At 39.9% G+C, this 268,375-nt stretch overlaps 2 protein-coding genes and 1 non-coding gene across 19 annotated transcripts; all 3 read right to left on the bottom strand.

Annotated features, from left to right (window-relative positions):
* Window positions 1-11,451: 11,451 nt before the first annotated feature.
* Window positions 11,452-14,149, bottom strand: fezf2 (FEZ family zinc finger 2). The gene is made up of 4 exons (XM_007895167.1): window positions 13,313-14,149; window positions 13,013-13,147; window positions 12,489-12,621; window positions 11,452-11,727 (listed from the first exon to the last, which is right to left on the bottom strand). Exons 1-4 carry the CDS (start codon window positions 14,120-14,122, stop codon window positions 11,477-11,479), a joined length of 1,329 nt encoding a protein of 442 aa, XP_007893358.1. The 5' UTR covers window positions 14,123-14,149; the 3' UTR covers window positions 11,452-11,476.
* Window positions 14,150-34,458: 20,309 nt separating this feature from the next.
* Window positions 34,459-264,014, bottom strand: cadpsa (Ca2+-dependent activator protein for secretion a). 17 transcript variants are annotated; one of them, XM_007895168.2, is made up of 32 exons: window positions 263,635-264,014; window positions 212,504-212,617; window positions 205,660-205,992; window positions 175,187-175,267; window positions 170,351-170,587; window positions 169,079-169,200; window positions 143,143-143,254; window positions 138,360-138,499; window positions 131,347-131,413; window positions 125,748-125,856; window positions 124,521-124,733; window positions 120,691-120,702; window positions 113,909-114,045; window positions 112,597-112,784; window positions 106,363-106,464; window positions 103,978-104,041; window positions 101,322-101,445; window positions 98,160-98,228; window positions 97,274-97,291; window positions 91,944-92,050; window positions 90,374-90,382; window positions 84,744-84,900; window positions 84,253-84,394; window positions 79,342-79,476; window positions 76,857-77,012; window positions 75,941-76,088; window positions 73,093-73,167; window positions 72,258-72,341; window positions 71,065-71,097; window positions 62,013-62,120; window positions 38,321-38,425; window positions 34,459-35,809 (listed from the first exon to the last, which is right to left on the bottom strand). In XM_007895168.2, exons 1-32 carry the CDS (start codon window positions 263,968-263,970, stop codon window positions 35,630-35,632), a joined length of 4,017 nt encoding a protein of 1,338 aa, XP_007893359.1. In that variant the 5' UTR covers window positions 263,971-264,014; the 3' UTR covers window positions 34,459-35,629. The 17 variants fall into 17 exon arrangements, with proteins under 17 accessions (XP_007893359.1, XP_007893360.1, XP_042195353.1 ...); XM_007895169.2 differs by having other exon boundaries at window positions 73,093-73,164; XM_042339419.1 differs by lacking the exon at window positions 79,342-79,476.
* trnat-cgu lies at window positions 171,323-171,394 on the bottom strand. Its single transcript has one exon. It is a non-coding gene; the product is annotated as a tRNA-Thr (tRNA).
* Window positions 264,015-268,375: the final 4,361 nt, after the last annotated feature.

Here is a 268,375-nt window from a genome sequence, read left to right as displayed (position 1 = left end):
TAGTTCAACATTAAGAGCATTTGAGGTTTTTTTCTTTTAAATAGGGCTTTATAATGAGCACAATACAAGGTTAGTACATGTATCCGCTTCATTTGCTCACAAGGGGGCACTGTGGGATGTTAGCATTTGCTTGAAAATACAGTAGTTTTAACAATCCAGTAAATGCAACCGATGATAACGTGTGTGTTTATGTTATATTCTGAACCGTGCATTTTACTGGAATGCTATGATTTTATGCTCCATATCCTGAGATGTAATCTGCCTTGCTGAATTAGACAACTGGTGTGCAGTAACAATTATATAAACGCCTTAGCACAAGTCACTAGAGCAATTCTGGACCACAATAAATGGTAAAAATCACAGATTAAGCATAGAATAATATAGCAATACTGTACGATATACTCAGTAAATTACAGATTAACATTAGAGGATAAATAAATTCTATAAATTATTTTAGAACCTTCAATAATTCTATAGAAGTATTCGTTAGAAATACAGAGTAACTGTATATTGGAACAATTCCTTTCCAAGCACTGTATAGGGTAAAATATTTAATTTCTGAACGGTAACAATTCTTTAGAACATTGGGAGAAACATTAGGCACAAACTAAAAGTACACCATACATTATAAAAATTATAAAGTACGTTGGTGTCCATTACGGTTATTTTTTCTTAACATATATTAAACTGATTATATACATTTTAATTTTAAAAAACGCACCGTCTCTCGTGGTTGCGTTGCGTTAATATTAAGGCATCAGAACTATTAAACATTGCGTAATTATAGCTTTGTGGAATAAATATTAATAATCTTATAGTAGTTTTATGACCAGTTAATAATAATACAGTGCATGATTAAGTCATTTTAATAGACAGTGTAGTTTTAGGAATCCCGGGATACATTCTCCAAGGCAGCAGGGCCATACCTTCCTTGCGGGTTTGGTTTCTTAACAGTACTGTGCGGTTTCAAACAAACAGCTGGCAGTCGAGAAGAGGATCTCTAATAGAAACCCGGTGGATCCTGCTACGAGGTCAACAGTTCGAGGTCACTTTAATACCTACAATTCTCCGTAACTTTGCTTTTATCTTTAGGTGTTATTGACAAGTTTGTTTCGGTTGATTTCATTTATTTATTTGTGACTGCGAAATGAACTGCTTTATTTAAATGCAAGTTATGATCGGGAATGAATGTCAGGTTTCATCATCTGGTCCTTTGATTCTTAAAACAACGTTATAAAGGTAAACTGTGATGAATAAAACATAAAGGTAAAATGTAGTTATTTGAGTGAAATAATAGTCATGAAGTTTGTTTTTGGTGATATAACGTTTATGTTTGTCGTCTGAAGATAATTTTCCAACTTTCTGTGCTACGGATTCTCGATCCCTGAAAAGTTTTAAAGGGCCTTTTAACTTTTAAGTGACACAAAAACACATCCAAGTATAAAATGTCACACCTGCCTATTTGTGTCTAATGTAATTTGTAGGAGTTATTGTTTTAACATTTGCGCGTGTATATATGCATGGTAATTGTGAGATTGTGTCCATGATTGAATCTAACATCAGACTGATTGCTGACGTCTTACCTTACATGTGGGGGTATAACTAATTGATTATCATTGGCAGTATCATAAAATCAATTCCTTTCATCCCATGATTTCCTGACGGATCCACGAGAAAGTGGGGTTCGTGTTCCGAATGCTATTTAGACACTGCTCACAGTTTCACTTGTTGAAACTGACAAGTTAATCAGTCAGATTATGAAAGAATACGTTTACTTCCGTGGATGGTTTCAAGGCACGATTGTCGTTGCACAACGGTTCTCCATCGATCGATTTCATTTGTGAATTGTTGCACTAACAGAAATTACCGACCACATTTCCATTATACTGCTAATTAGCAGAAACGCCTCAGTTCTCCTATAACTATCAACAATACATGACTGAACTGGATTGTTACATAAATGGTTTATCATTCATTTATAGTTAGCGTTGTATTAAACCTTAAGGCCGAACGTAAGGTTTAAGAGCAATATCAATTGAATTTTCTGGCACGGGAACAACGTTGAGTTTGGATTTGGAGGATTCTTGTGGAGTCCTGTAGCTCAGTGGTTAGAGCACTCGCTTTGCAAGTGAGAGACCTGAGTTCAATTCCAGGCAGAGGGCGAAACCTTGGGCAAGTTTCCTTACTCCACACAGAGCCTAATAATAATCCCTCCAAAAAACCCAAAACAATAATAAATTGGTCATTTTCAATCTACGACTGTTTGTGGGACATTGCTGTGCGCAATTGGCTGCCGCGTTCGCCCACAAATATACAGTCAATTCACTTTACAGTATATTCTGTGAAGCGCTTTGGGACGTCCTCCCGACGTGAAAAGCGCTATATCAAATGCAAGGATTATTATTATTATTATTATTATTATTCGGCAGTGGAAATTTTTAATTAAGAATCGAAGATCCTTTCTCGCTTTTTTTGTTCTGTAAAATGGATTAAGCTTCACTCCTCAATAGTCCTGACATCGTGGAGCACTCCTCAATAGTCCTGACATCGTGGAGCACTCCTCAATAGTCCTGACATCGTGGAGCACTCCTCAATAGTCCTGACATCGTGGAGCACTCCTCAATAGTCCTGACATCGTGGAGCACTCCTCAATAGTCCTGACATCGTGGAGCACTCCTCAATAGTCCTGACATCGTGGAGCACTCCTCAATAGTCCTGACATCGTGGAGCACTCCTCAATAGTCCTGACATCGTGGAGCACTCCTCAATAGTCCTGACATCGTGGAGAGACCACAAACTGAGCATCTGCACTGATAAACATGGGGCAGTGACGTCAATGCATAAATGTAACCTGTGAACATCACAACTCAGGTCACCATCTCAGGGGGAATCTGCAATACACTCGGAAAATTCCTCCACTCCGCCTGCCAGACTAGATCTCACTATTCACCCACATTTATATGATCCCAGAGATTTTATTGGACTTGAATTTATCCACCTCCATATAGGTCCTGGGTGCTGCTGTTCAAATACGATCTTCAAGTGGAGGCGGGTTAGGAAGGTAGTGTTGTTCTGCGCTGTAGACGATTTAGAGCTTCTTACTGTCTTTACTAACAACTTTAATTGAGAACGAGGCTTTTTTGCTGAAAAATATTCTAATTGAAATTGAAAAACGAGTAAAGTTTGTCTAAGAATTCACCAGAGGTTGTTAGGAAGTCCTTGATAATGTTCGTGTGTGTGTCTATAACAACAAAACGTAACAGTCTTTCTATATATATATATGTGTGTGTGTGTGTCTATATATATATATGTATGTTATGTGTGCTGATTGTGAGATTCTTTCCTCACAAAATAAAATCTACTATTCTCCTCAATTAACTCTCTGACCCAACCGCAATCTTGTTCGAACCATCGAAAAGAATATCTTTTAGGCATTCAAGATCTGCTGCCTTTCCCAGTGCTTCCGTGTCATTCCTTAATCCGCCACTAACATACGCTCTGGTTAGTGTTGCTGCTGCCAAACTCAAAGATGGTCCCAAACTCGCCCCGTGAGAGCTGCCAACTCACCTCGGCCCTGGCACAGAGGGGTGTCAGACAGACAGACAGCCTTGGGAGAGAATACACTGGTTAGGAAAAGAGCGTTCAAAGTGTTATATCACTGAACTCGCCTGTTTTTATTTAATTTATGATAAATTCCACCATTAGAAAAGTATAGAAGTATCAATTTAACAATTATAAATAATTGGATAGCGCTTAAGTTAATTAACTGCGTATATTATTCAATTGACATTTATCAAAATAGGTGTTCTGAGTTTTGAATACGTTTTAGTTAGGGTTTTTATGTAGATTAATGTAAAAAAAACATTGCATTCACCTTTCGGGAGTCTTATGTTTCACCTATAAACAACACCTATAACAAATAAGGCTGCGCGTTTTGTGTTTTTAATTACTTAATCCGGTTGGGTTTCCTTTCCAAAGTTATTTCAGTGTAATCACTGCAATCAATTCACTCCCACTTCCCTTTCTGAATCAGCCCGAGAACGCGGAACCGCTCCATGTTTATTGGTGAATTTATGAAACTGACCTGAAACTAGTAAGTACATCATTGGAAATGGATACCGCGTCTTTTAAAAAGCTCGATGGCCGGTGTATCATTTTGTTTAGCAAAATATTTAATGTTGACTGGTACTGCGAATCCCCCGGGGTTTTTGTACTTTATAAAGAATAGTTGGCCAATATATCCTTTATCTTACATTCTTTAGGAATACATCCAAACGATTTGTCAGATGCTGAAACTCATTAACTTCCCCTTGGCTCTCCCCAATGTGTCTGCTGAGCTCATTGTGCCAAACTCTGGTGCTTTCTCTTCACTAATGCGATGCTTTTCTGCTCGTTCGGGGAAACAAATTACTTTCTAAAAGATCGCGAGGGATGTTTTGATGAGAATTTCATTTGTACCGAGTTGGAAGGCTCTCTAGTTAACATTTGGTGGACTTAATTGGACTTTTCTTTTTCCCCCTTAAAATCTGAAGCTACTCTGCTAATCCCTCATTTGTAATCAATTGTGTTGACTAAACAAAAGTATAGGTCGTTCTTTCTTCCTGTTCCAGACAATCCTTTGTTGGGTTTAAATGCCCTATTATTAAGTGATCCTGGTAGTATAGATGTACTCGATTGTTGACAGTTCATTATTGCGCTTTTGTCTATTTAATCATTCTCTCTGTGTTTTGCATGTGCATGCAATAATGAGCTCCGTTGTCAATTAACATGTTTCTAGGAGCAAAACTGGTTGCTCAGATGTTTTAACAAGAAGCGCAGAGAAAAGGGCAACGTGCTGTCTTGAGGTTGTTTACTTCCCAGCACTTTCTCAGTGCACCAGGCTACTGCCATTCCTGCCACTGGACTGGTGTCCCGCGCGGTCCTAGTGCTTTGGCAGTGAGTGATACTGGCACAGAGGTGATTTCACACAATATCATCTTCTTACTGAACTTCAATTTTTTGAAAAATCCACATTTTAAAACGCTAATTGTCAATTAAGGTTTGGCTGGAATGCACATATATATATATAGATCTATATATACTAAATTGGAACATGAGTTTAGTGATGAAAGTTCATAATGATCTAAGATGCAGCTCTCACTAATCGTATTAGAGCATTAGCGCAAAACGTTACCTCTTCAAATGAAGAAAGGAACAAACTACGTCCTGGATATTTTAGTCGGCTGTGGGTTAGTCTTGAATCAGATGCGATACTCCAGCGAAGCTCTCTATTGTAACTGGCGTGAGTTGAGCGATTCCCGGCTCCTTCACATGATGAATACCTGGCAGCAAATGTTGTCTTTTGTCTGAAAGTACAAAAAGCCACCGACATCCTGGAGGCCAACACTGTCACTGTCAGATTCTCCCCCACCCCACCCACCCACTCCCCACAATAAAAACCTAAACATATTGTGGTATGGGACAGTCCCTGACACCAGTGGATCTTGTATTGGTAACGGCCAACACGTTTTATCAGTCACTATGTGGATACTGTATTTTAAAAATATTTTACTAACTGACTGACTGACTCGGGTGTTGCCGTATCAGACTTTCTAACCTCAATCAAACCGTCACCTGTAAAGATTAACATCCCAACCGAATGTAAGTGCTGTTACTGTAAATGCGAAGCCACCTTTCCGATAAACCCACAGCTGGGGCCCGAGTTTATCATCACGTTTAAAAGAACATTTCACATTTTGATCAACTGTCGGTGCCTTTTAGTTACACCCCCCACCTCCCCCCCCCCCCCCCCCCCCCCACCCAAACACACACACACCCACACACTTCCCCCTTAGTTATTCCTTTGTATTGTTACCAATTTGATCAATAAAATGTCAGAATCTTCTGTTGCACGAGTCCCCCCCCCCCCCCCCCCCCCCCACCCCGTTTTCTGTTAGAAGAATTCTTGTGTTGGTAACGACTCAAAATGATTGCTCTGTATTCCTGTACATTAGTATCCCTACTTCTTATCCAACATTAACCTCTTGTCTATATTACAGCAAACGTGTTTTGTGTGTGCTACTCAGCTGCGATATATTGAACTGTTCATGATTTTGTACGTTTAAGTGAAGGCAGGTATTATCACAGTGCAGGTCTGAAATCCCCATTCTTTGGCTGACCCGAGTAAACGGCGAGAGGTGGATTGCTGTTAAGGAACTGTATTAAGGAATAATATCCTTGCCAGATTTGTCATTCGTCCAAGAATGTTTACTTACTGCGGCTTGGCACTGAAGTGTACACACACAAGAACGTTATTTGAACTTTCTTAAAACATGAGTGTGATGTTCAAAATATTGCTCTGACATTTATAGACACCGATCGCACTTCACTGTGAACACAGTGGAGGTGTCATCTGTTAGATAGAACATTCCAAACTGATATGCCCAGCACTGGGCGCTGCAGTCAGTGCTCGTGTAAGTAGTAATGCTCTTGTTGCTATTTTCTATTATTTAAAGGAATAGGTACATTAAATAAAAGTCAAAGCAGATTTTGTTTAAGTCCACATCATCGCAGAACTGCTTATCCACATATATTCCACCAATTAAAAAAACAATAATTGCTTTTCTTAATGAACTGCACAAAACACTAATCCAAACTGATTTAATCTTACCTGTGGCTATCCCAAATAGTGTGCGTACGGGTAATTTTGGGGTATCAATAATATCCATTAAAGACAAAGAACTGAGTAAAGATTTCAGTGAATACCCGAAATCCTGATATATTCAAACTAAGTGAATTATTTGTTATAGACTGAAGCAATGTTTGATTCGGTTTAATTGCAGAGTCTTTGACGCCCTTCATCCTTGCTAAGAATTAGAGTAGCTTTTCATCGCCACTGCACATTCAAGCTGCTACATTTTAAGTAACTATTGCTGTGTTTGAAAGCTATACCAACATAAAATGGGGTTTTATATTACACTGTATTTGCAAACGCTGATGCCAATCCAATTTTTTGGAACTTCGCTTCTGATAAGTTTGTGAAGAAGATTCTCATTCGACTCATTCTCAGTAAATGCAATTTCACAGTAAATACAATTTCAATACAAAATCCATCGGTGCAACCGGCAACCATCTTCATCCTGATAGAGACCAGATCAAGATTTGATTCCATTCTGTTGTGCAGATCAATATTAAGTATTGATAGATTGACACCAAGCAGCAGGAGACACTTTCTTGACACTTGCTTATTTTTGGAAGGAAGACTTTAGCAAATTTAAATGTAAATGACTGTAATGAAACAACCTCGTTACATAATATATATAATAATATATATTATACCCTCGGTGTAATTACAGCTTGTATATATTGTAAAACAAGTGTGTGGATGTAAGTACATAAGTTACATACATTAGGTTATCCTTATTTGTGTAGGAGTGGTGGGAGTGGGGGCTTACTCTATCCCTTGGAGGCTGTTCCGATTTCCTGTTGGGTTGATCTCTCTGTGAAGCCGGTATACATTTCCCTTTTTAATTGAAACATGAGGTTATGTTTATGTCAGTTATATTTATGAATATTATGCGATTTGCATAAAATAAATGTGGTATGTTTATTCACTCTATGCAACCCGTGAGACAACTCTTCTCCATTGGTACTTTCCTTTTGGGGGAAAATTAAAATGTACTTTTTACGTTTGGGCCTATTTTAATTCATTATTTATTTTAATATAGTCAAAATGTTATGGTCAGTCCCGGGCATTTAGACTTTTCAAAATAAATTACTGCTGGCATCCCAAGTGGATTAAAATGTTATCTTCCTCCAAAAAACTCAAGACACTTGTAACGAGCCATACAATGTGTTATTTGTGAATGGCAAGTTCAATGATTTTAGCAGCATTTTAAAAATAGCCCAGAGCAATAGAGATTCTGGTCAAAGTTGAAAGTGTTGTAACGCCAGTTAGTTTAACAGCAAATAGCTTTGCACTCTTACTGCAAACTCACATTGGAATGTAACATCTGTGAATTATTTATAGGATATTACATTAGAAAATGTTCTTTACGTGGTCACATCGTAGAAATGTATACAGTGCCTCTGATGTACCTGTAAGATTCAACCTTTCCGCGTTTAAAAATACGGTAGATTTTTTTTAACGTCTTGAAAGATATTTCCACAGACGGATAAAACAAAACCTCTGCAGCTGTTGTATCTGAAAGGAATAAAATCTCTTAAAATGTAGTTTAATATAAGGATTTTAGCGTGGGGAATGTTGTGTAGATTGAATTAAATCACTTTACAAATATTTTAAGTCGAAATGTGATTTTACAGTTGGACAGTCACATTATTGATATAGGAACATAGAGTATGAACAGGAGTGGGCCACTCAGCCCCTCGAGCCTGTTCTGCCAGTCTGTGAGAACATGGCTGATCGGTACCTCAACTCCTTGATACCGTTAACTAACAAACATATTTTAAAATAAAAGCTGTGGTAAAGAACCCAATGAATTAGTTGCATGTATTTCTCCAGCATCGGGAGAGACACACAATATACTTCAGCAAAAGAAAGTTGGAGCGAGTTGGCACAAACCTTGGTTTCAAGTCACAGTTGCAACCGGTTATTTTTTCTTCTTCTGGGACCCAAGGTGCTCACTGTGAGCTGTTTGATGCAATGTGGGGTGTGGGTTTGATTGTGATGCTCCAACAGTGCAGAAAAATCCACACAGTTGCTTGTTTCAAGAAGTGACAATTGCCAGCTGCTCACCAGGGCCGGAGCTGTGCAGACTGGGTGTGTTGTAGACCGGTGTATTGTGTTGTTAGCATTTAAAATTGTCGCTCACGATCATGTGTTAGTTACAGTGAACGCTCCAGTCTTTCTCCATTGCCGTTGAGAGAAGCCAGTAAAGAGACAGGGACAGTGCTTGTGCTGGAAGCGATAGGAATGGTATCAGGCGGCTGAAGGCATGAGGGCCATGAAGGGGCCTTGAGCGCTCAGTGAGGTCTTGCTTTGTGCATAATACAGCAAACAATTTCTAATTGCAGTTTCTGACACCAGTGTGCAGCAAACTGTAATAGATCGAACCGCGGTGAAGGTTTTTGTGTCTAACAAGGCTCTTTAACGTAATTAGTAAACCGCTTTTGTTTCGACTTTAATTAAAAGAACACAACATTTTCCCCAAAGCACATGGTGATATGCGTGGATCTCACTCAATCTAGCAATCTCTTGCATTAGCCACTCAATTAACTGTAAAAAAGGTACACATGCAATTCTCTTCAAATTATTACCCCTTTAATCACTCCCTGGACAGTTCACTGTTAATGGTTAATTTAAATTTCATTGAGAAACGTACAGTGAGCAGCACGCATCAGGCTGAAATCGAAATTATGTTGGTACACTGTAATAATTTTGTTGGTCCAGACGTGGGGAGAATAAATTATCCCGTATTGAAAGGGACGAGACATTGCAAAAGAAGTATTTGAAAAACCCAAGTACTTTATTATCCACCATCTCATCAAAATGGCTGATATGGAAATGTCTTTCCCTGGGAGAGTTTATCTGATTACTTTTATCATTTCTGAAGGGCGCGCTGTTCCTGATTTTGATCATTTTCCTCGCAAATCAAGTGTGGGATCATTTCAGAGCGGCTTTCTCAATAAAAAGCCTCAGTAATTTGTTGGCAAACGTAGGCAGGTCGAGAAGAGACACTCAAATCTACATGAATAACAAGCTCAATTACCTAAACTGGTTAATTTCGTGCCTCCAATCGCTCAGAAAAATGTCCTGTTACACTAATAACCCTCCAATTACAACCGCCTATGGTCTTAGATTATTCAGAAGAATGAAAATTACTTGGGGGAAATTAGGCGAGAGGCGTTTCTCATTTTCTTTGGTCTAAATTCTCTCAGGACTGAGTTGTATTGCAATATGAAAGCTGAAAATATGATAAACGGCTGACAGTTCCAACTTCATCTTTATAATTTATTTTATCATTAATCGATTTCTTTTTCCTCGATTAAGCAATTGACGCACTACCATCTCAAGCTGCTGAAGTTGTGAAAAGTACTGTCGATATTCTGCGATTTCTCCATTATAAGAAACATACAATTAGAACATTGCATATATAAACAAGTGTTTTCTCTAAACTCCGAGTTCCTTTGTCGAGTGAGATTGCATTATTTTAAAAAAAGTCTTTTTGACTTGTCGACCACACTAATGATACGTGTTTTCCGATGAAAATCATCCAAACCATTTTGCAGGTTAGTATATTTTGTGCCTTACACCTTATGTTTATTTTATTTTCGCTCACAAAATGTAGTCAATTCACTTTTCAGTATATTCTGTGAAGCGCTTTGAGACGTCTCAACGACGTGATAAGGCGCTTATATCAAATGCAGGGATTATTATTATTAAAAGTAGCGTTTATTTTAGAATAAACGAATTCAAATCAAAACGAAATCGAATGACGTTTTGTATCATACCGAAAGACCTAATTCCTTGTGAATTGAAAGAATGGATGAAATGCTCACACGATGCGGAACAATCTGTTAGAAACGTTTTTATTTGAACAATGGAATGTTAAGGAAAGACCAAATACTGGGAACACATCCACTGACCAATCTTCACATTGAAAACGTCGAATTCGTCCATCTGCTGTGTTTGGAGAATGTGATAACAGCTTCTGTGTTCTTGGCACAAACATGACTGCAGTCGCTTTTGGGTTGATAGCAAAAATAATCGTGTAGGAGGGCCAGAGTATTAATATCTGTACTTTGAAACTGTTCTGTGGCGCATTTGATGCAATGAGATTGTAGCAAAGCTAGTCCATATTATCAACTTGCGTAAAGTAAGCATCGAGGTTCGGAATAAATGCAACATGAAGGCAAAGAAAGTTATCTAAAACGGTTTAAATACCGTATTCGAGTTCACATTACTTTAGTGAAAGGCGATATTCTTTCTCTATCAAGAAATCAAACATTCTACGCACTTGATTTATTTGCGAATATGTGCAATTCCCATAAACGTATCGTTGGAAACTTTATTTTTTTGCAGATAGTCATACACATTCAAGTTTTACAACAAAATGTAAAGTTACAGAATTGCAAACAAATCATCTCTCTAACAAATACTTGAAAGTTTCATTTTTTTTAACCAATACCCAATAAGTCTCAGGTATAAATTACTACGGTACAGAAAAAAAATAATGTGCTGTAACACATAATTGAATGTGAATATTTACATTACTATTCATACGCAACACTTTTTTTTGAAAAATTGTAGCGCGCAAACATGCTGTGGTTTCTCGATTTTTTTTGCAATCAGAATTCTAGACGTTTTAAACGGACAAATTCAAATGTGAAATGCGTTGATGGAAATGGTCACCGCTGCATAACTATGTATAAAGTGAAGAACATTTTAGTGCATTGCAAATCTCAGATGGATCATACTTGAAAATGCAATATACAGAAACGATTGTCCTCCCACAAAAAAAAGGATAGAAGTTGGTGACTAACTTTGGCCGCCCCTTGATGGGGGTTCACTTGGCGGGGCCGTACTGTCGTGTAATTTTCTTATGTGTTTCTTCAAGTCAAAGTTCCTGCAAAATCCTTTCCCGCAAGTGGCGCAGGTAAAGGGCTTTTTGTCGTTGTGAGTGTGCATATGAAACGTTAAATTATAGATCTGATGGAAGGCTTTATTGCAGATATTACATTTAAATTGTTTTTCTCCACTGTGCGTCAGTTTATGATTCTTGTAGTTTCCTGGTGGGGGGAAAAAACAGAAGAAAATCAACGTTAGTGAAAGTTCCCCCTCCCTCCCAGGGTCAAGAGTTCACAATTAAGTTAATTTCAGATGAGGGAATTTCAATGTTAAGAAAAAGTACAGCTTCATTAAGCAGTCTTGTGTTAGTGTGCGCGTATGGGAGTCAAAAAGTTGTCAAACTTTGTCTGGATCAAGTAAGCATCGCATAAAACTGTCAGATTAGGAATTAAATAGAGGTCAAGCTTTTGACCCATAACCCAAATTAAGGAGCCATAGAAGAGGGTTAGTTCAAAATGACACGTCTGATTTGAAATAGTTTGAATTCAGTCTGTCAACTATACCCTTGGAGGGNAAAAAAAAGTTTCTTAATGACGCTGTTACTTCCGATGACTTGGGGATTTTAGATAAAGAATGTGGGGATTTTACTTTCGAAGGAGGATATATGCCACTAACATTCATTGCAATATTATTTACAGCATAGAACATATGCCAACATAATGTTCGTGAATACATTTGCAATTGTTAAATTACAGTGACGGCATTAAACCATTAATATCGAGTAAATTATGTTAAATGAAAATAACGGGATTATAAATATGGTGGTGTAAAAATTCTCGGTTAAGGATTTCAGGTGAATTGACATTTATTGGTAACAATAAGATAGTTACAAGGGATAAGTATGGCGAGTTCACGGAGCGAAAGGTTTATTCGTTGGGCAGAATAGTGATTGATATTAAAGTAGAAATTGTTTTTAAGGTACCTTTTTGGTGAAAGCCTTTGCCACAGAACTCGCAAACAAAGGGTTTGTAGCCGGCGTGAATCCGGATGTGAGTGTTCAGAGTGGAGCTTCTGTTAAAAGCTTTCCCGCACTGGTTACATTTGTGAGGTTTCTCCTGGGAATGAACGACAGAAACCGTTTGTTTTTCACAGTTGGTTGCATAAGGGAGAAATTCCTCTATCTGATTACACTTCGGCAAAACACGACACACACAGACACACACATTTCAACCTAAAACCATTAATTTAACGGTTGGGTTATATTTGAACCGAGGAACACTCGCAGAATCGAGAACTGTGCTTTTAGAAATGAAAAAAAAATGTTATAATAAGTTTACAAGTGAACAAAATGCAATATATTGCCCAAATGGTATGTATGTAAGAATCTACATGTCACCGAAGCAGTAACCTAAAGCAACCGCGCTAAAAGGCGACTAATAATAACAAGCACTATAGTGCTAAATGGGTTGTTGACTGGAGTTTAGGATAGAATGAGATATAACGTACCTGAGTGTGGATTATTTTGTGTCTGCAGAGTGTGCTAGCCTGTCGAAATCCTTTCCCACAAACCTTACACACAAACGGCCTGGCCCCGGTGTGCACTGGCATATGGCGGGTTAAATTATAATGTGCATTAAAAACCTAGAGAAGGGGAAAAAAACACCAAAATGCTAACCATAAAAAATCCAGCCATGTCAGCCGAGTAATTTTTTTTGTACAGACAGTAAAGCAGTATCAATGATTAAAAAAAACCTTCGTGCAGTGGGAAAGATAACAAACATAACATACTCCTCCTGACATTATTACCTTTCCGCAAACTTCGCAGGTGAAGTTTTTGGGTTTGCCGTCACTCTGAGTGTTGCTGAGTTTCTGATGGCCTTTCACTACATTCTTCTCGACTGGGAAGCCGCTGTTCTCTTTGATCACTTGGTCCAGCTGTCCCGGGATGCGTTCTTTGTGAGGAAACTGCGGACTTGGGTATTTCTCGGCAGCCAAACTTGCAAATTTAGCGTTTTCCAACAAAAGTAGTTTCTGGTGAGCAGAGAGCGAGGCTGGTGGTTGGGAGCCCAGGATGTGAGAGGGGAAGATGTGGTGTCCATGAAGCAATTCTGAAGGGTGGTAGGTCGTGTCCAGATAGTTGAAATAATAAAGGGAGCCGTTGGCGGGCATGGCCAGCGTTTGGTTTATGACTTGGGGTTTGATCAGTCTGCCTGTAGCCGTCATAGAATGGCCTAAAGTTAAGTCTTTGCAGCACATCCCACAGTTTGATTTACACATAGCCGCAGAAGTACACAGGGACCCCCTCAGATTAGTCTTCCATACTTCCGAATAGTTCAGGAGAGCTTTAGCTTGCAAGTCGTAGGGAAAAGACTGGATTGGAAGCATGCACGGGACGGGAGAGCAGAGTTTCCCAGCCTTTTTGCCTTCTGCTTTCTCCAAGCTTTGTCTTTGCTCTATGGGGCTCCTGGGCTCTGAGTTTTTAGCCATGATTCTTTCGATGGAGAAGGCCAGTGCCTTTGGGGTGGCTCCACCACCGCATGTAGTGGCGGAGGGTCCATTCCTTGCAGTCTGCCTGGGACAGGACACAACTGTGTCCAAGTGCTCAGAGCTTGCCATCCCAGGACTTGGTGTGAGCAGCGTTCACTACAAGCCGCTCTGATCTCCCCTGCATTCCAGGAAAGCCAAGACACACATCAATTTAATAAGCACCTTGCGTTTGGCATGTCACCCATTTACATTCAAATCAACATCTCATGAACAATGGCACCGAGGGGCACCAGATTAATGCTCATTAAGCAGCGAATAAAAGAATTACAAGGAGAGCGAAAAAACGTTGCTGATAGATTTTTAAAAAAAGATAGTATTCTATGAATATTCACTATTGACTAGTTCGGTATTGGAAATTTTGATTGCTAACTTACTGAGGAGTGATGTGCCAGACGCCTCCTTCTATTCCTAACGGGCTCTACGTTTACTAGAGAGAGAGCGAGCGAGAGAGCGCGGAGAAGATTATCCAAGGACTGCGTGTGGCTATACTGTCACATTTTGATAGCACACATCCTCATCAGTGTGAGATCACTGTCTGCTGCATTTAGCTGACATCACATGAAGTCACTTAGCAAGGTGACATCCAAATCACATCAGCCCATTCCCATCTCCCACCAGCACCCTTGTGCTTGCGCTTGTGGGCGAAGACTGGAGGGGGAGGGGGGGTGGGGCTGGGGGGGAAACATAATTGTGCATTTAATATGTTTTTAATCTTTCAGCAAAGCCTGCTTACACACCGCTTATGGGCTTCTTAATGAAATCGTTAAGAAAATAGCCAGACAGAACAACCGTCGCCTTATTATTAGTTATTATTTACTCTTCACAGAAATTACCTTCTCACATTATTTATAAAGCACAATACTTTAATTTAAGCTTCTTTACTGAAGATCCAATATAAACAGAAATGATTTAAATATTGCATGATAAACGAGGCGGCTGTGACAACACATTGCGAGGACATGAAGCAAAGCATTCGAGGCGCTTCTCAAAAAAAACACAATCATTTTAGATTTCATTGCCACAACTCGAAGTCTCAATGAACGTTAAAAAATGCGACCGCAAATGATCACCAATTTTGATCAATCCTTAAACTGTACATTGCGTGCAAATTCAGTGGCGATTCCCTGAGCGAAATTATCCCCATATTCTGACTAAGGAGTCAACAACCAAGATTTATACAGATTTCTTCCAAAAAGCATACAGCAGAAAATTAAATTTGTGTCTGACTCTGTACTTACAGAGTGTGTATATAAGGGAAAAGTCCTGTTTCCTTCCACCTGTGGCACCGGTAGATCTCAGTCTCACAACCTCCCCGGGACCAGATTAAACGTTTTCCTCATTCATCTATTCAGAACAGCCAATTTTCCAAAAGCGATTCATACTATTGAGCTCTTGTAAAGCGGCTCTTTCAGTTTTAGTCACTAAAGCGCCGCGTGGAACCCGGTTTTGTGTGTGTGTGTGTGTGTTTTTGTTTAAAAAAACGCGTTACGATGCGGATTAAGGACCGAAGAAAAAAGACAGCGGCTGTCAGAGGTAACGCGAGCAATGAAAAGACTCATCTTTTTAACAAGCCTTTTTTTAAAAAAAAAGTTCCTGAAATGTACTCTCCCCCCAAAAAACTTCTGTGTTCTCCCCTCAATGCCTCCAAGTGCCTGCTCATTTCGGGGCGCTTTAATTCGTCTGTTTGCAGACGATTTCACCTGAGAATCACAACAAATTATTGCCGCAGAATTGACCGAGGCTTCACCAAAAAAAGGGCTAAACAATTAGACGGCACTGCAGTTCCACTAAAGTGATCATGAAAGGACTTTAACAAAATAGTCTTCGGGGCTGTCGCGCTTTGCTGGTATTTGCTGGTATTTGCTGGTGATCGTTTAATTTCCTTTCTTAGTTTGAAATCTAAACGATGCATTGCACTGCCAAATTCAGTCTGTTCCTATGTTGTACCTTATTTCATGCTGCTGTTGTTGCCTAAAACGATTACGATTTAGTAGTCTGCTACCAGAGAGCGGGGCGGGGGGTTAAAGATCTGACCAGGGATAGTTTTCTTGTCTCGGTTCCGCTGGGCTGAAATCACGAGAAGAAAGCGATTTAAAAAAAAACACAAATTGCAACCGGTTAAACGACGGAAAGGAGTGACAGTAAATAAGCTGAAAATATGTTATTCTACCGGTTGCTGTTCTCCCCAATAATAACATCAACTGTGGCGTGTTTTATCATGGTTAATTCTGAAGTTCCCTGGGCGGCAGAGCCGAATGCTTGAGTTGAACTGTTGGTATCTAAGTTGATATTCCATGAATTACGCTAACATTGGTTGCGGCCAACTATTATTTTTATATCATAATGGAATTCTCACTGCTGGATGTTAATAATAAGCACATCTTAAATTTGTCCTGAGAAGTGAATCTGAGTATAAGAAAATACATGACAAACGTACTTGTTTTCTTGAAGTGAAGTGGAACTGCAATACTCGCCCTGCAATGTGATCACAGGAATGCTGTAAACAGCACTCAGAGGGTTAATGTTTAATCAGCATTGCTGTCTGACCCTTTTCTCTTTCTGTCTACACTAATTTAAGGGGCGGGTTGTTTGTTCTGTATTAGAATTTTAAATTCCTGCAGAGCACTAGACTGGTCCTGGCAAAGAGCAGCCAAAAGGACCACAGCAATCTCTTTCCCCACTGACAACCCCAGCTCCTTGCCCAGGCTCCTCGAGCTTTCACATTGCTTAAATCTCGCAAGATAATAACATCATACTATCCATCTTCCATTTTATTTGCAGTTAGTTCACAACTGTTTATATGTCATTGCACTTACAATTTACATTTAGAACACGTATCTAGAGAGAGAGAAAGGGTGTTTACTAACGCTTCCTTAAACATGTTGAGCTTTAACAGACTCAGTAATTATTTTAATGTGAGTACTGAAAATAGACATGGAAATGTTGAAGGAATGGACAGCAGTAACTTTTTTATGGGGAGGGAATCAAAAGATTAGTTGCAAATTACATCTTTTTTTCCACAAACTCCCGCTTAATTTCCCCCAAAGTTCTTTCTTCGCCCATCTGATAAAGGGATGAAGTCTGAAATACTGGCAGGTGGTTTATTGACGTTCTTCGATATCAAGCGCGTTTTCCTGTTTTGTTTCGCACAATGGCCGTAATCGTTACTTTGCTGAAGTTGGAATTAATTGATTGTACAAGGTGTCATACTGAAGGCTTACAAAAGAGGGGAGGGGATGACTGTGTTTGCAAGTTGATTGGGTGAAAGTATTTTAGGCACTGATGTTAAGCAGCGTTCTCTGGGCTTGAAGCATACACCATGGCTGGAGAGAACCACCAATCAAGATATTTCACGTACAAAACAATTCCTCCACACCTGCGGATCGCATTCATCAGAGGATTTTAAACTCTTTCACGCCGCGCCAGTCATATGTTAATGACTCTATCTATCTCATCACGATTTACTCACACGGATAAACGGCGATCGTATTTCTGTACTTTTAACATATCCATCAATGGATCTCAGATACTCACTTTTAATGCAAAAGCACACTTTCAGAAAGAGCCGTCTCCCCCCTCCACTTCTTGAGCACAGAATAAACACTGTTTCACGCGAACAGAACATGTTTTAGGTTAAAGTTTCGGTTGTGGTAATCGAGTAACTACATCTGAAATATGTGAAGTATATTAATGAGGTACACATGTTTCTTGATATGGATGATTTTAAGAAAGGCGACTTCTTCAAGTATCATTTAATTAACCCTTTCCTGTTATTTCTATAGCAATCTCATACAGGTATATGGAATTGAAGCTGTGCGTAATCATTCAGTCTGTGGTGACCAAACTGAACTTTGCAAAGAAAAACCCAGCAGGAATTCACGACCTTTTTACTGAATAGGTAGACTGTTATTAGTCAATGTTTCCTAACTCACGACTAGCTGTAGGTGTGAGGCAGAGCTCATGTGATAATGCACTGACTTAACAAATCGATTCTGTGACATCAAAGCCGTGCCAAAAGTAAAATAATGACTTTATTCAAGATGTTATGCTATTTGTTTTATATTTTTCGACATTCTGCAATGCTACAGTATATAACTGCTCCCCACGTTTCCCCCAAATCAAAACTCTATTCTTTAATAATGTTTTCTCTGCCTTTTTTTTAACTCCACGCAAAAAAATCACAAGCTAAGATACGTCAACAGTAAGTAATCTCTTGATCACTGTCGTTTGCACTAAAGCTTCATTGTGTCTTTTTGGGGGGACATTTGAAAAGTGTTTCCTCTCTGTGCTGTGTGATTGCGTTTCCTGGCTTTCAGTTCAGCACTGGATACGGAGGTGTGTGTGTACCTGCTGTTCTGATTGCACGGAGGTGAGCTCAGAGAATGCGCTCAAGGAGGCGGCAGGTGCAGAGCTGCAGCTTCTGGTAAACCCGGCGCTCGATTACAAGGCAGTGCCTTGTTCTCTCACTGACTCCAACACAATATACCTTTCCTGTTTTTATTGCTGTCGCTGAACACTCTCAGTGAACAATTGTTTTAATCCTCAAAAAATGAAACCTTAAACACCTCAGCCACCATCCAGGACGAAGGAAACGAATCCGACTGCAAACAAATGCATTTTTAAGCGAAATTGTATACTGGTCCGCGCGTAAGCTCCAGGAAACACTCATGTGAAACCCGATTTAAGAAATGAAAAGTACTGTCGCTCTCTCTTTACGCACTGTACACATTGTACCCAAAGGTGAACCCAGCACTATTTATTTTCGACAATCCATAGACCGGAATCACCAGTTTTTAACTCAATTGTTAAGGTGCTGTTTATAAAAGTAGTAAATTATAGGTGGAGGGAAAGGGGTAGTTTGCGTGTTTGCTAATTGTATAGTAGCTGTTGTGTTGTCACATCTCAATTTATAGTGAAGGAGAGACATAACTACAATTTGAGCGATCGTAAAATATGAATTTGTTCAATACATTTCAAAATGGACATTAATTGTGCTCGTTAGACATAAAATAACACTTGTATCTTAAATTATAATTCAAGACAGACACAAGGTTACATTTTATGTTAATATATAACATTTTATGTTAATATATTCTCTTTACCAGCGTATATAAATCCAGATGCATAATATCAGAATTGAGGGCACAGTTATATCCCATCACTTGGACTATCAGGTCCGTGTATTACTGTTTTTGAAAAGGATATTTGCGGTTTAAGGAAATGAGGTGATCCACTTCGATGCTCATAAAGCTCTCTGTCCTGTGAAACGGCAGAAAATGTGCAGAACATATTCTTTGATGGTTTAGTTAGGAAAGGTCCGCGTAAAAGCCATTAGCTTATCACGGTATATTGAATAGTTTTGGTGCGTTGTCCCGACGCTCTATAACGAATTGAAATTTAGAGCATTGCCAGCGTTCATTTACAACAGATTAGTGGTTTCCGTGTTTTGCAATGAACATTGTCAAGAAAAAGCTATTTGTTTTCTATGTTGTTTTCTTTCAAACTTCAGGTGGGCAAGTGACCGTGGGGTTTGACTTAAGTCGGATATCCATTTGGCTTGGGTTTGAGTCTTGGGAAAACTATATTAATTACTACAATGTTCAACATTTAATAAGAAATATTGTTCCAGAAATCCATATTATGAAAAGTAAAACTTTTATGATCTGAAAATAGTTTTGATAACAAAGAACAAATATTTACTTATTCGTGGTTGAAACTGTTATGTTGACAGATGCCTTAGTCTCAGTTATGTGATCTAATGTTGAGAAATCATCTATAACTTCACGAATTGCTGCATAGAAATATTCGGTTGGATATTAATAATGACATTTTGATATAGCACGTTATCATGTCGTTGAGATGTCTCCAAGTGGATATACTGTAAAAATGATTGACTGTGTATTTTGTGAGCGACGTTGCATATTCCTGATACAATAGATAACTACAGGAGTTAATTGGGAAGGTGAATCAGGCAGGGTTGAGATAATTAAAATAAATGATTGGAAGACAAACGTGAGTGACAATCACAAAGAAAGAGAACCTGCCCCCCCCCCCCCCCCCCCCCCTCCACCCCCCACCATGGATTATCACCTTTAAATGGTCAAGTAAGAAGGAAATTAAACAGAACATAACAATTACAAAAGAGGTGTTTAACTCGTGAAGGGCTTTCCGTGCAACCACATTGTAAACTGACAATAAGAAACATAAATGTTAAGTGTCAGTTATGGTCACCAGTATGCTAAACTGTGAATACTGGGCTGTGAAGTAAGAAGATTTGAGACATTTATTTTTATGCCGTTTCAGTTTGTGTTGAAAATTAGTTGCACAAGAGAATAAATTAATAATTGTTTCGAATATATGATGTAAATAAAGACATTATCAAGAGCTAAATGATATGATTTATGGCACTTGCAATTTATATTCACTGGGTTTGCTGGTAAATTGTCAGATCAGAGGGTGCAATTCACTCCAAGTGTTTTCCTAATGTATCTCCTATATATGGAGACAACGAAGATAGTTTATAGAAATTTGGGCCTGCACTCATCAAAACTAGACATCTATTGGTGTAAAATTTCTATCACAATTTTTTTAAAGAAATCTTCATTTTCTTATCACTTGCGGTGCAATAATGGGATCCAAGTGAGAACTCGAGGTTCCAAAGATCTGGCCGCTAATGTTCCTTAAGTACTTAATTGGTGCTGTATCCAAGTGAAACACGCCCTCTTTAAAATTAGTTTTAAATTAAAAGTGATGGGAGGGACTCAGGATAGATTCCTGATAATAGATCAGTATTGTGGATACATTTATCAAAGTTACATTCGAGCCATTTTCTTTTCCTGTATAAGAACCTATGATTTTATTTAAATGGTCAACATAGCAATTCAGGTGGGATCAAGCAAATCACTTAAGATTCCTAATACTTTGTGGTAAGAGCTAGTTTACAGGTGTAATTCTAACCTTCCCAAGAATCACATTCCCATTTCATTTAAATCCCAGGTTGTTCACGCTGACTACAAAACATACATGAAAAGGTTTTCAGTCGGCACTCTATGTGAGTCCACAAGAGGTAAAACAACAACAACGACTTGCATTTATGTAGCGCCCTTCATGCGGGGTAGCGTCCTAGAGCGCTTATTGCTATAATGGCGAATATTGTCGTTTCATATGCTATAATCTATTTAAAAATGTTTTGAGTTGAATAATGTGCACCTTTTATTGTTATGGTTTCTTATAGTTGTATGCATCAAGACTTTAACTTTTAGGAAATATTAGGTGAACGCATGTATCTGAAGTAATTCTCTGGCAATTTAAACAAGTGTTACAATCTCAGACGTGCTCCTATCTTAGCTCCCGGTGGGGTTTTATCTTATGACGGCATACACTACTTAGCTGGCTTGTGTGAAAATCAGAACCATCACCACAATTTTCACTTCAGTCTCTTAATGTTTGATAATTTTAACACCAGCGCTTTTAATTTGATAATAGTCACCACCTTCCACCCTCCAACTAAATCGCATTAAACTTCAAGGTAGAATGGAATCACTAGTATTCCATTTGTCTCACGTTTTTGTTGCTATTCTGTGGGACTCTCATACCTGGTGTGGTGTGTCTGCATAAAATGGGTTCAAAAATATGGATTTCAGTTTCAGATAAAACCTGGCGCTTCCAAGTTGCAGAGCTGTGGGACTCCTTGGGAACACTCAACAGGTACTCAGCAGCGCCTATGGAGAAAAGAAAGTTAGTCAACGAAGATCAAGGTCATGGTCACGCATTGGGACATTGGATCCTTTCTAAAATCCCAACAAGTCGCGAATCAACACAATAAATTGCGAGATATGATGCGAGCATGTTGGGAAGGAATGTTCAGTGCCTGAGAGGCAAACCTCGGTCTCAGGTTGGGCAAAAACTGGTGGGAAATGGATTTGATTGGAGATTATCTGGAGTCTATCTGAAATTGGAGCTAACCAGATGGCAGTTGTGCCAAGCAGCCTTATGTGTGCCTTTGGATTACTGGTTTGAAAAAAACTCAAGCATTTCTGAAGACTTTTAACTGAATAATTAGTTGTGAGATTTGAATTGGTCAAATTTCCGCACTCATCCCCTCCGCCACCCCCCCCCCCCCCCCCCCCCCCACACCCCCACACACACATACACACACTGCTAACCCTTGTTGTAACATTACTTACTGTATGTAGCCAGATCTGAATGCACCATCCGCTTATTTACATTTTTAATTATCTAAATAAAATGATCCAAACCAGTCTACTCATTATTGCGATTTTAAATAAAACTTTCTTTTAAAAAAAGTTAAATTTCCTTACTTTAAAGAAATCCTTCTACAAACTTGTGTAGCACCAGAAAGCATGCATTTGTATTATGGTTTGATTATGATCAGAGAGTCTCCATTTATGTTGTGCTGCAATGAGAACTGTTATAGTTATTCCACTTTGGAAAGTAAAAACAAAATTCATGAATACAGCTGATGAGAACACAACCAGAACAAAAGGCTACACTTTCACCATATTCATCTGAGAGCCGCATTCTTGTTAAGTCTGGAGATCTGTTCAAATAGAAACCAAATAAATATTGCACCACTTTCTAAATGCCATAGAATGAACACTCATTTCTCCAGGTACTTTGGACACTGCAGCAAATTACAACAATTTACATGATCAAAATATTTTAAATTCAAAACAGTTTATTTACAGGCATCAGTGGTTCAAAATATAACCTTTTCTAAAGGACAGTTTCCAATCAAACAGTTTCATTTCGAAGGTTATGAAATCATTTTGCGAGGCTTAGTTTCTTATCTGGATCGTTTCCCTGATCTCTGTAAGATTAGTCTTCAGGACATTCAAATTTTACAGAATATTCAACTGCAACCTGCTGTCAATACTTATAGCAAAGTGTACAGCGTTTGGTAGTTTTCTAACAAGAGCTGTTACTAATAGGAGGAAGTCTCCTTGGAACTGGAATCTGTGTGAAGAAGTGGATGTGTTTATGTGTTTAATAACATCTGCAATTAACTGGTGATTTGTGTAAATTGTATAATGAACCATTTGTTTTATTGCAGTCGAGTAAAAGTGTGTTTGAAGCTTCTTTTAATGGGACACATTTTCCTGTATGTATGAATTAATTGGTTGAAATCAATTATCATTACAAGGGAAACGCTACAGATGGCGTTTTGTTATGTTTCTATTTTTTCCATAGCATCGAACAGTTTCTTGAGGTGCTTCTCTATTAACTGAGCGTTTGCTTGGGAGAGAGAGAGAAAAAAAGTCACATTTGTTTCATCTTGACGATGTCAGCAAGCAGTTGCCGGTTTAAAATTAAAAGGAAAAGAAATACATAAAAAGACAAATCTAAGGACGTTTAAAAAATAGGTTAAGAAATTGCAGTATATTTCTTGAAACATTCTCTGTCCGTTTCTAATAATATACTGTTATTATTTATTCGCAAAAACACTCCTTTTGATGGTCACACAAAAATAATGGGTGATTGTTTTTTATTTAATATCCAAGTGTCGAAATCGAAACAAATGTACATAAAATGGGTGGCAGTGTATGTGTATGTATATATATATATATATATAGAAAGAGAGAGACGTGGATAGGTTGCAAATCAACATCTATCAACAATCAGCTACCAACCAGTCAGGAAGGATTCACAAAGGAGGCAGTGATTAAGGGGGTGAATTTTGATATGAGATTTCGGGGTGTTTTTTTGGATACAGAATCAGAAAAAATGGGATGGGTTGGATGGTGGTTCTTGTCCCAGTTATCAGTGTGTCTGAACCCAACATTCATTGTGATCACAACCCCCACCGTAGGGTCTGGAGAAAGGGATTTAAAAGATGAACCAGCTCAGATCGTGATCATCTAATCTCCTCTTCCATTAATCTGACGTGATACCTGCTCCTCGGGCATTATTTCGCTCAGGCGTGGTGATGTGGGAAATTAAAGATATAACATTTCTACTTCAGTCCGAGTATCAGAGGCAGAGTTGTTAGTATACTTGATTAAAAGTAAAGCACTTGTAATAGAGGCGCTGTAAACCACAACAAATTCATCGAGTTATTGCACTTACATATAAAAATACTCTCAACGATGTGTTTGATATACTACTAACATTTTCAATTTACTTCTTTCATCCCCAAATAATGTTATCTATATTGGTACTGATATATTTCCATTTAGAATTCAACAGCAGTTTATTGGCAACTACGTATCTTTATTTATCCTAAAATTGACATATTTTGTAAAAAAATGTTTATATCCAATAATAAAAATGGAATGGTGTGGAGGGAATAAATTTAGATTTTAAATTGTGTATTTTTTTTAAAGCATAAACATCTATAAGATATTAAATTGCGTATTAAAGTTGAAAACATAAACATACACCGTTTTTTGTTTATTAATAATTAATATCATTTATATTCTTTCTAGGGCATGAAGTGGAGTCAAGGTATCGTGCTATTAAAGTGGAATAAATGCACCTTTCAGTATACATGTATAAAATGTGTAACATTTCTAAATAGAGCAATGTTCAAAGTACAATGTCCCTATAGCTAGTCAACAGCAATAGATAGATGTACATAAGGTCACAAAGCATTTTTTGGCTATGTAGCTTTTTTTAATATACGCACTTGTCTTAGTTTTATTGTGGCACAGTTAAGCTTTTGATCTATGCAATTTATATTTTAATCTTGGACTAACTTGTGTTCAAGATGTTTCTTCATTTGACCTCGAATGATTTTAATCAGACTAAGGAAATCCACGACCAGATTGTATTTCATCTTTAAATTCATTTTTTTGCAATCTCTGTTTGGCTAGAAACACCCAAATGACAATATCTTTAATCCATGGCATTAATTTAATCCAAACTTCTTTCTTTGCAAAAAAAATAAAGGACAGGGAAAGGTGATATTGTTCAGAGTGCTACATTTTGAATATTACATGAATACCTGTAAGGTCTGTTTGTTAGAACTGTGTTTTAAATTCTTCAACTTTCGCAGATTAACCTCAATTGGTTGGTATATAAACACCAACGTTTAACCTCAAAAGTAAAATTCAATATTTACTCTTATTTTGCTAGTCATTACCTATTCCAAACATGATTTGGAGCATTTTATTGGGGGAAAAAGGTTGTCTTTTTTAGTAACCTAAGTGTTACATGTACTGTTTGCATGACTTCTTAGCAGTCAAATGTTGATTATCACTCAATAAACTTGTAGTGATTACAATAGTTAATCCTTCAAGGTGGATGTCATTACACATCAGCTATGCAGTGTGCAGTGTCTGTCCTGACATCCCCTGCTGGCAAAAAAAGACCCATATAAAAATAAAACTCAAAAGACCCTACAAACTCCTGAATACACAGGATAAAAATGATGCTAGATCTGAGTGATTTTCAAAGCTGTAATCTCATTCTGGGGTTCAGAAGATGGCTTTAAACCACTAAACTACTCAAGATTTCTTCTCACAGATGTGAACCCTCAGATTAGATTACTGCCATGTAATTACTCCAGGGTACCCATTACTCTTTACATAATGCATACCGCACATAACATTTCCCAGTAATTGACTGCAAATAATTTTCCAATGATGTTGGAGAAAAAAAACTCACAATTGTTAGTTCTGAGTCAATGTCATTACCATTCCATGGCATCAAATTCAATGACAGTCAGTGTCTATGTTTGCTGTCACCTCTAAAAGGAAAAAAGGACCAAAACCAAAATAATGGTCTTAAATGATTTGTTCTAGCTGTTGGGATTATCACATTTTTTGCTTGTAAAATTTAATAAATGAAAAGCAGTCATATAGAAATCATTCAATTAAAACAATACAACGACTGTGAGCTTATATGACATTCCTATTTTCTCTGGTCAGAGGTCTCCCAGTTGGGAAATGTGTGCGTAAAGATAATATGTTATTATTCAGAATTCTTGCAGGGTTGTTACAAATGCAGGGATTTTAATTTTTCACCATTTGCTTCATATAATCAAATTTTTTAAACTGAAAATTATGTACAGTACTGGTTTAGTAATAATTGAATTTGGTTTACATTAAATACTCAGGAAACATATAATAATAATAATCATAATCCTTGCATATGACACTTTACATAAGTCTTCTAAATTGCCACCCTAATGATTGTCACTATTGGCCCATCAAAATGATACTAAAATGGCTGCACAGTATTTGAAAGTGCTGCATGAATAGTCTTGCAAGTGTTACTGTACGTTGAGTGATACTACATAAAATATACCATTCTGGTGTTGATAACAATCTTTAAATAGCAACATTGACTAATGCCACCATCTGGTAAGAATGCACTTTGAGTGAACTTTAGCTTAACAAACTTCAATTGCTGATATCCTAATCTTTACTCCCTTGTAGATTTCCAATGTGTTTTCTTTTGCATTATGGTCACGAGCCTGTGAGAATTCCTCGGGTTTATTTACTGAGAAAAGGTGACTTTAAGAAATCTAATTCTGATTCTGCCACATTGGCATTCACTGTTCTTACTGATATAGGGGGGCTTTTTAATTAAACCATATTAGGTAAAATAAAATAGATCACTTTAGAGATTTGGATGAAGAGGGCTCTTTGGACCATTTGATACCATCCTTCCAGAATACCAGCCCAACTAGCTTCCCATTACAGTATCAAGCTTTCTCAAATGAATCTTGTATCTTGGCCTTTTCCACCCTTTCAAGTGAACCTGTTCCATGTGTTAAATACCTCAGTGTAAAACATTCTTCTAAAATTATTGTTCACTAACCTGACTGTGTCCTCATGTCCTGGTGCTTTGGAATGCTTATGAGGATTGTTCTGGATTTACTTGTTCTACTCCATTCAGCATCTCATACTCCTCTTTAAGGTCCCTTCTAAGCTATCTCTTTCTCTGTTTCTGTTTGGGCTATCTTGAACCTTAGTTGATTTGATTATTTCACATTTAGGACTGAGGATCAGTCATATTTCATTCAAGTCTGTAAATCCAGATTGGTTTGTATATGCTAAGAACATGAGAGGTCCCACCACAAACTTTACTCAAAACCTACCTCCCCCACTCCCCATTTCAACTCAGATCTTCCAACAACTGCCCTCTGTTTCCCTCAATAAGGCCAGTCCATTTGACCACTCTGGATCTTATCAACAAAGCTTTAAAATTTTAGAAGTTTCCTGTGCATCAGTTGCCTTCAGATCTGCCGTGCATATTGACTGACTTTCTGGAGATGGTTTTGCAATCCGTACTGTAAATTGAGTTAAAGCTATCTCTCTCAAAACAGATATATACTACAGTTATATCTGTATCAATAGACCACTGATGTTAGAACCAGAATAAAATGATCAAATATCAATATTTATAAAATATCAGAATAAAATGGGACACCTATACTCTTCAATTGCTGTTGTTACTTCAAATTATTGAATTTAGAAATGTGATGGCTTCATTTGGCTTCCGTTATGTTCTTGGAAACAAAAAGCATCTTCCAGCTGTCCCCGATATCACAACAAAATAAATTATTTCAACATGGCAACACACAGGGAAGATTCCCGCAATCCACACACTTGGTTTAGTAAGAAATACTGCAATTATATGAATTATATCAACTTGCTATTGGGTTTGTATCAATTATTACTGAATATTGTATGAAATCTGGAAAGAGGTTTGTCGTGCAATGGTTAAATGCTGCAATGCTTTAAAGCAATACAAGCTTTTGTTTAATATCAAAGTAAGTACACACATGACTGTAATATGTTTCCAATCAATATTGTTGTATGCAGAACAGAAGAAGCTGCCAGTGACCCACCGCAGCACATTCTTAGAGAGGCAATTCAGCTCCACTCAATTAAAGTGGAACAAATAGTACTTGTGTTTCTGAATCTTTCAGTTGCATGAGGTCACTTCGCAGAGAAAAAAATGATAAATTATGTGCAAATGGAAACCGCCTATTGTTGACAAGACATCAATTTGATAATAAAGCGATTAATCAAGGACCTCTTTAAAAAAACCTGCTTCCATCAGTCTCAGGTCATGTTTAGTTATTATCACCATCCAGCAGTGAAACACACTAATTAATGGGCACCTGCTAAATTGAACCACAGCAATTTTGCTATTATTAAAAATGAACAACCATGATGTAAAAAGATAGCTACATATATATTCTGGCAATTTCCTGAATCCACAATCAACACAATAAACAAGCTTCTAGAGAATTAATTGATTCTTCTACTTATCCACATACTATAAATTGTCAAGCATATTCACATATTAATATTAACAATGTTGACATGTTTTTCTTGCAGTGTGGTTTTCCTCCCCTTAATATCTTGCACTATCAAAGCAGTGACTTATACCTTTTGCTGGAGTAAGAATTTATGGATGCTGACAACCCCCCTCCTCTCCCCATCGCCTCCAATACCTTAGTCAAGTGACCATTCTTTTTGGACATTAAATGTCAGTAAATTATGTAACGTGGAGAAATCAAGCTGCGCCTCACCTGATATTCACACATGGGAATTTTCCAGCTCAATCACTGTTTAGCAATCAGGATCCCTGATTTATTCCTACACTCTTTCCCTAGCCTATGCACAGTGATTCCAATTGTACTATCTCTAAAAATCAGGGCATGAAGGGATTTGAAAACGCGTGTGAAATCTTGAAATCAATCCATTCGGTGATAGGGAGCCAGTGGAGCTTGGCTAGAGCTAGTGTGAGTATGCAGGTGATGGAGTTTTGCTGGATGCTGTGCATGGTGGAGCTGGGGAGACCGGCAAAGAGGGCATTTGAAAAGTTGAGTTGGGAGGTGACAAACGCATGGACTAGTGTTTCGGCTGCTCCTGGAGTAAGGTACGGTCAGAGAGGGGCAATGTGGCGGAGGTGAAGGAAGGCGGTCTTGGTCAGGGACTGGATGTGGGGAAGAAAGGACAACTGTGGGTCTAACTTGATGCCTAGGTTGCCTATGGAGCCAAGGAGTATGGCTTCCGTCTTGTCAACACTTAGGAAGAAGTTTGCAATATCCAGGCCCTGATGTCTGCCAGAGAAGCCAGTGGAACTTCGGAAGACCTGGAGTCACAGCTGGAGGGGGAGGAAGTAGATTTGTGTGTCACCCGCATACATGTGGAAGTCCGTGGATGACATCTGTGGGTCTGGTAATACTGGGGATATTTGGGCTGGGGATTTGGAAATATGTGACATTCTGAAATATTAGCTTGAATTTCTTTGGGTATATGAAACTATAAAAAGCTTTCCCTCAGTGATAAGAAAGGGTGAGATGAAGCCCACGATAGTGGGTTTTGAGTTGTATATGGCTGGAGTGAGCTTGAGAGCTCAAATATTTTTTTTCTTCAATGCTTTCATATTCATGGCTCTATAAATGAATTCTTGTTGTTGTTGCTGTTGTTGTTGTACCACATCAAACTGCATTTACCCACTGAGACTCCAGAAAACCCCTGAAATATTACTTGTATAATAAAATGAATATGTTGTTGCCAAGACGGTATTGATTAAGAAACAATTCCAGGCAGGTCAGGGCGAAACCTTGGGCAAGTTTCCTTACTCCACACGCCTAATAATAATCCCTCCAAAAAAACAAAAAACAATAATAAATTGGTCATTTTCAATCTACGACTGTTTGTGGGACATTGCTGTGCGCAATTGGCTGCCGCGTTCGCCCACAAATATAGAGTCAATTTACTTTACAGTGTGTTCTGTGAAGCGCTTTGGGACGTCCTCCCGACGTGAAAAGCGCTATATCAAATGCAAGGATTATTATTATTAACTCAATGCTGTAATGAGAGGACAGTAGCCTGGATAGCCTATGTGCTACCCAGGCTACTGGATGCTACCCTGGGTGAGGGGTGCTATATAAGTGCAAGTTGTTGTTGTTGTTATATTATGAAAGGAGAAGATCGAATGGACCCTAAGGTGGATAGATTGAAATGTTTTCTACATCTGCACCTTTCCTGTGATGATGTATCCTTGTACTGGCTACAAATGAAAGTTCAGAAAAGTGTGCTGGTGGTAGCACAATTGCTATATTTTCCGATGTTGTTAAGAGCTGTTTCTTTTAAGGGCCAGTATATATTTACACTTTGTATGGATATATGATTTAAAAAAGTCAGAATCTGTTAATAAATAGTGATTAAAAATGTAGTTACATGCTCAACTGTTTCTCACTGTAATCTTGTGAAAAATACTGAACATTTTTTGAGTTTATGAAACTGGATAAAGTTAACGCAAACTATATACCAGGGATTACCACTATATCAGATGTCTTAACAGTCTACCACTTTTACATGAAATCATTTATTAGTGTTGAGACATTCCGTACTTCATTAGGATTGCTAATGATATATTCATAACCAGTGTAATTTGTCACTCTTCATAAATGAGTATAGCAGTACATATCACAACTAGTGAGCCATAATTATTTTATAATGCATACAAGAGTAATACACTGGGAATAAGCGATTGCAGAGAATGTGTTACAGAGCTATAATATGCCTTTGGGTTTGGTAGCCTGCTTGCATTGCTCAAGTTTATTTTCGTGGCTTCACAATTTCTGAAGCACTTTGTAATTATTTCTCAGGAATTTTAATTTTTTGGGCAAATTTTTGTGTTTTTGTTTTTTAAAGTAATCTCAGGATTTTTTTCTTCAAAAACGAAATTCTGGGTCAATCTGAACATACTTATTTTATATAATTGTATAAAAAGANTTTTTTTATATCAAAGAAGACAGAATTTTTACTCTTGTTGCTTATTCATTTTGTTTAAACGTGTGTGCAAAACCATGAAGTTATCTGCAATTGCAAAAAGCCTGAGCCATTTGTTGATGACCAGTCAGACAGCCCATAATCCTTGTAAGGAAATTTCAGGTCTTTCCTCGTTCATTACAAACTTTGTTGGTGAGAGTTGTAGTAGCAGATTCAGTGAGACAGACAAAAGTGTTTAGTATATGTTTTGAAAACTTGCATTAAATAAAACCCAGCAAAGAGCCCTTGAGCTCTGAGATAGCTCCCCATACTGGGATATTTGTCTTCAAGTGATTGTTTTTGGATGACTTAAAATTATTCCTTCTGGTGGTTTTCACAATTACTTTGACCAGTTTAAATAATGGCAGGCAATCTGTGTTCTTAATCTTTTTCCTAAATCTGAGAATAACACAATTAATTTTGCCTGGATATCTTGGAGACCTATCGGAATTAAGACCATCTCCATAATACCATCCTGGAAATGACGTTCTGGATGAAAAGTATGACCTGCATCACGAGCAAACACCTGTGACCTCTTCTGTGGGATGCTCTATTTTGGACCCACTGAGGAACAACTTTTCTACTGATCTGTACAACTGTTTTATCTGTTGTAAATATAGAACTTTACCTTTAGGATACAAGTCAATGCCCCTAGAATTGTATTTTTCTCGTAGCACGAGACTGGATGATTTGGACAATATTGTGCAGTGCAAGTGGACCCCTGACTATTTAGCACCTTGGGACTTCCTCCTGACGTGAAAGGTACTATACAAATGTAATTTGTTGTTGTTGATACTTGTCAACATCGTCTCCACTTCATCTCCGCAAATGGCTTCTCCTCTAGCTCCTGAACCGCCTCGTGCAGAGTTCCTCAGGACTGTTATCCTTGGTCCCCTTCTTTTCAATATCTATATGCTCCCTCTTGGTGACATCATCCACAGACATGGGTTCAATTGCTACACGTATGTGGATGAAACCCAACTTTACCTCTCTGCCTCTACCCTCAATTGCAGGACTGCTGCTGTCCTGACAGAATGTCTGTCAGACGTCAAGTCCTGGATGAGAGGTAACTTTCTTCAGTTGAACAACAAGACTGAGGCTCTCCTGATTGGCTCCAGTCAGCGCCTCCACACTTCAGGCACTGACAGCATCACCATCCAAGGATGCACACTCCACTTTCCTAAACCAGTCCAGAAACTTGGTATCTTGTTTGACCATCAACTATCCTTTCGACCCCACATCCATGCTCTGTCCTGTTCTGCCTTCCCCCTCCACCACAACATTGCCCGATCCGCCACTGTCTCACAGGTAACCCTCATACACGCATTCATAACATCCAGGCTTGACTACACAAACTTCCTGATTGTTGGCCTCCCCAACTCCTCCCTCCATTGGCTGCAGATCATCCAGAACTCTGCAGCCCGTGTCCTCTCCCCCACCAGCTCCGCGACTGTATCATCCCCATCCTCGCCCAACTCCACTGTCTTTCCATCACAGAGGATACAGTTCAACATCCTGGTCCTCACCTTCAAAGCCCTCCATGGCGTTGCTCCCTTCTAACCTCCTACCAGCCTTCTGCCACTCTGCCCCCATCCTCTGGAACTCCATCCCACAGTTCTTCACTCAGTTTTGACTCACTCCCTCCCTTGCCTCCTTCAAGGCATGCCTTAAGACCCTCCTCTTTGAATGTGTCTTCGGCCACCCTCCTACCCTCTCTGCCCTCCAACCTCCCTGATCTCAACCACTCCACCCGCTCAGGTACTAATCCACGACTATTCAGTGCCTTGGGATGTCCTCCTGACGTGAACGACGTTTTATTAATGTAATTTTGTATTGTTTAAATAGGCCGTTTCCCAAGTTCCTCATCATAATGTGTGCACATATGTGTGTATGTATATTTGGATGTGTGAGTGTACAAGCATATACACAGTTTGTGTCCGCATGTATTGGGAGAGGACAGTATCATAGACAAACCTCATTCTGTCTTCTTCATTTGTCCACAGACATATTTCAGCAGAGCTCAGTGGAGAAAGGTGAAAATCACAGGGGAGAGAACTCACATTTTAATGGCACTTGATCATGTTGAAACCAAGTGCCTTAAAACTATAGTAATTACTCTTGAGTATAGTGATTGTTTTTGTAGGGAAACATGGCAGTTAATCTGCAAGGTCCCAAAAGTGGTCAATTAATCTGTGAGATTTCTGGCCAGAGCACCAGGGTAAGTCTGTCTCTTCTCAAATAGTTTCATGGGATTTCTACCTGAACAGGTAGATGGGACCTGGTTTTAAAACTTGATTTGAAAGGCAGCACCTCTGAAAATGTAGCACTCTCCCACCACTGCCTAGAGTATGAGCTCAAATCTTGACATGACCTTGAACCTTCTGACTTCAAGGTGAGTGTGTAACCAACTGAGTTAAGTTGATCCAGGCGACAGCAATCAGAATTGGAAATGTCTGTTTCTTCCCCCCACCCCCCCTCCCTCGCACAGTATGCTAAGACTAATTGTAGCACTTATACTGCTGTGCTGAATGATCAGCTAACTCAGTACAAATCTGGAAACCAACCTGTGACTCTGGGTCTGTGAATTTTATGAATTTGTTTTCTATATATTTTTGGTTTAAGAGTGAGGCAGCAAAATATCTGTAGAAATAGAAAGTTTCTGCATGATTTGTGACCAATTTGTTTCAGGTTGATATCAGATCCACAAGTAGCAAATAGTGGTCAGCAGTTATCATTAGTGACCATCGATATATTATTTTGGCCGCAAGAAAAATATTGATTGTAACAAGGAAAATATGCTGTATTATGTGCTGATGTCAGGCACGGTTTAAAAGGTAATACAATCTGGTAGTCAAGTGTTATGCCAAATATATTCACTGTACAGTATTATTTTTGGGATACCAAAATACCCTAATTCATTGATATTCAATCCACTATGTTAGTTAAAAAATTATCATTGTAATGATTACTTACTTTTGTGTGAACGTTCCATCAAATGGACTATGTCATAGTTGGTGTTCCTTACAGAGATGGCCCTCATTGTACCAGTATTTCATCTAAAAGTAGTTTTAAGGATATTCAGCTCTTTTGATTTAGAATTGAGGCAGAAGTGTCTCATTTGCTGACAATGATCAGTGTGATCAAAGCACTAAATTTCATCTTGGACAAGCAGCACCTAAATGTAAAAATATTTCCACAATGGATGAACGCCACATATTCCATAAAGTGTTCAATCAACCAGCCTCTTAACTGTGAAGCTTACATAAAGTGTGTAATATGATGCAAAATACGACCTAAACAAAACAATGCCATTATTATGGTTTACTGAAGTTGTGACATAAAACAAGGGGGTGTTCATTTGAAGTAAAAATTCTTGTGAGCAATTTTAGTCACTATTTGCACAGAATGTACTGTGCTCACAACTGCAGTCACCACAAAGCAAGCTTTTGGACAACTGTAGATCACATCTTTAGTCACAAAACATTTTAAACCTAATTAACCAAAGCATTGAGGATATACATAATGGTAACTCATCTTTCAACCTATCTTTCTTTACCCTTCTTACCCAACCCCCTCCCACACATTTGATCAATTTGTTCTGATTTCTGAGGACACCAGAAATTAAAATATTGTATAAGGTCTCTGTGATGACACAGAATAGTATATTTTATAGTATGATCTAAAAAGCAGAGTGACTGATGTTTGTACAGTTAATTTACCATCCACATTTGTTCCATGTTACAGCTGTGGTCTATTATAAGGCCAAAGCAAGATGATCTGTTCCACCACCAGCTACTTCACACAGAAACTAACAGCTTTTGGAGAAAAGAGAGATCCCTTTGTCATGCAGCTAGTGCTCAAAATGCATTATACAGCATCATATGTACAAGAAACCAACTGTGAAACAAAATGTGCATCAGAACTGAACAGGCTGAACATAGAATTAAACATACAATTGAATTAAATCATTCAGATTCTCAAGACTATTCAACTGATGCATTTGCAAGGAAAATCATTCAATGGGGGAAAATATTTAAAAATGTAACATTCACTATTGTTCAAACTCAAAGGGTGGACAGAGATTGAATATATTTTAGGGGCAAGATTCAATAGGAATCATTCGAGAAACATCACAGATTTTTTTAAATAAAAAATAAAATGAAGCAAGTATCTTTAGCACTCTGAAAGGGAAACTCAGTTCAAACATACTTGGAATTGAAAATCCCCAATTGAATTCCCTCCTGCATGCCTCTTTCACTTACAGAAAAATGCATTCAAGAATGTAACATGAAATCTAACTTCATCAGCAGGTTAAGACACAAGAACACTAAAATGGAATGATATCAAACAGAAATATATCAGAGTTGGTAATGAAATACACTAATACGTGGGACAATTTTCTGTTTAAGCAGTTGGCAGCCAGTCAAGAAATATAAATAAAATTACCTAATTCACTCATCTCCACAAGATTTTACCATTGATATATACATATACAGTACATTGATGAAGCGCCAAATAGGTTCTGCATTTCACAGGAACACACCTAGTAATATTCCTACATATCTCACTTAACATTATCAAACAATGATTACTCCATATTGCTTATGAACATACAGAAATGAATTTAGAAATCAATGCTTCAATTGGGTGCTAAATTGTCACACAGCTAAAATTCCAATCTTACTGTTAACTGTTCTCTCATGTCTATTAAGAGCTGACAAATAAAATCCTATTGTGGCTAACTGAATAACAGAGTTGGTACATGCATTTTGTTACCAGGCTATGCCAAATTTCAGCCTCTAAATGTAACTGTTGTCTAATCGTCGTCTTCATCTTCTTCATCGCTGTCTTTCATTGTGATCCCTTGGAGGCCACCACCTTCAGACACTGATGCTGTGGCTTCCTCCAAGGTCAGCCTGTTCCGAACAGTGTCATAGGTCTTGCTGTTCAATGTCGAGTCCAGTACACCCTGAAGCCGGAAGTCTCTGTACGTTTTCTACAAGAGCCAAAAGACACAGGAACAGCTGTAAAAACGACATCCTAGGCTTAACAATGACTCAACCTTTGAAAAGAAATGCGATTGAGTCTTTTAGAGTGGCACAGGTACCTTGCCAGCTAATATTCCCTGTTTATTATTGTATAATCATCTAATATCCCCATTTATGCTGAGAAGCACAGGTTGGATTCAACCCAAAAAATCTGACATGTGTTTGCCACTATAAACTGTTTGAATTTGAATTCCAAATCGGCACTGACATAAAATGGGCCCACCTCAGGGCTGGATTTCATCATAGCCCATTCGGAAACGTGAATATTCATGACAGTAAAAGCTGGCAGCAAGCTCACCATCTTCCTGAACACAGGAAAGCATCAATGCATTTAAGACTTTCAGAAGCCAGGGCTGGAATCATACTGATTGATGCCTTTTAAATTAGATTGTGCTGTGTTTTTAGCAATAATGACAACTCAATCTGAAAAATAAAAGGCGGTAGCTGTGCAGGATAGATGGAGCGTAGGTTGGTAAGGGAATGAAGAAGTCAGAGTTGACAAAGAAGAGGTACAAACATTGTACATCTCCATTGCCAATGCAACAACTTCCTGATCTTGGCCATGCTGTCAGGGAAGAATGGGAGAGAGAAAAATTGGAAAGGTAAGATCGGTCTCAATTTTAGTAGGTAGCATAGCTAAGTGGACCTCTGACTGGATTGAATCCTCTTAAGCCTTGTGATGGGTTTCCGCATTGGTCAGACAGATTTGGTTGACAGAAAAAACAAATTGCTCTAGCACACCTCCTAGCTGCTGACTTTAACTGAACAGTGGGAGGGAGTATCTGACTGGAGAATTGGTGAAGAGAAAATGAAATAAAATTGGTAAAATAATAATGATCTTTGCATTTGATATAGCACATTATCACGTCTTTGAGATGTCTCAAAGCACTTCACAGGATATACTGTAAAGTGAATTGACTGTATTTTGTGGACAAAAAGTAGTAGGTTGGCATAGTCAGCAGGATGATTAAATATCCTGGCTAGGGCAGACTTTTAGTGTAAAACTAATTAAAACTATTTCGCCCACAAAATATACAGTCAAATCACTTTACAGTATATTTTGTGCAGCACTTTGAGATGTCTCGAAGACGCGACAAAGTGCTGTATCAAATGTAAGCATTATTATTATATGTATTATATAATAATGCATTATAAACTTCTGGATTGTTGATGTATGGGTTTTATGGATTTCACGAATGAAGCCAATTGATGTTTTGAATATTAAATAGGCTAACAGCCAAAAAGATTTGACACTGAGCAGCCTTGGACTTTCTTTTCTCCTCCAGTAACTTTTTATTTATTCTTTCACACTCCTGCTTCCTCTTTCAGCTTGGAAGGAGAGGCAGTTTCAGTCACATGCTGTGCCGCGGCTGCCATCAATGCTGCTTTGTGTGGTTCAGGCCCCGCTGGGCTTTTCCAAGCACAGTGCAGTGTTCATCTGGCAGCCCGGCTGAGAGCTAGTGAAATTCACCCAATGAGCACAGGGACACTTGAATGCCAGTAAGAGCTGCCTTTGAACTCAAGGCTCTCCAGTTTGGCGTCCAGGACTCGTCCACTGGAGCTTGTGGGCCCCATCGGGGGAAACCTCTATAGAAACTTTATGTAATGTGAGTTCTGCAAGGGAAACAGTCCTGGAAACATGCTACATGTGGCTACAATAGATTCAGAACATTTTAATTATATATTCTCAATTCAACAACATTTGCCTTCTTTGGAACACTTGGTTAGTCAGCATAGAAACCTTCATTTAGTTTTCATAACACTTCTCTGTTAGTCAACTGCAACAATGTTTTACCTAATCTTTCTTTCCTTTTGTCCTCTGCTTCCTTTGAAATGACACTTCCTGCTAGTTAGCTAACCTTCCCCCCACCCCACACACTCACACACAGAACACATTACCACACAGTGTATTTCATTTGACTATCCTTTTACTTAGAAATGCTTCAATTGAAAAATAACTCCCACTGACTACACAAACATTTGCATTATCTGTGCAACACACCAGCCTTTACACCAGCCTGTTGTAACAGGGGAAAGAAATATTGTCTAAAAATCACAGCCATTTATTTATTTAAAATAATGCGCCCTCATTGAATATGATGCACTTTTGATGTAAATGTGAAAAGCATTGTAGCGAGAGCTAGAACCTGAAAACTATTTGTAGCAGAATTACAGGAAGATAGACAGTTGGGTTACTGAGAGTCCCAGAGGTTTGGCTAAATGAGATATGCTTCACAAGTGGTTTCCTCTCTTATAACATCATATTCCTCTGTCATATTTTATGTAATCTACTTTTTCTTTCACTGTACCGTTTTTTTTCAGGGAATGCAGGATGTGAATAAATTCTGACACCCCACAATCCTGATGCCCAAGAATCACAACCCCAAACCTCTGCCCTCTTGTCCTGCTGCCTCAGTTTATGTCCAGAAAATGGCCACGCTTAAAAGTGTTTTTCTCACCTTAACAAGCCTGATGAGGATTTTCAGCTGGTAAATGTGAAGCTGCAGGTCCATCCGATCAGTCAGCCAGGTGCAGATAACATTCAAGGAGCTTGTGTACCATTGCTGAGAAGAAAACATAAGACAACACTCTCCAGCATGAGGATCACAGTAGGCCAGATATTATTGAAACTCTACAATATGTTCACGAATGGTCAGCAGAACAGTCAGATTCATCCCAGCAAAGAGGCCCTGCTCGCTAAAAATCAAGCTCTGCAATAGAAACTCAGACAATCTTTGGCAAAATTCCTCGAACACTTACACAAACTTTTCATATCTGCAACTGCAGTTCTTACTCAGACACTTTCTTCCCATCAATAAGCTGCTGCAACACTTGGACTTCTTTGAGAGATAAAGATACATTTACAGATAGAAGCTTGTGCAAAGCTGTGGGGCACTCACTCCGACTTAAAGCGATTTATTTTCATATCTGTCTGTAAAAATGTTGAAAACAATATAATTGTGGAGGATTTCATCTCCCCCACCACACACACATGAAGCGTATTGCAGCTACAAGCTTACATCTCAGCCAGATATCAACGAGAATTGTGTTAAAATTACTGGGCACCCAAGAAAGCACGTCCAATGATATAACTGCAGGCCATGGGTGGTATTCATGATCAAACCCAAGGGAAAGGTTTTACAGTATTACCACAGTTGTGAGGGGTGAGCAGTTACAGCAGAGTTTTCTGCTTGACAGCACTGCTATTTGACATGGTGATTTACATTTTGGTGCACACACATAGCTTTCCCTGGTAGCTAAAGTGGCCACTTTCACAACAATTAAAAAACAACATATCTCAAGTGACATGAATATGAACATCAATTTATTATGATGTGGGGTGCAGTTTCAGTACAATTGCCCTTTGTTTGAGGTGTGATGTGCCCTCCAGTTGAACACCAATTTTGAACATAGGATCAGTAGTGATTGAGACATGGCATTTTGGTCATTCAAACAGCATACTGCTGTTACCAACTGGAAAGCCGGTCTATAAATGCAATTTGTTGGTGTTGCTATAGTACAGTACATTCACTCTACCCTCACAGCAGGTTCTTTTCAATTGCATGCATTTCACCATACCTGTCAGTGTAACTGTTCAGCACATATCATTTATAACTTCAGTTTTCATCTTCATATACATATAGGTCTCGACAGCAGCAGCTTTTTTTTTATCTTGAACATAAAATGCTAGCGATACTGCAGCGGACCAATGCGCATCTTAAAGAACGAGACAAGATTAATGTTTCAGGTAGGACAATTCATCAGAATACTCATTCTATACCTGGGTGTTTTTCTTCTGCAGTTTCTTCTGCCTTTCCTGGTTGCCCCTCTAAGTTGATGTATGTGCACCATTTGGAGCCAATACTCCATTATGCGCCTGCTGGGATTTGCAGGTCCTTGTATGAAAACCAATGGTCCCGAGTTTGCCATTCAGCCACTTTGACTCTGAACTCCACACTCCGCAGCTTTGTTCTCACACTTTTTGGGATTTTAGAAGTTTCAAGTGTCTCATTAGCTGCCCTCAGAGGTGTGAAATACTGATTATTGCTGCTCATCCTCATAGCCTAATCCCTTTGTGAAAGCGCTAATCAAACTGCATTTCTCAAAAACAGTATTTAGGAATGATGGATGCTTGTTCGATTTGGTTAGGGTTTCATTAATAATTTGATGGGCAGGATTTTCTCTTTTTTTTCCAAAAATGTTGGGGAAGGGGCAGTTTACAAAAGCGAGGCTCTATTACACAAAGCAACACAAACCCTTTGCTCTAAGTGCTTCAAATGAACTACTTCGAATTTCCGGACTACACCAAATGCTCCAACATTTTCAGTGATAAAATACTGTGCTTCCAAATACTTGTTCGCCCATCAAAAGATTACACTGTAAACCTGTTCATAACATGCTAAGACATGCTCTAATCTTCACATAAGCAATAACATAAATAAAACAAATAAGTCGTCTAGGCAGTTTCATATTTAAATATTTTTCTTAACACTACCCAGTCAGTTGTAATGAATAAATATACATAGCACAAAAAAACTAACAAGTATTTGCTGTGCTTTTTAGTCTATATGTAGTAAATGATGGAACAAAGAACTAAACAGAATTTCAAAAACCAGGCAGTTTTCCAGAAATTAAAAGGATACAGAGTTATTAGGTGATCAGGTGGGTGGATTGAAAGCAATCTTTTGGGAAGTTGTATTGATAGATGACATTTCACAATAGTCTACTCCTACCTGAAATTGCTAATGTGCAACTTATTTGGGGCAGTGTTTTTACCCATCAGGCCCATTGGAGAAAGCCTGGATGAAAATGGTTAACTAAATGTTATAACTGTCAGTAATGCCATACTGATCTCTGAATATGTTAAATAATACTTGATTTGAATAAATCTGCAAGCAGCATACTGATTATGGCATTCATTTGTGAAAATAAGGATAAGGAAGCATTGGGTTCCTGTGTTCTCAGGGAGTTGGTGTCATTACACTTACACGGGAACATCTGCAACCTTGTTCTACAGCCAGATTTGAAAGGCTGTCTGACCTCCTGCTTCAACCTCCCTGCTCTCTGCCATGAACCTTGAGTTCACACTCATATTTTGCATGTTACAGGAAGCCGCAATTCACTCCAGGGGTGCTGCAAACAGAATGCATCAAACCAGATGCAGTACCACAGCTTAATGCACCTGAAGGAGTTGTGTTTCCCATTCAGAACATAAATTCTAGTGGCTTAAGGTCACTGCAGCTTTTGTATAGTCTAAAACAAAAACAGGAATTCTAGTAGGGCTGAATTCTTAGCAGGGAAGCGGAGGGATTACAAGCAACCTGTGACTCTGCCTCTTTCTGCCTTTGCTAGTAATTTTGTGTGTGTGTGTGAGTGCTACAGAACAGATTGGGGCCGGTATAAAGGCCTTGTGACTGTGCAAGAGCACCCTGCTGAGTCCCAGCTGTGCTTGCAATTAGCAGGAGGCATGAAATGATTGTTATTGTGGTGACTGACAGCAATGTGAAGTGACAAGTTTTATGGGGAAGGCTGCTGCAGAGTAGAACTTCTGCAATTTTTGTAAACTATTAATATGAGGGTGAAAAAATGCAATTGAGTCCATGGTACCGTTTTGTGAGTCATGTAATTCTGTCACGTAAATGCTTATGTTTATCTATTTTTCCCTGTTCGTGGATGGAGGTGAGGGGAGGGGAGGTTTTCCTGAGTTGAGGCTTTTCACTACACTATTCAGCAGCAAATCTGGCCGTTTGCCTCAAATTAGCAAGAGGCCTGTAGTTAAAGGATGGAGATTAGGCCTAGAAAATGACACAGCAGGTGCCTGTAGGGTGGATTTGGGGGTTGAGAAGTCTTTAAATCTGACTACATCACACTATATACTTCCGACAAAAGGACATAGTAATCCTACCTGCTTGCTTTAACCACTGTTGTTTGTCTATTATTATGTGCTTTATTGCTCATGAGAGGAAAACTATTGGCAATACTACTCAATTACCATAGAAACCCACACCAGTGACCCCTCATTTCAGAACCTTCTATCCAACTGAAGGCAATCCAAGCAGTTGAAATCTACTTAGAATTGTGATAAATAATGCACTAGGGAAATCCAGGGCCAGTCTGGCTTCTTCTCACCCAGACCATAGCCTTGCATGGGAAAACTGAATGGGCATCTTGAGATAATCTCTGAATCCAAGGTGTCAGAGAAATGCTAAAGGATTCAAACTGCTGTAATTGCCTCATTGACACAATGTGAGCAGCAGGGAGACTACACAATTTGAAAAAAGGGGTTACAAATAAAATTTGTCAGAAAGACACGCATAATACAAACTTTTAAAATGTGAACCTTTTGATGGCTGGCTGCTACTGAAGACCAGCTCAACTGCTGCGCAATCAAAGCCGAGCTCTTGCTGAAGTTTTCTAAAAGGCTGTCCTTGTGTACACAATACCTTATCTAAAATAAATGATACACATCACACATAAGTGCTTGTCTGCCCCTGAATGTCTCCTAACAAAACAGGCGCGTTTGATGCCTTTGCAACTGCACAACGTATATCACAATTTTATGTTACTATGGAACGGCAGTCCACAAAAAGCAAACTTTCTGGGAGTTTGTGTTTATTTATGACCAACTTCAGTGTAATATCTCAAAGGCACCTGAAAGGAAAATTTTTTCTCTCCACAAATCTGTGGGTTGTAGGCAGTTACGCTTTGCAATTTTTGTCTATTTTCATGGTTTTCACACACTGCTGCACAACACTAATCAGGCCCCCTTTATAAGTGCCATTGTGAACAGTAATTGGAGTTCAATGCAGTTTTTTTGTAATGGTTTATAAAGATGCAAAATATGCATCTTTTAAAACAGAAAGACCCAATCCCCCACCCCATCCCTCCCCTTCAACGCTTCTGATAATTGCCTTTCAGGCATATAACATTCAAGAGCTTCATTAGAATTGTAATACCTAAATGCTTTATTTTGGGTTAACATGCTACATGTAATTTATTTGTGCAGATTAATATGCTGCATATTAATAAGTCTGTAGCAGTTCTGACACAAGAAATGGCATGAAATATGACCCTAACAATTTAATACAACTGTAAAATTGTAAAACTTTAAATGTGCGCATCTGAATTTTTTTTCTGTCTCCTCCCTGATCCTCGTGCTGTGCAAAATCTCAGGCCCTCTATTTTCCAGGAAAGGTTAGAATGAAAGTACAGTATACAGTGCTACCCAATACATGTTAAAAATAAACCACAACAATGCTACTGAAACTGCACCTGGTTCTAGACTTAGGATTTTATTTTCTTAGCATGTAAAAGTGTGTCAATTTCAGACAATTCGTACATTTCAGATTTCATTTTCAAGCTGTTTTTTGTTAGTTTTTGAAAGAACCTCCAAATGGCTTTATGATTTAGACTGAATTTAAGAACTGTCATAAGAATGGTCACAAAATTTGCACACACAAATGAAAATGTCTTCAGGCAAGATCCAGGTGGAATTTCTCCTCCAAGGTTTTTACAAACTGGGTAGACATAAATACTTAGCCTTTCAACCGTTATAGTGTATTGTGTACAAGTGTATTACCGCACAAATTGCTCTTCTTTATGCATTTTAGCACAAGATATTCATGATTTAGGATATATTTTGCTTTGATGCATGTCTAATCATTCATATCCATGAAAATGTATTTTTAAAATAAAGTATATCAAATGCAAGGATTACTGTTATTAATTTGAGCAACATTTGAACATTTGAAAGAAAGGTACTGCAATGTGTATTTAAGATGCATGAGTTAAAGGCCAACTCAAAACTAACAGAAGTAACAACTAATCACCTTATCACTTTTGCCGAAAAAGTAGAAAAGTTTTGCCCAAACTCAGTTCAGGAGCATCAATGAAACATGTGTGGTGTCAGCCTCCAGACCAAGAGAAATTAAATAAGCGATCTAGTACTCGAGATTCACACTGTGCATCTTAATAGAAGAAACCTCCTAAGTTGAATAGCTTGCCTTTTGGGACCAATTTGTCTCTTTTCACTCTTTATTTTTCCCTTTATACTGACAGATGTACAAAGACGGAACCGCACTGTGCAGCTCATCTACATGTACCCGCAGCAGCTGTCACTTTTGTCGAACAAGTTAATCAAACAAATGCCACCATATCCTGCTTTATACAGGCAAAAACCACACTATAGGGATACACACTGTATACAGAACTTCATTTCTGAACTAAGCCCTCGCTTTTTTTAATAAATCATTGCCAGAAAAATCTTTTTCTCCTCCTAGCAGGTGTCACTAAACAAATACATATTTGTTTATTGTTGAGTTTTTACGACAGTCTTGTTAATTACAGTAAATCATGTAACATGGTTTAATTATTAAGATAACTGCACGCACTAACATTGGCTGATTTCTTTGAGATGAAACAATAGACCTCATTGAGAAGTCCAAGTTATTTTAATTCCATGTTTTGAATTCAGCTTTGCATGTTGACCGGGACATTGCTTGCTAATTTAAACAAAAACGTAATTTGCTCCAAACAAAACCTTCATTAAATGCTCATGCTGAATTCGCTAGAATGCTCTTTGTTAGTATCTCAACTACGTTACAAAGGATGTCACTCTATTTAACAGACCAAAATCAATCTTTGTTTGTATTGATTCTTTTTGACAAAACTGAAATTCATTGTTTTAGCAGATCTATTGTTGGCTTGCAAAATAGTTGCAAACATCTGTCAAGTTTTGGAAGAATGATACAAAATGATTTGCTAAAAATAATAATGCAATAATTTTTTTAAAAATTCAATATTTTGCAGTTAGGGTTTTGTACAGTTAAGGTAGTAAAATTGAGGGTAGGCGGAAAAGCCTGGCTATATTTTGATATATTTTCTAGGAGTGTGGGCATCAACAGCCATAATCAACAAAACTAAGTTATTATCCCTTTAAACACGCTTGATATGTAAGAGAAACAACGGATTCTGGAACTGTACAACTGATATTTGCTATTATAAGCTAGCTGATTGTATAGCACTGAATTGCTGTTAGTATCTATTATCAAACTGAATGCTGAAGACGCAGACATAGAGAGGAAGCAGTGACACAAACCCAGACCGGAGGGAGAGAGCGAGAGGCAAAAAAAAGAGAGATGTGCGGTTATGTCAAAATACTACAGGTTTTCGACAAAATTACAGTGGCAGAAGAAAATTTGAGGAAGCATAAACAGAGGTTTGGCATCAAGAGAAGGCGTTGTTCAATGCTCTGTTGGATGTCAGGCTTCAGCTAGTTCTCAGCATTTGTGGGAGTGAGATTGACAATAAGAAATTAAGAGACAGGCTGGGAAAATGCACACATAAAGAGGGGGTGGTAGTCCTGAGAGTAAGGCTGGAAGACACAGACATGGAGAAAAGGCTATCATAAGGAGATAGATCAGAGGGAGAGTTGTAAAAATGAAGGACAGAGTGAAAAGAATAGCAACGATGAACAGAACAAGTGGCAACGGAGAGTGTCTGGGAGAGACTGAAGGAATAAAGAGAAAACATATGATCTGTAGATTATTTAACAGGTAAGGTGTTTTGTTCCACTTATATTGTGCATTTGTGGCAGATATTTATATTTATATTATATTTAAACAGTATGCACCAAGTACACTCCATGAGTGAAAAAGATCCCATCACATGGAGTGACCACAGAACTTAATTTACTGTTGTTATTGTATATTTGGGGAGGGGGAGAGTGACAGCTGTTACTATTGAGCTTCAGGCAGCAGCTTCTGAGTTCCAGTCCGATATGCTCCAGTTATAATCCATGAATTTTTGTATTTGCATACCATTATTTTATGCAAACATACTGCATAGTTTCTATCGATTCGCAGTTTCAGTTCCAAATCAACACCAAAAGGGCAGAATTTAAGTTGATCCAGACCAATTGAGTGTTGGTGAACATGCTGCCAGGGCACACTAATGTGTACTCTCTCAAAGTGGGCTGGAAACTATGGAGACCACTGAGTCTATAACTAGCTTCACTCTCAACCTACTGCCAACAAGGCAAAGATCCCCTGCCATTCCCACTCAGCAATAATATGGTATATCTCACTGACATGGCATAGCACAGCACACCCGCACAAACCTAGACCAAGTGCCTGCCCGGAATCTGGAATTGTTTGCTCTGTTGGTGGTTGCTAGTGGAGAGCTGTTGTGTCAGGATCCCCGACAGCAATGGATCATACAGAAATTAGCCAATCTACTATATTTAGCTAGGTAGACTTTAAGCACCCTCAACCAAACTTATGATTTAAGATCACAATACTGAATATAAATCCCCCAAAAGGTGTGTCCTACTCAGCAATTGTAATAATAATGAATTAGCCAAAATAGTCTTTCCCATTTACAAGTTAAAGTACTTGTGTAATTGATATGCTATTCAGGTTACACTTTTGGTTTCCTCAGGTATTGGACGCACAATGCATCTGACATGCCTTCCACATACAAGCTGGCATTTTGTATGGCCACCAAGAGGAAGGTAACTCAGTTTAGCCAAGCTAGCTAGAGCCTTAACCTTCCCCACCCGCATTCTGCAGGATCATGGTGAGTTTCACATAGATTTGGGTTGCCACTACTGGAGATTCTGCACTCTTTCATGGCTGAAATGATCTTCAAGTGTTGGTATTGAGGCAGCACACTGCTATGTTCCAACAGGATCCCATCCTCACCTATATGGATTGCCAGCTTGGTCCCACAATCATATAGGTAGTTTCATTGAGCAAGGAAAGGACCACTGAATCTGGTGAACAAGATGCTGTACTACCTACAGCATCTATTGCATTTGTTCCCTTCAATCTCTGCACTATCCCAGCCCTATGTATAGAACAGCAACAACCAAGGCTTGGTCTGAACAGCCAAAGTAAAGATGGAGCGATTAGACTTCTATGAGGAGAGAATTAAATGTAGTAGAACAAGTACTCAATGTGTGCTTGTTACAACCAAAGCCATCATTTACGTGGTCACGTGTGTATTTGTTAATTAACATGGTTAGAACATTTAGAACAACAATAAACAGTGAAATTCAAACCAAGATGTCAACATCAATGAAGTAGAGATGAAGCCTTTCCTGGCAGCAGAGAAAATTAACAAGACTTTCTGAATATATAACAGGAGCGAATTAATATGCTGATTAATATAATTGAGCCGTACATCACAGTTTTTTCTCATAAATAGTGACTGTTGTACAGCAGACAATGGTTTATGTAAATAAGTTTGTAATTCAGACTATTTTGGGGCCAGTTCCTCTTTTTAGTATTCACTCCGTGCTTGTAGCATAAGTGGAAGACTAAGTAGTTCAAAGCGATACTCGCAATACAACACATGTTTATAATACATTACTGTTGGTTAATCAGAAAATCACTTGATTCCAGGGAAACTATATGAAAAATACATTACAAATAAAAGTATTCAAAAGGGCTCCTTCAGTGGTTCAGATGCTAAGACTGCCCAGGCTTATATTTTTGAAATATATTATGGAACACATTTTGGAAACTTTTCAACATTGAATTTACATATACTTGTGAAAACATACCTATAATCTTTGTAACGATAGCTATTACAGTACTAAGTAGTATTAGTGAGATGTATGAAAGCACAGAAAATTTGTCAGTTCAAAGCGTTTCTTGCGTAACATGTCGTCTTCTTGATTTTAATGAAGATATGCTATGTCAACCTGAAAGAGCTGAGCAAGTCAAGTGGTAAAATATGTTCAGTCTGTGCCTCCAAGTATGGCTATATTTTTGAGTCTTTCACTGATACACATAACTTATAAATAACAATACCTGTGCTTTACAACAATTATAATAACCATTATCCTTGCATTTGATATAGCGCCTTATCAGATCATTGAAACATCTCAAAGCGGATTTTACTGTAAAGTGTAGTGACTATGTGTTTGTAAGTGAAGACAATGACCATCCAGACATCTTATTTCTCATAAGATGCTAAAACAAATCTGGTTTTGCAAATTGCTTAAAATTACTGTTAAAATAATTCTGGCATATGTAATAGATACACATGCAGCATTAACAATCCCCTCCAACTTCCTTCTTGTAAAAACACAATATTTATAAGATATTGTAAGATATTTATTGATGGTCCAGTATCCTTTATTGCCGCACTTATCCTGCCAACTGTTCTAAATGTGTCTGTGATTCATGAATACTTACAACAAGATTACATTTGTATAGTATGGAGTTAAGGCCAGATGAAAAGATATTTAACTAAACGTAAGAAATCTGTGCTGTGCTGGTGGCAAATATGTCATTTACTGCTTGGATAAGGTTGATTCACCCATTGATTCAGGTCACATTTATCATTTTAAGACCTACCAATCTGTTATGGTGTAAAGAAATGCAGTGGAAAATGCAGCTTAAAAATACAGTACTTTCCTCCAAACATATCCACAAAAACAGCATTAAGTCAGTGAAAAATGAGTAATGTACCTCAGGTCAAACAGGATATCAGTTGTCCTATGTAGAATTTAACAAAATAACATTACATTCTTAACCTTACTTTCCAAACTTCTATGTTTAACAACCTATATTTATAAAGAGGCTTCCAGGAAGGCTGCATTGATATAAGGTACATCTGATATCCTGCTAAGCAATCCGACTGAAAAAATACAAATACTAAATTTTACAGTTTATACCAGATCATGTAGCTGGTCAACAAAATTATATGGAACTTCTAAGCAGGGTGCAATCTGAGTTTAAGCAATGTTTTAAAGGAGCAATCTCTCAAACAGAAAGGGATTAATCCTCTCAAACTACCCAGTGGGATTGAAATTTGCATTTTAGCCAAAGGCAAATAAAAGTTTTTTCTTTGTCAATTTCCTTCCATGCCCTCCTCTCTTCAAGGCTTTTTGACTTCCTTTCTCTTTTAATGGATTAAGTTCCACAAGTGTCGTTCAGCCAGTTTATATTCTTCATTGTATGATTCTAGTTCAGATTATACTGATTTCATCATTATTATTATTATTAGCAAATAAATCATGTGGTGCAACATTTTGCTTTGCAAAAAATGAAAATAATTAATTCTTTATGTCTTTTTAAAACCATGCAGCTATAAAACTGGTTTCATCTTGTGGATTAAGTGTTAAAAATCTGAATCAGCAAGCTGGCACTTCTGTCATTTGGACATATGCACAATATCTCAGCCTAAAGGACATGACCAGTTCACCAGTATTAAAGCCATTATTATTGAATGACAAAATCTTTACTGGTTACTAAAGTAACTGAACAAATCTGAGAACTGCTAGGGTCAAGACATATGCAGAAACCAAATCGATGACCATCCAATTCTCCAAAGGAAGATTAAACATATAATTGACCTATCTAATCCATATATCATCTCCAGTCAACTTTTAGAATCTGTCTGTTTCAAATTGGCACCTTGCCCATAAGAAAACTATCTTACAGATCATAGCAGTGTACCTGATGAAAGCTGAAGGGATGGCTTTTGATCTGTAATCAAAGAGGCTGCTAGATTTAAGCAGATGAGCTACAGCTAAGCACAGCTGTTTAATTCCTTATCTCTACACAGGCTGTTCTTCCATGACTACATGAAGCAAAAATAAATTATTTTTTGTATTACCATGACAACCTTAAAAGCTTCACTATATGATCTGACCCATTAAAATTACTCTTTCATGGTGCCTCACCTAATTGTTTCTGATAAACGCCAGCTTTAATAACAAACTTGCATTTATATAGCACCCTTCACTTAGGATAACGTGAAGTGTTTTACAGTAATAGGGTCAGATACAGAGCAAAGGAGACGTGGGAATGGGAGGTGACCAAAGGCGTTTTTATTGTGACCGTCTTACTTCAATTTTTTTTACCTCTTTGCATAATTAAGGACAAACAATGGTTCTTGTTTTCACTGAACCTGAGCTCTAAAATACGACATTCGCAAGAAATATCTAAATAGCAACTCAAGAATTGGACACAGCGATTCCTGCTGGTAATCGGATTTGCATCATGCATCCCACGTGAACTCCGATCCTGAAGAAAATCATGTCTAAGCAGAGTTCCCATGATTCAGATTCATACATGACTGCTGATATGTCCCATGGCTGCTCCAGTAATATCCTAAATGAATATTTTCCTATTCATTATTTGCCTTGTGCTACACTCCCTCGATCCTGTTTAACTTACAACCTTTTGCTAACACCTAGGTGTTTAATCATAGTAACATTTTAACTGACTTTACAATGGAAGGGCTGCCTAGTTCAAAATTAATACCAGTAAACACTGAATGGGTATCGCTCCTTTGGTGTGACGTTATTCCACAGCTGAATTGCAGCTACATTGCAGGTCTAAGATTTGCGGCTAGGACACTGATATGCAGAGAATTAGGGACCTATCTTCTTTGGTTTTCATCTCCACATTTCTGAGATATTTGTTCCATAGTGAAGGCTCCTCACGATACCTTTCTGACTTGATGCTCTAAGTGTTAAAGACAAAACTGCATTGCCAAATCCAGACCCATTGAAGGACAAACCATCAAGGCTTTTCTGCTTGATAAATGGATGGGCCTAGCTCCAAGTGTAAGCTTTGTACTTGTAGTGAATCATTTGATATTGAATACAGTAATGAAGTGGCTATTCGTCTAGTACAGTATCCCTTGGGGAAACCCTGGTCACATTTTGCCTGCTAACAAGTGACGTTGAGAGAATGCACTCACTGGCTATCTCCTTATTTGTTTCACGCTTGCAATTTTAAAGCAGCTGTTTGGAATCTGTGTTGAGTTTTTTCTTCTCAAGGTTAAAATACTCCGACCTATTTACATTGGTATAGTGGAACCTCAATTCTACGTTGGTCCTGTGAGGGTTAGAAAAGGAAGATGGAATTAATGATCTCCTGAGGCTGAGCAAACTCAAACCTTGAGCCACAGCTTTAGCACAGCCAAAGGACAACACTGTCAGGAGGGTTCCCCATTATAGTCTATAAAACTGAGCCTTCAAGCTGAGGCCTGTGCCATCAGAATGACTGTCTTCCAAGACAGTTAACTATAGGTCACAGCTAACCATGGGCTCAAAAGCTGAATACATGAGCTTGCGGTTCAGCTTCCCTAGGGAACAAAGGCTTTATGAGGAGCATTGATGTTTCAGACTCCTATGATAGCTGAGGATGAAACCCTACTGTGATTCCTTGCCCAGAGGCAATAACAAGTTGAACTAACTGTGGTATGCACACTGACAGAACTGGGCTTGAATCCAGATTCTACCAAGCTCCCCAGATAGTTTACAGTCACAAGGATATTATGAGAGCCTGTTGTGACCTTGGAAACAGAGGGCAAAGCTTTTTCTTACTATTGTTAAAAAAATGCTTGTTAAATATTTACTTGCACTTATTGCTGTTTATCTCTTTCTTGCAAGTCCTGCCCTTTTAACCTTTATTACACAACAGCTTGGTGCTGAGTGATTTTGATGCCAACCTCTCCTTTCCATCTGGGAAGGAAGATCTCTCCTCCCAGGAAGGTGAAATCAGTTGTCTCTCCGATCTGAAGAGCGGGTCTGAGAATCCTGAACTGGTATCTTGCTGCTCTTGATCCCGTTGTGCTGAGTTAGCTGTTCTCAGCCAGGGTAGCAGCTGGGGTGCTACAGATGGCAGGAGAAATCGGAGAGGAAAAAGTCAACCACAACCATGCTCCTGAACAACCATGCTCCATTACAGTGGCCCCTCAAGTGGCTGTGGGCGGATACAGGATGTGGACAGGATCAGGTTCAACTATGATATCCCACTCCCATGATCAAATATCTTGCTTGCACTCACTGTTTAAGCCCATAAATATCTTGACAATATAGATTTTGGGGGAAAAAAACGAAATATATTTTAAATTGCAAATGAGTAAGTTAAATGTACAACCAAAATAATAATTATTTTCATATTTCTAGGTTGGAAGAGTTTCAGCTTCTCTTTGATTGTGAATGGTTCTCCCTGCAGCCCAGCGGGATGCTGTCATGTCCTGAGATAACTCCCTCCCTCCCCGGCCACTCTGGGAGAAGCAGAAATACAGCCATTACCAAAAGGTGGGTTTCAAAACAAGCCAGAGCCAAAAAACTGTTTTGACTTTTCTCCTAAATCTGAATCTCTTTGCCCATTGAACCATACACCATTAAAAAAAGAACTTGACACCATTAAAAAAAATTACACAATTAAAACGCACTAAATACCCCCCAAAAAAACTGCCCACCAAAGCTGGATATTTTCTCACAAATTAGATGTTTGACTAATTGACTCTAAATGTACTGAAATGATGGTCTGGTCATGTGTTCATTCCACCCACTTTGAACTGGTGAGTTTGGAGTCGCGTTACATTAACTGTTGTAAATGCCTGCATATTCTACAATATAGAAGTGAACTAACAGCCTTGGAGCTGTTTGTGCATGTCAACAAAAGTAGTTATCCACTCTCCACAGATTACCTGCAATTGCAATTACATGCAGAGACTATGCTGGAGGAGAGGGAAGGAAACCATCGTCATGGTCAAAGAGGAACGTTTTCAGGAGGCTTTTAAAGATAAAGAGAAGGTGAGGTGGAATAGAGTGTAAAATATCAAGAAATATCAGTATCAGGAAATAACAGTACAGGGTTAAACAGATCCTTTTCTTATTCTCTACATCCTAATTATGTTCTACAAATGACGCACAAATTCTGCCAATTGCCCAAAGTGATAGAAGAGCAGAACTGTGGCACGTTTTGATATGTGCAAGTGTTGAAAGGCAGGTACAGTGAAACACAGTCCAGTGATATGTAAACTTGCAGCATAAACACAAGCAACCCTTGTGGAACAAATCTACATACTGTTAAGTATGTAGAATATACTGCAAAGTGAATTGTGTAATGGTGGGCGACTCGTGACAGCCAATTGCACACAGCAGTATCCCACAAACAGTCATGGATTGAGTGACCAAATTATTATTTTTTCTTTTTTTCTTGTGGGATTATTATCAGGCTTGTGGAGTAAGGAAACTTGCCCAAGGTTTCGCCCTGGCGGGAATCTACAAAGCGCTCTGAGACGCCACCCGCTGTAGAGGGGGCTATATAAGTGCAAGTTGTTGTTGCTCTAAAATAATACTCTTTGCAATTGATGTATCTTTGTTAACATTGAAACATCTCAAACGCATCATAGTACAATAGGCATACTCTGAAACATTGGGTTCTGATACGTTACCCAGTGAATAAAATAAGGAAGCAAGCAAGTAAACTGTGTGACTGGGCTTTTGAAGGTGAGCTATATGCCAGCTCTAGATTTCTTGCATAAGAAAACCTAAGGTAAGCTACCGATTCAAAGAACAACAACAACAAAATTACATTTATAGAGCGCCTTTCACGTCTGGAGGACATCCCAAAGCGCTGAACAGTCAGGTGTTGGGGCCCGAGCATGGGAGAGAGGTGTTGCAGGTGAGGGAAGGCAGAGAGGTGGGAGGGAGACCAAAGGCACGGTCGAAGAGAAGGCTCTTGAGACCGGCCTTGAAGGATGCAAGGGAGGAAGCGAGGCAAAGGGACCGTGGGTTGGAGTTCCAGAATGTGGGGGCAGAGAGGCTGAAAGTCCAGCCACCGATGGTAGGGTGGGACAGGCGGGAGACATGGAGCAAGCTGGAGCCTGATGAGTAGAGAGCGCGGGCAGGTTGGTAGGGGGTCAGCAGGTCGGAGAGGTAGGACGGGGCAAGGCCATGGATGGCCTTAAAGGGTTAAACAGGTTAAACAGGTGAGGACGAGGATCTTGAACTCGATCCTCCTGGGAATGGGGAGCCAGTAGAGTCGGGGGAGGGTGGGAGTGATGGGGCCGCGGAGCCTGGTGCGTGGGAGTACACGAGTTGCAGAGTTTTGCAATCAAAAGAGAAGCAATTAAACAACTGAGCAGTAACATTAAGCAACACGAGGAGAGAGAGAGATGGAAAAGGGCGATAATGCAGATAGCAGTGACACAGACAGGATAGGCTGAATGGTTTCCTTCTGTGCTGATAATTTCTATGTTTCTAGAACTTTTTGGCATTTGTGAAGTGATACCGGCTTCATTCAGTGAGGCAACAGTTAGTGAACAACACCTGTAGTTATAATAATTCTTCATCTGACTGTGACAATTTCAGGAATTACAGTGACTGTGAGGCAATTACAGTGACTTGGGGCCATTGCACTCAGCATCCATCATTGTTTCAGAACCCTGTTACGACGTTTACTACAGCATTGCTATATTTAAGTATTTATTCATTGAGTTTCACTGAACTGGTTCCTCCTTAGGCCAATTGCAAGGTTTTGCTTTTAGTTCCAAGTCTGCTTGACTTTACCACAAATCACATAGTAGGTTACTAACAAAACATTTCTGACATTTCTATTCAAACATTTTTAATCAAGATATATTTCACTTTTCATGTTCTTTTATATAAGAAAGCGGTTTCAATCTTGTGCATTTATGTGATAGAAAAACTGAACAAGTAAATAATGTTTAAACAAATTCCTCATAAACTTGGAAGGACAAACAGAGGAGTGGAAAGCTTTAAGAATTTTGAATATAGTTCTGATGCAATCATGAAATAAACATTTTGCTTAAGAAAGTTGTGGTACTTACAGTCTTTACAGTTTTGATTATGTCACTCACTGCAAGTTTCTTCTCACTTATGTTATTTTTATCCAACAAAACCACCACAATACTGAAGTACTACATGAACACTTATCAAACGCAGTAGAATGAACACCACTTTATATAAGTCAACTTTTGAAACTAGTTTGTGGATTATGAGACTGTCCTGGACTATCATTTCTGTGGGAAATGTCTCTGGCTTGACACACTCTGGCTCAGAATCATTGAGCTGGAGTGTGAGTTAGACACACTCCAAGAAATAAGGAAGGGGGAGGAATTTCTGGATAGTTTTATCCTGAACTCGGTCACACCCCAAAGGAAAACACAGGTACAGGAAGGGGAGGATGCTACTGTCAGTGAGCAGAGTAATGGGAACCTAGGAGAGGAAGAGAAGGAGGTCCTATAGACACTGGCCCTGTCCAACAGGTATGAGGTACTCGATTCCTGTGAGCACAAGAATGACTGTGAGGAGGAGAGCCAAGGCACAGTGGAGCAGAAGGCTGTCCAAAGTGGGGAAGAGCAAATTAGAAATGTAGCTGTGATAAGGGATTCAATTCTTAGGAAAGAGATAGCATCCTCTGTAGCCAAGATCGAGAGTCCCGAAGGGTGTGTTGCCTACCTGGTGCCAGGGTAAGGGACATCTCAAAGCAGCTGAAGAGGAATTTCGAAAGGGAGGGGGCAGATTCAGTTGTCGTGGTCCATGTTGGAACAAACGATATAGGAAAAAACAGGGAGGAGGTCCTGCAGAGAGAGTTTCAGGAGTTAGGAGATAAATTGAAAGACAGGACCTCGAGAGTAATAATCTCTGGATTGTTACCCAAGCCACGTGCAAATTGGAATAGGGAGAAATAGATTAGGAAAGTTAACATGTGGCTAAAGGATTGGTGTGGGAAAGAAGGGTTCCATTTCATGGGACATTGGCACCAATATTGGGACAGGAAGAAGCTGTACAAATGGGACGGGCTCCACCTGAACTGGAAGGGGACCAAAGTCCTAGCGGAAAGGGTAAATAGGGCTGTGGCAAAGGCTTTAAACTAGTAAACGGGGGGAGGGATCAGAAGGAAATGACTCAAGCCAGACAAAAGTAAGAAGTAAGGAGAACATAAATGGTCAGGTAATTAATGGAACTTAGGAAAATAAACTGGAAAACAATATTGGCAAACAACGAGATAGAGTCCAGGAGAAATATATTCTGTTAAAAAGCAAGACAAAGCTAAATAATAATGCGACACCATGAATGGATAAAGACATAAGGGCAAAGTTGAGACTCAGGAAAGCGGCGTTCACTAAGTACTTAAACAACAAGGGAGAGCATGACCAAAAAAATACAAAGAGGTCAGGAAAATAGTCAAAAAAACAATTAGGAAGGCAAAGAGGAATTATGAAATTAAATTATTAAGGAATATAAAAAGAAATAGTAAAATATTGTACGGATATAAATAACAAAAGAAAAATCAAAATAGGAATAGGGCCACTAAGGGATGGACAAGATAAACTCACAGGCTGCGACAGCGAAATGGCAGAAATATTAAATAATTACTTTGCCTCAGTATTCACCAGGGAGACGGATCAGGTGGACATGACCGTAGAAGAAGAGATCGAAAATAATATAAATACATTTAAGATACAAAGGGGAGATATAATCGAAAAACTAATGAAATTCAGAGAGGATAAAACCTATGGTCCAGATGGATTGCATACGCGTACATTAAAAGAATTGAGGGAAGAGATAGCAGAGGCACTATTAACATATATAATAACTCATTAGAAAAGGGAGTAGTGCCAGAGGACTGGAGGATAGCTAGTGTTATGCCTATATTTAAAAAGGGAGATAGAACAAGCCCAGGGAACTATAGACCTGTCAGCTTAACATTGGTGGTAGGAAAGATAATGGAATCCTTTCCTTACTGAAGGAGGTAATAGAAAAACATCTAGAAATGGAAAACATAATAAAGAATAGTCAGCACGGATTTCAAAAAGGAAGGTCATGCTTGACCAACCTCATTGAATTCTTTGAAGGGATAACAGAAAGAGTAGACAAGGGTAATGCGGTAGATGTAATATATTTAGATTTCCAAAAGGCGTTCGATAAGGTACCACATAATAGACTAATGAATAAGGTTAGAGCACGTGGAGTCAGGGGAAAAATAGCAGAATGGATAGCAAGCTGGCTGCAAAACAGAAAACAGAGAGTAGGGGTAAGGAGTAGCTACTCAGACTGGAAGGGGGTGGGCAGTGGTGTTCCACAAGGATAGGTATTGGGACTACTGTTGTTCACAATATACATTAATGATTTGCATTCGGGAATCAGCAGTACAATTTCAAAATTTGCGGACGACACCAAATTGGGGGGAGTAGTTAATACAGAGGACGACTGCAACAAATTACAGCAAGACATTAATAAACTTAAACTGCAAATGCATTTCAATGTAGAAAAGTATGAGGCTGTACATTTTGGTAGAAGGAATAAGGAAGTCACATACATCCTGGAAAATAAAAACCTAAATGGGGTAGAGGAGCAAAGGAACCTAGGGATACACATATACAATTCACTAAAAGTAGCAATGCAGGTTAATAAGGCCATTAAAAAAAGCAAACCAGACATTGGGGTTCATTTCTAGAGGGATAGAAATGAAAAGCAGGGAAGTTATAGTAAACTTCTATAGAACCTTGGTTAGACCACATTTAGAATACTGTGTGCAGTTTTGATCCCCACATTATAGAAGGGATATAGAGGCACTGGAGAGGGTGCAAAGGAGATTCACAAGGATGATCCCAGAACTGAGAGGTTATATCTACCAGGAAAGGCTGAACATGCTTTGGATTCTTTTATCTTGAAAAGAGGGTAAGAGGTGACCTGATAGAGGTCTTTAAAATGATGAAAGGTTTTGATAGGGTTGACATAGGGAAGATGTTTCCACTTGTGAGGGAGACCAAAACCAGGGGCCATCAATATAAGATAGTCACAAAAACATCAAATAGGGAAGTTAGAAGAAATTTCTTCACACAGAGAGTAGTGGGAATGTGGAGCATGCTACCACAAGGAGTTGTTAAAGCAAATAGCACAGATGTATTGAAGGGAAAGCTCGATAGGTACATGAGGGAGAAAGGAATAGAAGGTTAATCTTGAAGGCTTAGTTGAGGAAGGGCAGAAGAAGGCTCATGTGGAGCATAAACATCGGCATAGACCAGTTGGGCCAAATGGGCTGTTTCTGTGCTGCATATTGTATTGTAAGTTAACACAACTATTTCAAAATGAGCCTCTGATGACAGCACTTTAGTTATCATTTATCCAAATGATTACAAAAAGTTGTTTAGGAAATATTTCTCCCAATTTTGTACTGAGTTACCCTGACAGTTTAGACATTAGAGACCGAAGAATATGATGAACTTCGTAAAATTGTTTGAATGTCTGAATCGAGCTTCATTTTATTTCCTCTGGGAACAATACCATTTAAAAAGATAATTAGCAAATTAAAAAAAACATATCTGGATTAACTTTTACCAAAATACCAACTGTTTTTTCAAAAGCAATGAAATAACCATCCTACTTCAGCAGCAATGCATAAATATGTATAAATGTGATTTCTGTGATCAGCCTACAATAATGAAAGGAAGTTATGGGGTATGAACTATATTCCAAAAATGACTTGGTCGCCTAATTTCCTTGCCAAAGGAGATTAAAGTAAAATGGAAAGTAATATTAAGAGCTACATAATGTCCCAGGAGCACAGATATCTGGACAGTACAATGATACAGCACAATTTCATATAGCGGTATAACGTAGTTTACCTCAAGATCCTTATTAAAAACATAAACTTTAATGAAAATAAAAACAGCAGTGTGATGGAATTTATGCTTGGCGATTTAACAACTTTAAAGGTCTCAAAGAATTACCTCAAATATTCTCAGGTACATGACAGAACTAACATCATCCATTCCTTCTAAAAGTGGAAAACAGAGAGGGTAAATAACAAAAGATAAAACGCTGGAGAATGCAAAGGCGGGAAGAAAAAATAAAAGAGGAAATGCTTTTAAATAATGTACTGTAAATACACACCGATTTCAAAAATAATTTACAGCAAAACTGAATGATTTATAAATGTTTTAAACATTTTTAAGTGTGTCCAAAATGTTTTCTTCACATCATTATACGATTCTGTTCTGGGTTCCCAGGCTTCTCATGCTGGGGCACTAATTGTCCTCTGGCCACTTGCCCAAGTGACCATTGTGCAAGCCTTGGCAGTGAGCGTCAACAGCTGCAACAACAACCAACAACAACTTGCACTTATATAGCGCCCTCCGTCTCAGAGCGTTTAACAGTTAACAGCTGAGCCTGAACTCTTCTCACCCGGTTGCCACACTCACCCATAACCAGTAGAAGGTGCTAAACAGGAACCAGGACCAAGACCTATTTAGCCTCCCTCTTACAGCCCTGGCTAAGACCAGCAAACTCAGCATGGATTCAAACCAGTGAGCTCCTGGTCCGTAAGGTCTAACCACTGCACCAACAGGGCAGCCACCGCCTAATGAATTCTAACCACTTTATTTTATATTCAAAGCAGTTTAATTTTGCTCATTAGGAATTTCTCTGACCGCAATAAGTCCAATTCTTCCATTCACAAATGAAGGAAGGTGCCAAGGTTTTGAAACCCACGGAAAATAAATCAAATTAAATTTTGCTCACAAATATAAATTGTATTTCACTAAAACTTTTACTCACCCAAAACACTGATATTTATATGAGTTGAATTGCTTTACATGGAGAACATATACTGTTACTTGTGACCAGGACACCTTTCGGCTTACCTCTGTATAAATCAACTAAAATCAGCTGATTTAAAAAAAAGAAATGTTACCACATATTTAGAAGTCAGCTGTCCTGATCATTGTATTCCGATGCATTGTATTAACCAGAAAAAGTAAATATACTGCAATTATATAATAAGTTAGTACACAATTTTATACTTCAAGAACACAGAGTGGTTTTATATTTATTTTCACATATCCCCACACTGCTAAAATAAAGTGCAATAACATAAGTGTAATTAAAGTACAGGAAGGAAATATTAAAGTGTTTTTTTCTTCCACTATGCTTCGAATCAGAAACAGATAGCCAAGAGAACACTTTCAATGAATCTTCATTCAATCCGTTTTCTTTCACCAAAAAGTGAATTCAAGCATCCCTTTCAATTTAACAGTTTTGAACAAAGCACCTGTCATTAAATACTCGTATTAATATACCTGAATACCTTCTTTTTGTATGGAATATTGGTTACCTTGTTCTATTGCTTTGCCTGGGTTTCAGTTATTGCATTTTTTTGTATACGAATACACCAAAACACAACAAGCAATATCCAAAAAGTATTTGGATATTTTGAATTTACAGGCCATAATGTTTAACAAAATAGATGAACTTTGGAGAACAGAAAAATGTTTGTGCTGTTTTCTTAAAAATGTAACAGACTTTGCTTGGCATTTTAGCATTTTGTAATAACAATCCATGCTTTTGATAAAAAGCCTTAGATGTCATCGAGAAACCTCAAAGCACTTCTCAGCATATACTGTAAAGTGGATTGACTGTATACTTTGTAGGCCAACTCATATTAATTTTTGTATACTCATTGCATATTTACATGCTTCGATGTAGAGATCTTGGCTCCTGCATAATATTTCAGATGCCAGGGATTCTGGAATTCAAGGCAACAGCATAGAAAGTCACAAATAAAAAATCCAATAGGAAAGGCCTGTGGATTTTTGCAGTAGATTAATGAACTTCCAAGTAGTGAATTTACAATTAAATCCCAGCCTATTTGAACGAGGCTACCCTTGTTTAATGGGTTTCACCAGCCCTCAGCCAAGTCATTGTGTCTCTCGAAGGAATGACAGTGCCAGGCTTACACTGTAGAGTTGATCTGCTTCAAGTTTAGACCAAATCTGGCCTGCTGGCAGATGGCAATAGAGGAGAATGGAGGGGGAATAAACCCAGAAATAAAAAGTAAAATGCGGTAGAGAAATCTACAGCAAATCAACTGAACAAAATGACAAAAGGATTAAACATTGGATTCAACCAACACAGTAACCAATTCCTAATTGAATTGCTGGCAGTTACAACTGGCAATTTCAGTGCGACATTTGTTGATTTCAGTGACAAATGAAAATTCAGTTGGATTGACTGTGTCTTCAATGTCTACTGGATGGGTGAAATGTTTCTCATTTCTTACAAACTTTAAACAGTTTGTTAGACATACATGCATAGAACTTTGAGGACCACCCCACCCCTGCCTCCCCATCGCGCTTTATGCATGTGTGAAACATTCTTGTAAGATGTGGGTCACGCTAGTAGATGTACACAGGAAGATTATTTGACTCAAAATCATGCCACTGGCTGCAATGTGACAAAACATTGGATATGAGAGATAAGTTTCATTTTAGTTGGAAAACGGATCAAAGAAAAAGATAGAGATGGAAGGCAATCAGAAAGAAATGAAAGACAGAAAGTTTTTTTGACAGAAACTGGACAATTGACATACAATGATGAAAGCAAGATAAAAGATTAGACGAGTGTATAAAGCCTTGCGTGAGATATTCAGAAAAGATGCACTGCAAGTAGAAACCTTAAAAGTTGAATAAATATATTGAAAATAAACAGCTTTAACCATATAACACCACACTGCCAACATTATTCCTTTAAGTGATGTGATGACATTGTTTCAAAAAAACCTTATCAACTAGTTAAGCTCTAATCAATAGAATAGGTTTAACAATGGATTATAAAGAAAGCGCATCAATGTGCACACTGCAAACCACAAAACAACACAAAAGCATTGCTATACCAAACAGTATGAAAGACAAAGTTATAAACATCTTCTATTGGTCTGCTGACTAAATATACTGTAAAAACTGAATTCAATTGACGATTCTGACTGTTGTTTTAACAAGATTAATGCCACAGTTTTAAAACCAGTAACTTTGCTAAAGTTCTTGCCACAGTTTACCTCTTCTAAATGTGATAACTAATTTGTTTTTTACATTTTATTAAATGTAAAGATCTGTACCTACATGAACAGTGCTCCAGGGACAACTAATTTTACATCATTAATATCCTATTCATATGATACAAGAAAAGCAGATTTGTTTTTGTGCCTCATAGTTCCAGCAAGCATTAAAACAAGATTTTTAATTATATTACTGTTGTATATTATATAGACTACAGGTGCACTCGGAGAGAACACTGTTCCATCTCCTACAAAAGTTGCTCATGGACTTGAGCTAACAAAACCTCCTCATAAAAAAGCACTGCGCCAGAAGTTACATGCAGACAGACCAGGAGCTGACGCAACATACATGGTAGACTACAGTGCAGAGTCAGAACAGAGAGAGGCAGAGAGGAGCCTGAGTCAGAGGGACAGAAAAGATCTCAACGGTTACCGAATTTCTCAAAATGTGACTTATCCCTCTGTCTTACGTATTGTCACATTTTGAATGATCTCCTCCATGGCTAGCAAGGAGGAGAAGGCATTTACTTACATCAAATAACCTTTCTATATACATCTCCTCATTGACCTTGTCACGCAGGATATCCTGACTCTGTCGCACAAAGGTTACGTAGGCATCTGCCACATCCATCCCAGGTTTCTGGTAAGAAAAGACAAAGAGAGAATTATATTACACTGGTTTGCATTTGCAAAGTCTGTGATCATTCTCTTGAATATATGGTGAGTTTAATAGTACACAATAATTTGTTTCTGATTAACAAAGAAAGGTAAACATTATGTTCTTTCTCAGGTCTTTGACAGAAACAGAAAGAATGTTGAATTACAAATTATACAGTACACGCAGATACATACAGATACATACAATAAGAGGACATTATAACAAGGAGCTATCCCTATGGGTATCATTTAGGGAAGTATTTAGGTTGGACTTTGCAATAGCTTCAGGGGCTCTTTGAGCTCTGGAGGCTTGTAATTCCACCCACTCTTTAGCTGGAAGACAGTTTGCCATAAAATGTAAGATTGCACAGAATTGTAGTAAATTCTTAAATTCAATTTTAATTTGAAAGACATTGTTCTGCAGCTCTCAAAAAGATCCGGGCTTTCAAGTTAAGATCGAATTTCAGAATTTTACACAATATTGCTGCAATCTTAAATTTAAAGGCAAAATGGTCTTAACAGGCTAAGACGAGGAGGAATTTGGGTCCTTCGATTTGGGTGAGTTGTGATCCTAGCAGAGGCTTTGGAGGTCAGTGAGTGTCATAATCCCATGTTACATGCACAAGTTGCAGTTAATTTATCAAGATCATTTCAAAATATGGTACACACAGAATTACAATCAATCCGACATGAGTAAAAAAGTTACTGCAGATGATTTGTGTATGTGTGTATAAATCAATGCTTATCTTGTTCTGTCTTGTTTGCATACTTCCAGCTGAATGTTCTTGTAAACTGACTGTTTGTTGAAATGAAAGATTGTACTCCGCTACATTATGCTCTGTGATGAAGTAAGTGCACAAGTTCACAAGTAAGTACTTTGTTCACTTTACCACTCTAAACTGTGAGAGATACGGTTGTGAGGAGTCCTTCAATAGATTAATAAAATGCTTTGTACTTATAATTACTAAGAATTATTTTTCATTAGGTCTGACAGAGTTGTAACCTGTAAGGTGTATATATCCACTGAGCAAGGACACACCAAAGGTGGTCAGCAGGAGATGAGGAACTATCTACCCCTGCAGTATGTGGCAACCTCTTAGGGCCTCTGATAATCCTGGAGGCGAAGAACAACCCCAGGCTTCTGTTTTCTACCATATCCCGACTCCTCTGTCCCCCCCACCACCCGCGCAGGTCATCTCCTCCAACCTTCACTGTGAGGAGATGCTGGATTTCCTTGAATCCAAAATCAAGGGAATCCGCTCCGCGGTCACTCCCCCTCCAACTTCCACCCACCCCCAACCCCTTCCCTCCCACACTCCTACCCATCCTCCCCTACACACCTTCATACCCGTTTCCCCACCCTCTGTCACCGAACTCATCCTGTCCCTGAAACCCACCACCTGCTCCCTTGACCCCATCCCCACTCCACTCCTTATCTCTCAGCTCCACCTTCTTGCCCCACTTATCACAGACATCATCAACCTGTCCCTCTCCTCTGGCTCTGTTCCCATTCCCCTAAAAACTGCCATCATCACTCCCACTTTGAAAAAACCCTCCCTTGATGCGTCGCAGCTATCAAGCTACCAGCCCATCTCCAACCTCCCCTACCTGTCCAAGGTCCTTGAAAGAGTTGTCACCTCCCAGCTGCGCTCTTTCCTCTCCACCCAAGCAATATATGAACCCCTTCAGTCGGGTTTCCGTGCTGCCCACAGCACAGAAACCGCCCTGGTCAAGGTCACCAATGACATCTTGATCATCTGCGACCAGGGCTCCCTCTGCCTCCACGTCCTCCTCGACCTATCGGCAGCATTCGATACGGTCGATCACGCTATCCTCCTCCACTGCTTGTCCTCCCACCTTCAAGGCCCTGTCCTTGAGTGGTTTAGGTCGGACCTCTCCCACCGTCTTCATTTTGTTTCTACAAATGGCTTTTCCTCCAGCCCCCACACTGTTGCTCCCTCCTACCTCTCCGACCTACTATCCCCCTACCTACCTGCTCGTGCCCTCCGTTCCTCTGGCTCCGGTCTGCTCCACATCCCCCGCCCCAACCGCCCTACCATCGATGGCCGGGCCTTCAGCCTCTCAGCCCCGAGGCTCAGAAACTCCATCCCCCAGTGCCTTCGCCGCTTCCTCCCTTTCCTCCTTCAAGGCTGGTCTCAAGACCTTTCTCTTTGACCGTGCCTTCAGCTCTCCTCTCGACTCTCTACCCCCTCCTCGCTCCCTCCCTTCCCTCCCCTCACCCTGACTATTTCCCCCCTGCTCGGGTCCTGACCCAACCGTCCAGCGCCTTGGGACGTCCTCCCCACGTGAAAGGCGCTCTAGAAATGGAATCTTGTTGTTGTTATTAATCGAAGAAATAATCCCACAAATGCATTATCAGAATGTAATATATCTGGTTTAAAAATGCTGACATACAAATGCTGACTTTGCCACCCAAATATACACACTGGTAAGCAACTGCTGTGAACTGATTTCTGTTAATCAGAAGTACTTACAACCATAGGGCACCAATTCTGGATGGTCAGTCACTGTAAATTACACTTGGTTAACACTTCCCTTTTATTTCCTGAGCGAAAATGAGTACAATTTAGGGAGGAGGTAGGGGGAAAGACCCTACTAGGATTTTGCAAATAATTATAGAGCAAGACATCTGATTGTGTCTCTCTTGAACATGACATTACACGTTCTACCTGCTCTTTCTATGACAAGGGAATGTATCATTAGTGTTGTGCTACTCCTTAAAGCAATTTACAGCTACTAGATACACAATATCCAACTCTATTTCTATTGCAAGAAAAAAAAGTAACTTCATGAAAGGGAATCTAATATTGATTTGTTTTCTTATAGTTACATTGAAATATCAAATGACAAAAAAAACATTAAATATTTCCCAAACTCATTGTTTGGACTTCCTGACTAAAATTAATTTCACTTATCTGAAGAAAACCAAATGAATAAAGACTGAGAAACAGCTTGTCCTGCATTTAACTCACAGACTCAGAACAGAACTGGTTTGTGATTCTCTGACTGCTGGTGCCTTCAATCCGTTGGAATCCAAAGGCACAAATTGGCATGTGTGAAGGTGCACTTGTGTCTCTTGACTTTTTTTTACACACACCACAAATTCCAGGCAAAGTTCCAGATAGGACTGCTATCCTGAAAGCACTCTGGGGAGCTACCCTGCATGAGGGGCGCTATATTCATGCAAGTCGTTGTTGTTGGCATATTCATGGCTCAGCCCTTCCCACTTTGTTTACTTTGCTTTCCTGGTTGTTGCTGCTTTCGGAGATGGGCTGGAGATTCTCATTGGGAGGAGCTGGTAAGTACAACCAGAGGCTAAATATTGTCTCTCGGTTTATATTACAGTGCTGCTGCAGAGGGCAAAGCTGCTGCGAATGCATGCTCCAGGGACTATTATTTTCACTCATTCTCTTGCGATTGAAACACACACTTATAACATTTTTATGTAGCTGCTTTACAAGCATGTTTCTAAAATCGAACAAGTGTAATCTATTACTGGGAGAAAAGTGCCTATTAAATATTTCACCCACATGATATGCAGTCACTCCATTTTGTGAAGCACTTTGAGATATCTCAACGATTTGATAAGGTGCTATATCAAATGCAAGGATTATTATTGCAAAAGTGTAAGCTTTTCTCTATGTTTCAAATGATCAAGTTTAGGAGGTTGATGGGTGATCTGATCGAGATGTATCAGATCATAAATTATAAAGGGATTTGACAGGTTGAATAGTGAACAACTGTTTCCTATGGTGAGAGAATTGAGGACTACAGGCCATAATAATAATCTTTCCATTTGATATAGCACCTTATCACGTCTTCTAGATGTCTCAAAGCACTTCACAGTGAATTATACTGTGAAGTGAATTGACTATATGTTTGGGGGCGGAATGCAGCAGCCAATTGCACACAGCAGTGTTCCACGAACAGTCGTGGATTGAAGAGACCAATTCATTTTTTTTTTAAGGAATTATTCATAGTATCATAGAATTATACAGCACATAGTGTCTGTGCCGGCTTTTTGAAAAGAGCTATCCAATTCGATCCCACTCACCCACTCTCTCCCCACAGCCCTACAAACTTGTCCTCCCCAAACAATTATCTACTTCTTTCTTAAAAGTTGTTATCGAATGAACTTCCACCACTCTTTCAGGCAATGCATTCCAGATCCGAAAAACTCACTGTGTGAAAAAATTTCTCCTCACCTCCCCTGTTACTTTTAACAACTATTTTAAATCGGTGCCCTTGGGTTACCAACCCACCCGCCAGTGGTAATAGTTTCTCCTTGTTCACCTTATCGAATCCCCTAATAATTTTGAAAACTTCTATTAAGTCTCCTCTTAACCTTCTCTACTTCAAGGAGAATAATCCCAGCTTCTTTAGCCTCTCCTAATAACTGAAGTCCCTCATTCCTGGTACCAACCTGGTAAATCTCCTTTGCACCCTCTCCAATGCCTTGACATCCTTCCTAAAGTGTTAGGTCTAAAAGGTGCCCAGAACTGAACACAGTAGCTCCCGGGTTTCTCTTTCTGCCCCTTTTTGTACGGGGGAGTAACATTTGCAACCCTCCAGTCCTCTGGCATCATCACTGTGCCCAAGAAGGATTGAAAGAATGTGGCCAGAGCCTCTGTTATTTCCACCCTTACTTCCCTCAGTAACCTAGGACTGGGTGACTTATCTACCTTGAACACTGTCAACCTTTTTAGTACCTCCTCTCAGTTTATTCTCATCTTATCCAATTTCTCCACCCTCTCCTCCAATATTATGGCATTGGCTGCATCTTCTTTTGTGAAGACAGATGCAAAGTACTCATTCAGTATGTCAGCCATGCCCTCTGTCTCCACAAGATTTCCTCTTTAGTCCCTAATTGGACCCACCCCACCTTTGTATATCCTTTTATTCCTTATATGCTTATAAAATATCTTTGGGTTCCCTTTTATGTTACCTGCTAATCTTTTCTTATACAATCTCTTTGCCCCACTTATTTCCTTTTTCAGTTATCCTCTGTACTTTCTATATTCTATTTGATTATCTTCTGTGTTTTGGACCTGACATTTATCATAAGCCTCCTTTTTCTATTTTATTTTAATCCCAATTTCCTTACTCATCCAGGGAGGTTTGGATGCCCTACCTTTCCCCTTTGTGGGAATGTATTTGTTCTGTCTCTGAACTAACTCCTCCTTGAAGGCTTCCCATTGCTCATTAGCTGTTTTACCTGCCAATCTTTCTTTCCAGTCCACCTTGGCTCGGTCTCTTTTTAATTCACTGAAATTAGCCCTCTTCCAGTTGAGTATCTTCACCTTTGATTGTTCCTTGTCCCTTTCCATAAGTAATCTAAACCTAATGATGTTCTGATCACTGTTGTCCAGATGTTCTCCTACTGAAACCTGCTCTACTTGCCCCACTTCATTCCCCCAGAACTAGATCCAGCACTGCTTCCTTCCTCGTTGGATTGGAAACATACTGACCCTGAGAGTTATTCTACACACATTTCAGGAATCTTCCCCCTCCTTTACACTCTTATTTTGCCAGTCTATGTTAGGATAATTGAAGTCCCCCATTAACACTAATCTATTGATTTTGCAACTTTCTGAAATCTGCTTGCAGATTTGCTCGTTTATCTCCTTCCCACTATTTGAAGATCTATAGTATACACCTAACAAAGTAACAGCTCCTTTTCTGCTCCTTAACTCTAACCAAATAGATTCTGTTTTTGGACCCTCTAGCACATCGTCCCTTTCCAGGGCTGTAACCGTGTCTTTAATCAATATTGCCATCCACCACTCTTTTTTTTCCTTCCCAAGCCTCCTCAATACTTTGTAGCCAGGAATATTCAGCTCCCATTCCTGCACTTGTTTGAGCCAGGTCTCTGTTGTTGCCACTACATCATAACCCCATGTGACAACTTGAGCCCGCAGCTCACCAACCTTATTTGTCACTCCCGTGCATTTACGCACATGCACTCCAAGACCGACTGAGTCTACTCTGCATTTCTCACCCATCTAATCTCTCCCTTTTTTGGATTACTCCTTATTACATTGCTATTCGTCTCTCCCAGTCCTCCATGTAACTTGTTTGTCCTCTCTGATGCTACATCCTGATTCCTTTCCCCTCTTGAAATTAGTTTAAACTCCTCCCCACAGCACTAATTAACCTCCCTGCGAGGACATTGATCCCAGCCCTGTTCAGGTGTAACCCATCCACCTTGTACAGGTCCCACCTGCCTCAGAACTGGTCCCAATGTTTCAGGAACCTGAAGCTCTCCTTTCTGCACCATTTCTCAAGCCATGCTTGATGCGTTTCATCCTGCTGTTTTGATACTCACTTGCACGAGACACTGGGATTAATCCAGAGATCACCACATTTGAGTTCCTACTCTTTAGCTTTTTCCCTAGCTTCTGATACTTTCCCTGTCGGATCGCTGCCCTTTTCTTCCCTACATCATGAATCCTAACATGGACCACGACTTCTGGATGTTCCCCTTCCCCCTGTAGAACATTTTGCACCCGTTCCACGATGTCTTCAACTCTGGCACAAGGAAGGCAATCATACCATGTGAGAGTCATGTCTTAGGTTGCAGAAACGCCTGTCTACTCCTTTCACTGTTGTGTCCCCAATGATAATTGCATTGACACTTTTCCCTGTGTTCCCTTGTGCATTCATTTGCTTTTGACTCCTCTCCCCAGAGGTGTCATCACCCTGACCGGTATTCAGTACAAAGAACCGGTTTGTGAGTGCTACCCGTCCCCTCTTCCTACCAGACTGGGCGGTCACGCACTCACTCTACTTCTGAACTCTCTGTGGCTGTGGGTTGACCACCTCCTGAAACGTTCAATCCATGAACTCTTCAGCCTCCCGTATGCTATGTAGTGACACCAGCCTCACCTCAAGCTCAGAAACCTTGAGCTCAAGCTCGAGCAGCCGGAGGCACTTCCTACACACGTGTTTGTTCAGGGCATACAAAGCATCCTGGAGTTCCCACATGGCACACATTGTGCACGCAACCAGTCTCAGCTGCCCTGCCATATTCCTAGACATGTTTTATATTAATTTAATATAACTGTTGTATATTTTATAATTATGCACCTCTTTCCCCCTCTGCACCAAATTCCCACTCTCACCAAATTCCTTAACAGAATTCTCACTCTGTTCCACCTCTCTCAGTTACCTCCTCACTCTGCTGGGCTCTCTGCTTGAGTGAAGCTCTCGCATTTCTCCCCTTTATATAGGCCTCTGACATAACCAGTTTCAACTGGCAGGTTGTATTACTCCCGGAAAAGCATTCCACCAATCAACTAACAACCAGGTTTCTACTTACTGCTTGGTAAACAGAGGCGTGAGGAGTAAGGAAACTTGCCCAACATTTCGCCCTGCCAAGAATCAAACCCAGGTTTCTCACTTGAGAGACGAGTGCTCTAACCACCGAGTCTTAAACTTGAGGCTAAACCATTTAAATGTGAAGTAAGGAAACATTTTTTCATGCAGTGGATAGTGGGAGTATGGAATTCACTGCCCCAGAGGGCAGTGGAGACAAAGCCAATTGAAGAATTTAAAGGCCAACAGATATATTGATAGACAGGGGCTTCGGGGATGTACAGGGAGTACATGGAGGTGGGCTTGAGCTGTGGATTAGGCACCATCTTGGAAAGTGGTGGGACAGGTCTGATGAGCTGAATGGCCTCCTCCTATTCCTATGCTCCTTAATCCTAATAGAGAGGCAAATTGATCTTAACAGTATAAACAATGATCCAGGAGGCCAAAGTGGAAAGAAAATATAATTTATAAAATAGGCCCTAAATTTTTGTAAAAGTACGTACAATTTACCCAACCTTGAAATGATATTAAATATTTTAAATTAGGAGAGGAGTTCTTGTCTCTTTATACTTTAAATAAGCATTAATTTGAACGATTTAAGGAGAGTAAATCACTACACAATGGTGGAGTTTTAAATCAAATGAGTTGGCTTCATTAGTATTCTCTGTAACTCAATCTTCAAAGTTACTGTGACATATTAGTGGTAATAATACACTCCCAGCAAACACTCACACACTTGAAATGACATGATTTCTTACTTCGGCACAGTTTGATTAGGTGAAACTTGCCAAGGGGAAAGGAAGCTGAAAGAGATCTAGGGTGTTAGTTGACTCATTGCTCACCATGTCAAAACAACAATAAACAAGGGAAACTCAGTAATGGACTATGTAGCCTAATGAGTTGAGTTCAAATTCCCAGAAGTCAAATTGTACTTGAGAATGACTTTATGAAGTCATTGCTCTGGTCGGGCCACACCTGCCATACTGTGTACAGTTCTGATATCTGCACCAAAGTGCCCTGGCCCTCGAGACAGTGTAATGAACAGTAATGAAGACCATCCCCATTGTTTAAAGCTGTGAACGACAACTAGACATGGTATCAACCTTGAAAACTGATGTTTTAGAGGGGGCCTTACAGAGGGATATAAGATTTAGATGAGATTGAAAAAGGACAACCAAAACAATGCTTTCAAATTTGCCACTACAGCAGATCAAGAGGACACAAATTTGGGGTAACAAAGGGCAGTTTCAGAACAGACACCAGGAAGCATTTCTTTATTCAGAGGGTCGTCAAGGACTGGAACAGTTACCAGGAAGGGTGGTTGAGGCCAAGATGCTGGACTTGTGTAAGAAACAGCTTGCTGCTGTGATGAAAGAACAACAGGGTGACTATTCTATAAGGATGAAATCAAATGGGCCAAAGGATCTTCTTCAGCTGAACTGATCTTGTGAGGTAAAACATTTGTGAACTTTAAGAATGGGTTTCTTCTGTTTCAAAGTTTGCCTTATTTTCTAAATTCAGGAATTTTATTTGTATATACATGATTGTGTAAGCAGACAAAAACAAAGTGACAGAAGTATAGTTGGACTTACAGGTACATCCACGTACTTTGAAGCTGCTTTCACCTTTAAGGCAAGATAGCAAGAGAGGACATAATTACAAATGTAATCATTGGACTAACTGTCAGCAAAGGATGCCTTGCATTAACATGCTGAATATATAATTAAACAACATTTTTAGCTTTCCATAATTGCACTTGGTTAAACCGTAAAACTATACTGCATACCAGAACTGAGAGCATTTCTTAATGCAAACTCTCTGCTTGTTGGCCTTCCCAACTTTTCCCTCCACAAGCTGCAGATCATAGAATCATAGAATTATACAGCACAGAGGGAGGCCATTCAGCTCATCATATCTGTGACGGCTCCTTGAAAAGAGCTATCCAAATCAATCCTATTCTCCTGCTCTCTCCCCATAGCCCTGCAAACTTGTCCTCCCCAATAATTTAGAATTTTGCAGGTTGTGTCATCTCCTGCTCCAGGTGACCCTATCACTTCCACCCTCGTCTGGCTCCATTAGCTCCCCGTCCCCAGAGGACAGAGTTCAAAATCCTCATCCTCACCTTCAAGGCCCTCCATGGCCATGCTCCTTCCTACAACAACAACAATTACATTTGTATAGTGCCTTTCACGTCGCAAGGACATCCTAAGGCACTGAACCTGTGTGACCTGCTAACCCCATATCAACCTATCCGCTCCTTCCGTTCAGCAGACTTCAGCAGCCTGCTCCACGTCCCCCCAAGGCCTGCCCCACCATCAACGGTCAGGCCTTCAGCCTCTCTACCTCCACCTTTTGAGAACTCCAACCCACAGTCCCTTGCTCTCTCCCTTGCCTCCTTCAAGGTACGTATCAAGACCTTCCTCTTCGACCAGGCCTTTGGGCACTCTCCAACCCCTAACTCCTTGACCTCCACCACTCCCCCCCTCTCGATCCGAACCCCGTGCTCCCAATGCCCTGCTTGGGTCCAAATCCCTGACTGTCCAGCACCTTGGGACATCCTTCTGACGTGAAAGACGCTATTCAAATGTCATTGAAAGAGATGCTCTATATCCGGTAAAATTTAACATGCTTTAAATTTAACATTACTTTCCACATTGGTCATTAGGATATATTTCCATTATAACTATTATAACGATATTGTCAAACTATGCTAAATATGCTGACCCACAGAGCATCATCCAGCAAAATAGGCATGAAATACACAAATTAACATAAAGAGTCTTACTGTGAAGGACAGAAAGGAAGAGAAGAGTGTCCCTTCATCGTATCTTGACAGTTTGGACAGTACCCCTTCCAAAATAGTGACAAACTAACAGAAGAAAAGGATGGGAGACAAATGAAATTATTTGCTGTTAAAACATTATCAATTTTGCCCTTCATTGCTTAAATAGATGATCATTGAATGATGAGATCCATATTTCAGGATCAGGGCATTAATCTAGCTCTTGCACAACATCCATTGAGGTTTAAGAAACTTCATTTAGTTTGCATTCAAAGCACGTTTGTCCCTCTATAACTAACACTACATGCTGAATGTCATTTTTATACACAAATAGTCATAACTGGGTATAATATTACCTTTGATTCAGTATGTTAGTTCATCGTCTCTCTGTCTAAACAATTATCTATAAATGATTTAAAATGACTGGAAAAAAACCCCCTATGAAGTGATTTTTTAATTGATCATCATCCTCTGAAAGGTTAACAATACAATGTAATAACTGTGTGTTCAGCGTCAGGTAAATGACATGCAATAATACTGACAACAATCAGAACCAATTGAAACATCTCAAAGACGTGATAAGGTGCTATGTCAAATGCAAGGATTATTATTATAATTACTCAGTAATGTTATCTGCTAAACAATTTTTCTGAAAAAAAGCAAGAGAACAACAAGGTACAATACATTTTAACATGGTTGACCTATAAGCTCCACTCTTTGCAATCGGATGTATAACACATTTGGATTTCTGTTACAATGAAATTCTGAAGAAAAAAGTTAAATTGAGGTTTCGACACAATAAATCCCAGTTCCTGCCTATTATTGTTCTGCACTGTACCTTTGCAACCATGAGAGTTATCATTTCTTTCACTGTATCTTCGATCAACTCATCGATTTTCGAATGGTATTGCCGCTGAAAAAAAATAGAAAGGCGCATGGGCAAAATGTGATACTAACTTTGGAGATCCATTGGGCCATACAAGTGAAGTTTGAATTTATTTTTTATTTTTTTTAAAAAGCACGCGCACACCATTCTCTTTAGCAAATCTCTAGTTTGGGAGCAGAGTATTTTCCAGGTGTACAACATTTGTGGGATGGATTTGGTGCTGAATGCTGGTTTCAGGACATATATGTGCGATTTTGAGTTTGTTTTTTGGGGAGGTTTCAGATGCAAATAAATGTGAACAGCTGCCGTGTAACTGCATCTATAGTGGGACGTCAAAGCACACAGCTTGGTTTACCAACCCTGTCATAATGTCGCAAAAAAGGCTGGGAATGTTGTGCTCATTGATTGCAAACACCATTGTCTTGGTCTGAGCTTACATCAGAATTGTTGAATTGATTTCAAACTGAGTGACACAAACAGGTAAAAGAATTGGGTAGTCTAGTCACTTGGATCATTCTCCAGCTGGAAGTGAATGAATGTGTATCTAATATTTATTCCTCACACAATTCCCAATTTTGATGAGACTATCAGGAAGAGGTACCAAGAGGCAGGCGTTTCCTTAAACAAAGAGGAGACAGGAACCAAGTAACCTAGGTCTCATTCATGCTAACTTTGTGCCCAGTTAGAAAATGGTATCAGTTTTGGCCTGGGGCCAGGTCACCTGTTGGCCTGCTTACACACAAAGCATGTTTAATAAATTCTTTGGACATTTTGGCAAATGTGAAATCATTGAAAGCAAGTTTTAAAACTACATCTTTTAGTCCAGAAATTCCATCTCAGCAGTCTATTCATTCCAATTAATTCAGAATTGCATGTAAATAATTCATAAATAAACCTTCCATCAAGAATACTGTGGAAAATTCATATTAGATACGCAAAAATACTGTTTAAGTCTCACTGTAGATCCTGGATAGAAACTGTTCATTGCAGGAATTACATTCGGTCAGACTAAAACATATATTTTTAACTGACAGACAGTAGTAGCAGTGATGGTTTAATATGTGCATTATATTCATATAATATTCCACTAAACAAATAACTAATAGAAATTGTCAGACATTTTAGAACATTTATTATCACCTAATTTATGTGCATTTCTTAAGTTTTTAAAAAATGTAAATTAAAAAACTACTGTATTGTTATTTATGAGTTGTCTTGAGACAGCAAAAGGATGCTATGCTGATCTGACAGATGCATGCTTAAAAAGGAGCTGCAGCCGTTTGATATAAGTGCAGCTTGAATTCATAATTTTCTATATCTTAGGTTGGGTTCAGCGCTTTGGGACGTCCTCCCAACGTGAAAGGCGCTCTATAAATGTAATTTTGTTGTTTTGTTGTTGATAGTTTTGTCAAGTGTTTTCACTGTTAAAACAAACGTATCTCACATACGTAAGGAAAACACTCTTATTTTTTAGCTAGGTGTGTAAGAAAATCTCACAGTTTTACTCAGCTATGAATCAATTTCTAGCTGCAGTGCAACCCTGTTTTAAGACTTTGTTCGCTTACTATATGTGGACCCGACATTTACTTACAGAACAATACAAATGAGTGCAAAAAGCTGGCCAGCTCATATCAAAACTTGGTTGAATTCTCACATATGAAAAAAGCGGCCAACTTTCATGTCGTCGGTTCACCGTTACAGCCACTTTCTGTGCATTATGACCTTTTTTGCATGCAGGAAGCTGGCTGGCTTTCCATGTGTATGTGCAGTGAATGTGGAAGCTCTGTCCAGAAATGGGATATGGACACTGCCCCCTTCCAAACAACTGTGTTATAACAGACCTCTACTGTAAGAAACTACTGTGACCCAATTCTGCTTCCACTCCCAATGCTCCTGACCTCCCCAATCCCAATAAACAGGAACATATTCCTCTTTGGAGTATCCATCTGATTAATCTGTAAGGGCTTCATGATAGCAGCAATTTAATCATACTTTAGGTCCCAGATAAACAATGAACTATCAGTTTGTTATTGTAATAAATAAATTATAGAAATAAATTATAATTTTAACCTCACTTACCCATTCTTTAGAAAACTTTCAGGTGATTGAGAAAAAGAAATAAAGAGAAAGATGCGAGAGATAGGAAGAAGAACACGGTAATGGTGAAACATATTTAAAATAAATCTGTAAAAAAAAAACACCAGGGACGGGATTATTGGAGAAAAAAATTACTGAAATGAATATGATCACAATATGCAATGCAAAATGATACAAAAACATAAAGGGATGAACAGGCAAAAGGAAGATATATCCAAGCAAATAAAAGCTATGTGAGCACTAGTTGGACTTGCTAACTAAAGCTACCTGAATGTAAACCTTTGATTACTGAATGAGATTTAAACACCGCAGTAAATTGTTCGAGAATCCTAAATTAAAAAACTGCTCAGTAGTTAGTTGTGGATATTTCCTCTGTTTATATTGTATGTATAATATTCAACAGTGGAAATGTAGAGAAAATATATCTGTTCAGATATTCTACAACAACAAAAAATCATATTTTGAAACCTGTAGTGACATTCAGTATTCAAAGGGTTAATTGGCCCGTATTAGAAAATAGTTTTTGTTTAAAGAAAAGAAGCAAATATAGCTAATCCTAGTCACAGCTATTTAAAATGTGTTTTAGATTTTTATTTTGTTTATAAAAGGTTTAACTTAACCATGGTGTGTTGCAATGAATTGGATTTGTATTGTTAAGCTTCTGACTGGCACAATTTATTTTCATGAAAAAGTGTTAACTTACTTCCTGGCCCATTTCCATGCTGCAAAGCTTCGTGGACTGAGACTTGGCATCAACCATCACATTAAACATGGTGCATATTGACTGTGGGACACGAAAATCTGTTGACCTGCTTGTCTTCTGCAGCTTGGCTTCAAATGCAACCCTTGTTCTGTCGAAGGAAATTTTAATTGTTTTTAAAATCTAAAATGAGAAACAGTGCCAAGGGCCAGCCAAATTGTACAAATAATGTAAATTATGTAAACAATTGTTTTCAAAATATGTTTTGAGGAAAAGGAGAGTCTAAGACTACTCATTAATATTATACAATACAATTGTAAGACAATTTCCATTTCCATTGTGCCTTTCATGTCAGGAGGACATCTCAAAGCACTTTATACTGATCATCCAAGCTGAGGGGGGAGAAATAAGAGGTGAAGAGGGAGGGGAAGGAAATGGTGACTGAATGCGTGGTCAGAGAGATATGGAAAATAAAACAATTACAAATGGCTCCAGATATCTACTCAGACATCTAAATCACTGGAAAGGAGTGTTATATACTAACTGGTACTCTTAGTGCTAGAACAAGTACTGTATGTTCCTGCTTAATACGGTACATTGCAATTGCTTTTGTGTTACGCAGAACACAACTGGAAATCCAGTGTAATACTTCACATCTATTATAGTGTTTACAGAGACATTCCCATGCAATATTCAATTCAGATCCTGTGCTTTCAAAGCAAGTATAATACATTATTGGCAGCAATTGAGTGACGTGGCATGTCAAGCATGCCAATGTAATACAGCAAAGGTTCCTTTCTTTCTGAATTGGCTATCGTGAATTATAATTAAATCTTCTAGGTAATCCACTAAATAGGGATTATGTTCTCACATAAGTACTCGTTTGGTTTGTTTACACTTGTTCTGTAGAAAGTCTAACCTTTTAACACATGATTCAATCATGTCACTGGACATGAGCTTGAGTCTTTGCTCCAGGTGTTTTGCAAACTCCTCCTCTGGCCAATGCAGATCTCTAATGAATGTCTGCAGGGCATCTAGTTTCCAAAACAGATCTTCGGAGGTTGCTGAACCATTGCTGAAAAAACAGGGAAACACTAGTCAGAATCAGCCTTAAGTCACTTTTCAAATAATATAGATACTAGCTCAATGCCTGGGGTGCACAGCAGTCTAAAGCAAAAGAAGGATTTTAGAAATAAGATCCCAACAGTCAGAGCTTGGATTTTTTTTATCATACACCTCATGTGTTTTGTAGTGCCACGTTACAGTATTATTGAATAGTTAGCAATCCTCTAACTGCATGCAGGTTTAGGAATTACTCAAGTTAAAATTGGTTTACAGAAAAAGTGTATGGTAAAAGTTAGCCTGGGATCTTAACTACTTGGGTGGGTGGGTTTAATTTTAAATTGTGGTTTCATGCATGTTTCAAAAAAATTTCTCAGAAACCAAGACAAACTTGCTCTGGGGTTGGGTGCTTTAGTGGTGGGCGAGGGTTTGCCAATTATGGCTAGGACCTCCAGGTTGACCCTTAACAATTTAGGTTGCTTTGCCAATAGTGGTCAATGTTTTGGGGATAACAACTAATCCATCTTGAAGTACCTTAATAACTTTTCCGCAGAATGTCCTCAGGGCAGCCAGAGATATGTAGGCTAAACTGTTAAAAGAAGTAGCCTTCAATGAAAAGTACCCATGCGTTTGGGATTCCAGCAGCCTTGGCCTCACTGTAAAATTTTATTTCTTTTCTTTTCTCATGAAATCCATCCTCGCGAACCACTAACGCTAGCACACTGGACTTTTTTTTTAGATGTTGTATACACCATGCATTACCACTACTGCTGGCATCATCTCCAGAAACAACATATGGCAGTCTGTGTTTCCAATGTGATGGATGCCAGCTGCACTGAAGTAACGAATGCTTCAGAGCCAGGAGAAAGCTACTGTAGGGTGAGACCATATCCCAACATGCCAAGGTAACCCCCACCTTGTGGGAACGCTGTGCTGACAGGTAGAAAGGTTTGTTTATTGAGGGACTCTTTTTTTGTCCACATAGATCACGGTTACAAAAAATTCATTGATTCTACAGAAAAAATGTTTTGGGTTCCAGTGGAAAGATACAGAATCAAGCATTTCACAATCCACTGACAGCTTGTTAATTTTGACAATACATATATCCACGTCACATCACAGCACAATGACGGTACTTCCGCAGGACCAAGAACATAACCGTACAATGAAGAGTGACAAGTTGTATGTGTTACCAGCCTGATTGCTCTCAAATGTTGTAAAAGTACACTCGATCCTTATTATAATAGTCCTTGGGAGCCAAGCATTTTGCATGTTATAATGAGCTACGTACCACAGTGAATGTCCCATAAAACACAATGCAACTCAAGGAAATTCCAGGGATTTTTATAACAGAGGTTAGTGTACTATGACAGAATTAGAATATGGTCGTCGATCTTGCTTTGCTATTATGCATTGATTCATTATCTTTCCAAGCTATCACACAGCATGCAAAAAGAATAAAATGGACAAGCTCTCTAGGTCTCCATGCTTTCCATTTTCAAATGCTTCCTAAACTAGTCTTCCATATAGTCAACCTGGCATGAAAATGGTTTTCCGTTTTTGGGGGAATGATCCCACCGCCTAACATTGAAATTCCATGCTTTGAGCAGCTTAAACACATTAAAATTGTTAAATATGCACAAAGTTAAGTTCTTTTCACTTGGATTTAATGTTTTTTTCTTTTGATTAATTCAAATCAGGGCTTTTTTTAAAACAAGTTTTAGATGGCCTGGATGAAGTTTGGAAACTAAAACTGAAGAAACTTTTATTCTTTTATCCAGTTGTTCAAGGCTGACCAAACTTACAGGAGCAATGATGTAATTATCTATATAATTAAACTGCTAGTTAAAATGTTCAATGAACAGAGTGAAAATACTGAATTCAGACCAATATAGATACCCCTTGATTAAGTGCAAGGTACTGAGCTGTGGGAATGTATTGCAGCTCAAATAGCATGGAAGAGATGCAAGTTTTGTCACATTATCTATAGTGCAATATTCATATGATAAAGAGAAGATGAAGAAAAAATATATATAGAGAGATTTCCTTGGATTGAAGATATCTGAACCACAAATATATTATTTCATATTGTTTCAGAAATTTTAAAATATGCCCATTCAAGATGTATTTGGGTAAAAATGCTTTTATAAATGAAAATTGATTATTTAAAAGCAAACATTTCTCTCAAAAAATCTAAAGAGAACCCTCTTGGTGGATGAATGATAGTTTTGGTTTGATTTCTTACCAGAATTTATAATAGGAAAAACAAGTAAATCCAAGACAAATTCATGCCAGGTTACTGTAGGTGACAATTTCAGATCTAACGTGTATCGAATACACACTCAGAGTCATATATAGCAGCGATCCATGATGAAGCAGAAAAGCTAGGCATTTGTGGGAGGTTAACTGGAAGATTTGGAACTTTGGGGAGATTCACATTTGGTAGATTCACATTGGGCAGATTACTTGTTAAACTCCTGTGGAAGAAACAGACAGAAAGAAAATACCATAACAGGGACAATGTAGACGCAGATGTGGAAGCACATGACAGTTCTAAATAAATCTGCAAAACCATCAAAAAATTCACAGCAATAAAAAACGAAACAAAGAAACAAAACACGAAAAAGGTTTCACGTAAGCACGAGATGTGAACTTGCTGTGGATTTTCTGACTGTTTCAACAGACAGAAATAAACAAAGTTAGAGGAAATTAGAACAGAATCTCACACTTCCAGATGTTCAGAAGTAAATCAATAGATTATTGACAGAAACAAAGAGACACAGCTTGAAAGATGCTATTTTATATCATTTGTAACACTGAAATAATTCCCTCATCAGATTGTAACCTAAAGGAATTGCAAAGATACGTTGAAAGGTGAAATAAATCAACCAATATATTTCCTTATGTAGTAAAGAGGTTGTACATAGGTGTAAAGAAAGCCTGTAGCTAAGCCTAGAATTCCAGTCAAATTAATATCTTTACAGGGGATTATTGCTAATCACTATTGCATATTCAGACAAATGGGGATGCATTTTGCCATAGTGCTGCACGCAATCTGACAACTGCAATTAGGTTGCACAGTTCGGAACTGATACAATAATGTCTTTAAAATGCTTAAAACCACAAAAACGTTTGCACAAAGAAATAAAATTACTGCAAAGCTAAATACTAGCAACTTCAGAAGGGTATGAAAATAAACTGATTACACCCTCAGCAATGTTAGCAATTGTTCTTACCTGTAACCTAACTAGACAGGGCTCTGAGATGCTATCCTGTGTGAAGGGTGCAATATTAATACAGATTGTTGTTGTAACTTTAAAAACTAAACAATATAAAGTCATTCTTATCATCAGACAAGCAATAAATCTGTCAGAAACATGAAAGAAGGAAATGGGTGCTGAGTAGTAACTAGTTACAATAGTAATATTTTCCGTAACTATTTAAATTGTAATATTCCTAAGCACTGTAAATACAACCTAGCAGTGATAGCTTATTATGCTAATAGCTCAACTTAGTTTATTACCTGGCGTGGGTATAGCTACAATAAAAAAAATTCTTGCATTTAATGTCAGGAGTGTCAATTTAATTTAATGTCATTCGTGCCTTTCATGTCAGGAGTGCGTCTCAAAGTATTTCACTGAATTCACTTAAGTGTACAAAATAATGAATTACTTTTTAATAAGTGTTCCAGCTTTTTTATTACAAAAATAAGCAACTAACTCAATTAACTAAGAAATTTTACATTTTCTGGTGCATATCCCCTTAATTGTCAGTATGTGTATCTATTACTAAGAGAAACGTTAAGGAAAGGACATTCCACACAGATGATTCCCCTCTCCAGTGAGGGACCCATTCAATCACCACTAACTGGGAGTATATTGGAATCTATAGTGAAGCTGTATCTTCCATTCAAATGGACACCATGAAAAGCAGTGGCAGACAAGGAACATTCCCAATGTCTCTGACAGAAGAGCATTAGAGACAAATGAGACAAATAGTTACTATCTGAGTTAATCTACTGCTTGATTTCGAGCAGATCTATCTAATGAGTCAGGGAATGACAAGAAGTCAAAAATGAAGAGAAAAAATTCAAGGGGCTCAGGAAGTGCCACATCCAAAAGGCAGGCCATGATGTTGTTCTGTTTTCCATCTATAAATCTATTAAAAAATATACTTTGACCCAAAGACAGTTACGCTGATCGTAACTATAAATGTGCCACTACTTATTGCCAATATCAGGACAATTCAATGCTTGTTATAACAAGGTAGTAGAACATTATGTCACTTACGCCTCAGTCCTTTTATTTCAAATTAATGTGTAGCTCTATCACTTTGTTTGATTAAAAATTTATATTGAACTTTTAAACTTAAACATAACACAGTGATTTCAAAGAAGCTTGAGTGCTTCAAGTTCAAGAAGTCGCAAGCATTGCTCGACATTTATTACTTAATGACGGAATCAGAAATATACTCACACACGCCATTTGCGTGTATGCTTTTATATGCGCGGATGCCATAAATACAATTAGTCATACTTGTGCCATCTGTTGGTAGCATGAAACCATTACTAGCATTCAGTTCACATAATGGATGCATTTAACTGAAACATTTACATATACACATTTAATATGAAACCCAAATACTGCTTTATCTTGAATTCACAATGTAGAAGGCAAATACACCTTTTAAACAAGGTGCCTGCAGTCATATGACAATCAAGAACTTTGGAGATTACTGCATTCTTAAGAGGAAACAAGATTCTGCAGTAAGGTGACTGTCAAATAAATATATCACAAAATAGGCACCTCCACATGAATACGGATTGGCATTACAGCCAAACAGCTGGCTTGAGTAGCCTCCTTTTTAAATGATTACAATGCAGTTTGCAAAGAACTGTGTAGACACTTTTGATGGTGTTCAGTAAAATACAAACCAAAACCTGCAGGCTAGCAAAATATATTCAAAATGACATTCTAGGCATTAACATTTTTGAAATTGCATTTTTCCCTGAAAAGCAATACAGCTGTTAGTTGTCATTCAAGCACACACAGCGTTTACTATTAAAAAGCACAATTCTGTCTAATTGTTGATGGTTGTGTAATGGGTTGTGGCACGCCGGTTACAGCTTCTCTTTCTAGAGTTGAGATGATTGAGAGGGGAACTGCTAGACGTGTTTAAGAATTTGAAAGGATACGATAAAGTGGAAGTTGATGGACTGTTTCCACTTGCTGGTGAGTACAAAATGAGAGGGTATTAATATAAGATAGCTAGTAGGTAGATCTAATACGGAATTTAGGAGGAACATCTTCATGCAGAGGGTGGTGAGAATGTAGAACTCACTGCTCGAAGCTACAGTTCAAGCAAAAAGCATTTAAGAGAAAGCTTGATGCACACATGAGCGAGAAGGGAATAGAAGGGAATTGGAGAAGGGAATAGGTGGGGAGCATAAACTCCAGCATATACCTGTTGGGCTAAATGGCCTATTTATGTGCTAAATAAATAATAAACCTCGAATTTGATATAGAGTCTTCGAGACGTCTCAAAGCGCTTCACAGAATATACTGTAAAGTGAATTGACTGTATATTTTGTGGTCAAAACAGCATTTTGTGGGCAAATCACTCTATGTAATGCAATGAAAATCTGACTATTGTAGTTTTAGATTTTTTCAGGTAATTTGTTACCATTTGCTCTGGTGAAGAGAGACGGGACAATTAATATTTATTATTTTCTCCCTCAATGATTTTCTCCCAGTTCTTCTCCTGACTTAGTTTGATTTATTTTCCCTTTTCTTGGGGTGCACTTTCATGGTCAAGCACCTTGTGGTCCATCACATCCAACCTGTCATTATTAATTGATGAGTGTTGGTAAGCTATTCGAAAGTGGAGAGAAGGGAAGAAAAATTGCTGAGGCCAAGAACCACACACCCACACATCTCCAGCAGGAGTCACTGAATAGTAAATGTTTGTTTCTCCTCCCTAGGGTGCAAGGGATATCAAGAGCAAGAGTAAACATTTTTATCAATACATATTAAGAGAAAGAGAGTGGTAAAGGGGAATCTGGGCGAAAGGATAGTGGAAATCTGGAACTCTCTCCCCCAAAATGCTGTGGGCGTTGGATCCATTCACATTTTCAAGACTGACGTGAATAGATATTTGTTAGGTCAAAATATCAAGGGATATGGGGCAAAGTCGGGTAATTGGAGTTGAGGTACCGATTAGCCCCGATCTTATTGGAACAGACTCGAGGGGCTGAATGACCGACTCCTGTTTCTATGCTTCCAGATGTTAATAGTAGGATTCGAATCCTAGCCCCAGGTGAGATGAGACACAGACCAGGTGTGGATGTAACCTGCAACCTTATAACATTGCAGGTATCAGCTACTCACTGGATAAGTCCATAGAGCTTGGTATTTTCAGTGTGTTGACTGCTTAGATGGCATCTAAAGTAACTTGTGGATTTCATCCGTTACATTCTCAATCGATTTTACATTGTGTTTGGCTCAGTTTACTAAGTGAAGTTTCAAGGAAAAATGAATTGGTCAAGATGTTGCTATGAATTGGGTGAAACATTTAAAGGAATACTCAAAGCTCTATTGAAATCCAGTTCATTTTTAAGTGTGCAATTAGCCCTTGGGAGAGGTTTCTTATCAGAACAAATACTGAAATTTCCTGCTAAAGGAAGCAGAGCAGAGGGTTCCCTTATGCACCGATAGATTTTTATATTGCTTTCATCGATTGTGGAATTTAAATTGTCAGATTTTCAATCATGTTAGACTGCATTTTGATTAGGTTCAACCATCTGAGTCAAGACTGGATTGTTTCCAGTTGTGCTGGACCCGATGGCAATAAGTGGCGCTCTGTAGCCTGAGTCACAGTTTGTTTCTGCACAATGACAGCAAGGTCTGCAAAAGGGAAACAGGTCAAAAATGGGGGGGTAAAACGGGTTGCTTTCAAAGTGGGTCTTGGAAATCAATCTATTGAAACAAATCCTATTCAGAAAACCCCTCCCAAAAAATAAAGCAAAAAAAAGCGTCAAACTGATTGGCTTCCTGACTCTATGGAGGTTTCCTTTACATCTGTTGGTCATTTAATATCATATTATAGGCCTAATCTGAAGCCCATCTGATTCCTCGAACAAAATGTAAAATTACTTGCACACAAGCTGCAGCATTTGCAGTGAACTGATCGCCATTTGGGTATATCTTCATCCATCTGCATCCAAACTCAAAGAATATCAAAGGAGGTGTCCTTACTTTACAGGCTCCCACGATTCACGCTCAAAGCCCCTGTGAATTGATTGTGCAATTGATGACTCCATCAAGTCGACATATCTAACCACAAGAGGAGCGAAGACATCTTGAAGGTGTTTGTGGAATTTTCCATTCATAAGATTATCTAAAATTGAGAATTATTGTGATCATATCAGAACCAAGATTTCAAATGCTGGCTGCAAGATTTAGTGCAATGATAATATTATCATTAGAGCGACAATGGAACTTAATGGAAAGATGGACATTGAACAACAGCTGAAGATAATCAAAAACTGTCTAGATATCAAACTATAACAGCAATTGAATACAAATGGAACAACTCCATTGACCAGTCTATTGTGACAATGTTTATCCTTAAATCCTATTTCATGTAGATTGCTAAGGTGTGAGGTCCAATAATCAAGAGTTGTAGTAATACCGAGAACTTATTGTAAAACAGCAATATGCATATATATTTTTAAAAAAATACATACAGTCGCTCCTCAGGAAATCATTCAGCAGCTGAAATAGGGGGAAGCTGTCCCAAGTGTCCGGGGGCTGAGTTTCCAAAGCTGTGTCCATATCGACTGCAAATAGCGACAGAAAGGTCTCTGCGTGTTCAACCATCAAATCTGACCACCAAGCAAAGGCCTTCGAGGGAGAAAGCCATATGCCATATGAAAAAGAATGAATACAGTTAAATACTCTCAACTACTTTAGAAAGGTCTGTCGTAAACTGGTTTGGGTGCAGCTCTATAGGGCAGATGTTCATACTATGGAAACCATTCGAGTTATTGTAAAGAAAAGAGCACTTTAAATAACAGAGGTACGATAAACAGAAGAACTATCTCTTAAGTCTCTTTCGCAATCCAATTCTTTTCAGGGGGGAGGTTAAGTAGATGTCTGCCTTCCCCAACCTTTGTACTACATAAGAGATCACAATCATTTGCACTCTGGGCAACACATTAATATCAAATAAACCAAATAATGATCACTGGTCTGATTGTTTTGCTGTTCTCTTAACAATAACTCACTGAAGTCATGCCATTTAGCAGCTTTCTACAAGACAATGCCTCTTTGGGTTTATTGGCTATTTCCTATTGGGACTCCCAGCAGATATTCATGCAGCTAGTTCTCTTGTGCATGCTTTTCAGCCTGTTAGGCAGGCTTCTGATGGGGTCCAAGGAGTTACATTCACATCCTGGATGGCTGAGATGTGAATGTGTTGGAAATACATGCATGTTTGTCATGTACCTGTTGCTGGCTAGTAACATGCAATATGAGTGGTGCCAGCTATGGGACCTCATACAGTAACTCTGAGGTGACATAATGCCGGTATCACTTCACACAGACACTATCATTTTCTTTTGAAAAGTTCTCATATTGTGTTCCTATTCAACAGCTAGTTTTAAAAAAAACATACTTAAAGAATTAAGGAATAAAATAAGGAATTATATTGCAACACTTGGTTATAATTTTTTTTGCAATTTTTTTGATAAATACCGTATTATGCCCATTTTCATCCCTTTTGTAATCTCCTAAGGCTACATGCCCTGGAATTCATCTGAGAGGGCAGATGGGTGACTGACGTATTTCCGCAGATTTTGGTAATGTCGCTGATACAGATTTCTGAATTACAAGCGAATGTGGAATCATTAACCAATCTTATCCTCATTGCAACACCTCAGTGCTGCGGCCAATGACCCAGCTAACACTGACAACTCGGCAGCTGGGCAAAATCCAAGTGCAAATGTCAGCCAAAGGGCTGGGAACCAAAGCTGGGTCTTCCAGTCTGTGACATGTCGCACTGACGGGTGGCACCACTGGGCCACCATCTGCCTTTGACAAACCGAACAGCGATTGCTTGGGTGCAGCTGCGGTATCCAAGTATGAAGCGGAACTTACATTTAATAAGAGCAAATTTCTGTTGAGATATTCTGCAATCCACAGCATGCTGGTATTTCAAAAGTACCCTGCACTTTAAAACACCCTTATTTTACTTTGTTTGTACAAGTCAAATGTACATCTGCCTAATATGTCAAGAGTGACAATCATATCCACAGCTCCAACGGTGCTGTGTCAAAATTATCATTAATAACTCATTGATCCCAATTAATCGTTGTTCAATCGTGGCTAGATCTGTGGGGAGAGGGGTCAAAATTCTGCACATGCGGGGTGGGGGGGGAATCTCACAAGGAGTAGAATGTCACTGATATCCTATCCTTAGTTCTCTTCTTGCTTATTATCCTGTTCTACTCCCTCCTCCTGCACCCCTCCAGTATGGGTGACATCCATCTCACAATCCTTCCCCAAACCTTCTGTAGTGCTTTGGATGCTTTAGGCTGGCGGGTAGGACAAATGGAGGGGATGATGAGATGGGTGCAGGGGGAAGGGAGGGTGGGCTGGATATGGGGTAGGCAATGGCAGGATGAGTACAGGGGGATGGGATGACGGGGTAAAGATAGTGGGAAGGGGATGATGGGGGAGATGCTGGAAGAAACAGACTGGTAAGGTTTGCTAGCAAAACATACGTTTAACATAACTTTTGATTCAGACCAGAAAACTGCTTTCGGCGGTTACACCTTCACGCTCAGCATCCCTCCAGATCTAAACTGCCTCTTGCTCTCACAGGTGTTAAAATAGGGCAGTAGGGCTGCCTCTCCTTAGCCAGTGGAGGGTCAAATTACTATGTTAACCTTTTGGTGCTAAAAAAGTTTCAGCTCCTCCGTGCCATAGCCCTTTATAAAAGCTCATGTAATGGAAATTCGACACCCCTGATGTACACAAGTTTGGTTATATAACCTTTGCACTCTCTCTTGCATGGACTGTTTAGCAATAGTGCTAACAGCTGCCTTGCCTTATAATTGGTTTACCCCAACTTTTGATAACTATGGAAAAGGTATTTATAAAGTTCATAGGTGGTAAACAATATTTCTTAAGAAGCTGTTTACATTTTCTGTTCCCTTTACAGATCACATTTAAATATTTGAATTAAACACGTATCGTCACTATTGAGAAGCTGTAAGTGAAGCCCTTTGCTTGTGTTAAGAAACACATGTCATAACTGTGTTACTTGTGTTGTGAAAATGTCGTTCTACTATTTGGTCATAATGATACTGGCTTGTCTCTGCTTTTTCCCTTCTCTAAATGTCAACTCCAACTCTTTGAAGGAGTCGTTTCCATTTCAAATGCAGAAAATCTCTCAATATCAACTGTGGTTTATCATAAATTAATCTGCAGAAATATAAATTCCAAAGAATACAAAGATATCCCGAGTAGAACACAATAGGTGACAACATTCAACACAATTTATAAACCCTGTAAACTTTGAAACACTTTGAAGAATATAGGAGCATTAACTGAAAGACATATTCCTCAGTGGGGATATTACTTCAAAACAGTCAGATCTTATGGGAGAGAATTTCTGAGTGTGAGCTTTATAAATGGATCTATTCAGAGCAAGTGAACAACTGAGGCAAGGGTCTGTGTCAGCAAGCAGGACACAGTTTAACTGTGCTAGGGATCTTCCTTGTGATTAAGGCCTGATCAAAAGCCTTTTTACAAATTCACATTCTTGTCAGTTCTGTCAGTTAACCCTATTGTCCTCACTGGGAGAAACGTCCTATTCAATTGCAGCCTATTACATGAACAAAACTGCTCTTCCTGAATACCTCACCCCAGAGAATGTTCATATGCTTGTAACAGGAATGTCTTCACAGGATTTAATACAAATGAGCTGGGGCACTGGATAAGTGGTCTTTCCATTGTATTTCTAAGATAATAACCCCTCTAACTTCTTTTCAGTGGACAGTTTATAGTATTTTGTACCCTTCAGCACAGTTTTTTAAAATCTGTTTTGATGCATTTAACCCTTATTAAAACTAAATGTACTCTGGCGCCCATGAAATTTAAGAAGTTAAACTTTGTGCACTGTGCTTTTCTTTTGTGAAATACTTTGAAGCACTAATGGAATTAGACCTGTGAGTAATTTATGAGGAAGAAATAAAAGCTGCAGCTAAGCAGAGCACACTGGTGGTACTCAGGATCCTACTATATGGTCTGGTGGATTTTCGTATGGTCTCCACATTGTCCGGCTAACTCCGCACCAAGCGACAATCTGATTGCAGAAACCCGACCTGCCCTTAGGCCTCTGCTAATGTTGCTCTTTGGCAGTCCATGTGAGGCGGTCTCTAACTTTCCTGCACTCCCTCCCTCCTTTCTGGGCAAGCCCCTCACCATGGCTGAGATCAGAACCTCACTGCGGCAACTGAGCATATTCTGTGCAATGTTCAAGTATGAACATGGGAGTGTCGGGGCTGGTAACAATGATGAGGGCAGAAAGGCCTCAACCTGTGAGGCAGCTTTCTCAGGAGTCTCTATAAATGTCCCTGCTCAGGACTGCAGCTGTGGGAGATGAGACATTCTGCTCTGTGGCACGATTAGCACAGTCACAAACATTTGATAAGCTGTTGCCAATTCAGGCCCAGATTACCCACAGCTTCCTTTATTGGTAACGCCTCATTGTGGTGAACATGGCCATAACCTTGAAAATAATCTCTCCTGGCAGTCATTATTCTCATTAGGTAAAACCTATTTAAGAATCTGGGGGTAGACTCATTGCCAAGAGAAATATCCAGACTGAGCCATAAATAGAATGAACGACTGCTAGCCATAAAATGATTTCTGTTTCAACACATTAACCATATAAAATACAGGATTTTACTGGGTACGGCTGTTAAAAAAGTAACACACGTGAGGGTTAGGAAGCAGGTTCCTCCCATGATCATCAGGCTCCCCACTGCAGGAGCCTGATCTCCTGTCCAGCATCACGCTGCGGGTTGCTTGGTTACACTGGAGGCAGATCACAATACTACACTCTCCTGCACCCCCTAGTGACCAGCCATGGAACAGCACCAGCAGAAGCCTGCAGAGAAATGCCTCCAGCAAACTGCAAGACCGGGGAAACATTTCACCCAAAAAGGGGTCAGTTCTGAAACGCAGCATTAAAGAGTTAGCCTAAACTTTGAGCTCAAGTCCCAAAGTGCAACTTGGACCTACAACCAACTAACACATAGGCAAGCATGCCTATAAGCCTGACTAGTTCTCTCAACTAGATATGAATGACTGACTTCCTTGTTCTTTAACTTATGGAAGCACTTGTTGACTCCTCGAAAGCTCATAAAAATTTCTCTGTAATGTCACACATTGTGATTTGTCCTCAGAGAGAACAGTCTTTTCAGGTACAGGTGTGTCGTAATCAGTGGGATGTCATAAATCTATGCTCAAAATCAACCAACTTTTGTTACGCTTTTATAATTACAAATATATTGCGAAAAGTGTGCTAGTTTTAGTGGCTTGCACATGATATTACATACACACCAATTTAAACACAAATTCTAACAATTGACAATCCCACTGCGTCGCTTTGACACCAGTGACAAGTGCTGCCTACAGACTAAAAGAAGACTGCGCAATGCATTTAAATAAAGGCTCTACAGACTAAACACACACAATATACAGGGAGTCCCTATGGGTTGCAGCGTTTGAGTCACTTACCTCTTCATCCACTTCACTACTTAAGCAAATTCTATAATCTTGCAGTGATATTGTGACTTGCATGATGTGCATGCAATTCACATTCATAATGTCAGAAACATCAAAACTACATGTAAAGCTTTTTTATACATATAAAAAAGTATGGACCGACATTGTTATTATAATTCTATGCCTGGGCAGAGGTGTTTGACAAATCAGTTAGAGGAGGCACACAGACTTTACACTACGTTTTGCGTTAAACAACAGAACTGTAACGCAAAAGACAACAGATCTAAACAGACATAAGTAGATTCAGGGAAGATTCCAAGAGGGTGAAGGATGGTGGTAGATGCAACTGCAGTGCTTTATATTACATGCAGAGGCTGTCAAGCCAGCCCAAGCAAACCATTTATGTTACTCATTACAAAGAACATCTTTAAAAGCACCGTCTGCAGTTGGTATCAGTGTTTGGAACAAGAGTAAAGAGTAGGAAGGACCTAGGTAAAATTCCATTAGGAAAGATGGTATCTTTAGGGCATGCACGAGACATGACGGGAGGTGACTCATTTCATTCAGATTAGTCACATACCTCTTTTCCCTGCAGGGTTCCAAGATTGATTGAACAGTAAGGAGGAAATTTGAATATGCAAATCAAGCATTAGTTGTGACTGGCCCATTATCTTTGTACATACATTGGCACTATGGATTTAATACTGCAGTTTTAAAAATGTATTACACTCCTTTCTTCAGGTTAACAAGAACAGGTTTTCTTTGTAAAGTTAAATATACACATAGAAATGTAAGACAGATAAACAGTAAAGAAAGCAACACTGGAAAATGGAGCTACATTTAAACATTTCCTTAAAAGAAAGAGAATTGACGAAATACACCGTTTTAAAAAAAAGATGGAAAAATGACTAAATGAAAGTTGTTCAGTGTAAACTTGACTAATTGTAACTGTCTATATGATTAAACAGTCTGTTCATGGAAAAAGGCCATTTTATGGAATTTATTATTAAATGTGGCAATATTGCATTCCAAAGAATATTCACAGATGAACTAATGATTTAACGAATGAGTGTATTTGTCTTTAACAAGCGCCAATGGGGAGTAATTACCCCATCTTTTTTCCCCCCCAAATAATGAATTAAATGATACACAGAAAAGCTGTAAACTCATACGTGGACTCACTGAATAAAAAGATTAGCCTATCTGATCAGAATATATTTCACTTTGATAAACAAGGGCATCTTACAGGAACTAGTAACAGAGATTCTCCATTGTTAATGTTGTTCTATTTAATATTATTGCTGGTCAACAATCTTGGCTTCTCATTAATGTCACTGTCTAACTATTTCACAGCCCAAGAACCTTGGGCAGTGAAGCCAATTGAATTCTAATCAGTTCCCAGCCAGACAGTATTTCAATATTTTAGAGAGGAAGCAAATCCAAATTTAATTTAAAAAGTGACAGCTTGATGGCAAATAGCATGAGAAATATTAAAGGGACAACTCGATTGGAGGGAATGGGGGAGGCAGCAAATGTTACTGCACTGGGAGTGGTGCCAGAAGCTGGTTTAGTCTTTTCACTGCTATCATTTTCAAAGAACTTAAAGTTGTTCACTCGTCATAAGATAAATCTATATCTTACGGTCTTCACTGCTAAAACTCTTGTAAAAGATCACCACATGTTATCCTAAAGGGTCAGGGAGGAATTTCACTGTGGCTGCTCTTCGTGGAACTTTCTGCCGTGTTTCTTCACATTCCTCTTGAGACCAAATACATTGGAACATGCCTGTGACACTATACCTCGTACAAGCATTGTTGAAATTAATGAGCTTCAACTAATAGTCTCATCCTCATCCACATTTTCTAATGCTAAGCTGCTGCGGTGAATAGACCATACTCCTTAAAATAAACACTTTATGTACAAACAATGGAAACTAATGTTTAAAGGTCTTAGATTTGGGAGTGTAATACTCTGCTCTGACTCAGATACGATTGAAGAACTTGAAGGAAGGATTGAAAAACACACATTTGTGGGTCTTTTGAGGAATTAATTAACATTTTGGTAGCATATTAAAACCAGCATCCTTAAAAATAGTATCAAACCACATAAGCTAGTCACTGAGGAGAAACTATGAAGACAGCAACACTCACCTCTGCGTGGTGCTCTTCATTTTGCTGTAGTACCTCAATAACCAATTCAGCAAGACGAATTGTATCTTCCAGTTTTTTGCCAGGGGAGACTAACCGTCCTACATTTTCTGTTGTAAATGGTATTAAAATAAGTAATATAATATTGTACAAACAAGATTTCCCTTAAGTGACATATCAATTTAAAATCCATGCTTTTATTTTACATAAAGATATTATTATATCAATCTACATAAAAAAGGCTAAATATACATACAGGTATTTTCAGTTTACAAAAGATGTGCAATGCTCCAGGTAGAATTTATCCAAATTTTAGTGCTTGGGCAAGATCCCTCTCTACTTCTTTTTTTAAATCGCCTGTTCATTTTGAGTTGTAACTCGTTTGTTTAACTATGAGTCAGAAGCATTGAAATCTCTGTGATGATTCACATCTCTGTAAATTCTTAATGTTACTCTTGGACATACTCTGTTTTTTAAGAGTAGTGTTGTAAAGCTTCACTAAAAAGAGGACACATTTTTTCAGATATGAAATGAGATTCTCAAGCAATAGGCACTGTGTGAAGAAAGGACCATTGCACCAATACAGAGAAAGCTAACTGGAGCAGTGAATATCGCCAAAAAGCTATTACCTTGCAACAAAACATTGTTCGGTAAATGCAATTTAAACTCATGCAACACATTATGCAGCAACTCTGTTAGTTTGTGCTGACATTTATATTTGAGAATGCTCTGTGCACCAAATTCTCAACAAACAAGGTGACAGTACTGAATAATTTTCTACCAACTAAACTCACAATTTAACTGATCGTAAAAATTAAGCAGAGGATTCTAACACTAAATTCTACTTAGCAATACATTTCTGTAACAGTTCACATTAGCACAACCAGTGTAAAACAAAAAAAAGCATTTAAAAAAATCATGAAAATCAAATAAACCAAAATAAAAAGCTATTACAGTACTTGGTGTTTGCTTAGGCATGCCTCTGAGTCTCTGATTAAGAATGTTTTGCTGCGTTTGTATGGGTGGAGGTGTGGGCGGAGGCTTAGGCCAAGATCGTCGTGCTGCCATGCATGAGTGAGAGAGACAGTAAAAGTAAGCAGGCACATGACTGAATGAACAATGGTACAAGTAACACAGAACTTGTAATGAAATAAACAGAGTTATGACACTTCAAGAGGCTACTCTTGTAACTGTTAATGACAGCCATATCAGAATGTTTCCAAAGATCTCAGGAGTACACCGTATAGCAGATATTTTAAGCACAGCAGAACCATGAAACTTGTTTTAATATAATCTGAGACTGTGCAGCAAACTGCCAGATTCTCTGTTTTTGTAGATGGTATTTTAAAATCGCGGTTAAACTAAAAAGCGCAACTCACCCAAATGCTCGACTATACGGTTTTCTTTATAGAAACTATCAAAGTTTACAAATGAAATGGAAATAGGAACTAAAAATTCTGAACATTACTCCACCTCAGAAAACAATCATTAAATCGGTGTTAAATCAGGTATTGTGACTTATAATCTTTGTATTTGGTATTAGCTGTTTTCATGTCAGGAGGGCTTTGCTCCCTGGGGGCATTCCAACAATCTGTCTCTGGGATTTCAATGTGTAGGTGGGATATATTGAATTCTCAGCTTGGTTTGGATACTCTTAAGCATGGTGATATGTTTCTGCATGTGTCAGACACCTGGCTGACTCTCCCCAAAAAACATCAGGAGTGTGTCTCAAAACGCATCACTGGATTTACTGTAAAGTGTGGTGACTATGTATTTTGTAAGCAAACATGACAGCCCTGAAGTGAATCACAAGTTTTTTCTCTCTGGGGTATTGTTGGCCAAGACACTGGGAGAAACTCCTGCCTCTTTTCTCTTCTGCCTCTTCTTTGTTCAGTGTCCTGATGGATGTGTATTGGAGTGTTTATGACTCAATTAAAGTTCTCTGATCAAGACAGTTCGGAAGGTCATCGACATAAAAAATATTAAAAAATTTTTTTTTTTAAATAAAGCTTCCAGCAACTAAATTTGCTTGAAGTATCTTGAAGAATAAATGCATTTAGATTTATTATCCATATTTAATTGCTTTAAGTAGCAGAAAAGTATCATTGGTGTGATATATTGGGGATTTAATGAAATCCAAATACTAAAATTGAGACTCATTAAAATGCATTGTATGGCTTTCTAAATGAGTTTCATTATTTGAAAAGTTCATCAAATGTTATTTGACGGATTGCTTTAACTAAGAGATCAATACGTAGCTGGCTGAGGATACATCGGAGATTAAAATCATATCAACTTATATCATAAATTATCAAATGCTGAGTATGTTTATAAAGTGCTCAATAATGCAGGAAAAAAGATGAGCACTAAAGTTGTGACATAAGACATGAAGCTGTCAATGCTGAGAAGACGTATGAGAATATCCAATGTATTTTGGACATCCTCTCAAAAGGCAGTATATCAATTCTATTTGTCGTTGTTGTATTTTACTGTGATATTAAGGTATCTAAAAGTCAGGAATTTTATTCCAAGAGACACAATGCATTTTTTCTAATTGGCCCATGATTTGCAAACCACCCAGCTGGTGTCATTGAAGGTAACGAGTTCTCATATCAATACAAAGGTTGTGTAAAGTATGCTCCTATGTAACTATCACTGTACTGTCCAAGAATCTGAGTGTGTTTTTAACAAAATACCTGATTTAACACATTTTAGAGATACAGTAATTCACATGCATTGTGAAATAAGACCAAGGTGGAAGATCCCTCGCCTTATTGTTGATCATTGTAACATAACATCTGAGCCTCTGAGGAAACAGAAAAGTGCCCATAGGGGTTATAAATGGATTCTAATAGTAGTCTGCATGTTCAAAACCTCTAAGTAGGGAATATCATATTTCTTCCACTGAATTGGATTATAATGAAGTTTCAATTGGATGGGTAATTTAAGGAGTGAAAACATCACTCCTGAGACTGTCAGACAGTGAACCCTGATGTATAAAGCATATATAACATCATATTAAAATCAACAACAAATGCCACTGTTGTTTGTATAGCTTGGCAATCAGAATATGAGCCTATACTAATGCACTATCATGGATTCAATACAATAGATTTTACATTTATATTGCAACTTTCATGTCAGGAAGATATCCCAAAGTGCATTCACAGTGCTGGATGGGTATCTGATGAATTGAACTCAAGTTTTTATATGGCAGTATAACAGAACAATGTTGTGGAATCAGCAAATATTTCAGGTGTGTAAAAAACAAATCAAATATGAATTCTCCCAGGTCCCAGCCAGACTCAGATACTGAAGGAATTAATGGAATCTGACTAGTACATTATTCCAAAAACATGTTTTCCATTGCTCAGTTAAATTTTGTAAAATTTTGCTTTATTTTTACAAAACGATTCATGCAGACAATATTTTTAAAGATCCTCTTTCATGCTAGCCCTATGTTATGCAGAACAGTTTATGGGTTTATTTCAGTATCCACACTGATCTCAAGTCCTGTTTGTAGTGTTACAAACATAATCTCTCAAGAGCAGGTTGTCAAAAGCACTCACAAATACTAGTGAAATTAATATAATGATAATAATCGTTGCATTTGATAGAGTCATTGAAATGTCTCAAAGCACTTCACAGGATTTTTATTGTTAAGTGTAGTTACTGCGTGTTTCTTGGTGAAAATTCCACAATGATGAAGGCCTTATTAATACCCCACCCAAAGAAGAAACAAATCCTCGTCCTCACTTTCAAGGCCCTCCACGGCTTTGCCCCCTACTACATCTCTGACCTGCTGATCCCCTATCAACCAGTCCGCTCCCTCCACTCAGCAGCCTCCGGCCTGCTCCAGGTCTCCCGCCCGATGTGCCCTACCATCGGTGGCCGGGCTTTCAACCTCTTTGCCCCCACTCTTTGGAAGTCATGAAAGGTGCTTTACAAATGTAATTTTGTGGTTGTTGTTGAACCACACGAGAGAAGCATGGGGGCAGGGACGGGTTGTCATAATTATAAAGCTATTGAATCCGGAAGGTTAGAGCGCTTTTAACTATGTGCAGGAAGTCTGTAACTAAATAATAATCCTGAAAGCATCCTGAATCTCAAAGGACTTCGCAGGAATTTACTGTGAAGTGTAGGATCTATGTATTTGTAGGTGAACATGGCAGGCAAAATGCACACAGCAATGTCCCACAAACAGCCATGAAGTGATTGCCCAATTTTTTTATTTGGGGGATTGTTGGCCAGGACACCAGGAGAAGCTCCCTTACTCTTTTCGAAGGTCATAGGATCTTTAACACCCACCTGAACAGGCAGATGAGATCTCGCTAATTCCATGATATAAAAGTGTGTTTCCTATCTAATTTTTAGATACTGATGAAGAATCATATACAACTAATATAAAATTCATTAATATAAAATTCAAAGGCCTTAAAAGGACTTTATTACTTTAAATGGCATTTCAATACACTAAGTCCACACTAAGTGGAAACAATTTCCTTGGCTCAGATGTTATAATACACCCTGTACAATATCCTTAAAAACTAATATCAGTATAATTTAACATAACTGAAACAAAACTCTATTGCAACTGCTTTTCTACTATAGGTGGGTCATTTTATTGTACATGTAACTACACCAGGATTTGTCCACTATAAATCCATTCAATGGTGAACTATATTAAAATAAATGAAGCTGCAAGTTGTACCCTCTCCAGAGGTAAGTTTCAGTTTATAGTTCTCAACAATTGTTCAGATAAAGAGAGTTAAAATGAACAAACATGCAGCATAAACACTGGATTTTTTTTAAATACTAAGAGGCAACATATGAATTTGTTGGATGCATTAACTATAAACGTTCATGCACTTTATGCTTCCACTGATCTCAACAGTAACAGTTTGTTTGTTTAATGCGTGGCCATTATAACATTTATGTTATCATCAGTAAATCTCAGATATCAAATTGAAAGTCACTATAATTGACACAGCTACTTTGGCGCTTTAAAAATACTTTAATTGATACATATGCATTATTAGCATTCCACTCCCCCACACATGAAAACTTTGAAGATGATGCAACTTGCAAAAGCAATTCAGATTGCTGAACGTGTATCTCTGAATCTAGATAAATGCTAATTGTGTTCCACGCCATCTACAGACAGCACAAATTAACTCCTTAAGGGTCTCTACCCCAGAGACTCATTAAATATTAATTGAGCCAACTGAAGAGCACCTCAGAAGGAGCTAGGCTACTCAAACGTAATTTTAAATGACGGAAATAATCTGATGATATAGTCCTACTACATTAAGATGTAGAATACAATAGTTCACCTGGATCCTTTTGATTCTCTATATGAAAGAGAGAGCAACAAGGAGAGAAAGAGAGAAAAACAAGACAAATATGCAGGATTAATGAGCAAGTGAACCAAAAGCTACACCCTAGTCGTGTGGCACCAATGATCTCCAAAGAATTTGCCCATTGCCTCCCACTACCCTGAACGGGAATGAATGTTACTACAGGAGCCTTCCGAGCAAAGGCCAACAGGTGCACCACTGAGATGGACAGTCAGCAATTACACATTCGGAGATGAAAGCAAGCAATGAGCTCGAGATAGAAGCATATCACAGAATCCTAAAATATTGAGAACGCAGATGGTCCATCAGGAGCTTAAAACTGGAAAAAGGTTAAAGTATGTAAAAGAAAACATGTATGTATATGATTACATTTGTTTAATTAGTCACAGACACGACAGACTAAGGTTAAGATATCCACACAGATCTAACAGAATGTCTTTGTCCACAGTGAAGAAACAACCCATTTCTCATGGCAGTTATGTACCATTGGTTTGCTTATGTGGGTCCTGGCTTTGTACAGTGTACCAGTCACAAGTGCTTTACAACTCAGGAATACATAGAAGCAAAGTAAAAATGCATTCAAGTCACAGACAATAAGAGTAACTTAAAAAATTTACAGATATTTCGAGTTTATCCACAAACAATGGGCTAAGTGTATGTTAAAAAAAACCTGGTTTAGGTCGAAAACAGCTGGCTGAAAGTCAAACAACTTGAGATCACAAACAGAAGCAACAGACAAAGAAGACAGGAGGGACGTAAAGTGCAAGAGGGGGTTGATCACAGGGGCTGGTTTCGATTGGCTTTAAGTCATGTCAACAGAAAGAGCGAGAGACAGTGCGGAAAGGAGGTGGTAAGTACTCACGAATGGTTAAATCCATCACTTGAGAGGCCAAGCAGAAGACAGGATGCTCATACATTTCTCTCTTTTTCCCTATAAAAGAGGATTTGGGCATGCAAGAAGCTTAGGTCAGAAGGAAAAAGATCATAGATCAGAGGAAAATTATATTAGGTCAGAAAGGAAAAAAGGCTCTGGTGTAATTTGGGATACAGGACAGCAGGAAAAAAAGTATTTTGAATTTGTGGGTAATTTAGGTTTAACCATTCAGCATGCCCATGAGTCACAAAAGAACCTGTGACCATGATTCTGACAAATCGCTTCAGATTTTTGTAATCTGTTAATGGCAAAACATAATGAATAAAAGGAAAACAGAATTTCGTTGATCTAGGCTCCAAGATACTAAATGCAGATGCTTTTAGTATCTACACCACTCTCAGGTATTTCTTCATAGGCACAGTCCTCAACACTTTCACAACTGTTTCCACAGTTTGTTCACTATTATTATATTATTGAGCTGCTTTTGAGTAGGTTCTTCAGATCAAGTATATTGCGATTAATTGAAAGCTAAATGATACACATCAGTGGATGTTAGCTGCAATCAATTTGATTTGTTCATAAAATCTCTGTATTACCAATAATTAAATAATTGCAAAGGGAACACACTGATAAACTTTCGCCTTTCAGGTCTGGTTTGAGGATGTTCAATGAAAGCACAGACTGGACTATGCCCATGTAAGGAAGCCTGATACATGCAGTTGGTGAATGCTGGCTTGCTGAGACCACAATCCCTGCATGCTGGCTACTGGGTGATTCTTCAGCCACTTTTTTAGGAATATAAAAAAGTGACAAGGTCAATATAAAAAAAGGGAGGAGAGAAGCAGAAAGGAACAGGTAGTGAGGAATGGATTACTTCTCTGAACAAGGAGCTGGAAAAAAAGAGTTTGTTTGCTTCAAAGTATTCCCAGACCTAAAAGTCACAGTACAGAAGAGGGTACATTAACAGAACCAGAAAGAATTGAGGAACAAAAGGTGAATAATCAAATACTAAGGGATCTACACTGGAATTGAATGCATTTTTACTTACACATACTTATCATGTGCTCAAACTTTCTAGAACTGCACTCAGCTCTGCCTAAAAGTCAACTGCAGATATTACCCGCTATGCTAGAATCTAATGTTTCCAAACAATAAAAAGATGTTAGTTAATGGACATCATCCACAGCTTTGTATAATTGACAAGACTTTAATAAATAAAACTTTTGAAATCCTAACTCAATATCAAATAAATAAAATCTTAAGCTCTTCCGCTGTTTCCGATAAGCTGCTGCAAAATGCCTGTTATTGCCCAATTCTTAACCTGTAACCTTTGCTTTATTTGTTTCCAAACAATTCTGACCCCATGAATCCAGTCCACAATGTTCATGAAGGGAAAGCCCAGAAAAAAGGAAGAACACTATTGTCTGCCAAAATATTTAGACAACAGACTAGTTGTCCACACAGCATCCCATTGGACAAGAGGTATTTCCAACAAGGTAGAATGGTAGTTGCCTGCGGATTGCTTGACAAATTATTCTTAAAAAGAACTTCACTGCAAGACACGCTGTGGTTTACGACTGGTACTGATATGTCATGTCTGTTCACTAACAATGAAGACATGTTACTCATTTTAACACATATGCAACTAGTGAATGATCAGTACAAGCAGTGGGCCTGTATGGTTTACACATCGGGGTGAGGAGATCATTCTGCTCAACTTTAAAAATAACTATAAGCATTGTCGATTATTCAAGAGGCAGTTGTGAATCAATCAATCAAAAGTACATTAGTCTGTAAAGAGCACAGTCAGCAATGATCAAATGCCACTATCTTATCTTGCTTTAAAAGAAGAAAAAAAGTTACAAATTCCCAATCTTCACATCAACAGTGTAAGCATTCAGAAAAACCTGTCAAACAGAAGGTTAAAAATCTTTGAATACTCAGAACATTGACAATCTGTCTTAAACAGAGGCTTTGGTAGATCATTGTGGTATAGATATTAGACAGGTTTGAATTAGAAACTGTTTAAGTGATTCTACGTGTTTTTGTTCTACCTATGTTTCTATTTTGTCTCTCGCCCCCTTGTTTGGTCTCTCCAGACTATTCGTCATGCCTGCCTTGCATGGTTGATCTGTGAAGAAGTGTGGGCAAGTGGTGGAGTAGGTGCCTGGTCTCTTCTCATTACCGCCCCACAGGAGCATGGCTGAAATCAGGAATCTATGGAGTTGGAATGAGGGAGAGGGGAAACAGGAATCAAATTCTCATTGCAGTTCTCTGTGATGTCAATCGCTGGCACTCCAGTAGAGGATACCATCAAGCCATGAACATATGTCCTTCCGACCATCCTAGAATTGAAGCCATCACGCCAAGTAGCAGTAAGTGTAACACAGGGAGTCTTTCTTCTAACCCTTTGCAGGACATGGAAGCTCAACATTTATACAACAGTGTCCTGGAAACCATTTAAACTCTGATGGCAATAGAGAAAAACCTTCACTTTCTTTTGATAACTGCAAATGATGATGTGTAAATATTGTTTAAATGCAGGAGCATTCCAATGATTTTGATTCAAGTGGTGATGTACTATGGATTTTGGATACGATAATAACATTTTCTTCACATATCTCAATCAAGACTACTGGATTGTTAAAAGTCACATTACTTGCGGTGATTCACATCGTACAGGTATTACATCTGGAACCTATGTTCATTGCAAGTTGAAACACTGCTCTCAATATATCATTATTTCCCAAACAAAAAACGTTCATTAACACAAAAGGTCTCCATTACCTGCCATCAACAACAATGCCATTTTATAGTTCCAGTTATGGTTCCAGTTCTTAGATCACTCTAAGGACATTTGTTTACTTACAGCAAAGGAAAACTTAAACCATCCCTACAAATGTTTCAGCCCGGGACTAAGCTTGAAAGTCAACAGCATTGATAAAGTCACAGGACAATATTTTAGCAGTAGTGAATCACCACGAAGATCTCAAATTCAATCACATTACTACACAATACTTTTAGAACTTGAAGGCCTAAAAGCATATGAATACAGAATTATTTATAAACCAATTTTTTTTAACAAAAACATCCATCTCCAAGAGATTAATTTGCTGAAGTGCATTTATAAGAAAACATTCTTGTACTTACCTTCAATTTTGGCATATTCAGAAAGACGAGTATAATTCACAAGAGCAGCTTTCTCCAGACATTTGCGAATGACAATTTTGACCTCTTCTTGAGGAACCGGAGTTACTATGTCCTTCATCAACACCTTTATAACCACGAAAATTGGTAGCGTGTCATTTTTCTGCATGTATCATTCCTAATTGAATATCATTTTATCAAAAGAATACTTATTTTACTGCTGTACACTAAGATAATGCATTGAATCACACAAATTATCTGGTTGTATTATAATAATGTAAGCAGAAACTTAATTCAGTAACTTAATTCTTCCTTTTCTCCACCCCGCAACCAAACAGCAATGCCATTTCCATGAGTGCCATGAGTAAGTGAATTAAGGAATCAGTTCACTCGACTATCTAGCCACTGCCCAGTTCTTTGCTGCTACTTTAGAAAATGTGCAAATCTGCAACATCTTAAAGTAGCAAGTTCTTAATGTTGTGAAAATCACATTACTGGTGATGACTTGTCATATTTTATACTTTATCTCTGCAGTTTCTCCCTATCCCCCCAAACTGAATTTATGCTATCCATCCCAGTTGGTTGGGACAGCCCAGCCTACAGACATTTCCACACATGCTATCAATGACTCTATTTGGCACAGCTGCCAGAAGGTACACTTGAGCAATGTGGGAAGGGCGCCATCCTGCCTAGCTTGTACTCGCACGAGCTGAGACTGGCAATTTGTCCCCTAAGGGCAGCTGGAGTGCGGCTGTCAGTTAAGAGTGGGAATCAAGTGCAGGTATCCTTGTAGGGTGTCCAATTGTTTTTTTTGTGCTCGTAGCAGTGAACAATTCAGCTGTTGTATAACATAGTGGTTATAATTAAATTGCCTCTATCCCCACACTCACGTTGTAAAAATGGAGGGGATGCAAAATGTGATGTGATAATTATCACAAGGATAGTAAATGCAGTTGTTTTGTGTCCTTAACAACATGTTCCTTAACAACAGGCTTGGGACCGACCTCTCCTCCCACACCCCCAACTTCTGGAGAATTATTTCTCTCCATCCCGTGCAGAATGATTTGGATTTAATAGAGATTTTTTAAACTTAGAGCCTTCACTTTTAAAATTATCTTTAGGCTAGCATCTAAAATTTATTTTTAAAACATGAATACAGAATAATTTATAAACTAGCAAGGTCTCAGTCCGTAAACTGCAGCACCCTCTGTTACACAATTTAATCGATTCTCACCAGGGTGAAACCTTGGGCAAGTTTCCTTACTCCACACACCTGATAAGAATCCTTCAAAAAAAAATTGTCACTTCAATCCATGACTGTTTGTGGGACACTGCTGTACACAATTGGCTGCCGTGTTTCGCCCACAAATATACGGTCAATTCACTTTACAGTCTATTCTGTGAAGCGCTTTGAGATGTCTAGAAGACGTGAAAAAGCGCTATATCAAATGCAAGGATTATTATTATTATTAAGTAGTCCTAAAATAAGCAAGCCCATTGAGATTCTGCATTCCCAACCCACATTAGGAGCCTCAGGGAGAGAGGGCATTTGGAATAGGTGCCCTGTGGGATTGCCTGAGTTGAACATAGAATATCCAGTGCAACAAGAGAAGAATTCTTACTCACATGTATCCATATTTGTTAAACAGTTATATAATCCGTGCATACCAAGTACAGGGATTGCATATATAGGTTTGAAAATTAAGTTGCTGACATTAGTTGTTATAACAAATTCATGATTTGCGAAAGTTGTGGAGATGCAGACATTGCTTCATTACTTAATCTCATTTACCATTTTTTTTTCAATTAGGTAAATGGACATATACCATGGGGTAAGTGATCATTCAAAGGAGATAGTGGATGCCACATCCACATTATGCAACAGCAGCTCTGCAGCTCATGTGTTAATTTGTCACGCAATGTTTATATCTGTAGGTAATTTTTAACATGACTATTGATATCCACCAGCCAATGATGGCCATAGCTACTTCATCTTCAATTAGTCCCATCTAGCAGAAGCATAACATGTCACAACATCCCAAATAAAATATACTTTTTCCTGATTCATTCTATTTCATATAATGTGGGCACGTCATCAAATAAGTGTTATTTGAAGAGGAGGAGGAAGAGCCTGTCTGACAAGTAGCGACCATTGGAAGCAATCCACAACTACCAAACTACACATGTACAAGTTGGAGGCAAATATAGTGATAATACTTCATAAAGATCTCACTGCAAATATATATTTTTCAATTGGGAGGGACGATTTCTAATTCCAGTCCTCATACCTTGACTGGACTTCCATTTCGCAATTTGATAGTAGTTATGCACTAACTGGCCACCTAGCAATGCTATGCAATATCTTTGACTCTACATTTTAATCCCATATAAGAGTGTAGGAAAATAGGCTATTCTCTTAATCTTCTTGCTCCCATCATTCTAATACTGTTTTAGTTCCTGATCCAAGCATTTTTCTATTGTAACCTATGTCTCCCATATCTTTTTCAAAAATTCTGAGGCTTTTCTGTGATATACAGCACATACATTTTATATTTGTGGAAAATAAGACTTTGAATAACACAATAGCAATTGCAGAATCCAATAACCATACAATGCTGCTGATCTTTGAACTTTACTCAGCAAAATGTTAACCACTCACCCTTTCCAAGAGGGACAAGGTTGCCTTTAGTGCACCCTCAGGACGTCCAAAAGGAAAGCAATATCTGTCAGCAAAATTGATTTTGTTAGTTACTTTTTCAACAAAAGAAATGGCAAGAATAGTAATAAAAATTGCTCATAACATGTGAATCTGTTGCAGCGTATTACAGAATCAGTAGCTGCTGGTACTCTGGAATCCGCCCAGTTTCTAATATTAGAGTGAAATGTAACTGCACAAACTTGTACAAATTTGATCTGCTACTCTTAGAATTCTTGCTTTTATTATATCTCCCTGTATATAGTGCTGGGGTGCGCTGCATTGTCAGATGAGACGTTACACTAATGTCCCATCTGCTTGTTTAGGTAGACATTGAAGATCCCAAGGTCTCGACAACGTGATAAGGCGCTAAACCAAATGCAAGGATTATAAAGAAAGCATGTGGGGTCTGCCTTTGTATCTATTATTGCATCTCTTTAAGCTGGGTGTTAATACCTATTTAAGCAGCAACACAGCTTAGTTTATCTTACAGTGCTCCTGTGAAGTTCAGGCTACCCATGGCAGCAACAGCAAAGTGCATGAATAGTTAACTTCTTGCATTCACTTAAAATTTGAAGGAGAAGTGAACCTTATTGCCATGAATGAAGAGAAAGGGCATTTATATATTACATTATTTAATCGCCTAACGCTCCTCATGAGCTAACGTACTTGAGCAAGGTGATGGGCAATTGAAATGCATCATAATAACTGAGTAGTAAAATGGCGCCTGAGCTGTAATAAAAATGTTATGCAGGTTCAGTATGTCTTAAAAACTATCAGCTATTCCATATGACATCAATCACTGGGTTGAGAGAAGGGAAGCACAGTCAGGCAGCTGGGAAAAAAAAGTGGTTCCCAGAGGCATATACCTGTCAGTTAGGGGGAAACAGCACAGAATAGCGCATAAGCCAATGGTCAAATGAAGGAATCTGAAGGAAGATATCACAGTCAAGTCTGACTGGTGAAGCTGCTGGTGTCAGTGTTTGCAGTGCTGATTCCCGAGTATTTTTTAGACATAAGGTGGATGCTGTTTTGCCCATCTTCATCCCAGCTTGGCGCAGGAAGTGCTTTTGGATCACTTCCTGTGGTAACAAAAACAGATTCTTTATTTACTTGTTCAGCTTCTTGCAACAATACATCATTATTATTAATAATAATCCTTGCATTTGATATAGCACCTTTCACGTCCGTAGGATGTCTCACAGCATTTCACTGTATAAAATGTGGTGACTGCATATTTGTAGGCAAATGCGACAGATAATTTGCAAACCACAATGCCCCACAAACAGTGATGAAGTGAATGACCAATTTTATCCGGGGGATTTGTGGCCAGATCACCAGGAGAAATTCCCTTCTCTTTAACCTCCATCTAAACAATCTTGGTTTAATGTCACATCTTAAAGATGGCACCTCCAACAATAGCAGCGCATCTGTACCACTACATTGGAGTGTCAGCCAGACTATGTGAGTTCAAAGTATTCGCCTGGGACATGACCTCACAACCTTCTGACTCAGAGGTAAGATTGCTACCAACTGAGTTAGGATGACATCTATGAAATACTAACAAGTTTAAAATTCCTCTGTTCCTAAAAGTACACAGTTACCTATAAATGTTTGAAATGATACCAAGATCTTTCTGGGGAGTCTGTAACAAAGAGGTGAAATATGTAATGTGCTGTGACCACATGTTACATTTTTCACCCCATAATGGCATGTGGCATCCAAAGGGTCAGCCACTTACAATTTCTCAAACACTCTTATTGTACTCAGTTGGAACTAAAAGATCTACATAATTGCAAGAAACCTTGGCAGCTACAGGGAGCAGCTAGCTCCACAATGAACATAAAGCTCACCTCTCAGAAAAATATAAAACCCAGAACAAAACTTACCCCTTTTAGCTGCATAGTACGTATCTTCGAATATAGCAGAGACATGAGAGTGATCTCAGGGTATTAACCTCCTGAAAGTTCAGGTTTTTGACAGAAATCACTTGACCTTTATTGCCAACATTGAAGCCTCCTGATCAGATTAGTATCTTCTAATAACCCCTAGGTACACACCATTCTGTGGTGGTGGTGGTGGGGAATCTGAGAGATGTGTATGGGTGGAGGAAAAGATAACCAGAAGTGTGGTTAAAGAGTTAGATCTAAAGGTAAGCTTGTAACTGTTGCGGGATAGTGGGTAACTGTTGCCATTCTGAAAGACATACAAAGCTGGATGACTAGATCAAACTGGCTGATTCTGAGGGAGACATTCTGAGGTCTGCATTTATTCCCAGCTAAATCAAATGGCTCCATATTACCCGCATTGAGCAATGTATATCTAGCTTGAGCCACCATCTAAACTTACCTAAAATGAGTGATCTGATTCTCAAGGAGTAAGCGTAGTCTCTCCTTGATTTCCTCAAAACGTTCCTTTTCTTCCACTGTCACAGTTCCTATTCCATCAGGCCTGGGCAACAAAGAACCACATTTACAAACAGATTGGTACATTGTAAATAATTACTGAATGCTCAATATTCTCTGTGGCTATTTCTGTGGCTGGATATGTGGGGCTCTTGCAGAATTTCTACAAATGGTACCAAACTATGCTTATGATGACAGGGACACAATGCTGTTCAGCAACAAGCGAATTTATATTTGTGTTTTATATTTGGTTCTTCTGGCAGTGTGAAAGCGATGTGTGGTCGTTTTGGAAGCAAGGTGAAATCATGGAAACTTAAGAGTGAATTTAGCCTGTGAAGTAACTCATTGTTTTCTGGCTATTGAAAGAGCATTCTCTGATGTGAAACGGTGCTAACACAAAACCATCAGCTCCCCCTGTGGATGCCTATCCCATCCCAGTGTTTCCTCTTAAACTGCCACCATGTTACAGCCTTCTGAAACCACAATAATATTCAGCTTAATAGAGCTGTACTGGTGCATATAAACTAGCAGCTTTACGCGTATGTTTAACCTGCATCCAATGAGATTCTGTATCTCATCTTCGTTCAGTTAAAAAGAGTGTTTGTGCAGCTAAAAGGTGAAAGTGAAAAATACCTGCTTTTCACCCTATGCTTCTTATTTGTGGGCTTGAAAGATAACAAGCTGAAAGTTTTTCAGATCAGTTCTTCACTATACAATTCCAAATCTCTTCCTGTTAAACACTTAGTGCCACTTTTTGACCTCTTCTACTTAGGAAGCTTGCAACATACCATTAAAATTACAAGAAGGATGGTTTTCCCAGGCTATTTCCCATATGGCTTAAGTTTTAGATGAAGTGCGTTTTATAAAGGAGAACGAGAAGTACAAATTCAGTCCCGCACAAGTAAGCATTTCCTTATTATTTCACAACTTCAAGCTTAACAATATGGATAGTCCCTGAATATTTACACCAGGCAATAATCCATAATAAGAGGCAAAGAGGCCGACCTAATCCTTTCACAAAATGAAGCAACAGCACAGACAAACAACATTACCAGCTTGTTCAGTCAAAAGCAAAGGGATTTGTATTTCACGACCCAGTCTTCACTAGCTCAGTCTCCCTTTCTGTAGTGTGAGGAGACTGTGAATAGAATAAACAGTCCTTTTCCCTAGGCCTCCTTCAGTGTACACTCTAAGCTGTGCAAATCCTCAGCACCAGACTGTTTGGTAACACAAAGGCATGATAAGGGATTACAGAAGCTATAATAAAACTCCTGTCAGGGGTTAATTGGTCATCTTTATTTCTCTTTATTTTGAAGCATCGATTGTGACCTTAGGCTCAGAAATTACAATCTATACTGTCGTGCTGCAGGGACCAATAAGATAGAAAGCTGCTAATGCGGCAAACTTTCCCAAATGAAATTCTACTCTGCAGCTTAGTTAGCAAGTTCTTTTTTCTGCATTTACACTAGGAAGGATTGTTGTAACAAGCTTGCTTTCAGAATGCAGTATTAATTTAATTCATGTGTTAACAGAAAAATATATTTAAATGATGTACAGACCTATTTGCCTAAATAAATCCAAAATAATTATGTTAGGTGTGACGGTTCTTACGGCCCTGAAAACAGGTCTCTGCTATTAAAAGTGCCTTGTGAAGTATCTTGTGATTGAGGCAGTGTGGGTACAACAGCAAGTCCTGTGGGTTTTAATTCATTGAATTAAACTTGTTTTCAAAGCTCAAGTTTTTATGATATAATCTGCTGAGGACCATTAAATCCTTACTCAGGTATTAATGACAAGGTATTCTTAAAAAAAGTCTCTTGCACATTGGAAACACAATACTGTGTCTGGAGCACATGTGAATATAATCTGAATCTGAATTTGCAATGGAAACCCTTCTAAACATATTCGCTTTATAATAATAATCCTTGCATTTGATACAGCACTTTTCACGTCTTCGAGACGTCTCAAAGCGCTTCACAGAATATACTGTGAAGTGAATTGACTGTGTAGTTGTGGGCAAAACGCGGCAGCCAATTGCGCACAGCAGCATCCCACAAACAATCGTGGATTGAGTGACTAAATTATTATTGTTTTTTTTCTTGAGGCATTATTAACAGGTGTGGAGTGAGGAAACTTGCCCAAAGTTTCGCCCTGCTGGGAATCGAACCCAGGTCTCTTGCTTCCACCATTATATATTTATACACCGTTCGGGTACCAGAAACAGGGTTTGAAATGAATATTTCAGTAAAGAACGTGAAATTATATTTATAGCCACCGTACGGCTAACACATAGGCTAGCCTAGGATTTCTCTCTTAAGACAGTGCAAGGCTGATATTTTCATACCACATTAAATAGGGGTAAGCTGTAAGCTGAGAAGAAAAGTAAAAGGATTTGGCATTTCATGAAATCTATATTAATTTCTGTATTTTACTCTGGCTGTTATAATTATTAAAATCTAAGCACTTATTTTAAAATGAAAGCAGAATTATTAATTGCTTGTAATTTTGCAGTTGGGCTAGTGTTGGGCGCCTAGCGTTTGACCACAAGAGTAGTACAATCCACAGGTCAACTGTAGCCATTTTTGGAGTGGTTCCGATGTCTTGGAGGGCCTGCCAACTGAAACCCGTCATGGCCACTAGGATTTCCTTTCTCAAACAGCTGCGGACTATATTACATCTGACATGATGAGCGTCTTTCGACTCTACCTTTCAAAATTTCGGCAAACCATTTTCTCACTGTCGTTCACAAAGATGACATTTTCGGCAGCGTGATAGGAAAGATGTCACGTTGGTTGCTTTTCAAGTCTTTGTCACAGTGGTTAGCACCAGCTCTGTCAGCTTCACTCTCCTCACAGTCTCCTATCTCGGGCCATGTCAGAAATAATAATATTTCCAATGGCTTTTGTCAAAAATATACAATTAATCAGACCATCGCTACACAGCTTTTTCGTATATTAGTGGATCTCTCATGGGAATATTATGTTAAATTAATACATCTGGATGTGCGCAGTTGCAGTTTGGTTTAATTGTACGAAATGAGAAATGTTAATAATTAATTGAATTCTCGTTTTGTCATGTTTAAAGTAACACTGACGAAAAACCAAACCCAACGTTACAACGAGTGTTACCTAATATTTGTACAAATTTAAATAAAGAGGTAGATGTATTATGCACATCGTTTGTCTGAGAAGAGTATGACACAAATATCGCATGAGGTGATCTACAATTAGCTATGAGAATTACCTTTTAAAACAGCACCTTAGTCAGTATTTACTGACCCTTGAACAATAATCTTTGCGCTTCATGGTGCAGTTCTGCATGTAACAACATTTTCCATTACTTCTCATCCTACCCCTCCACCACAAAAAGTATGCAAGGGACAACATAAAGAAAAACATTTTTTAAGAATGCTTAGCTGAAGCACTTTTAAATGTGCTGTAAGGGTTAAAGATAATATGTGCATACATTTTGTGTAGACAAACCTTTGTTACTCTCTGCATTGACATTGATCAGCTAGCAAGACCATTTCAGTGTACTGGAACCTAGGACACAAGCTAGTTAGTTTCTTCTTGGTGACAGCTTGTCATTCTGTCAGTCTTGACCTTCAGGCTGTCCTGTAACATTTGAATCACATTCGCTCTCTACTCTCTGACTGACTGCAAGCTACTGTTGTCTCACTGTCTGACCCAATAATAACACAATACAAACAGACAACTTACTGCAACTCCACCACATGAAAAGATACCGTCTATCCCTAGCACATATTAAAATCTACATGCAGTTAGACCTACATTTGACCCTGTTTATTTCAATATCAATGCCTGCATTCATTTTTCAAGAGAAACCATCAATTTTTTTGTATAAGAACTTTCTGTGCTCAGGATTGTTCTCTGATTATCCAGCGGGTGTGAAGGGTGACTTTAAATGATTGTTATATTATTATAAAGCTTTAATTATAATCGGTAAATTCTGATCTCTCATTCAATTTACCACAATGCTTTGTAGGGATGTAATGATTACATTGCATACTTAAGTATAACTTCACTGCAGTTAACTAAACATATTATTACACCAAGGCTTTAATTCAGGTATGACTTGAATAGTCTATTGACCATGTTGTCAACATTTCCTGGTTTAAGACTTTTTTTTTTAACCCTGTTGTCTTTTGTCAACATATTGTTCCATTGTTTAATTCTTCATTCATGGAAAGTGCTGTTTGCAGTGTTCTCTGATAGTTACAGAGGGCTTCGTGAATGATTTTCTAAAAATATATTTTTAAGCTTTGGATACGCTTGCCAAATTCAGCTCATTGTTTAAGCAAATTCCTCCACAGGGAATTGCGGATCACCATGATTACTTGAGCAGGAGAGATAAAGCAGGTAAAGAAAGGATAATCATTCATACACATAATTAAGCAGAAAGCAGGTAGGCTTGTCGGCTTTTCTATTCCTTGTTGGGTTATTTCAGGAATACCACAATTCAATACTGAGAGGTCTTCCTTAGCCCAAATTGTACTTCTCTGTGATTACTATTAAGTTACTGTTCATCATAACCTGCAAAATCCTACTAATTTACATTACTAAATGAATATGTAAATAGTCGATTAGTGTCCTAACATGTTGTGATGGGGCATGAATTTGCCTTGCAACTTCCCCGTAGCCACTTGGAAGAATTTGGGTTGGTTATCAGAAGGATTGCAGAATAAGTGAGCCGATTGCCACAAAGTAGGGTAAAACTTAGCGGCTAAGTCAACCTAGGCCTCTTCCATGCTTTTTTGTGGCCTGGGGAGAGGTCACCAGCCAACCTTGTGGTCGGAGATTTGTGTGCTGTGAGGAGGAGCAGGATGAGACCCTGCGGAGAAGGACTAAATTAACCCTTTATTCCCATAAGTGCATATTGTTTCCCAATTTCCAAGAAAGTGCTTAGATCTGCTAATATTTTCTACCAAACTTAGGAAATGATGTTTAGCCTTTCTTAATTACTTTTACTTCACCAGCTTCTAACACCATACACTTACCTTTTTGGTTCAGCTTTTGGTTGCGACTTGGAGTCCTTTCTAGAACCTTTTCTAGACTCCTTTTTGTCCTTTTTAGAGTCACTGTCTGGCTCATTGGCTGAGGGACTGGCTGATTTGTCCCCCTCTCCCTCTACACTTGGCTGTGCCCCCAGTAATGCAACTTTCTCTCTTTAAAGGCAGTTGTGATGGAGAAAACGAGAAACGGAACCAAGAAAGCGTGAAAGAAAGAAAAAAAACAGCAGTGCAACAAACTGAAGTCAACATGGAAAAAAAAATCAGTGGGAGGAAAGAAGTTTTTTTTAAAATGAAAGTTCCACTTACGATAAAATGCAACAAAATCAAAAGAAAATTAAATGGNAAAAAATCCACAGTATACTCAGCCCATGTGCCTATACGTATCAATTCACATAAAAGCCCAGAATGAATGGAACTCAAATAAAACTGGTGGGGATTCTTCATATAAACTATTTTTCAGAATATTCCACTATAAATACTAACTTCAAACTTGAGCCACGTTATGGGAACTTGTACCAATTATTTTACATTAAAGTCTACGGGATGACCTACTTTCAAATCTAATACACAATATATCATTTAAAAACATCGTATCCTAACATAAAGCAGACATCATGGAAAATATATAACCTAATCTTTGGCCAGCTGTCTCATTTCTCTCATTTTGAAGATATGTGGTTGTCATTCATACACATACAAAATTACTAATAAAACACAATGCAGCATCTGAGATATCGGAGTAAATGATGGTCTTTCTGGAGACATAGACTGCCCATTTTCCAGAAAGGAAAGTAGCTGTATAAGCTGGGACTGCACACCCTCTCAATGAGACTATTCCTCATTTACCTGGAGTCTGTTTCAGCTTGATTTGGAATATAAGTCCCGCTGTTTTGCTTCAGTTGCAATTCTGATTCATTATTTCATAATAAATTAAAAGGAAAAAGGCTATTGTTATACTAAGATCAGTTTATGTGCCATTGTGGAATGGAAAAGGGTCATAAAGGCTTCATTGTGGGCTTGTCTAACATGGGAAGGTATTGCAATGTATCTGTTTATCTTATCTGTGCCAGAACCACTGACCAAGAACCATTGGTTTGCTCCACTGTGTTTGCTACAGTCTCATATTAGGATGTTATTGAAGTCTACCTGTTGCCATGTACATGAGAAGCACAGAAGGCAAAGCTGTAGTGAAGCAGGGTTGGGTCAATCATTGCTCCATTTTCTGCTCTTTCAAGCAAATCGTTGAGGTAGCAAAGATGTCTGTGACAGCCTCTGGTTCCGTAGCGTGCACAGTATTCATCCAGTACAAACACCTGGCCTGGACTAAACCAGCCCTAAACAACACAAAACCAAAATCTCTCAAATACAGTTTTGTGCATGGATGGAAAAAGCATATGATACAATAAACCCTCAAAAATCAAGAAAATTAATATACTGTGGCATACCATTTGAACTGGATTTCCAAGATTAGTTCCCATACAATTTAATGCTGCATTCTTGTTACAGAACCATTTGTAGAAGCAATTTTCCGATGTAATGTAAGTACTGGGGGAAGAGGGAAGACTGGGAAATGTGCCCCATTTATGATGCAGGGTGACCAGGAACAGAAAGTTTGGTTCACTCAGAATTGGGTTCAACTGAGATTCACATCGACTGGTTGCATAGTCTATTAACTGTCTATTAATGTCACACGATAAAAATGAAACCTTCAAGGAAGATGAACATTGACTGGGATGTAAAAATATATTAGAACTTGTCTATATATTATTTTGTAATTTTTTGTTTTTCCTCCTTATGGGGAACAGATTTACTTTTTTATTTACTTAGGACAGAATGACAGCAATATCGCCTCAATGCACTTGTCCGACTCTTGTGAACTATTGAGCAATGAGGAAGAATGAAGAGAGGCTAGATGGTAGAATCTTAATGGGGTGAAGGAACAGAGAGACCTGGCGGTTCATATAAGTAAATCTTTGAAGGTGGCAGGACAGGTAAATAAAGCTGTTAAAAAAGCATACGGGATACTAGGCTTTATAAATAGGGGCATAGAATACAAAAGTCAGGAAGTTATGATGAACCTTTATAAAACACTGGTTAGGCCTCAGCGAGCTGAATAAGGAGAAACTATTTCCACTGGCGGGTGGGTCGGTAACCTGAGGACACCGATTTAAAATAGTTGTTAAAAAAAGAGAGGCGGTGAGGAGAAATTTTTTCACACAGCGAGTTGTTCGGATGTGGAATGGTTCCCTGAAAGATTGGTGGAAGCTGATTTGATAACAACTTTTAAGAAAGAAGTAGATAATTATTTGGTGAGGACAAGTTTGCAGGACTATAGGGAGAGAGCGGGGGAATGGGATTGATTTGGATAGTTCTTTTCAAAGAGCCGCCACAGACATGATGGGACGGATGGCTTCCTTCTGTGCTGTATAATTCTATGATTCTATGATAATGTACTTGCCAGGCAGGAGTAGGAATCATTAAGTCTGTGATCCAGAGTCAGCCTCTGCAGCATCTCAAAGAGCGAAGCGTGGTCAAAAACACAAGGATTGGCAGAGATAAATTCATCCATCCCGTGCTTCTGCGCTCTGTCTGCATCTGTTTGCCAGGCACATATACAGAAAATAACATATGTTAGAACAACACAACAAAGCTTTGGACTCAGTACACAAGACTGAGCAAGCTCCTCAGGATTAGTGACCCCTAACTACTCTGCCTCAATTCATCTTTGACATCTTCCTTTGCAAAAAAAATCTCATGCAATGGATTCTGTCACTCTGGGGCAAGGTATTCAATTACAATGTCACAGAAATATCAAATATAATGCATACTATCCAACCCCCTACAACTAGTTCTGTACTGTCTTTGCAACCCATTCATTGTTTATTTCTTCCTGCATCATATTCTTTCACAATAGATTCTGCCATTCCACAGAATGTAATACTAGTTCATTTTATTTAAGAATTTTTTTTTGCTGCAGGTACCATGGAAACAAATACAGCCAATTGATATGACAGCTGAACTTTTACACTGTCCAGTAGCTCATTTAAGCCACAAAGGGTTTTACGTCAAATTTTAACTTCATGAAGTGAAGTTGCGTCACTTAAAAAAAAATTCTTTAATTCTATACAAGTAAAAGGAATTGGATTTGTTTCACAAGACAATTCATCTTAAAATGATCTGCCAGTGTAAAAACTATGACTGAAAACAAAATAAAAGGTTGCTTTGCTTGAGAGCCCATATTTCTCAACCCACATCCCAAATAATGTCAATAAATGAATTATGTTGGGCAATGTTATTGGGTGGCATCCCGGTGTCGTTCCGGGACGCCACCCCGCGTAAAGGGTGCTATTTAAATGCAAGTTGTTGTTGTTATAATTTTTGGTTTCTCAGCTAATTGTTTAGAATTAGATAATAATACCCCAAAGGAACTGGTGAGACAGAAGAAAAAGAAGCAAGCTCAGGCATTTTATTTGGTGGCAATTGTGCCAGTCCAGTCCTGAGTGCCTGGGTTTTCCAGGTTGCTGAAGTGCACCTCCTGGTGGATTGGTCAAGTATTGCACTGACAGCATCCTTGGAGAAATTAGTGGGGTGGGCTAGGTCAAACCGGGCTGTTCTACAATTTGGACCGAGTTGGATTGCACAGGTAGAGGACCTAACTTGTACTGGAGCAAGAGAACATAATAAAATGATTAGAACAAAAGGAAGTAATGCTAACAAGTTATTTTAAATACATGTACATTATTTTGTATATTTTCAATATGCAAAATGATATAATTTTTCAAATCAGGTTAATGGTAGCAATGAAATCAGGAAAACATAATAATTCTTTATAGCCCAAATGAGTTTGGCAACGAAGGTAAACTCATAGATGGTTAATAGAATGCAATGAAATTATATACAATACTTCATTGCAGATTAAAAATGATTTCATGAAGGAAAGCAGTCTGGCACTGTTATATCTGCACTGTTAAGCAAAAAGACAAAAAGAACTGGCACAGCAAGAGTTGCATTCTGCCATTTACTATGAATTAATGGAGTAAGAGCATTCATGCTTTTCTTTTCATACTAAGCCTGTAGGCTCAACCACCTAAGGACTAACTAATTAATCTCATCATGCGTAGCTAAGATACTGTAATCAGCCAAAGAAATAAAAACAGAAGCCATTCTAGGTGTGGTCAGATGCACCCTAGTTACTTGATAGTTCTGTATGTGTTATTCAACTGCTTGTTAAGTACATTTACCTTTCCATTATGTGGGCTTTCCCCAGATCCTGACTCAAATAAGGGATGATTCTTTCATCCCTCTGTTTCCTAGCACTGTTTTGTAGGTCCCTAGCATTTGGTTTCTATACAGGCCAAAGTGTTATTCATTTGTAAAATTCCCAAAGTATTAATGTTCATGTAATAAAGGTAACAAATGAGTTTTGACAAGTGTCATTAATGTCCAAGACTATGAGAAGATTCTGTTCAGGAAAAAGCAACTCATATTGAAGCACTGCTTAGGTTAAACCAATAATGGGTTAAAATGGGTTAATCCTGCAAATTTAGAACAAAATGTAATAATAAAAGGAGCATAACAAAAGAAATGGTTTAAATCCTTTTTATTGTGAATTTATATGAACAATGGTTTCCAAATTGGTCACTTTTATCTGAAAATGTGTTATTTTATGAATGTTCACATTCCCAAAATAGGGAAAACTAGCAAAACACATCAGCATTGATCAATCATTATTGTCTATGATTTTGATGTAAATGACTTAAATTCTGTGAAGTTCTATCAACACAAATTAAATTTGTGAATAAAATGCAGAAAAGCATTTAGCATTAACATTGCAACTCCCTTACCAATTGACAATGTGATGAAAATTAATAGATTTAAACGTTTCAGATACATTACCATTAATATAACAAGATTGTTGCAAAATTTAAATATCAAAAGACTAACTGAGAAGCTGTTAAAGCGATTCTTTGATCAAAATGCACAACAATATGTGACATAGAAAGATAAACCAGCTGTTTAAATGCCAACTGTTCGAACTTTGAAAATGGAACTTTGTTTTAATTCATGTGCATTTTTTCTAAAAATCTCCTGGTGCACATGTTCATTTTGACATGGACAATAATGCACTATCCCAATACCACATTGTCAGTGCTTCATACTGTATTACTAGACCAAATCACTAGTACTGGCAGAGAATTACACTCTCTCCCCCCAACAAAAAATTCCTTTTCTTTTCTGATGACAACAATTCTCATGCATTCTAATGACAGCCTTCCTGCACAAGTCAAAGTATAGGTCAAAGACATTTAGTTCCACAAACGTTATTGTGTCGGACACATTTAATCATGTGAGTGGTTTCCAGAGTTTACCATAGGATTGGATTCAGGTAGCACTGTGAAGCAGGGTTACTGATATTTTATTTCTGCTATTCAGTACTAAAAGGATGGTCTCGCTGGTGATAGGCAGTTATTAATGTACTTTGGAGCATGTTAACCCTTTGGGTACTGTGTGGTCGTTGACGTTTTCAAAACCCCTTGTAAATGTGTAAACCTGTGCCATGTCTAGGGATTATTTTGTGTTAGAGTCTTCAATTTAGTATTATAATGTCGAATTGAAGATCTGCATCAGCAAGTAAACTAAATAAAATAGTTTTGTTGTTTTGATGGAAAAATGCAGAAAGGTCAATTCTGAGTAATTATTTGCCTACTAGTTAAATGTAAAGAAATGTGTAATTACCAAAGGTTTGATTTCATTTTCATCTACAGAAAATAACCAGTTATAATTTTTTATAGTATTCAGTTATTCATAACAAATATTTAGCCTATTCCAAAACAATAATCATAGCCTTTTACTGACGAATGGGTCTAATATACAATGTTCATTGGTTTTAATGCCTTTATAACAAAAAAAATTACCATTTTTAGTGAGTGACATCTGACTAACACTGTTTAGCTATAAACCCACAAGAGACGTGGTTTCATCACAATTATTCATAGCCGATGGGTTTAATAAAAATGTGCAAATAACACCCAAACTTAATACAACACCTCTGTGTAGTGGTAAGTGGAACTATTAATTTCTTAGCACACTATGATTTTTTCTACAAAATCCATACTATATTCAACTTTATATTGATAAGTAATGTTCAGAAATGCTAATGTGTGTGACAAACCATAATTTACTAGTAGATGTATTTGAGAATCTCATCACAATTTTAGATGGAGTGCAATTGGAGTTCACTATGGCAAATGTTAGAATCAATGGCATTTTAAAACAAAATGGGAACCCTTTGAACTGTAATGAATTAAATAAACAGAATTATTGGAAAAACGGGTCAATCTGTTTAATGAGTCACAGTAATATGACTGCTATCTGCCCTTTAAAACAAAACAAAACCTTACTACGTTTTAAAAAATCGTAAACATTTTTTAAAACTTTTATTAAAAAACGGCTGAATTATTAGAAGAAAAATGTGGTACTGCAAGAAGACTTTAAATTACAATCGATCTGAATTAATATTAATCTAAGTTAACCAAAATATCTCAACCAAATTATTTTGGGGCTTGTTAGCAGCATACCCAGACAATTAATTCTATTTGTGCAAATTATTAAAATTTCTTGCAGGAAGTTCACAATGAGATGTCAGACATGGAAAAGGTGACTTTCCATCACAGTCCTCTGGTAAATGCGCACATGTCATATCTCTTTGACATTAAAAGAATGAAGATCTGTTTTGGACAATAACAAACAATGACACTAGTCAACCTCAGCTGGAGAAGTGAAAAGAAGAAATGACAATGATTGATGGCAGCTATCCATTTTCAGATACTAGCTGCAAGAGTGTTTTGTGGGGACTGAAGCTCTAATGAGAAACTGATCTAGATTATTTTGAGCAGTTTTGTAAATGTAAATATCAAAGATACGCACCTTTTTGCTTTCACCGTCATGATTACAGATTCATAAATTCATCCAAAAAAATCCCATGATTTAAAAAAAATGTTTTTTTTGTAAAATGTAAAAATTTTTGTTGGCCTGGGCGACATTCTCCTTGTCACATTCCAGCACTCTAATAATACATTTCAAGATTTGAGGCACACAATAAGGATATGGTGGGGATACTGCAGGACACCATGAGTTTTTTACTTAATGGTTCAGTAAAGCTAATGACATATTTTCAGCAGGGCTCTTTAAGATGTTATAATACCAGTTGTTCTTTTTCCACTAAATACTGAAAAATGTCAGAAAATGCACTGCAAATCAGTCAGCAGGCAGGTTTTATATGCAGGTCGTTCACAAAAGGGGATACCGACTGTGAAATTTATACTCATCACTTCTCTTTTTTTTAAAAAAATTGAATTTTATTTCAATATTCTCTTTAGTTCAAGAGCGTCAATTTGATAAACACAGATGAAAAAAAATTAATTAGAAAATTTCCAGATTTGGTACTCACATGGGTTGTTTTTCAAAAATGGCACCTTTAAACTACGTGGTTTATAGTGTACTGCAGTTAAGAAAAATCATGCAAGCTAAATGGATTCATTAATTTCACTAGTCTAGTACTGCATTCCTTCAATGTAACGATCGCAATTTGAAAATACTAAAACATTATAGCAGTGTACTGATGGTAAAATATGTAGCATTTAAAGCATACAAAACTACTAAACAAATCTAATAGGATAGCAACAATTTTTGGTGCAAATACACGGAGACTAATTTTGCATTTGTTTCCATTATACCAGTGTCAAAAGCACTGCTGCTTATCACCAATACCCTGTATTTCCACCAAGAAAATGCACTACAGCAAAAGTAAACCAAAATACAGAATATTTGTCAGGCATCAAACAGAAATAAAAACAAGGTCGGTCTTGAGTGCTGGAATTTTCTGCCTGTTAAGGTAAGTTTATGAGTAAACAGGAGTATTTTTCATGGTAAGGAGGTAGTTCATCACCTACTCCTCGGTTTTGCATTCGGAATACTCCCAATACATATTTGCCAACTCCCACAACTTTTGCTATTGCCTCCTATGAGTAAAACCTGCATTAACTAAACTCCATGCAATAACTGCTGATTCCGTCATCTTCATTAAAAAGACCATGAACATCGTAATTAATGTAAATGGATGAGATGTGAAAAGTGAAAAAATGTTTTCTCTTGCCAATTTTTTTAGCCAATTTTTTTCTTCCTTCTGTTTCCTCTCCCAAATGCACTTGACTCATTTTCTCTTGTGCTAGGGTTCAGTTTCATGCGTTTTCTGGTATCCCGCCTGTGCTTATTTTTACTGTAGGTGCCTTAATTGAGCATAGTCAAGCTATTCAAGCACGACGGGCGTTTCAGCCTAGCCTGATCCTGTCTTCACATCATTCACTGTATGGCATCTGCAAAAGGGATCAGGAACAGGGATCCTGGTGGAATTTTCTTTTAAAGCTACTTTAGAATCCACTTTAGTTGAGCTTAAGAGTAAGCCTTGTTGGATATCCAAAGCGATATCGATTAAGATAGTCTAGAGAAAAATTACAGTTATACTATTTTTTGTTTTATGGGGAGGGAGGAAATCTAATTAGAGCTGCACTCTTAGTGTTTTGCTAGGCTGATTTCAAGAAGACAGGAAAGATTATTTGAAAAGTGTTTTCAATGTTGTGCAGTGCATATTTGTGACACCTTGCATTGCATAATAGCTGTGTTTCTACACGTGCTAATAGCCATGTAACGCAATGCACTTTGATAAGTATGGAGGGAACCCAAGCAGTCAGAACTGATTTATAAATGTGGAATTTATTTGTTGTGCTTATCCTGGCAGCAGAGTATAATTACCACAGTGGTGTTAATCATTGCTGTGGAGAACAAGCATTATTCTATCATTGTGTAAAGACAATCTGTTTCAAGTATTATGCAGTCAATTAGCTGTACAGATAATTGAACAAATATATTACTGACATCTTTTTGTGATGTTAATTCTTGTTTACTTTGCATGGAGGTTAGAAAATGTTAATAAACATCTAAGCCTTACTGAGAGGAGCCTTTGATACCCAACATGAAAGCCAGAGAGTGGGCAATTATGCACACACCGCATGCATCTGGATTGGCAGTATGGAAGCTTACATGTCAAACCTAAATTCAGGAAATATGAAGTATTAAACTACAGATTCTAAACATGATAGATTTGAGAAAAAAAACACACTGCATTTGTCAGATAATCAGTGCTGATTATCTGACCTGTGCCAGCTACAGGGAAGCACTTACCCTTTAGTCCAGCTAGAAGTTAGCAGGGTAAGAAGGAACAAACCAGAACAACATAAAGACTAGCAACAAGGCTCAGGAAAGCAGATAGGAACCCTAACCTAGCAGAAGGTAGTGTCATTCAAAGTACTAGGGTTCAAGCAAAGAAAAAGAAAACACAACAGAACATCTAGCAAAACACTTCTCTTCTGGTTTAAACTGCCAAGAAATGTTAATATCACACAGATAAAAATGTAACAGCTTTGCATACACAATACATAAATTGTAAGATGCTCCAGTTTGTAAGCTAGCAGTTGCCAATTATTCAATGCAGTTTGTATTGTTAGAATTGGCTGTGGCTGAAATCTGTAACTGTACAAAATACATGGGTTTTAATCAGGACTTCTAAGAACTGAGTAAGAACTGTCTGTCACATTCATACAGCACTTTTGATTGGAGACTGCAAATCAACACAGAAACCTTTGATAACCTATGAAGATCAGGAACAAAACTAAATGCAAAATATTTTTTATATATAAATGATTCAAGGTTTTCCTCCCTTCATTAAATATGACTAATTGGCAGCATGAAATCTTTTTACTCCACTCTCGATCTGTACGTTTGTAACACAACAGATGTCATTTTAAACAGGATTCTTTAAGGTGAAATATGCCCACATGCAGGAATTTAATTATCAAATAAATAGGACAAGTAGGCAGCTGGCTGGATATGTATTTGAAAAGGTCAAACTAAAGTCTAATATAAAAGATAATGGTCTGTTTACAAGAGGATTCTGTACAATGGTTACTTGATATATAATTTCAAAATGTACACTTAGATGAGTTCCTTTCATCATGATTATTAATTTTATAAATTTGTGCATCACCAATATGCTACAGGTAAATGCTACAATTGCAGATTGAAATCTCCATTGGAATAATATTGTTTCATTAACAATCTAACGTTAAAATTAATATACAACAACACTGTACAAAAAGGAAAATCAAATTTGGTAACGCAGAAATTGCCTATGCCTATAAATGTTTCAGCTAATGTACAGAAAAGTGTACATAATGACAACCTAGATGTGGCAATTTCCAAAGGGATTCCTTAATAAAAGAAACCAAATGGAGACTCCTTCCAGTGACTGGGAAGTGGGCTATGCAAAGCCATGCAGAAATTTTGCTCTGAGAAGTGGATTGATTGCAATTGAACAGAATGCCTGAGAGTCTATATGCCATACTTACTGTTTCCTTATTGAAGAATTCCATTGGAAATCATGTTTGGCTCTATTAGATTGGCACCCAACAATTTTATTTTAATGTTTATATCATATTTTCATACAAGTTTCTTTATCTGGAAGTTGTCTTTTACAACCCACTCACCCACAAGATCAGTTCAGATGAAGGAGGCCATTCAGTTCTAAACCCGTGTTATTTTGTTCTACTGTCTTGCTGCGTCATCTAGCATTGTTCTGGGTTTACTTTACCAATCCCTTTTAAAATATGATATTCCTCTATAAGGTCCCCATTGATAGTTAAAGAGTTAGTTTATACAACAATGGGTTCATTCCAGGCAGGGCGAAACTTTGGGCAAGTTTCCTTACTCCACACGCCTAATAATAATCCCTCCAAAACAAAACAATAATTGGTCATTTTCAATCCACGACTGTTTGTGGGACACTGCTGTGCGCAATTGGCTGCCGCATTTCACCCACAAATATACAGTCAATTCACTTTACAGTCTATTCTGTGAAGCGCTTTGAGACGTCAAGAAGACGTGAAAAGCGCTATATCAAATGCAAGGATTATTATTTATTATTATTATTAACAATTCCTTTCCTAGGTTTATTGAGAACGTGCATACAATTGATTACTAGGTAATTCTGTGGTTGGGACTATTTTAGGCAAATCTTAGTTCAATAGAAACCCAAGGCAAAAAAAAATCTCAAAATATTTTACAGCAACTTCTTTCCTAGTCTACAAACGTTATCAAATGCTTGTGTGTTGACTTGCTTCCTCTTTAACCCTTTGACTGTTGTTTCAAAGATCATGATTGAATTGGGACATAGCAAACTTCATATATTTACACCTACTTTTGTGTAAGCATCTTCCTTAGGCGTTCTATCAAAGAGGGACTGTATAACTGGAGGGGTATGGCACATCTCCACAGAATTTACAACACGTTTTCATACTGAAAGTGTTCACCACATTGGAATGCTTTGAAAGTGAAACCATCCAGTGAATTCTCTACAGATGTTGGCCTACACTCGTAGATGATCCATGTCCTTTCTTTAAGGGAGTCAAAGGGTTAACAGGCAGGGTGTTATTGGACTGCCATAATCAGTGTGGGTTCACTTACTCTATTAAACATTCAACACAATTAAACAGCAAACTGACTTAAACAAAGAGCACAGTTTTAAATTTCACCTGCCAGGAAGACATTATGCCTCATTTACAGCGTATTCTGTGAAGCGCTTTGAGACGTCTAGAAGACGTGAAAAGCGCTCTATCAAATGCAAGAATTATTATTATTATTATTATTACCTCAAAAAAGACCTACTGAAAACTCTGAACAGGGGCAAAAATCTAAATTAAATCTAATAATTTACTCTAGTAATGAAATATTCGTACTATAAGGTACTTACTCTATTAAGCATCAACACAATTTTACTGTTGTCCAATTTTATAATAACTACTGTGTTGCACAATATCTTTAATTTCTCCAGCAGGTACCCAAAGCTTAATTTAATACATAAGCAAACAGTTTATATATTGTTACAGAGAACAATCAATGTAATTTTTTTAAAAAATAAGTCTTTAAATTTACAACTAAGGCTGGATTGTTAGCTGACATGAATAGCAGGATCTATTATTTTAAGCTTAAGACAATTTTTTGTTTTGGTGACCAAATAGTTAGGATCACACACATACAGTAATAATAGAATATTGCCCAGTTGGAGTTTGACTTTAGCTGAAATGTTTTAATATTAATGTTCACTTATTCCTTATACATGAACACAGCTCAATCAATATCAGCTATTCTACACCAAAGTGCAGCACTTTTAGAAGTTTATAATTTACGACTTTTCTGTTTAAATGCGGATACTAAATGATCCCATGATCATGCTGGTTATAAAGACCCACACTTACTGGTGTCTTTCAGGACACCTCCTGCCAACCTCTTCAATGTTTCTGATCGATTCATTAAAGGGCAGCTTGGGAGCAACCATTCCAGGTATAACTCCCTTCCTGTGACATCATGAAGTTCCGAGGCCTGAAGTTCCACCTAATCTTAGCCAGGAGGATCATTTTGTGGCCGTTTGTTTTAAGAACTGTGGAAAAGCTTCTTCCAAATTAAGAAGCTGAAAATAAAATATTTTTCCGCAACTCTGCGTGATTGTAGATTTTCTGACTAGGTAAAATTTCGAGCCTGTGGATGGTAAGCAACAGCCCTTCTTCATGATGTTAGAGGAGGAGAATTTCTACTTACAATCTCCACCCCCAAGCTATTTCAGTTGGCAGATCTAAATGAGGCAACAAGAGACAACTGAGATGCTCCATTAAAGGTGCCTCGATTTAGAACATAGAAATGCACTTCTCCTTTAAGTATAAAAATACACACATTGTTCAAATCATTTTCTTGTCTCAAACTTTCAGTTCCAGTGTTAGTAGAATCACATTCATACACATTCAAAACAGAAACATATTTGAAGGGGGGAACGAAAAGCTAATTCTACATTAAAAATCTAAAAATAACCTACTTTTGCGCCCATTGAATATTACTAGAAAAAGAACTGAAATTAAGAAGTCATGCGACATGCAGGTTTGACATAAATATGGTGAGTAACTTACAAAACTGGGAGATGGGAGCATCCAACTGTGGTATGTTTCCTCCCTTGGCATTGAGTTTTTGGACTTGGGTAGGAGGCACAGGCTTATGGGATTGACCAGTTGCACGATACATAGCCTGAACCCAGAGGATACGATCCTGTTCATCATCACTGGCAAAGATCACTGTGTCGCCTTCTTTAACTGCATTAAAGAATGTTCTGCCACCTTCCAAACCTAGATATTGAATCATTAATAATTATGTGAAGAGTATACAGTCAGCCACGCCACTAAATCAGCAGACATTACTTAATTCACCGTTTTCGACTTTCTACTAAATATTGGCTCATAGAAAGATTTTTAAAAATAAGGCAAGTTATCACAGTAAATTCTACAACATCTGGGAAATTAATTGGATGGCTGGATACGGAGGTGGAGTTAGGAGAGGACAGGAAAGAGAGAGACAGAGTGAGAGAGAGAAAACATCAAACTCTTGATTGGAGCAATGCAATGAAGGGAAAAAAAGGCAATACTGTTGGGGTGAAAAAGCATTAGTCAAACAATTCTGCACAGAAACATTTAAATATGGAAAGAGTTTCAAAATTTCTGTCTAGAGATCTAAAAACAACCTACTTTTGTGCTCATTGAATACTGTCATTGACACACGTGCACAGAAATATATAGAAGAAAACTGGAAAAGTTACAAGGGAAGTACAGGATAAGTCTAACCAGGATGTGAGACACAGCACTGCTAAGGAAGTAATGTTCCACTGGACTCCATTGCAACTGGTATACTAGCACCACATACAGATCACCGTTGCTGCAACACTAACTAGCCCATTGTAGAAGCCAAGCTGACTAAAGGGTATAAAGAAAGGGGGAGCTTCACAAGGGTTCTGAACAGACACAAGAATAAGACCAACAGGGAAAGGAAAGCCTCTTACCGCCGCTATTGTTTTGCCCCCCATGGAATGTTGTGTTTCAGTGCTGCCTCATGGGACACTGGCCTAATGATTAGTTGGAATTACTGGCTGGTTTGGACCGCAATTTTTGGTAATATGATTCTATCACAAGTGCTAATTATCACATATGGTACAATTTTCACCCAAGTATAACAAAAATTGAAAATAATAGCTAGATACAACCACGGAAATGTCTCCGTGATAAGTCTGTGTGAAGTGTCCTATTGCCCAGCTCTCTCCAACTCTTGCCGTTGGATTGATTTAACAGTTGTGCACTGAAGCTTTTCACCTGGCTGCGGGTCAGTGTAATCCACTGTGTAACCATCCAACTGCAACAGTTCCTGAGGCTCAGCTTTCTTCTCCCGGTAACTGCACATTGCAAACGTGTACTGGCTGACCTAAACAGACAAGTGGACAAAAAGATAATTTAAAAAAAACTCACGACAGAAACAAAATCCACCTGCTCCATATCATTGCTTTAAAACAATACAGCCAAACAGAAATATTGCATTTCAAAAGAGGTTTTGTGAAATTTAGGGAACATTTAACAATGCTCCACGCAGGCCAGCAACACCGCAATGCTTATCCTGGGCTGGTGTCACTGTACATTCAAAACACAGTGCCAGCCCACACCCCTGATGCTTTTAGTCATTGTTTATGGCTGATTTTGTTAAGTGGAATCTCCGATTTTCCGGTGTATCCCTCCAGGGAGACAATGCACATTCCATTCCAACAATTATCTCTGGAATTTCCATGTGTAGGTGGGATGCATGGAATTCTCTGAACCTAGTAAAAAAAACTGCCATGTCATTCTGGTTTTCCTTCTGAAAAGCCGGGTTTCCTGCTAAAGAAAAATGGAGCAACAGGAGTGCTTGTGAAAAGGGAATTAGATTAAAAAGAGGAAATGAATAAGGCTCAAATTAAACTGAGCATCAAGCTGATAGGATGCCCAGTTGTGAAGGGTATTGGGAAAACAATCACAACACTATTATATATATATATAGATAGCAGCACTTGGTGTGAATATGTAGTTTTGAAATATGCAGGCAGTAAATACTAGAGCTGCATTAGCAAAATAAAAATATGCAATTGTTGTAGATGAACACTTCATTTTGCATGTTTATTTTTAATATGCTGTCGATTGATTTATGCACTGTAAAATATCCGCGCAGCACAGCTGACAATAACACGTAGCTGCTCAACTTGTGATTTTTTTTTAAAAAAGGAGTGAAACACTTGCAAGGACTCTGAACTATGGTGTTGTGCTGGGGCTATAGCTTGTGCTGATGTTCGTCCACTCTATCATTCAGATCAGACAAGTTTAGGAGTGACACCCTGTCACAAACAATGTGAGTTGACCGGCTTGGTGCCAGTCATGTTTAAGCAATCCTTAAATCTCAGTGATCAGTGCAATTGTTGTCAGAACTGCTGTAAATGGCAGCTCTCACTCCTCTGAGTTTGCTTCTGGATGACACGATGAATTCAATGTCATGTTCTTGATGCAAGTCATTGAGCTGGAGGGCCTCTTCCAGGCTCTGTGAGCCTCAATGTGCCTTCAGGACACCATCAGGCCGCATCAGACCCCAGCCAGCGTTTGGCAATGAAGTTTTGGATTGTCTGAAAGGAAATGCTGTTAGAAAACACAGGATTATCCGTGCTCCAGGCGATGTGCTTACTCAGTGTGCTCCTGCATTTCAAAAGTATAGTGATTAACTTCTACTGCAAATTAGTGTCTTTGGAAAACCTTGATAAAGCTACAGTTAGCTTTTATCAAGAACATTTTTTAAACACTTTTAACACTTTAATGACCTCTCACATGAAATATGTGGGATTTAAATAATCTGTGCAGAACAGCAGCTTTTACATGAAATGAGGAAAGAATAATGCATTGGTGAAATTATTTCTACCGATCTATGGGCAGTGTCAACAGAGTGGAACTCTCCCCTCCCCCCAAGGTAACGGCAAGGCTTTGACATGTTCTGATGGAGCTTTTTAAGTCGATTTGAACTGGCACTGCTGGAAATCTTATCATAATGTGCTACAGAATACACTGGGCAATTTACTGAGAAATCACTACATACAAATGGTTGCCAATTGTGTTGAGATCATTGAAGGAAAGTTGCCCGTTGGTACCTTCTAACCATCTAGTGCCAGGTGTCTTCATCTTCCTGAGCTGGACATGGAGAAGGTCACATTCATGTTGTAACCAAGATGGAGTCGTTTCAGTGCTACTACTACCTATCACAGAGAGCAATAAAGTCTTTGGCTGGAAAATCATTCAGATATGCTGATCCAATGGTTCAGTGTTGATGACTTTGAAACATTTTTCTATGTGAAAAGCATACAAGTGCAAATATGCTGGTACTGGTGTCAGCCTGGCTCATTTAAGCCCCATGTTGGCACTTTGAACTGACTGTCTGGAATGATACTCCAATACAATGCTGGAGGAGCACGGCATTGTCAGAGGTGCCTTCCTTCACTTCATGACTAGTTGCGGGACATCGACGTGGCAATTAATTTGTGCAAATAGTCCCATTCACCTACAAATCTGCAGTCACTCCACTCTTGAGTAAATCTTTATTATAAATTGAGGGGTGGAGAGGTTAAAAAGTATCTGGAAACTAAAACCACATCAAACATTAAATTTTATCATATACAAGGTAACTAACCATAGCGCTGAAATTCCACTCACTGCTCTATGTAGAGACTTTGGTAAATGCGCAATTATAACAACAACATAAACATCAAATCCACATTTAGATAGCACCTCTCATGTCATGAGGTTGTCCCAAGGAACTGGACAGACCAGGTTTAGACCTGAGCTGAGGGGTGTGGTGGGGGTAGATGATCAAAGGCATAGTTGGACATCTTGAGGTGGATCTTGAAGGTGGAGAGAGTAGGAACTCCACAATGGAGTTCCAGAGAGTGGGGGCAGATTGGCTGAAGGCCCGATAGTGGGGCAGGTAGGACGAGGGATGTGAAGCAGGCCACCAAGTGGAAGGAGTGGGCGGGTTTCTATGGTTGCAGAGGTAGGGTGAGGTAAGACCATGGAGGTACTTAAAGGTGAAATCCCACCAAAGGCCGACATCACCAATGCCAATACGTGTAACACTAACCGGAATTTCATCTCACATGACAAGAGGAGCAAAAGAGCTGGAAATGCCATGTGAAAAGTCTTTAGATAATGTGAGAAGGACATGTAACATCTATAAAGTCTTTCTGAACCAGACAAAACAACAGAGAAGCAGCAGGAGGGGGGAATCAATCCAAAGTAATTACAAGAATCTGTAAGGAAGCCAAAATCCAATGGCAAATCCATCAAAATACCTGTGCAGGCTCTGCACATAAAAAGAGAGCACACTTTTCATCATCTTATTTGTACATTTAGTAGAAAGACAATGTGAAAATGTTGGAAATCAGCAAAAAAAATGGAATGCTAGAAATATGCAGGAGCTCACTGAGCATCTGAAGGTTAATATTTTGGTCATGAACCCTTGGTCAGAGCTGAAAAGCTCTGTACTCAATCTGCAGTTGGTATCACCGATATAGAGGAGACCGCATGGGATTGCAGGAATTGCTTGTGAATTGTTGCCTCAGATGGAGAGGAAGTTTAGGGACTGCAACTGATCTGATCGTCTGGAACAAGAACCCCCCACCCCCACTAAAATCCTGCAAATGAGCTTTGAATATCCCTGAACCCCGCCCTTCGCCCTTAGAAATAATCCCACTAACAAAGCCCATCGATAAAAAGAGCAAAAGATAACGATAGTATCTAAAACAAACTTAAACCAAAATGATGATGGCAGTTTACATACTTTCATTACATCTGAGGCCAGGTAGAGCATCAGCACTTAATGCCTGCTTCATTCCAAGTAGATGTTGCTGCTTAAAACACAGTTACAGTTCGCTACATTGCGGTAAAGGGATAGTTTAAAAATGCGGAGAACTGTTGTATCAAGACTGCTGCGTATTTAGTACTCACAATTAGCCACGCAGGGCTAGAAATACACCAATTTCTGCTACTTCCACATTTTGTTTTTGTCAATAAATTCACCTACAACATACATAACCAATGCACTGCACAGAATATCAGTGACAAATGACATTTTGTCCATCTGTGACCAGGGCTCCCTCTGTCTCCTCGTTCTCCTTAACCTCTCTGCTGCCTTTGATACAGTCGACCACTCTATCCTAGTCCACCGCCTCTCCATTCACCTCAACCTTCATGGTCCTGGCATTGAGTGGTTCTGATCCTACTTCTCACACCATCTCCACTTTGTCTCCACAAATAGCTTCTCCTCCAGCCCCCGCACTATCTCGTGCGGTGTTCCTAAGGGCTCTGTCCTTGGTCCTCTCTTCCTCATTCTGTATATGCTCCTTCTTGCTGAAGTCATCCGCAGCCATGGGGTCAACTTCCACATGTATGCGGATGACACCCAACTCTATCTCTCTGCCTCCACCCTTGACTCCAGGACAACTGACATCCTGGCAGAATGTCTGTGAGACATCAAGTCCTGGATGAGAGCTAACTTTCTACAGTTGTATGTCATCAAGACCGAGGGTCTCCTGATTGGCTCCCGTCAGTGCCTCCTCACCTCAGGCGCTGACAGCATCTCCATCCATGGTTACACACTCCACCCCACTGAGCCAGTCCGGAACCTTGGCATCTTGTTTGACCCTTAACTGACCTTTCTACCCCACATCCTTGCCATGACTCGTTCTATCTTCCCCACCTCTGCTACATCGCCCGGCTCCGCCACTGCCTCACCCCTCAGGCCACCAAGACCCTCATCCATGCATTTGTCACATCCAGGCTCGACTGCGCTAACTCCCTGCCTGCCCCAAACCTTTGGAATTCCAGCCTATAGCCCCTTTGCCTCATTCCCTCCCTTGTCTCCTTCAAGGCACATCTCAAAACCCTCCTTTTCAACCATGCCTTCGGCCACCCTCCACCCTTCCTGATCCCAACCCTCATGCTAGGGTACAAATCCCTGACTGGCCAGTGCCTTGGCTCATCCTTTCAACGTGAAAGGTGCTTTACAAATGTAATTTTGTATTATATTATAATGCAGCCCACAATATGATCTGGATACAAAACAGACAGACACACTTGTCAGTGTGCTTCACCCATATTGACATAGTGCTGCCACCTGCTGTTCATTCAAATAACATTGTTGAATGGTCACATTTCATTTTTAGGATGGAATTCTCCCCTATTTCAAAGACACAGAGGGAGGAGGGGGAGAGACACTTTTGCTCTTGAGAGAAGTGAGTGGGATGTTATTCTTACTTTGTTGGTTAATGTGCTCACCTTGACATTCTGTGCCTTTTACTCTCTATATGTAAATTCTAAGATGTGAATCTGTAATAGGAAAAATTCTTGACATCCTCACTTCTGCAGCTATTGAAACCTTTTAAAAAGTGAGAGGCTGCATCGAATGCTAAATTAGCCCCAACCTTTGCAAGGGTTAAGAAGTCAAATCAGACCAGGTTCCTGCTGCTTGTTCCTCTTCAGCATGTTCTAGTGTGTGTGTTTTTGTGTGGCATTCAGCTCACTGCCAAGGCTTACACATGAACATAAAAACAGAAGTCACTGGGAACACTCAGCAGGTCAGGCAGCATCTATGGAGAGGAAAGTAAGTTAACATTGCAGGTCGATGATCTTCAGGAACTCACTTTCCTTTCTTCATAGATGCTGCCCGAGCTGCTGAGTGTTCCCAGCAACTTCTGTTTTTATTTCAGATTTCCAGCATTTGCAGTATTTTGCCTTTTTTTTTACATACATGAACATGTTCACTTGGGTGGATAACTGGAGGGCAACCAGTGCCCATAGAACCGCACACTAGAATGAATCTCAAAGGCACATCAGACCATTTACTTTCATTTACCTGCACAAGAACAAAGAATCTTTTCTTCCATCTCTTCCACACATTCTTACCGATGGTCCATAAGTATCTAGAAAGAGACAGAAAGTCATGAGCAGGTGAGTGAACTGGAGGAAAACTCATGAACGTAAGAAGGAACAGAGTTACTCTGTCATGACAGATCTCCCTTTTGGAACCTTGTTCAAAGGACCTAGATTAATGAACTTCAGATCTAAAGAACATATTCTATAAACAGTAACACCTTAAATTGATTCCAAATAGTTGCCAAAGTGTTATGTATGTTTGAAGTGAAAGATATGGTAAGGCAGTAAACTCACAGACCTGTGCTGGTGCATGTGACATGTTTAGTTACCACTCTCAGGCTCATGGCCTAAACTCAATCTCCACTCCACTGAAGGCCACATCTTGGTGCTCAGAATCAAACGATTGTTTACCAACTGGCTCCAAAGACCATTCACAAACGTGAAATATACAATATAGACAGACACAGATGTCAGTGTGCTTTACCCGATCAGTTCACAGCCAGTGTATAAGGGAAGGTTTCAAGATTTGATGCTATTCTGTGTATTCCCTCTGCAGCATTTTAATATAAACAAGCTAGCACTGTTACCTCTAAAGACTAACATGTTTATATTGAAGTGCTGCCCTCAAAGGGAACATATTCTGTTGAGGAGGATGTTGCTGAACGAGTCTCTGGCTATTCCTTGACATTTCTGTTCCTCTGACCACGTATGTGTCAATGGAGCTCTTCCACACCTGTCTCTCACAGGATATAGTATTGATTGGATATTATAGGGCACAGTTTCTGCAGCTTCCTGTTCTCTCTTCAAGCCACCTCAATACTGTGATGTTTTTACAAGCTCGAATGGGTGCATTCGCAGCAAATCAAGAGAATTAGGACACGTTATTGTAAGCCAAGTAAACCTGGAGCTAAACATAAGGAGTAACAACTTCACACTTAAGAGTTGCTAACAGATGGAGCAGGCTGCTACTCAGAGCAGTGAATGCTGACTTGGTTGAAGCACTCTACTCAGAAATGGACACATTCAAATGCCACTGGTGCAATACAGTCGTGTCACCAAGACCGAGGAAGAGGTGCTGATGGACTGAGAGGCGTCCTATACAAGGAAGTCAATAAACTATTCTTCTTCAACAATGGATATCAGGCTGACAAGAGTAGGGTTGTCAGCCTGAAACTTTATTGGACCTTCCAGCAGTATGCATTTGAATGAGGGAACCTCCGAATCCAATTTATTCCTCTGCACTTTAGGATGGATAATTTGCATAATCTAACACAATTATAGTGATAACGAATCTGACCAAACTCATCACGATAGAGGCTGGAAATGATGAGTGTAAAACAGCTGTGGAATTTAAAGTAGCAATTTCAAGAGCAGCGAGCCCAATCTCAAACGGGAATTAATAACATGCATCATCGCTTTATGGATTAAAACCCGATTGAAGATTATTAACCTATTTATCAAAATAAATCACATGAGCATGTCTTACATCATCCTTTATGTATGGAGCAATGAGGCAGGGTCAGAAATGTTGCATAAAGATGACTCGATGCATTTGATTAAGGAATGAGAATGTACCACCTTATTTAGTGCTGAGACAAGCCGAGAGTGCCATCTGCTGGACACAAGGGTGAATGAACTGAATTTGTTGAGGAAGAGGCAGGAAAAAGGCTACCAGGAATTACAGGGGCTAAAATGTATATTTTGTAAACATCTTCAAAAACACCCCAACTGAAAACAAAATTCTAACTTATTCAATGCCCCCTACGTCTTTCACCATGCATGGATTGGTGTCAAGCAATGCGACTTGAAGACAGAGCATACATTTATCTGACGTCCGCAACAATTTCCACTTTCTAATGAAACTGTGATTTGAAGGATTAGATTACACTGATCAGAATTGTGCCCAAGCCATTATAGTTTTGGGGAGGCTGTAGTATTGATGACAGCTATGAAGTTAAAGCCATTGCATTTTATGTATGTCTACAGTCTCCACTGTAGCTAATAATAGTTCTATATTAAATTCCACTTTTATTATATGTCTGTTTCTCTTAATTTCACAACTGAAAATGCAGAATTATATTTCAATTTTGCAAAACCAAATTCTGTCTCTAATCTCAATATACATTTTTAGCTGCACAGTCCCTTGCAAGAAAGTCTTACTTTCAGAGAATCTTCTGATTCCAAGGGCACTTAATCCTACTGTAGACATAACACACAAACAATCTTTATTTAATTTCAGGTTACTGGCAAATAAATCATGATTTTGTTGCCTGATTTAGTCTAGACAATCTTCTTCAACTGAGGCGTGTGCAGAATTGCAGAAGGTGGTTTAGTAAGCAACATTCCTAACAGCAACATTATGAAATGACCTTGACAGCACATTGTGGGCGATGAAGGTAAAATTTGCATGCATTGGGTTACAATGTGAGCAGTGGAGGATTGTCAGAGGATACGTTGTGTAAAGTGATCATGGTTCTGCTGTGGAGTGGCGTCACTCTGAACCATTCGCTATGTTAGAGAGGATCAATTTTCTCTGTCTGTTGTCAGTGATATGACATTATTTAAGCATCGACTGGGCTTGCAGGATATTGGTGCCAATACAAATTTTTGGTATCAGCAGAAGCCAGAGTTTGGAGCGATGGCCTCAGGAGAAACAAGAAGTTCTAATGATATCAGTTTGCAATTTTATTAATGCCTATCAATCTATTACAAAGTTTCACTATTAAAATTATGTTCCAGCTTGCCTTTTCTTAATAATTTAATATCCATTTTCCTTCTCCTATCATAAATACTAACATCAGATTTATTGAAACAATTTAGCACTTTTGGATTCGAAGGGGTTTTATTTGCCCTTATTTCCTGTTGCTCATTTGCAGTTTTTCTCCGTTGTCTGCTTGTCCAATTTCCCCCATTTTCTTTGGCGTGGAAACCACTCTACGGGTTTCCAAGCTCAGTCAGCAGGTGATATCTTTTCTTCCCCCAAAGGGAAATTCTTCACTGCTGTCCTGCGGCCCCGTGAGAGGGTGGAGGTGGGGAACCTCTCAAAGAGTACATAAAAGCTGGCTGAGACAAGAGGCTCCAAGTTACCAGAGAGGACTGGGATTTGAAGGTCTGTGCTTGGATGTCAAATGTCCCTCTGTTTGAGCTACCTGAATGCCATCAATGAGATTTAGTGCCAGAACTCCCAGCTCAATGACTGGTCTTTTATCAAAATCTCTGTAAACATTTTGATTCTTCTTTAGAATCAAAAGCCAAAGAAAGCACCAAAATTACACAATTGTGATACTGATTTGACCAATGAACATTCTCTGTTAGAGGTCTCCTACCCTGTTAATTTGTACTGTAAATAGATACATGGTAATGAAAAGATAGTCAGTCAGGATCAACAATTTGTAACAGGAAAACACTTTGTGTGTGGAACTTAACTGCTTCAAATTCAGGCCAGACTTGTTCAAGTCTCACCAATCTATTAGCTGCTTGAGAATTAATCTTGAGTAGTATTCTGGAGAGGATAGAGGATGGCTGATGTCAGAAATGAAACAGGTGATTTTCCTTTGTGTGTGAAGCTTGAGGCACATTTGCCCTTTTTAGCCTAAAAAATTGCCCTTTTTATGTCATTAGAAACATTAACATAGAAGGCGGCGATTTGGCCCATTGTGGCTGTGCTGACTCTTTGAAAGAGCAATCCATTGAGTCCCATTGACCTGTCTTTTCCCCCGTACCTGTGCACATTACTCTTTTTGGTGTGTGTGTGTTTGTTTCATGACCAGGGCTAATAGAAAATTGTGGAAAAATTTGTCAAAAATTGCTGGGAAATTTGACAAAATGTTGCAGAAAATCATGGGGGTTGATTGGTGTTGTTGGGAGATACATTTTACCACTAACCTAATTTTTTTCACTTCATTGATCAAAAGTAAACATGAGGAAATAACACGTATTAGATTTAGATTATTGCAAAAAAAATTAATGGTTTCTTTAACAACACCTCGGTCGCCCAATGGGGTGGGGGGAATGGCCGAATGGCTCGTTTCCACCTCGCACTACAACAACAACAACAACAAGATCCCATTTATTGAGCGCCTTTCACGTCGGGACGACGTCCCAAGGAGCTGTACAGTTGGGTCAGGACCCGAGCAGGGGGGAAATGGTCAGGGTGAGAGGAGGGAAGGGAGGGAGCGAGGAGGGGGTAGAGAGTCGAGAGGGGAGCTGAAGGCACGGTCAAAGAGAAAGGTCTTGAGACCGGCCTTGAAGGAGGAAAGGGAGGAAGTGGCGAAGGCACTGGGGGATAGAGTTCCAGAGCCTCAGGGCTGAGAGGCTGAAGGCCCGACCACCGATGGTAGGGCGGTTGGGGCGGGGGATGTGGAGCAGACCGGAGCCAGAGGAACGGAGGGTACGGGCAGGTAAGTAGGGGGATAGTAGGTCGGAGAGGTAGGAGGGAGCGAGACCGTGAATGGCCTTGTAGGTGAGGATGAGGATCTTGAATTTGATCCTCTGGGGGATGGGGAGCCAGTGGAGGCGAGCGAGGGTGGGAGTGATGTGATCGCGAAGCCTGGTGCGGGACAGTACACGAGCTGCAGAGTTCTGAATGACCTGCAGCTTGTGGAGGGAGGTGCCGGGAAGGCCGACAAGGAGAGAGTTCCCATAGTCCAGCCTTGGGGTGATAAAGGTGTGGACCAGAGTTTCAGCAGCGTGAGGGGTGAGGTAGTGCCGTAGTCTGGCGACATTCCGGAGGTGATGGAAGGCGGTGCCAGTTGTGGCGCGAATATGAGGGAGAAAGGACAGCTCAGGGTCGAACAGAACACCGAGGTTCCTGACCGGCTTTGAGAGGTGGAGAGTGCAGCCTTGGATGCTGATGCTGTCAGCGCCTGAGGTGCGGAGGCGCTGACGTGAGCCAATCAGGAGGGCCTCAGTTTTGCGCACGTTGAGCTGAAGAAAGTTGTCTCTCGTCCAGGACTCGATGTCGGACAGGCAGCTGTCAGGACATCGGTGGTCGTGGAGTTGAGGGTAGAGGAGGAAAGGTAGAGTTGGGTGTCATCCGCATACATGTGGAAGTTAACCCCATGTCTGCGGATGATGTCACCACAGGGGGAGCATATAGAGGGTGAAGAGGAGGGGACCGAGGACAGAGCCTTGAGGGACACCGCACGAGACAGTGCGGGGGCCGGAGGAAAAGCCATTTGTGGAGACAAAGTGAAGACGGTGGGAGAGGTACGACCTAAACCACTGAAGGACAGGGCCTTGAAGGTTGAGGTGGGAGGACAAGCGGTGGAGGAGGATAGCGTGGTCGACCGTATCGAATGCTGCCGATAGGTCGAGGAGTACGAGGAGGCAGAGGGAGCCCTGGTCACAGATGGTCAGGATGTCATTGGTGACCTTGACCAGGGCAGTTTCTACATTTGAAGGCCTGGAGATCTGCTAAACATCACCTAACTGTGGGGCTCCAGGAGGTCACCACCTCCTGCTTCTCAGAACCACCACTGCACAGAGACAGAGAGAGAGAGAGAGAGAGATACACACAAACACACACACAGACCCAGAGAGAGAAAAACAGATACACACAGACACAAACAGACACATACGCACATGTGCACACCCAGAGAAACAAAGTCACAGACACACGAACATACACTTAAACTCTGAGAGAGACACACACACAATCAGAGATATAAACTCAGAGACAGAGAAAGACACACGCACTCACAGACAGAAAGAGAAAGACACAAACTCATAGAGACATACACACTCACAGACATAAGAGGAAAACATACACTCAGATATAGAGAGACACACACTCACAGACAGGGAGAGAGACACATACATAGGGGGGTGTTTGTAGCGGAGGAGGTTGTTTGTAGCGGCAATTGTTCCTTGTAGCAAATTCCCCGGAAAAATTGCAGCAGCACTTTTCTATTGGCCCAGCCCATGACCCCATGTTTAATGGTGGCTATGTATACAGTTGTGCACAAGTGATTGTAACCAAGATCAGTATTCCACCCGACCAGTGGAATGTTCGACCTTTGTCAGTAACAGTTATACATCATTAAAAACAATGGAGTCCACGCTCGGCAATGTGAATAAAATGGGTGTGCTAATTCCAGGCAGACCTTCTTGTTCCTCTCACTTCTAGGACCTATTTGCTTCCTGTTACACTCCTGCTAAACTTTTGTTTTTCTTCACTGCTGCTCCCCAGTGCTCCTCAAGCCCCATTTACCACTTACTTACACAGCTGCAATCACATATTCATATCTTTTACTGATGCCTACACAAATTTACAATCAGCTCACAAGCTTCTCATAAGGATTGAGCCTTTATCCTTCTCCAGCTGAATATTCTCTTGAGTTTGCAAATTCCACAATTTTTCATCAGGTTGACGATGTATTAACATCGTATTGAAAGGCTGAATATCACACCACAGAAACCTTTTCTCCCCAAATAATATGCTTTGGTAAAATAGAGGGTCAGCATCTCAAATTATATTCTCCTTTGTGGTGTTGAGATGTTTTGATATCTTACGGTGGCAAAATAGTTGATCTTATTCTGTATTTTCTTAAGTGACATAAAAACAGAAAAAGCAGACAGATAAAGTTCATTCTCTTTTATTTTACATCACCAAAGGCCACTTAATAAAACTGAACTGTCACCAGAGGGTTCCATGTGTTCTTTCAAGGAAATTTAAGAACATTGGAAATGCAGAGGGAACCAATAGATAGGAGCAAAACCAGGCTTCAGATTAAGAAATAACCTTTTACATCTGAATTTGCAATTAGGATTCCTTAAAAATGCATTTATAACACACCTGAAGGTTGTATCCATTCAGTCACCAATCCTATTACACGTAATTGATACCCAACTCATTATCTGTAGCTGCTAACCCATAGCTTAATCAAATGTCACCAATCGTCACCTATATGTTACCAGAACCAACAGATTAAGAAATTCAATATCTCAATCACTTCCTTCAAGTGTATTTTTAATTCACAATCCAGTACTTACCCACAGTGCTTCATATTCTGCGGTTTATCCATCCGTACTGCCAATTTAATTTTTAGATCTTGGTCGGTGCTGTTTTTCGAAACAACCATTTTGTGCCAATCAGCTGATTTTGGACTGTTGGGTGTAGGATGCAAGACAACCTGAAAAAATTCAAAACAACACTATTTCATTTGTCGGAGCAAGGCTGAGGTGAATTAGATGCCAACCTCAGGGGAACCACAGACTATTGCAGATCAGCTGGTCTGCAGTGAAATAAAGCCAGCCATTGCAACAAAGGAGAGACAATCGACAGAGAAATTAACTGAATGATCCATTGCACAATTACTGTGTGACTGCATTGCTTGACAGCCTATTAGGAACACAACAAATACAATGAGAGCTGCACAGATGGTCGTCATCATCAACGATTGATATAAAAGCATTTCTACACAATGCAACACTCATTCTCACAGCGAGAAGAAATTTGCCAGTTAAAACAATCGACCACTGATGTTGTTTCTCATCAGCTTGACATAATAATAATAATAATCCTTGCATTTTGATATAGCGCTTTTCACGTCAGGAGGACGTCCCAAAGCGCTTCACAGAACACACTGTAAAGTGAATTGACTGTATATTTGTGGGCGAACGCAGCAGCCAATTGCGCACAGCAATGTCCCACAAACAGTCGTAGATTGAAAATGATCAATTTTTATTACTGTTTGGGGTTTTGGAGGGATTATTATTAGGCTCTGTGTGGAGTAAGGAAACTTGCCCAAGGTTTCGCCCTGCCTGGAATTGAACTCAGGTCTCTCGCTTGCAAAGCGAGTGCTCTAACCACTGAGCTACAGGACTCAACATATATGCATAACCATAAATTAGTGTAAATATGTGCAATACATGCTACCAACTCAGGAGAGAATTAACTTTCCGATTTTAACCAAACTGTTGCCACTATACTGGTGCATCTATGGCAGCTCAACTGTTACAGGCTGAGCAGCCTGGCTCAGAAGTACCTGTTGCTGAATCAAATGTCAAAGTGTGAAATTCTGCACATTGGTACAACTGCTGACCTTGCTGCGGTATGCTTATAATGGGGAAATTGCAACACAAATAATAAAAATAATAATAATTCTTGCATTTGATAGAGTACCTATCACATCTTCGAGCCGTCTCAAAGCGCTTCACAGAATATAGTGTAAAGTGCATTGACTGTATATTTTGTGGGCAAAACGTGGCAGCCAATTGCACAAAGCAGTGTCCCACAAACAGTTGTGGATTGAAGTGACCAATTTATTATTTTTTTTTGAAGGAAATATTACGCCTGGAAAGTGACCCACCAATTGACTAATATTCAGGTTCCTAGTTACTGCTAAAGAAACTTGCTCAACATTTTGCCCTGCCGGGGATCGAACCCAGGTCTCTCACTTGCTCTAACCACTGAGCTACAGGACTCCATGAATTCAAATTTATTTGAAGGGCTCATCCCAACATGAAAGGCATCATATAAATGTAAATTGTATTGAACCCCGCCAACATCAGTAGCTTTACCAATGTAATTCCACCCTTTCTGAATTCACTTAGCAATTTTGAAGCAGATTTTCATTATATATGCAAAGCTGGATCTGCTCAGCTGCACTTCAATATTTCTACACGGGTTGCAGGATATTATTGATTATCATTATTCTTCAAATAATTTCCATTTTACACACTGAGAATAAAATAAATAGTTAATCTGAACAAAGGATCCTGTCTCCCCAGGAATCACATGTACTTCCCCTGTCCCCCCTCACAAAACTGCCTTTTGGAAAGTTAAGTCTAGAGTTCTTTCGGAAGGTTGTGCATGAAACAAAATGCTGATTCTGACAGATACACATTGTTTGAACCCAGCCTCGGAAATGATAGTGTTCTTATAAAATGATGCCTGATACTGGGGTGGGAGTTGAACCTTTAGAGATGACCGAGAGCAGTGCCCTTGGATATCAATCAATCCACTAAATAATAATAATAATAATAATCCTTGCATTTGATATAGCGCTTTTCACGTCAGGAGGACGTCCCAAAGCGCTTCACAGAACACACTGTAAAGTGAATTGACTGTATATTTGTGGGCGAATGCGGCAGCCAATTGCGCACAGCAATGTCCCACAAACAGTCGTAGATTGAAAATGACCAATTTATTATTTTTGTTTGGTTTTTGGAGGGATTATTATTAGGCGTGTGGAGTAAGGAAACTTGCCCAAGGTTTTGCCCTGCCTGGAATTGAACTCAGGTCTCTCGCTTGCAAAGTGAGTGCTCTAACCACTGAGCTACAGGACTCCACAGGTGCTCAGACACCAACAGTGTGAAACCCTCTGAATTTACAATACTAGAAAAGTGGTCACCACTCTCAAGAGTTCACAAGTCAGAAGGCACACAGTAAAAATTCGGACGAAAGAATTAACTTCTCATTGTGGCTTCTTGGAATAAAAATAATAATAATAATAATAATGCTTGCAATGCCTTATTAAGTCGTTGAACTGTCTCAAAATGCTTTGCTGGATTTATTGTAAAGTGTAATGACTGTAGTTGTAGACAAATGCATTCCCAAAACGCCTACAGCAATGACCCACACGTAAACATAAAATGATCAAACTTTTGGTAATTTCTGGGAAAAACACTTCCCTTTTCAAATAGTACCATGGGATCTTTGACATCCACCTGAATGGGCAGACAAGACCTCAGCTTTACATCATCTCTAACAATGTAGCAGTATTGCACTGGAGTGTCAGGCTAGGAAAGACTGGCTCAAAAGCACTTGTAGCTGAATCACAAGCTCAAAGTCCTGACAAGATGAATGTATTTTAAGCTGTCTTTTATTGCAACTCAAAGTCAGTCAGTTGTCACATTTTGTTTCCTGTGTTTGCAGTATACATTGCATAACTTATCATAGAATCATAGAATTATACAGCACAGAAGGAGTCCATTTGGCCCATCGTGCCTATGCCGGATCTTGAAAATGATGAAAAGAGCTATCTAAATCAATCCCACTCCCCTGAGCTCTCCCCATTAGCCCTGCAAACTTGTCCTCCCAAAATAATTATCTACTTCTTTCTTAAAAGTTGTTATCAAATTGGCTTCCATCACTCTTTCAGGCAATGCATTCCAGATCTGAACAACTCGCTGTGTGAAAAAAATTGCTCCTCACCTCCCCTCTGTTTCTTTAAACAACTATTTTAAATCGGTGCCCTCGGGTTACTGACCCACCCGCCAGTGGAAATAATTTCTCCTTATTCATCTTATCGAATCCCCTTGTAATTTTGAAACCTTCTATTAAGTCTCCTCTTAACCTCCTCTGCTCCAAGGAAAATAATCCTAGCTTCTCTAGCCTCTCCTCATATCTGAAGTCCTTCATTCCTGGTACCATTCTGGTAAATCTCCTTTGCAACCTCTCCAATGCCTTCACATCCTTCCTAAAGTGTGGGGTCCAGACCTGAACACAGTAGGAAAACTAGAAATCATATTAAATTTAATACAATTTTCATACCATCAGGCAAGTGTAATTGTAAAGTTTGTAAATTAGAGAATGCTTTGTGATTTAGCTGAGGCCTAACCAGTGTTTTATAAATGTTCATCATAACTTCCTGACTTTTGTATTCTATGCCCCTATTTATAAAGCCTAGTATCCCGTATGCTTTTTTAACAGCTTTATCTACCTGTCCTGCCACCTTCAAAGGTTTACTTTTATGAACCTCCAGGTCTCTCTGTTCCTTCACCCCCTTTAAGAGTTTACCATATAGTTTATATTGCCTCTCCTCATTCTTCCTCCCAAAATGCATCACTTAGCATTTCTCCACATTAAACTTCATCTCCCACTTGCCTGCCCATTTCAACAGTCTGTCTATGTCCTCTTGCAGTCTGCTACAATTATATTGTATTATACAATGCAATGTGAATAGGGAATCAGACATGATCAATATCTTTTAATATAGTTTCTGGGAATATATTTATTTTATTCAACTGAGCTAGTTTCCACCATGGGTGGAGGGGGAGATGCCAACACTTTAATGGATGCACTGTTTGGTTTCAGTTAAGGAGAAATCCCAAGAGTCTACACACTGGTGTTGGGTGTATATGCCTCACAGGCAGTAGGCTGATTTGATTGTGTACTAGGTCACTTTTTTTGCACCCTTAAATCCTTCAGCATGCCCAGAAGATATGGAATATTGTGTCCTCTCCCCTGCAGTATCTCCAGCAGAGATAAATATGTTTGCATTGAAATCACTTCCACCCAACTGATTAGTTTTACGTTAATAATTTTCCTCCCTCTCAGCACACGTTTGCTTTTCAGTCACAGCTCTATGATAAAATAGCAGATGCAAGTCTGTTGACATGCTTTTACATATACTGACTGTGAGGCCAGATCTCTTGGTTAAAGTGGTCTAGGGTCAACAGAGGAGATGACAATAGACAAAGCAATGAGATGAAGCAATCTCATGCATTGAGAGATATTGTAGGATTAGGAAGGTGGATTTACAAGCTGCAAGCAACAATATTTAACATTACCCTGATCTCAAATAACAAAATCAATGCTTTGTATAAGACTGAATTCAACAGAAAGTGTTCCAATGGAAACAGACTTAACACAGAAAGAAATGAAGTCTAGTTATTTGTGATCTTCTAAAAGTGCTCTGGCCAGCAATATTAAGTTATTGTAGGGAGTAAAAAACCACTCCTTTGGCACCAGATCTAGTGGCAGCCTGTGCAGATTTGGCAGGCTCCCCATGTCATAAATGATTCATCACAGGAAATAAAGCGTACTCACCCGACCAAGCTCCTTGTCCTCCAGAGCCAACACACCAGTGCTCTCTGTGAAGAGCTTCACCTTTACAGCAGGAAGTGGGTGTGTGGTGGTAAAGTCACCTTGGGTTCCCCAGCTGGAGAGAGCAAACAATTGTAGAGATGTCAAATACTTTTAATATCAGCTCTCAGTAAATGATCCATCATTAGCATAATTTATAATAATTCTTACATTTGCATTGCAATGAATATTGAATCATATTTTTAAAATCCGTAGTTGGCAATTTAAATAAATTGAAACACAGATGGGATGAACTTCCACGCAGTGTAGATATCCTCTATCATTTTTGCATTTCAGAGAATCCAGATTTTTGGCAAATTACTGAATTCAGGCTTCACTTTGAAGCCGACCTTCTATGGTTCTTAAAACAAATTCACAGAAAAAATGGTTTAAAAATAAAAACTGTGTTTAAGAATTTTCCACCATCTGAACACCCAGAAATGCTAAGAAAATAGAGTAAATCTGGGCTCAGGTGGAAATGCATTATTTTCACAAAAAGGCTCGGAGTGACATTCATATTAGCTGAAAAGTTTTCAGCTTATCAAAAATTGACATCTAAGAGTAGCTGTACAACTGGAAAATAACATCAGTCTGCAAATGTCCTAAGGAATGAAGTGAAGAGAGAAAAACGCTGAGCTCAGCGCATAGCTGCTGAGGATGATGGGGAACAGGTGTCTTTCACAAGCACAAGTAGCATTTCAAAAGAAAACGCTGAAATTTTTAATTCCCGTAGTGCTTGAGGGGGAAGAGAGAAAGTCGCCATCCTTGCAAACACAGAAATATTTAAGATGATTGCTGATACATCTTATCCTAACCTCTGGAACACTCCCTCAATCAATCCCTCTACCTCGGCCCTGTTCCATCTCTACCTGAATTCAAGTCCTACATTAAAACCTACCATATTGACTGTAGCATTGGTCATCTCCGCCCTTCCCCATGCTCGGCTTCTGTGCCCGTCACTGTAAGGCACACTGCAGTGTTATTCTATATGAAGAGTTCTACATTAATGCAAGTTCTTGTTGTTACTGTTGTTGTTGATTGTAATTTATTTATTGTTGCTGTTGTTGTTGATTGTTACTTATTTATTTTTCTACCCTGTCTCTCTGTGTTTGTGAGTGTCTCTGTGTCTGTGAATGTCTCTATGTGTGTGTGTGTGTGTCTCTCTCTGTGAGTGTCTCTATGTGTGTGTCTCTCTCTATGTTTGTGAGTGTTTCTAGGTGTGTCTCTCTCTCTCTCTCTGTTTGTGAGCGTCTCTGTGTGTGTGTATCTCTCTATGTGTTTGTGAGTGTTTCTGTGTGTGTGTCTCTCTCTCTATATGTTTGTGTGTGTTTCTATGTAAATGTGTCTCTCCCCTCCTTATGTTTGTGAGTGTCTGTAGGAGTGTGCTGTTTGTCTCTTTCTCTATGTGTGTGTGTGTTTCTGAGTGTCCCTGCGTGAATATGTATGTGTCTCTCTCTCCCGTGTGTGTGGTTCTTTGTGTCTATGTGTATGTGTCTCTCTCTCTCTCTCTCTCGGAGAATGTGTTTCTCTTTGTGTAGAGCATGTGTGTCTTTCTGTGTTTGTGAGTGTGTGTCTCTGCGTCTGTGAGTGTGTGTGTCTGTGAGTGTCTCTCTCTCTCTGTATCTGTGAGTTGTGTGTCTCTCCATGTCTGAGTGTGTGTGTCTTGCTCTGTGTCTGTGAGTGTGTGCCTCTTTGGGTCTGTGAGTGTGTGTCTCTCTGTCTGTGAGTGTGTCTCTCTCTCTCTGTATTTGTGAGTCTGTCTCTCTCTCTGTCTGTGTGTATCTCTCTTTGTCTGTGAGCGTGTGTGTCTGTGAGTGTGTGTCTCCATGTATCTATGAATGTCTGTGTCTGTGTGTTTCTCTCTTTGTCTGTGAGTGTGTGTCTCTCTTTGTCTGAGTGTGTATCTCTCTGTGTCTGTGATTGTGCGTGTCTGTGAGTGTGTCTCTCTCTGTGTGTCTATGGGTTGTGTGTCTCCATGTCTGAGTGTGTGTGTGTCTCGCTCTGTGTCTGTGACTGTGTGCCTCTCTGTGTCTGTGAGTGTCTCTTTCTCTATCTGTGAGTTTGTGTCACTGTGTCTGTGAGTGTGTCTCTGTGTCTGTGAGTGTGTGTGTGTGTCTGTGAGTGTGTCTCTCTCTCTGTGTTTCTGAGTGTGTCTTCTCTCTGCGTCTGTGTGTCTCTCTCTTTGTCTGTGAGTGTGTGTATCTGTGAATGTGTGTCTCCATGTATCTATGAATGTGTCTCTCTCTGTGTCTGTGAGTGTGTGTCTCCAGGTATCTATGAATGTGTCTCTCTCTCGTGTCTGTGAGTGTGTGTCTCTCTCTCTTTGTCTGTGAGTGTGTGTGTCTCTCTCTCTGAGTCTCTCTGTGCGGTGTTGGGCCCTGAGAGGCAGAAGGTGGTGAGCTCCTGTCATCCTGCAGTCAGGACACTGTTTTTTGTTTTTCATGCCTGCTTGGTACCCCCCACCTCCCCCCAAAAGGCCACCCAGTTTTTGTTAAATAAGAAATTAATAAGTTTTGTTGCAATGATCTAATATGTGTTATTTCCTCATGTTTAGTTTTTATCAATAAAGTGAAAAAATGTAGGTTGGCAGTAAAATGTATCTCAATCGCCCAATCAACTCCCACAATTCCCTGCAAATTTTGGCAAATATTTTCACACTTTTCTGTTGGCCCAGGTGATCAGCATATGACACACAAATGCCTCCTGATGGTTGTTTTAATGTTCTAAGACTTGCAGCACTACTAAATAATGTGCACTTATCACCGTGATGTATTGAAATATCCATGAACAAAGAGAAACTATCAGCAGTATCTAAGAGTCGGAAAACCAATTTGGGAAGCTTTTCTGTGCCTCTGTAGTTAGGAATATTTGGTTTATCGACAATTCTTATTCATCTCAAAGTCATCAAACATTCAAAGTTCAACTACCTTCTCTTCAACTATAGGGTGTATCATACGTTAATGACTAAAAATTATGATCTGTGTAATCAGCATAAGAGAAATCATGATTTTTATTTGCTTGACAATTTTTCCCCTTTCTTCCTCTCTGAAGGCATTGACCCCTTTTTCCTTTTGCTTGGGTACTGTCAAATGGATATGAAGTCATGCTCTGGACCTTGCATTATTCATCTGTGAATAATACATTGAATGTTGGCAGGCTTGCATCCAAGCATTGGGTGATAGCCGGCAGGGGAGGGGGAGGGAAAGGTGACAAGGGCGCAATCAAAGAGGAAGGTTTTGAGGTGGACCTTGAAAGAGGTGAGGGACCGGATTGAGATCAAGAGAGCGGGGGCAGATGCCTGCAAGCCAAATCACTAATGGTGGGATGGGTAGGACAGACACATGAAGTGGGCCGGTGCCACTGAGCAGAGGGAGCAGCTGGGTTGGTGGAGGTCTCAAGGTAGGGTGGGACAAGACCATGGAGGGATTGTTATTAACAATTCCTGACAACTAAATTGAAAATCAGGCACCAATTACCGTCAACTCATGGTATCCAGCGAGCTAACAGTTAAAGAGTCAGAAGAAATGTATTTATGAAGAATGATTTCATGTTAATAGTCCCACTGTCATGTGATGCCACTTGCTGCATTCCAGATCAGACGTGCTCAGCTAGAATAATATCACCATCTGTCACTTCTCTGCACCCAGGTCTGCAGAGGGAAGCGCTCCAGTTTGCACCTTCATTAGTGGTAACGTTGAATATAATAAACAATCAATGCAGCAAGTCAAAGAATCAAGGGAAAATAATTTTACGAAACACAGAAATGGTGAGGTGTGATAGAATGCCCTTAAAAAAAGAAAGGATGCGCAGAATTGCTCAGAAAACAGTGTCTGCTCTGAGCAAGATTGGTTTTGCTGCTGTCACTTTGATTGACATGGCAACAAATCCCTTGCTGGCTGAAGACCACCAGACCATATGTCATTGCTGAACCTGTCCAGCCAAATGCAGCGGCAATTGTAATTTCTTAGCTGAGTAAAATGTTTGGATTCCAGGGTCATAGACCTATGAAAATTATAGCGAAAAATAAGGCCCTGTAAGTATGGGGATAGATAGATATTTAACAGTGCATCAAAAAGATGAAATAAAAGATGGGCCAAAATATAAATTTTCTGGCAGTAGAATTTAAGTCTCTCAAGCACTCGATTTAAAGCTGAATGGAATCTGGAATTATGTCACTGGTTGCCATAGCAACATTCGGCACAAGGCCACAAATCTGTTTGGGGGTGGGGGGTAATGAAACTGATTTGTATTCTTAGAGAATACACGGCATATGTGCATAGGATTTTAAATGGTATAGAATTGTTAAATTTAGCTCGGAATGTCTTCTAGGTCTTTGATAGAGACGTACTCATTGCAAATGCATTTCCACAATGAGAGACAGCTACTCAGCTAAAAGCTACATGGCAATAATGAAATAAACCTCCCATTAGATATTCATTAACATAAACTCATTGCCAATTCCTGCCTACAAAGCTTTCCTGTCATTAGCTTTGCTTGATTGATGGATTCTAGGCCCCATTATTATTTGAATTTGTAACTATTTTGTATTACATATGGCACTTGCAACAGCATAACATTTGCTACCGACAGAGTGGACTCTGCTATTAGAATTGCAGAAGATTCTGGTTGAGAAGTAGCAAAACTTTCAGTTGAAGAATGCAGTCAGACCATAATCCAGCGATGCACAGGTTGCTCAGAATACCTGTCCACTGAAGCCCTCATGCTATAAAGGGAAGTGTGGTTCACTCACTCCGAGGCTGATTAGACAACTTCCAACTTTGAAAATGGCTGACTTTGGGGTCGACCCATCACTGTTGACATCACTTCCTGTGAAAAGCAACATCATCAGTGCTTCATGTCTAAGTCATACAGGAAGTGATGTCAGCAGCACACAGCGCACATCGTGCACAAAGTGACCTCAGTGGAACCTGATGATCTGGAAGTTGGCCAATTTTTCACACTTCATTATTACGTAGCTTCTGAGATTTTGGACCTGGTTTACAGTGTTTGCTCTGTATACAGATATCATCCATATTCAAAGGGCAATATAAAATCTATTCATTGCTATGGACAATTTAGGAGCTTTTGAGAAATTATTTTACATTCATGAATAATAATCATTGTTCCACATAACGATGTGAACATTACACGATTTCGCAATCAACAAAATACATTGATTGATTTGTTCAGGAAGATGGTAGAAGACCCATCATTAATGAGCAAATTCTTTGCACCTCTATTTTCAAACCTATTCATTTCATTTATGAATAATTCAAATATAAATTAAAAAGGTGCAGAACAATGGCTTTGTCGCATGGAACTTACTGCGAGCCATGATACTTATTAATTCTGATCTACTCATCTCAAATATTAATGCATGTCACCAGTTGGCAAAATTTACTATTTATAAAGTTCTTAAAGCACTTATAAATCAGCATTCTTCCGCTCTCATTGATGAGCAGTAATTTTAATTTCATAAGATTCCCCAGCACCTGAATCTTCCTTTTTCATCAACTAATATTACATATTATCTTCCTTTGATGTACATAAAAGGGAACAATAAATAATAATAATAATCCTTGCATATGATATAGCACTTCATCAAGTCTTCGAGATATCTCAAAGCGCTTCACAGTAAAGTGAATTAATTGTATATTTTGTGGGCGAAACTCGTCAGCCATTTGCTCAAAGCAGTGTGTCACCAACAGGATTGAGGACCAAATTATGATTATTTATTTCATTGTAAAATGATACATTCAATAGAAATATTTATTTGAAATGAAAGGTATAAGAGTAAGATACACATAAACACGACACTATTTGATCATGGTAGATTGGATATTGCTGTGTACAAATTTGGCTCCCGCATTCCCCTACAAAACTACATTTTGTTGCATTTCCTGTGAAGCGCTTTGAGAAGTCCTCCCAATGTGCAAGGCGCTGTATCAAAGGTAAGGATTATTATTACTAACACAGTTTTCTGTGATGGTGCAGCAAGTAAAAATCAGATCCGAAAGTACCCATATGGAAAAATTCCACCATGGTCCGATTTACTCTGAGTAGAATTTCAGAGTCCTCATAATTTGGCAGGTTCTTAAATACAGCCTCAATTTTTAAGCCGTTTTTTTCTGTTTGTTGTTAGAAGAACTGTTCAGATAGTTTCAATGCATTTACCAGTGTACCTTGAAGAAATCTTCCCTTGACCCATCACAGCTATCTAGCTACCGGCCCATTTCAAACCTCCCTTTCCTATCCAAGGTCCTTGAGAAAGCCGTTGCCTCCCAGCTTCGCTCTTTCCTCTCCTCCCACTAATAATAATAATAATAATAATAATAATCCTTGCATTTGATATAGCGCTTTTCACGTCGGAAGGACGTCCCAAAGCGCTTCACAGAACACACTGTAAAGTGAATTGACTGTAAATTTGTGGGTGAACGCGGCAGCCAATTGCGCACAGCAATGTCCCACAAACAGTCGTAGATTGAAAATGCCAATTTTATTATTGTTTTTGGTTTTGGAGGGATTATTATTAGGCTCTGTGTGGAGTAAGGAAACTTGCCCAAGGTTTCGCCCTCTGCCTGGAATTGAACTCAGGCCTCTCGCTTGCAAAGCAAGTGCTCTAACCACTGAGCTACAGGACTCCACAAAGCACTCCACTCCCTCCATGAACCCCTTCAATTGGGTTTCCGTGCTGCCCACAGCATGGAAACTGCCCTGGTCAAGGTCACAAACGACATCCTGACCATATGTGAGCAGGGCACCTCTGCCTCCTCGTCCTCCTCAACCTCTCCGCCGCCTTTGACACCGTGGACCACTCAATCCTCCTCCACCACATCTCCTCCCACCTCAACCTTCAAGGCTGTCCTTGACTGGTTCAGGTCCTACCTTTCACATCGCCTCCACTTCATCGCAGAAAACGGTTTCTCCTCCAGCCCCCGCACTGTCTCGTGCAGTGTTCCTCAGGGCTCTGTCCTCGGTCCCCGCTTCTTCACCCTCTACATACTCCCCCTTGGTGACATCATCCACAGACATGGGGTAAATTTCCACATGTATGCGGATGACACCCAACTCTATCTCTTTGCCTCCACCCTCAACTCCAGGACTACCGACTGCCTGTCCGACATAAAGTCCTGGATGAGGGACAACTTTCTCCAACTCAACGTCAGCAAGACCGAGGCCCTCCTGATTGGCTCACACCAGCGCCTCCACACCTCAGGCGCTGGCAGCATCAGCCTCCATGGCTGCACACTCAACCTCACTAAGCCAATCAGGAGCCTGGGTGTCTTGTTTGACCCTGAACTGTCCTTTCTCCCCCACATCCGCGCCATGACCGGCACTGCCTACCACCAACTCCGCAACATTTCCAGACTCCGCCACTGCCTCACCCCTCAGGCTGCCGAAACCCTCACCCATGCATTCGTCACCTCAAGGCTCGACTATGGAAACTCCCTCCTCATCGGCCTTCCCAACTCTTCCCTTCACAAGCTGCAGATCATCCAAAACTCTGCAGCTCGTGTACTCTTGCGCATCAGGCTCCCATCAGTCCCACCCTCGCCCGACTCCACTGGCTCCCCATCCCCCAGAGGATCGAGTTCAAGATCCTCGTCCTCACCTTTAAGGACATCCATGGCCTTGCCCCCTCCTACCTCTCTGACCTGCTGACCCTCTACCAACCTGCCTGCTCTCTCCGTTCATCGGGCTCCGGCCTGCTCCATGTCTTCCACCCGACCCGCCCTAACATTGGTGGCCGGGCTTTCAGCCTTTCTGCCCCCACACTCTGGAACTCCATCCCATGGTCCCTTCCCCTCGCTTCCTCCTTTGCCTCTTTCAAGGCCGGTCTCATGACCCTTCTCTTCGATCGTGACTTTCGTCTCCCTCCCACCTCTCTGCCTTCCCTCACCCCTACACGACCCCTCCGCCATGCTCAGGCCCCGACACCTGACTGTTCAGCGCTTTGGGACATCTTCCCAACGTGAAAGGCGCTCTATAAATGTAATTTTTTTTTTGTTGTTGTTGTACATGCATTCAAGAGGAAGTTAAGAGATAGACATGAGGGAGGGTGTGGGCGGGTGTGGGATACCGCACATATCAGTTGGTCCGAATGGCCTCTTTTCGTGCTGTACAATCTATATAAATGTAAAGGAAATGAATAATAATCCTTGCATTTGATATAGCACCTCTTCATGTCTTTGAGATGTCTCAAAGTGCTTCACAGAACAGACTGTAAAGTGAATTGACTGTATATATTTGTGGGCGAACGCGGCAGCCAATTGCGCACAGCAATGTCCCACAAACAGTCGTAGATTGAAAATGAACAATTTATTATTGTTTTTAGTTTTGGAGGGATTATTATTAGGCTCTGTGTGGAGTGTATCATGTAAGGTATCAGCAGCAAGGTGCTCTGAAACTGGTTATTTGTACAAGACGCATACACACACTTATGATAATCATGTCTGGCAGTGAGTTATAAGGCAGCAATTGAATCAATGCAGCTTTAATATATTCAACCCTCTGATTGACACTGTGGCATTTAGATTTTGTATTTTAAAAACATTTGTTATTTACTTTTTCTTTAATGAAGCTGGTCAAAGAGCCAGGATCTCAACAGAATAACAATACAGGTGTCTACAATGTAGTACATGAAAGTGCATGGCATTACATTACATGAATGCAGGTTAATTGTCTACAGCAGATTGTTAGGAAATATTCCATCCTTCCTATGTTTTACTGTCAAAGTTGCTTAGTGAGTGCATTCTTCAGCCTTAATGTAAGAAACCTCAACAAAAATAATAACTTTTTATACTATCTATATACATTTCCTTCACCTCGCTCCCTCCCTTGCCTCCTTCAAGGCACGTCTCAAGACCCTCCTCTTTGACCGTGCCTTTGGCCACCCTGCTACTCTCCACCCTCCCTGACCGTAATCTCCACCCCCCACCCCCCCTGACTCAGGTCCAAATCCCTGACTGTCCTGGGACGTCCTCCCGATGTGAAGGGCGCTATACAAATGTAATTTTGTATTGTATCTATAATAAGCTAGTTGTTTCGAGCATGAAAAATGTACAACTTTTAAGATGGATAATGCTCTATGTTCTACTTTCTTGGTGAAGTAAACATCCAGTTCTTCCTGCTTCCATGCAACTGAAGTCAGAAGGAGGCCTTTTATTGCATGCTTAAAGATGGCCATCCTCTGGGACATAAGGTTGCCACTGATTCCACTTCCTGCCAATGCACAAGAAGCATCGCAAACATTACTTCCTATGTGCTGTGCATGTGCGCTATATGCAGGAAGCATTATAATAATAACAACATGTACTTATATAGCGCCCTCCACGCCGAGCGGCATCTCAGAGGACTTAACAACGGTGGAGCCCAAGGCCGAACCAGGGGGAGGGGGAAGGTGACTGTAGGCGCGGTTGAAAAGTAAGGTCTTCAGGCTCGACCTGAAGATGGGGAAAGAGTGGGCAAGGCGAAGGGGTTGAGGGAGGGAATACTACTAATAATCCTTGTATTTGATATAGCGACTTATCATGTCTTCGAGACATCTCAAAGCGCTTAACAGAATATACTGCAAAGTGAACTGACTGTATATTTTGTGGGTGAAACACGGCAGCATTGAGCATTTCTGATTGATTATATATTCCTGCACAAGGTAGTTCCTCCACTAGATAGTTATGATAGCGATGACCAGCCAATCCAGAAGCCAACCATTTTTAATGAGGCAAGTCAGGTCAAGTCTCTCACTTTTGGTTAGCGCAAGTCCACATGCGACCTGTACTATAAGCAAGGATGTGCTAAAGGGGGTCGGGGGAGCTCGACAACAGGATTCTCCTGCTCAAAAAGTCAAACTGTCTTGTTGGTGTTTAATGTTCAATTGTATTTTCCCTTCTATCCGAGCTCATAAGACTGGACACTTTAATACTTGACAGGTATTAAACTACATCCTTTCAGGCAAAGCTGCCTTAGATGCTACCCGGTGTGAAAGGTCCTATATAAATGCAAGTTGTCGTTGCTTTTGTTGTACCTGTACTCCTTGTCACTTTAAACTATTTTAAGCATCTCCAGAGCACTTAGGAGTTTTTCAGCAGCTACAACAAACAAGCCATCTCTCCTGCTTGGCTCATATATCTTGTGCTAACAGGTAATGAGTATCACAAATTAAGCTGGTAAGTTATATTTTAAACAAATGCTTGGTAGTTGATACAGAAATGTGTTTTGCTAGAATGAATCAAATATAAGGATTATTACTATTAATAATAAATAATCTTCAATGATCACTGTTAAGTGCTCAGCGATGCCACCCTATGTGCTCAGAGATGCCAGGGCGCTATAGAAACGCAAGTTGTTACTGACTGTCTGAATCTGTTATTATAAAACACACCTCTAGGTGGCACCACAGGTTTCAATTTTTCAGTTTTGTACCACTTTCTATCCGGGTTATGTTCTCAATAAAACTAATTTTACAGCCACCTAGCACAGGCTGTTGATGCTTCTACATTTTTTATATCTGTGTATTTAAAAGTTACAGGTCTGATAGTTTAAAGAAAATGCGTCTTAAGTGTTTTCCTTATTGTAGTGTGAAGCAGCAGATAGCCTTTTGTGAGCTCTTCCCTTTTCTGTTAAACGTATTGGCCCAAGTACATGTTGAATTCTCTCGCCATTTCTCATTCAAGGCCTTTCAGTTTAGTCTCAATGTGCCTGCAGCATTGAGACTGCTGTCTTTTCAGCTTCATTTTCATAACTCACCTGGAACATTGCACAACTGGATAAACTGCAAGACATATCTGGACTTAAGTACAAAAATATAACCTTGAGCTGTCTGGCTATCCTTCTTTGACACAATCGCCAGTAAAGAATGAACGAAAAGTGAAAGAAACACGCATTAAGGCAACAGAAGGCAGCCTTGTAAATGAGGGTGTGAAAAGCCTAAACCTCTGAAGAATGTGATAAGAGCTCAGAGATTAGCTGCATGAGTTCTCATTTAGGCTACTCTGATTTACAATACTCAAGCAACTCAGCTGAATCTTTGGCTCAGTTGGTAGCACTCTCACTCTTGGTTCAGATGGTTGTAGGTTCAAGCCCACGTAGGGGACTTTGAACTGCAGGCTAGACCGATGCTTCAGTGCACGATAGGCGAACATAACAGCCAATTGCGCACAGCAGTTTCCCACAAACAGCCAAGAGTCGAATGACCAATTTTATTTTTCCGATTGTTAGTTAGGACCCCAAGAAAAATTCCCATCTCTGTTTGAACAATAAAACCAATGCAAGATTTATTAATATATTAAACCTAATTTTTGGATGCTGACAATTCAGATATTGTAAACAAACTATTCACTATCACTGAACATGGATGTTTCAGCTTAATATCTTTATTGTGCGGAGACCTTAAGTCAACTACAGGTAAAACTAATTTTCAAACTTTATTAATGCTCTTTATTAATGCTCTTCTAAACAAGACAAATAGATTGCAGCTAAAATGGCAATATATTGCCATAACATTTCATGGTTTGTTATTGTAATTTTTGAGCAGTTACCTCCTGCCAAAATGTAAAAGGAATAAAATAACAGGAAGAGTGGGTAGTAGCTCAGAGCACAACCTCAGGATGCAGATGACAGTTTTTATTCTTTTAGTGTATTGTATAGAACTAAGAGACATAATTAATGATATGGCTGTCCTGCTAATGTGGGTAAGTGAGTCACCCAGCCTCTAAGTGTGCTGACACTTGCAGATACTTTCCCAAAGTGCTTATCTTTGTTATTCAGAGATGTGATGCAGAGATTAATGGCTCGCTGCTTTTTACACCTAACAAATTGTTAGTTGGAGCCTCACATACACAAAAAGCAATCACATTAACCTCTGGAAGATTTCTGACGGGCTATTCAGTATGCAGTTGAAAGCTCATACTGTTAGTGCAATGTAATCCACCCACTTAGCAATTGAATGTTGTGATAACTCAATAACAGGGAAAATAGTTCTAATGTACAGTGTACACTGAAATGGTACTTCCTGATGCTCGACAGCAAAACAAAACCTGGTAATTCTCAGTAATGATGTCACAGACATTAATACCCATCTCCACACACCATTACACACCAAGGACGAATGTGTTTAGATGTTATGGGGATGAGCAGGGCTAATAAACAGGAAATGACAGACAAAACTCAAAGCACAAAATGGTTTGACCGATTATGGAGGGAATAATAATAATAATAATAATCCTTGCATTTGATATAGCGCTTTTCACGTCGGGAGGACATCCCAAAGCGCTTCACAGAACACACTGTAAAGTGAATTGACTGTATATTTGTGGGCGAACGCGGCAACCAATTGCGCACAGCAATGTCCCACAAACAGTCGTAGATTAAAAATGACCAATTTATTATTGTTTGGGTTTTGGAGGGATTATTATTTGGCGTGTGGAGTAAGGAAACTTGCCCAAGGTTTTGCCCTGCCTGGAATTGAACTCAGGTCTCTCACTTGCAAAGTGAGTGCTCTAACCACTGAGCTACAGGACTCCATAGGAATAGGACCAAGGTATAGGACCAAGGAATCCTGAAGACTGAGATACAGGTTTGCAGTCTCTACAGATGACCCTTGTGAATCATGCAAGTTTTAAGATCATATGTTCTGTCATCGTCTGAACCCAAAGATTAGATTGAGGATACAAAGCTCTTAATACTAATAATCCTTTGATACAGCGTCTTTCACATCAGGAGGATTTACTGTAAAGTGTAGAGACAGTGTATTTTGTAGTGAATGCAGCAGAAAATCTGCACACAGTATTGCCTGCAAACAGCCATGTAGTGAATGACTAATTTCATTTGGGTGATTGATGGCCAGGACACTGAGAGAAATTCCCTACTTGTTTCAAGTTGTGTCATGGGATCTTTAACATCCACTTGAAGAGACAGATAGGACCAAGGTATAATGTCTCATCGAAGGATGGCACCTAGAACGTTATGGCTCACTCCTAGCAATGTGTTGTAGAATCAAACAATGTGAATTCAAGTCTCGATATGAGGCTTCTACCCATAGATCTCTAACTCAGAAGGTACGAATGCAACCAACTGAGCAAGGCTGACTTTTTTGATAGTTCTGACGCATCAATTTCCCAGTACACGTAAGGTAGTATTAAGAGATGCCTCCTGACTCCAATTGGAGGGATATCCTAACTTGTGAGGGCAGTGATGCAGTTTCCTTTAAAAACTCAAGAGTCCTGCTCCACATGCCCAGTAAAATCAATAGACACAGCTCTATCCACTTCCAGGCATAAATATACTTATATTTAGTGATAATATCACTGGGTGTATGAGTATGTGGGCCAGCTCAAGTTGTTACAGTGGAGACAATCTAACATTACTCTGATGTCTGGGGGCAGGGTTGGAGGTACACCAGGTGCATTAATTTTGGATTTGGCAAAGTTATGCTGTTATTGACACCAAATTCATAAACAGCGTAAATCTATTCTTGTGAATAATAATCTTTGCATTTGATATAACACCTTATCACACCTTCAAGATGTCTAAAAGGGCTTCACAGTTATATACTATAAAGTGAATTGACTGTGTGTTTTGTGGGTGAAACGCGGCAGCCAATTGCGTACAATATACAGTGAAGACTATATATTGCTCGTTTGGGGATTCAAATGATTTAGTGTCTGTTGCTCAACTTCAGCAACTACTGTTCCCAGAAGTGCTTTATAATGGTAGAATGTTATGCTACTGTGGAACGGTCCATCGATGCATCAAAAAAGTTTGGAAATTTTATTCTACTCATCTACAGATATGTGGACATAAAGGCAAGAATCATATTGACCCATGTTGCATCTTGTGTGATAAGTTTAAATGAAATGGTTTCCTCTCTTGACAAACCAGACACTCTGGTCAATGTACATCAGATGAATAGATGTATGAAATCTAGTTTACCATCTCAATTATGCATAAATCCATGGTCAAAGAATCAGTAAATTTCTTGACACATTCATAGAATCATAGAATCGGACAGCACAAAAAGAGGCCATTCGGCCCATCGAATTTGTGCCGGTTCTTTGAAAAGAGCAATGTAACGTCAATCCCACTCCCCAGCCCTTTCCCCATAACCATGCAAACCCGTCCTCCTCAAATACCCATCCACCGCATTTTTAAAAGTAGTTATCGAATCGGCCTCGACTACCCTTTCAGGCAATGCGTTCCAGATTCGAACAACTCACTGCATGAAAAAAATTCTTCTCACCTCCCCTCTGCTTCTTTTAGAAACTATTTTAAATCTGTGACCTCGAGTAACCGACACACCCACCAGTGGAAACAGTTTTTCCCTTTCCAACCTATCAAATCCCCTCATGATTTTGAAGACCTCTATTAGGTCTCCTCGTAACCGTCTCTGCTCCAATGAGAATAATCCTATCCTCTCGAGCCTTTCCTCATAATCAAGGTCCCTCATTCCTGGTACCATTCTTGTAAATCTCCTCTGCACCCTTTCCAATGCCTTAAAATCCTTCCTATGGTGTGGAGAACTGGGCGCAGTATTCTAACTGAGGCCTAACCAGTGTTTTATATAGGTTAATCATAACCTCCTGACTCTTGTACTCTATGCCCCTATTTATAAAGCCGAGTATCCCATATGCCCTTTTTGCAGCTTTATCTACCTATCCTGCCATCTTCAAGAATTCATTTACCTGAACCCACAGGTCTGTCTGTTCTTTTACCCCCCTTAAGATTGTATTACCAGCCTATATTGCCTCCCCTCATTCTTTCTTCCAAAATGCATTACTTTGCATTTCTCCACATTGAAATTCATGTGTCTGCCCATTTTACCATTCTGTCTATGTCTTCCTGCAGTTGGCTGCTATCCTTTTCACTGTTTACTATCCTACCTAACTTTGTGTCGTCCGCAAACTTGGAAATGGTACTTGCTATACCCAAGTCCGGATCATTTATATATATTAAGAAGACCAGTGGTCCCAATACCGATCTCTGGGGGACACCACTGTACACTTCTCCCCAGTCAGAAAAGGAGCCGTTCACCACAACTCTCTGCTTTCTGTCTCCCGGCCAGTTCTGGATCCATGCTGCCACTGTCCCTTTATACCATGGGCTTCTATTTTTCTTATAAGTCTTTTATGTGGCACTTTGTCAAATGCCTTTTGAAAGTCCATATAAACTACACCTACTGCACTACCTTCAACCACCCTCTCCGTTACCTCATCGAAAAATTCTATTAGATTTGTTAGACAAGATTTGCCTTTAACAAATCCGTGCTGGCTGTCCCTAATTAACCCATGTTCTTCTAAATGAAGATTTATTCTGTCCCGGATTATGGTCTCCAGGAGTTTCTCCACTACTGATGTTAGGCTGACTGGCCTGTAGTTCCCAGGTTTGTCCTTCTGCCCCTTTTTGTTCAGGGGAGTAACACTGGCCACTCTCCAGTCCTCTGGCACCACTCCTGTGTCCAACGCAGATTGAAAAGTTGTAGACAAAGCCTCTGCTATTTGTACCCTTGCCTCCCATAATATCCGTGGCTGCATCCTGTCCGGACCGGGCGACTTATCTACCTTGAGCCCAGTCAACCTTTTCAGTACTTCCTCTCTGTTTATACTTATCCTATCCATTTCCTCTACCCTCTCCTCCGATACTGCGGCATTTGGTGCATCCACTTCTTTTGTGAAGACAGATGCAAAGTACTCATTCAGTGCATCAGCCATGCCCTCTGCCTCCACAATAAGATTTCCGCCTTGGTCCTTAATTGGCCCGACCCTACCTTTGACTAACCTTTTTTTCTTGATATGTTTGTAAAAAAATTTTTAGGATTCCCCTTAATGTTAGCTTTTGTATAAGCTTTTTGCCCCTCTTATTTCCTTTTTCAGTTCTCTTCTGTACTTTCTATATTCTATTTGGTTGTCTTTTGTATCTTGGGTTTGACATTTGTCATACGCCTCCTTTTTCTGCTTCATTCTAGGCACAATTACCTTCGTCATCCAGGGAGGTTTGGATGTCCTACTTTTCCCTTTTGTTGGAATGTATTTGTTCTGTCCCCGAGCTATCTCATTCTTGAAGACTTCCCACTGCTCTTTAGTTGTTTTAACTGCTAATCTTTCTTTCCAGTCCACCTTCGCTAGGTCCCTTTTTAACTCGCTGAAATTAGCCCTCTTCCAGTTGATTATCTTCACTTTGATGGTTCCTTGTCCTTTTCCATATGCACTCTGAATCTAATGATGTTGTGATCACTATTGCCCAGATGCTCTCCCACTGAAACCTGCTCCACTTGCCCTACTTCATTCCCCAGAACTAGATCCAGCACTGCTTCCTTCCTCGTTGGACTGGAAACGTACTGATCAAGAAAGTTGCCCTGCATGCATTTTAGGAATCGTTCCCCCTCCTTGCCCTTTGTGCTGTTGTTTTGCCAGTCTATGCTGGGATAATTAAAGTCCCCCATTATCACAACTTTATTGGCCTTGCATCTGTCTGAGATCTGCTTGCAGATCTGCTCAACTACCTCCTATAGTATACCCTACCAGCGTAACAGCTCCTTTTTTGTTCCTTAACTCTAACCAGATAGATTCCGTTTTGGGGCCCTCCAGCGGTTATAACCGTATCCTTGATTAAAATTGGCACACCCCGTCCCTTTTTTCCTTCCCTATCCCTCCTGAATACATTATAGCCAGGAATATTCAGCTCCCATTCCTGTCCTTCTTTGAGCCAAGTCTCTGTTACTGCTACTACATCGTATCCCCCTATGACCACTTGAGCCTGCAGCTCACCAATCTTGTTTGCTAAACTCCGTGCATTTAGGCACATCCACTCCAAGACCGACTTGACCTGTTCTGCACTTGCCCCCAGTTTTATTTCTCCATTTTCTACCTTTGTTTTTTGTTCTTTGTTTTTTGCATTCACTTTCCCCCTCAAAACTAGTTTAAACCCTCCCCTACAGCATTAGTTCGCCTGTCTGCAAGGACATTCGCCCCAGCCCTGTAACTTATCCACACGGTACAGGTCCCACCTGCCCCAGAACTGGTCCCAATGATCCAGAAACCTGATGCCCTCTTTTCTGGACCATTTCTCCAGCCAAGCATTCATATGCTTGATCCTGCCATTATGGTACTTATTTACCCGAGGCACAGGGAGTAATCCAGAGATCACCACCTTGGATGTTCTATTCTTTAGCTTGTTCCCCAGCTTTTGATATTCATCCTGTAGGATCTCAGCCCTTTTTTTACCAATATCATGGATCCCAACCTGGATCACCACTTCTGGATGTTCCCCTTCCCCCTGAAGAATTTTATCCACCTGTTCCGTGATGTCCAAGACCATTGCACTAGGCAGACAACATACCATCCTTGACTCCCGTCTTCTGTTGCAGAAACGCCTGTCTATACCTCTCACTGTTGTATCCCCTATGACAACAGCATTGCTCCTGTTACCTATGTCCCCCTGTTCAACCAATTGTTTTTTACTGTCCTCCCTGGAGATAACAACACTCTCAATGTTCAGTACTGAGTACCGGTTTGAGAGTCCTACACTATTGGGGGCATTCTACCCTGCCTGTCCCCTCTTCCTACCATGCCGGAAAGTCACCCAGTCATTTTCCATCTGAATCCTCGGTGGCTGTGGGGTGACCACCTCCTGAAGTGTCTGGTCCATCACATCCTCACATTCGTTGTACAAGCTTGTAGCCCAAGGCTCCATCACCACTCTCTCAGGATTTTAATCAGGATTTAATCAGGATTTAGCTGTAAAGCCACCAAATTACAAGTGGTAATACTTGCTAATATTTGTTGATGCATATTTTTGCGAGTACCTTTCTTATTTTGCAGAACAATGAAAGGCAATGCTACATTACAATGATTAAATGGATCTATGGAAAACTGTTTTTCTGGAAAAATAAATCAAGTTTTATTTTGGCCGACTTCATTATTTTTTTTAAATTGTAGGTCAGTTAACCTGGAAAAACACCTACTTCCTGGTGCAGTAATTTATCCTTACCATGAACTAACCAGAAGTGAGTAAAATCACCTGCCAGTACCACATGCTAGCCAAATCTATCATCATATCAGAAAATCCATTAATGCTTAGAATCATAGAATCATAAAATTATACAGCACAGAAGGAGACCATTCGGCCCATCATGCCTGTGCTGGATCTTTGAAAGAGCTATCCAAATTAATCCCACTCACCCGCTCTCTCCCCATAGCCCTGCAAATTTCTCCTCACCAAATATCTATCTATTTCTTTTTGAAAGTCGTCATCAAATTGGCTTCCAACACCCTTTCAGGCAATGCATTCCAGATCCGAACAACTTGCTGTGTGAAAAAAATCTCCTCACCTCCAGTTTATTTCTAATACTCGTAGCTCCTTTAGCCTCTTCTTGTAACTGAAGTCTCTAATTCCTGCTACCATCCTGGTAAATATCCTTTGCACCCTCTCCAAGGTCTTGACATCCTTCCTGAAGTGTGGGGCCCAGAACTGAACACAGTCTCCAGCTGAGGCCTAACCAGTGTTTTATAAAGGTTCATCATAACTTCCTGAATTTTGTATTCTATGCCCCTATTTATAAAGCCCAATATCCCGTAACCTTTTTTTTAACAGCTTTATCAACCTGTCCTGCCTCCTTCAAAGATTCACTTATATGAACCCCCTTTAAGATTCTAACATCCAGATTATATTGCCTCTCCTCATTCTTCCTCCCAAAATGCATCACTTTGTATTTCTCCACATTAAATTTCATCTGCCACCTGTCTGCCCATTTTACCATTCTGTCTATGACCACTTGCAGTCTGCTACTATCCTCCTCACTGTTTACTACTTTTCTGAGCTTAGTATCCTCTGCAAACTTGGAAATTGTACTCCCTATATCCAAGTCCAGGTCATTTATATTGATTAAAAAGAGCAGTGGTCCTAACCCCTGGGTGACACCAGTGCACACTTCCCTCTAGTCATAGAAACAACAGTTTACCACTACTCTGCTTTCTGTCTCCAAGCCAGTTCTGTATCCATGCTGCCACTATCCCTTTAATACTGTGGACTTCAATTTTTCTAACAAGTCTATTATGTGGCACTTTAGCAAAAGCCTTTTGAAAATCCATATATACGACACCAACTGCACTACCTTCACCACTTGCTCCATTACTTCATCAAAAAACTCTTATCAGATTTGTTTGACATGATTTGCTTTTAAAAATCCGTGTTGGCTGTCCTTTATTACTCATATTTTTCTAAGTGAAAATTTATTTTGTCCCGGACTATCATCTCTACTGATGTTAGAATGATTGGCCTGTGTTTCCCGGGTTTATCCTTCTCCCCCTTTTTGAACAGGGGAGTAACATTTGCAACCCTCCAGTCCTCTGGCACCACTCCAGTATCCAAAGAGGATTGAAAGATTGTGGCCAGAGCCTCTGCTTGTTTAATCTACTTTCACAAATAGCAAAATATCACCGCATCTCAACAGCTTATTGGAGAAGTATGTCTTTCTCCATCACATTCTGATCTTTCTACATTAAACATGTGAAGCCTGACTGGGATAAGACAAATATATATTCCAAACCAGTATCCCAGATGCAAGGGATGAGCATATAAGTTTATAAACATAGAGGTTACATTCACCTGGAGAGCTGGAGGCGCACTATTACTTCTAAACATTTGACATTCAGCCGATTGGAGAGCAGATTACAAATTGGAAAAATGAGCGAAGAACTAACTGTTCTATTTTTACTTTAGCTATGAAATCTCTTGCTATCCCTTATTCATACTGTCTCAAACTAGTGCCACTTATAAGCATGGTAAAAACTAGTCTCACTAAAAGCATGACATTATTTCTGGAAGGAACCGCTGGCAATTCTATTTTTATGTGCTCCAGGCAAATATTCCTGGAGCTTTTGACTGTCCAGTTATTGAGCCTTTGGAGAATAAGCATTGGAAGCCGAATAAAACTGCAAGCAGAATGTCTGAAACCTGAAACAAGTTGCAGCTGGTGACCTCAATTCCTATTCTTGGACAAGCAGACTGGGAAACTCTATGTGTAAATAAATTCTGCTGGGTCACCTAATGGAAATATTTTTCTGTTCAATTAGTAAGTGTATGTGAATATCCAAATAATCATAAATATATGCTGTCTTAAAAAAACACACAGAGCAAAAGAGATGGATCGCACATATATTATCATTTTAACAGGGGACCCATCTGCAGAATGTCTGCAGTTTTGCATGTAATTGGGCTCTATTAAATCTAGACTACACAACTGGTTCCCCAATTTTTGGGACAGAATTCAAAACGATCTGTTGGACATTTGTGAAACAGTTGTTATAAATTGTGCCTTTTGCTTAAAAGATAAAAGTACAATTGCTTCGTTTAGAGCAATGTACATTTCGGTGTGTGAAAGGATGCATATATGAAACTCAATACATCAAGAGATCTTAATACACATTACAAAGACGGGGGCAGCTAGGCTAAACTGGAAACAACTGCTGTACCCAATCTTCAAACAATGGAATTGCCTCTGATCGGAGGCTCTGATCGCTATTATTCTAATAAAATTGAAGGACAATTGTCTGGTCACTCATCTTAGTGATAATATCAATTTGTGTGAACAGGTGCAGAGTGCCAGGGGATTGTGCTGCATACATATGTCTTTGTTCAGTGCTTCTCCCTCTTTTCTTAAACCTCTAAATCCAACCAAAAAATGTTTGCAATTAAAAGTCCAATGTTGCTCACTAAGGGCTCGTTAATGTTTGCGATGGAGGAAGTCTTTCAGCGCCTTGGGACTTACTCCTGACGTAAAAGTTGCCTGTCTACACTCTGGGGATCTCTCAGACTCTGCTTCTGCAAATCTGTGCCGGAACTCTCACAAAGTACACCTATGTCAAACTCTTGGTCTTTAGGTTTGGAGATGGGTTTCCACATGTGCTAGACATCTGGGTGACCATAACAATGGCTTGTGCAACTATGTAGCTGAATAATTGCAACTTCATTCAAGATACAGAGAGGAATAATTATTAAAACCCAAGAAACACAAGGCAAGGAAGGACTGAGAAACAAAAGACTGACTCATCAGCATGAATCTGATACTGTATCAGGGAAAGGCTGAGCCTGTGGAATTTGATGAACACGGTGCCTTAAGAGCTGGTGCAGATGTGATGGGCCAAATGGCTGTCTACTGCACTGTAAATTTCTATGATTCTATGAAAGTCCTACTTGAAGAGGTAAGAATGGAAGAAAACAGTAAAACATGCAGAAAAAGAAAATCAATAGTGACCAGAGTGTGAGAAGCTAGGAAAGAGACAGGAGCTACAAATAGAAGCTCAAATGTGTCACAGAGTAGCCATTACAGGAAAGGTGAGCAATAGCAGGACATTCTCTGAAAACAAACAGCTGGTGCCAGACCACATAATGTATAGTTTAGAGAGCTGGGCTTTGTGCCCATCTTGATAGCAAAACAGAAATAATAGCAGGAGCCAATAACCAGCTTATACGCAAAAATGGCAGGAACTTCCTGACAGGGAAACATTAAACCCAGCTCATAAACTATTTACTTCTTATACTGGATGAGAAACACAGGGACAGACAGATAAACGCTTACATTTATAGAAAAAGGAGCTGTTTGCGGTTGCAAACTGTACTGCACTCTTAGTATTCTTACAATACAACAAGATTTATATTTATGTAGAGGGAGGTTATCTAACTGTGCAGTTCACAGCTAAAGATGTTAGAGATCAAAGAGGTGAGTCTTAAGGTGGGCTTTGAAATTGGGATGGGGGTGGGTGGGGGGCTGAGTCAAGTGACTCTAGGATAGAGATCCAGAGAACTGGGGCATAATGGTTGAAAGCTCACCTACCAAATGGTAGGGCAGATAAGGCGGGGGAAATGATAACTTCTGGAGATGAGGGAGTATTTATGTGGATCTTTCCCTCAGGAGAATTCTGATGGGGAAGATTGTACATGATCAACAGAATAAGTGGGCTTGATGATCTGAATGACCTTTTCTTGTTCCATGGTGTCCTAATTTTATGACAAGAAATAAATGATTTTGAAAATGAGAAAACTAAACCTTTTCCGATTTCCGCAGGTTATAAATGAAATGCATGGTAAGTGGGATTGTGAAGGTTAATAAATTAAGAAAAATGTGTGTGCTGTGCAGCCCTGAAATCCTTAACATTCATGATTATCCATCATAAATAGGTTTCCAGATAATCCACTTCTTCCTTGGGCTCATCTCTTGATCCGTTCTACTCTCTGTCATCAGTCCCTACTTTTCTCATCTCTTTAACCTCTGCATGTGCTATATTGATGACCCTGATCTCAACCACACTTTGTACCTGCTTGAGTATTACACAACCCAAACCACATGCAACTGTTATGCCCGGCGAAAGGGTTAAGGCACACCACAAGTTTTTCAATAAATTGCATTGATTTTTTTAAAAAAAGTGAATCATTGCATTCAAATAAAGGTGAAATGTTGGGCAAGTTTCCTTACTCCACACACCCCTGTTTACCTAACTAGGAACCCGGTTGTTAGTTGATTGGCGGATCGCTTTTCCGGGTGTAATAATTTCTTCAAAAAAAATCAAAAATAATAAATTGGTCACTTCAATAATTTGGTCACTCAATCTACTACTGTTTGTGGGACAATGCTGTGCGCAATGGGCTGCCGCATTTCACCCACAAAATATACAGTTAATTAGCACTCTTACAATACAAAAAGATTTATATTTATGTAGAGGGACGTCTTGAAAACATTATCAGGTGCTATATCAAATGCAAGGATTATTATTAATTCTAAGAGCCTCTTTTTGTTTCAATGTGGTCAATCAATTGACCCACTGTATACAATATACTGTATGTCGTAGGGCTATCAAATTGCTTTACTGAGGTTGCTTTATTATTTTGCACAGCGCAGTACAAATGCGGATCTCAACTCTTCAACCTCCCTGGGCTGTCCCTCGGACTCACCGAACTTGTGCGCAACCTAGGCGTCCGGTTGAATCCCCTGCTGTCCTTCCTCTCCAACATCCGGTCCCTGACCAGGACCGCCTTCTTCCACTTCTGCCACATTGCTCACCTCCAACCATACTTTACCCCAAATGCAGCCGAAACCCTCATGCATGTGTTTGTCACCTCCCGCCTGCATTACTCCAACACACTCCTCACCGGTCTCCCCAGCTCCACCATTCACAAGATCCAGCTCATTCAAAACTCTGCCACCTGCATACTGACCCCGACCAAACTCCATACCCACATCTCACCAGCTCTGGCCAGGCTCCATTGGCTCCCCATCACCAAAGATCCTCACTCTCGTGCTCAAATCCATTCACTCGCTGGCAACTCCCTACCTCTCCAACCTCCTCACTCCCCAATTCACCACCCGGCACCTCCGCTCGACTGACACTGGCCTCCTGCTCGTTCCTCGCACCCTCCGCCCCAACAGCGCTTTCAGCCACCACACCCCCAAACTGTGGAACACTCTCCCTCAATCCCTCTGCCTTGCCCTCTCTCTCCCCTCTTTCAAGTCCGGCCTGAAGTCAAGCTCCACCACTGTTAAGCACTCTGAGACGCTACCCTGCGTGGAGGGCACTATGTAAGTGCAAGCTGTTGTTGCTGTAAATGAAGGGTGAATGTTGGGAATTCAATTGTAATTGCATGCAAATAGCTTGCTCCACATAAAGAATAATGTGTGAAAATGAGTTACCAGTGAAGTTGTAACGTATTATGGGCGTTTCACTGTGTTTCAATAGAAGTCTTCAAAATTCTGAAAGGTTCTGAGAGGATAAATAGCATATGATTAATCCTGCTGGTTGGTAAATTGCTGAAAAGGGGACATAAGGTTAGGATTGTCACTGGAAGAATTAAAAGGGAGGCTGGAAGAATTTATTTTCACACAGAGTGTTTATTAGAGCATGAAATGCTTTGCTACAAGTGACAATTGAAGCTAAGACCATGCCAACATTCAAAAGAGAATTGGATAAACATTTGACAAAGAACCATACAAAAAAGTATGGGGAAAGAGCAGGGAATTGAGATTAGCATAGATAATTCCAGTGGAGGAGCTAGCACCAGTATAGGCTCTGTGGGATGAATAATCTCCTTTGCTGTAATTTCTATGATTCTATGAAATGCCATAAAGAATCCATCATATGCTAACCTACTCTACAAATGTTGTTTAAGCAAATGAAAGTATAATAGGTGACATGTCAGGCATTGCCTAAAAATGAACACCTCAAAGCAAATAATAGGATTTGATAATATGGAGCAACATATTGAAGACAAAACTTAATGTATATATGAGGGAGAAGGGAATTGGGAATAAGAGAGGAGATAGTAGTTTTGTGCGGAGTTTAAAAATCATGTGGCATGATTGGGCCGAACGCTCTGCTTCTGTGCTGTATTTTTCTATGTAGTTTCCATGTGTTAATACACCTTGAGGACATGGATAGACCCTGATGTCAACTGCATCATATAAGGAAAGCAGAGTAGACAAACAGAAGCGTAACATTAAAATTGATTGGCCCAAACAGGAAAGCTGAGTTGCAGGCTGTTATTACTTCCATTTATTTAACCTCTGAAAATGGCAATGATAAAATAATAAAATGCATTTAAGAACTCATCAGTAGAATGCCACTGCACCTGCTTTGTATTTACCACCAGGCATACAGCAAAGGCGTGCAGAAAAGAGCTTATGATTCTGCTTGAGTAACACTTTATATCTTGTTAGCAGACTAATCTTAACAATGATGCCTGGAATGGAGGATAGCCAATCAAAGTGCTATTTTTGTCATGCTGATTTCATATGCAAGAGACTTAATATTTTTTAGTGATGAAACAGCATGAGGTGAATTATGTCACAGTCTCAGGCAAGCAAAATGGATTTTCTTATGTCATTTGCACAAGACTGTTCCACTTGTAATTGCATTGAAATATGTAAAAATTTTGGTTGTTAATAATCTTTGCATTTTATATAGGGAGGAAGTTATTTATGGAGGTATATCAGATGCTCAATAGGACAGTGAAGTAAACACCACTTTCAGACAGGCTAACAAAGCAGGACAATATCTCATAGGTTCACTTTGTGAAATATGTCTTTACAAAAAGGCTATCTAACAGCTAGAACAGGTTACCAAAGGATGGTTGAGGTCAGAGCCTAGACTCATTTAAGAAACAGCTGTAAACAGTAGTCTAGTTGCTGGGCTCAAAAGATGAAATCAAATCGCACAAGAGCCTTCTCTTGTGATTGTTTGTGAAATGCTGAAGGCTACACAAATAGCAAGCATTGTCTGTACATTGTATCAACTTCTTTTTCTGATGAATCAGAGTGTTGGGAATGAAGATGATTTCACTTTGTACCTGGGGAAATCAGTCCCTTCTGAAATAGGCAAAGCGGCTCATGCTGCATTGTAAACAAGAGCCCCTCATGATTCCTTCTCTCTCCAATATTTTTCATAGAGCACATTCACTCTCCTGTATTTTCAGTGCCAGGTTGCCCATAGTGCTAATTACATTTAAAGGCAGTTTTCTATCGCAAATTCATATCCACTGGGAAAGGAATTGAAACAGTCATTTATCATACGACCATCACCAGCCACAAAAGCATAAAAGGGAACAGACTTTTATCCCATCAGTCTAAACTGGATTAGAAGCCAGGTTCCAGAAGTGTAAAGACAGTGTTCTAATCCATGACTGCAAATAGGCTATTTATCAGTTCAATTAACTCTGCCATTGTTTCATTGAATCTTTCAGGAAGTGTCCATGGAGACCTGTGTATTTCAGGGTCAGAACGCCTTAAGACAACATGCAGAGCTTAACTCAAAACAGCCTTAATTTAAAGTAAAACAAGGCATTTATTAACTCCAAAAAATTCTCATTTAGGAATAGTCGCCTTTGCTGAGCCATCAAGATTCTAAGGTACAGAACTTACGTTGGTTTGGAAGCTTCAGCCTGGTCAGTTTGCAGTTTCTCTCCTCCTTCCACTTCCATTGTACAGTACACAATGCGATTTGGTGCTAAGGACTTTAAACCCTGCACTTCCATAATCACTATCTAAAACACAAAACCATTATTCAATACGCAAATCCAACTTTTCAAATTGTGTTTCACTTTTGTTCTGGTGACATTTTGTACACATTAGGGAGTGAGATCTCAATTGGTTCAAATGGAACATGCTTCCATTTGTGGGTCCAGTGTTAGCATTAGCATTGATAGTGTGCCTTATCCCCCAGCCTCAAAAGTACAGCACCAATGTGACAGTTCAATACCGTCTGTGATCCCTTTAAGACTGCAATAGTATTGAATGTGTTTCAGGTTGGGGATTCCTAGGAATCAATTTGCCTCCCATCCATGTGATTAGTGTTAAGCGGAAAATCAGAATTGCGGGTCCAAGCATTTCCATGTTTAACAGGAAATTGTGGTAAGAAATAACAATTGACTATTTGCATCATACCCTCTCTTAAGAGTATTCTTGCCATGCTGCATCTAAAATACCCAGATCTCTTTTCCAATGTTACCTATTGGTAGCTAAGTTAAATAAAGAAGGCTGAAGGAGCATCAAAAGGCTCAAAAAGATAAAATATTATAGGAACATAAGAAATGGGAGCAAGAGTAGGCCATTCGGCCCCTCGAGCCTGCCCCGCCATTTAATCATGGCTGATCTTCTAACCTAATTCCATTTACCCGCTCTATCCCCGCCCTATTTCATCTGAGGAGCAGAGGGGAAGAAACATCTTTATGTTAATTCAGGATATTATTTCTCGGAGGGCGATTAACAACTGGAACAGGTTGCTAGGAATGGTGGTTAAAGGCAGAGCATGTGGGGATTCTGGAAAGATGAGATAAAATGAGCTGAATGGTCTTTTTGATCCAAACCAATACTGTGATCTTGTGAATATCTAGGAATAGGCCATTTACCCATCCACTAGCCACTGTGAGACCTGGCATGGGTAGATCTAAGGAGCTAAGTAGACCTAAACTTAGAGGGGAAAAATATGCACATGTTCAGTCAAATTTTATTTCTTACCGTTTTGTTAATTTATTTAACTATCCTGTTAAATATTTTAAACTGAAGAAATGCCCATTCTGCTGAAAACGTGATTTTCTTTTAGGCACTTCTTAAAAACGGGAAATAAAATCATTAAAAAAAACATATCATTTTGACCTTGCTGATTAGAAGACAAATGTTTGCTCGTCTACTTACCTCAAGTGTGAAAGAGAGGACAACATCAGATTTAGAGAGTTGGTTTTCATTCTCTTCTCCCATGTCAATTATTGAGGTATTATGACCGCGCTTAAGCTTCTGGAGTTTGAATTCAGAGCCACCTTTGGACACAGGCATACTCTCTAGGTTTGCCATCAGTAGGTTCACGGATGATTTCAGCTCTTCGATAAACATGTTCTCCATCTCTTTTGATACGAACTTCAGAAACTTGCGCTCCTACAAAAATAGTGACAGCAACATTATGGACCCATCATCCTGTTCATTTCAGAAAACAGATGAAAGGGCGAATTACTCACCTTACATTAATGCTGCTCATTCTTTCTTCACTTACACTATGTTAGGGAATCAATTGACTTGGGAATCACAATGGCTCTTATTGTGAAGGAACTTTGATTAGTATCCAAGTAACTTTCCTTACCATGTCTCAAATGGGCAAACTTCATTTTCTTTCAACCAAAGGAAGGCAAAATAAAATTTATCGATGATACCACTTTCCCTAGACACATGGGCTTACCTTTACTTTCTAAAGCTCCATTTTAGTCAATCGACTTTTGGCAAGAACAAAGTTAACAGCGATCAAAAACATGAAAAAATAAATTGTCAAATATAAACATAATTTTTTTTAAAAAGTAAAGAAATCTGCTTGGAAGACTTCCATTCCTAGGACACTTTCAGTTGTGTGAATGAATTGTTATATATCAAACTTTTCCTTTATTTAAATTAACAAAATCCTTGCATTTGATATAGCGCTTTTCATGCCTTCGAGACGTCTCAAAGCACTTCACAGAATAGACTGTAAAGTGAATTGACTGTATATTTGTGGGCGAAACTCGGCAGCCAATTGGCACAGCAGTGTCCCACAAACAGTCATGGATTGAAGTGACCAATTTATTATTTTTTTCTTATAGGATTATTATCAGGCATGTGGAGTAAAGAAACTTGCACAAGATTTTGCCCTGCTGTGAATTGAACCCAGATTTCTTGCTTACGAGGCAAGTGCTCTAACCACTGAGCTACAGGACTCCACAAATTCTTTCTTTCCCGGAAACAAAAACCTAACCATTGGAGTTGGATTCTCAAGGTGATTTTATGTGATTTTGAACTGAGGTTGTTTGTTACTTGAAGCAAACTTGCAGGAGGAAAGTCTGGGAGCGAGAAGAGGATAACTTGTGATCTTACGTATTCTCCTTGGTTTTCAGAAATGTCACTTTTAATAATGAAGGTTTACTGATCTGCTGATGGCAACTGAACCCTTTTGCCTTACTGACAGGCTCTGACAGAATTTATACATAACAAAGTTATGTTTTAAAGGAAAGGAATAGGCAATGTGCATGGCCACTTGTTACTGGAGACCTTGCTGTAGCTGATCTAAAATTAGAAGTGAGGATTTGACACAAGTCTAAATCGCTGTGCTTATTTTTTAATTTTATATTGAACTGAAACAATAACAACAACATCAACAACTTGGATTTATATAGCGCCCTCCATGCCAGAACGCAAATGTGCTGCAACGAAAATCCAAAGCATAAGAAGCGATGCACTGCATTTGAGAAAAGTTTTTTTTCACTCACTAATAAGGCAGTCCTGAAACTGATGGCAGTAAAATAGCAGAATATTGAAGTGGTGTATATTGGTGGGGGGGGTGGGTGAGTAGGGATCATCACATGTTGCGAGTATCCTAAAGGCATTCACATCCCTGAGATTCCTTGAGTAGATTTACCACCTAACACAACACAAGAGGAAAATGAGGACGAAATCATACCCCTTGTAAATCTGTCTTGTTTATTATTTGCATTACATACATAAATTGATTACTCATAACTAGGGCAGGGATGTGGGACTAAATGAGTAGCTCGTACAGAGCTGGCACAGGCACAATGGGCAGAATGTCCCAAAATATCTATAATATTAAGAGGAGTATGGTTGGGGATCATTTTTATTGGTCTAAACAGTGCTAATAAAGTTACCCAAATCCATACTCAGACCTGGGGAAGCGACAACAGGTGACAAAGTATTAGATGAACTAAAAACTGCAACCAACGCCCACATACTGATTCTTTGGGAAGGTACAAATTTTAGTCAGATTCTTTAATGTGGGGCAAATTAAAATATTAAAATATATCTAAGGTAGAAAGAGGTAAAGGAAATGTTCTTTAGGAATACCTTAGGAATTTCACACTGCTAAGAACTTCTAGGATAGAGTGTCTGCTGAATTATTGAACATACTCATAATGATGTTTGGCACATTCCCAGCTCAGGCTCCCTTAGGAGAGCAACCAACAATATAACAGGTTCTAGATTGAAGGCATGTTTCTACCTGGCAGGCTTTTTACTGGCTGTAAACATTAATTCAACATTGGAACAAAGATTGGACACTCAATATGGTTGCTAAGGTAGCTGGAGATTACTTACAATGAACACTTATCCTTCAGGCTCAAAGATAGAAAGGTTAAATTTGATGACATTTTGTGTCCCTTCAAAGGCTCATATACCTTCCTTAAAATGTTGATTGAAATATCATTGAAGCTTATATGTCACTTTGATATGAATGTCAGTCACTAAATGATTCTGTACACCAACATGACTTTCATTATGTGCCCCACTAAACACCCCATAAAACACTTGTGACCTTTCTCCCTGTTAACAGTTTAACAGTATAACAGTTCAGCAAATTTTCCAATACATATTTTGCAGAGTTTATCTCATTTGCAGATTGAGAATGCGGAAAATTTCCTTAAGCGATTATAGCTAATGAGTTTTACATCTACCCTCATGGTACATTTTTGTGCAGAATCTGAATTTGAAATCCAAACTTATAATAAGAAATATTCCCATGAGGGTAACCCTTGCTGATAACATTAACTTTTTCCAATTATAACAATTTAATTATAACTCTTGTAAAAATAGTAATTTAGCATGGGAGCATAACACAGTGTCTTCATGCTATACATAATGTAAATATTTAACAGGTGTATTTTCTTTCCACAGACAAAGATTAATTTTCTCTAAAATGGGCTTACATTGCTTTGTGTAGCAGGACAAGCTGTGAAGAAGGCAAGAACACTTAACCTTTTACTGCTGACCCAGGTGCTTTTCAGTATTTGTGCACCAGCATGTAACTATTAACTCTGTGACAAGGCCAGTTCTCACGCCAGCTTATTACACAAACAAGCTATTCTCAAACTTGTATTCTGTTGTATCAACAGCGTTTGCGAATATCAGATTGTGAAATTTGCTGCCAGTGCAAATACTAAGTCACTCATCTAATAAAAGCCCCCCCTCAACCCCCTCAAACTTTACCAATTTGGGCTCTGGAACCTCAAATTTCACAATCTGATATTCTTAAACAATTAATGCAACAAATTTGGTTTGTGAATACTGCTGATCAATTTACAACATGAAATGGCTTTAGTTGTGAAGATATTAAGTTTGTACCAACTGATATTTATTGAATGAGATATGACATATTAGCTACAGTCAAAACCAGTTGATGAAAGGGGTACTATGTAGGTGCTTTGTAGACGCTATGTGCTGTGCCGCACCAGCCACTATTTCAAAATTAGCACGTGTCCACCCCTCTACAGTGAGATTACAAACAGTGGTAGAATATGTGGGATAATGTATCAAGCCCTGTGATCCTGCTATAAACTGTGAGACTGAAGCTTGTGCTATTTCAAGTTCTACCTCAAGGTACTTTGTGCACTTGACACACATTCTGGCATGTGATGCCCTAAATAATATATACAAGTTGAGTGCATGGGCACAGCTTTATTCCATTTTGTTTCTTAGCTGACTTTGAGAAGTATGTTGGATGCAAGTTTCTCTGGTTCAATCACGTGATTTAAACTGAATGGCTTTTGAATTTTACTTTAAGGCAAGTAGTGTAGCCTATACCACATGTTATAAATGAGGACCAGTAAAGACACAAGGATTGTGGAAACCCACTATTTTTACGAGGATTGTGGGAACTCCCAGTGCAGATCGACCAATTTGGGGATAACACAATGTCAATGTTCATGGAAGAAAATGTCACAAATGCTCACAGCTGAATCCTAAGCAAAAATCTGCCATATAGTCAGGCATGTTTTAGGAGTGCTATCCTGAACAATGCTAAAAGTGATCCCAGAAATCAACGACTACCTTTTTCAGAGATCATGAAAAAAATTAATTAAATTCTTCTTTGAATTCTAATGGAACTGGCATCTCTTGTAAGTCGACTGATTTTAAAAGGTATGTGTATGGGCCATTTATATTTAGTTTGGGACGCCTTCCCGACGTGAAAGGCGCTCTATAAATATAATTTTGTTATTGTTGGTTTGAAAGTGGAACATAGTCAGATAAAGAAAAGAGATGGATGCCAAACAAAAAGCTTACGTAATAATTGCTTTTTATATTTCATAGAATGCATTCTTTCCACTGGCTGTCTTGGGAACCATGATGTGCTGGCAGTTTGCTCACTGGACACTGTTCAAAGAAATAACTCTTTGACAATTCAGGGGGGGGGAAAAAAACCTCTACAAAGCGATATAACTCATTGCAGTGATGATTGTTCACTCCACATAATACCAATGGGCAATAATCACTTGTATTCATTTTCCACGAACAGATGTAGAGAATTGAAATTACAAACGGCCATTACATGTTCTCTTTAAAATTCAGAGATCAACACTTCAAGTTTTTCTGAAAATATTTCATAGAAATTCAACTGATGAAAGTTGCGATTTCACAGACCTGGGTTAAAGTGAATAGGTGCAACAAACTCTGGGGAAGGGAACGCAATAGAATCCTTTCAGTGTTTTGTATGGTTTTACTCACCCGCGCTATTTGATCTGCCATTTGGAGTCGCCCATCCAGCTCCCGCCTGATCTGAGCTGCCTGCTCATCTGGGTTATCAAGCTGTAAATGCAATAAAAAAATCATTTTAAACCTAGGTTTGAACCTCTATTTGAAACAGAAGCAGGTTTTTTTTTAATGGACACCAACAACAATAACTTGCATTTATATTTTATTATATTGATATTTTATTTATTTAACTTCACGTGGAGTAGTGTCTCAGAGCGCTTAGCAATGGAGGAGCTTGATACTCAATGTGGGGGTGGGGGTGGGGGTGGCTGCAGGAACAATCAAAGAGGAACATCTTCAACTGAAGACAGGCAAGGTGGAAGGATTTACTGAAGCACGTTGCCTGAAAGCACAGCCGCCGATGATGGAGCAGAGGGGACAAGGGACATGCAGAAGGCTGGAGCCATCTGAGTGAAGTGGGTGGGTAGAGGAGTGGGCAATAATGCTAGCTGGTTAATAATAATAATAATCCTTTGATTTCATATAGCACTTTTCACATCTTCAAAACATCTCAAAGCGCTTCACAGAATATACTGTAAAGTGAATTGACTGTATATTTGTGGGAGAAACGCGGAAGCCAATTGCACACAGCAGCATCCCACAAACAGTTGTGGATTGAAGTGACCAATTTATTATTTTTTTATTGAGGAATTGTGGAGTAAGGAAACTTACCCAAGGTTTCGTCCTGCCGGGAATCAAACCCAGGTTTCTCGCTTGCGAGGCGAGTGCTCTAACCACTGAGCTACAGGACTCCCCCACCCCACCCAAATTAAAGGTTGTGTACTTATAACAATACACCAAGATAGCATTCAGTCTTTTGCTGACAATGATTCCTGCCCTGACTAACTGAACTTTGCTTGACCAAATGCCAATTGTATTTGGGATAAAATACAGATGTTAAAATAAGAATTTTCCAAGGACCATAAACCATGTTCTCATGACTGCCTTTTTGAGAAACAGCAATAGATTTTCTTTGTTATAGTATCTGTTGCTACCCAAGCATTTATGATTCATAAAGCTTTTCATTTTCTGTGTGTTATAAAGGCTATTTTCCACATGGATGGACTAACTGTTTGCAGTCATTTCCTGGTGTACATCAATATGTAGGATAAGTCGATAAATTTGGCTTGAACCTCAGCATCTCAAATCTGTAGTTTCAAAACTCCAGAAAGGGTTCACTGAGTCACTGCCTGATAAAAGAAACGAGAAAATAGAATAATTTTTCTAAGAAATAAGGACTTTTTTCACTGATACTGAAAGCCTCTAAAGAAAAATACCACCATTTTCTATTCTTGAATAGAGCAATAATGAACTCAGCCTTCCATCATTGCTGAATCCTACAGCGGGTGCCTTAATTATACATCAGAGAATTTGCAAGAATTTTTCCATTCCCATTTTCCAAAATATTCGTATTCACATTTTCACTTTACTGCATCATGAAGAAACATTTATTCACCATAATGGTAGTTCAGGATACAGATAAACATTAATATTTCAATGCTTTTCCTTCACCAACGACTTTCAACAGGGAGGACATTTCTCTCAGTCTTAGAGGCTGCTTGTAACTTTCCATGTATCTCCTAGGGCAGTTGTTTTAGTTTACAAAGAGCAGCAGCAGATTTCTGTAAAACTATTTTTCCACCAGAGTCATTAATGCAATTATCCACTATCAGGATAGTGGATAATTGCTATCTTTTGCTAGAGAACCCAAGAAATTCAGAATAGATCAAAATAAATCTGCATTGCAAGCATGCAGTATCTAAGATACTGGAAGACTGAATTATTAGGCAATAACACATTCAAGTGCTTTTATAACAATCAATTTAAAATGGATCTATTGGCTTGAATCTTCAGTCTGTTAATGGATTCAAGTTTCTTAGGAGGGGTCACTTATTTAAGCCGGATAAACAACCACCATTAGAACTGAACAATATCACTCCTTGATGTGTGGTTGAACTCTTAAATAATTATGAAATGATAGTATCCTATTGGTGGAATCTTTCCTATGTTATTGATTCAACAACAACAAGATTACATTTGTATAGTGCCTTTCACGTCGGGAGGACGTCCCAAGGTGCTGGAATCTCTGCTGGCATGAGATAACGTGTTAGTGATCATTCAGTGATTTAAACAAAAATCAACAAAAAAGAATTTGTTGAAATTTCTTTTACTTCCATTTGCAGGAAATTGAAGCCATCATTTATGCTTTCAACTCTGCTACTCTCGTTTTCTGACCGTTACGTTGATACAATACAATAGGCATGAATGTTTGCTCTAAATTCAATGTGATAGACCTTTATCTGAAGCACAAGCTTAAAAGGTTAGAAAAGAAGGAAGATCAAAGATGGAATGACCTAAATCTGTAAGATATAATGTCTTCAAACATGAGCTCAAGGAAACTATATGTATGTTAGCCAACCCAACATCTAGCTTTACATACTATTTAGGAATTCATTAAATGTGCATCCACTAATTTGTCTTTGTTCCTTTACAGAAACACAAAGTTCCTGCACTGTCAGGTTCACAAATCCCTAATAAAATGTGTGTATTATTGAACAACAACAACATCTTGCATTTATATAGTGCCCTTCACTCGAGGTAGTGTCCGGAGTGCTTGAATACTGTAAATAGGGTAATCGCTATACATAGGGCTGCCTGCTGTGATTTCAGGAAGCACAAACTATTCCCGAGACAATGTCTAAGCATGTTTTACATCGGAGAGGCAAAATGATCAATGATGTTATTATGCCTGTGCATGAGAATTGAGCCAACAAGACATTTTTTAAAAAATTTTGCAAGTATATACCACAGAATTCAGGATTCAGTTTTAGAATTATTTAACTGTTGATTAACGTGTGAGGAAAAGCCTAAATTTATAGCAAAATAAACAGATTAGTTTGTCTTGCAGCCGACTCGCCAGAGGTTGAAGCACAGAATGTTACCACTCATGTCCACACAGCAAAAACTTGTCCAGGTTTTCAAAAAAAATAAGAGAACGGAAGGTATAGTTACCTTGTTTTCATGTGAAGACATACTCAAATCATCTTTCATGTTAGTTTGTATTAAACCAATTGTAACAACATAACATTGAATTCTTATTCTTTTCATGTTGTTTTGCAAAAATCTCTAAAAATGCTTTACACTGCATCAGAGCGTAAATCAGAGTTGTGTGTCAGCTTGGCTCAGTTGGTAGCACTCTCGCCTCTGAGTCATGAAGGTTGTGGGTTCAAGCCCACATCGGAACTTTGAGATAGCTCATAGTCTTGACTCTCGGTTGATACTTCAATCAGTGCTGGGGATGTGCTGCGTTGTTGGAGATGTTCTTTGGATGAGTTATTAAACTGAGGTCCCGTCTGTCTGTTTGGGCAAATATTAAAGATCCTATGCCACAATTTGAAAAATGAGAAGTTTCTCTGAGTCTTGTAAAGCGCTTTGAGACCTCTTGATGATGAAATAAGATGCTCTATCAAATGACAGGATTATTATTATAAAGCATCAATTTATGGCATGGTGATTTGTCTAGGGGCTGATTTGACAATTTGTTTTAAAAGCAGCTCTTTTCAATGAGTTATAATTAAGTTCTCTGGTCAGTGCGCTATGTAGTTTAGTACATGCCCTTTTCGTCCCTCTGCAACACCTACCACTGTTACTCTCCTCATTTTAAAATTTATTTACATCTTTAGGAATAATTTTGTGCCACCAGCTAACATATTCTACCTGTAAAATAGAAGTCAATGACTGATAGACCAGAGAACACACAAAAGAATGAGCCTGAGGAAATCAATGAGCAACATGAGCTATTTATCAGCAAACACAGGGTTTCTTGTCCGAGTTTGTGCTAAGAATGACATTATTTATTAGAATATAAGTAAAGTTGGCATGCAATTGCAATTATCAGAAGGATTATAAATGCATACTGACATTGACCCTGAAAAAAAATGGATTTATATGACTGCAGTATTCTCAACAGTTTATGCCCTCATAAAAAGACTGCAGCGTAATGTTACAGGATGTTATTTTCTTTTTGCCAACTCCTGAGTCATCTGAGGACACTGAGGCATGCTGGCTCATGGCCCTAATGGCTCCTGTGCCTTTGCCCGAGTGACCATTTTTCACACGTCCCCTCGGCAGTGAGGCCTGACTCATCCTTGTCGATAAATTTACTGGCCTTGGCACAATGAGCTGGCAATGGCATTTTCCCATTACGAGTGCCCAACACCAAGGTCCTTCAATTTACTGACAAGCAGAGCAGTGTGTGTAAATAAACGCATTTGCCACTAAGCTCGGTAAATTTCCCAAGAAGTGAAGAATCAGTCCTGAGTGTCAGATATAATTTACTTATTTTCAGAAATAATTTGGGAGAGTTCCACATGCGAGGCTTTTAAAGGTTGAGGATCAAAGAAATAATGGTGAATTAGCTGGATGGATTAAAGAGTGTTTTACCAACAGGATACCAGAAGGTGTTGATAAATGGAAAATCTATCTGGGGACAGTGACTGGTAGAGTTCAACTGGGGTGTTTCTGGATGTTCTGTTCCTACACTTTGAAATTACTTGGAGGTGCGTGCTTCAAATATTTTATAAATATTGTAAAATTATATGATAATACTAAGATTTGCAGCCAGTTGGGAAATATAAAGAAGATTAACATTCAGAGAGCTCTGGATCAATGTAGCAGATGGTCTGAAACAAACAAAATAGCAGATGGATTTTAATGTAGAAACTTGCAAGAGAATTCATATTGGAACAAGAATATGTGTACGTGATGAAGGACATTCATTAGCAATAGTGGGGAAAAAACAGGATTCATCTATGATTTGTGACCATTTACTGAATATATTTAGCGATTTTATTTAGGGAATTTGTTGGCCAGGACACTGGGAGAAACTCCCTTCTCTTTTTGAATTCATGGGATCTTTAATGTCCATCTGAACAGCATGACGGGACCTCGGTTTAACATCTTATCTGAAAGACTGGACCTCTGACAATGCAACATTCCCCCAGCAGTGCATTGGAGTGTCATCTTAGACTATCTTATTCTGAGTCCTGATATCGGGTTTAAATCCACAATCATCTGACTCAGATGCGAGAATGCGACCACTGAGCCAGGCTGACACATATCAATTGCCTGAAGTAAGATCCAATGTGTGCTGTACCAAGCAGGACTGAATGGTTTCTGGAATCATCCCCAAGAGATGGTTTCAGTACTTTTAGCACTGATTTGAACTGTGCCAATGAGATGTTAAATGCAGTATAAAAGAAATCCACAAAGTTTCAAGGAAGAATTACAGCAGAAAGGGTTCATCCTTCTCACCCCCTGCTCAGCAGTCTCTACTGGTAGGGTGCCTGTGTAGCATCCAAATGGGAAGAGGTCAGGCTGACACTCAATGCCAAGGCTCACACATGACATGACTAATGGACATTTGGGTGGTTCCCAGAGAGCAACCAGTGCCTGGGAACCTAGAGCAGAGGCATATCCCAACGGGAAGAAAATGAGAAATTAATCGGACGCACTAAATCTTGAAAACAAAACTTTTAAAGAACAGCAAAGTGTGAGTGAAAAAGTTGGCTTTCTTTGCTGCACATTTCTATTTCCCTATATATCTTCTTTCTCCTCCCAGTCCACTCAATAACATAAGCATCAAAGTCTACTCACATAAATGGAATCAGATTTGGCACTTCACTTATGTTAGAACGCTGAAGTAAAGTTTTCTAATTCCATTGCAATTACATTTTTATCTCACATAAATTAAAGGACCATAAATTGTATAGGCAATATAGATTGCTCTCGTGGCTTACTCAGTGCATGTACTGTTTCTGTGAGAAAAATCTAAGCTTCATAAAAACACAAGGAACATTTCAAGTTAAGTGTACCATTGATTCCAGAAAGCATATTAGCCCCCTAATCAGTCAATTAAGAATTTTGGATCATAATTTCTTTTTCAGTTTGAATTTGAGCTCACTGAGTGGCATTTCATCAATCTCTTTGACTTCTTCCTATCAAGACATCAATCAAATTGACAGCTCCAATTAGCACAGTGCAACGTTTAGGCCAATGCAGAGAAAAACACTTTGAAACCAGACGGTGAAAGTGATAGGCACCAAAACTGACTGTGTAGTCATTATGGAGCACATCTGGTGCATTGGTCCCCACTTATCCCCAGCTGTATATCTACTTGCCTACCATCTAACACTGACCTACAATTAATTCAATGCTCAGCAAAATTACACAAAACATAAACGTACAACAATGTTTACCCAGAATCATGCACACCTCATTACATGTAAATTTCATGAAGGTGTATTTATGGACAATACTCTTCAGAATGATGGTAAGTACATGTGAAAGTCAGTCTATTGGCCACTTAAATGTGTTTAACTACACAATGTCATTTTTAATGCAAAACTCGAAAGCTAGAGTTTGTTTGGAAACATTATAAAATCGCGAATCTCAATGAGTTTCATTAATACAAGAAAATGTTTTGAGATTCACAGAAGTAGAGCAGATTAGATGTAGAGCACAAAGTTTGTTGCTTTTCATAACCTGTTCATTGTGTTAATTAAGGAACCGGTTACAAAGCACTGCTCTAACTTTACCCTAATCTTCACCATAAAGTTTTGCATTCAAAGTGTTGCCCTGCAGAAAGTAATTATCTCCCTTTCTCACTATACAACAAGGTCCAATCTTTGCTCAGATGAGCACAATGCATAAAAGAAAAACAAATCTCATCTTTGAAACAAAGACTCGAGCAGAGAGCCCAGCAGAGCAAGCACATAAATGAGTGAGGACGGAACAGAGTGGGAATTTTGTGCAGATGAGAGTGGGAAAGAGGTGCAGAAGGGGCAAGAGGTGCATAATTGTAAAATATATAGTATTTATATTAAAATAATATAAATAATGTCTGGAAATATGGCAGGGCAGCTGAGATCGGTTGCGCGCACAATGTGTGCCATAAGGGAACTCTAGGATGCTTTGTGTGTCCTGGACAAACACGTGTGAAGGAAGTGCCTCCAGCTGCTCGAGGTTGAACTCAGGGTTTGAGCTTGAGGAGAGGCTGGAGTCACTGCATAGCATTCTGGAGGCTGAAGAGTTCATGGATCGAATGATTCAGGAGGTAGTCACCCCACAGCCACAGAGGGTTCATCGGAAGGAGAGTGAGTGGGTGACAATCTGGCATGGTAGGAAGAGGGGACGGGCAGTGCAGAAATTCCCTTAGAGTATGGCACTCAGAAACTGGTTCTCTGTACAAAGGGTGAAACCTCTGGGGAGAGGATTCAAAAGCAAATGGATACACAAGGGGGTCAGGAAAGAGTGTCAATGCAGTTGTCATTGGGGACCCAACAGCAAAAGGAGTAGACAGGAGATTCTGCAACCAAATGGGTGACTCTCGCATTATTTGTTGCCTCCCTGCTGCCAGGGTTGAAGACATCACGTAACGGGTGCATAACATTCTACTGGGGGGAGGGATACATGCAGAAGTCATGATCCATGTTGGGATCCATGACATGGGTAAAAAGCTAAAGAGTAGGATCTCAAAGGTGATGATCTCTGGATTACTCCCAGTGTCTCATGCAAGTATCAAAACAGCAGGATCAAACACACAAATGCATGGCTGGAGAAATAGTACAGAAAGGAGGGCTTCAGGTTCTTGGAACACTGGGACCAGTTCTGGGGCAGGAGGGACCCGCACAAGGTGGATGGCTTACCACTGAATAGGGCTGGGACCAATGACCTCACAGGGAAGTTAACTAGTGCTGTGGGGAAGAGTTTAAACTAATTTCGAGGGGGGAAGGGAATCAGGATGTAGCATCAGAGAGGACAAACAAGTTACATAGAGGACTGGGAGAAACAAATAGAAATGCAATAAGGAGTAGTCCAGAAAAAGGAGGGATTAAACAGGGGGGAAATGCAGAACAGACTTAGTCAGTCTTGGAGTGCATGTGCATAAATGCACAGAGTGTGACAAATAAGATTGGTGAGCTGAGGCTCAAGTTGCCACATCGGGTTATGATGTAGTGGCAATACGGAGACCTGGCTCAAACAAGGGCAGGATTGGGAATTGAATATTCCTGGCTACAGTATTGAGGGGGGATAGGGAAGCAAAAAAAGGAGTGGGGGGGGTAGCAATATTGATTAAAGACAAAGTTACGGCCCTGGAAAGGGACGATGTGCTAGAGGGCACCAAAACAGAATCAATTTGGTTAGAGTTAAGGAGCAGAAAAGGAGCTGTTACTCTGTTAGGTGTATACTACAGTCCACCATTTAGTGGGAAGGAAATAGACAAGCAAATCTGCAAGCAGATTTCAGAAAGATGCAAAACAAAGTGATAATGGGGGACTTCAATTATCCTAACATAGACTGGCAAAATAACAGTGTAAACGGCAAGGAGTGGGGAAGGATTCCTGGAATGTGTGCAGGATAACTTCCTGGATCAGTATGTTTCCAGCCCAACGAGGAAGGAAGCAGTGCTGGATCTAGTTCTGGGGAATGAAGTGGGGCAAGTAGAGCAGGTTTCAGGAGAACATCTGGACAACAGTGATCACAACATCATTAGGTTTAGATTACTTATGGAAAGGGACAAGGAACAATCAAAGGTGAAGATACTCAACAGGAAGAGGGCTAATTTCAGTGAGTTAAAAAAAGACCGAGCCAAGGTGGACTGGAAAGAAAGATTGGCAGGTAAAACAGCTAATGAGCAATGAGGAGATAGTTTAGGGACAGAACAAATACATTCCCACAAAGAGGAAAGGTAAGGCATCCAGACTTCCCTGGATGAGTAAGGAAATTGGGATTAAAATAAAACAGAAAAAGGAGGCTTATGATAAATATCAGGTCCAAAATACAGAAGATAATGAAATAGAATATAGAAAGTACAGAGGAGAATTGAAAAGGTAAATAAGAGGGGTAAAGACATTGTATGAGAAAAGATTCGTGGGTAACATAAAAGGGAACCCTAAGGAATTTTATAAGCAAAAAAAGTTAGTCAAAGGTAGGGTGAGGCCAATTAGGGACCAAAGAGGAAACCTTCTTGTGGAGGCAGAGGGCATGGCTGACATACTGAATGAGTACTTTGCATCTTTCTTCACAAAAAAGGATGCAGCCAATGTTACAGTATCAGAGGAGAGGGTGGAGAAATTGGATAAGATAAGAATAAACAGAGATGAGGTACTAAATAGATTGATGGCGCTCAATGTAGATAAATCACCTGGGGGTCCGGACAGGATGCATCCTAGGTTACTGAGGGAAGTAAGGGTGGAAATAGCAGAGGCTCCGACCACAATCTTTCAATCCTCCTTGGACACCGGGGTGGTGCCAGAGGACTAAACGGTTGCCAATGTTACTCCCCTGTACAAAAAGGGCAGGAGGATAAACCCGGGAACTACAGGCCAGTTAGCCTAACGTCAGTGGTGGGGAAACTTCTAGACTATTATCTGGGACAAAATAAATTTTCACTTAGAAAAATATGGGTTAATAAAGGGTTTGTTAAAGGCAAATTGTGTCTAACAAACCTGATAGAGATTTTTGATGAAGTAATGGGAGAGGGTGGATGGATGTAGTGCAGTTGATGTAGTATATATAGATTTTCAAAAAGCGTTTGATAAAGTGCCACATAAGAGACTTGCAAGCAAAATAGAAGCCCACGGTATTAAAGGGACAGTGGCAGCATGGATACAGAACTGGCTTGGAGACAGAAAGCAGAGAATGATGGTGAACGGTTGTTTTTCTGACTGGAGGGAAGTGTGCAGTGGTGTTCCCCAGGAGTTGGTATTAGGATGACTGCGCTTGATCTTTAATAAATGACCTGGACTTGGGTATAGGGAGTACACTCCTTCTTCTGTGCTGTATAATTCTATGATTCTATGATATGATTTTGTCGTGAATTTCAAGGAGATCGTTCATCAAGGAAGAGAAAACGGATTTCATTCCAAAGTATATATCATCTTCTGTGTACTCATCCCCAAACCGGCAGCTCTTTATTTAATTGAATGGTGTTATATGACTACTATATTTACATTTCTGAGTAAAATACGATTTGTGTCTTTATGATTCTTATATACTGTACCATGAGGGAAAAGGAGAAAGCCAAGAAGTTAGGAATATTCTAAATGAAATAGCTGAGGGGAAAAACAGTTCATACCTATTAATCAACACAGCCTAACAGCACTTAGTCATGCTTTCTGACTGCAGTTAAGTGAGCTAGACTTACAACTATAGTTTTAGGTCTTTATGCTTCTCAATTGTTTGGTTGAGAAGTAAATTAAGTAAAGGTTAATATATTAAAGTAAACACAGAATGGGATCAATTGTCTTTCTGGATCACTGAAATTAAACGTATATAGCAAAGTTAGATCAAGCTGGGTTAACCTCAAATACTGTAAAATCTAATAGAACATTAAACTATAAAGCATTGTAACTACATTAATTGAGAATAGATTTTATGTTTATCATAGAAGCTGAACTTTCCCGTCTATATTTGGTTGCCCAACTAAGGAATGGCAGGACTCTGCACTACTTGGGTGTATTTCCTGGTCCATTAACATGGAAAGGCATGGGCAGCATTCAAGATGTTTTTTTTGTGGACTGTTCTACCCTCAGATTGAAGAATACAATATATTGGAATACAATACTGGAAGAGATAAATGTACAAAAATATATCATGATAATTCTACTGGAATTTAACTCCAGCCATGTTGACTGTAGGACCACATTGTATGAGACACGTGTGACTTTTCTGCTGTGTGAAGTCACTCTTTGATCTCATTTAGAATAAATATGGTAGAAGGCATTTTTAATGATTGATTGATGACTGATTTGTAGTTGATCGTTATTTTAGATGTAATTTGTTGCCTTTAAGACAACAGCACTTCAATTTAAAAGAAGAGAGCACACAGTCTGAAAAGAGCCATGAGAGCTCTGATATCCTACAGTGACTACTTCAGCTATGAGTGGTCTGATTATGCAATCGGAATGTGTAACAGTAAGAATGGACAAGAAACAAGTATCATGTCAACAGAAGATAACACAAAGAGTGGATTCTATTTTGTACAATGAGGGTGAGAGACATTTAAAAAACCTAATACAAATAATAACAATCCTTGTATTTGGTAAAGAGACCTTCAAATCAGAAGGACATCTCAAAGCACTTCATAGGATTCATAGGAAGTGTACTGGCTGTATTCTGTAGACAAATGGATATTTTTCATATAAAATGAAGTAAAAAGATTTCTACTTCAAAACAAATATCAATTCAAGATTAAAGTGAAATAATCTCAAGCTATTACATAAACTCTTACTTCTCCATTTACTGATGTGCCCTTGAGTGTGCTATCTTTAGATTGAGGTATTAAATATAGTATAACAAAATACATAGACACTTCTGTAACTCATGGGTCAATAGTTTATTGCTATAATTATCAACTGCAGTCAATATTCATATAATAAATACGTTATATTTTGTAAAAGAGATTGTCTTGCTTCTGCCCTATTCCTGAAACCATTGCCATATGCAAATGTTATCCAGGGTTTCAACTCATTACCTCAAAGGGTTTGTAGCTGCTGACAAGGCTTCAACACAACTGCCAGATCTGGATCTCCATTACAATCGAATGCAAAACAAGCATTTCTCATAGAAGTGAACATCCAAATGATTATTACACAGCGCTGAAATAAATGAAATATAATAAATAATAAGATAGAAACAGCCTTCCCAACCAGAATAAAAGTACAGTACATTATCTGAGGCTCCATATGTCATGGCAGTTTATGGAGTATTTTCTCCAGCTCCCACATTCTCATATAAACCATACAGTGTGCTGTAACTCCCATTCTCATTCAGTTCAGTTCACACTAAGAGAACTTCACAGTATTATGAGATGGGGCTATCCTAACCCCCTTTGCTACTGAAAGAACACCATTAACTGTGGTGGCAAGAAATTAAAATATTACACTGTAACTCTAATTTTTAATAAATCCTATTTCCATTGAGTGAGTGAGCGAGCAACCAAATGTGTGTATGGCTGATATCACAACCATTTGAAGGACTAGGATGCAGGGAAGCAGTTTGAAGTCAGTTGTCATGCTCTTTGAAGTCACATGTGACTCTTCTACCGTAGTCATTCTTTGATGTCGTTCAAAGGTATTGCAAGGCATTTTTAATAATTCATTGATGACTGATTGGAACATTATTTTAGATGTAATATTTTGCCTTTTAGTCAGTAGCACTTTCATTTAAATGGAGCGAGCACCCAGCCCCCAAAGGAGCCAGAAGTGCACTGATATCCTGCATTAGTTGCCTCAGCTGTGAGTGGTCTCTTTGTGCAATCAGTCTTAATGCATAATGAGACAAAACAGCAGAATATGATGCGATGCATGTCTCTGGTTCGTTCGAACTGTTAAATCACTGTCTTTCAGGTGGGAAACATTGTCATTGAAAGTATAGATCATTCAGGTTCCAAATCTGAATATATCAGGGAACAGGCTCCCACAGAGAGGGAGCAATGCTGTAGGCCTGAGTGAGTCAAGAATCTTGGCTGTGTGTCTGGGAAGCAGAGGTAGTGTGGGTTTCAGTATTGGAGAGAGAGAAAGAGAGAGCCAGTATGGAACCTGAGCCAAAGAATTTGTAGGTTCTGGGACAAGAAGTGGGAACATGATGCTGGTCTGGAAGGGGAGGAAAGCAGAGTTAACACTAAAGTGAAAAACAAAGTAGGATGAGATGAGAGAACTAATCAAGAAACGTTATGTATGAAGATATACAGACATGAAACTGAGATGGTTTATGAGTGTTTAATACCAGTTGCACTATCCATAAGTCATCAACGTAAGCATGTTGTAAAACAGCAATAAATGGTGTGTGTGATTTATATAATTGATTTCTAGTCCATGTTAATGCTAGTGCCTCCTCTAACATACTTTTGTAACTCAATTACCTGATGCAGTTTCTATTATGCAGACAAAGTGAAAAGATCACCCGATAACTAATGGTACCAAAACATTTGACCCTTCCCTGGTTAGTGCGCATTCCGTGCTATCTATCTGTATGATTGACTTCACATAGTCTTTGCACAGCCTGATATAAGCAAGTACCAGTCTTTCACTAACCTGACTGCATTTTATTACTTAAATTAGATGAGAACAGACACGAATAGTAATCAGGCAGATCAATGTAAACCTTTTCTATTATTTCAGAAACTAACAGATTCTGTTCTCCCTTGGCAAAGTAGATGCTTTTTATTGATTCCTCTTTGTCACACCAGCAAGTAATGTTTTGTATCAGATGAAAGCCCACTCAAATGACAAGAGAATCTGACCAATTGAAGTTGGGGATTAAAGGTATTCTTATGGTTATTCTGCATATTTTTAATCAATTAAAGTCACAGTTTAAAATCTGCATCTAGATACAACACAACATTTTTCAAATGCTCTACTAATGGTTTTTTTGTAAAAATATAAATTCAGTGTGTTTCCTCTTGTTTGCACCGGCCTCTCTGCTCCTGGCCCACAGTCTCCTCTCGCTGTGGTGCAGTTCCACGAGCGCTGGTTGCCCCAATCAAGTAGCCACTGTTCACGTGAGTTTCAGCATGCCACTCGACTATAGAGGGCGACACTGCTGAGCCTGAGAGTGCCTCACCCCCTGCCCATTACCAGAAGAGGGGGCTGTATAGGGACCAGCAGCAGAAACTCTGTTTTTTCCTCTCTAACCCTGGGAAGATGAGGGTCAATTTGACCTCCTATGCAATGCAAGTTGAGACCAGCATGTCCATTGACAAGCATTGGATTAAATAGTAATAATATGTACAGATATAATAATAAATAATAATAATCCTTGCATTTGATATTGCACCTTATCACGTTGTTGAAACTATTACAAGTAATGAGATCATTTGCATCATGAGGCGTTGTAAGGTGCCTGCTCCATTACTGGTGAGTGCTGCAGTTAAATAGAATAANTTTTTTCTGCTGACATCCTTCACATGAGTTCTTGATAAATTGCCGGCACTTAATTACTATATCACGGTGCCAGACTTCTGAAATCATTGTAATAAGAGATGGTAAACTGGTAATTATGGTGACATAAATGTTTTGTTTCCCCACAAAATGTACAGAAGCTTTACTGTAAAGCTGCAAAGTGCTTTGTGACCTCCCAGCGTGAATGGCACTATATCAAATGCAAGGGTATTATTATTTTACTGCCTATGGAAAGGTTAGACTGACTTCAATATAATTCCACTAGAATGGTTATCAATTTACATTATTTCTCCCTGTTTCATCTATCAAACATATAGATTGTCCTTAGCAAACATATATCTGAATAAATTATTCAAGGACAATTTGGTTGGTGTAATAATCATGCTTCATGAGATATCTAACATTCACCTGATTAGGCAGATGAAACCTAGGTTTAACAACTGATCAAAACGACACAATGTTCAACAGTACAGCAGCAATGGGGTGTCAATCTGGTGAACTGTGTGAAATATCTCATAAGTGATGAATGGTCAACTCACAAAGCTCTTTCTAAAAAGAGATTTATTTAGATCAAAAATAACCTAATCATTGCACTGTTCCCTCTCTGCTGTTTCATTTGCAGAAAATGGAAGCAATTTTCCGTTTTCTCTTCTTCTTGCTAATAAATGTATTTGGTACTTTTGTTCAATTAAGATGTTTTCTGGTGTCTCGCAATACACCTGGATTCTTAGAAAGTTGCAGCCATACAGGAGCAGTGGGAATTGAATAAATGAATAGAGGTAAAACATGAGAGATCGACTGCACCTTCAATAGAGTTGCTATGAATATTGCATGAATCTGTGCTAATAAAGCGTCCGTCGGTCGGCGCTTCAAGAAGGATCTCAATAACTGATTGACGTAGAATAATGATTTAAACCTCATCGGAAAAGTCTTGCATCTGGGAGTGATGTGGATATATTTGTTTTCAGGTATCTACTATAGTTCTTGAGTTATGACCTAAAATACATTTAAGTTTTGCGTTTTTCACTGCAGTTACACCTGGTGGCTGCCGAGGCAAAGTGGCGCCTTGGCATTGAGCGACACAGAACACGCACGTAGCCAAGCGGCGGCGGGAACAAAATAAAGAATGCAGACAAAGCTAAGCCGCAGCAAAAACAACAAAATTACATTTCTAAAGCGCCTTTCACGTCGGGAGTGATTATAAATTTATAAATTTTACACATTTATGTTCATCATTATAAAGATGCCTAAACGAAAATCAAACCTTTCAAAGATAAGTAAAAAATCCTAGACAAAGGAGAAAAGACGCATTAAATGAAACTGAAGAACAAAGAACAGTACGGCTGCACTTCAATGCTGAAAGGGCTGCAACAGCATGCCCAAATTAGTTGTCCATTCAAGAAAAGCATGGCCAAAATAAGTCCTCCCACAGGAGTCCTTCCAGATGAGTATAAAGACGAAATGTCTGTCTTTGTGTCAATCTACATTCCAGGTTGGATCTTTTGGTTGCAAGCGAAGCTACAACGGGTTCAGCTAGTATTTAAATAAAACTAATATTCAAAACATTTAGAAAAAAAAGTTCCTTTCATACAATTTTATTCAGTGTTGCAAGAATACAGTCACACCAGTTACATTTAACAAAAAGGATACAACACACGACATGCAGTCATTTAAGAGAATACATTAATCCAGGTTCATGTTCTTCAATGGTTTTATCTGCATTATGATAAATAATAATCCTGGCATTTAATATATTGGCTTTCACATTGGGAGGACATCTTAAAGTAATTCATCATATATACTGTTAAGAGCAGTAACTGCATATTTTGTTGGCAAATGTGGTGGCCAATTTTCACACGGCAGTATTCCACAAACAGGTGTGAAGTGAATGACAAATTTTATCTGCGGGACTGCTGGCCAGGAAACCAGGATGAACTCCTTTCTCTTTTCGAATAGCGCCATTGGAATCTTCAACTTAAACAGGTAGACAGGACCTTGGTTTAACATCTCATCTGGAGGATGTTAGGCTTAAGGATATTAGATAAACCTCAAGTATTTGTCTAAAAATACCATCCTAAATTTAGATCGCAAAGATATCAGAGGTTGTATTTTTAAACACACAGTATTTAATCACGCACGTTAGACACTTTACAGTATAGTGACAACTGCAGCTCCTTCACAGCTTCCAAGATCACTAATGACACAGACAATTTCCCACCCCACACACCAGAGACTATCTCAGCCATTAGCTAGAATATTTCAAGGCTCTTCACAGCCTTGCTCCTTCCTGCCTCTGTGACCTGATAACGTCATATGAACCTGTCCGCTCCCTCCGCTCAGCAGGCTCTGGCATGCTCCACGCCCCCCTCCCGCCCAGCCCGTCCCACCATCGGTGGTCAGGTCCTCAGCCTCTCTGCCCCCACCCTAAAGAATTACATCCCACATTCCCTTCACCCCCTCCTTCCCTGCCCTCCACCCCTCCAGATCCCAACCCCCCCCCCAGCTCGGGTCCAAATCCGACTGTCCAGCACCTTGGGACGTCCTCCCAATGTGAAGGATGCTGTACAAATGTAACTTCTTGTTATTTCAACATATTGATTCACCTTGTGACATTACTTTTCCTGGAGCATTAATTCCACAGCGCTTTCGATCTTTATCCAGAAGCTAGAAATTCCAAAAAAGCGCCTATCAATTTTATCGTAGCCCTGAAATTCTGCTCATGGTGCATATTATACTCCAAAATGTATAACTTTTAGCCCAAATGGCAAAATAAATCCAGAAAATATATTTGTCCTATTGCCCTTGACCATGCAGTATTGAAGATTCAGAGCAACATTTCAGCATTCTTGCCCACAGCTACTTTGAATGTAATATGACCCTCTTGAAGGTCAATACCTGAAGATATTTTTGCCCTCCCCCACCCCAATCCCAAGAAGATTACATTCTTTCCTCTTAACAGCATTAAGCCGTGCAGTACCATCTTGATCTGATAATTGGGGCTACACATGCAACAAGCACAAAGCAGAAATAAATATATCAGAACCATTGCTAGAACTTCCCTCATCTAAAACTGCTAGGAGAATCTGAAATAACTTCTGCTTCTGTATCACTGTGCTCCCCCCACCCACTTCCCCCCCTAAGCCTGTTTCGATATGAAATATGGTCCAAAATGTTAAGTTAAAAGACACATTCATGGTACTGGTAATTTGTATTTTCTATGATGGAATCGGTTGGTGGAGGTCATTAGATGATAGTGATAAGAGGATAATGGTGGAAAATCGGAGTAAAAAATTCAGTCGTATAGTTTAGATTTGTGCAATAAGTTTATTGGCTGAATGGTTTCCCCTGGCTCCTGTTTTCCTCGGCTCCTAGGCTGGGCCAATAGAAAAATGCGGAAAATGTTTGTCGAAAATTGCGGGCAAATTTGTCGACCCTTGCGGAGAATTTCGGGGTTGATTGTGCTATTGAGGTACTGCCCACCTGCATTCTTTCACTTTATTGATGAGAGCTAAACATAAGGAAGTAACACATATTAGATTGTAGAGAAAGATTTTTATTAATTTCTTTAACAAAAGCTGTGTGGCCCATGTAGGGAGTAGTGGGGGGGGGAGGGGGAGAGAGAGACACCTGCGCAGGCCCCCAAAGGGCCTGGTGATCCATCAAGAAACAGACACTCAGGACCAGTGTCCTGACAATGGGGCTACAGGAGCTCACCACCTCCTGCCTCTCATGGCCCAGCCCAGTACACAGAGACAGAGACAGAGAGAAAACCAGAGAGAGAAACACACACACACACACACAGAGGAAAGACACACATACACACGTAAACACACGTATAGAAGAGACACACACAGACATACTCATAAACATACATAGAGAGACACATATGCACTCACACAGCCACTCAAGCAGACACACATACAGAAGAGAGACACACACTGACATAGACATTCACAAACACAGAGAGACACATAGATACACTCCCGCTCCCTGCTCCTCACCTTTGATTTAAGATGGTAGTATTGGTGCCTGGTCTCTCACAGGTCTGTCACACTGTACTGATTCTAGCCGCTCCGCCTACAGTAGTGGCGGCTAAACAACTGGCAGAGGTCTGGGGCCAGAAACTTCATTGTTTAGTGGGTTTATAGTGGAGGTTGCTGTTTATAGCGGATTATGTGGAAAAATTGCGGCCGCACTTTTATAATGGCTCAGCTCCTAGGTTTGCTATAAGAAAAATGGTTTGCCAACTACATCCTGTGTCTCTACTGCTCCTCCTATTTATGTGCCATAGGCGAACGTGGCAGCCCATTTGCGCATTGCAACGTCCCACAACATCTATAAGGTGAATGACCAGTTTTATTTGGGGGGATTGTTGGCCAGGACAGTGGGAGAAACTCCTTTCTCTTTAACATCCGCTTGTATAGGCAGACGGGACCTCAGTTTAGCGTAGTGCAGTGACTGTATATTGAATCTATAGATAACTGTATATAATAGTATATATGATTGTATATAATAATCATCCTAAAATTTGGTATAGTGTTTTATCACATCAACCACATCATCGACATGTCTCAAAGGACTTCACAGGATTTTATTGTGAAAAGTAGTAACCATGTATTTGTAAACTGTATATTTGCACCAGGACAGATGTTAGTCAAACTGATCTAAAATTTACAGAGCTCTTTGAATGAAAGGATAACATTTACTATCCTCCTATCCTCCAATGTTTACACAGCTCTTAGCCAAATCAACAGGAGACTTTTCAAATCAAATTCTGCTTTAAATTTGCAACTGGCGATCATTTGGTTGGAATTATCATTTGTTTAAAAAAAATTAAACATTTGCCATTAACAGTTATGTTACTGCCACTTTCTTTTAACAACCGTGTACCCACGGTAGTCATTGGGATAAAGCGCTTTCTCTCTGTAAACTCATATAATATGTTCTGCATTACAGAAGACATTTGAAATAGGAAGACAAGTTTTCATTGAGGTTTAAAAAAAAACCTTTATGAAGTTTGTAGATTTGTATCTAAGTCTTCACAGGTTTTGAAGCAAATAATGAATGTATATTGATTTCTCGTTATCTCTCTGGTCCCTCTGATTGTATTTCAGGGTTGAACCATGTAGTGTTAAATGACAGCATTGGTGCTTTGTTAATTGCTTGCTTCCTGATTATTCTAATACGGCCCTAACATATTTCTTCAGCAATAAAGATAACCAAATCTTGTTTTTGTTAATTCAATAGTTATTCTCTGACAAAGCCCTGCGATATGACAGGGAGTAATGGATTTATAAAATAGAAACAGTGGTCCTCTTAATGAGAGATCAGATATTTAGCCACCGAATTTTAACACAACAGATGACAAAATACTCTGAGGAATACTGAAGCTTGAATCCTCTTGGGACCTTAGAAATGAAACAGAAAGGCACTGCTCCCAAAGGTCCCACATTACCCCCTCCGGCCTTATCTCTCTTAATTTCCCTAACAGATATCAAGCTTTGTATTGTGGGCAAGTTCCTTTTCATTCTCTTTCCTCTCTTGATTCCATTAGCCATTTTATTCTTAATACTTGTGCTGAGTCACTGGAGGTGATTTTCCTTTGTCCTTTCCCTGAAAAACCTTGACAACTTTTTGGACCCAAAAAAATCAGTTTGACAGGTGACAGAAGGTGCAACGTACATGTGTGCGGTGTGTGTCCACTCTGGCGGAGGTTTTATACAGAGTTTACATTTAGATAGTAGCATAGAACTATTTACATACATATTTGTGATATTACTTTGGAACTTCAAGTATTACACTTCACATTTTGTCGACATTTTGCAATATTGACAAGGGAACAATTTTCTTTAAAAACTCTCAAGTGCACTTTAAGTTTAGGATATCTATTGATAAAAATACATTATATTTGGGCATCTTTAATCCAAAAACACATAATGAGTTTTTTTTCTAATGAAAATAAAACAGCTAATGTTAGCCTCACATTTAATTTCTTAAAGTAATGAGCAAATTGTAACAAAACACAAAAGTCTGAGAGGTGGAACAATAACATGTAATATGACAACTCTGTTTTCTGTTTCTATGAGCAAATTGTAAACTCTTTAAGGTACCATTATTTCCTGGCACTTTATTACTTAATTAACAGTGATGACATGTCTAAGACAACTGCAAATTTTGCCCCTTGAGTCCTGTAGCTCAGTGGTTAGGGCACTCGCTTTGCAAGTGAGAGACCTGAGTTCAATTCCAGGCACAGGGCGAAACCTTGGGCAAGTTTCCTTACTCCACACACCTAATAATAATCCCTCCAAAAAAACAAAAACAATAATTAAATTGGTCATTTTCAATCTACGACTGTTTGTGGGACATTGCTGTGCGCAATTGGCTGCCGCGTTCGCCCACAAATATACAGTCAGTTCACTTTACAGTGTGTTCTGTGAAGCGCTTTGGGACTTCCTCCCAACGTGAAAAGCGCTATATCAAATGCAAGGATTATTATTATTATTATTATCATCATTTCACGCAAATCCAAGAACTGGGTCAGGTTACTGGATTTGTTTTTTCCATTTTCAACAGCTCCTTTTTCAGTAGCTGCCACTATATTTTATCACAATGTTAATTGAAAACATGCATTTCAAAGTATAAGAGGTTGGCTGTATCTTCATGCCTGCCTGGTGGCCTGTAAATTGTGCTACTAAATCCTGCAGGCAAAAGTTTCAGTATGCCATTTGTCTTTTACAGTGCAAGACATTCATCACCACAACATCCAAAGTGTAAATAAGTCATGTCAAGACACCAGGTGGTAACAGAATGCATTTAACCTTCTAGAAGGGCAAACATGGCTTACATCAGTGAAATTTAAGGGTAACTTAAAAAATGTTTTCAATTGAAAAGTTAAAGGTGAACTCGCAATTCAAAGACTTTCCAGTTTTCCCCATTTCTTTACTCAAACCAGTTTCAAAATTAAGACTGAATTTAAAATTATTCCACAATTCTGCAAAATTCCATAAATGTGTGCAATTCGATCATAAATATAAAAACGTGTTAAGACTAGGAGCAATTTGAGCCTTACTTCTTCTAGAGTGTGTTACAGGAAAACAATCTTGTACTATACTTTCTTATAGTATCTTATAAATAAGGCAAATTCTTTTCATTAGTTCTGCCAGTATATAGAAGTTAGATTAAGCGTATTGCATTCAGACTCTAAATATGGAGTTCAAATGAAACACTGATAACATAGTTCATGAATGCACAGATCTTAGTAATTTAAAACTTAAATTTAAATCAAAACTCTTAAGAGGCATAGAAATTGTGCTTCAAGAATGGTACCCATCAGCAAACAGTTGAGTTGTTTGAAAATTAAGAATGCACCAGCTGCTACCATGAAACTATTTTTAGTTGCAGCATAGGGCAGGGCGATGGGTGACATGTCATCTTCCAGCTCTCAGACCTTGCTTATTCTATCTTGTAATGATGAGATGCAAAGATACCACTCTATGCTGGCTGTAAGAATACTTAATGAAATAACTGGAGGCAGTAAAAACCCAAGTTTAGCATGCATAAGATCCTAGCATAGCAGATGATATTGCATAAATTGGCATTAAACTGCTAATTTCAATATACGCTTGCTAAAATGTGAAATGGAATAATTCACTCCAGGAATATTCTACTGAGGTTGGGGTTTTCAGGTATTTTGTTGGGATTAAACAAAGAGAGATTTGCTGCGTTCCTGGCTAGGTCTTTCAATATAGTTGTGAGTATATACAACTCAATACATGTATTCGGTGCAAAATAAGTGTTGCAATTATTAGCACTAAATGTCTGCTTGTTGAACACATGTTTTTTTTAAAAAAAGGACAATCTGGTGATGAACAGATGTTTCAGAATGCAGGCAGCTACTGAGGTTTATTGCTCATTAAGTAGCTGGTTATGTCATATGCCATTTTTATAATGAAATACTCGCCCATCTAATACAATAAAATACTATAACAAACTGGCTACATGGGTCCTTGTTCTTCTTTAACCTTTATTATTAATAATGATTACGTAAGTGAAATGAAAAGCAAACCCAGCTGTGACCCATTAGAAATCACCCATGAGGACGAGTGATTAGAAAGATGAACAAGCCTTGGAACACAGGGTCTGACTGAGTGGCACATATCAAAGAACTCAAAGTAGGAATAAGCCACAATTACCCTGCCTATACATCCAGCAGGACAGTTGCATTCATTGGACCACATTAGGCCTCCTTATAAAAGCAATAATGCCAACCACCTCTATTGCCTCTGTGAAGGTTACACAGCTTCAAGTCAATTGTTCTTGAAATTGTGTTTGGTTGATTCATGTTTCGAGAACTTTGGCGACACTCAGAAATACAGTATATGTATACAATGCCATGTATACAATGAGATAGCCACAATCTCAACAACAACAAAATTACATTTATAGAGCGCCTTTCACGTCAGGAAGAAGTCCCAAAGCGCTGAACAGTCAGGTATTGGGGCCCGAGCAGGGGGGAGGGGTGGTGTAGGGGGGAGGGAAGGCAGAGAGGTGGGAGGGAGACCAAAGGCACGGTCGAAGAGAAGGGTCTTGAGACTGGTCTTGAAGGAAGCAAGGGAGGAAACGAGGCAAAAGGACCGAGGGACGGAGTTCCAGAGTGTGGGGGCAGAGAGGCTAAAAGCCTGGTCACCGATGGTAGGGCGGGTCGGGCAGGAGACATGGAGCAGGCCGGAACCCGATGAACGGAGGGAGCGGGCAGGTTGGTAGGGAGTCAGCAGGTCAGAGAGGTCGGAGGGGGCAAGGCCATGGATGGCCTTAAAGGTGAGCACGAGGATCTTGAACTCGATCCTCTGGGGGATGGGGAGCCAGTGGAGTCAGGCGAGGGTGGGAGTGATGGGGTCATGGAGCCTGGGGCGTGAGAGTACACGAACTGCAGCTTGTGAAGGGAAGAATTGGGAAGGCCGATGAGGAAGGAGTTCCCGTAATCGAGCCTTGATGTAACGAATGAGTGGGTGAGGGTTTCGGCAGCCTGAAGGGTCAGGCAGTGACGGAGTCTGGCAATGTTGCAGAGGTGGTGGTAGGCAGTGCCGGTCATGGCGCGGATGTGGGGGAGATAGGACAGTTCAGAGTCAAGCAAGACACCCAGGTTCCTGACTGGCTTAGTGGGTGCAGCCGTGGAGGCTGATGCTGCCAGCGCCTGAGGTGTGGAGGCGCTGGCGTGAGCCAATCAGGGGGGCCTTGGTCTTGCTGACGTTGAGTTGGAGAAAGTTGGCCTTCGTCTAGGATTTGATGTCGGACAGGCAGTCGGTCAGGATGCCAGTAGTCCTGGAGTTGAGGGTGGAGGCAGAGAGGTAGAGTTGGGTGTCATCCTCATACATGTGGAACTTTACCCCATATCTGCGGATGAAATCACCAAGGGGGAGTACGTAGAGGGTGAGGAGGAAGGGATCGAGGACAGAGCCCTGAGGAACACTGCATGAAACGGTGCGGGGGCTGGAGGAAAAGCCGTTTGTCACAACAAAGAAGTGGAGGTGGTGTGAAAGGTAGGACCTGAACCAGTCAAGGACAGAACCTTGAAGGTTGAGGTGGGAGGAGAGGCGGTGGAGGATTGAGTGGTCCATTGTGTCAATGGCGGTGGAGAGGTTGAGGAGGCAGAGGGAGCCCTGGTCACACATGGTCATATCCACAACACTGTTGTTCTTTAGCATTATAATTATAATACCAATTAGAAGTTCCTTTACAGTTATTTCTTTCCAGTTACTTCGCTCACAAATATGTAGTCAATCCATTCATAAGAACACAAGAAATGTTAGACGAAAAAAGACGCCTTCCACCTTCCTGGCGGTTGCATGCACATATGCCCCAAACTACCTATGTACTATATCCCATAATGTTATTTCCCAAAAGAAAATTTTTTTTTCATCTGTGTTTGAAAGAATCAACACTTCCTGTTTCAACCGTTTCCATAGGGAGCCTGTCCCGCAGGGTCGCTCACTGAAATTGTGTTTGTGTAGATTTGTTCTGAATTTACTCCCCTTCAAACACAGGCCATGTTCTCTGGTTTTACTAATCTGGACAAGTTGAAGCAGCCTGTCATGATCTATATCGTCTTGCCCCTTCAGAACCTCAAAGACAGCAATCATGTTGCCTCTCAATCTTCACTTTTCCAGCGTGAACATGCCCAATTTATGTAGTCGCTCCTCATAGTCCAATTCTTCCATTCCTTCAGTCATTTTGGTTGCCCTCCTCTGTAACTTCTTGATTCCTCCAATATCCTTTTTGTTCTGCGGCAACCAGAACTGTACACAGTACTCTAAGTATGGTCTCACAAATGATTTATACAGTGGCAGGATTACCCCACTATTTTGGCTTGCTATCGATCTTTTGATACATCTCAACATCTGGTTTGCTTTACTCACTGCCACAGAGCATTATTGCGAGAGCTTCAATTTACTGTCAATCAGTACCCCCAGGTTTCATTTTTCCATACATATTATTTTCCTTCTGTTCGAATATTATTCCCTTCCAGGATTTTTTGTCCTCATGTGAAGTACTTTACATTTCTCCACATTGAATTTCATCTGCCACTGATCTGACCAATTCCCAAGTATGTTCAAATCCTCCTGTAACCTGTCTTGCTCAGCTTCACAATCTACCACCTGCATTAGCTTGGTGTCATCTGCAAAACTTAGCCACTGTGTTTGTGACTCCTAGTTCCAGATCATTTATAAAAATTTTGAACAAAAGAGGTCCCAAAACAGAACCTTGTGGAACTCCACTGGTAACATTTTCCCAGTCTGATGTCATTCCCTGTACCATTACCCTCTGGGTTCTGCCAGTCAACCAGTTATGTATCCATTGTAATATACCTCAACTGATTCCCGCTTTCTTTACTTTCAGTACCAGGCCTCTCATGAGGAACTGTATCAAAGGTTTTACTGAAATCCAGATTATACAACATCCACAGCCTCACCCTTATCAAGCTCCCTTGTCACACTGTCAAAGAAAACCAGTAAAATAGATTGGCTCACTTTACAATATATTCTGTAAAGTGCTTTGAGATGTCACAATGACATAAGGCATTATATCAAACGGAATGATTATTATTATTTATAGTGTTTGACCATCACATTTAATACCATCTACATTTATAGTTATGGGAACTTTAAAAGGATGTTTGTTAAAATGCTTTATTTAAAATTGATAACCTTATAACTGAAGACACTTTTCATGCGTTTCAGTTTAAATAACAATAATGACCTTTGCATTTGATACAGCATTTTTCATATTGTCCAATTGTCTCAAAACACAACAACAACAAATTACATTTGTAAAGCTCCTTTCATGTCGGGAGGACATCCCAAGGCGCTGGACAGCCAGAGATTTGGACCAGACCAGAGGGTTGGGATCAGGTGGGGTGGTAGGAGAGTAGGGGTAGGAGGGTGGCCAAATGAAACTATTCACAGGATTTACTGTAAAATGTAGTGACTCTGTATTTTGTGGGTGAATGACACAGCCAATTTCTGTAAAGCAATGTACAGCATTGTACATTGTACAGCAATGTCGCACAAACAGCGATGAAGTGAATGACCACAATCTCATCTGTTGGGGCGGGGGGAGGGGAAATTTTTGGCCAGGACACCAGAACAAACTCCCTTCTCTTTTTAAATAGTGCCATGGCATCTTTAACGTCCATTTGAACAGGCAGACAGGATCTCATTTTAACATCTCACATAAAACGACTTTAGTCTCTCTCTCTCCCATAGAAAAAATGGATGAGAAAGTTTATTTACATCCTAAAAACTGGCTTAAATTGTCTTCCACCCTCCACGAGTCCTTCTCTCCCCAGCACAACAAAAACAAATGGTGGCTTCTGCACTCCAACACAACAGGAGCCTCATTAAATCATAATGAGTGAAAAATATAATACAGTACACACTTTGCACTCTAGTGCAAAGTGGAGTGATACAACAGGAGCATGGTGCCAGCACAATTACTAATAAGGAATATAAAATTAAGCTACTTGGCTCTTCTACAAAAGTGGACCTGACACAAATAACTGCTTGTGCGTGGAAAAGAGATATTTTTGCTGCAGGATGTCATCACTTTCTGGAATGTTGAACAGCACTTGCTTTATAAATAGATCCACATCGTTGAAATTCATAGTGTTTTTGCTATTTGTGTAAAATTTCAGCCTCAGAAGTAACATTTGGAATATGGGAGCAGATTGCTCACTGCAGTTCATGCTGAGTGTTGTTGGGTTATATTTTGCCAAGCGGAATATCTTGTAATCTGTGCTAAATACTCGTCTGAAAGATCCACTTGGTGTGTGTGTCGTGGCAAGATTACAAAACAAAGCAATTCCAGTCACCCTGCCCACCAAAGTGCAAATAGGTTTTGTACCATCATTGATATTTCTGTATTTGTACAGGAAATACTTTGCTTGTTGCACAACAAATATTGTTCACATTATATCTTTGATTGGTACAAATTGTTATGCATTTTTCATCTCAAGCTTTTGGACAGATAAATTAAACAGGATGTGCTAAGGATCAATCAAGGCTGAGTTCATTATATCCATTGCACAGCACTGTCTCTGTTCTGCAACCAGAACAGTCAGAAAGAATAATAATAATAAACCTTGCATTTGATATAGTGCCTTATCAAGTCTTCAAAACGTTTCAAAGCGCTTCACAGAATATACTGTAAAGTTTAGTGACTGTGCATTTTGTGGGCGAAACGCGGCAGCCAATTGCACACAGCAGTGTCCCACAAACAGTCATGGATTGAGTGACCAAATTATTATTATTATACCTTTCTTGGGAATCTGCTGTTGGCTGACAAGTCTTGCCCACAAAATACACAGTCAATTCATTTTACAATATATAACTCAGTGTAGCTCAGTGATTAGAGCATTTGCCTCGCAAGCGAGAGACCTGGGTTCGATTCCTAGCAGGGCGAAACCTTGGGCAAGTTTCGCCCACAAAATATACAGTCAATTCACTTTACAGTATATTCCGTGAAGCCCTTTGAGATGTCTGGAAGTGTGAAAAGCACGATATCAAATGCAAGGATTATTATTATATAATGTGAAGCACTTTGAGGCATCTCAACGATGTAATAAGGCGCTACATCAAAAGCAAGGATTATTTTTTTTTGACACACAGAATCCCATCGCCGTGATCAAATCTCCAAACCAGACATATAAATGTACGTTACCTACATGTGGAAATCATAGCGGCAAATGTCTCCCTGAAGGGACACATGCTGCTTATCTGATTCTGGAGCTTTGAAGAAAAAAAACCTTCACTGTTTTGGGCTTGGATAAGATGAGATCAAACAGTCGAAGGGCCTTCTTCATCCAAACCGACCTTGTGATCGTGCGAATGAACGCACCTAGATATGTGTGCTGTATCTTTCTATTTTTCACCAAGAACTAACAAAATGCATGTTTCAAAATAGAATACTGAAAACCTCCTCTTCCATCTCGGATCTACTTTATTTGACTCATGAAATATACGTGCCCCAGAACATAGTAGAGGCAGCAGAAACTGTCTGATCTTCTCACGCCTCAAAGACTTTTAAAGATTAAAATAATCTGGGTTGAACTTTTCAGGTTGGAGCTGGTGATCTGTATGGAGGACAGAAGGGCCAGTTTGAATTTGCGACTGCCCTGGTGGATGCACCAGTAACTATGGCGACCTTTGCTAAGTTTAACCCTGTTGCTTGTATCTGTGTTCCTAGCTTTCTTAAAATCATTTTTCAATTTATTTCTTGATGCTAAAATCAAGCCTATGTCACTAGAGTAGAAAATCAATCTGTTATAGTAAGTTGCTCTCTAATTTTTTGTGTGAAATAGTGTTAACACTTAGAAGAAAGTGTAAGTGTGAGGAATCCTAAACCTGCTAACCAAGAAATGCCACACTGGTGCTTTTGGCTTCTGCTGAGTCTGTGACTGGATTGCATGACGTGGTAGTCAATTCTTCTTACCACAATCTGCGATTCTGAGGAGACCCTTACTTAAAAGCTCTGAAAGCTGTAATGAGTTTAAGTCTGTGCATGAAACTGCCTTTCTCTTTTCTGTCTACTCTCCATCCAACTTTGGATTCCATAATGTGGAGCCATGATGGAGGTGAAAGAAAGGATTTAATTATTTGCAGCATTAGGGACAAAATCTCTGGTTAGTGCGTTTGTATGGAAGAGCTGACTAGATGACAAGTGAATTGTATCCACTGTTGCTAGGAAAGTTGTGGCAGGCTAGATAAATAGACAAGAGAAATGGGTTAATTTTAAAGCAATATCTTTTATTTACAATTTCTTTTCCTTGAAGATTTCATAACCAGATATTAATAACCTGGTGATGTCTTTGGGTTAAGGTTTTGTTTATACAAATATGGATTTTTTTATTTCACAGTCACAGCAATAAGACAATGTTCAGCATTGTATGAGATCAAATAAATACAACTGAACCTGCTACCACTAGATTGGTCTCATTGCAAACTGTCCATGTAGCTAAATTTATACAAAAAGAATCAATTACCACAGCTGTATGTAGGGAATTATAATCAGTCTCCTCTCCTGAAACAATGGCACCATATGATCACAAATATCAATACAAGGTAATACATTATTTTCTTTGCTCTAAAGAGAACAGGCACTTTTTAACTGGCAGAAAATAATGTTAATAAAATCACAGCACTGCTCTTGAATATAAATGACCATTCCTCAGACAAAACCCACTGCATGCCAGCACCTGTCTGAAACTCATAGTGGCTATTGATCAGCTCTCACTAGGGAGTACATTATGACCACAGTTTAATTTCTTTGTTCAATGGAATGCCAAGCTTGCTTGAAACGTAATTGAGAAATTTAATTACATCTACATGTAGTGCATTCAGATCAGTAATCAACCTCATAACAAATGATTTATTGAATCTTGAATCACACATGTTGAAAGATGAAGCCTGTAAAATAGCCAAGTTAAAGGACACAATTCTTAAGAATATTTAGCAAAACCTAAGATCATTGGTTATTTGCAGGAGTATTGTTAAAACAAGGATAACCTTTATTTTTACATCTTATATTTAATTTTTCTGTGCAACAAAAGTTTTAAAAAATAATAGTGCAAGTCTTAGAATATTAAGGATAACTCTGTGACTTGATTTCAGAAAATCTACTTTAAATATTATTTAAATATGTATAATTCTCTGGCAATCACATTTCAACCATGATTGCACAAGATTATGTTTTGCTTTAAGATCAATTTGAATCCTTTTAACATTTGATATTTCTGATTGTCGAATGGTTTGTTAAGAGTCCCACAGTACATTGCCTATCTAAATGTAAATTAAATGATGTGCTTTATATATTGAAATTGCATGTACCAATTTAGTAATGGATCAGTTGAAACAATGACTACTAATATGATCCTAAAGTAGCAAACGTAGTTTGAACACTATTCCACTACACCCACGGCCTTAGCAAACATGCTCATTAACCAAACCTCGCCATTAACATGCAGCCTCAATTGGCTTGTGCAGTAACGTAGTTGGAAAGTAATGTGAACTTCTGGCAAGATTATTTTTGAATTGTCCTTTTGATAATAAAGGTTACCCTCGCCCTCTCCCAATGATGATAGTAAAAGAGCATTCTTGTTCATTCACCAGGTTGCAATCATGCCAGGTTGTGGCTGATGTACCCATTTGCTCTTGGCCATCTGTAGCCTGACCAAGCCATGAGATACAGTGCCAATCACAACAGACTCATCACGCCATCTGTCACAATATTTAACCCAGGAAAAATCGAAGTTCCTACTAGACCTGACAAAGTGATGGTGCAAACAGCAAAAATCTAGGAGAATACGCTGAAAATAGGGCAAAATCGTCAGATGCAATAAGGATATGTACATTTTTAACAAAGATAAGACATCCAAGAGATTGGGTGAAACAGAACATGTGTCCTTTCACCTCAGCAACCTCGGTGCAATGGTATGTCCAGCTTGAAAGCTTCCCCTGTCTTTAATAACCATAAACATCTTACGTCAGAGACTATCTGAATCCAGCTATGAGCAGACACAAGTCAGTAGCATAAAACTAACCACATCATTGATGTGTGAATAGACAAGCTGACTCAGAAAGGCTGACTGTGGGGTCCAGTGGGCCATCATCTTATGAGGCTAGGATCAAAGTCTCTGGTCTTTCTCTTTGTGTCTCACATGGCTTGGTTGAGAGCAATAAAGCAGACTTACCTTGGAGTATGGTATAATCGCATGCAACTGTGTCTTTTATGAAAGGTTGCAATTTTCATCCCATTATTTCTAAAACAAGTACATTTAATTCTTTTAAAAAATTGGTCTTTTCTCCCATGCCCATTTCCTCCACTGTTTCTGACTTAAAATCCTAAAAAGAAATACCAGCACTTAGGGTGAGCATATTCCTCTGAAACAAATAGGTTTAGCATTAAAGAAAACCACAGAAAGGTCCTTACCTGGCATGCATTGTACAATAATTGATGTTCAAACTTTTTGATCTGCAGGATTTGCTGGAACATTTCATACAGCTGTTCTTTGCTGAGAATCAGCTCCGAGGCTGCACTGGCCGTCATGCGGGCCTGCTGTTTGCGAGGATCCTCCTCACCACGGTTAATAGCATCAAACTTCGCCATCCAGGAGCTGAGCACAGTCTCCTTGCTCAGGCCATCGATTTCTGGCAGACTGCGAACCCGCTTTTCGATGTGTTTCTTGAATACCTCTCGAGAGTCGTTGGAAGAACATCCACCACTTTGCACCATTCTGGACACGCGATCGCTCTTCAGAAACACCTACAATACAGGTCATTGAGATAGCGCTTGTGAATCCTTTTTTAGATTCCGCAAATCACATGTTACTTTTGCAAATTTGATTCTCCAAAATAAATTCTAAAACATTCAACGACAAACAGACGGCACTCCAAAGATACTGCCCGATTTATAGGTGAGAAATAAAGATGTCTTTGATTAAAACACTTGTTTGTAGGAAACTGTTGTGTGCAATTGGCTGCCACGTTTCGCCCACAAAATTATACAGTAAACTAATTTTACAGTATATTCTGTAAAGCGCTTTGAGACATCTCGAAGATGTGATAAGGCGCGATATCAAATGCAACGATTATTATTAAAAATTTTAATCATCTCTTACTGATTTAAATTTCCAATTAATCATTAAGTGTGCAGTAATTATCACTAATGTTTGTAGCATGTTGTAATGAATTAGCTGTGCTTTTGCCTCACATCTGCATTCTAAATTTAAAATCTGAATCCAGTTCAGACTCTCTCTTCTGACAGCTATAAATGTCCCAAGTGAAAAGATTTTGGACAATCTCCAGTTACTTCCTAGTGTGCACACGTTAATTAGGCACCAGTTGGAAATATCTGCAGATAATAAAATAAAAGACAATTTGGTGTTCTGTATCCTTCCGGAGGTTGGGATCAGATCATTGTGTTGGGCAGAGTTAAAGGGAGCTTCGTTTTTCATGTGTCCTGTGCTATACTTCACCTGGGAATGCTTGAAGCTAGCACAAAGTTTATAAAGCATTTAGTTCCCTCATACTGATAACCTTCAGCTAGTTAATGCAAACATTTCCCCAAAACAGCTAATTCGTTAATGTCCATATTGTGTAACAATTTGCTCTTCACTTTCCAATATGATAACCTCAATAATCAAAGAACAATCCCAAATGAATTTAAATGAAAGTACATTGTAACCTTCCACAAAGCTGTAAATATTGTAAAAAAAGATACACAGGAGCAATTTTACAGCTATAAACTTCTCTATGATTTTAGGTAATAATTATAAACTACTGAATTTTACTCTTATGGTTTATGATGCTAGCTTAATCCCCGCAATGAGATTAGAGTTTGTTAATCATTCCGAGGTATCTACTATTCCTGTCATTTGTTTGGAAGACTTTTTCAGGGGAGATCAATGTCATGAACTTTTTGTCCCTGTTAATTTGTTCAATTCTTCTATTACGCTTTGTGCTAAGTGGCTCTAACTGAAATCTCAATTTAATTTTAATTTCCTAAATTTTAAAATCACATTCTCTGATTTTATTTTCATATCTAATATCTTGAGCAGAGAGCCCAGCAGCGTGAGGATGGAACTGAGTGAGGTGGAACATAGTGAGAATTCTGTTAAGGAATTTGGTGAGAATGGGAACTCAGTGCAGAGGGGGAAAGGTGCAGAATTATAAAATGTATAATATTTATATTAAAATAATACAAATCATGTCTGGGAATATGGCAGAGCAGCTAGACCTGTTGCATGCACAATGTATGCCATGTGGGAACTCCAGGATGCTTTGTGTGCCCTGGACAAATACATGTGTAGGAAGTGCCTCTGGCTGCTCGAGCTTGAGCTCAGGGCTCCTGAGCTCGAGGAGAGGGTTGTGTCACTACATAGCATACGGGAGGCTGAAGAGTTCATGGATCGAACGTTTCAGGAGCCAGTCACCCCATCACCCCATAGCCACAGAGGGTTCAGAAGGAGAGTGAGTGGGTGACCTGGTAGGAAGAGGGGATGGGCAGTGTTTAAATCCCGAGAGTGTGGCACTCACAAACCAGTTCTCTGCACTGAGGGCGAGGGTGATGACACCTCTGGGGAGAGGAATCAAAAGCAAATGGATGCACAGGTGAACACAGGGAAGAATGTCAATGTAATTGTTATTGGAGACACAATGGTGAAAAGAGGACAGACGTTTCTGCAACCTAAGACATGACTCTCGCATGGTATGTTGCTTCCCTGGTGCCAGAGTTGAAGACATCATGGAACTGGTGTAAAACGTTCTACAGGGGGAAGGGGAACATCCAGAAGTCGTGGTCCATGTTGGGATCCATGGCGTAGGGGAAAAAAGGGCTGAGATTCTACAGGGAGAGTATCAGAAGCTAGAGAAAGAGCTAGTAGAACTTCAAAGGTTGTGATCTCTCGATTACTCCCAGTGCCTCGTGTAAGTGAGTATCAAAACAGCAGGATCAAACACATGAATGCATGGCTGGAGAAATGGTGCAGAAAGGAGGGCTTCAGATTCCTGGATCATTGAGGCCAGTTCTGGGGCAGATGGGACCTGTACAAGGTGGCTGGGTTATACCTGAACAGGGCTGGGACCAATGACCTCACAGGGAAGTTAACTAGTGCTGTGGGGAAGGGTTTAAACTAATTTTGAGGGGGAAAGGGAATCAGGATATAGCATTAGAGAGGACAAACAAGTTACATAGACCTGTTGCATGCACAATGTGTGCCATGTGGGAACTCTAGGATGCTTTGTGTGCCTTGGACAAATACGTGTTTAGGAAGTGCCTCTGGCTGCTCGAACTTGAGCTCAGGGTTCCTGAGCTTGAGGATGGTGTCACTACATAGCATACGGGAGGCTGAAGAGTTCATGGATCGAATGTTTCAGGAGCCAGTCACCAGGGCTGGGAGAGATGAACAGCAATGTAAGCAGGAGTAATCCAGAAAAAGGAGGGATTAGTTGAGGAAGAAATGCAGAACGGACTAAGTCGGTCTTGGAGTGCATGTGCGTAAATGCACAAATAAGATTGTTGAGCTGCGGCTCAAGTTGCCACATGGGGTTATGAGGTAGTGGCAATAATGGAGACCTGGCTCAAATAACGGCAGGAATGGGAGCTGAATATTCCTGGCTACAAAGTATTCAGCAAGGATAGGGAAGGAAAAATAGGAGGGGGTTGGCAATTTTGATTAAAGACATGGTTGCGGCCCTGGAAAGGGACGATGTGCTAGAGGGCTCAAAAACAGAATTACGGAATGGGTGCAAAACATTCTACAGGGGGGAGGGATACATCCAGAATTTGTAGTCCATGTTGGGAACCACGACGTAAGGAAAAAGCTAAAGAGTAGGACCTCAAAGGTGATGATCTCTGGATCACTCCAAGTGCCTCGTGCAAGTGAGTATCAAAACAGCAGGATCAAACACATGAATGCATGGCTTGAGAAATGGTGCAGAAAGGAGGGCTTTGGGTTCCTGGAACATTGGGACCAGTTCTGGGGCAGGTGGGACCTGTACAAGGTGGGTTACACCTGAACAGGGTTGGTGAGCTGCAGGCTCAAGTTGTCACACAGTAGTGGCAATAACGGGGACCTGGTTCAAACAAGGGCAGGAATGGGACCTGAATATTTCTGGCTGCAAAGTATTGAGGAGGGATAGGGAATGAAAAATTAGGGGGGATGGTAATATTGATTAAAGACAAGGTTACAGCCCTGGAAAGGGATGATGTGCGAAAGGGCCCCAAAACAGAATCAATTTGGTTAGAGAGTTAAGGAGCAGAAAAAGAGCTATTACTCTGTTAGGTGTATACTATAGACCACCAAATAGTGGGAAGGAGATAGACAAGCAAATCTGCAAGCAGATTTTAGAAAGATGCAAAACCAATATAGTGATACTGGGGGACTTCAATTATCCTAACATAGACTGGCAAAATAACAGTGTAAAGGGCAAGGAGGGGGAAGAATTCCTGAAACGCGTGCAGGATAACTTCCTGGATAAGTATGTTTCTAGCCCAACGAGGAAGGAAGCGGTGCTGGATCTAGTTCTGAGGAATGAAATGGGGCAAGTAGAGTATGTTTCAGTAGGAGAACATCTGGACAACAGCGATCACAACATCATTAGTTTTAGATTACTTATGGAAAGGGATAAGGAACAATCAAAGGTGAAGATACTCAACTGGAAGAGGGCTAATTTCAGTGAGTTAAAAAGGGACCTAGCCAAGGTGGACTGGAAAGAAAGATTGGCAGATAAAACAACTAAAGAACAATGGAAAGTCTTCAAGGATGAGACAGTTTGGGGACAGAACAAATACATTCCCACAAAGGTGAAAGGTAGGGCATCCAAACTTCCCTGTATGAGTAAGGAAATTGGGATTAAAATAAAACAGAAAAAGGAGGCTTATGATAAATGTCAGGTCCAAAATACAGAAGATAATGAAATAGAATATAGAAAGTACAGAGGAGAATTGAAAAAGGAAATAAGAGGGGCAAAGAGATTGTCCCACTTCATTCCCCAGAACTAGATCCAGCACTGCTTCCTTCCTGGTTGGGCTGGAAACATTCTGATCCAGAAAGTTATCCTGCACACGGGTAACATAAAAAGACCCTAAGATATTTTATAAGCATATAAAGAATAAAAGGCGGAGAGCAAGGCTGACATACTGAATGAGTACTTTGCATCTGTCTTCACAAAAGAAGAGGATGTAGCAAATGCCACAGTACCGGAGAAGACAGTAGAGAATTTGGATAAGATAAGAATAAACCGAGAGGAGGTACTAAAAAGGTTGTGGGTGCTCAAGGTAGATAAGTCAGCCGATCTGGACGGGATGCATCCTAGATTACTGAGGAAAGTAAGGGTGGAAATAATGGAAACTCTGGCCACCATCTATCATTCATCCTTGGACACCGGAGTGGTGCCAGAGGACTGGAGTTATTCCCCTGTACAAAAAGGGGTAGAAGGATAAACCCGGGAACAACAGGCCTGTCAACCTAACGTCAGTAGTGGTGAAACTTCTGCATGCTGTAATCCGAGACAAAATAGATTTTCACTTAGAAAAATATGGGTTAATAAAGAACAGCCAACATGGATGTGTTAAAGGCAAATCATGTCTAACAAAGCTGATAAGAGTTTTTTGATGAAGTAATGGAGAGAGTGGATGAAGTAAGTGCAGTTGGTGTCGTATATATGGATTTTCAAAAGGGTTTTGATAAAGTGTCACATAATAATAAATAATAATAATAATCCTTGCATTTGATATAGCGCTTTTCACGTCGGGAGGACGTCCCAAAGCGCTTCACAGAACACACTGTAAAGTGAATTGACTGTATATTTGTGGGCGAACGCGGCAGCCAATTGCGCACAGCAATGTCCCACAAACAGTCGTAGATTGCAAATGACCAATTTATTATTGTTTTTGGAGGGATTATTATTAGGCGTGTGGAGTAAGGAAACTTGCCCAAGGTTTCGCCCTGCCTGGAATTGAACTCAGGTCTCTCGCTCGCAAAACGAGTGCTCTAACCACTGAGCCACAGAACTCCACAGAATTCCACATAATAGACTTGTTAGAAAAATTGAAGCCCACATATTAAAGGGACAGTGACAGCATGGATACAGATCTGGTGGGAGACAGAAAGCAGAGTGTAGTGGTGAACGGTTGCTTTTCTGAATGGAGGGAAGTGTGCAGTGGTGTCCCCCAGGGATCAGTATTGGGACCACTTCTGTTTTTGATCTTTATAAATAATAATAATCCTTGCATTTGATATAGCTCTTTTCACGTCTTCTAGATGTCTCAAAGCACTTCACAGAATAAACTGTAAAGTGAATTGTCTGTATATTTGTGGGCAAAATGTGACATGGACTTGGGTTTAGGGAGTGCAATTTCCAAGTTTGCAGATGATACTAAGTTAGGAAAAGTAGAAAACAGTGAGGAGGATAGTAACAGACTGCAAGAGGACACAGACAGACGGGTATAATGGGCCGACAGGTGGCAGTTAAAGTTTAATGTGAAGAAATGCGAAGTGATGCATTTTGGGAGGAAGAACGAGGAGAGGCAATATAAGCCGATGGTATAATCTTAAAGGGGGTGAAGGGACAGAGAGACCTGGGGGTCATATAGGGAAATCTTTGAAGGCGGCAGAACAGGTAGATAAAGCTGTTAAAAAAGCGTACGGGATACTAGGCTTTATAAATAGGGGCATAGAATACAAAAGTCAGGAAGTTATGATGAACCTTTATAAAACACTGGTTAGGCCTCAGCGAGAGACTGTGTTCAGTTCTGGGCCCCACACTTTAGGAAGGATATCAAGGTATTGGAGAGGGGGCAAAGGAGAGTTACCAGAATGGTACCAGGAATGAGGGACTTCAGTTATCAGGAGAGGCGAGAGAAGCTATTAGGATTATTCTCCTTGAAGCAGAGAAGGTTAAGAAAAGACTTGATAGAAGTTTTCAAAATGATGAGGGGATTCGATAGGGTGAACAAGGAGAAACTATTTCCACTGGCGGGTGGGTCAGTAACCCGAGGACACCGATTTAAAATAGTTGTTAAAAAAACAGAGGGGAGGTGAGGAGAAATTTTTTCACACAGTGAGTTGTTCGGATCTGGAATGCATTGCCTGAAAGGGTGATGGAATCTAATTTGATAAAAACTTTTAAGAGAGAACTAGATAATTATTTGGATAGGACAAGTTTGCAGGGCTAAGGGAAGAGAGCGGGGATTTACTGTAAGGTATAGTGACCATATATTTGATAAATGTTTGATAATATCCAATATTATCAATTAATTTTTAATATCTTACCTCATAGTAACTCTGGACCGCATTGATAAATGCTTCATCTGCCACAATCTGCGTCTCTCCATTCAAGAAAGCCTGGAAACGATCTTTGACTGTCTGGAGTTGCTGTTTGTTTATCTGGAATTTTAAACACACATATTTAGAATGAATCTTTGATCATTACTAAAACCCCACTTTGGGCAAAGGAGCAGCATCAATCACACTGTCAGTTTGCTCAGACTGCTCATCAATCCTGCCAGATAAAAAGAGGCATTATTATCAAACATTTTCCTGACAAGGATCTCTCTTCGTAAATCAGGCCCAATAATCCACTAGGCTTTTGTATTTGAACTGCAATGTATCAAGCTTTTAAATCACCCTGGGTCTTTTCCATGGACCAAGGCATCTCCTTGAAAGCTGAAAGACTGACAGTGTATCATCCTTTCAAGATTTCTCTGACTTGAATAGCAATATATCTAATAGGTAGGAGGACTTGGAGATAAGGACAGAGAACAAGCACCATCTGCAACCAACACTAACACCTAAACCATTAAACTATTTTCCCTTTCACACCATCCCATTGCCTATTTCTAGATGGAATCGCATTTCTGTGTTCCTATTATGAGCTGGAATAATAATAATAATAATAATCCTTGCATTTGATATAGCGCTTTTCACGTCGGGAGGACGTCCCAAAGCGCTTCACAGAACACACTGTAAAGTGAATTGACTGTATATTTGTGGGCGAACACGGCAGCCAATTGCACACAGCAATGTCCCACAAACAGTCGTAGATTGAAAATGACCAATTTATTATTGCTTTGGGTTTTGGAGGGATTATTATTAGGCGTGTGGAATAAGGAAACTTGCCCAAGGTTTCGTCCTGCCTGGAATTGAACTCAGGTCTCTCGCTTGCAAAGCGAGTGCTCTAACCACTGAGCTACAGGAATATTAAGGTATATGGGGGAAAAAAGCAAGGAAATTGGATTGAAAAAGGAGAGCAATAAAATGGTTGATAAACCAAGTAGGCTATCCCTGTAGACTATGCTCAGATATGATTTTTTTTCTGGGAATCAACAACATGGGAGGGAGGAACTAAATCAATTAAAGATGTCAAAGAAGATTTAAAGCTCTTAGGCAATTGCCATATTCACCAATGAGTTTGGCAGGATGAAGATCCAGCTCCTCGAAACAATCAAAGCACAAAAAAAAATCGGTTTGAGCAAGTGAGTATGTTCGTAGAGTATTAGTATTAACAAGTCCTCTTCTTTATTGCTTGAATATTTCAGGCCGAAACCAAAGCTGAAATTATCAGCGTTTCGCAAACCAGGTTTCTGTAAACAAATCAAAGTGGAGTATGCAATTGGTTTCTGATCTCAGCCTGGAGACTCACCCAGTCTCATTTTGTGTTTGCACTTACACTGGGTGGGAGGTATTTGCTAGTTCCAACTAATCAATTGGAACTACATGGTTTGATTGCTGAGTGGATTGTTATCATCCTGGTGGTTTCCCATTGTAAATACAGCATAATGTTTTCAGTACTTGTTCACAGTTGAGTAATACAGTATGGCAATAACAGTCACTCCCATAGCAGCTGGCCTTAAAGTGGCACTATAATGTATCATCGTAAAAAGCATAAGAACTTCCCTTCATGTAGGTATAGAGTTTCGGATGTCACTATCACCGACAAGGCCATCTCTGACCACTACTTCATCTCCTTCACCACCTCCACCCCCCTCCCCACCTCCACCAGACCCACCACCATCTTCTACCGCCCTTGGAAGAAGTTACCCCCACAATCCCTAACCGATGCCTTGGAGTCCTCTGAACTCCTCTCCCTCTGGCCTTCAACCCTCACCGACCCCTCTTCTCCTCTCTCCCTCCTCCACAATACCCTCTCCTCCACACTCGATACTCTTGCCCCCATCACTTCCCGCACTGTCTCCTACTCCCGCTCCTCCCCCTGGTACACCACCCACCTCCGCTCACTGAAAAGCCAGGTGCGGGCTGCTGAACGCACCTGTGCCAAATCTGGCCTAACGGTCCACCGACAAATCTGGCTGGACCTCCTCAAAATTTACCGCTCCACTCTAGCCTCGGCCAAGTCGTCCTTCTACTCCAGGATAATCCTGGAGGCGAAGAACAACCCCAGGCTACTGTTTTCCACCACAACCCGACTCCTCCGTCCCCCCCGCCACCCCGCGCAGGTCATCTCCTCCAACCTTCACTGCGAGGAGATGCTGGATTTCCTTGAATCCAAGATCAAGGGAATCCGCTCCGCGGTCACTTCCCCTCCAACTTCCACCCACCACCCACCCCTTCCCTCCCACACTCCGACTCCTACCCATCCTCCCCTACACACCTTCGTACCCGTTTCCCCACCCTCTGTCACTGAACTCATCCTATCCCTAAAACCAACCACCTGCTCCCTTGACCCCATCCCCACTCCACTCCTTATCTCCCAGCTCCACTTTCTTGCCCCACATATCACTGACATCATCAACCTGTCCCTCTCCTCTGGCTCTGTCCCCATTCCATTAAAAACTGCCATCATCACGCCCACCCTGAAAAAACCCTCCCTTGATGCGTCGCAGCTATCAAGCTACCGGCCCATCTCCAACCTCCCCTTTCTCTCCAAGGTCTTGGAAAGAGTTGTCGCCTCCCAACTGCGCTCTTTCCTTTCCACCCATTCTCTTTTCGAACCCCTTCAGTCAGGTTTCCGTGCTGCCCATAGCACAGAAACTGCCCTGGTCAAGGTCACCAATGATATCCTGACCATCTGTGACCAGGGCTCCCTCTGTCTCCTCGTCCTCCTCGACCTATCGGCAGCATTCGATACGGTCGACCACGCTATCCTACTCCACCGCTTGTCCTCCCACCTCAACCTTCAAGGCACTGTCCTTGAATGGTTTAGGTCGTACCTTTCTCACCGTCTTCACTTTGTCTCGACGAATGGCTTCTCCTCCACCCCCCGCACTGTCTCATGTGGTGTCCCTCAGGGCTCTGTCCTCGGTCCCCTCCTCTTCACCCTCTATATGCTCCCCCTTGGTGACATCATCCGCAGACATGGAGTTAACTTCCACATGTATGCGGATGACACCCAACTCTACCTTTCCTCCTCTACTCTCAACTCCACGACCACCGATGTCCTGACAGCTGCCTGTCCGACATCGAGTCCTGGACGAGAGACAACTTTCTTCAGCTCAACGTGCGAAAAACCGAGGCCCTCCTGATTGGCTCACGTCAGCGCCTCCGCACCTCAGGCGCTGACACCATCAGCATCCAAGGCTGCACTCTCCACCTCTCAAAGCCAGTCAGGAACCTCGGCGTTTTGTTCGACCCTGAGCTGTCCTTTCTCCCTCACATCCGCACCACAACTGGCACCGCCTTCCATCACCTCCGGAACATCGCCAGACTACGGCACTACCTCACCCCTCACGCTGCTGAAACCCTGGTTCACGCCTTTGTCACCTCAAGGCTGGACTATGGGAACTCTCTCCTCGCCGGCCTTCCCGCCACCTCCCTCCACAAGCTGCAGGTCATTCAGAACTCTGCAGCTCGTGTACTGTCCCGCACCAGGCTTCGGGACCACATCACTCCCACCCTCGCTCGCCTCCACTGGCTCCCCATCCCCCAGAGGATTGATTTCAAGATCCTCATCCTCACCTACAAGGCCATTCACGGCCTTGCTCCCTCCTACCTCTCCAACCTACTATCCCCCTACCTACCTGCCCGTACCCTCCGTTCCTCTGGCTCCGGTCTGCTCCACGTCCCCCGCCCCAACCGCCCTACCATCGGTGGTCGGGCCTTCAGCCTCTCAGCCCCGAGGCTCTGGAACTCCATCCCCCAGTGCCTTCGCCTTGCTTCCTCCCTTTCCTCCTTCAAGGCCAGTCTCAAAACCTTTCTCTTTGACCGTGCCTTCAGCTCCCCTCTCAACTCTCTTCCCCCTCCTCGCTCCCTCCCCTCACCCTGACCATTTCCCCCCTCCTTGCTCCCTCCCTGCTCGGGTCATGACCCAACTGTGCAGCGCCTTGGGACGTCCTCCTGACGTGAAAGGCACTTTATAAATGGAATCTTGTTGTTGTTGTTGTTGTTGTGAATCATTTAAGAAACTGTTTGTTGTTGTACTAGGAAGATGATGGGGTGGGTATTCTCTATCCAAACCTCTCAATCATACACTGATTTCTCTCATGGTTCTCCCCCACTCATAGAATTATGCAGCACAGGAGAAGGCTATTCAGCCCCCCTTGAATTTCACTGTGGCTTGTTGGCTGAATGACCTAGAAGGTTAATTCCAAACCTCTATCACTGACATCCCTGCCAGGAATTGTGCAAGAAGAGTTGGGAAAAATCTCCAAGTGTATTCCCTCCCTGCAGGAAGATGTCTGACACTCACTTGCTATCTTTCAATAGCGTCTCATTCAAAATAGTCCTTTCAACCCATCAACATCTACTGAATTTCCCGCTGCTTGCTTCGAACTGGTCCACCTTTTTGGTTGATACCATGACAGACATGTGTAACAACGTGAGCGCAAGGCATTTGTTTCCCTAGGTCTCATTGTGCTCCCTTTGCTGCATGTAGCTAATCCTGGATGTCCATTCTCATGGGATTTCCCACAATAAGTGTAGCTTGAATGATTCACTACATGTATTTGTGGAGTCCTGTAGCTCGGTGGTTAGAGCACTCGCTTTGCAAGCGAGAGACCTGAGTTCAATTCCAGGCAGGGCGAAACCTTGGGCAAGTTCCTTACTCCACACGCCTAATAATAATCCCACCAAAACCCAAAACAATAATAAATTGGTCATTTTCAATCCATGACTGTTTGTGGGACACTGCTGTGCGCAATTGGCTGCCGCGTTCGCCCACAAATATACAGTCAATTCACTTTACAGTATATTCTGTGAAGTGCTTTGGGACATCTAGAAGATGTGAAAAGCGCTATATCAAATGCAAGGATTATTATTATTATTATGTATAAAATAGAGCATAACATCCCCCTCACTGTGCGTCTTAAAAACAGTTGAAAATAGCAGAAAAAATATCCTCCACCCTGGGGACAATCTGGTGAGATGGGCCAGATAATCTTTCCTCCATTTCCATATATTCTCCCCCTGGAATTGCAACTATTCACACTCCCATTTGAGGAAAAAGATCACATCCAAACCCTGATTTAACTCAAATGCCCTACAGTATATTGGCATCATCAAGCAACACATCACGAGTGAGAGATCTGAAAACATGATGGGTTTATTGAATGTGGAAATTTTATAACTGTAATTTAGCGCACTGGATTTCAATGTGATTGTATCCTACCCATTTGAAAGTGAATTCTCTTTGATTTCATGACAGAAATTACGCAGTCCTACCGCTTTAATATGCAGCCACTTTTTGATATTAACTTATAAAAGTAGGTCACAGTGTCTATTATTGCTCAAATATGCTCTGACTGTTTCTTCATTTCACTGCACCAAGTCAGTTTCAATTGCAACAACCACAAACCATGAAAGGTTTTTGCTGGCAAATTGCCATCTGCAAAATTATTCATTTCACACTGGGTTTGAACCTTAAATATTATAATTTACTCGTCCACCACAATAATTTGTATACTTGGATGAAAGAAGGTTTACTATTTTCCATTAACTAGTGGAATGCAATCAGTTTTATTGCTTGATTCTGACTTAGGGACAAATGAATGTTGATTGAAGCCATTCACTATTGCTTACACACACAGAAACCCATCACTTTGCTTAAGAGTCTCCAAACCAAGCTGAGAGTTCTACATACCGTATAATAATCCTGTATTTGTATGTATGGATTGTTTCCGTTCGTTAATATGGAGTGTGCACTCTCTCCCCAGAGAGATGCATCCTATTTACCAAATCGCGGAGAGTTTAGGCACAGATTGGCAAAAGACAAGGCTTGGGGACCCCAGAGTGTTCGTTGGGGTATTGTTGAATCTTAACCAGCTTAAATTCACAGCTTACTATGAGCAAGTTTCTGCTGCTGGTTCATCCACCCCTCAGTGCTTTTGCTTGCAGGGCCAACAAATGTCTATCAGAGATTCATATTGCTTTACATTCCACATACTCAGTGGGCAATTAACTCTACTGGTTAAATATTCTCAGCTAAAGAGAACTAAATCAATAACTTGTTTTCTTCCTTTGTCTGTCAATAAATCTTATTAACCCTCAATGTTATGTTGCATGAAGTCATTTTTACTAATACAAGTAATGGCTCTGTAGAAATAAAAAAAATCTTTACAAATACATCATAACTTGTACTAAATGTTTAAGTCATTTATTTGCAAAATAATCCATTTGCTGTTGTATCTTGTTGCAGTTTAATGCAAAGTGGATGCAAGGAGTAAAAAAACATCACAACAGCAATGTATAATAAACCTATCCACTCAGAACACTGTTCCTTCTTCTTTGCTTGAACAAACCACATATTTCGACATGATTTTAAAAAAATCTTAGTCTATATTTTGTTTACTTATTAAAACGGAGAAAGATGCTCAGCTGGAAATTACAGTGTGTTCTTTTTCCGCTTTTCATCTAATGCCAACATCGCATCACTGGAAAGAAAGTAGAGTATATTCTGATAGCAAACTTCTTCACCCACCTCTGGAAATCCACAGGTTTCCCAAAAGCTATTTCCTTTTCTCTCACCCTCTCTCTTTGTGATGCTATTTTCAAAAACAAATTAGTATCAATTACCATGCAATTTCAGGGAATGATTGTTTCTGCTTTGGGACTTTCCACTGGATTAAGTTTGTTCAAACTCATTTTACTTTGTGCTTTTCTAGGAGCAGCCTTAATCCATCTTTGACATCACAGAATGAGATGACAATTTTGGCAGGACCATCAAGAGGAGGTTCAGTTCTTTCTCACCCACAATTGGAGATCCCGATACATAACCACAAAGTGAATTTGCAGAGATCTGGAACAGGTAGTCTGTCCACTACCCATTCTGCCAAATAATCTCTGGAGAAATGTCACTACATTACTGCAGATAACTGAAGATGGTCAAAGTGTCTAGTTATTCTGGATGTCGAATATCACACATGTTTGGGTCTTTTTGAAAGCTGGGATCTTCAGGGTAGCTGGCATAAATCTAATTTGCTGAGCACTTTGCAATGACATTGGGAAATTGATTTTGCTTCTTTCCAAAATTCATCTCACACAGGACCCTTATATCTGGTTAATAAATCTCAACGGGATTGAAATCCAGAGAGTATTAGAAACACATTAGAAACACAGGAACATGAGTAGGCAATTTGACACACTAACCCTGCTTTGCCATAAAGAGGTGTTTAAAATTTTAAATGTAAGTGGAAACGTAAACCCAGAACAGTGATTCAGTATGCACCAAGACAGTAGAACAAGAGGACATAGCTTTAGAGTTGGAAAGGGAAATTTCAGGACAGACACCAGGATGTATTTCTTTAAGCAGAGGGTAATAAACGACCGGAACATGTTGCCAGGAATCATTTGAGGTTAACAAGATGGACTCATTTAAAAAAAAACTTGATGCTGTGATAGGAGGATGGTGAAGTAGATGTTCTAGAAGGATGAGATCAGATGAGCCAATGGGATCTTCTTCATCCGAACCAATCTTGTGAAATCCATGATGATTCTCATTAATTCCATTTTCTGTTGTTTTCTCCATATCACTGCTCACCAGGTTTCTGTCCATCTCTCTTTGAATATCTCAATCATTCCTATTTATGGCCTTCAGTTCCTTATTCTATCTTTCTGCCTCCACCCTCAATTCCAGGACTACTGCTGACCTGACAGACTGTCTGTCGGACATCAAGTCCTGGATGAGGGCAAATTTCCTACAGTTGAATGTGAACAAGACTGAGGCCCTCCTGATTGGCTCGCGCCAGCGCCTCAGCACCTCAGGTTCTGGCAATATCAACCTCCATGGTTGCACACTATAACTCACTAAGTCAGTCAGGGACCTAGGTGTCTTGTTCGACCCTCAACTGTCTTTTCTCCCCTACATTCAAGCCATGACCTGCTCTGCCTTCCCTCACCTCCGTAACATCGCCCGACTCCGCCATTACCTCACCCCTCAGGCCACTGAAACTCTTGTTCATGCCTTCATCACCTCCAGGCTCGATTATGCAAACTCCCTGCTTGTCATCCTTCCCAACTCCTCCCTCCACAGGCTGCAGATAATCCAGAACTCTGCAGCCCGTGTCCTCTCCCGCACCAAACTCCGTGACCCCATCTCCCCGACTCTCGCCCGTCTTCCTAACCTTCAGATGATCCAGTTCAAGATCCTGGTCCTCATATACAAAGCCCTCCATGGCCTTGCCCCACCCTACCTCTGCGACCTCCTAACCCCCTACCAACCTGCCCGTTCCCTCCGCTCAGCCGGCTCTGCCCTGCTCCACATCCCCCGACCCACCTGCCCCACCACTGGCTGGAGAGCCTTCAACCACTGTGCCCCCAACCTCTGGAATTCCATCCCCCAATCACTCTTCATCACCCCCTCTTTAGTCTCCTTCAAGTCCCACCTCAAGATCCTCCCCTTTGATCATGCCATCGGCTAGTCCCCTTCCCCTCCCTTACCTCCCCCAACTCCAGCTCGGGTCTGAAATGCTGTACTCTGTCCAGCGCCTTGGGACGTCCTCCCGACGTGAAAGGCGCTATACAAATGTAATCTTGTTGTTGTTATTCTTACAACTTTGAAGCAAAGATTAGCTCTAATACAGATCAAAAGTTCTACTTCTGATTCTTCAAAAAATAATAATAATTTTGCTTTCAGTAACAAAGTGGTGAAAATAACATATTAAAGCTGCAAAATGGAAGCAACTTGAAAAGATAACTGTTGGTTTCAATGTTGCAAACGTAAGATAGAATCATTATTAATGATATCACAATACTTGTACTTAACAGAGCTCATTAGTAATTATGCCATCAATTCTGCTTTCATGACAGTTTTGTGACATGTCACTACTGATGAGAACAGTACTGCTATGATTGAATATCAAATATTAGAATAAGACATCTTCTCTTCCTCCATATAAAAGTATACATGGAGAGGTCTGAATAAACAGAGTAAATGCTCGTAGGATCATATAAAAATAATAATAATCCTTGCATTTGCTATAGTGGTTTTCACGTAGTCTAGACGTCTCCAAGTTCTTCACAGAATATACTGTAAAATGAATTGATTGTATATTTGTGGGCGAAACTCAGCAGCCAATTGCACACAGCCGTGTCCCACAAACAGTCGTGGATTGACGTACCAATTTATTATTAGTTTTTTTCTTGAGGGATTATTATCATGCATGTGAAGTAAGGAAATTTGCCCAAGGTTTCACCCTGCCGGGAATCGAACCCAGGTATGTCTCTTGCGAGGCGAGTGCTCTAACCACTGAGCTACAGGACTCCACTTGGCAGGGATGCTAAAGAAAATATTCAAAGGGAATTCAGAAATTTCTAAATTAGCTCAGTAATTTGTCAGGGGGTGCAGGGGGGCAGGAAATAGCATCAGTGAGGAGAAACAAGGAACATAGGTGACTGGGAGAGACACATAACTTTGGAATAAAGAGGAGTCCAGAAAGAGGAGCGATCAGACAGGGGAGGAATGCAAAGTAGACAAAGGCAATTTTGGAGTGCATGTGCGTAAATGCATGGATTTAACAAATAAGATTGGTGAACTGCAGGCGCAAGTTGCCACATGGGATTATGATGTAGTGGCAATAAGGGAGACCTGGCTCAAACAAGAGCAGGAATGGGAGCTTAATATTGCTGGCTACAATTATTCAGGAGGGATAGGGAAGTAAAAAGAGTTGGGAGGAGGGGGCAGTATCAATCAAAGATACTGTTACAGACCTGGAAAGGGATGATGTGCTCGAGGGATCATGGATGTAATCCATTTGGTTAGATTTGAGGAGCAGAAGTGGAGCTGTTACGCTCCTTGTTCACAGTATAGACCAAATTGGTCCAACCTTTTGGCTGCCAACGGGGGACAAAGGAGGGAAAGAGAAGAGGGGGATGGGGAGAGAAAGAGGGGGAAGGAGGGACAGAGAGGGAGAGGGATTGGGACACTCTCTCCCTCCTCTCTCAGGGACTCTCTCTCTCCTCTCTCACACACACACACCCCCAGTCTCTCTCAATTACTCTCTCTCACTCCCCTTCTCACACCCTCACACTCTCTCTTCCCTCTCAAATTCCCTCTCCTTCTTTCAATCACACTCTTACCCATCTCCTTCACTCTTCCCCCCTCCCCTCTCTCATATATATTCTCTCCCACACATACTATCTCTATCCCCTCTCAAACCATCTCTCAATCACCCTCTCTCAATTTCCTCCCTCTCTGTTTCTTTCTCTGTTTTGATATACATAAATGACTTGGACCTGGGTATAGAGAGCAAAATTTTAAAGTTTGCAGATGACACAAAATTTGGGAATGTGGTAAACAGCGAGGAGAATGGTAGCAGACTGAAGGAGGACATAAGACAGACTGGTAAAATGGGCAGATACATGGCCAATGCAGAGAAGTGTGAGGTGATGCAATGGGAGGAAGAATGAGGAGAGATAATATACAATACATGGTACAGTTTTAAAGGGGGTTCAGGAGCATAAAGACCTGGAGTTTCACATACACAGGTCTTTGAAGGTGGCAGGACAGGTTTATAGAGCTGTTTAAAACAGCATATGAGATCTGTAATGTTTGTTAATCCAGAACTCAGTTTCGATTAACTAGTTCCTTTACTTAAAACTTGCACTTCCACTCTCTTCCACAATCTGCCCAGTCACGTTCCCAGAATCCTTTTATACTTGCTTGCTTCTCATTGTCAATGTCCATTTAAGTCATTAAAGCAATATGCAACAGGATCGTTGGCTTTATAAATGGAGGCATAGGGTACAAAAGCAAGAAAGTTCTGCTCAACCTTTATAAATCACACTTTAGGATGGATATCAAGCCCTTGGATAGGGTGCAGAGGTGATTTACCAGAATGGTACCAGGGATGAGGGACTTCAGTTATGTTGAAAGACTAGAGAAGCTGGGATTGTTCTCCTTAGAGCAACAACAACAACTTGCATTTATATAGCGCCCTTCACGTGGGGTAGTGTCCTGGAGCACTTCACAGTGACAAAGTCTGGTAACTAGCCATGGGAGAGGGAGGGGGGAGGTGACAGTAAGCACAATCAAAAAGGAAGGTCTTCGGGTAGGATTTGCAGGTGAGGAGGGAGGGGGCAAGACGGAGGGATTGAGGAAGAGTTCCAGAATTTTTGGGCGTAGTGGCTAATGGAACGGCCACCGATGGTGGAGCGGAGGGCCCAAGAGACAAACAGGAGGCCGGAGCCAGCCGAGCGGTGGCAGTGCGTGGTGGAGTGGAGGGTAATCAGGTCAGATAGAGTAGGAAGGTGCGAGGGCATGAAGGGATTTGAAAACCAAAGAGATGATCTTGAAATTGATTAGTGTCCGGGCGGCGGAGCTAATTGTAATTTATGTATGTATAGGGTCTGAAATGCTGTACACTATTCAGCGCCTTGGGTCATTCTCCTGACGTGAAAGGCGCTATACAAATGTAATCTTGTTGTTGTATATTTTTTAAAAAGGAATTATTACCCTCCAGAAAAGCAAATCGACTAACCATCGGGTTCCTATTTACTGCTAGGTAAACAGAGGCATGTAGAGTAAGGAAACTTGCCCAACGCTTGCCCTGCTAGGAATCAATCATTCGCCTCCTACGCTTACCCTCCCTGGCCTCCTGATCCCAACCCCCTGATCGGCCACAAATGCCTTACTATTCAGCACCTTGGGACGTCCTCCCGACGTGAAAGGGGCTATACAAATGTGTTGTTGTTTTCTAGCTAATTTTGTGTATAATACGGTCCCCAAACAGTTATGACATTTTTTTTGAGGGGGTGGGGGGGAGAGGAGGAGATTGTTGGTCAGAAACTGCCCCCTCTTTTTTTAAAATAGTTCTATGGGATCTTCAATGACTACCTGAACTGGTTGGCGTGACCTCAGTTTAACACCTTACCTGAAGGGCAGCAGCTCTAACATTGCAGTGCACCCCCATTGCTTTGAGTGTCTGCGTAAACTGAGTTTAAAATCCTGACGTGGGGCCTGAACCCACAACCTCCTGGCTGAAAGGTGAGAGTGCTGCCTGCTGAGTCAACATTTCTATAATCAAAAACACCAGACGCAGTATGCACACCATCAAATTGTAACTGAGCTTAGCTCTTTTGTTATTTCAGACATTTTAGTTGAAAAACAATTTCTTCTCACACTTGAAAGCAGAGGCAACGAATCGGAAGTATGCTATCATACAACTGATTCATTATACTTTCACTCAGATACATGCATGCAACCACTGATGAATAATTATTCCATATCTAATGAAGAAATATCTTTAGCCTGTAAAAGCAAGGAGACTGGACAAATTTCCTGTGATGTGAATGACGTTCGTGGTTTGACTTCAGATCACTAAGATTTCTCTCATGCATCACTAAGCACCCCAGGGCGTGCAGATCATTATGTGCCATTTTTTTTCTCTCTCAGCATACACAACTGAAACTTTGGGAATAGTCTTCTTCAAAACATCCTCTTACTCGGGTGCCCAGTCAACAGTATCAAGCGCTTTGAGACATCCTCCAGATGGGAGTAGGGTCATAGAAAGAATTCTCATGAATATAGCGGCTTTTAAACATCTATGGAATGACATGCAAGATAGCAGTATGTTACAAGTCAGTTACAAATTGAGTGAAGTTGCAAAAACCGAAGAGTAAAATTGAAATAGGCTAGATGTAATGCAAAGCTAACAACCATCAACCTACTTAAGAGGAAACTTGCTACATACATGAGGGAGGGAAAGAGGGGTGTAGGAGAGGGGACTAAGAAGACTGAAGGCTTCTGTCATGCAGTGACATTTTATGTAATGATGCTCACATGAGAGCAAGATCAATGATTTTTCAAGCAGTCTGGCCTCCTCTACAGAGTGCAGCCTGCCTCTGATTCTGTGGGCCTTCATGGTACCAATGACAATTCATCCTAACCTGAAGGTCAAACTCTTGTTAGCAGATCTCAGGCAGGTCTACCTGCCCGTAACTGAACTGTTATGACAAAATAAATATTTAAATTGGAAGCAGAACATGTCTTAAGTGAACTAAAGCCTCTCAAAACTGTCATATTTTCTCCTCCTCTTTCTCTTCTCTCCTTCCTGTTTTCTCCACCATTTCAAAAACATGAATTAGCACAAACAACTTCAATGGCGTCGTTCTCTAAAGGTCACTAAACGTCCACACCCTGGCTGCCAAGGCTACCTTATTCTCTGCTTCTCCATAAAGGTATCGGCCTTGGCAGTGCATGCTTTTAATGGGGGAAAAACAATTCCATGGTCGGTAAATTTACAGACTAGCAAGGAATAAGAAGATGTGCTGCCGTGCCAAGTTTCGTAAATCGACTGTCTCGCCACTCAGAAGTCCAATATCCTTGTTGATGGTCACACATTATGTTCTTGCGCGTCTCCCACTTCATTCAGTTTAAGGAAAACTAATGCTTCGCTATCCATAAACATGAAAATGGTGATGGGGCAAGAGTATTGTATTAAAATGCGATTGAACATTTTAACTCAGCAATCGAGGAGACCTTTGACATTAGGCATCAACAGCAAATATATTTCCTTTTGTTTATATTTGAAGTCTTTCTGGCCTTGTAATTCCTGTTGTAAAATAATGGGATTTTCCAGTTACCTACTGGCTCTATTGGCAAATAGTCCAACAGGCTTCATTTTGAATCCTGCTGAAACTTTAGATCCAACTGGTTTCATCGGGACCCAAAGAAAACATCTCCACTCCGAATGCATTCACAAGATACTTTCCCATCACGTATTGCTGTTAGCAGATTAGAAATACCTGGAACACTATCAGAGCAGCATGGTCTAATGTACAGGCCGCATCCGGCCAGAGACCATTTCCAACTTCAGGCTGCAGGACCCTCCTTTTGTCCTCTCATGGCAGAGGCAGATGCCAGCGGGTGGTGGAAGGTGAGAGAGGAAGGGGAGGGGGGGAGAGGGTTTGAAGGGAGATTGCATGAGAGTGTGAATGAGAGAGAGGTCATGAGAAGAGAGGGGGTTGACAGAGGGGGGGATTGAGAGAGAGTCAGGGGGGTGAGAGTCAGGGGGGAGAGTGGTGTGAGGTAGAGGGAGAGAGAAAGAAACAGATAGAAAGCAAGAGAGCAGAGAGAGTGATTGAGAGCGTGAGAGGGGAGAAAGAGAATAATTGAGAGAGGGAGAGAGTGTGTGAGAGAGAGGGGGGGTGGGGGGGAGAGAGTGTGTGAGAGGGAATGTGTGAGAAGGATGTTGAAAGTGATTAAGAGAGGAGAGAGAGAGAGTATATGGAAGAGAGGGTGTGAGAGATTGAGAGAAAGGGTAATTGAGAAAGGGTATGGGAGAGAGAGAAAGACAGCGTGCCAGAGAGAGGTGGGAGAGAGGGGAGAGTGATTGAGAGAGAAACAGAATGCATGAAGGACAGGCGGAGAAAGTGAAACAAAAAGAATGAGAGCAGAGAGAGAGAGGACAAGTGAGGGCAGTGTTTCGTGGGTCACTGTCAGAACAGACGATCGGAGCCTCCCTCGGCCACCGTAGGGGGGACGATGACAGACACGTGCAGTTTCCTCAAAGAAAGCTCCCTCTTTCCCCAGTGAGAAACATCCTTCATTCCTACCCCCTCTGAACCTCCTGACCTGACCGTTCCCTTTGCCCAGCTTGCTTCATGTTCCTCAGCTCATCTGCCCCACCATCGCCATTTTGCCCCCGCACTCTGGAGTTTCATTCCTGGAGTCCCTCTGACTCACTCTTTCCTTCCCCTTTCAAGGCATGTCAAACCTAAATCTTTGGCCGCACTTTCAGTCATCTTTTCCCCTCCCCATCCCACCGTCCTCGGCTCCCATCCCCACCTCAGGTACCCAGCCGGCAGTGTTGAGCTCTTTGAGATGTCCTTTCGATTTGAAAAAAGCACTGTGTAAATGTTAGATTTTTGGATGGGAAACACAAAATATTGGTCCACAAACCTCTTAAATAGGGCATCAGGCCCACGACAGCCAAAATGTTGGATCACCCTGCTCTAGAGGATAAGATTTCAGGATGGTAACATATCAGACAATCCTGCATCTTTTATTCTGATTTCAAGTTTTCCAAGAACTATGTGACTCAGATATGTTGAGAGTCAGCCGCACGGATGCAAGAGGAAATGCACCTTAATGTAATACTTCAAGTTGACTGCATGGCTTGTGACAGAGAGTCAGACGGATAAATCCTTTTTGTGTTATTTTTCTTTCCACAGTGATTACAAATACCTTTGTCAGACTGAATGGCAATTTCAATGTTTTTTTAAAATATAGTAGATTAACTCAGCAGTAATTCTACTCATTTCACATTTGTGATCACATAGCAAAGCAAAACTAATAAATAACCAAAGAGAAGTAGGGTCTGAATTCATTATTGATTGTGCTTATTTTTCCTGAGAGAATTGATGTCAAAGCCATAGAGATGGTGCATTCAAGATTTACTAGAATGTTAGCAGGGAAGAGTGGTTTGACCTACGAGTGAAGATTGGAGCTTCTGCCTATTTTCGCTGGAACAGTGAAAATTGTGGGGAGACTTGATAGAGGTCATTAAGATTATGAGGAGTTTTGATAGACTAGGTAGGGAGTAATCAGTGAGTCAGTGACTAGAGGGCATCAATTTACGATAATTGCTAAAGAAGGAAAATGGGAGATTGGGAAGATTTTTTTTAGGCACAGTTATTAGGAATGTGCTGCCTGGACCAGTGGTCAAGGAAACATAGCTTTCAAGAGAGAACTGGAGAGATATGTAAAACAGAGTAATTTGCGGGGAAATGGCAGGTAAATGAAACTAATTGGATTGGTCTTTCAAAGATCCAGCAAAGACACAAATGATCTTCTTTTTGGTAATCTCTATGTTTCTATGGTTTTAAGTGCCATTTTGGCCAAAACAAGTTAATGCTTACTAATCCTTGCGTTTGATACTGCGCCTTATCACATGTTGTCAAGCCATGAAGTGTAACTATGTATTTGGTGAAGGTATGTCAGTGAGGGACACTTGGATATCAGCTCCAAGCACAAAATACAGATTACATCACTTCATGCCTGGATTGCTTGAGCAAAAAGGTTCTTAAGGTCACAGTCAGTATCAATAAGATCCTGATATCAACGTAGATGTGCGCAGCTTGTAAAATACATTTACAACACAATAAACTGAGTATAATTAACCCATCAAGTCCTGTATTCACAGACACCCATCTGGCAGCTTAAAGATGCTAGATACTGACTGGATTTCAAAGCGGTTTTGCAGGTAATTTGAACTAATGCAGTATGATCAATACAATAATGCTCTGTCAGACAGCCCCGTCAAAAATGGTGAATGTGTGACTAGGGCTGATAGCTCACATTATTTATTAGAAAAAACTCAAATTGCTAAAAAAAATGAAACAGCGATCCCCCCTAATTTATTGAATCACATTAATTGTTTTAAAGATTTCCAATACAATACAAAATTAAATTTCTGAAGTGCCATTCATGTCTGGAGGACGTCCTAAGGCGCTGAAATCAGGGATCAGGGATTAGGACACGAGCGGGGTGGGGGGGTGGGGGCAGGTTGATAAGGGGTTAGCAGATCGGAGAGGTAGGAGGGCCACGAAGGTGCAAAAGAGGATTTTTAACTTGATCCTCTGAGGGAGCCTCGGTCTTGCTGACATTCAACTGTAGAAAGGTAGCTTTCATCCAGGACTTGATATCCTACAGGCAGTTTATCAGGACATCAATGGTCCTGGGGTCAAGGGTGGAGGCAGAGAGATACAGTTGGATGTCATTCTCATACATGTAGAAGTTGAATTCATGTCTGCAAATGATGTCACCAAGAGGGAGCATGTACAGGTTGAAGAGGATAGGACCGAGGACAGAGACCTGAGGAACACCGCACGAGACGGTGCGGGGGCTGGAGGAGAAGCCATTTATGGAGACAAAGTGGAGTCGGTGTGAGAGATAGGATCTGAACCATTCAAGGACAGACCTTGAAGGTTAAGGTGAGAGTAGAGGTGTAATATAAGCTGATGGTACAATCTTAAAGGGGGTACAAGAACAGAGAGACCTGGAGGTCCACATAAGCACATTTTTGAAGGTGGCAGGACAGGTAGATAAAGCTGTTAAAAAAGCATACTGGTTACTAGGCTTTATAAATAGGGGCATAGAATACAAAAGTCAGGAAGTTATGATGAACCTTTATAAAAAAACTGGTTAGGTCTCAGCTAGAGTACTGTTCAGTTCTTGTATGAGAGAGATTTGTATCAACATATTTCAACAATTAGTGCCTTTCTCAATTGAAAGCAATAATCAATTAAATCAAAGCGTCACTAATCAAAGCATTTTGCCATGTTTCTTCACAATCATAATCTAATGAAATTAGATCCTATTAAGTCTTTTTAGTGAGACAAGAATATCCCTTTCAATGGCCCAATCAACAATTATTTACATGCTACATAAATACTAGTTGCCATACAATTGTGATGTGCATTACTAATGGAAAGCTGCTGTTCAGCAAAGTTGTAATATATGTGGTACAACATGAGTCATCTCCGATATGTCCAAATGCAGGTTCATTGCCAGCTGTGCCCCCTACACCTTCTCGCCTAAAACCTTGCAGAGAATTCATGGTGGCCCAATTGGGTCATCCACAGAGAAAGCAATTGCTTTCAAAGGAGGATGATCAAACCTATATTGAACTGTCTTCAAGCAGTGAGTGAGACTTAGCTTTCAGTTTTAAACAGTCTATGTGAAGACCAGCCTCAACCTGTGCAGCTCATTCCAGGTGCTACCAACTCAGACTGGCTGACTCCCAGACTAAGTCAGACTGACACCCAGTTAGTAAACAAATACCTTTTTAGGTTTGTAGTAACTGTACAACAGATCCCATTGTGCTTTTAAAGGACAAGGAAAAATGTCTGGAAGAAACAATACTTGGTATTGTACCCTTTAAAGAACATTTTAATAGTTCTTAGGTGGTCCCAATAGATCACCAGAAGCTCCTTATGGTATTCGAGTGTTGAATGCACTCTGACTCCTCAATAACTATAAAAATTAAGCAGCATTTAGAGCTGCTATTAGAGCTCTCCTTTACTCAACCTCTGCCCCAGGCAACTTGGTAAATGCAAGAGATCTGCTTGTTCCAAAATCACTTCACTAAACTAACATATCGAAAGCATGTATGTTAAGTAGGGCATATGTTTCCAGAGCACTGAAAGAGCAGACTCTTTGTTCACGTTAAAACAAATATAATAGCAACAGCAGAGACGGTATTTAAATATCTAACTGCCAAAATCCACCCCTTCAAACATTGCTCAGATACATATCCCTTTAACGTTTAGTTGCCATGGACAACAAAGATCTCTTTCATGCCTTGCTGTTCTTTCAGAGGATCCATTTGTACATTTGATGTGGAAATAGTCTTGTCAATAGTCTGGAAAATATTCAGTGGGTTCCTTGTTTTTGCATTTGATCAAGGATGCAAGAATTTAACTAAGCAAAAAATTGGACTCTGGAGATTGCCATGGAAACTGAGCTCTCCCTCTTGCTCCTCCCAGTGAATTAAACATTGCATCCACATTCAAAATAATAAAATTAAAAAGTAAATAAATTCTTTACATTAAGAACCTTGATATAATGTATTTATGTATTTTTCGGTGATAGACGTTAGAACTCCCAACTATCAAATGCGAGGATTATTAATATTATTATTATAATGCCGAGATGTTTGTTATGAGTTCAGTATCCTGTCCTTAACATCTATCCCAGAAACTCTTTTCAGCTGTTACAACAACAACAAAGGACTTCCCAAGGCGCTGGATAGTCAGTGCTTCGGACCTGAGCTGGGGGGTTGGGCAGGGTGATCGAAAGATGGGTCTTGAAGGTGGCAAGGGAGGGGGCGAGGCGGAAGGACTGTGGGATGAAGTTCCAGAGGGTGGGGGCAGAGTGGCAGAAGGCCTGCCCGCCAATGGTGGGGAGAGCAAGGCGGGGGACATGAAGTAGGCTGGAGTCCGCTGAGTGGAGGGAGCAGGCAGGATGGTAGGGGGTTAGGAGGTCACAGAGATAGGGGGGAGCAAGGCCAAGGATGGCTTTGAAGTTGAGGACCAGGATCTTGAACTGTATCTTCTGTGTGATGGGAAGCCAGTGAAGTCGGGTGAGGATGGGGGTGATAGGGTCACGGAGCCTGGTGCAGGAGAGGACACGGGCTGCAGAGTTACCTATCCTCTGTCTAAAAGTATACTTCCTGGTGCCTGTCCTAAACTCGCCTTTCATTCACTGAATCTCTGCCTTCTTTTGCCACTTCAGCATATGTGTAAATAATGTTTCAGATTAAAATTTCTCCATCCTGTCAAGTGTCATATATTCTGTGGTTCCTTTCAGATGGCTCTTTTCAAAGCTGAAGAGCCCTAGCTGATCTAATCATTCTATTTAGCACATTCTTCTAATACTGAGTATAAGCCTCACTGCTCTACCTCAAGAGCCTGGCCTGCCCCACCTACACTCCAGAAATATTATACATTACACAAGGTTTCTTTAATACATTCAATGATTCTGTAATGCAGTTACAGATGACACATATCTAATAGAATGTGAGTTCAAAAAGGTGCTCCGTAATTCATAAGGGGACAAAGTCACAGCCAAGGCATGAAACTATGACTGGATTGTTCAAACATGATGGAGCCAATAAATTCTGGCTAGAGTAATGGAATACAAATTCATGGGGTTCTTTTGAGAATATATAGCAGATTTCTAATCTCAAAAAATGACTCTAAAGGAAAAAGTTGGTTAGAATTACAGCCCAATGTATAATGATCAAACATCTCAAAAACTCCCGCTTCCAATTTTCTCCCCGCTACTCCTTTTAACATTGAAGGTTATTCTGCTCTCTTCACTAAGTGCAGCAAATTTTCAATGTGCGCTTTATAATGAGAATTGCAGGCTCATTCAGGGTATGGTTCCACAGGTGCCGACTGCCCATTGGTATCTGATTCAATTAATTGGTGCAAGATGCCACTTTAGTTTATTGTTTGAGTGGCGCACACTGACACAAACCATCCTATAGGTGTAGCCGACAGCAGCACTACTACTGTGATTCAATTCACACTATTGTCAACAAACAACGTGCAAAGTCATCAGCTACACTGCACGTATGCTGCCCAGGCACATCTTTTTGTTATTTTGACCATGCTTTTGGTCATGTTTCCTCTCTCCACCCTGTTCAGCTTCCCCCCTCCTCCCCGCCTCGGACCCCAGCTAGCTATGTAAAGTGCTTTGAGACATCTTCCCGATGTGAAAGGCTGTATATAAATACAGGTCTAGAAAGCAGTAAAAGGTGGTGGCTCTTGGAATTCTTTTCATCAACAGAAAAATGTCTCACAGATTGGGCTGACCCAAATAGAATTTCCATTCTGAAGATAAGCTGCATTGGATCCGAGTTCACACAGCTTGTTTGGCATGACCTCCTTTGGATTCTTTATAATATCTATCACTGCCAATAAAAGGATAGCAAACTAGGCAAAAACACTACTGTGAGCTGGGCAGTATGTATCATAAATATAATTGATATACTGGCATAATTTCAAGGCTGTAATGAGCACTCTGGATTTATAACATCATCTGAACTACTCTATGACATTGTTGCTTTGTATCCATTATCCTCCAAGTAATATCCTTTCCAAATCATCAATTACAACAAACATTGACTGGTCTAAAGAATTATTTTTAACACTCCCATATGAGAAACACGACAAAACAAAAAAGCAGACCATCAAACACTGACTAAGGGTATATTAGGCATGTGACAGATATTCTAATTACATAATAAATTCTGACAAATTGACTGCAATTTCCAAATTCAATTTGATCCTCAACTTGACTGCTCTGTCAGCAAATCTAATCTTTTCTTGGCTTTCACATTGGCACACGCATGTCTGCAAACACAAGGACAATGGTTTACTCTATTACTAATGGGTACTAGGAAGACATATGGTGGGCAGGAAAGACTAATAGAGAAAGCCCAGAATGGTACACGCTCAGTGACATAAGCTATATATCATGCATTTCATACCAGGTTTCATGCAAGTATAAGCCACATATGAAGAATTTAAGTAACACACAGTGCCACATTCTCAATAAATCGGTTAAGTAAGGTTGAATGGAGCCATTACCTGTCCCTAGTGAGGTGCCATATCTGTTTTCTAGGCAGAGTTCTGTTATTTTCTCTGACAGGTAATATATTTATTGGTCGGTGCAGGGTTCTTTTGACAGATTATTTCTTCACAGGTTGATATTGGTTCTGTATGCATGTAAATACTTGCACTGAATCTGAAAACTCATTAACAAATAGTTTATTCATTCTTAGAGCACTGGATTGAAATTTAAACCCCCACCATGGTACAGTATTAGGCTTATTCTGGAAAGGCCTTGCTGAGAATGTTTATATTATTTAATTACTGAGAAGTTACCAGAATTGTGTTGCACACTTGAATCTGTGCAGGAAGTGACATCAGAACATACCTGGAAGCAGTGTTCCTTCATTTCTGCACAGACCCATTATAACGCAGATCTAATTTTATGGACCCATAGCATTATGACAAGATAGCTCTGAAAAATACAAGCCAATTTCTGATTTCATTCCTCAATTTACATTTTCTCAATGAAATAGACATTCCCAAGAAATGTGAAATAAATTCCAACATAATTTTGAGCCAGTGTCTTGTGAAGCATCATTGAAATGCTGTGCACCATCATTGGCCTCAAGAGCAACCTGATCCATAATTGTGGCAGCTGAATCATTAGCCTTCTCCAGGTCTGGCCTTTGTGCTGAAATTCAGGGAGGGGGAAAAGCTCTGCAGTAATCAATAACAGTTGCTGCTTTTGACCACATTTTGGTCATCTCATTGATAATAGAATACAATTTACATAGTGGCTTTCACGTCAAGAGGATTATTCCATCACAGGGTCGTGTTCTGTTGAGCACATTTACGCCAGTGAGTGAGTGAATTCACAGAATGGAAATCTCAATACAATGCTGAATACCACACTATTGTTCAAAGTACTAAAGCTATGCAAAAACAAATGCACTATCTTAAATTAATCTATTAAGCAGTCTCCCATGACCTTAGTTATGCAGCAAGCCACAAACTTGCTGAATATTAATGTCCACAGTTGGAGCCTGAAAAGAACCTAAAGTAAAAGGTCTTAGTCACATTTCACTGACTTTTTAAGCAACGCTCAACACTGTTTAACTTGATGTGGCTGGCAAATAAAACTTGATCACAGGTTATTGATCGAGTCACAGCCCCCTTGAATCTGCCCAATTATGCCAGGGATAGCAAAAGTGGCTTTGTTGCATCTCAGAGAGAAAATACTGATATTGGGGCCATTTTGTATTGCAAATTCAATGAGACTAACTTATTTCACGTAGTCAGGATACAAAGGAGACCTTCACTGAACTATTCAGGTGCAGGGTCTCAGAGAAGAAAAGTCAGTATGCCAGCCTGATGTGCTAATTGTGGCTTTTCCACAAGTTGTGTTTTTTAATTGAGCTTTCACTTGTTTTTTTTTACATTGGCTATCCATGACCTAATGTCAGCCAGTTACATTTCCATTGAAAAATGTCTTGATAAGTTGAAAGATTTTTTTCCCCCATGTTTCTTTTGTTTTATTCCTCCCTCACTACCCTTATCCCAAAACATTGTGGTTTGCCCCGGTGGCCCTGTAGAGTTACAATCACTTGTTATCTAGTTAGTTTAAGAAGTTGTGTTGGAAAGAGATGTGGAAATGTGGTGGGTTAGCAAGATTGTGACATTTTCTTACGTTGTCTGTTTGGTATTGTGACTTCACTCGCTCCCCTAACATCCCTTTCCTCCTTGACTTACCCAGATCCCAATTCAGATGTAACAAAGTCAGATTTGTTCTGCACCTTTGCAACATAGGAGGCACTCCAAATCTCTGAGACAGCACACATTGGTTATTTGTGGCGTCCTGTAGGTCAGTAGTTGGAGCACTCACCCCGCAAGTAATAAGTAAGTCTCAGAGAGGACCTGGGTTCAATTCCTGGCCCGGGTAGGGCGAAACCTTAGGCAAGTTTCCTTACTCCACACATCTCTAGCATTAAGTAGGAACCTAGTTGTTAGTCAATTGGCGGATTGCTTTTCTGGCGATAATAATCCCTTCAAAAAAAATTAAAAAGAAGAATTTGGTCACTCAATGCACGACTGTTTGTGGGACACTGCTGCGTGCAATTGGCTGTCGTGTTTCGCCCACAAAAATATAAAGTCAATCCATTTTACAATATATTCTGTGAAACGCTTTGAGAAGTCTCGAAGACGTGATGGGGCGCTATTATCAAATGCAAGGATTATTATTAAAGAACTCAAATGCAAATGATTGTTCGGAGTGATATTGATTCATAATCTCTATGCAGTCCACAGATGGTTCATATTAGTAGCCAATAAATCTGAGATTATAGTAAATTTGAATTCACAGTTGTGGTGTAACATCTTTTCTTTCTGCCTAGTTAAATATTGAAGTGAGCTTGTAATAATGACCACATTTACATTCCGGTCAGCAATGTTCACGATCAACAAACTGCGTGCTCTCTATGGTTTTCCCCATTCCATGTTTTATATCTGTTGCCTGATTTAAGAGTAGACCTCTCAATGCTTTTGTTAGTATATGCCTACAACAAATGGGATAGAGCTGAGTATTGATAACATAAATGTTAAACTGATATCCTGTCATTCTCACTCAATTGCTTTTGGAGGTCAGGGGAAATGTCACAATTTCCTTTTCTTGAATATCCCAACCCGCAGCTCAGGTCCAAATCCCTGACTGACCAGCACATCCTCCTGACGTAAAGGTGCTATATAATATAATTTGTTGTTGTGTACTCATGTTTGATAAAAATCAGCAGGTATCCTTAGTGTGGTCAGTTGAAAGGAGGAGGTTCAAAGTGTCAAATTACCTTTTTCCTGTTCCCTACTTAACAGTGGGCTTTGAAAAAAGTTTGAATTTGCTCATTGCATTTTTTTGGTCAGCTGAGTATCTGACATATAGCGTGGTGGAAACCCATCACTACGCTTAAGAGTATTTAAACCAAACTGAGAGTATCACATACACCATGGACATGGAAATTTTCCTGTACCTGTAAAGGAACGCACACTCTCTTCCCCAGAGGCAAACATCCTGTTTATTAGCTAATTCCAGAGACTACTAGATGCAAGTTGACACGAGTCAAGGCTTGGGGACTCCAGATTATGTGCTGGGATATTGCTGGTTTAACCACCTAAATCCACATAGCTTGCCATTGAGAACACTGTCTGGCAAGCCTCCTCACTGTTTGCTCAGTGAGGACCTCCCTATCGATTAGGGTTTTGGTTTGTAGGAGCTGAATTGGAAGAATCCCTGCTCCCAGCAAATGGTCTGCCCCTTGCAAGTCCTGCTGATGAGCCAAGCTGGTTGGTCTGTTGTCAGTAGTGTCCTGGAATACTCCAGCCCTGTCTGGCTCAGGAACCAGATGACTGACACCGCCATAGAGGATTGACTCAATTCTGGCATTCTGTTGCCAACCATATCACCAAGGAGCCAGTTAATTCCATATACTCCCATCAAAGCCTCTTCTAAAGATGACTGTATTTCATTAACATTTTTAAAAAAATTAATCCATTAATTCATGCAACTGGTTGAAATGATGAATTTCATCCAACCCATTTCAATCTTCAGAAAGGAACCGCAATCCACCCAAAGAATAAATCAGTCAAAATTCCAGAATATTTATCTGATCAAGAGAGGAAATAGGTGCCATAAGCAGAAAAAACAAATTCCTAAAATGTACACCTTATTTAATGCAGATTCCTCGGCAAATAAGGAAGGATCTATTGCAGTAGTTCCTTGATCAGGCATGTGTTGAAACTGGCAATTCATTTATGCTAATGTCCACTTAGTCAGTTTACTGGAGGGTACCTGGTGATGATAGAATAAAAGAATCAATCTCTTTCAGGGGAAACAATTGGAGGAGGAGAAATTCCTTGAAAAAGCCCCCAGAAAACCTATGCACAGCATAGAATAATAAGTACTCTAAGGTCTTATTAAGAACATCAAAAGGAAGCACCCAGCTGCATATCTTTATGGAAATCCACGTGAGCAAGAATTAATAATGGCCTTAAGTTAGCAAATCAGATAGGTCATGACAAGAGCTAAGTAAGCTTCTCCAGCTAAAAATAATTTGTTCTTGCTGCTCTTTGGTTCTCTAAACCAAGCCACATTATCCAATGCATAGAGTGTTTCCATTTAGCAGGCGACTTAGAGCTTCCCCTCCCTGGGTTTTGTGATTAAATTTGTTTGCGCAAATTGCTATAATTTGCTCCAAGCACCCTCTTGTCTACTATTTAATCATCTTTTAGTTAATCCTAAAAAAAATGGCTTTTGGGGAGAGTCAGCTATATCAGTTGACATGCTAACTTGAAGGACAATATATATTCTGAACTATTCTAGCCCCTGATCATTCTTAATATAAGTATAATAAAATCCACATCATGAAAAACAAGTTCCCTCAATGACCCATTTTCCCTATGTGGTCACTTGCTATTTCAGTTAAGGAAGGTACAGTAATATTTTTTGTCTAGTGCCATCTTTCATATATAATAGAATTCTACTCAACATTTCTTCCAAATTATAAAGATCTACTTACTTTACTTAGTGTTATTAATTTCAACCCACGAAAATATTGAACTCTGCAGCTTTCAGCATTTTTGTGCAATCATAGCCATCTCTGTAAACAGCTAGACAGTTTACAGCAAAATAAAATGATTTATTCATTATTTACACTGATTACACAGTTTTCGATGGCAATCACTTTGATGAATCAATGGCTGCTTTTTTAGCGGAAGAGTCAGACAAGATTCAAGGCAGCCATCGCAAAGGATTAATGTTTCCATCTCTACTTGTTGTCATACTCATTCCCATTATCATTTTCACTGAAGGGCCAAATGGCAAATGTAACACTCCACTCCCTCCATCTGATGATGGCAAACAAACGCAGCTCCACAGATAAGTATACTGAGCACGGAATCATAAACTGGTAGAAAAAACCCATATTGAAGCACAACCTCAGTAAAAAAAAATCCATCAAGAATCATCAAACAAGTGTTAAGCAGACATACTTCAAACTTATTTTATCTCTAAAATAAGAACCTGGATGGTGTGCCATACGCACAGGTACATAGTCAAATGCAAGTACATGAAAAACAATGCCAGAAAATGCATTCTATTGATTGCAGTGGGCATGGCGACAGATACAATTTTGAAGTCTTAGTTTTTGAACTCTTTTCACTCAGTACCCACTGGCAAAGGCTCACGTATGAAAGGAGAGCATTCTTTTCAAAGCAATTAATGCACTGTAGTCCATATAGGGTGATAAAAGCACCTGTTCAGTAGGTTCCAGAACTACCCTTTTTTTTTGGTCAGCTGGGTGCCTGACATAATGCAGAAACCCATCACTATGCTTAAGAGTATCCAAACCAAGCTGAGATTTCCATGCATCCCACCTACACATGGAAATCCCAGAGATAGATTGTTGGAATAGATTGCACACTCTCTCCCTGGAGGGACACATCCTGCTTACCTAATTCTGGAAAGTATTAGGCGCAGGTTGGCAAGAGCCAAGACTTGGGGACCCCAGAATGTGGGTTGGAGTACTGTTGGGAGTCTAACCAGCTAAAACTTCACAGCTTGCCATTGCTGTACGACAGGCTTTCCTGCTGCTTGTCCAGCTAGAACCACAGTTAGGCCTTCGGCTTGCAGGGTTAACAGGAACTGTGAAGAATGACTCCCTGCCCCCAGTGACTGGGCTGTCCTTCCAGATCCTGCCAATGAGCGAGGTTTGCTGTGCTGTCATCAGCAGTGCCCTGGAATACTGTGGACTTGCCTGGCTGAGGAACTGGACTACTGAGACCACCATAGAGGGCTGGCTCAATTTGGACATTCCATTGCCAGGCATGTCACCTTGGAGCTAGTTCAGCTCCAAGGAGACCCCACTTAGCTCCTTCCCCCAAGTAGGACAGTCACTAGTTGTTCGTTCGACACCCAACAAGCTTGAGTTTGAGCCTCACTAGATAGATGGTAGGTTCAAGGAACTCCCTGAGAGTTTCCCGGTGGGCAACACATCAAGTACAATCAGATGTATCCTTTAAGACAATTCTCCCAAATGACCCTTCTCCAACGTGCCTCCAGCATGCTGATAACTTCCACAGCATAACTTCCATCTCGCTATTCCTTCCACCTGTGGCACACAGTTGCTTGACAATCTTGTAATCAGCCTAGCGAAGTCCTCAATAACAAGTAAACAGATCTCCAATTGCTCACAGTCAAAAACTTTCTGTTAGACTCAACCAATTGCGATAAAGTTACCCAGGCATGTTTCCTACTGTCTTATAAAACACAAATAGACCAAGGGGCACATTAGTTGTTAATGTTTATCCAGAAAACAGAAAATCTGTGAAAAGGACTTTGACAAGAGTCCGCTATGATGATGAGTGGAAGATCAACTGTGCCATCTCAACCCTCCCTTCCCACCTCCACACACACACACTTTCACAAGTGGTACACAAATGATCAAGAAGAATTCTGATAAGGCTTTAATCCTTAAGGTATACAGAATGCACAATATTCTACTTGGATGTGATCCAACCTTAATAAGATGTGTGTTAGAGAGTGTCAAGAAAACTCAACACACTGCCTCCTAGGGCTTAGTTGTGTTAATTTGTAAATCATATTTGCTAATGTTCCACGTATATACTCACTGATCCCTGAAGCTAATCAAGCGAAAAATATATGGAGTAATTTAACAAAAGGTCTAATTTCATGTGGCAAGCTGCATGACCTTTTGATGGTACAAAATAAAAGAAAGTCATTTGCAATTTGCAAATCAAATACATGTTTTTTGTCAGGTCATATTAATAACATTTGCATTTGACCTGTAGCATTCAAAATCCAACAAAGCAATAACTTAATTGAAACAAAAACATCTGTAGTTTAACAGCTTAAAAGAAAATCATAACAGATTTACAGGTTAGGTGCTATCTTGCACTGATTAACAGTTGTTAAAATTTCACTGAACTAAGAAAAATAAGATTCAGTGATAAATTATTAATGCAAAAGAACTCCCTTCAGAGAACAACACATATAAGTCATTGCATGCTTCTCCACAGATTAACCCCCTTATATACATTTCAGAGCTAAAGGCAGCAGTCAATCCAGCAGGAAGAAATTGTGAGGAACAAATTGACCAGATTAATTTTGATGTTCTTTTTAATCTTCCAAAATATAATGTCTGGTCCTTTGAGTCACCTTATATCAGTGATCCTTAGCATGAGCCAGTTTTCAGCAAACAACGTTACAAGATCCAGATTCATGCAAGACTTACGGAGTGATTAAAATAAAACAATAGCAACAACTTGGATTTATATAGTGCCCTCCACCCCGGACGGCGTCTCAGAGCACTTCACAATAACGGATCCCGGGGCTGAGCGAGGGGGAGGGGGAAGAAGTCGAAAAGAAAAGTCTTTAGCCGAGACCTGAAAATAGGAAGAGGGCGAAGGGACTGAGGAAGGAAGTTCCAGAGCCTCGGGGATTAGTGGCTGAAGGCACAGCCACCGATGGTGGAGCGGAGGATTCAGGGGACAAGGAGGAGGCCAGACCCGACGGAGTGAAGGCAACTGGCAACTGTTGTGAGGAGAGAGGAGGTCAGAGAGGTAGGGGGGTGCAGAGGAGTGGAGGGATTTGAAGACGAGAGTGAGGATCTTGAAGTCGATCCTCTCTGGGACAGGCTAGGACTGCATTTTGTTCATTATTTGGTTCACAGAGTACTGTAAGTAGATGCGGCTTAATCCTGCACCATATATGTGTGACATGAAATAAAACATGAAGAATAGAGGCAGAAAATGTACCAACATTTTAGGTTCATCACACACTGCGGTACAGATCACAGCAACATAACCCTAGATCGGCAAGCACGCAATAGGGTCGATATATCATTTAGTCGCATCTGAGATTTAAAAAGCAATGAGATTTCTGCTTGAAAAATAGCCAAATATGGTGGGTGAAGTCAAACATTATTTAAATGCAGGATGCCTCTGCGTTCTTTAATGAGACATTATTCCTGATTGGTAAATGGTCTAGGGAAGGCACTGCAGTATGAAGTCATTTTACTTGAAAGTGTTGGCTATATTTATACATGGCACTCTTCTGTATAAATCTCTAATCTGTGTGATCACCTCAGCGAAGATTTCATTCGGGGAGGCAAAAGCAATTACCATTTAATTCACATCTGTATGCCTTCCCTGGGTCTCCTGTTATTAAGGATCACGAATGCCATCATCATATACGTATATAATAAATTATTGCTTTATAATTGTGATGTAAATGCGTACGGTATCTGGTGAGTATTGACCTATGAAAGCTGCATTTTGATATAAAACCAATAAATTGAAAGTGTTCCTGCCAGATGTTGCAAAATACATGAGAAAAATGATCATGTATATAATCCAAGATTAAAGGGATTATCAAAGAGTGGACAGTACATTCTTACAGCACACAAACCACTGTCCAATACTTAGTTTAGTAAATTACTTACAAGACTATTACTCAATTGAATTTACTCAGACAGCAACTTCAACACTTGCAAGTGTTTCCTAACCAATGCACAAGCTGTTCGTAAAACCAATTTCAAAAGGGCCATTCATATCTTGATCAGAGCTGCTGAAAAGATCTTAGTGCCAAATAGGAAAATTAAAATGGCTATGTTTTGCCACCAGATACCAATATCATACTTATTTATATTTAATTATATTAGCAAACCATAAAGATATCTAAAGATGTATACTATTCCTACAGTAACGTGCCCTCTGTTTTAACATCTTGAATGGATGACTGGGCTCCTGAAAATTGGACATTGCAGTCTTAGTCAACCATGCCTTATAACAGACCTTACCAACTGAAATTGTTAAATCAGCAAGCAAGAATCATATCTGTGTTAGTCAAAAATAAACTTGAAGCACCCACACAAATACAATGGAAACAATCAGTTGGTAGAACTCTCTCCTCTAGGTCAAGTGGTCGGGTCTTTAAGCTCACAGTCTAGACTGATACTCCAGTGCAGTGTTAGGGGAGTGCTGCATTGTTGGATGTAACGTTAAACTAACATTTGTCTTGTCAGATGGATGCTTAAGATACCACAAGGCTATTCAAAAAGAGGAGCGAATTTCTCGAAGTGCCTGGGCAACAATCCTTCAGATTAATTGTTTGTTCACCTCATAGCTGTTTGTGGGACCTTGCTGGGATAAATGGCTGCCATATGTGCCTATAAAACCAGTTACTGAAATGGACAGTAATTACCTGTGAAGTACTTTGACTCTATAATAATAGTAATCCTTGCATTTGATATAGCGCCTTATCACGTATTCAAGACGTCTCAAAGTGCTTCACAGATTATACTGTAAAGCGAATTGACTACATTTTGTGGGTAAAACGCGGCAGAAAATTGTCCACAAACAGTCGTGGATTGAGCTGTATGTACACTTTTATGTTGACACCCTTGAAATGAGAAAGGTATTAACATGAATCTCCATCAACAAACCTATGTGCTATTGTAATATGCTTCTTAAGTCTGTCAAAAGTTATCTGAAATACTCTTGAAACAGGTACATTTTCTGTAATGTATGATACTGTTAATTAAATGCATTGCTGGAGATCTGTATTATGTTTAGAAATAAGATCATAATGAAAGGTCATGGTTATAACATACTGATGGAAAAAAATTCTACACATTATAGGATATATATAAATAATCCTTGCATTCTGATATAGCACCTTAATATGTCTTTGAGACATCTCAAAGCTCTTTACAGAATATACTGTAAAGTGACTGTATATTTTGTGGACGAATGTGTAGATAACAATACATCACTTTATGACATTATAAAACTGCCCTAAGCTCCTACATCAGCAAAAAAACAGCATTTAAGGAACATTAATGCATGCTTCAAAAAGGGACAGATGATAGAAGTTACAAGTCTGGCAAACGGCCTCATCCATTAGATAATGCTGAGGTCTTGTTCATTATTTAGACTGATGATCTATGGTAGAACAAGCATATCCATCCAAGGTGCTGTTCTTCTTCGACCATGCCATCGGCCACCCCCCTTCCCCTCCCCTCCCTTCTCACCCCCTGACCCCAGCTCGGGTCTGAAAAGCTGTACACTGTCCAGCGCCTTGGGACTTCCTCTCGACGTGAAAGGCGCTATACAAATGTAATTTTGTTGTTGTTAGATTCTCTAAACTTTTAACAAACAACAACAAAATTACATTTGTAAAGCACCTTTCATGTTGGGAGGACGTCCCAAGGCACTGAACAGTTGGGGATCAGGACCCGAGCGTGGGGTGGCAGGGTTGGGATGAGCGAGGGTAGAGAGGTAGGAGGATGGCTGAAGGCACGATCGAAAAGGAGTCATGCCTTGAAGGAAGCAAAGACGGGAGAAAGGCGAAGTGATGTGGGATGGTGTTCCAAAGGGTGGGGGCAGAGAGGCTGAAAGCCCGGCCGTCGACGGTAGGGCAGGTCGGGTGGGAGACGTGGAACAGGCCAGAGCCTACTGAACGGAGGGAGCAGACAGGTTGATAGGGGGTCAGCAGGTCAGATAGTATGTAGGAGGGGGCAAGGCCATGGAGGGCCTTGAAAGTGAGGATGAGGATTTTGAATTCTATTCTCTGAGGGATGGGGAGCCAGTGGAGCCGGGTGAGGGTAGGTGTGATGGGGTCACGGAACCTGGTGCAGGAGAGGACATGAGCTGCATAGTTCTGGATGATCTGCAGCTTGTAGAGGGAAGAGTTGGGGAGTCCGGGAAGGAGGGAGTTTCCATAGTCAAGCCTTGAGGTGACAAATGCGTGTATGATGAACATTATGCCAGTGTTGGAAGAACACTGACTACATAGAGGAAACAATCAAAGAATACTGAGAGCCCATACTCTCCAGAATGTCAAATCCCTGCACAAAGGAAATAGCTCCAAGGTGTACATGGAAACAACATAGCCATAACAAGACAATAAGGACTTGTCATCTAAATTGTAACTTTGGTGCAGATACTTACATCCGCGGTTGCAAGGCCAAACAGAACTTTGGCAAAAGTTTGATATGCTGCCTCTGCGGCAGTTGGTAACAATCTGCATTCACAGATGGGTCAAAAGTCCAAACAAATCCATTTGTTCCTCTCACTCTAAAAAGAATAGATCCTTGGATCAAATGTGGGTTAAGATGACTGAGCTTTTCCAAGGCCCAGAGGTACTAAGGTCATTTGTAGAAATACTGCAGCACCTGGATACGATAACTCAACTCACCACACAAAAAAAAAGTCCTTACATTTCATATAGCGTCTTCCTTCACGGCTGCCAGACATCACAGGATATACTGCAAAGTATGATGATTGTATGTTGTAGGCAAAACCGGGAGCTAATTTGTGTATAACAATGTCCCACAAACAGCCATGAAGTGAATGAAGTATACTACAATTGTACTGGCATGTCATCTGAGTTTCTTTTATACTATGCCGGCACAGACACGATGGGCAGAATAGCCTCCTTCTGTGCTTTATAATTCCATGATTTTAGAGCTTCTCTTTTGAGTTCATATTATAGGTTATCAAATATCATTATCATTATGTTCACTCTGTTACAGAATTCCATTTTTCTATCATGGGGCAGGAAAGGTACACTTTAGCTGAGAAATACCATGTTCTATTTCATAGATTATAAAATTATCAATCTGACAGAATTACTGAGGGAAATGTTGAATGTGTTAGAAAGGCCTTTGCTAGATATAAATTAACTTTACATTTTTGGACTCTACTTGTAATAAATTGAATCCACAATTGCCATTTATTAGTGAGTTTGTAAAGTTTGGCCGTCACATTCACCAATAAATGCTTGGTTCGCTCTGTACTTTCTACTGTAAGCAATAACTGTCAAGAGTAAACACAATTTATTAAAATGTAGAATTTGGCCTGAGATTCTTCTACTTTGAAAAAGGTGGCAGTGACCTATTCAATTATCATAATTACTTGCATGAAAACAATAAGGAACGTTTAATTAGTGGGACTAACCCCATCTCTGGAGAGGAGAGGATTGTATGAACTGAAGTAACAGCAGATTCTATTGGGCCACGTCCAGGAATTTCAGCCTAAACTAATTGATACCAGTCTGGTGACCAAGGGAAAATGGAAATTAAATTTGAATTCACATTTTAATCAAATTGTATTGTTATTTTGAGTTCTGGAAATTAATCCCGTGATACTGCAATCCAATTGCTGGTCCCACTGACTGATTAATGCCCATTCTGTGCTCTGAAGTGATCTATGCTTTTACAGCAGAGCAACTCAGAGCAAGAAAGCAAAGTTACACTTCCCACTTCAAATTGCTGTTGCTCAAGGCTAAAGAAAACTCAATGCCTGTGCAAATAATAAGAGCTACAACCAGTGCTTTGTAGCAGTGAATTTTTAAAATATATTAAAGAGACTAACAATCCGATTATTTCGCAAACCCTAAGAGTGGTCCAATGCTCTTTTGATCATAATTTACTAAAATTTCAAAAAAGAATCGGTTGCAATAAAATTGGATTCATACTGCTGTGTTGGCATCTGTGATGCCATTCGGGAGCAGGGCTTAAAAAGGAATTGATAAAAAAGATCTGAGCACAAAGTGATGGACCGCTCAGCTGCCACTGCCCTCCCAACTTCCACTCCCTCCTCATCGGCCTTACGGGAACTCCCTTCTCAACTCTTCCCTTCACAAGCTGCAGATCATTCAAAACTCTGCAGCTCGCGTACTATCACGCACCAGGCTCCGTGACCCCATCACTCCCACCCTCGTCCGACTCCACTGGCTCCCCAGTTCAAGATCCTCGTCCTCACCTTTAAGGCCATCCATGGCTTTGCCCCCTTCTACCTCTCTGAACTGCTGACTCCCTACCAACCTGTCTGCTCCCTCCTTTCAGCGGGCTCCGGCCTGCTCCATGTCTCCTGCCCGACCTGCCCTACCGTCGACGGCCGGGCTTTCAGCCTCTCTTCCCCCACCCTTTGGAACACCATCCCACATCACTTCGCCTTGCTCCTGTCTTTGCTTCCTTCAAGGCATGACTCCTTTTCGATTGTGCCTTCAGCCATCCTCCTACCTCTCTACCCTCGCTCAGCCCAACCCTGCCACCCCACGCTCGGGTCCTGATCCCCGACTGTTCAATGCCTTGGGACGTCCTCCCAACATGAAAGGCGCTTTACAAATGTAATTTTGTTGTTGTTGTTTGTTAAAAGTTTAGAAAATCTAACAACAACAAAATTACATTCGTATAGTGCTTTTCACGTCGGGAGGACGTCCCAAGGCGCTGGACAGTGTACAGCTTTTCAGACCCGAGCTGGGGTTAGGGGGCGAGAAGGGAGGGGAGGGGAAGGGGGGTGGCCGATGGCATGGTCGAAGAAGAACAGCACCTTGGATGGATATGCTTGTTCTACCATAGATCATCAGTCTAAATAATGAACAAGACCTCAGCATTATCTAATCGGTGGCCAGGCTTTCAGCCTCACTGCCCCCGCACTGTGAGACAGGTCTTGAAGGAGGGAAGGGGCGAGGTGGAGAGACTGCGGTATGGAGTCCCAGAGGGTGGGGGCAGAGTGGCTGAAAGCCGGCCCGCCAATGGTGGGACAGGCGAGGCGGGGGCGAGGCCAGAGCCCGTTGAGCAGAGGGAGCGGGCAGGTTGGTAGGGCGTTAGGTGGTCGCAGAGGTAGGGGGGAAGCAAGGCAATGGAGGGCTTTTAAGATGAGGACAGGACCTTGAACTGTATTCTCTGTGTGATGGGAAGCCACAGGAGTCAGGTGAGGATGGTAGTGATAGGGTCATGGAGCTTGGTGCAGGAGAGGGCACAGGTTGTAGAGGTCTGGATGTCCTGCAGCCTATGAAGAGAGGAGTTGGGGGGGCTGACAAGCAGAGAGTTTGCATAGTTAAGCATGGATGTTATGAATGCGTGTATGAGGGTTTAGATGGCCTGTGGTGTGAGACAGTGGCAGAGCTGGGCAATAGGTGATAAGGTGGAGGGAAGGCAAAGCAGGTCATGGCACGATGTGGGGTAGAAAGGATAGTCGAGGGTCAAACAAGATGCCAATGTTCCGGACTGGCTCAGTTGAGGTGTAGTGTGCATCCTTGGATGGTGATGCTGTCAGCGTCTGAGGTTAAAAGACTAGACCTGTGACCAAACAGCTTAGAAATTACTATGTCTGCACTAAAGAGTATTAGAAGGCCAAACCTAACGGCTGTGCCTTCAGCCACTATGCCCTGAGGCTCTGGAACTCCCTTCCTCACTCCCTTCGCCTCGCTCCCTCCCTTCCTATTTTCAGGTCTCGGCTGAAGACCCTTCTCTTCGACCGCGCCTTTGGTCACCTTCCTCCCCCTCCGACCGGATGGCCCCGGGATCCGTTACTGTGAAGTGCTCTGAGACACCATCTGGCGTGGAGGGCTCTATATAAATCCAAGTTGTTGTTGTTGTTTAATATAAGTGTTAAATCTAATGAAACTGCTACCATTTTAATCACAAAATATGTCTTAAGCACAATTAGCTTTCTGGTCATGAACATGCATTGTGTTTAAAACTGAAAACACTTCAACTTTATCCCAGTTATGGATCTTTGAACAATTTTGACACTGTCTTGCAAACTTCTAGCCCCCAAATATTGTGGAAAGCAAATTAGAATTTTCTTTTTCAGTTCTGGCTTTCATTTTAAATAACATTTAAATTGTAAAATTAAGGTGATTGAAAAAGATTTTCAAAATTGCAAGCAGAATATATGGAATGAAACTAGGTGAAGTTAGTAGAATTTATTGCAAAACTACAGAGTAGTAAAATGAACAAATGTGTTAATATTAACATAATTACCACATATTTAATAGTACAGAAACAAAGTGTAATAAATTGTTTGCTTTTATATAACTAACACATCAATGTTTTAACTATATGCTCAACTGTGAGCAACCACTTAATTGCTGCACAATTCAATTCATTGATGCAAAATCAGAGCTAGAAGTCATCTAATTATTACATTAAGAAGCAGGGGTGAATTTTGTTTAAAAGTGGTGCATTAGCTGATTGTTTTCTTATCCTTCCCTCTAGGCTATCGTCCTTCCGATGTGAAATAAATGCAATTTGTTGTTGTAAAACCACCTGCAGGAAAATGTTGCATGTCACTGGGATATATTGCAATTTGACACCAGGTACATTCAGCTTTAGAATATGGAATAGTACACTAACTATCTTTTCTCTGATTCACCTAATTATTTCCTTTACTTTGATTTTTACATTGGTTTTTAATGTTCTATTCTAAGATAGTCTTGATCTTCAACGTTCTCGTTTCTAGACTTTGTTTCTTGTTGTGCTGTATCTGGATTTGTTTGCAACAGTATTTGGAACCCTGGCTGAATTATTTCCCCTCCCTAACTGAGGGAATTGTCCTGTAGCGTATTGGTTAGAGCATTTGCCTCACAAGAGAGAGGACCTGGATTCAATTCCTGGGCTAGGCAAAATATTAGGCAAGTTTCCTTACTCCACACGCCTCTGTTTACCTAGCAGTAAGTAGGAACCCGGTTGTTAGTCGATTGGCGGATCACTTTTTCGGCGATAATAATCCCTTCAAAAATAAAAATAAATAATTTGGTCACTCAATCCACGACTGTTTGTGGGCACTGCTGTGTGCAATTGGCTGCCGCGTTTTGCCCACAAAATATACAGTCAATTCACTTTATAGTACAATCTATAAAGTGCTTTGAGACGTCTCAAAGGCGTTATAAATCTATATCAAATGCAAGGATTATTATTAATATTATCTGCAACTCTGAACCTTTCTACCAACAATTGCTTTGTACACAAAGGACAGATCTGAATGCTTATGTGGGGGCAATTAGTAGGTTTGTGCTATTGCTGCTCTAAATAATGCAGGCTGTATAGATTTGTTGCTTTATTCATACTGATAAGACCCATTATTTATTCTATACGACTCAATTATTTTATATTATGAACCTCAAAATTATTGAAATAATAAAATCTAATTTTGAGCACTCCAGAGAATGTGATCGTCAATTGACCAACCAATAACCATCCTCCTTGGGGGAAGTAAGCAGATACTCCTTGAGTTGACAAAACTATATTTTTGTTCTTCCTAACGCAATCTGTGTGTGACATTCTAACATTCACACGAGGTGGGGGGGGGGGGGGGGGTTGCCCTGTTAATTAGGGATGAAATAAAAGCAGTGGAGAGGAAGGATCTGAAATCCGATGACCAGGAGGTCGAGACAATATGGGTGAAAATAAAAAATAATAAGGAGCAGAAAATATTAATGGGAGTGGTTTATAGACCCCCAAACAGCGATCACAATATAGTACAAGGTATTAATCAAGAAATCAGTGGAGCATGTAGGAAAGGTAAAGCGATAATAGTGGGTGATTTCAATCTCTACATAGATTGGGAAAACCAAATCGTCAAAAGTAGGTCAGAAGAAGAGTTCATTGAGTGTATGAGAGAGAACGTTCTAGAGCAGCATGACGAGGAACCAACTTGGGGACAGGCCATCCTAGACCTTGTTTTGTGTAACGAAACAGGGCTAGTCGGCAGTGTAGGTATTAAGACTCCTCTAGGACAGAGTGATCACAATATGATTGAATTCTGCATTGAGTTAGAGAGGGATATAGTTAAATCCGAGGCAAGTATTCTGAATTTAAATAAGGCTAATTTTGTAGGTATTAGGAAAGATTTAGGTAAAATAGATTGGAGAATAAGATTAAGAGGTAAAAATGTAGACCAAATATTTAAGGATGTAGTGCATAATTCTCAGCGGTCGCATATTCCCTTGCGGAATAAGAGTACCACAGGGAAAGCAATTCATCCATGGCTAACTAGAGCAGTTAGGGAAAGCATCAATTAAAAGAAAAAGCTTATAAAATTGCCAAGAAAAGCAGAAAATCTGAAGATTGAGAGAGTTTTAGAAACCAGCAAAAAAAAACTAAAAAAACTCATTAAGAGTGAGAAAAAGGAGTATGAGGGTAAGCTAGCTAAGTCTGATTGTAAAAGTTTTTACAAATATATCAAGAGGAATAGGTTAGTGAGGGTAAATGTAGGTCCACTTCAATCAAAGACGGGAGAAGTTGTAATGGCAGAGCCCCTAAATGGATACTTTGCATCTGTCTTCACCCGAGAAGACACAACAAGTCTGCCAACAATAGGGATGCACCAAGGGGATAAGGACAGGGAGCAACTTCGGGAAATTTTCATTAGTAGAGAATTGGTGCTAGGGAAACTGTTAGCACTAAAAAGTGACAAATCCCCTGGTCCGGATGGCTTGCATCCCAGGGTTTTAAAAGAGGTAGCTTATGAGATAGTGGAGGCCTTGTGTCTGATCTTCCAAAATTCCTTGGATTCTGGAACAGTCCCCATGGATTGGAAGATCGCAAATGTCACACCACTATTTAAAAAAGGTGGAAAGGAAAAGATGGGGAACTATAGGCCAGTTAGTCTCACATGAGTGACAGGAAAAATGTTAGAATCATTGATTAAGGATGTGGTAGGGCGGTATTTAGAGGAGCACAATATAATTAGGCCAAGTCAACATGGCTTTACAAAAGGGAAGTCATGTTTGACAAATCTCATAGAATTTTTTGAGGATATTTTGAGTAAACTAGATAAGGGTGAATCAGTGGATGTGGTCTATTTGGACTTCCAGAAGGCATTCGATAAGGTGCCGCATAAAAGGTTAGTCCAAAAGATAAGGGCCCATGGAATTGGGGGAGCATATTAACGTGGATTGGGGAATGGTTAACGGGTAGGAAACAAAGAGTAGGGATAAACGGGTCCTTTTCAGATTGGCGGGATGTGATTAGTGGAGTACCACAAGGAACAGTCCTCAGCTATTTACCATCTACATCAACGATCTAGATGAAGACATCGAAGTTAATATATCTAAATTCGCGGATGACACAAAACTAGGAGGAAGTGTCAACACAGAGGATGACATTAAAAAAATGCAGCGAGACATAGATAGATCAGGTGATTGGGCAGGTAGGTGGCAGATGAAGTATAATGTAGGGAAGTGCAAAGTCATCCACTTAGGTAGCAAAAACAGTAGAGCGGGTTATTTTTTAGAAGGGGAGAGATTAGAATGTGTTAGCGTCCAGAGGGACTTGGGTGTCCTTGTACACCAATCACAGAAAGTTAGTCTGCAGGTGCAGCAGCAATTAGGAAGGCAAACGGTATGTTAGCATTCATTATGAAAGGATTAAAGTATAAGAGTAGGGAAGTCTTGCTGCAACTGTATAGGGCCCTGGTGAGACCACATCTGGAATACTGTGTGCAGTTTTAGTCTCATTATTTAAGGAAGGATGTACTTGCCTTGGACAGGGTGCAGTGTAGATTTACTAGGTTAGTACCAGGGATGAAGGGGATGAGTTACGAGGATAGGCTGACCAATTTGGGCCTATATTCTCTAGAATATAGAAGAATTAGAGGGGATCTTATAGAAATCTATAAGATCATCAAAGGGCATGATAGAGTAGATAGTGGGAGATTGTTTCCCCTGGTTGGAGAAACTAAAACCAGGGGTCACAACCTTAAAATGAAAGGCAGACCTTTCACACTGAGTTGAGGAAGAACTTCTTCACTCAAAGGTTGGTGAATGTATGGAACTCACTACCCCAAAGGGCTGTTGATGCTCAGTCCTTGAACATATTCAAGACTGAGATAGATATATTTCTTATTGCAAAAGGGATTAAGGGATATGGGGATAAGGCAGGATTATGTTATTAGCTGGAGTTTAGATTAGAAGATCAGCCATGATTGAATGGCGGGGCAGGCTCGAAGGGCCGAATGGCCTACTCCTGCTCCTACACGTTATGTTATTCTCCCTAAAGTAATCTGTGTGTGACATTCTAACATTCGCATTGCAAACGCTGGATATTTTTTCACAGATGAACCTGCTTTTCCAATTCATACACGATTCTAAAATAAGTGATCAACCATTTCCATGACATTTTCTCTGAAATCATCCCTCACAAGCACATATTTCCTGAATACAGATGTTTCATTGACATCATTCTTGACAATTTGGAGATTGCTTTTGCTTTAGATGTTCTTTCATTACCTTAATGCTTAGTATCGGAACTGCTCTTTTACTATTTGGAGCCTGAATCCAATTTCAAACACACAGCAGACATAAATTTGCATCTACTGGAAATAGCTATTTTGTGTGTAGCTTAATATGACGTACATTGAAATCTGCTGGGGACTGACTCACTTACTACACACATTCACAGTCAGACAGCTGGTTATCTATTTAGGGACTCTGAGCATTGACTGAAATTGGGACTTTGAGTATATGTGTTTTCCTCATTTGAAATACAATGTGTGGTGAAAAGTTCATAGTTCTTTGAAGCAATTTATTGGCCAGTCACACATTGCCTTGTTGAATTCTTTCAAAATTATTAGTTTCCGAGGAATAGTTACTGTTTCATGAATACAATAAACAACTCAGAAACTCCCAACACAATTCTCTTTTTAATTATACAACTGTTTTGTTTTACTAAAGAAGCTCCCTACCAGTACCACCAATCTCTTTCTTCCTAGTGACCAATATCAATATCCTGCATACATATGTAACCAACAACTCTTTTTCTGTTTGATGTCAATCCTAAGATATCTATTACTTTTATTATTATGACCAAACTGTTACCATTGATTTCTTAAAATGTAAAAGTTCTTTGTTTGGGGGATGGAGGAGTATATATGTATTATAAGTTGGAGACTTTGTCTCACTCATTCCCGGTTCTTCAAAAGGTTTGAAAACTGCCAGCTTGGTTAATTTCATAATTGAACCATTTTATAATTTTTAAAAAAATCATAGATATGACCCCCTGATCAATTCCGAGCATCTCTCATCATATGCGTAGTCTATTTCCAGTTTGTCACCACAGAGTGTCCTCAAGTCCTGTTACCCCATTTTTTCTATACTGCACAGACTAACAACTGAAACAAGTGGAAGAATTATGATAATTGTATTCAAAAGTACTTAATTGTATTCAGTACAAGTATTGAACTGTATTTAGACGTCCAGAGGCTCGGTGTGAATACGTGTCATCAATTCATGGCAGATAATGATCCATCTACATTTTTGGTGCAACACTTCCATAACATAAATGTGAGAAGGTGAAATGCATATCTGACAGCTTGTTTCAGCTCCTCCATAGCCTCATAATCATTGTTTTCCAACAGGGAGGTAAGAGGACTTTGTGGATACTGGCATCTATTAATCTGCAATTCCAGTCCCTTTTAAGCTTGTTCTCATTTTACTAGCTACCCAAGAGTTCATTTTTATGATGTTTGTGTTCCATGAACATATTCCACCCACTCATATTTCTTGAATTTGGAGTAACCTCATCAGAATGGGTATATTGTCAACAATATTCATACTCTATAGAAAGACCACATAGGGATTATTGTCCAATCACTCCATCTATTAGGGAGAATTTAAAAGCTTCACAAGATTTTATTTAAAAATGGCTTGATGTTGTAATGGGAAGACGGAAGAGGGCTTACACTGGACACATGAGATCAAGTGGGACAGTGGGTATTTTTCATCACTTCTCTTGTGGTTTTGCCATTCAGCCCCAAACGCAAATAGTCCACTCCAAGCATTTTGTGTTCAGTTTTGGGAGCTTCGAAATGAAGACTATATTTCAGAATTCGCCAAATTCTGGGTGTTCTAAAATACAGCCTAAATGGAGTACATCTAGACCCAGGTGGAATTTCTCTCCATGAGACTTCATAAATGTCAATAAAAAACTGTTTTAGGATCTTGAAAACTGATTATGGTAATAGTGAACCACATCTGCTGCTTGAATGCACAACTAAAGTTACAAGTAGTCATCTGAATTCAATGCATCGTCCTCATTTGGTAATTAATCAAATCATGTCTTTTCGTTTGCTAATGCATATGTAACACAGCCCAATTGTTGTCCACATGTGGAAAGTGAACAAAACAGCTGGCAATGTCATCTTCAAATTCAAACCTTGTGTTACCTGCTTCCCCATAGAATAGCTCCATCACGCCTCACAAAAGAACCATGTCCTGGAGATTCAGGCCCATACACCGAGAACCAACACACATCACCACTTCAATGCAGGTCCTATTTCTAGCACAATGCTTAAGAAAAAAAACAATCAAAGCACCTTTGCAAGCAGTCACATTATCACACAGCAGTTTACTTGAGTTACACCGGTGTTACTGCTCTAATTAATGTAATTGTTTGTGTGTACAGAGAGACCGATGAATCCAGCAACGAGACTGCGTAAATTAAACATCAGCTCCTTTTATCGTCAAGTGTGTACACCTTGTAGTCATGAATTATGCAGCATTAAATACACTGTCTGATAACAAAGGGAAGCAGCTGCAACTGGTATAAAAATAGGCAAAACCCCTATAGCTGAAACTCACCATTAAGGGAAGTCAAAAGATACCCAATTTCCATTTAGTAGCAAGATTTGAGAATGTTTGCCACAAAACACGGTCATTTCACTTTACAGGTATATCCTGTGAAGCCCTTTAAGACATCCTCACCCCATGAAAGGCACTATACCAAATGTAAACATTATTCTTATTCCCTCATTAGAGAGTTTGGGAATATAGTTACCTTCATAGTGATTCCAATGATTTCCGACAGGCAAGGTTAATAATAATATAGCGCCTTATTACATCGTTGCAACATCTCGAAGCGCTTCATAGAATATATTGTAAAGTGGATTGACTGTATTTTGTGGACGAATCGCGACAGCCAATTACATACAGCAGTGTCCCATGTGTGACCAATTTTTTTTAAAGAGATTATTATCTTCGAAAAACAATACTCCAATTGCCTAATAACTGGGTTCCTACTTACTGGTAGGTAAACAGAGGCATGTGCAGTAAGGAAACTTGCCTAAGATTTTGTGTTGGGATGCCCTGTGTGACCCAGTTCTGCAGGAAGTTCTATTCATATCCATAGGCTCAATGATGTATGCTGAATCTGTGGCTACTGCAGGAATAGGGAAGAATTGTTTTATAATCTACACTGTTGTGAAATAACAAAATATTGGTCATTCACTTCATGGCTGTTTGTACACAAATTGGCTGCCTCTTTTGCCTACAAAATACAGTCACGGCACCTGGAGTGGACTAGATGCAAATTCTGAGGCTAGTAGTTGAAGGCATGAATTTTTGATTCTTGGTCTCTATTCATATCTGGAAAGCTGCTTCCAGAATGAGCATCAAATGGCATAAAGACAACTCTATCTAACCTTCTCTGTCCTTGAAAAGTTCAAAACTGTCCATTGAACTGGAAGTTCTTGTGATTTTCCCTATTAATAAAAGTCATATTCCTAGCATTTGAAACCGTGCTTATTGCCTATCAGAATGTTTCCGTGAAATGTAGAGACCCGCACTAAGCTTCGTGAGCTGATCATCCTTGCCTGGCTTCACTGGCTCCCTATTCCCTAGCCTAGATGATTGAGTTCAAGATCCTTGTTCTCACCTTTAAAGCCCTCCATGGTCTTCCTCCTCTCTGACTCTGCGACCTGTTAAAATCTGACCTGCTCTACTTCCCCCAACCTATCTCTCCTCTATTGGCGGTTGGTCCTTTAACCTCTCCACCCCCATCCTCTGGAACTCCATCCCTGAGTCCCTCCACCTCACCCTTCCTTTACCTCCTTCAAGGTCCATCTCAAGATCTTCCTTTTCGACCGTGCCTTCGGTCAACTTCCCTCCTCCACCTCCTTTTGCCCTCCACCCCTCTCAGATCCCAACCCGCAGCTCAGGCGCAAACCCCTCATTGATCAGCACATTTAAACATCCTCCTCACATGAAAGGCACCATATAAATGCAGTTTGTTTTTGTTGTATATGTAGGTGAATCCAGCCAAGTTTTACACAACAATATCCCACAATAGGTATGAAGTAACTGACTATATTTTTATGTGAAAGATTGAAGAAACAACTGACCTCTCATTCAAAGAACAGAATTTATAACAATGCAGCACTCCCCCAGTACTGCAGTGGAGCATCAGATGAAACTTTGAGCTCAAAGCCCCAAATGTGTCTTGAACCCACAGTCTTCTGACCAATTGGTGAAAACTCAACCAACTGAGCCAGGCTGATACTTATTGCTTTGAATTCCTCTTGGTTACTTATGACAATTTGTATAAATTAAAACTACTTAAGTTTCATAACACCTATTGACTAAATACGTATTTATTATTTATTAACTTGCAGGGTTTATGTTACAGTCAACATCATTTTGTAAACCAACAACGTGGAGTGTACAATTGATGCTCAGACACAAAACCTCTTGGAATTTATTTAATTCATTCTTAAATTCAAAATGGTCACGAATGGTATTATATAATAATCCTTGCATTTTATATAACGCTTTTCACATCTTCTAGACGCCTCAAAACGCTTCACAGAATATGCTGTAAAGTGAATTGACTGTATATTTGTGGGCAAAACGCAGCAGCCAATTGCGTACAGCAGAGCAGTGTCCCACAAACAGTCGTGGATTGAAAATGGATTGAACAATTTATTATTGACATTATATAAAACATATACCATGGAATTAGCACAAAGCTACAGTTAATCTTGCATTTAGAATATAATTATAAGCCACTTGAATATGCCTTTCATTGGAGTGTAACTTGCAGGGATTCAGAAAAGAATTGTTAATATCAACTTTGAGTCACAAATAACTCCTATCTAAAAGCAGACCTGATCTGGAGGAATTCAGCTTGAATGCAATCTACTTCCAAAGCAGATTTTGTGCAAACAACACAGAGTTGTGCGTTTACAATTATGAGTCAATTCTAATGATTTTTATTTAAATTACAGCCGTTTAGACCCTATCTGATTTTGATTAATATTCTCTCTAAATATGTTTTCCTCCTCAACACAAATGATCAATATAGATCAATTACATTTTCAAAAGTTGAACATTAGAACCTATGCAGAACTGAACATAATCCTTCCATTTCATAGAGTACCTCACAGGATGTATCGTAAAGTGTAGTGGCTGTGTATTTTGCAGACGAATGAATTTATTTGAAAATGATATTGTTTCCTGTACTATGCTGATTGTGCAATACCGGTAAAACATTCTGAAAGTGCAGAGGGAAAATGTATACACAACAACAACAAAATTTCATTTGTATAGCGCCTTTCATGTCAGGAGGACGCCCCAAGGCACTGGACTGTCAGAGTTTTGGACCCAAGCTGGGGGTCGGAATTGGGGAGGGTGGAGGGCAGAGAGGGGGGAAGAAGGGTGAATAAAAGCATGGTCGAAGAGAAGGGTCTTGAAAGAGGTAAAGAAAGGGGCGAGGTGGAGGGATGGAGCTCCAGAGGGTGGGGGCAGAGTGGCAGAAGGCCCACCTGCCCATGGTGGGGCAGGCAAGGCGGGGGACGTGAAGCAGACTGGAACCCGTTGAGCGGAGGGAGTGGGCAGGATGGTAGGGGGTTAGGAGGTCACAGAGGGAAGGGGGAAACAAGACCATGGAGGACTTTGAAGGTGAGGACCAGGATCTTGAACTGTATCCACTGTGTGATGGGAGTCGGGCAAGGATTGGTCACGGAGTCTGGTGTGGGAGAGGCCACGGGCTGCAGAGTTCTGGATGACCTGCAGCCTATGGAGGGAAGAATTGGGGAGGCCAATAAGTAAGGAGTTTGCATAGTCAAGCCTCAATGTAATGTAATTCATAGGTCATTCACTTGCACAATGCTTTAAAAAACAAAATACAGCACAAGTCACTTCCTCAGCTATCCTGCGGGCTGCAGAATAAAACAACTAGATTGTGATCGACATTCACAACCTTTATTTCACCCTCATTATAATGCTAGTCATTTATTAATAAAGCTAAGGCATGGTGCCAGGCCATTGATATAGAAATCAAACATATAGCAATTCATCTGAACCTTCTAAAACAATGGAATATGAATTGCACTTTTGTCAGATTTAAATGTCATAGAAGACAGCCTAAAGTTTTCAAGCATAGTTTTGCTTAATCCAGGCTTGTAAATAGTGTGATCATGCTAACAGTTACTCTTTCTATCTAGTAGAGCTGCTTTTCCAGATGAGGGTATAAATTTTTATAGCTTAGATTTTCTGTAATCACTGCAGACCTATACTTTGCTGAGATTTCAGGCACACTTTTCAATGTATGGATTTACCTCCTCAGCTGTTACATTACATGGTGGTATTTTAAAAGGATTATTCAATACACAAATTATGAATATGTGCTGTTATTTAATGTACCTGTGGTTTAAATGTGTAAAGTTTCAAAATGCCACACGAATCAATTTTGTACATTATATCCACTTTGGCCTTTTGCAGTCAGTTTGTCTGTGGCTGAGGGACTGAACCCCTGCTTAGCCAAATACTCTAATGTTGTTGGAGAGGGTCACCTTGGATAAGTATTGGTCTGCAGTGATTACAGAGAACCTAAGCTATAAATTGGTACTCTCATCTGGAAAAGCAGCACTACTAGGTAAGAGGAGGAAAAAAATAACCAAATTAAATGCTTTAGTAAAAACATTTTTTTATATAGAGGATGCAAATTGCAATTGCCAAAAATAACTGGAGCGTGACCTCAGGAAACAACCCACCACATTACCTGATCAACGTTTACATTACTTAGTTGGATTTTAAAGAGCTTTATTATTTAGTAAACCACTGCTTTCATGTTATGTATGTGCATCTCATTTGTGCACCACATGTAACTGTAAATCAATAAGCCATATTTTACAATAAGTTGATTCAAAACAATCTTTTGTTATTTTTCTCCCAAGCGTGGGGGAGTGGAGGCAGCCAATGAATCAGACTAATAAAAAGAAGATGCTGGGCCAATATTGTCCCTACAATATCTCTTCTTGATGCTAGGGCTCTGAATAGCTGCTTAATAGGAACTGCTGGAATATGTATATATAGGGCTAAGGCGAAATAAGGAAGCAGAATGAGCAAAAGAGTGAAATAATACCAGAAATAAAAAGACACATTTGGCTACTGGCCAAATCGTATAGATGGGTTATAAAATATATTGTGCTGGTCATAATAATGTGAAAATATGTATATTTCATTAGATGAAATAATAATCTTTGCATTTAATACTGAGCCTCATCATACCATCTAGACATCTCAAAGTGCTACATTTTGCTGCTACGTGTAGTGAATGTGTAGTTGTAGGCAATAATGAGTCACCGAGAGTGGTAGCAAGAAATAATAGAATCCAGGAACTTAAATAAAATCATAAACCCCAACTGCGAAGCTGAAAATACCAAACCCCTGAACCCCAAAATGAGATTAATGCCTCAAAATCCCTGGCTAGCACCTGTCAATTGTTTTGAGTATCTGCTTAGATTTTGTTTTCAATATTAATCATGGATTACTGCTGATAATAGTGCTGCTGACATACTGCACTGGTCACAAACAGTCTTATTACAATACTTAATACTTCCACCCAAAGATTTCGGGGCAGCAACAGATCAGTTTTCATTGGAAAGTAGGAGTGAAAAAAAAGTATTTCTGCCCTCTCTTCCCCCACCCCTCCAATTTTAATTTCAATGCATGGGGGAAAAGATTAATGGCCAAGAAGCCTGTTTCTATGCTTTAATATTCCATGATTTCATGCAGTTGGGAATATCACTTGTTGTGGACAGGATTCCAAATTTTCCCAGAAGAATCTGAATGCATCTCTCCTGGCATCTTAAATGGGAACAAAGGTAACATTTTTGCCCCCAAAATACACAGTCAATCTACAATATATACAAAATATATTCTGTGAAGTGCTTTGAGATGTCTCAATGCCATCATAAGGTGCTACATCAAATGTAAGGATTATTATTAGTAGAAGTAATATAGGCGTATGGCCAATGAGCTGTCCAACTTACTCTATTCCTCTTCTATGGCATTAACTATTGCTTCCAGCATTTAGCACCAGAACTCTTTTGAAAATCTGCCGGTAGCAATTATATTTAATGACTGTTAAATACAAATACTCAACAACCCTCAGATAAGTTCTGTATTTTCTGGCACAGAATTGCTTACATTAGTTAATTTTATACATGTTTATGGAGGTGGGGTGGGGTATTACTTGGCTCGTGGCCCTACAAAAACTGACAGCATTTACACTCCAAATTAACAAATGCAATTTCACCATTGAAAGTTTACCAGTATATCTCCAGTTCATTCCCAGTAAAATTCTACCTGCTGAACATTTTATATTGTAATGTAGAAGTCTAGATTGATGTTGAACTCTCCAGGAGCTCCAGCATTGAGCTTCACACATTTAACCTTGTAATCATGTTCTCATCTCTGGAGGTCCAGGTCTGGAAGCATTCAAACTTGGATCCAGTCTCCGATGACAAAATTGGGCCAGGTTTATGCTGTTAGACATTTGATCTGTGACCATTAACAACCTTCAATGAGGAGTGACCTTCAACACTTGTCACATGAATCAAGTAATGAAATTAAAAGCCTGTTTCTGTCATTGCTGCTAATGTTAAAGATCTCCAATGGCATTCCGCAAATCAGAAAATCTATTAAATCATGGGGACAGTTTAGACTAGAATCTTTTCCTACAGGAAGTGAGATCTGTTATAAGATTAACTAGTACAAGTACTGTACTAGTTAATTAGAATAATGCTGATGTATACAAGAATTTTATTTCCATTGCAAATTAAATTGTCCTGCCTGCTGCATAGCTGTGTATAAAAAGCCAAACTTCTTCACAGGCAGTTTTTTATAGGATAAACAGTAATCTAATCTGAAATCTATCTCTTACATCTGCTTGATGAATTCTATAGCAATAATAACCATGATAAATGATTACAATAGATTGTGGACCTATAAAATCTTTGATTTTACTTTCAATATGCTTTATCAGGATATTCAAATATTAGAAATTCTCAGAAAGACAAGCGAAAGTGGGCAATAGATTAGATTTGTTTTCTTAATCAATCACATTTCATTGTGAATTTAATTTAGATTAACTGGTGTTCAATTATTCTACCTAGGTATTTTCACAGACTTTTGAGATTTGTTAAATTGCAAATTATGGGAATGTCATTTTTTGTTTTACACAAACAATAAATTGTCTGGCGTGAATAGTTTTCTCCCTCATTCTTCATATCATGAAATTTACTGAAGTATGTCAAATCATCAATTTAAGATCTCATACTCTCAGGCTGGAGTGCTTTATAATGAATAGTTTTGCTACAGTTGAATTCAAAATAGCACAAAAAACAATTTGATTGTTTTAAAGTGCATTCGCAAAATAATGATGTGGAGTAACTCCCCCCACAACCCCCCAAAAAAATGTCTGAACACGCCAACGGTGCAAGTGTGGAGCGTTCAAGAAGATGAGAATGTGTCATTCACAAGAAGTTGTTTCAGTTCTTTAATTTGATAAGTAAAGGTCAAAAACTAAATTGAACAAAAAGTAAAATTGCACCCCATAATAATAATATTTGCATTTGACATAGCGCCTCATCATGTTGTTAAGACGTCTCAAAGAGCTTCACAGAATATACTGTAAAGTGAATTGACTGTATATTTCCTGAACCCAGAACAGAACAAACGCATTCTGCTCTAACAGAGGTAAGTACTGCACCACACACAGTACAAAGCCAACAAGGATACCCACCATAGGATGCTCTAGTCCAGGACCACAAGGTAAAGCAGAAACGGCCCAAGACTTAGGCACAGACACACACACACACAGTGAGTGCTTCGATCAAGTCATTCCACAAAACTGACCTCTTCAAGAAGACAAAAGCTCCCACTTTCAAGAAAAAAAAATGCATTTGCTACAAAGCCTTAAAACTGTGTTAATTTCCTGTTAGGAGCGCTGTCTAAGCATTTGGTTGGAGTTTTGCCGGTGTGTGTCACGGCTATCGCTGGGGTCGGGATGGGATGGTTGAGTCAGTGCAGTCGCGCCGCGTTACAGCAGTGAGACAGCAGCTCAGCGCCGCTCACTGGTGGCGAGGACCAGCACTCCAGAGGGATAACGCCCCATCATTGTGGGCAGTGCAGGTGAGATTATCCGCTTTATTTCAGGTCGGTGTTCTCTCCCCTCACACCCTCACAGGGAAAGGAAACAGATGAGATCCACAAATAACCTCTTAAATGCCGTTTGCCCTTTCCACTCATTTCACTGGTGTGAGACGCTCACCAGAGGCCAAACTGAGCAGCGCTGAGAACAAAGGCCAATTATCTCTCATGGCAAGTTATCCATGGGATCTGGGGGGGGGGGAGGGGAGGGGGGAGGGGGGCCTTGAGCACAATTGCTCGAGACCAAAGCTCCAGAGAGAACAACAAAAATAGCTGCTCAAAAGTTGCTTTCTCTGCTCCATCGCCACGATTCCGAGAGAAGTCACCTTCGGCTGCTTAGGAATGGCTTCGTATTGAAGAGGAGAAGGTGTGTGTGTGTGGGTGGGGGTGTGGGGGGGGGGGGGTGTGTGTGTGGGGGGGGGGGGGGGGGGTGGGTGTGTGTGTGGGGTGAGGGGGCAACTGTTCATTCGATCATCCGCGCTCTCTGTATTGACTGCTGCGGTGATCAGACACAAAATGAAGCTCTCCCCTCCCTCCCGATGGTTCGGTTGCCATCACCTTCCTGGTGGTGTCGGGGGTCCCGGGCACAGGCAATGTTAATAAAACACACGCACACATATCGCTGCTATTTGCCACCAACTGATATTAAACAGAAGCAATTTTCGTCCACAAAACATACAATGAATTCACTTCACAGGATATTCCGTGAAGCGCTTTGAGACGTCTGGAAGACGTGATCAGGCGCTTATATCAAATACAAGGATTATTAGTATTAATATAAACCCATTCTGGAGGACACGGCGTCCCCATTTTAACCGTCTGTGGGTGGGATGGCGGGAGGGGGTTAATGCGGGATTTGTGTGTGTGTGTGTGTGTGTGTCCGCGGGTTTACCTTCTGCTGTCGCCTCGCCATGTCTGTGGGCTGTTTGGCGTTGAACGGATAGGCGATGCATCTCATCACAAAGACATAGAGCTGCAGCTTTCTCTTCCTCTCGTCCTCTTCCTTCTGCAGCCGCTCGATCTCCTCCTTCTCCTTCTCGCTGACCACCGAGGGGCTCGGGCTGGAGGGTCGGATGCTGCTGCTCCGGCTGCTGGGCTGCAGCCCTCCGCTGCTCTCGCTGGTCCTACTGGGGGACAGCCGTGCTCCCGGGGCCGGGGTTTGCACCTCTTTGCTCTCCTCTTCCACTATCTCTTCCGATTCCTCCTCACTAGACGATGGGTCCAACATTTTTTTTAAAAAATGGGTGTCTTTACCTACACAGACACTCACTCACTCACTCACTGACACCCACAGCCACACACAGCAAATAACAGTTCCTTATATATACTATAAATATATATTTTTTATGAAGAGAGAGAGAGTAAGAAGGCAAACGGAACTGCTCCAAAGGAAGGCTGTGAGGAGAGGAGAGGTCCCTGTGGGGGGGTCAGGGGGAGTGATGTTAACTCTCCTCTGACCGACACACACGGAGTCACCGCGATCTGTGCACAGACGCGGCTCCGGGAGTCGCGCTTTATTTCATCCACAATCCCTTTCCTTTCCCGGATTCTGTCAGGACCGCGGCGGCTGATCGATCGGCATCACTTCCTGCTGACAGATCTGCAGCCCGACTGCAGCCGGAGGGGCGGGGGAGGGGGCGGAGTGTGGGGGGGATTTGCTGTTTTACACCGTGTCTTTTTGGGGTTGAAAGATATTGTGCGTTTAATCGGAAATCGGGGCTCTTATTTTTTTTGTGTGTGTTGGGGGGGAGAGGGAGGGGGAGAGGGGAGGGGGGGGGGGAGAGGGAGAGGGGGGAGTGGAGGTGAGGGTCGTGACCCGCAAATGGATCAAATGCCGCACAAGCTACACGTGGCTCTGACATTGAGAGGTTAAATCACTACCTTTCATTCCTGTCCCACTAAATAAAATGTGTAACACAAGTGCCCGAGGCTGGTCTGTCTGCAATGCTTACACACACACACAGACAGACAGACAGAGACAGGCAGAGAGACAGACACACAGACAGGCAGAGAGACAGACAGAGAGAGACAGACACACAGACAGGCAGAGAGACAGACACACACATAGACAGACAGAGAGACAGACAGGCAGAGAGAGACAGACACACAGACAGGCAGAGAGACAGACACACAGAGAGACAGACAGACAGAGAGAGACAGACACACAGAGAGACAGACAGAGAGAGACAGACACACAGACAGGCAGAGAGACAGACCACACAGACAGAGAGACAGACAGCAGAGAGACAGACACACAGACAGGCAGAGAGACAGACACACAGAGAGACAGACAGACAGAGAGAGACAGACACACAGACAGGCAGAGAGAGACAGACACACAGACAGGCAGAGAGACAGACAGACAGGCAGAGAGAGACAGACACACAGACAGGCAGAGAGAGACAGACACACAGACAGGCAGAGAGAGACAGACACACAGACAGGCAGAGAGAGACAGACAGGCAGAGAGACACACACACACAGATAGGCACAGACAGACAGACAGGCAGAGAGAGATACACACACAGACAGGCAGAGACAGACAGGCAGAGAGAGATAGACACACACAGACAGGCAGAGAGAGACACAGACAGGCAGACAGACAGACACAGTGAGGCAGACAGACACAGAGACAGGCAGAGAGAGAGACAGACAGGCAGAGACAGTCACAGACAGATAGACAGACAGAGACAGGCGGGAGACCCGTTAAATCATTTTTTTCTTCTCTTTTATTTTCTTAAAAAATGAACCCCCCCACTCCCTCTAATTTGAAATCCACCCTTTTTTTTAAAAAAATGTAAAATTTTGTACATAATGCTAAAAAAAGAGTCGAGTTCAAATGGTAATGCGAGCAGCCAGTACAAACCATGTTGAATTAATAATATAAAGCAGATCGGATGAACAGAGAATTCTTTAAAATGAAATATACGGATTAACAGCGGGTTCAAAAAATAAACCAGACAAATATACAATTAAGCTTTAAGACCAGAAAGCTTTCTGTACGTTTTTGAAAGATAATTGTTAAATATATCATTTCAGGGGGGAAGAGGATATGAACCAATCTAGATATTCAATGCTGTGAAATTAGAATTGGGAAACAATTTTGAACTGAAAGCAGCACTCAATCTGTGTCAGTCATTCCGCAGGTCTATTTCCTGCGCCCTCTGTTGCAATGTAAAGATATAGCAGACACAACAGGGGATTTCAGACCCATTCATAAACTGTGAAATCATTTTTTTTATGGTGGGTGTTTGTTAGTCATTAAAACCGGCGGCATATCCTGCCTTTGATACTTTCAATTTTGAAGATTGCTGACTATGTTTTTATTCAGTTTAGCTACATTCTCCGTAAAGAGAAACGGTTGGTTTAAACATAACAGGCCCATACCTAATTTAGCCGTCACTTTATGGCTGTTTGTGGGATGCTGCTGTGCCCAATTTTCTGCGGCCTTTCACCCACAAAATACAAGGTCAATCCACTTTACAGTATATTCTGTGAAGCACTTTGGAACGTCTCAATGACGTGATAAGGCACTTTATCAAATGCAAGGATTATAATAATAATCCTTGCATTTGATATAGCGCCTTATCACGTCTTTCAGACGTTTCTAAGCGCTTCACAGAATATACTGTAAAGTGTACTTTGCGGACGAAACAGTCGTGGATTGAGTGTCCAAATTATTATAATTTTTTTATGGAGGGATTATTACCCCCAGAAAGTGATCCGCCAATCGATTCAACAACCGGGTTCCTACTTACTGCTACATAAACAGAAACGTGTGGAATAAGGAAACTTGCCTAAGGTTTTGCCCCGCCCAGGAATCAAGCCCAGGTCCTTTTGTTTGCGAGGCGAGTGAGCTAACCACTACGCTATAGGAATTATTATTATTATGCATAAAATAAAGAACGTCAAAGCAAAACCACCAAAGAGTTCCAAAGCACAATTAGCTACAATAATTATACAGTGGTGAAAGGCTTAGAAGTATCATAGAATGCAGATCATGATCGGTCAATCATCTTCTTGGCTTATTTTTCTCGCCTATTTTCTCCCTCCTTGGAGATTGTGATTTATTTTTACTTATTAGGGCATGATTCAATTACCCCCATCCAAGGAACCATTGTTCACATTTGGCCCTCTGTAATGAGGGCTGTCAGGTCCATAGGGATCATCACGGACAAGCCCAATGCTATATCTGAGACGCCACTCCGTGTGATGGCCGCAAGATAAATGCAAGTTGCTGTTGTAATGCTGCAATTGCTGACCCAGCTGACTCAAGCTGGACTGGATTAAAACCTGCAACCTCTATGGTCAAATGTAGAATTAGAATGTAGCCTTTACCGTGCGAGGCCATGGATGAGCTGACTTCCCAGTCATTAAGTAAATCAATTACATGCTCCTCCATGTATCTATTCTTTTGTATAAACTCTCTGGAGGCAATCACAGTACAGCCAGCATCCTGTTGTGAAAAACTGCATTATTTCCTCTGATTGTATCACTCTCCAAGGCACAACTGGGATAAGAAAATCCAAAATTCCTGCTTGTGAGCAGCACACACAGACAGATTAACTTTATAATGGATAGAATATCACTTTGAAAGTCTTTGTTCCCATTGTTAATGCAGTTTCCATAATTGCACAGAGGTAGACGCAATATATTTATTTATTTCAACTTTGACACAATATCAATGCATATATTTTTACACCAAACCTTTATATTGAAAAAAAGGAATTTGAAATCAAATTTGATAATTGTGGTTTTATGAATTCTTATGCATGCCAATTTTGGAATTATTAAATTAAGTTATTAGCATTTCATATGCGATATTTGCTTTTTGTTTTTGAGGAGGTATTACCATATTGTGTTCACTGTCTTTTAAACTGGACTTTTGTTTTAGTCTTGATTGACTAGTTTGCATGTGGATATTTTGCAGATTTAAATAAACAGTTGAGCGGAATCAATAGCATTCTAATTGGAGTAGCCTTGTTTTAGCCATTTTATTGCTTTAGCTGAAGAAATGTAATTAAATGTGAATTGCTAATTTAAAATACAAGTTCTTTTACTGCAGAGAAAGTTCACAGAAAGCCAAAAAACTTTAGGAGCTGATGTCATGATTTCCGCAGAGTGATTTATCAACCCAAATGGTTCATGTCACCCAGATTTCAGGTGTTATTCGTGAACAAATATTAAACTTAAAAATTTATGAGTTTTTCTTTTCAAATAAAATGCAAAATGATAACAATAAATTACTGGGTAAATTGCCATCTTCCAAAAATCTACCCATAATTGACAACTTTATTGCATGTATTCTCTGAAATGTAACACTTGTCTGTCACTAGAAGCAAAATCATTTGACAGGTAGCCTGACAAAGCAGTCTATTGACAACTAACTATTAAGACTTTTTTTAAAAAAATCTGTCTTTTCAATATACATGTGTGAGGGTACAGTGACAATATGCTAACGGTTTGATACTAATCGTAAAGAATAATGAATGTATTTTAAGGGATATGAGACCTTAGAAGAGCTGTTAGCAAGATCTTCCAAATGTTTGTAAGCATACAAGGCAAAGGTATCATTTGTACAAGACATCATTGGCACAGCATCACCGCACATAACATTGTTGATTTGAAAATGA

The sequence above is a fragment of the Callorhinchus milii genome, unplaced genomic scaffold, assembly GCF_018977255.1.
Source record: "Callorhinchus milii isolate IMCB2004 unplaced genomic scaffold, IMCB_Cmil_1.0 Scaffold12, whole genome shotgun sequence".
Classification (NCBI taxonomy): Eukaryota; Metazoa; Chordata; class Chondrichthyes; order Chimaeriformes; family Callorhinchidae; genus Callorhinchus; species Callorhinchus milii.
The sequence above is the reverse complement of the archived record's forward strand: the minus strand, read 5'-3'. Positions and strand labels throughout refer to the sequence as shown.

Bases quoted from the DNA above. Each gene is read 5' to 3' on its own strand.
- cadpsa (XM_007895168.2), bottom strand. From the start codon at position 263,970: ATGTTGGACCCATCGTCTAGTGAGGAGGAATCGGAAGAGATAGTGGAA. The intron at 124,734-125,747 runs GTGAAAAGCTTC...TTCAATATCTAG, and splicing joins TTACACTGACCCGCAGCCAG to GTTTGGAAGGTGGCAGAACA. The intron at 72,342-73,092 runs GTACAGTGCAGA...TTCTTCTGTTAG, and splicing joins TAACTCTCATGGTTGCAAAG to TTTGTCACTATTTTGGAAGG.
- fezf2 (XM_007895167.1), bottom strand. From the start codon at position 14,122: ATGGCAAGCTCTGAGCACTTGGACACAGTTGTGTCCTGTCCCAGGCAG. The intron at 13,148-13,312 runs GTAATAATGTCA...CCCCTTCTCTAG, and splicing joins CCTGCGAAGTTTGCGGAAAG to GTTTTTAATGCACATTATAA. The intron at 12,622-13,012 runs GTACGTTATATC...GTTCATTCCCAG, and splicing joins ACAAAATAATCCACACTCAG to GAGAAACCTCACAAATGTAA.